At 39.4% G+C, this 284110-nt stretch overlaps 2 protein-coding genes and 1 long non-coding RNA gene across 21 annotated transcripts in view; 2 read left to right on the top strand and 1 right to left on the bottom strand.

Annotated features, from left to right (window-relative positions):
- The first annotated feature begins 41328 nt into the window (after window positions 1-41328).
- Window positions 41329-264435, top strand: HTR2C (5-hydroxytryptamine receptor 2C). Of its 18 annotated transcripts, XM_084534466.1 has the most exons (6): window positions 41330-42106; window positions 53451-53601; window positions 63591-63643; window positions 224652-225294; window positions 252395-252595; window positions 263170-264435. In XM_084534466.1, the coding sequence occupies exons 4-6, from the start codon at window positions 224907-224909 to the stop codon at window positions 264000-264002; spliced, it is 1422 nt and encodes a 473-aa protein (XP_084390592.1). In that variant the 5' UTR covers window positions 41330-42106; window positions 53451-53601; window positions 63591-63643; window positions 224652-224906; the 3' UTR covers window positions 264003-264435. The 18 variants fall into 18 exon arrangements, with proteins under 18 accessions (XP_084390586.1, XP_084390592.1, XP_084390581.1 ...); XM_084534455.1 differs by lacking the exon at window positions 63591-63643; XM_084534465.1 differs by lacking the exons at window positions 41330-42106; window positions 53451-53601 and adding an exon at window positions 122363-122476 and having other exon boundaries at window positions 63626-63643.
- Window positions 236134-237532, top strand: LOC311443884. The gene is made up of 3 exons (XR_014697553.1): window positions 236134-236528; window positions 236640-236747; window positions 237513-237532. It is a non-coding gene; the product is annotated as an uncharacterized lncRNA (long non-coding RNA).
- Window positions 264436-277995: 13560 nt separating the features above from the next.
- The window catches only part of IL13RA2 (interleukin 13 receptor subunit alpha 2), a 22091-nt gene continuing 15976 nt past the window's right edge, over window positions 277996-284110 (bottom strand). For both annotated transcript variants that reach the window (XM_084534192.1, XM_084534191.1), the window contains 6 exons: window positions 283955-284075; window positions 281765-281949; window positions 280485-280642; window positions 279514-279658; window positions 279170-279272; window positions 277996-278306 (listed from right to left, as the gene is read on the bottom strand). In XM_084534192.1, coding sequence (XP_084390318.1) covers window positions 278264-278306; window positions 279170-279272; window positions 279514-279658; window positions 280485-280642; window positions 281765-281949; window positions 283955-284075 — 755 coding nt within the window. In that variant the 3' untranslated portion in view covers window positions 277996-278263. The remainder of the gene's footprint in view (window positions 278307-279169; window positions 279273-279513; window positions 279659-280484; window positions 280643-281764; window positions 281950-283954; window positions 284076-284110) is intronic.

Here is a 284110-nt window from a genome sequence, read left to right as displayed (position 1 = left end):
ATTATGATTAAAAGAAACAACATCTTGTTGTTCCTTTATTTTCTCCTAGAGAGTGGAAGAAAAATTTCATTTCAAACACCTCTTTTCCCACACGAGCATCTTTTCGCATCTGCTTTCTCCTGAATACTATTGAAACTTGTGCATGAAACTTATGCAGCAAGGCTGCTGCAATTTAAAGGCCTTTGAGGACTTTGTAAAATTACAAGGTACCATTTCTAATATGGTTGCAAGGATATGTTATATCAGCAACTACTGGCTTGCAAGAGAGAGGAGCACTTCTTCTGTTGTTTTAGAGCATGGAATTTCAGTACTGATGTTTGAACCACCCCTCGTTATCTACAGGACAGCTTTTGTACCAGTCGAGGTACTTTCATCTGGGCCCCAGGTAGGAAGATGTCAAAGATAAATTAGTTGCTGTGATTTGGGATGTATCTGGATGCCTGACACAGCTTGTGGAACAGTAGCTAATGCATGAGAATAGTGAAAGTACATAATAGTCTAAGAAACGAGTTTCTTGCTGTAATGGCAAATTGATCGTGTGACAGGGAGAGGAGCAGAGCTCAGAGGAGGATGTTTAGATGTGTGTCTGGAGATTTTGTTCTGCACAGCTTACTGCTTTGCTGTTTTGTCGAATGAACTACTCAGAAAAGTGTTAGCTTTGAAGATGCTCCATGGAACTGGGATAACAATTTTGCTTATTTATATTTGTTTGATATCAGCTCTGAAGTTGCATCAGAAGCCATAAATTTCCTTCATCTTTGGAATCTATAACTGTGATAAGATCAGGATTATGCTTTTTATTGTCATTGAAACAAACTGAATTTTCTTGCAGAACTGCCGCAGTGATTAAATCTCTTGATTAAACAAAAGGCTTTTTATATTGATGAGAAATGTTGTATTATTTCACAGGAGGCAAATTTGGTGTAAGCACAAGTAGAGCATAGGTCCTAAAGAAGTTCTGTAAATATTGCTTCCCTTAATAGTTTCTCAGTACTTGTTAGTGTTGAACTGAATTTTTGTTATCATAACTTTTAACATGTACTCCATTTCATAAGCTCTCTTCCCAGGGCTCAGATGTTTTGCATGTTTGGTTGGAAAAGTATGATTAGGGTAACTTTAGACTGATATGGAATTAGGGCATAAAACTGAACTGCTGAAACCATGCAAGTTTTGAAATGCATTTTATTATTTTTGACTCTATCATCAAATGCTGTGGATAACTTCTGTGCTTTGCTTTTAGAAGTAAAAGGCTTTATTTGGGATTCTACTACCATAACGTTTCCAAATTTTCCAAATTTTGTTCTAGATCAAAAATTGTAGTGAAAAACAACATTACAAATCTGAACAGTTTTAACCAACACTGACAGGCTGCCCCTTATTAAGTAAGCAGGTTTCTAGCTTCTCCCCCACCCCCAGCACTGAACAGTCCGACTAGTTTTGTTCTCTCTACATAAATCTATTTACAAATGAGAAATGTAAGATTTAAAAAAAATATTATTTAAACAGATATTACCCTGGGGGGAAAAGAAATACTTTGTCTACTTCCTTGCACCCTTTTGTAGAAAGACTCAAATCCCTTAAGAAACATTTCAAACACAAACTGAGTAGATCAGGAGACTGAGAAGACATTTCTTTGCAAAAATGTAAAAGGAATAGTTGTCTCAAAAAAAAAAACCAGTGCTTCATCTACACATCATAAATATTAGAGCTTTGCTGCTTCAGGTCTCAGACCAGTTTCTGGAACAATGCAATTTACTTATCTATCACAAATACCCAAATCTTACATCTCCAAATGCTGTTCTCTGTCCTTTCCTATTTAGTGAAGTTGGGTAGAAGTTTTATGCTTTATGCTCCTCTGCTTCAAATAGAGAATGTTTTGATAGAGAAGGAAGGGAAAAGTGGCACATTTATGAAGGTGGTATTCTGTTTCAGATAAGAAGGCAGTAAGATTGGGCAGCAAATTCGGAGGAACAGCAGCATTATCTTTAAGTACACATTTTCCAGTGCAGACCAAATGCGGTAAGTCATCTCAAAAAAAATAATAAAAAGTTTTGCTTTTCTTCCTAGCTCATTGTACTCTTTGTGGAAAAACTAGTTAACTTCTGCTTCATGTTGTCCTTGGTAATTGGTACTGCAAGGTCACCAAAGAGCATGGTTCCCAAAGCATAGAAGAGCACAGCAATTGCCTCCAGATCTTGTCTTGGTTAATCACCATTGGGTTGCCATTTTCTAGTATCAATCTGGTATCTAGTAACAACATCCTCTTGTTCTCACTACCTGTGCTGGATTATGGAATTTCCTGAATATGAACATTTTGTGTTCTGTCTGTATGCTTGTGTTGGGTCTGATTAGAGATTCTCTGCGTTATAATACAAATAAATAAAATGATAATTATTTTGGAAGGAGCTGAAGGAAAAAAGTTATGAACAGGACTGCTGATTATCTTTCAGCTGTGATTTTGATTCTTTTCTCAACCTGCAGAAATGCCTCTTCAATTAGAGCAACCATTGTATTAGAGAAGTGTTTGAATGGAAAATATTTTGGCATATCATAGGAAAAGTGACACAAGTACTGTTAATAGTTTGATGGTGATATTCTGCTGTGTATTCATGCCTCCAAGGGCCATCAATTTCTCTGATAAATGTTAGAACAGTGAATCTGTCACAAGAGAGCATGTGCAGTACTAGCAAAATCAATTTTCACACCAGGGTTGATGTCTTCAGAAGTCATTAGTTTGTCTTCTGTTTGCAGTAGTTCATGTTTATGATATGAATATGCAGATATTATGTCTAAGTTTAAAAGAGGCTGTTGAAAGTGGTGCTTGGAAGTTTTATTTAGACACCTTGAAAACAGTTTTCAGGGGTCTACAGCACCTGCTCTTCTTGGCATGATGCTTTCAGCAGTTTAAGTATGCACCTCAAGTCCCAGCCAAGCTGGTCACAGCCATTAGCAGACATTACTGAGCAGATGTAGGAGAGAAAAGGCTTTGAAACCTTCTGCTCTCTTGCTTTTTTTTTTTTTTTTTTTTTTTTTTGTTCCCCCCCAACCCTGTTTTGGCTAGCCCAATGGCTGAATGAGCCAGTACTAGTTCTATGCTCTTTTCATGTCTCCGTGCCAAAGGCAAGAGAGTGCAGTCTCTTTCAGTGTATATAATCCCTTAATTTAGAGTCTTGGCACTCTTAAAAATGTTTAAGGGAAAGTTTTATTGCATATAAAATCTGGTTTTGGGTTACTCTTCCCTTTTGGGGATTTTTTTTTTTTTTTTTAACTTAAGTCACTATATTAGCCACAAGTCTGCAGAATTTCTGATTCTTTTGTATCTAGACACTAAGAGTGAAGAATTGCAAAAAATAAATGTGAAGACAGATTTATTACTCTTGATCTGTTTACTATCTATGTGGAAAACTTGTAGTAATTCTTTTTTTTTTTTAATATTTCTGTTGCATGTCAAATAACTATGAGCACCCTTGAGTTTGATTCTCTTGTCTGTTCCTTACTGCTTGTTTCTGTGAGATTTTCAGTTGTGATTTTTGTGATTTTTTTTTTTTCCACTTCTCTTCTGACATGTGCAGAAGAATGGGTTAGACTTAATCCTAGTTATTTTCACAGCTTGAAGTGAATGCACACATGGAGTAACTGCAACCTGTTATGATGCTAAGACTCCTCTTGTCCTGATGACTGTTTTTAAAATACATGCCATAGCGGCAATGTGGGCTTCAAACAGGTTGGGAATGAGAATTTCTCCTGAAGTTAGCATTGTATTTCGCTCCGAAGCTGCACACATAAAAAACAAAAAAGTTTTTCTGTGAGATCTGTAAGGTGAGCTGCATCACTTATAAAGGTGGAAACTTTGTAGTTCAATACAGGTAATTTCTCCTCATCTATTTAACAATTCAATTACTTCAAATTACTCATTTTGCTTCTGCCATTTACATGTGTCATCAGTATGCATGAGACAGGAACCAGCTTACACTCATTGTTCTGCTTTCTGGTTACTTGAAAGTACGGAGAGCCTGCAGCCAGCCACTGCCTGGGGACAAGATTTCACTAACTTCAGATGTGCAGTTTTGAGGGACCACAGTCTGTAGTCATTGTGGAGATTTGTTAAGGTAGCTAACATGCAAAAACACTCCAAAACTTCCACAGGCTTAGGAACTACACAGGAAAAGCTGGTACAGTAGATTTTCTCTATGGATATATGGATACAAACTCACTGGTCTGAATAAATGTTACTATCCACAACTCTACAACTAGGGATGGAGTGTGCAGAGTGTTTTTTTTTTTTTTTTAATTCTAAAACATTTACAGCCGGTACTATTGTTTTTACTGCATATTTTTTCCATATAACTCCTTATTACTATTAAAATAACCACCCTCAAAGGAGGGGGAACAAACCATAAGAATTCAATATATTCAAAATAACTTCAATTGGGATTTAGATTTTAAAAAAATTTGTATAGTTTCTAATAAAATGTTTAGAAATATTACTAACAAGTATTCCCCCCCACCAAAAAGTCTTTCACTATTTAAAAAATTGTGAGTATTTTTTAATGGAGAAGCTAGCCAGGTTAAAAGACCAGGTGATGGTTTAATGCTACCCTAATTTCCTGCTGGTACCTTCTGCAATAGTTTTGTGCCCACCTTTTAGACTCTGTTTTATCTGCCTTTAATACTGTATTTCTGTGTAGTCCATCTTTTACAACCTCTTCTCTGGCTAAGATTTTTTTTTTATAGTTATGTGGCATACTGCAAAAAAAGATCATGCATCTCCCTTGGGTTTATTGATGTTGGTTTAGGTATTACTGCACCTGGAGGAAGATATTACTCACATACGTATTAATGTGGTGCAATGTTTTCTTCCTCTGTTGCAAGACCCTTGGGAGAAGGACCATGGGGTGAGGCCCAACACTTTGGCTCAAATAATATTGGAAATTATCTTATGTGTTCTTTGAAGTGTTTGTAATAATGCTTCACTTACATAGATGGAAATGGATACCTGATGATCTTTAATGACCTGATCTACATCATCCTTGTACTGCAGCAATTTTTATGTCCCTTCACCCATCTTATGCTCAAAAATAGAATATTAACGACACAAGACACTGTCAGAGACTAGTGTCTTCAGTGTCAAGCTTTATATCATTGCAGTAGTACAACAAAAATGGAAAACTTCCAAAATGAATTCATCTTCTGAAGTTTGTTCTTTATATACATAAAAAAAAAAAAAAATCCAATTCTGAATCACTCCAGTTTCTTTTTACCTCTGTGGAATCCATGTCATCTTCAAATATCCTGATGTAATAAATTTTAGGGCTACTGTTTTTTTATTTTTTTAGTTCAGCCTACAGGGAACACTGAATCTTCTCCAAACTTTAACTCAAGACCTACAACAGAAAAGTTTGTAATAACGTCACTGTTGGTTTATTGCAGTACCGGTTGTGAGTGAGGAACCCCAGAGCATGTCTGTTGTTGGATGCATGCGCTTTGTCCACTATCCCTTCAGGGACTGAGTGCTGTGACAAAGAAAGAATGCTGTTGCGTTGGTGCTTTAGAGAAAAGGTGAACGTTATGTGTGTATGTATATTGCTTCTTTCTTTGGGTACCATACTGTGTTTTTGCAGCTCAGCTGCAGACTTTGATGTGATTTTGGATGCATTCTTTCCTCTGTTCTCTCATGTCCTGTCTGCAATGACACATAGCTAATAAGCAATGGCTTCTTGCTTTCCATGAATATCAGAGCAGAGGTTTGGTCTCACTTGTGACCCCAGCTTCTATTATTAGGTAGTAAAGGTAAACTCTTTATCACAAGTGCTTGGCTTTATTTTTTTCTATGTACTTCAAATTTTCCAAAAGGTATCAGAGGAAATTGTGAGAGTATCAGTTGGTTAGTAACCCTTAAATATCAAGGGGTATGATGAATTCTCTTCTAGTATGTGATTTAAAGTATTCTGAGTTTGCTCAGAAGGCTCTGATACCCCTCATTTTTTTTTTTTGCAGAAGCTGAGGCCAAGAGCTGATGGTGGTGCCTTTGTTATCTGTGCCCTATGAAACACCATGCATAGCAACACCAGAGGCTGGATGAAGAAGGCTTGCTTAGCTGTCGTTGTACATGAATGCTCCCATAAATAAAGGCTCACTTGCATGCAACAGCAAATTTTTGCTGTTTTAATCCACTTAGCTACCCTCAACATCAGAGCTCTGGGGGTAAGCAGCAACTAGAGATGAGGTGGCACTGTTCATGAGGCATACCAAACCCCTAGTGTGTTGCACCCAAAGCCCTGTTAAAGGAGTATTATTAAGGTTCCTAATTCAAGCACTTAAAATTTAGTAAATGCCTCCCCCTTGTGCATGTGCATTAGGATACAGCTTGTACTGTGTGCTCTCATGCTGTGTTGTAGGATCGGTGTCTCGCTCCTTTCTCAGGAATGAGTAATTGCATCTGGGGCTGAACAGGGTGTTGTGTTTTCTTCTTCTTTTTTTTTTTTTTTTTTTTTTTTTTTTTTTTTTTTTTCTTTCAGGAGACTGTGGCTGCTGATCTTGTGTTTCTGTTGTTGCAAAGATCTGAAAGACAGCAACGACTAGTTTAGGAGTTGCAGGAGGCAAAGGGAGGGTGTCAAATATATCTTTCTAATCTTGCAGGTTTTTAGTTGCCCTGAGTTTTCCTGGACAGTTTGAGGTTTAGGAAGCTGATTATGAGTTTTTAAAAATATGGAGGGGAAGAAAAAGACCAAATCTCAATTTCAGGATCTGGGTAGAATATTTGTAACTGTTTTTATTTGGAATAGCCTTTATCAGAAGCATTCCAGAAATATCTATAGGAAGTCCTTGAAACCAAACAATATGACTTCTGAAATAAGTCAGAGTTCTAGAATCCTGTAAATATCTTTAACGATAATGAATGCTCAAGGTAAGTGTGTTATGAAGACAGATCTCAGCCTGAAAAACTCACCAGAGCTCTCCTGGAACAGTGAATACCTGTATTTTCAGGGACAGCTGAATACACCAAATACTTTGTTTTAAAAAGGAAAAAAAAAAAAGAAACAAAATTCTTCTGCAGAAAGTGTGACTAACTCATAACAGTCCTTTAAAACACACAAACCTCTAGTAAGAGCTGAGAGGGCCTGAGAGTTTCTCACCATGCTTTGGTTAAAAGAAAGGCTGCCTAGTAAAGCAGAACTTTTCCTCACTAGCTGTTCTTATCTGTGGCCCATAAGTCAGCCCTCTGTTAAATCCTCTGGTCTGGTCCATTTTTCTTCTTCAGTGTTTGTTCTTATAGTTAATGAATGATATCTGAACTGTTTTCCATTTGTGGAGAACTGAAAGGAAAGCTGTATGGGCTGTGACTACAGCAATAATTGCATAGTTTTAAATTTAGGGGAGCTTCCAAGACTTGAAAATGCTTTAAAGCAGTCCATGGGCATCTTCAACTTGCTCAGCCTCTCACAGTGTTATGGATTCCTGGCTTAAATTTCTGGATCCATCCAGTCTCTGGTGCTAGGTGATATTTAACTGCAGGCATTTTTAGCGCATTTTAATGCAGCCGTATGTCTGAAGTAAGCCAGGAAAATAGTGTCCTGTTCCTTCTACAGTGACCACAAGAACTGTTCCTCATGGTCTCATCTGAGATGTACATGCTGTACATGCCTACAGAGGATTGCTTTACCCCATTGAGCTTACCACTATTGTTAGCTGGTGATGACTGGTGATTCAACTCAAATACTGAATTCTCTGTACTGTTTTAAAAATCCTATCATAGATGATAAACTGGCTACGCTCATGTCCTGAATAAAGTTACCATGTAGAAATGTGTGTTGTTATTCTATGTAGCATAAAATAAGCTTAGAAAATTTTAACACAAAACCATTGTTCAGAGGAAAATCCCACGACTTGCTGCAGGATGTTGAAATTATTCAACTGTTAGTTTTATATAGCCCCTTACTTTATCTTCTTCAAGATAGAATTGTTGAAGCTCCTGGCTCTGCCTTTTGTTCATCATTTCTACTGGTAAATTTTGTATGAAAGAAAAAAACAAAACTTGAGTGTTTGTGTAGGAATATTACTTTCATTCTCCTTAGCCAGACAATAAAAGAAAATGTATCTCCTGTCACAACTGTTTTCAATAAAGAATAAAATTGGGTACTTGCTTTTAGTTTCAACCACTTTAATTTGACTAATATACGCTTGCAAAAGTTTGAGTAAGTTGGAGATCTTCGGTTCTCAGGGTTGAAATTTCTGCACACTTATTAGATAAATGATCTGAAACCTGGATTTGCTGATAGAAACTTATGCAGAAATATAGATGTACTTGTGGCAATGCTTATGTTTAGAGAATGTGTATTGAAGTGTTAAAGATATTACATTTTAAAGACATTTCACATAACCTTGAAACACTTTTTTCTTGTATCTCAAACTGTCACCCCAGTCAAAGCGAATATGATTTAAATTCTGCAGTACTTAATGTCATTACATAAATAGAAACTTCCAAACATCATCAAGTTTATATTGATTAAATTTTTCTATGGATTACATTCACTGCATTAAAACTTTACACAAGAAATCAATTTTTTTTTTTTCCCACTTACAAAGAGTCTGTCTTCATTAGCTTTGTCTTCAATGTGACACCAAGAAGTAACATCGTCTCCTAGCTGCTTTGTATCGGCTGTTTGTTCTCTTCTCATTGATATTTTTCACAAAAGATCGATTGGGAAGGGCAAGAGTTAAACAGTGGTACTGGCCTTTCAAAAAATACAGGACAGACTTTAAACACATGCCCTCGAGTGGTCCTTACATGCACCAAATGCATGCTTTCCTTGAAGAAAAAACAGAAAATATTAATGACTCTGTATACATGCGTACTACATGATCACTTCTGGTGGTTTATCTGCATTTAAACATGAATTTTAACTTTATCCCTTACCTATTAAATAATTTAGGGAAAAGAACATTGATGAGAAACTCCATCTCTTACCCAGGTATCACAGAAAGCATTGCTCTTAGGTCTTGTGAGATAGGAGGAACATCATCAGGAAAGATGAGGTTTTGGACTCTTACATTCTTTTAAAGTATTTATGACATTCAAACTTCTGCTGTGGTAAACAGAGCAGATATCTATGTTTCCATGCATTCAAAGGGGACTTTGTTCCTGTGACACATTCTTGGGGGGAGGGCAAGTGAGAGTCACCATCAGCCATTCTCCTGTCTTTAGCATGGGGCTAACTATATTCTTGGATAAAAAACATTATCGCCCCATAAATCATTCCAGCTGGAGCTCAGTCCAGGTACAATAAGAAATCTGGAGACTTTCTCCTGACCTTTTGGAGTTTCAGATATGTATACGTTTCTAATAATAATAAAAAACCTCATATAGGCTCTTGTCTGCTTAACATATAATTCATATTTCAATAGAGCCCAGAAGCACTAAAGTGTTGAAAGACCTCTACTCTATCTTTCAAATAAATGGAATTGTCCTTTTTTTCCCCCTCTAGGCTGAAAGCTCATTAATAATAACAATCAGCACTAAGATGTCATAGCTCACCTTGACTGAGCATGAGAAACTTTTCAGTTATTTGAAGGTCTGTAAAAATAATGCAAATTCATCAGAAAATTATTTCTTCTAAGCGTTAAAAAAAGTATTACTGTTCCTTTTGGATAAAATATTTAAAATATATAATATGATCTTACCGGATCATGCTGTAATTAGATATCAAAATAGTAGAAATGAGTGAATATCACTCTTTCTGGGAACCTGTCATTTTTATAACTCATATCTAGAAGAATAGACTCTACAATCTTCTTAATTGTGGTCTGCTGGCACCTTTAGCCTAGATGCTGCAAAATGCTGCTCATCACTTCCTCTTAAATAAACATCTTGTTTAAGCTGTTATCCCAAACTTTATTCTCCTGAAATTGAAGGAAATTTTCACCAGTTTAGCTGACCTATAGCTCTGCTAACAATTCCTCTTTCTTCATGATTTTTAATGTCGCATGTTTTCTGTCACCCATTTTTCCCCTTTTCAATGTTCTGGATCCAATATATACGATTTCTGGTACTGAAATGATCCATTCCAGTTGATTGATATTTAACACTAAAGAGCTAAGTAGTAAGTTGCCTGTTTCTAAACTTTAATATTTTCCCTTAGATGCTACCTATTTGATAGGATGAAGCATTGTTTGTCTTTCCCATACAGCAATAGGACCTGAAGACAGTTTTTGTCATCTTATAAAATAACATGGATACATTTGAAACTCCTTCCTTAAAGACATGTTAAGACTATCTTGTTGGGCAGTCAGTCATCTAGCTTTTGGGTTTGTTTATAGTCTCTGTAGTCTATGTTTTCTGAGATAGAATTATATAGATTTCTGATGGTTCTTCATTGCACAATGAGGAAAGCACTTTATCAGTTGGACACTTTTAGATATAAATAAAACTGTCTGGTCTATTTAAAGCATAGTAGTATTTAATTTTTCTGTGTGAGTAAAAGCTTATTGCTACTATAGGAAAATGTATTTTACAGAATTAAAATAATTTAATTGCAGGATTTTTTTTTCCTGCATTTTCCTGTCTGCAAATATGGCATTGATTTAATTTTTTCATGTACTTCAGGATAATAGAATATGACATTTCCCTACCAAGTTTGTGAGACTGAAATTATGTAAGGAATTCAGTAACTGTATTTTCAACTCTTCTTGTGAATTTTTGTAACTAACTTCTCATCACATGGTTGAAGGATAGGACTGAAGTAATCTTTCCTTCTTGGCAGTAAGCTGCCAGCATGTGCATCTTGTAAACTTCTTTTTTTTTCCCTTTCTATCGACTCCTTTGAATGGACCCCTTTTTTCAGATGTAATCTAGGATAGGCTGAAATGCTGTAATCATACAGCATCTGCCTGGTATTTTCAGGAGAACTGGTTTCAATTTAAATGACCTCATGTGAGTCATGCAGTACATAACCTCTCTCCTGCCCTGGAGGCAAGGACAGGGAAATCTCTGTGACTGCTGTGCAGGAAGGTCTTTGGATCTCTGTAAATGGGTGACCTATGGCAACAGCTACATTATTTGATTAAAATGTTGGACAATTGCCCTATATGAAAAACTGCACAATAAGAATGGTCTAAATATGCAAGTACAGTTGCCAAACATGTAGATATGTTAGGGAAAACTTGCATTATAATGCAACTCAAGTTCACAGAATCACAGAATTTTCTAGGTTGGAAGAGACCTCAAGGTCATCGAGTCCAACCTCCAACCTAACGCTAACAGCCCTCCACTAAACCATATCCCTAAGCTCTACATCTAAACGTCTTTTGAAAAGTTATAACATCAAGTTTTAGAAAATGCCCTAATCCTTTTGGTTTCATTTGCATAAACACTATAATGTACCATTTAGAACCATAGGATCCTAAAGTCTAAAACCAAAGAATCCTAAAGTCTAAAACCAAAAATTTTTTTTTTTTTTAGCCTTTGTGAGATAATCTTGCCATAAAGTTGCTGTAGTGGGATATAGCTCACAGAAAAGCTATTTCCAAGATAAGAACTTGGTTCTTTTGGAATAAGATTATCTTGCAGTTCAGTGTTTCCTTTGATACTGCAATAACAATAAGATGTCTTGTCTCATTACGTTGCTGACTTGATGCTTAATGTTTGTTTTTTTTTTTTTTCTTTTTTTTTTTATTGTGGGAGAGGAACATCTTCAAAACCAATTTTTTAGTTTAGAAAACAAAAAACAAACAAAAATCCACCTGTCCTGCTCCAAATTTCAGTAAGCACCGACATAACATTCACTGGACACTTATTTTTAAAGATCTATTGGAGTAGAACATGCTGTGCACCGATGATCACAACCAACGTTTATTTCTGTCTCTAGTGTTCCCCAATGTTATTTGTTAAAAGTAAATTTCTGTAGCGGACTCTTAGCTGGGGCTGGTTGCAGTGGTGCCACTGTGGGCTGGCTCCATGCCTCGCAGTGGTGGCAGGGGATCAGGATGCTCCCTGGATGCTTGCTGCTGGTGGGGCTGCCCAGGTACAACAGCATCACTGTTCAGGGTGCTGAGTATTTTAGACACTGGTCGTTGCTGTTGCCCAAGTGAGATGTCTTGGAGAGCATCTGTCTCTTAAAATGTATTTCATAGTGTGGAGAGCTACAGCATTTTTTTTTTTTTTTGGTTCCTCTTATTAAACCTTGATGAACCTGAGAGTTAAGTAAAAACAATTTGTGTGTAATGATCCATGGCAGCTTTCTCCTGTGCTTTAGCAGACTGTCCTCTGCTTTTCTGTCCTGGCGCTGCTGGCAGTGGGGTTAACCTGTTCTGTGTATACTAGGTACGTGCTAGCAGAAGTTGGTCATTAGCGAAATAACATGTTTTGGGGGATTCAAATCAAGCCACCTGCATCTTCAGTATCAAATTGTGAGTAATAATGTAGTGATATGTGCCTAATAGCAGCCATCTGCCTGAGCTTTATAAACATTAATGTTTGGCTTCCTTATGTATGGTGACTTCATTTCCTGAGAAACATTCTAGTACAAAGTGACTAAATGGGCCTGCCTGCAGGAGGATGCTGCCACACAGGCTCCCCAAAGCCTGACCCTTGCAGAAACCCTCTTTGCTAACACAGATGAGCATCACTTGCTGGATGGTGATCTGTGCCAACGCGGGCATGGGATGTTTCAGCTGAGGGTACTTGATAGGGCTTTTTTCTTTCCTTGTTCATTCCTGGTGATTGGTATTACAGCTCTCAGACTACCTGACCACTGAACTTCCCAAATTACCTGACTTGTCACTGTGTGTGTTGAGGCTGTTCTCTGAGAGCTGACTCAGCTTGATGTGGCAGCCTGCAGCCTTCAGCCTCAGGACAGTGCGGGGTCTGCTTCTATCAGAGCTTCCCACGTACTAAGCCCCTGCTGCTGAGCTGGGATTTATTTCTTGGGGCACTCCAGCATCTTCAGCAGCTGAAAGAGATGGTTATCAATAATGCACATTAGTGGTGTTGTTAGCTAGGGTAGGGCTAGCCAGCATGTTCATTAAACAGCTCTGAGGTTTTCTAGGGCTGACTAAAACTTCCTCCAGATTAATAGTAGAAGTTGGAGCCTGAGGGCTCTTTCCTAGAGAGCACAGCTGCTTTTTCTGAAGAACGTGAAGGTCATCAGATTCTGGAGGCCTGTTCCAAAGTTTCACAGCTTGTGAAACTTCACAGTTTCAGGAATTTTTCCAGGGACTCTTAGGGGACTCCTCAGTTTGCGTTCACAAGTTTAGAGCATTATATCTCTTAATCAGACAAAAAAAAAAATAAAAAAATCATTTTTATTTTTAAGGACTTGTGAAATGTAGGTATCTCAAAGTATCACATCCTAAATGCAACTAACTTGGAAATTTTTGCTGATTAACCATTAGTCCAATTCCTTTTGTATTTTAATATGTTAAATTTTAAATATATTTACAGTGGTGTGGTTATTTTCTGTATTCTGTTTTCAAAGTAGGTGCAGGTATTTTCCATGTGGCTGAGGCTCATTACATTTTCTTCTCTCTCTACTGGCTGAACTTGTCTATCAGTGAGGAATCAGAATGAGGATGTTGAGATGTTTGTGGTGCCACAGACTATTTCTGCCTCTTTTCCCTCTGTAACTATACTTTTATTCACATCGGTTATTTTGCTAGCTGTAACTGAATATTTCTCACAGTAGTGCAAATGGGCTCTTTTTGCTTACCTGCCATTGTCAGCCTTCAGGACATGTTTGGGAAGATGATGAAAACCCAGGGAACTTGTGCCAAAGAGATTTGTCACTGAGGGTTCACAAGATCATGGAGTCTTATCGTCAAGGTTCCAAATTTTAGAAAACATTTGCTGCTCTCCTACCAAAAAGAAAAAAGAAAAACGTAAATACATTGATTAAACAATGCCGTACTATTACAGTATGGTTACCAGCTCAGAGGGACAGTTAATCTTTGCTGTGCATTGCACCATGATTGTTCTGGGAGGATGTTTATATGCCTGTAACTCTGTTGGATCTAAAGAATGGTGCTTTCTTCAGAAGTCTCTGAGTGCCATGATTATAGTTCCAGGACCTCGGGGATGATTGAGAACAATTAATGAAATAAAAACAAACAAACCCCCCAGAAACCCTGGTAAGCCTGAGGTAGACTCCAGATCATTTACCGTGACAGGATTTATGTCTTGCAAATTTTGCAAGTGTTTAGGGATAGATTTAACATTTTTCATCAGAACAGTGCCTCTGCTTTTAATGAAATTACTTCCACTTGTGTATATGCATAAGTATTTGCAAGATATGAAGGTCGTGGGTACTGCATGTACAGCATAATACTTGCACCACCATCAAGCATCTTGTCTCCATATAAAGTTTCTGCCATAAAAGCTGTCAAACAATATCTATAGTGTTTGCTTTGAGTGGGTTGCAGTTTCTGTTCTACCCTGAGTACAAGATTCCAATATCATGCAAGAGATGGTGGGGGTTGCATAGCAAATTAGCACTTGAAATGCAGTGATTTGTAGGTCACTTTGCCACCTAGCAGTCCTAATAAAATAACTTGCTCCTTTTATGCTGTTTGTACCAAGGGACCCAAGCCATGAAATGCATCTAACATAAAGTACACCTCTGAAAATCAAGTTCAACCTACCTGACCTTTTCCGTAACACAGTTCTCACTCTCTGAAAATTTTCAGAGAGCATTTGGCTTTGGAAGCCCCAAGGAAGAGTAAGGAAACCTCATGTGCTTTATTTTAAGTTATGAGGAGATACAAGATAAAGTGTCCATTGCTTTTTTTTTGGATATGGAGAGACAGGTGTGATAATATCTTAAAATCAGTTGATAGTGAAGTTATGTATCTGTTAAAAGGTTCTTTCCAGCTTTATATACATACCTGTTAACTAAGATATTCCAACCATGACTAGTTTATTTGGTGCCCATGGTTTGTGAGACCCAGTTTTCTTTTCCCAGACTTCTGCACCCTGGTTTTGTTTTTCCAGGTCCTGAGTCTGGGATGCTATGAATTCAGATTGGCTGCTTTCAAAGGAGCAGCATCCTAGTTTTCCTTCAGACAGCAAGCTTCCAAACTTCTCAAGAGCTGGAGGTTATTTGAAAATCTACATAAATATCGCAGAAAGCTGCAGTTCTTTGCCAGCATATGAAACTTGTCATAGAGCCGGGGGTGGCTGCTGCTGTTACTGTTCTGCCAGTGATGGCACCCAAGCAAGATGAATTTGGGAATCTGTTCCACAGAGATGCCTCTTCTGGTCCATGCCACAATGTACTTTTGTCTTTGGAGACAATGGAAGCAAATCCTGACCTGATCTGCAAGTATTGCTACTGCTGAGTGATTGAGATTGATAATAAGAGCCTGACATCTTTTCATGGTTAATTAGTTCAAAATGAGAATAGCTCTTGTATTCACTGCTGACTACCAGAGACAATAATTACAAGACTATTTTGTATGAACAATCCATATCCCGTTCATTTGGGCTAGTACTGCTACTCGGCTAAATGCTTCAGAAAAGACTGCTCACTTCTCATGATGATCAGTAAAAATAGATTAATGGGAGAGTTCTCTTCAAAGGGTAAAAGGAGGACAGGATCCTCCGAGCAGCACTTGTCAGACAAGCACGTATGTGGAGCAGATAATGGTGCACAGACTAGGGGATGCTGCCTTTCTAGCTTTGATTTGAAAACTTCCCTTCCAGAAATGATACTGCAGTGCCAGGACAATTTCTGGGTGAATCACACATGTGTAATAGATAAAGCCCTTTTTCTCCTAATTAAATTAATTTTATACTAGGGCTGCCAAATTTCACTTGCTGCAATGTGATACATAAAGTTGAACAAGAAAAATAAAGTTAGGTTTTAATGGGAGGACTTAATCCTACATTTTTCCAAATACTCCAAATAGAAGTAAAACCATGGGAAGAATGAATGGGGATGCATTGCCTAAGGGAGAAACAAATTTTATTAGCTGGGCAAAACAGCAAAAGTCTGACCCTTTACCTAAAAGGAAATATAGCAGGCAGTATAAAATAGAAGGATTCAGTTTTCTATTCACTCATGCATGCCTCCTATAACTTAATTACTGAAACAAAGATACTAAAGCATGCAAATTAAGCTTCAATATATGCAATAGTATATACTGTGAAGGAAAACATACCTTGGAAAATTGCATTTTGATCTATTTATTGGCATAAAATTAATGTAGATTAGCTAATAAGAACACATTTTCCATTCCCTGAGTTGTTTTTCATACGGTTTCTGTGAATGGTGGGTCTATTTCTAATGCTGCCAAAGGGGTCTTTGACATGAGGTATTCTAAAAGAGCATTTTTAAGTGCCAAGATTTTTGGTAAGGGAAGTAACTTCTGCTAGGGATGCTATTTTACACTGAGATAGGCTTCTTATTCTATGTAAACAACACCATAGAGCATCAGCAGTTATAGTTGTCTATAAAATCAAAACTAATCTGTCAACATTTTTTATTATTGCTCAGCCTGCTAAAGGGGCAGGCATATGAACTGTGATCATTTAGAAGACAGGCATATTTATTGACCGTGTACTTGTGCAAGAAAAAGCTGATGCTCAGGTGAGAGGATGCCTGGCTGCTGCCCTGGAAAGCTGAGAATTTACGGGGTGTCTGTGGGTCAGTGTAGGTGCTGCTGTGTTGCTCTGCTTAGGCTTGGAGCAACATCAGGGGGAGTGTACAATGCAGCAGAAGTACCACGCATGGCTGTACTGATGTGGCTGTGCAGTGTTCTCCGTTTGCATACCAGGTTTTGGATGCCTCAATGAACTTTTAGCTTTCCTTATGAAATGCCTTGTTATCTACTCAGTCGTGCAATAGCAATTGTTGCAAATTTGCTTTTTAGTATGACATTATGTCTACCTGATGTGTTCCTCACCAGCCCCCCTCCCTCTCACTCATATGTGCAAAAGCCAGAAGAAATTGATTTTCCTTTTCTATTGCTGAGCCAGTTTCAGCCCTGTGCTGATCTTCATAAAAGAAATATTCCTTAAACTGTATTGTATACTCAGAAAAACTGTATTTTGATTTAGTTTAGGCTCACAGTCTCCGAAGAAATGAATACCTATGATATCTTTGCACAGAATAAAGTGAGATATCTGGGAACCATTGCCCTTTGAGAAATGAAGAAAAAGAAATATTTGCTCACAGTTCTTCACTCTGAGAAATGCTGGGGTCTCCCAGATAATGAGAGATATGGGAAATAGTCAGTGAATTGCAACAATCAAAGGTGTTTTTCTGCAGTATTTGTTTTTCATATAGCCTACTATCACAAAAACTTGAAGGGTTTGCAAAAGAAAGTACTAAGAGGTGAAAGGTAGGCTTCTTGCAGACCTACTTTCCCTGCCTTTTCATGTACATTTGCTTTTCTTGGGGAAGAAACATAGGTGAGAGCAAGTGCAGAGGCTTGTGTTTTTAAGCATCTATGAATTAAATATCCTTGTATTTATGTGGATTATATTTTTTTTGGGGGGGGGGATAGGGGGGTGGAAGGAACATAATTTCCATCATTTATTCAGCCTATCTGACACTGTGGATAGCTAAAAATGAAGAGTGTTATTTTAATTAGAGTAATTTTAAAAGAAGTCCATGAGACATAATGTGTTTTGTTAGCTTTCCTGCATTGTATTCTGCCAAAAGGCTGTTATCTAGGTAAATACTTATTTCCCCTCAAGACAATAGTTTGATATGCATCTTCAAAGTAGTTTCGTTCAGTTTTGTTTTTTTAAGAGAAATGTCATGATTCCGTAACAAAATTTCAACCAGTAAATGATGAATGAGCCTTTCAATTCTGTTAATAATTTGATAAATAAATACACACATGTATACATATATGTATATAAATAACACTTTTTTTTTTTTTTTTTTAATTTATCCTTTGCTGTTCTCCGTGTATTAATATCAAGATTTGACAAACAAGAAATTTAGCAGCGCTGTTATTATTTTTTTTTTATTTGAATAAATTTAGGAACACTTAAATCAATTGGTGCATATGCTAATATACCTGTTCACACTGTAGTATCATTAATTAAGGATAAAGAATTAAATTATCCTTCGTTTTTCAGAATTGCTTATGAACTTTATGAAAAAACATGATTCAATATGAAGCACTTGTGTTGGGAGGTAAAAATAGATTAGAATTGGAGCAGTCCTGAAAAATGTGCTCTGAAAACTTGTCCTTGGGTGTCCTTCCCCTGACTGCCTATCTTAAGTGTGGAGAGAAGAGAATCACTTAAAAAAAAATTTTATTTCTCAGACTGTGAGGAGCTCTCTGAATATAATAAAAACTTTATTAAGAGCTGAATTGAACTTAAATAATATTGTCTCTGCTGATCAAGTTAAGATTTTTGAAGTATGACAGCAGTTCATTGCATAAAGTAGGTATTTCTCTTTGTAATTTCTTCGTTGAGGCATTTGATTTCATCCCTGAAAGCTAAAAGCAAAATACACCAGCCAGTGGTGCTTTTTCTGCAGCTCCACAGTATTTTGATTTTTTTTTTTTAATTTTATTTTTACAGTGGGAATAGCCCAGCATTCCTCTAAATCTTGCCCTTGTAATTCATACTGAGATTTCAGTTTCTACAGCTAGAGAAATTCTGTTTCTTCTATCCATCTTAGGTAGCACTGTATGCACAGAGCAAATGAATTCAACTGGATGTGATTTTACTGCTGATTGTGCTGCCTTGGAGAGTAGCCTCAGTGCCTGTAACTTGCTTGGATCAGAGTAAAATTTTAACATCAATCGCTCTTCTGGTTATTGAATCCAAAGTAATTATATGGTAAATGCTCTGGCCAGTAAAACCCCCTCTTTAAATGCAGCTGGATGTTTGTGTTGTTTTTGGATGCCAAGTCCTTGCTTTCTTGAGACAGGGCTGATTTCTGAAAATAAGATCCTCTAGAATTTTCTGCTTGCTTTCATGACAGGGAAAAGAAATATGTTAGGGAATGGGGTTTTAAGAACTCTTTAAGAGTTCTCTTTAAGAACTCTTACAGTATCATCTACAGTTGTATCAACTAAAACTCATTGTAATGTACAAATCAAACAGCAGAACACATTTGTCCCTCTTGGCTGTAACGCATCCACTCAGCCAACACACTTTGTAATCTGCTGCCTTGATTTCCATGGTGATTTGCATTCTGACTACCTATAAGAAGAGAGGTCAAATCTTTTCCTTAGCTTTATCTTTTAAGTGAATGTATTAATGTAACATGACAGTAAACACAAAACCACACACGTGTGTCTCTGGAGGATCAATTCAGAACTGAAGGATGGGTTTATGGCTATATATGTTCTCCTTTATAACCACCATTAAATGGTGTAGATTTTTGAATGTCTGATGTTGGAAGGTCTGAAGAAGTATCAGCATATTTAGACTGAGGAAATTGTCTCGTGACTTCCCATGTTTCCAATCTACTGAATAAATGCTACTGACAGAAACTACATGACTGTATTTTTTGCAGGATGTGGAGTCCCTACAGTAACTACGTGGTGCATTGGTTAGCCCCAGAGCTGTTGGTGGGTCTGACACCTCCTGAGCTCACTTTGGGCAGGTGGGTCCTTACCTAAATGGCTGGATGCTTGCTAGTGTGGAGCAAAAGCTTCCAAAACTGGAACTGCAGAGGATTTGCCTGTAGTTGTTTCCAGGATGATGTTTGCAGAGAGGACTGGAAATGTGATGTTACTTACTGTGCATGGTAAAGCTGCAGTGCTTTGCGAAAACAATGTGCTTTGTGGGAATCCAAAAAACCTGAGAGTCTTTAGGAGATTTTGAGATTTGGAATAGCTTCAGGGTAAAATTATTATAATTGCTTAGTGTTTCCAAGACTAACTGATTACTAATCACTAGTAAACAGGTCGTCAGCTGCACCAAAAACCCTCTAGGCTACAGAAAGCTAAAAAAGGCTTCTCGCTACTTCTTGCATGCATACAGGGGTTGGCTAGAGTGGTTCTGAGGCAGGTTTGTGCTGCTTCTTGTTGAGGGTGTTGCAGTTTACTGTCTATCTGTTGCTTAGACCTTCTTGCTGTACATCCTCAAAGCATCACTCTCTGACTATCCAGTCCTGCTTCTCTGGGTGAACTCTTTCTAGCAGCACTTTCCATCCATGTGATGGAGACTTCTGGTGTCCATTGCAGTCACCTCCACAAGGATAGCCCTGTAGCTCTTCCTCAGGGGTATTGATCCATTTAGGCAAGAACAAGCCTATCCTGATAAAATGTTGCTCTTTATTCCAGACAAACCTATTAGGAGGAAAATATCTCAGAACCAATAAGCAGTTTACAGGTATATTTAGGTGCCAGACTGCCATCCTTATCTCCACTGAGACTGGGCAAATTTAATACCTTTGCAGCCGGTCTTCTTGGGACTTCTGGTTTTCATTTCTTATTTCAGACATGAGAGAATCACCTTCCAAATCCTGTTATTATCTCAGCTCCCTTGAATCAATCCAAACATGAAATTTCCCCCTGCTAAGGGGAGAGAAGGACATAAATTCCAGGAGACTTGCTCCCTGCTTTCTGTCAGTATGTGGGATTAACGTTACTTCTCAGTGACATTAATTACCAGTGAGTTAGGAACACAGACAGCTGTGCACCAGCCATGATAGATAATGTATTTCTAAAGTGAATACAGTAATTCTTGACTCTTCCATTACAGAGAACATATTAGCCATGCTGGAAGTCCCTTGTCACTTTTAGCCAGCAGGTATATTAATGAATGACAGGAATAAATATACTCATTGAGAATTCAGCTAGTTCTTTATTAAATAGTTCTGCAAAGTCTAGCTGCCACTGCATCACAAATAAACTTGTGTTGAAGCCAAGTTTGATGCAGATTTACAGTTTTGAGCTTTCTGTGTACTACTGTATGTAAGGAATGCTATAAACTGCCCTTCTTGCAGTACTCATATAAGACGTGTGCTTGGATCCCCCACAACCTCTCTTGACAGCTGCAGCCCTCTGTCCCCTCAGTACATCTCACAAAGTTGGTGGGCTTTCTGTCCTTCTCAGCTTTGGAAGCAGCAGTTGGTGCCACAGACTAGCTGATGTTAACACAGTAACTTGCTAAAAGGACTAAAAGGTTAAAATTGCTACATGCTAATAAACGTGGTTTAAATCCTCTGTCTAGATGAGACTGCCAGGGTCTGAAATATGGTCCCATGCTCTACACATTATGCTTCTATCACAACAAATCTCCCTTCTGCTCATCTCTGGTTCTTATTTCACTCCACTGTGTCTCTTGCAGTTTATTTCTGCTGCATTCGTTGGCGATGTGTTGCTCATTTTGGATGCCTACAGCAGGCATTCAGCTGCTGAACCTCTACCCACTTTCTCATATTTGGAAGCTCTGTAGGTCCCTGATGCTCACAGTGGTTCTGTGTCACCAGCAGGCTGGTTACTGACAGGCAGTGCAGGTGTTCAAAGCCATGTTCAGCACTGACAACTTTAGTGACAGCAAGGGCATGAGGGTGGGCATGTCATTCACTGGAAAACCATTGCTGACCTAGCATAGATTCTCTGAATTAATGCTGGAGTTTCTTGTGAAGCCACATTGTTTGCAGTTTCTGTGTTGGCAGCTTCATGCTGAAAGTAACCCAGATCAGAGCAGGGTTGGGGTTTCCTAGCAAAGCCAAAGTCTTCCTAGAATACCTGGCTCAGGAGGCTGAGCTCTTTGAATACTGTTTTCAGTTTTGCTTCCATGAAAAGGCAGGGACTGCTCTGAAGCTGCCAACCACTGTGCATGACTGAGCCCATCTGCAGCATTACCAGAGATATGGCTTCATCCTTAGATTCATGCAGAAATGTGGGTATATGCTATCAGTTTTTAGAAAAGCTGGACAGAAACCTACCTTAGAACAGTAAATCCAGTTGCCAGGTGCCAAGCTCTTCTGGGTAGGCATGTGTATGTTAGAAAAGAATAAGTAGTCTTTAAATAGAAATGATTTTTCAATATTAGCTAGGGCAGAGCTAGTGTCTTCCTGTCCAAGAGTCCTGCAGACCTTCTGGCTGCAGGGGAGTGGAATCAGGGAGGCATCGGTACCTTCTGCCTGGCAGCAGGCAGACAGCCACAACCACCACCTCTACCCGCCCAGCTCTGTGGTCCCCAAACAAGTTTACTGTTCATATCATTCTTGGTGTTGCCTCAGGAAGAACCTAAGATTTTAAAACATGTAGATCACTGTTGAGGAATATACACATTCTTCTGAAAATGCCACGTATTAATGTGAATTACAGTTATGACTAAATCTGGGCATGAACTGCCATGTAAACAAGACAAAGACCTGCTATAGCTGAACAGGAAGAGTGAGATGATTAGTTTGCTCATTAAGATTTGACAAATGATTTCAGTAATGAAGTTGGGGAAGAACCTGAGGAAGCTTTAAAAAGATTATTTCATATTTTAGTAACTGTCTAGAAAGTGAGGGGATCAAGGTTGTTATTTGAGCAGGATTTGCAGCTACTATATTTGTGATATGGGAAATCTGTCAGTCCTATACATCTGCCTGGAATCCCGTTTATAGCAGCGACAACAATTTTCAAGCTGAAAAATTCTTGAAATTCATATATATCAGAAAGATTAGGTTTTAGTTCTGACTGCTCCCTGATATCATTCTGTCTCAGCTGAAAGTTAATTGTCTCTAAATCAGATGCTGCTTCAGCTGCCTTCAAATGTGAAGGATTATCAAATTGAATGTCCTGAGATTTTGTGCTGCACTAATAATGTTGCTGTGCAAAATCCTAACAGAACTTATTTCTGATTATGAATGCTATATAATCCTTATTATCTAATCCTTTAAACTAAATGGCTCCAGCCAAAACCTATTCTGTTATACCAAGCAACAGTATGACCTGATCATAAATGAAATTAAAGTCACCTACTGCATCAGTGTAAATTTGCCTACTACGCATCATGGATCGAGTGGTCTGAAATATCACCCCTAAGAACGAACGAGCTGAAGTCACTCTGCCACATTCATTCTGGGTACAGTGTCACATTAGGCTGCTCTCATTCCTAATGTAACAGTGACTTTGGCCCAAACCAAATTCCCTACCAGTCGAAAGAAACAGAAAGGACAGATGCTGTATCTTGAAAGATATACTCTTCTGAAAACTGTAGCTCCCTCTCCTGCCTTTTGTCTCAAGGAAACTTACGGTTTCTCACTCACTCAGGTATGGTGAAAGCACAATGGATAAAAATAAAAGCAGAGGGCCAGATTCCTTCCCTGGTTAGTCTGCATGTGGTCCCACAAACCGGATGGGAATACAGAGACTGGGAATCCAGAGAGCTTATAAGAAAATTTATCATGTTTACTCTGAGTGTGGGAATATATATGTGCTTATAAAGAGATGAGAACTCACCCACTCCTACCATGTGCTCACCGCTCCAGCAGGCTGCTGGCCATGAAGAGCAATTCTGAGGAAGCTGTTATTTGCTAAGTGCTATTCTTCTTCGCCACAAGTAGGCATGAAGCTCACTAGCTCAGATTTTAATTAACAGAAAATTTAATTGACTTTCTTCTATTTAATGGCTACATTCCAGTATCTGTGGACATCCAGTTTATACAAAAATAGGGTGGAGGGAGTGTATGGGGTGGTGGTGGTGGTATCTGTTTAGTCAAAGATTCAGCCAGTAAAGAAGGTCCTTTTTCTTCATGTCCTTCACTTTTGAAAAGAAGTATGTGGTGTGTCTGTTAGTATCTGGTGACAAATAGCTCAACATCAACCAACTGAAGTGACTAATTTAACTTTTGTAGGATTTGGGGGGAGGGACAGAAGGTCTGTGGAAGCTTTCCTATTTTTTTTTTTTCCCAAGGAAATAAATTTCTTTTTCACTTTGGCTTTTTTGTCAGGGGGCTCAGGGGCGACCTTATCGCTCTCTATAGGTACCTCAAGGGAGGCTGTAGCGAGGTGGGGGTTGGTTTGTTCTTCCACGTGCCTGGTGACAGGACGAGGGGGAATGGGCTTAAGTTGAGCCAGGGGAGTTTTAGGTTAGATGTTAGGAAGAACTTCTTTACTGAAAGGGTTGTGAGGCATTGGAACAGGCTGCCCAGGGAAGTGGTGGAGTCACCATCCCTGGAAGTCTTCAAAAGACGTTTAGATGTAGAGCTTAGGGATATGGTTTAGTGGGGACTGCTAGCGTTAGGTCAGAGGTTGGACTCGATGATCTTGAGGTCTCTTCCAACCTAGAAATTCTGTGATTCTGTGATTGTGTAACTTGTTAATAATATAATGTAATTCAAGCTGTGTACTGACTGCTGGTCAGTACACTTTTGCTTTCCTATTTTTCCCCAAAGCTAATCTGATGAATTTGTTCTTATCAAAGTAGGATGCATTATTCATGTCATCTTATGTCACATTGCGTATAATGGGATATGACAACTCAAGGTAATGCGTCAATTAGAGGAAGGCAAGAGCAAAGATTCATTGATGAAAGAGAGAATGTGTATCCAGCTTTGGGCATGATTGTTTGGTGTTCTAGGGTGACAAGAAGGCTATTTTAAAATTTCAGAGCTGAATTCAGAGATCATATGCTTTGATTTAGACTTCTTTATGTCCTGTTTGTAAGTATACCAATTGACATATCCAAAACTCAAGCACTTACGTGACTCAAAACCTTTTCATTACCAAATCTGTGCTTAGTGCTCTTTGACTGCACTTGGTCATATGCAGGTATAGGAGGTGGGGTGAGGGCTGAAAGCTGGTGAAGGGAGGTGACTTGCAGTACTGTCTGCAGTTCAGTGCAGGTATGAAATGGGAGTTTACTGGAGTCACCATGCTTCTGTTGATCCAAAAGGGATCTCATTGTTCTGAGCTGCTAGTGACAGTTTGTGATGTAGTGGCTTGGTTTCATTCTTTTATTATTAGCAGTGAGCAAAATGTTAAATCAATAGGTTATTGCTTCCAGCAGGTTAAAGGTGTTTGTATGGCTTTTGTATATTATTAATATATGTAGACTTGGATTATGAGTGAAGTATGAGCCTTCCTTTGAAAGAGAAGTATGACTTTGTGGGGATTAGGCATCAAGACAAAACCCATCAATCTGCAGGAATGAGGTGTTTCTGGGAGGAAAAAAAAAAGGTCTGTTCTGGTTGAGACCTGAAGGAATAGTAGCAGAGTAAGGAGTGGGAAACAAAAGTTCAAATGATGCGGAAACACAAGGGCACCTCCACTCGCATCTGCAAGCACAGTCAAGTGCTCCCTGGAAACAGTATCCATCCTCCTTCCTCCCCTGCCCCCTTGGGAATTAATGTCACTTTCAGAGAAATTTGGGAGCCCTTTAGGGCATGAAAGCAAGGACTCTTGCTCCATCCACATGTTCCTTTAAGCTCCACTGGTGCTTGGAGTGTTTGCTGATGAGACAGCTGTCACAACAGGGCTCTGCACATTGTCACTCTGACACACAGCAACAATATATTAAACGAATGTGTGAATAGAGCAAGAACCCTTGCTTTCGTGTCCTATGAAGTAAGTTCAACCAGCTATCTATGTCATCTCTCCAGACTAAGCATAGTTAACTGTAGCTATTTTCTTTCAAACAGAAGTTTCGCTAGCCTTTTCCTAAGGACCACCAGCATGGAGTTTCTACAGGTTCCCTAAGAGTTTTAATTATAATTGTTTGGAAATATCTTAATATCTGATCTTGTGTTCTTCTTGTTATAGAGAATAGACCATTGGCAAGGATGTATATACACTGGAAAACAGAACCAGAAACTGCAATTTGTCTTGACAGCTTTAAATATGTTCTGAAACCAGAGGATGCAGTTTAGCAGGTGCCAGACATGACAACAGGGCAGCAATGATCGACTGCACAACTGTGGGCTGGTGAGTGGCTGGAGAGGTAGCTGTGGCAGAGACAGGGCCAGATGTGCACAGTTGGATGATAGCTGCTTGGGAGACCAGGTGCCTCGCTGCTCTGAAACAGGCAGATGCTGTGCAGCGGGATAAATGGAGAAGTAGCCTAGAAGATTAGACGTGCACAATACACAAAGCTGGAACATCAGGAGAGTGGGGAGAAAACTGGGAGGGGCCTGGAAATGAGCAGTATGAACTGGCTCATGACTAGAAAGAATGATTGTCAGGGAAAGCTGAACAAACTGGGCTTGTTTAACATCAAGAACTGAAAGTTGGTGGGAAGTATGGCAATACTGTTACTTTAAGAGGACAGTATTTTTGTTTCTGTGTTCCAAGTGGAGAAGTCTTTTGTTTTGACAAGGAGGATTTAAGCTGTATTTTAGGTGAAAACTTTTTAAGGGAGTAGTATGAAAGCGTCTGAATTTATTGCTCAGGGAAACTGTAGAGGCTTCATCAGTGAAGGTCAAGTTGGATACGTGCCTCTGGAAAAACAGAGGTGTACTGTGGCAGGGAGCAGCTCTCTGAGCAGTTCCTTCTGACCCGAATATTGTGTGACTCTGTAGCAAGCAAGGCTGATTTAGTACTGCCTTTCCCTCTCTTTTTTTTTGCCCAGTAGAGCAAACCACACTTTCCAGTTCTTCATGATAAATTATATAACATATTTTACTTTTTCAGGTATTTATTTTATTTCCTCTGATCTCTTTTCCATTGGTTCTCTCTCTTCTTGATGTTTGGATTGTCTAGTAGCATTTTTTTGAGCAGAAGGAAACGATTACTTTTGGTGTCTCAGTTCTGTAAACCAGGCTTCTTTGTACATCTGGGCATGATGTGTTTTTTCAAGCAGTAGTATAACACCAATTTGTGATGTTCTCATGTCTTATGTTCACAGTATAAAATACAAGTTTAAGAAACAGCAGTATGCAAAAAGATTTATTTATTTTTTTTAAAGTGCTACAGATGATTCCTCTGCAGGACTAAGTCTAGATACCAAAGGGTTTATGCTTTATGTGTCAAACTTCCTCCTGGGTGTATTTGTAGAGAGATTTCTGAAGCAGAGTGTTTCCAGTCAGAATATTTAAAACAAATCAGACATCTTCATAAAGAAATAGTGGGATATGTGGGCTGGCATGCATGCAAGTGCACACAGTATTTTATGAATGGTTCATGTCTCATTTAGTGCTGTATTAGTTTTCATGGAATATCCACTTGTTTGGCAGTTGTCAGATAAATAAGGAATGAAATTAAACTGCAGTGTATGAAATATTCCAGTGCTGGTGTCAAAGATTTTATTAGATTCAGAGTGCATTTGAAGATCAGTAGAAGACTTCAGGCATTTGCCAATCAAATGAACTTGTGAGAGTACCACTGCTCTCCTTTCCTCCTTGGAGGATAAAGATAAGCAAAGACAGGCAAATTACCACTTCTTTGAGAAAACTAAATTTATATTGCTATTCAGAGCTTTGTGTTTGAGGGGGAAGATGGTACAAAATAATTATTTCCTTCAGGGTGTTTGTTGCAGGAAGACAGATACAGAACAGCAATGAAAGAAGTGCTCCCAATCTTCCAAGCAATGCGTGGTATTTGAGTACTGTAAGTCTATTAATTTGTAAGTTAATACCGGAATCAGTAACTTTGTGACCTTTTTTTCTTTGCTTTTGCTGTTATTTAGGGTATATTGATGCTGTATATGTTGATAGTTAGACTTAGAAACATAGAATCATTTAGGTTGGGAAAGACCATTAAGATCATCAAATCCAACCATCCACTTACCACTGCAAGTCCACCACTAAGCCTTATTCTAAAGAGCCACATCCACAAGTCCTTTAAAAGCCTTCAGGAATTATGACTCCATCATGTCTTTCAGCATCCTGTTCTAATGCCTAACTACCCCTACCATGAAGAAATTCTTCTTGATATCCAATCTAAACCACCCCTGGTGCAGCTTGAGGCCATTGCCTCATGTCTTATCACTTGAAGCCTGAGAAAAGATATGGATCCATCTTGTTGCAGCCTCCTTTCAGGTCATTGTGGAGAGTGACGAAGTCCATCCTTGGCCTTATTTTTCTCCAGATTTAACAGTCCCAGCTTTCTCAGCTACTCCCCACATGCCTTGTATTCTAGTTCCCTCACCAGTTTTGCTGCTCTTCTCTATAATCACTTGAGCAACTCGATAACCTTCTTCTAGTCAGGGGCCAAAAACCGAACTCAGTACTCAACATTTTCTGAGAAGGTTGTGCACTTCTACAGGTCACTAACTGCTCAGTACTAGTTTTTCTGTAAGAAGCTCTTTGGGTGTCATACTGTGAAGGATATTCTCTACCTCTCAAATGCTTTTTGGCTATTTCTATCTCTCTTTCATGTTCAATTCTTTTAAAATGTTGGACTTCCCAATAGGTGTGCAACATTCCAATAGTAGTTGTAAGAATGTGATGTAGGAGCTAAAAGCAAATGTGCTCCTGGGCTTCCTTTTGAAATTTTCTTTCTTCCATGTGAAAGAAACTTACTGCAGTTTGTGCAGTGTAAGGCTGCTGGTGCTTTGGAAGCCTCTTCCCTGGTGTCCAGATAGACTCCAACTGTCTGTGAGAGAGCGAGCATACAGTGCCAAACAGATCTGCCCGGTGGGTGGTGCTAATGATTTCAGTGTGGTCGCATTTTTGCACATGATTTGAAAAAGAAAGTGAGATGGGAAAAAAGAAAACTTTCAGTCTTGGCTGAAAGTATTTCTGGAAACTCTCTGGTAGTCAGAGATTCTCAAGAATTCTGCAACAGCTTCAGCACAGGTGTGTGCCTCTTAAATATTTAAAAGAGAAAAACCTTTCAAAGTACTTTAAGCTATCTGATTTTTGTTGCAAAAGACAAACATTTTTTCCCAAATGTAATTATAATTTTCTATTAATTTCATATAGTATTGTCTGAGTAATAAAGTTATTAAGTATTGACTGATTCCCTGCTCTCCCTCTGCTCTCAGTATATCTACAAAGGGATTCCCAGAAGAGCATCTGACAGGCTTTAAACAGTCTGCCATGACAGCATGGAGGAAAAGTATTGTCTAGCTTGCTAATCTCTTAGCTCTGGTGTTTTCAAGATGGTTTTACTGAATTTATCTGTGTGCCCTAGTTCCTGTTTCCCTTCATAACCATTGTGCTCATTTCAGTTGTTGACAGGGTTTGGTATCTCATGGTTGGATGGTCTGACTTAAAAGCCCTGGGGCATCTTGTTCCCTGGACAAAGAGGTCCCTACAAAGAGGTCCCTGACAGTTTCAGAGAGCTATCCATGTATATAACTCATATTAACTATTATGGATGGTCGATATTTTTCATGTTCTTATTCTCCTCCTCCTCAACACAAATCTGACAACCTTTATTTGGAGGCTTGTCTGCTTTACTGAAGGAACTGAATGTTTGTCCTTTATTTTGTCTGTGCATCCCTCCTTTGTATTACCCTTCCCTTTGATTGATTCATAACATAGATGTAGACCAAGGTATAATAAGGAATATGTCATACAGAAAGAATGCAACAACTTCATCATACTATTTTTACCTGTCCCCCATCTAATATCTTGATATAAATGCAGACGTTAGATAGGATCATTGCAAATGGAAACATATATGCTTTGCAAAAAGTAGCAGCATCTTAGTGGAAATAATTATCTTCCAAGCAGTTGTAGTAATAATTGTATTATTATAATGAGTGCAGTTCTCTTGGAGTTATGTTTAGCAACAGCCTTTTTTTTCTCCACCTTCCTAGATTCAGCTAATCCATATTGTTCTTTCTTTCTTTCTTATAGGGTTTAATTTGGGAGTGTGGGGGTGGAATCCATATTTTGATGTTCTACAAATTATACTGTCAACTTCCCCGTGTGTGCATGTGGAAGATCACAAGGTCAGAATAGATGGATTGCAAAGGATTGAGGGATTGTTTTCACCCTGGGAAAACATCTTTCTGGACATGATATCTATCCTGCCAGACTGATGTTTGATTTAAACAAACAAACAACAACAACAACAAACAGTTTGAGGATGAACTGTTTGAACTGCAACATTGCTGGTATGCTACTGCTTTCTTCCAGTGTTTTAACTCTTTTTTTTTTTTTTTTTTTTTTTTTTTTTTTTTTTGGTGGATGGCTTGGAAAAAAAGTCCTTAGTGGCTTTAATTAGTAAAAGCCATAGGCAGGCAAAAAGCACTTTTCTATTCTTTGTTAGTTTATGACAAAATGCATGAAATTTGTAGTAAACTTGTGAAATAAAATATACTGCATAGTGGTTTATTAGCATTATTATTTTCTAGTAAATTGTATTGCGTGGTCTTTATAATAGCAAGCCACAGAAGAAGGAATGAGCCTAGGAAAAAAGGAGTTCTAAAAATTAAAGCTGGGCATATTAGATATATCGTTGTGTGGGTTTTTGAAAAGCTAAAGGTTTAAAGGAAGAATGACTGAACAATATGTTTTTCATGGTCAGCTGGTCTCTATTCCATTTATTAAATGCGTTTTACTTTGTGCTTCATTTGACAGTAGATTTCAGTACATCAGATTAGGCAGTTGACTGGGTGCAGAGTAAACCTCTGCAGACCAAAGCAAGCACTATATAAGATCTAAAAAGTCCATTTAACCATTTCCATTAGCATCTATAAAGTGTTGTGATAACATCAAGATGCATAAGATATTGTATGCTAAATTATGCAGCCAGCTGGTTGATAGTATTGCTGGAGCTGGGGGGGATGACAAAAGATATTCTTAGGGTCAACCAGAGGTGCTCTTTTAAAAACCTGTTTCTATTTTTGCTTTCTTAATTTTGCATATGAAGAGGTTTTTGTTTTTTTTTCTTCTGTTTAGTCTCTTCCCAAGGGCTGGATTTTTTTTTTTTTTTTTTTTTTTTGATGATTTTAATGAAAGCACTAAACTAATTAAAAATATCAGAAGCAATGGACAGCATTTCCAGAACTATTTTCTTTGTTTTTATTCATCTGTGGTAACAAACAAGCTGAGTCTTGAAACGTGGTCAGAAGACAGTAATCATCTAGGGTATTTTTTTGATAGACTCAAAGGGAAAAAAACAAAACAAAACAAACACATGCTTATATGAAATCTGGGGGTTTAGTAATGATTGAGAATCCGTACTGAAAAGACACACATCAGCTTTGAGTGGAGATTTGGAAAAAAAATGTTAGCAGAGAAAGTATATTAATATGAATGCAGCATGAGTTTTTATGGCAGACTGAATAGGGGGAATATTTAAGAATGATACTGAAAAGGAAGCACAAAAACTGCTTGAATGAAACCTACTCATTTGGAACACAAAGTGTGGAAAAAGATGGTGTAGGGTGGGATATGGCAGAGTATAAAATGGTATGGTGGGTAGGGATGGATGGCTTGCTCTCTCAGGTAGTGCTGGTCTGAGAACACACCAATGAAGCTATCACATGCCAGGTTTAGTGTAATCAACCAGAAGGATCCTAATACAATGGACAAACTGCCTGGGGAGCCCCTGCCAAAGAATGTCATAAACACAGATGTTTACATTGAATCAAGATCCAATGAAGTTTATGAAATACGTAGAAATGATATTAGGTTTAGAAAGCTGCTGGCTTGAAAACATTTGAATGTCTGTACAGTATTGCAGCTTTCACAGCCCTATGCTTTTTTTTTTTTTTTTTTTTTTTTTTTTTTTGTCCTATATACAAGTAATTAAGTGGATGCTCTCTAGGTTATGTTGTATTTGAGTACTTGTGGTGTCTGGGGAAAAAGAAAAATTCTGCAGAAGAATGAAGTAATGAGTAAAGAGTGCTCTCTAAGGGAATGATGAAGGTGTGGTGGCCTTCCAGATCTGTCTTGTGCAAGGCAGCTGGCTCATACCTAGAGAATTTCTTGCACTGAACATTGCAAAATTATGCATCACACTGAGGTTCCTGTCTTGGCCAGCTGAGTGGGTTGAAGTCTTAGTGAATAGGAAGTAGCCAGAACGTGCCTGTTCTACAGGAACAGTGGCAACATGCTTGGATAGAAATTGTCTCAGGCAGTTTGTGTAGAGCCTCCCAGCTGGGTGACTGAGAAAGGCAACCATTCTCTCTTTGTCTTTTTTTGACTACATAGCCCTAATCTTTTTTTTTTTTTTTTTTTTTTTTTTTTTTTTTTTTTTTTTTTTCCCAAATGGCTCATTTCAGCCCATGTTGCTTGGGCAAAGTGGTCTCCTCGCCTCTGTGCTAAACTCAACACCCTTTGAAGCTTAACAGGGTTTTGTGTTTTCTGCTTTGCTGTTGCTGCACATGAAAATTCCTTTAACACACGGAGTCCATCACACTGGGTCCCGCAGCTTCAGGTTGGTATTTCTTTGCCTTGAGGACTGATGTTTGTTGCAGATTCCCTCATGTCCTGCCTGTCTCTGCAACATTGCAGCACAGGTTTTCCTTTGTTTACTGCCTGCTGGCACCTGGAAAGCAATTATCTGTTTCTGTCCTCTGAGTGCCTACAAACCCCATGCTTTCCTGCCTCCCACGGTTGACTGCTTTTATAAAGAGTGCTGTACCCATCAACAGGTGTTAACAGCATCTGCTATCAACATGGCATCACCCTCGCAGCCGAGCAGCATCCTGCCAAGAAGCTGGCACTCTCTTCACTATGCATACTCCCCATCTGCATGCAGATTCACTTAACACCTCTTGCCCTAGTGGAACTGGCACGTGTCTCAGTGTGGGCCCAAAGCCACCCAAGCATATGGGCTCAGGCTGCTCCAAGTGTGTACAGCAGCAAAGGTACTTCTGTAAAACAGGAACAAGATTCTCACACAGGAGAGGTAGTGCAACCTTTGGGATGTTCTTCTTAAATTCCTGTGGGGTGAATTGTACTCTGATCTATGTTTCTGACTCTTTTTTGGTATTACTCGGTGCTATGGCAAAGATCGACATGAACTCTTTTTCTCATCTCTGTGGGTGTCTAATCTTCAAAACTGTTTTTTATATTTGGTTATCTTGGTTATAATTTTTGGTTATAGCAAAAACCACTAATATGTACACATGCAAAGAGGAGCCTCTGTACATAGGAATATGTACACATATGTACAGAGGAACCACATATATGTACAGAGGAGTCTGCTTCCAATAAGCAATATACTGAACTGAGGATTTGATGATGGTTGATGCCCTTCCTCATGTTTCTTTTGTGTCTCTTTCTTGTGCCTTATCTCCCATAACTGCAAAAAGCTATGGAGACATAAGTTTTAACCCTTGTTTTCTGCAAATCCAAGCAAATTCTGCCCATCACTCTCCCTTTGCCTGTAGGTTTCTGAATGCATTCTTATATGACTCTCGATCTCCAGCTTGGTCTTAAAGCAGAAGTGCTTGAACTTATTTTTGACTGGGGTTGCAGTGTGAGTTTGGCTAGGCTTGGGATGTTCTCTGGATGCGCATACTCTAACGCTTATGTCATTCCAGTTCAGTCTGAAATACCACATCTGTAAGAATATCTGTCACCTGACACAGGGAAAAAAAAGTGAAATGGTCCTTCTGATGAAAAAGCCTATGGACTTGAACCATAAACCACTTGAACAACAAAGCTCTAAGCCCACAAAAGTGGACTACAAATCAGGTCTTCTTCATATAATGACTTTAACTCTCCCCAACCTTTTATTGATTTATTCTTGTTTTTCTTCTCTGAGTATGTCCCAGACAACATGGTCTGACCCATAGTACCAGACTTTTGAATGGCAGAAAAGTTTTCTCTGCAAGTATTCCCCTTGTGACATTGGAAAACATGCCCTGAATGATTTATCTTTTGCTTACTCACATTTGGATGCTCAGCAAGAATCCGTTCCTTTGGAACGACTACGCACAGCACACAGAATATCTGTGGCACAGGGCCAGCCCTCAGGAATGTTTCCTTCCTTGCCCAAGTATTGCTTTAAAGGCAATTACCAGTAGTGCTACCCCTTGTGAGCCCTGCTAAAAGGGAAGCTGTGCTGTTAGACATGGCAGCAACTCCTCCTGGATTTCTGTAGGTAAGTGCATGGCATACCTCAATCATCGGGTCTTCTCCAGACACCTTTTCATTTTGTCTGTTGTCCAGATTACTGTATAATGATTGGCTCTGTGCTAAATTTAGCAGGAAAAAGAATGGTAATCAGAAAAACTAGGTGTGCTGCAGTAGTATCTTTGTCTGCTTGTCTTTCCTTTGGAATTAGTGTTCCAGGAATCTGGGTTTAGTGGTTGTACTGCTTAGCTGCCATGAAGAAACTTTTATAGGAAATATTGATCCAGCTGGGACCAGCAGAGCTTGCAAGGTACGAGTCATTAGGTGGTGTCTGCAAGGAGTGGCCTGAGCACTTGTATGGCCCAGGCAATTCCAGATGAGCCAGTTGGATTTCTGTACTGACCTTTGAAATTGTACTTGTATTAAATATCCATCTGGGTTCTGACAGCATGATAAATCCAGAGGGCTCTAATGGACTTTTAAAATACATGTGATGCATAACAAAGTGTTGCCTTCTCCTCCTCGTTATTTGTAAAATGTTTTGCATGCTTAGTAAATGTACCCTTAAGAGATTAGCGGAAGACCATATTTTTTCCCATGGGAGTTTGTGGAGGAATTAAATGGAAGCATTAGTTGGAATTGCAAAAAATACCCAGTTGATCAAACTGAACAAAAATGACCGTACTTATCCTGAATGATTCACCAGTGCTAGCATAAGCATTCAATGTGCTAGGTGGAGCTAGTATGACATTTTTAAAGCAGCAATAGAGAAAGCCGGTGCCTGTGTAAAAGGACAATGTGTGTATATATTTTAGATCATTTGCTGCTAAAATTAATGATAGGTTTCACCCCACCTGCCAAAGCTTCTTAGTCATTTTCCTTCTAGTCCAACTTCAGATAAAAACCTTTTTAGTGCTCTTGGGTTAATACATTCAGGCTGAGCAATCGCAATGCACCAGTGAGTGTCCTGCACAGGAATGGGAGACAAAGTCTGCTTCTCTGGCCAGCTGGAAAATGCTGGATCGACAACCCAGCCTGCAGCTGGAGCAGCAGCTGTGGCACCCCTGCAGCCCAGCGCGAGGTGATTGAGTGTGTGAAGAGCAGAGATCAGGACATGATGTGCCAGGGAAATGTGCTGACCACTGAGCTCCTCTGCAATGTTTACCCCCCTCTCACTCTGTTAGCCAGTAGCTAGGAGAGCATGAATGGGAAGGAGAGGACAGTGGGGCCTCCCAGAGCATCCTGGGTGCAGAAAGGGGCAGCGTCCTGCTCCCCGAGCTCCAGGAGAGCCCTTGGGTGCACACAGGTGCTTGAAACTCTCAGGGAAAAGGGAGAGCATGCAGGGCTGTCCCCAGACCTCCAAGCTAGCAGAAGGCTGAGGCAAAGCTTGCTGAGCCATGGCAAAGCAAGGTTTTGACAGCTGTTGTACAAGAAACTGTCTCCTCAGCCCCAGGAGGCATAGAAGGAGCAGGTCCTCCTTCAGTGCCATGGTATGTGGTATGTCAGCTGTGATGTCTCGCTCCTCTCCTGCTTCTTCCCCTGGGATTTTTGGAAGAATGAAGAATTTGAAGTTGAAGAATTCAGGTTTAAACAACAGACTCCCTTCTGCTCTGACTCCACCAGGTGCTGCCTTTAGTGTGGATGGGCTCGTGCTGCAGCTGAGAAGCAGGGGGCACCCCCAGCATGCAGGTTCTTTTCTTAGCTTTGTGTGAAGAAAAGGCCCATTGCTTTCACGGTCAGCCATTGTTTTTCTGTTCTTAATGTTGGTTCAGTTTTAAGGAGTTCCTCAGTGCCAATATGTGAGACCCTAAGTGGTCTCAGAAGGGGTATCGAGGGCGGTGGATCTCCAGGGAAGGGATGCTGCGTTTGGGAGCAACAGGGCAGGGGACAGCTGAGCAGTGGAGGGCTGGAGATGGTGCTGTGGGTGCATGTCAGAAGTGGTCTCCAGTGGGTAGCAGAGGAAGTTGGAGGAGTGAAAGCTGGTGGTTGGAGTGTGGAAGCATTTGTGCCTTCTGGAGGACCACAGACCTTAGTCGCAAGGTTTGCCTCGGCAGTTTTTTGTGTTTATGGAGTCAGTGATGTTGCAGGCAGACACCACAGGGGTCTGCGTGGCATCCACCTTTTCCAAATTACCTCCCAGATACACGTGGAATTGTTGAGGCTGTTTTAGAGGGTTGGTTATGAGCTTCAATAAATAGTCCAAAGTAATTCATCGTGCTGGCACCAGAACCAGGAGTAGAACCCACGTTTCCCAGCTTCCTGCTAGCAATAAGCATTAATTTCCTGTTTGCTCAGTGGGAGAGACAAGGGCCCTGGAGCAGGAAAGTCAAGAGATCTAAAAGTAGCATGTTCTTCCTACGATTTATCAACCATTCACAGCACATATGGCCAGAAAGGAAGTTTTAAATAATTTAGTCTCACTCCTTTATAACGCAGCTCAATTTAACTTAATTATAGAATCATAGAATGGCTTGCATTGGAAGGGACCTTAAAGACCATCAGGATCCAACCCCCCATGCCAAGGACAGGGGTACCTTTCGCTAAGCCAGGTTGCCCAAAGCCCCATCCATGCTGTCCTTGAACAGTTCCAGGGATAGGGTATTCACAACTTCTCTTGGCAGCCTGTTCCAGTGCCTCATCACTGTCATGGTGAAGAATTTTTTCCATATATCTAACCTAAATCTACCCTCTTTCAGATTAAAGCTGGTAGGACCGTTACCTGTGGTCCTCCAGCCCTATGATCATCCTTGTTGCCCTCCTCTGGACTCGTTCCAACAGACCCATGTCTTTATGCAGAGGACCCCAGAGGTGCATGTAGCACTCCAGGTGGGGTCTCATGAGAGGGACAATGCCTTTTCTTTAATAACTTCATTTTGAGATGCACTGATTTGTACATGTATGCACCGTAGTTGGTTATGGTTACAGGGTTCAGCCCAGAAGTCTCTGAATGCACAGTGCATTCACCACATGGATGACTGATTTATTCTTGTATTCCTCTTTTAGTGTTGAATTTTCAAATAAAATTTTGATTTATGAGAAATCAAGTGATTCCTCAAAAAAAAAAAAAAAAAAAACACCCAAAAAGGGTGCCCTCAAAAATGTGTAACCAGCAAGCTTGTTCAAGACACCTGTGGGAAGTTTCTAATCCCCAGGTTATCCAAACATGAATTTTTAACTCTGTGCCAGTATATTAACTGAATTCTGCAAACCTTTCTCATAGTGCAAATACTTCCATTTTCAAATCAATGTGGGCTGTGAAATTTTAATTTCACAGTATAATAGAATATTTTCAAACATAACATAAATACTGATTTTAAAATTTCAACATTATTTCTATTTTTTTAGAAACATATCTAATTGTAAAATAGCCCAGATCAGGTGGGTGATTTTTTTTGTCTTCACAATATGTTTGAAAGGGCTTTATTATTTTTTTTTTTAATCTCCTAGGGGACATGGGGAAAACTCCCATTCTGATCTACATGCATTTCCCTGGCTAACCCTTGAAGGCTGGTCCTCTGATATTTCCCAGTGAGGTGCTCAAGCCTGGAAATGTGGTTTGGATTTTAATGCATTTTCTGAAGCTCTAAAATTTCCCCAATGTAAATAAACTCCAGAATTATCAGCTTACCATGCTAATGTATGTGCAAATGTTAAAACTTTATATTCTTTAATTCTGTTTTTGTTAGCTTTGTTGGGAGCTTGGTTTCCAGAAAGCTGTACACTAAAGCTCCGTACCATTATTTCTCAGCCTGTGCACTTTTAGCCTGCTGTGGCACCTGAATGCCTCCCCAGGCCCCTCTTCTTCTGCCTGAAATCTCCTTGTTACCATCCCAGTGGTTTCTGAATTGTAGAGATCCAGGAGGCCATGGCAAGTGCTCAGGAGCTTGCTATTTGTAGGGATGATGAGAACAGTTGAAAGTGGTACAAAATATCTGGGAGAAGCTCTGTTAAGTGTCCTGGGGAAGAATGAAGGCAGGAATGCTGGAGTGAAAGGCCTCGGTATATCCCAGAGTCTCCTTAATTTATTTGTAGCTGTGAGCTTGTAGGGAGTGCAGAATTATGCCTTAATCTTTACAGTTTCTGGGCATGTATGTGAAGCATCCTTCTAAGAGGGGTTTAGCTCTATGGCATCATCTCAACTTTTGGCAAGTATTTTCCTACAACTCATGGTCTGTATAGGAACTACTCACTAAACCGAGTACAACTCTCACTGCATGTTTGCAAGGTGGATGTTACAGTCAGGAGGGACAGTCTTACTGCCTGCTGCTCACATAGGATATCCTGGTTCACTCCTGTGCTTCTCTCACTATTGCCATGTGCAGGGCTTCAGGTGCTTGCCTGTGGCAGCCTAAGTGGTTGCCCCACACAGTCATTTCAGTGCATGAAGTGCACAAGTGTGAAATTTCAGCCACTCCCATCGCCCTCTAGCAACATGAAATGATTTTATTGAAATTGATTTTCAGTACAGAAGCCCTTTCCTCCCATTTCTAAGGATTATCTTACACATCACTTGTAGTATGTGCTGACAGTAGCTGTATGAATCAATTACTTACAAGCACAAACCTGTTAACAAAATAATTATGATCACATACAACGTGGTAGCAGCAGATTCCCTTAAAAAAAAAAAAAAAAAAAAAAAAAGACAATTTCCTTAGAAGACAGATTAGCTTTCATGTGAGTATAGCCAGAGGCCAATTATAAAGGGAGGACAGATATTGAACATCAGGAGAAGGATATGTTGATTTTGTGACATGAAGATTGGGGCCAACATTCTATGATTTTTGAGCAGAGATGGTTGTGGTGTTCTGCAGGACCCATACAAGTGATTTACTGGGTACAACCTCATCTTGCCAGGCCCCCATCTGTCTCTGGTCCCTGCCTTTTCCAAACTACCCACTTAATGTAGTATTATTTCTTATGTAGTGCTGCATGGTCAACATGCTGCCTGCCCAGGTGCTCTTGAATGTGCCTGCTGTATCATGGATTGCTTGCTTGTTTTGTGTGCTAGGCATATTGTTCAACATGGACATCCACAACCTAAGAGGTTTGAGTTCCAGAAAGTTTTACAGTATGCATTGTGACCTATATGGTATCAGATATGAATATAGATTAGAACATGTTTCTAGAAATTTTGAATAGCTATATTTAGGTTTCTGACTTCAAGGTTCTCTTTTATAAACCTCTGTAATTGTGGCTGTGCTGCTTGAAGTTCACAGTTATTTTTAATTCTTTAAAGCCTTCAAGAAGGGTTGTTTTTCACTTTTTTTCTTCTTTCTGTGAAGAGCTGTGTATTCTAATTGAAATATATGTATATATTTGGTGGAATATACAGTTTAGTGCAACTATAATGTGAATTCCAGACCTTGCTTCAAAACCTAACATATTAAGGAAAAAAAAAAAAAAAAAGGTTTCTTATTGTCCTGAATCAAAAAGATAACGTACTCACTGCAGCTAAATATGGCCCATTTCTACCCTTACACATGTGCATAATTCTCAGTGACACATCCTGTAGCTGACAGTAAGATGTGACCCTACCATTCTGTGTTTTTCATGTCAAATCACTCTATTGCATGCAATGGAATAACTCAAATCAGCATTTGATCTTGTGAACGTAATAAGCAGTCCTTTCCACTGAATTTAATTCTGATCGATCAGTTGGGTCTCGCACTTTAAATAAAAAAAAAATGTTTGTACGTAGGATATTTCTATTCAGTATGCTGCAAGGGACTGCTACACTTCGGGATAGATACTTGTAATGATGTGATGGTAGTCACTGTGCTCTGTTTGCATACTAATCAGATTGGTTCATGAAGCATTATACTTGAGAAACCCTCAGCTATGCTCTGTAGAACAAATTTGATCTTTGATACGCAGGGGAAAATCTTCAAGAGTATAAAGCCTTAAGTGTCTCTGCTAGCGTTTTGATTGCTACTTACACATGTTTTGTAGGTCTGATGTCAAAAAGACTTGCTTCTCTTTAAGACACTTGATGCTTAATAAAGAAAAATTGGTACTAATTCCCTGTGGTATTTTTGTGCAAAGATGCATGACCTGGAAGTGGTGATATTTGTGTTGAACTTGTCTCATCAAGTGATTGTGTTTTAATGGACCTTCTGTACTAGCACTACAGGAAAGCAGATATTTATTATGCTGCGATGTGTATTTCTATCAGGTAACTTTTCACTGACTGTGTGCCAAAGGTAGAAAGTCTGTGCCTTTTTCTGTAAGGCTGTTTTTCAGAAAAGCCTGAAGTTGAACTATGCTTAGCATTACAGTTTCTTTGCCATAGTAATTGTCTTGTCATTACTAAGACTAAATGTCCATGCTGCTAATAGTTTCCTTCATGATAACAGAGGAAGGTAGGAGATGAGTTTATTCTGGTGCCTCCACTGGACTTGCAGAATCAAAGGTATTAACATGACCTTGTGTGCCTCAAAGCAGTTTAAGCAAGGTTCATGGCTTCAACTGACCCCGTCCTGCTAAGAAAAGCATACTGTGTGTGGCAACGACCACTGCTAGTAGACGTTTATAAGAGGGTGAATTCCCTATTTAATAGACTTATAAAGGGTGTTTAAATGCTAGCTATTTTGGGGGCGGAGAAGGGAAATGCTTTATGTGGGTTGGAGCTAATGCCTTGTTGGATGATATATCGAAGGACAAAGCAGAATATCCAAAGGCGTGCAGAATAGGGCAGCAGGAGAAGTGAAGAGAATGTGAAGCTTTGGACTGGTGCACAGCCCTGCTGCCAGGATGGGCAAGGGAGGTGACTGTAGCACCAGATGTTGCAACCAGGCTGAGACCAGGTTACAACTGGTCTCCTCACAACTTTAGCCTGAGTTGAATGTTAAGCTGTCGCAGATCATGGCTCAGAGAAGAATTACGAAAGGGATATCTGTTCCGTGTAGCATCAGGGTGCAAAACTGCACCTGTTGTAGTCCTGGTTGGTATCTCTGGGGGGAGCAGCACTGCTAATCTGGTCCTGCTGCCCAGCCAAACCAAGGGGCACCATGCCCCTGAGGTGTGCCAGGTTCTCCTTGCCTAGTGCGGTGCAAGCAGGACAGTGGCCAGGGCTGTGTGGGATGTAGTGTCTGGCTGGGATGCTGCCAGAGGGGTGGGGGCAGGCATCCAGGCCAGGTGATGGGGACATCCCAAGTGATTGGATCCTGGGATGGAGATGCAGAAGGCCTCGTTCCTGGATCCCGATGTGAGAGCTCTCTTGCTAGCTGCCCCTTCCCCTCCTGGCTCCCGGGGCACTCTCATTTCCCTGACCCATCGGGGCTGCTGCCGGGTTCTCAGCTCCCTGCAGACGGGTGAGATGCTGGGCTGGAGCTGTGGGCGTTTGCATCTCCAACAGGCGCATGTGAGCAATGTGCCTTTAAGACTAGCAGGAGAGCAATAGTATCCCCCTCCCTCCTGTTAATTGTAGCATGTTTTTCAGCCATGCTTTCCAGTCACATTCGCAGCTTGTGAGAGGGAGCAGCGCCGAAGCTTGCCGGCTGAGTGCTGTCCGTGCTGGCTGGGCAGCGCGTGCCTGCCCGCAGCGTGGGTGCCTGCAGGTGCTGGGCAGTGCCTGGGGCCACAGGGCTTGGTGCCAGGAGTGGGAGCCCCATATTGCCCGAGTCCCAGTGACACCGCTGGGCTCTCCACATCACCTGCGTTCCTCACCTCCTCGGCTGCTTGGCCTCCAGCCGCCGATCCAGCTTGCTGGCTGTGATACCCCAGTGGGCCCTCCCCTGGGCTCCCGTGGGAGCTCCGAGCAGCATTTTGCTGGAGCCAGGGGACCTGCAGCGGTCGGTGCAGCAGGAGCTGTGCGGTGCCTGGCTGGGGATGCTGTGGGCTGCCATGGGAATGCCTGCCTCCCAAAGTGACTGCAACTAACTCGAGGTTGGGACTACTTCTCAGAGGATGCCCTGTGTGTCTTCACTCTCTCCCCTCTGGCCTCACCACAGAATATTTGGAGTTATTTGCTTGCCCCTGCTGATGGGGTACGGAGTCACAGGCCTCTGGAGGGTTAAGAGCATCTGCCTTTATGCCAAGTATTCAAGCAGGAAATAATCTGCAGAGATACATGTGCAGCAATTCAACTGCTGATGCTCTCCCAGGCTGCTGCTGCTGCTGCAGTTCGGTGTGTGTGAGAAGCCGCGCTGCTCAGAGAAGATGCTTTCCTGGTCTGTCCAAAGTGCTGGGCATGGCAGCAGAACCCCGGCTCCTGGAGCTGGGGTAAATATCTCCACCCAAGAGGAATTATGTTGACCTGCAGGCTCTGTTGGCTGGCTGAGGTAGGAGCTGCTCTCCGTGCAATATGCTGTTATCTTTGTCTGTGGGCTACAGTTCTCCCCTCATCCTGGGCTATCTGATCGAAAAGATTTCAGTGGAAAATGGGTTTAGTTTGCAGCCTAAAGCCAGGCAGAAATGCATGTGTGTGTGGTTTTTGTGTGTGTGGCAGGAGGGAGAGGGGAGGGGATATTTCAGGGATACCTTTTGTGCCTGGCACTAAAGTTGTTGCACTTAATTGGATCAGACTTGCTTTGGTGTCTGTGAAATGCACCTGGGAGCTTTTGTTTTTTCCTAGCATGACCTTTTGAAGGGGCTGGTTGCGGTACATGGGGTTATGCTTTCATTCAGAAGCAGAGATACAGTGCACTCTACAGGTCCTTTCATTCTGCTCCGGTGGATGTGGGAAGGACAGAGGACACCCACACAAAGTGCTGCTGACAGGGAGGTGGTGTTTTCTGGAGGAGTGAAATTACACCAAGAGGGAGAAAAGAGGTGCCCTTCTCAGAGGAAGAGGGGTCCTAAAGGCTGATCTGGGTATTTGGAAGCAGAGAAAGAAATTCATTTTAGGAGCTGTCTGTGGATGAGTCTGTTCTGTGCTTTGCTTTCCCAGCTTTGTGAAGGGGAGTTCTGTTCATCTCTGCTAACTGCTTTACTACCTGCAACCTTTAATTGATTTTTTTCCCCCGCGAATACCTAGGGGAGTAAAAATGCTAATGCCATCAAATTTCAGCATACGGTTTCCTTATGCTTGTTTAGGACGGTGCCTTCTTGAGAAGTCTCTAGCAAGATCAGCAGCAGCTGATGCTGTGCCTTTCTCACCAGCAGAGCATGTGTTTTTGGCTTGTCTTGAGACCTCCAGCGGGAGCTTTACTCTGTAAAGATTGAGTTGAAAGGGAACTTTTCAAATGTATTCTGCTGGAAAAAGCAGGGTGTTGGGTGCTGGGTACCAATTTGATACCAGTTCTCATGACTAACCTACACGTGTACATTTGCATGTTGGCTTCTGAGCACATGAGCACGCATCCTGCCAATGAAACCTGCCTGTGCAGAATAGGTGGGCACTGCCTAGACTCTGTGCCTGGATCACACGGAGTTTTTTACGCATTTCTGGCACTGCCAATCTATTGAAAAAGCACGGCCAACAGTGCCGCTGCTGGGTAACTGTTCCAGAACCATTTCTGTGGCCTAGTAGCAGAACAAATGTGTTATTCATAACTTTACTCTTTGGGGAAAAAGAGTAAGACTGTCTTCTTCAAAAGTGACTGAAAAGGTTTGCAGCGTTTTCTTTTAGTCAGGGCTTCCAGGCTGGCATGTGTTGCTGCCCCTGAGCAGATTGGTCAGAGTGTTTATTATTGCCTCCTGAACTTCCCAGAACTGTTGTGCCGTGCTTGAGTCAGCATTGACCTATCTCACAGGGAAGGCTAGTAAAAAATCCCCCTCTTTAACACTAAATTAGGGCCAAAAGTGAGGCAGAAATTATATATTTTTTCTTCCTTTTTTTAATTTTTTTAATTTTTTTCCCCAAGAACAGGACATTTGTGAAGCCTCATTTGGGATCCCATAGAGAAGACCTCTGATGCTCTCTAAGAGCTCTGTGTTAGAGATAGAGGAGCAGGAGTGGGTCTGGTGGATTTGCTTCTGCATATGACTCAAGAAGCCCTAACCCCTGTGGGGGACGGAGGCTGTGGTGGTGCTTGGGGAGCAGCTGGTCTGCTCTGTCCTGTGAACGAGGATCCTTGTTACCCAAGCAGGAGGCCAAGCTGGGTAGCAGCTCTACATAGCAACACACACATCTCCCACAAAGGGGAGAAAAATCTCCTGGTTTCACCCAGAGGTGAAAATATGAATATATGAACACCCAGTGGAATCTCAGCAGTGTAGTGCTGGTATAAGGTCATCTGAATAGCTTCTCTATAAAAATGTATTTATAAAATGTGGTGAGAATTAAATGACCAAAGTACCTGTGCAGGAAACACCAGATAGAAAAACCATGTAGTAGTCATCCCATTTACTGCTGTTTGCATCCAGGCAGAGTAGTGATTAGAACTGGCTGAATTAAAGCAAAACGTTTCTCACAAAAATGCTTTCAAAATTACAAACAAGTTTTCTGCCTGGTGGACAGTGGCTGTCTTGGCTATCTTTGTGCCCCTGTTGCAGTAAGTGTGTTTTTCATAAAGTGCTTTTGCTAAAACAGCCAAGTATTGGAGGCTATTCATGTCCAATATGATCTGAATGTACTTATGGGAATATGTGCATTATAGTTGTACTCCCATCCAATCAGGAAATAAAAACACAACATTTGACCTACTGATTATTTCTAAACAGCTTTTTTTGGTCAGTAATGGTTTTGCATTAAACTCTAATTATGTGAAAGTCAAGAGCTGTTTGCTGGAGTTAATAATGGTAATTTTTTAAGTTGTAATTTATTAAATGAGGGGTGATCAACATTGAGTGTCACAGGAGCTGTGCTGCGATATCTTCCTTGGTCCAAGAGTCACAAAGGTGCATGGCTTGGAGAACAAGGCAGGATGCTCAGCGTGGCCTGCGGGCAGGAGCTGCCAATGTCTCTCACCATTGCCTCACTGCGAGATTTGGGTCCAGTGGTGACCTGGAATCAGGAGTACTGGGATCCACGTGGCTTTTGTGTCCTCTGAAGCAAGTGTCCAGCCTCATCCAGCAGCTCTTGTGACTGCTGAGGCACACTTGTACAGCTTGTCAGTAGCGTCCTCCCGTCAGTCACAGGTGGTGCAGAGAATGGATAACGAAGTGCAAAAGGAATAAAATGAATCTTCCAGAACTGTTTTCTAGGGAGTGATGTCTCTGGAGTTTGTGGGGAGATAAATGAAGGTCAGTAATTAGGTGCCTGCAGTCTTTCAGTAACCATTTCATTTTTGTGCTTTGGATGGTCCTTGTAAATCAGCTACAGGTGTTCGAAGCCTGTGGTCCAGAAACTGTTGAGTCAGAGATAAAACTGTGCCTTTTTGACAGGGACTGGAGTGTCTTTAAGAGATTATCCTGCTGCAGCTGAAATCTATCTGGCTTTGAACCACTTACAAAATGCGTTCACAGTAGGTGGTGGCATCAGCCTCCTCTTAGCGAATGCAGATATTTATATTATGCAAAAGGTTTTCTCACTTTACTGTATTCAGATGATGACTGGAAATACCATTCTTGTTAGATAAAAAAATGAGTCTGACTTTAGAGGTGAATTCAAAGAGCAATTTATATTTAATATATATAGCAGCAAATAGGAACAAAGCTGCTTAAAGATTACTTTCATGATGAATCATTATATGGCTCTCACCAGTACGAAAAGCAATAAAAGTCAAAAAGGAGTGCTAGGATTTAATCACTTAGAAAATGCATGGAAAGGGACCTGTATTGTAGAAAGAGTTTTTCATCACATCAGAGTAGAAATGCTTTGAGGTGAAGCAGTATTAAGTGACTTTTCACCTGAAGATGAGAGGCAGTTGCTACCTATTGTGTATTGTTCCAGAAGGTTATTTTCTGTGGCTGTTAGTTACTCTTATTATTGAAAACATTTTAAAAAGCATGACTGATTTCCATTCCCCATCCCTGTTTCAGCGTGGATGCTGTCATATTCCTTTTTCTTTTGAATATTATCTTTGTTACTACTCATTCTAATTAAATGTTGTAACTTCTAAAAATCAGATTAATTTGGGCCATCAGGCCAATGCAAATGCTGTAATAATTGGAGATTGTAAAATGTTCAAGGGACCATAATTTTACTACAGAGCTGCAATGGCATGTGTCCAAGGATTGTGCTACCTTTGTTCAGATGACATGGATTGTAATGTGTGCACTTATGCGTAATGCAGCACGAATAGAAATGATATGTTGCTCAGCTGTTGAATTGCACACACTATCCATAAGTCAACAAACATTAGAGAAGTGACATCACCTCTCCCATCAGTGAAAAACTCTCTTCTTACTATAAATATTGTATGAATTGTATGGTTTCTGCACAAGAGCTAAGTAGGCAGATACAGCTGGGAAGCTGCTGCGCACCAAAACCCGCAGTTCACTCATGAGCTTTGTGGTAGTAGACCCACTGCAGCTTGCCTGAGTGTCACCCATGATGTTTCACCCAGGGGCTGCAGTCCATGAGTTCAGCTTGCACAGAGGCTGCTTCAGCTCATTTGATCTCCAGCCAGGACACACACACCTTCTCCACACTCACACTCACCACTTCAGTCTCTAGGGAGCGGGACAGATGTTGTGAGGTTCTGATAACCTGGTTCCTTTAAATTATATTTTGGTGTTTTAGTCTTTTTTTTTTTTTCTCTTTTTTTTTTTTTTTTTTTTTTTTTTCTTCTCTTCCAACAGATACTAGGTAGCAGATAATGAATTTCAGTTCCAACTTAAGCAGTGACAAAATTGGTCTTCCCACTTCATCCTAGATGAATTTCTGAGGCAGAGGCATCAGGGAAGATCTCACTGGTCATTATGGCTGTAATTACCCAGCACTGAGAGACAGAAAGGGATTAAACTGACACTGCAAACATTTACATTGAAGTTGGTTGTTTAGATTTTTCCTCACAGCTGAGGAATAAAGCACTCTGTGGGAGCAATTACCTCTGCTTGTTTTAGAAGTCTGGGGTAAGAGAAGATGAATCACAGGCTAGAAATGCCCCATCCTTGCTATTTGTGCAGTCAGAGTCTGCAGAGTTGGCCTGGGTTGGGGTGGCTGCAGCACTGGGTGGGATGAACCCCACCAGCAGCAACAGTTAAATCCTAACCCCAGAAAATGCTTAGCTCCACCTCGGCTGCTCCAGGCTCCTTGGAGGGGTTTGGAGGAAATTAGAGGTGATGTAGCTGAAATAAGGAATTCCAAAGTGTTTTTATTTTCATGCCAAGACTTGCAATGTTTTACCATGAATGCCTTGTTACTTTCTTTTTCATTATCTGTAACATTTAAGAAACTCTGGGCAGATATTTAGGATTTTATAATAGCTATTACTTACAAGGGAGAAAAAATAAGATTGCAGAAGCATATTAATTATCTACAGTTTAATGTATATAGTGGCTTGCAGACAGTTATTGTGGACATTGTTATCTGAAAGACTGTAATTTTAATGGTTCTAATGGGGGCTATTGTAGGTCTACTGAAACTCTTACAGTTAGTGTTTAATTTTAATACGGGTCCTATTTAGAAAAGACTGTATTCGTTTTATTTTTATGGTACTCAGTATCATGTGCTTGGCTTGTGATAGTAAAGGCAGAGTTGAATGCCGGAATGAATGCAAATATATCTGTTTCAAAGATTACTCTTGCCTTAATAACCCACCTATTTTAATTGCTGCCTTCTTTGTTTTCTAAAATCATGCAAAAATATAAAATACAGTGTAAGTACATAAGTCTGAGAAGTGTGTCATGGATATGGTAAATACTATCTAACATTCCCAGGCTTTGTAAGACCTAAAATGATTGTTAGGATCATGTAGTTTGACCTCCTGATAACACCAGGTGTAGAAAACTTCTTCCAAAAATTTCTCCTTGCATATCAATATGCAGAAGCATATTGAGCCTTGTTTAAAGAGCGCAGATAACTGGGACTCAAATGTGTCCTGAGGGTAGTTGCTTTGGTGAGTAATTATTTCCAATGCTTAAAAAAAAAAAAAAAATCCAATCTGAGTTTATTTCCTTGCTCCATATGTTAAATCTTCTGCCTTTGTCTGCTTAATTAAGGAGCCTGCTACTAATAGAAATCATTTTACATGATGTGGGAAAATCATTGTTCAGCCTTCTTTTCGCTAAAGCAATTATTTTATTTAAACTCTTTCCACACAATCTGTTTTCAGGCCTTAAATGGTATGTGTTTCCCTCCCAGTTTTTCAGGGTTATTGAGACATGGACATCAGAGGTGGGCATTCAGGGACAGCAGAACATGATATTCTGCTAACATTCCCACTGACTCCATATGCAGAAACCTTTCTAACCTTGGACAAAATTGCCTCTCTTCAAACATCCAACGGTGTTTTTAGCTCCTGTAGCAACAGCATGACCCTGGGACCTCATGTGCTATTTATCTGCTGTGACTTCTTACATAATATTTAAGTCTGATTTCCGACATACACTACATCCTTTTGTATGCCCCACCATGGCATTCTTTGATCCTAGATGAGCAGACTTGTATTTTACTGCGTTAAAATGTCTGATATTTGGCAGGCCTGGGCTTATGATAAGAACTGAGTTGTTTGGCTGTAGCTGCCTGAGTCTGACTATATTTATCCCTTAAGCTAGTTCTCAGTTGCATTGGACTGAGAAACTTGTCTTTCTGTAGGCCCAGTCAAAAGCACTTCCATTCGCTGATGGTTTCTCATTAAAATTACATCTTACTGATTATCAGTGATTTTTAAAGTGTTCTGTAGTAATTTCATGTAATGATATTCTTATTGTCAGTATTTGGTGTGTCACTGAGGCATTTGTAAAGGACAAGTTTGTAATGCTGGCAAAGCTGCTGCATTTTTTCCCCATCCTGCTTTATTAAGTGGATTAAAAAATCTTTCAGAATTATCCAGTAGGGCTGGCTGGGATTCCCATCATATGCAGACACAAGGTTCTGATACAGCCTGAGGCTGCAACAATCTCTACTGCTTTCCACATCTTAATGGACTTTGGATGATGTTTTCCAGGAGAGATTTAACAGATTTCTCTTGCTGTTGAGGTATTCATAAAATAACCCAAGGCAAAGATAAAGCAAATTACGTATTTTGTTTGCGCATTGTTATGTTTCCCTGTACTTGTTGTCAGTGTTGGGTTTCCTGCTGGCACTTAAGGAAAGAAAAGAAAGTAATGAAATTATGAGTTCAGTCATCTAGCAATTGCTCTGCGATTTTGATCTGGGGCTTGTGTCAAGTCTATAATTACCTGAATAACCATCCTGACCGCCTACAATTGCTGGACTAATATATTCCTTTGGGGTCCATCATAAACTCTCCTGTTCAGCTCCTCATCTGGCATTGCTGGCCTCTAGCTCTTTTCCTGAGCTTGAACATCTTTCTCCACTGCTGCTCCCTTGAGGTACTTCCCTTCCAGCAGGAAAATGGAGTAAAATCTTTCCTCTTCCAATCACTGTGAAAGGGTCGCATGCTGCTTTCTATTTTCTGTATGCTCAGTGCTCACCCTGCTATTTATTACTCATTTAGCACCCCTTGTCCTTATCTTTGGGTCTCTGTATCACTCCACTTTGATTACTTTTTCCCCTCTTTTTACCATCTTCATTTTTTTTCTTTTTCTCTCTCTCTTTTTTTTTTTTTTTTTTTTTTTTTTTTTTCCTTGAACAGTCCATTTATTTCCTTGACATAACAATTACTGACAGTCTGGTATCCTGTCTCCAACAGCAGCAAATAGCAGATGCTTAGAGAAGAATATAAGAAACAGGGTGAGAATATAATAACCCTAATATATCCTGCCAGCAACGATCAGTATCATGTATGCCTGACTGTGTTGTGAATGTGTTTAAGCAGAGCCCAGTGGGGGATATAATGCCTAAAACCATGTGGGTGAGAAAAGGATAATTTTACAAGATGGCAAATTTTCTTGCATAGCTGCTGTTCTTCAAAAGTGCTGCCCTCTCCTTGCATTGCTTTGCTTTCCTTAACACAGAAAGCTACAGCAGTGCTGTGCTAGTTTCTGAGCATGCCCTGGGGTTCATCTGCAGGGCTCCTTGCACCTGATTGAATAGGAGTTTGTGTTTCTCTCCCTTGGAGGTTTTTTAGGGTGATGATTGCAGTGTGACAAGATAAAGGGAGAAGTACTTGCTTGGTTATGAGCCTTTATGTGATTGCACTGTCTGACAATTTTCTCCAGCTTTCAATCTTCGGCTAGCAGTAACACAAGCTGATGTAGCTGGAAGTGTGATACCGAGAAAGATTTTTGTGAAAAAATCATGGCCACATAAGGGAGGGAGAGATTCAGAAATGTTTCCCCTTCCTATGGAGAGATTATGGGTCTGTCATGCTTGTCCCATGGGCAAGTGAGTGAGCACCACTGTAATCCCTGGGGAAACAAGTGTGGGCCAAGTGTGTGCTCACAGGCTTAGAGAGAATGGTGTGCTGTGGGTATCACTGGAAATCCATCAGCTGCTGGCTGAATTGCTGTAAAGCAAGAAAAAGTGTAGTAACAGTGCTGGGAAATATTTAGAATAGTGTTTCCTAGGCTAAATAGGCAAGGGGTTGCATTTTTTTTTTTTGTCGTTTGGTTGTTTTTTGTGAGGTGGTTGTTAGCTATTTAATTTTTACTCTTTGGTCACCATTGTACCAATGCAGTGTAGCAATCTTCTTAGTCACATAACTTTCTCATCACAACAATGTGGTGGTAATGTTTACATCTATATTTCTGGCTAATGAAGAGGCAGAAGATAAGTGGATGTAATAAAACAAAATAAAAATCTCTTGCACTCCTCTAGTTTAAAAACAACAACAAAATCGTATAAAACAGCATTTTTGCTCAGCAAACCAAGGTAGGTATATGAGGAAAAATAACTTATACAGAGATGGGTTTCAAGCCCACTGTGGTTCATACGTGCCTTCTATTGAGCTGATGGATTTCATGTTGACGTACTGCAAAACATTTTAAAAAGTATTTTAACACCCCAAACAGCAGAGAGAAGCATATGAAGAACTTTCTCAGTGGAAATGATCTCCTAATCTATGTTGTGGCTTCTTCTTTTTTTTTTTTTTAAAAAACAACAACAACAACAACAACAACAAAAACTCAGGTCTGCATCTCCACCCATCCACACACCTCAGGCAGTCTTGCTCACTGTGCTCAACCTGGTTGGCAGTTTAAAGGTGTAAAAGACAAGACTTACTGGATTAATGCTGGGACATGAGCCTCTGGTTTCTGGTTGCTGGTGGCTGATGGCTGCTTCCTTGCAGGTGGGAGCAGGGCTTTGCATACAGAGGAAGGCTGTGAGCATTAGCCAGGATGTCGGCTTAGCTAAGGTGCGACAGTGAGGTGTAGTAGAGCAGCAGATGTAATAGGAGGATGTGGATTTGGGGTGTGTGTTCCTTTCTGCAGCTTCATGGGTACTTTCAGGTTCATTTTTTATTTCCAGATTGTTTTTTGAAAACTTCTCAAATCTGAAACAAAGTCTGAAACTGTGAAGCAAGTAGAAAAATGTATTTTAATCTTTTAAAATGCTAGGTTTCAAGTTGCATTTAAAAATCTCTATTAGCAAGTTGAATATATTATCTAAGGCACTACGCAGCTAAATCAAAGGAGTGATGTTGCAGGAATTAGATCTCTTAAGTATCAGTTCTTCACTTCTGCGCTTTCTCTGTTACCATCAGTACTCCAGCAGCGAACAACCACAATTTGATTTGTCCTTAGCTGATGGTTGGATTTACAGATATATATATATATATATATATATATTTTTTTTTTTTAATCTGAGTCGTGTTTTCTGCACATGATATGTTTTCTTATTGTGGCGGTTGCTTTGTTCATTGCTATCTGCAAAATTTTTGTAGAAGTCCTTGGAACTTTCTTAGGATAATATATGAAAGAATAATAGGAAGAGGGACTTTTATTGACATGACAGGGCTTCTGTACCCAGCTCTTTACTGTATAACTTCATCAATAAGGAAAAGGGGCCTTCTGTTAATATAGATGAGTCCATAAGTCTCTACAGCTCTAACCACCCCAGTGCATGCTCTGTGATTGTTGAAAAGGATTGGACATTATTCTTCCTAAATTCTTTCTCCTCCTCGAAGTGTAAGAGTAATGACCTTTGCCAAGTGATGGTAGCAGTGGGTTTAGGGGATATTCAGGAGAAGAGGTGAAGCACACAGCGAGCCTTTCCCAGATGGAGTTTTCTAACTTTGTGCAAAGTTGTGTGTGCCAGGCCTTAGGAGTCTGTGAATATGGAAATTAGCTTATGTACCTTCCTGCCCTGGATTTATAATTCCTTTGATGCCAAAGTGAACTGTATCTAGAGACTCAGGGTAGAAATACGCTTACTGATATATGTTTTAGTTCTGTGTAAATCATTTGTAAGTACAGCACACTCTATTCATTCAGCTAGTGACAGTGTTATTTAGGGGTGATACGAAGCAGTCACAAAGTAATAAGGGTTACCTGAGGAAAAAAGGTGCTAAAGCTCTTAGGTGTAATGCTAATTTAAGTAAAATATGTGCTGTATTGGGGCTGTAGAATATCTCTGTTACAAGTCTTAATAATATTCAAGTCTTAGATGCTTAAATGTTTGTTTTATTCAAAATGAAGATGCCATGATTATTTAAGTACTTTTAGACTCATTTTATAGGTTGGGTTGATTCATTCTGTTCTTAAAATAATATTTTATGGGTATCTTAACAGAAGGGACACCTGTGCCTACCTAATGTATGTAAATGTAGTCCAGCGGTGAATTTCCCTAGCCATGATAGAAAGCACAGGGAGATAACTTCTAATCATGATGCTAAGTCAGGCCATATTTCAAGTTAGGCTGATAAGCAAGAACATCAGTATTAAGCAGATATTACTTTAATTATATAGTAATGCTGATATGGTGCATAGAAAAGAAGGCAATTCTCTCCAAGAGCTGAATAAAAAATAAATGTCACAAACAGAGATCTGCTAACTTAAACCAAATCATAAATATGCCAAAAGGTAATAGAAAGCCATCCTAACTTTGGTGGGAGAAGAAGGAGGAAGCTGCATATTGCCTCTGCTTTTTATTTCGCTAAAGGTTTTTCACTGTAAAATCTTTCACTAGAACGATAACCTTGTCCTACTTGCAGATGAAGTTAGGTTAGATTGGAGCTGTTGCTACCATCTTGCTGTTTAGGTGCTTTCTAGTCATGGTGCAATTAGGAAAAACAATTCTTACTAACTTTAAGTGGCCCTTTATATATCCCAAAAGGTAAGTGCTTATTTATTATTATTATTATTATTATTATTATTATTATTATTATTATTATTATTATTATTATTTATGTTTTAACTATTGTAATGTGGATTAGGGCATAGCAGGATAGTAATGATGAGATTGCTGTATTTATTGGCAATATCAGCCTGTGTGAATACTGGATGAGGTCCTCTCTTCAGCCTGATTAGCAGTACTTTTCCAAGGTGAGATGAAATGTTTTAGTTTGTGGTGAGCCCTGAAAGTAATTGTTGCCATTAACTAAAGATTTAAACTTCATCCCTGGTTGCTGCTGGGTGTAGATTTTATGACGGTTCTCTTTTTATTTCTCCATCTTCTGTTGTATAGTTTGTGTTCATTTAGTCTGTCAAAATAGGCTGTCTCATCTTAGGCTTCCAATTAATTTTCCAGAGTGTTGCTGTGTATAAGGTACACTTTTTCCCTGTCTCTTTCAGCTGTGGCATGGCAAATACTGTATCTTCCTGCACCACAGCAGCAAGTCCTCCCATGCTTTGGGGAAGAGCAGATGTGGATGCTGTGCTAATGATCTTCATTTGGGAGAAGACATATCCAGGAGGGCAAATTTCCTTCCACCCTGCTGAAGCAGTAAGCTTTGTGTACACATGGGGATCTCTTCCATTGCTTATTAAGCTACTTGGGCTCATATAACCCCCCTTTCTATCTCTCCCCACCTCTCAGGAAATAAAATTTCAAAGGTTACATTTTTTTTAATGCGTGTCTTAGAGGTGTGAGATGCCTTACAGCAACTGTTCTGGTGTCCTGCCATATAAAGTCTCCAGTAAACACACAAAAGCACAATGACGCGTGTGGGGCAGTTCTGTGGTTATCCCAAACAATGAGAAGGCACCTGTGCAGTGACAAGAAAAACTGAAGGGAGTTCTTGTTGTTTTTTTAACTGGAATCACACATTTTTAACCTGTTTTTTTTGTTTGTTTGCTTGTTTGTTTTGTTTTTTACTCTATCCAAACTTCTGGATGTTGTTTCTTCTGTAGACTGATGAGCATCACCACTCTTTCATTGGACATAAAGAATTTAACTGCATGATTTTTTAAATTTTGAAATGCAACTGTTTAATTGTTAAAGGTGTATTCACATTTTTATACCAGTTTTTATGATATATTTGGAAAATTCATACCTTATTGTTGAATGCAAATATCAGCATATTGATGTTTAACTGCTGCAAAGTGACACAGAGCAGAGTAAACTCATGGTGATGTTCTTGCAGCATGTTCATTGCTTTTGCTGTACTGGCATACTGGTGGGAAAAAAAATAGTTTCATGCCATGCAGCTGAGTTAACTATGCTGGTGGCAGGTCTCTGGTGGCTCTGTGTTTTTTCTTTGAGTCTGCTACCTGTCCCAGGCAGATGGTGTTCAGGTTGCGGGCAGGCTGTTTGATGAACAAACCTGTCTGATCATTATAGCCAAATGACATCAACTATGAACATCTTTTGTCTCTAACATTGTCATATGAAGAATGGCAGGGTGAAATCTGAGCTGGTATCTGTACCTGTCCCAGAAAACACGTTATCTGTTTAAAATATGCATGGATGTCACTTTTCTCAGCTTCTGCTGTGAGGGATAAAGCTAGGAGATGGGAAGTGACCACCCATAGCTGTAAGATAAACACCAAAGATTTCGCGTCATGCTTTCATGGCTCTAACCTGCTGCCCAGAAAGATCTCCTATTAAACCTTTAGAAAGTTAGCTAGTCCTGTAGCTTTAAAGCTTTGTTTGTCACCTGTTTATTAGCTGTGGCTGAAAGAAGAACTAAATCCATGATCCAAATGATAAATCTCAATATGTCTAAAATAAATTAACAAACAAAAAAGCCCCAACCCCTTTTTACTCTGAATAATGTCTCTCTGCACTTACATCAACATTTTTGTGTGTAGGCTGTGTCCAGGCAAAGAAGATAATTGTGATCAGGAGGGTTCTATCGGCCACATAACTGTCTCCAGCAATGATGAATTCAGATCCCTCTATAGATTTTTGCAAGTGGGTTTACAGTGTTCTTACATTGAGGTAGAAGATGGTATCTACCAGAGACAAGCAAAAAGCTCACTGGTAACACTTGGTGAATAATAACTACAGAGCTGTATTCACTTCTGATTTTTATTCTGAGATTTCTGGGAGAAAACTGCATACAGAGATAGAATTTTCTCTCATGTTACGTTTTACTCAAGGACTTCTCTTTCTCTGGCTGATTGAGGAAAAATGAGAAAATACTTCATCGAACTTTAATATTCCCAGTAGTGTGAGAAGCATCCTAAAGGGCTGGATGTATGTTGTAATGGCAGTGGTCTCTTTGAAATGGATAGCAGAGGGATCAAGCTTGAAAATCTAGATATAATTTTGTAAGATAGTTCAGTTTAGTCAGGATAATAGATTTTATTTATTTATTTATTTATTTTATTGGAAAGAAAATAGAAAAGTGCGAGGCTTTTTAAAAAGATGATAAGAAAGGGTAACTCCTTTTAGACAAGAGGCCTTATTTTCTTCATTTTCACACAAATGTAGACGTTAATTCCTGAAAAGATAAAAATCTGTGCACAAATTACTGCCTGGAAATGTTGCTTCTATCTTTCATAATAGCAATTTCTGTAGCACTATATAAAAATTCATTTCCATGGCAGAAGTGGGTTATATGTAATTCTGAAAATGTGCCACATCTTTAATGAGCACTGATGAAAAAATATTTATTAACAGTTCTTTGGTTATCAGAAAAGCTTCTGAGTGTTCAGTGTTTACAGGTTCTGTAATCTGTTTCCCGGGTATTGGGGCAGTTACCATTCATAGCAGAGCTCTGCAAACGGATGATTTTTATTTTTTTAGATGTTATTTTTTATTTCTGTGCAACTTCTCAAGCATACCATAGAATATAACATCTCCAGACTACACGATTTTCCCAAGTTAGTGACTTTTACTTGGATGATGATTGCAGACAAGGAAAGAAGGATATTAAAAAGGGAAGTTGTATGTGGATTTAGTGAAGAAAAGCTATACAATATTTATATCGTAGCTACATTGTGGTAAAAGCCTTTGAACACCATGTAAAACAACATCTCTCTGAATATTGAACATTGTTTCACTGCGATTGAGGTGGTTGAGATGGACCATGAGTCCCAAGCTACTGAACAGTTCCTTAAATCAAGACATCAAATCCATCAGAATGCTGCTCAAGCTCCTACTTTGTGATCATTAACAATGCTGAATCACCATGTGAAAACCTAGATGTGCAGTGTCTTACCCTGAAGGGTCCCTGGTAGCTGTGAGGGGTTACACCCTCAGGAGTCACAGTCTCTTAAGTGTCTTGTGAAGAAAAGGAAGGGAAGGGAGAGACTGGCGATAGAGTAGGAGCTTCTCAGGTTTGTGGTTGAATATCTGGCAGCACTGAATAGAGAAATATCTCTCTTTGTCTCAAACTTAATGAAAATATCCCCTCAAAATAGCTCTCCTGATTTGTCCTACATTCAAAATAGAGATACCTTTGCTTTCTCTCTTCTGATGGCACTCAATGAAACACACAAATGTGGGCAGGAAGAGACTCTGAATACCCCATTCAGAATATGCAATTTAGATTTTTTGTTTGTTTGTTTGGCTTTGTTTTATGATTTACTTATTGCATGACAGGAGTATTTTTGTTTTTATAATAAGAAAGCAGTTTAATTGAATTCCCTATTTTATAGGCAGGACCTAAACAAGAATTACTAGAAGGTAATTCTTATGATGTTGACAATTCTCCTTTTTGTAACACTTATTTATAAGACTATCATGACTGTGACACAGATGTATGTACAAAAATAGTACATATTTATAGACTAAGTCTATAGTTTAAGGCAAATAAGTAGGTCTTGCCTTTAGTAAGATATTTTCCTGCATAAGGACTCTGTTTTTAAATAGTGTGGATAATGGTGTCTTTGCTATCTGAGAAGTGTATGGGTATGACTCACAGTGTCATAAATACTACTGCTATTACAGTGAGCATCCAAGTGAAATTACACAAAATTATATATTTGCCAGGGTTCTTTTCTCTAACGGCCAAACTTGAAAATAGAAAGCTTTATTATGCGTTTTGATGCATTTGAACTATTCAGTGTTCTTGGTGGCCCACTAGACAATTTAATAGGGCTCCTGAACATCATCAATAATTCATGTGTCTCTTAAACAAGCATGTGGTACTTGTTCAGTGACAATCAGACTGTACGATACTGTGAGCCGCTCTAGGATGTTGAGGGCCACCTACTATCCAGCCTGTCAGTGCTGGTTCTTGACCTTACAGAAGTGCAAGGTTCATGGATTTGAGCCATGTGTGGATTGTCCCAAGGGAACCGTCCTTTGCCTCAGCAAAAGCCCACTGTGCCCTTATTGTAAGTCTTTTCATGAATAGGAGGTGATTGTTTTCTGAGGATGTGGAGAACTTTGTTCCATGTGTGTCGTCTGCTGCAGGATTGATGTAGGCCATCACCAGGATGGGGTGTTCAGTGATGTAGCAAATGGATGATCCAAAGTGAAGAGGTGTGGAGGAGGCCTATCCTCTGGGCTAAGTGAGGGTGCAGGTACTGTTAGCAGAAGTATAAGGCAGCGTTAAACTGGAGCGCACTGTTCCAGTTCAAGACAGAACTAAAAATCCAGTGATTATTGTAGGATACTGATATTTATAAAACAAAACAAAACACATGGAATAAAAAATGTTATGTGGTTTGATTTTTTTCTGCTTTGTGGTATGTCTTTGACTTTGTTTTTATTCTTGTTTTTCAGTGCTGTGACATCCCTTGTTATGCTAAATACTGTATCCAAATAGAAGGTTTTAGAATCAAAGGGGATTGAGAAGGGCAAGGAGTGAGTACAAGGGAGGCTGTTCCCCACAGGGGCCTATCCTCTTGACGTGCCTCAGGTAGTTCTGCTGGCAATATTTGCATTCTTTTACCACTGGAGAACTGAGACATGAAAAAATTAAATGTCTCAAATAAACATCTTGGTAGAGGTGAGAAATGGCTGCCAGTTTCCTCAATAGCAGTCCAGTCTTTTCCTGCAAAAATCTTCATAGTTTAAACTTGTCACATCTAAGCTATGACTATGTGTCTACAAATAGGGTAAGAACTTACAAGAACTCAATTGTTAAGGGTGTAATGTCTTGAACAAGTGTTTCTGAAAACTGTTAACACTGTTGAACGTGAATCTGTTGAACAAAGTGCAGGAACTGGGCAGATGAAAGAGAACAGTGCAAATCAGTCACGTGAGCTTTTCTGCAGCTGGAATCAGTCCAAAGTCAAGACCTTCTCTCTTCCTATTTGAAGTTATTGTTCTTTATCAGGTTTCTAAGAAAGATCCCATGCTGGTTTCCTTAGGGCTGTATTTGCTATCAAGATAATGGCCAGATTGCCCTGTCTTTGTTCAGGATGCAAAGTGTGTGAAGAACTCCGTGACTAGGCAGCTTTCAGGAGTTGAGCTACAATCCCCAGGCAAATGTACTCTGTGCTGTTTTGAAAATAGCTTTTTTTTTGCAGATAGCTTAAGGACTGGTAATGCAGCACAGCGTAACCCCTTTGGCTAGCTGGGGTATTTAGGCTGAAATGGGAATTCTTGCTCCATGGTGAGAAAACAATAAAGTGGCTGATTGTACTACCAGATCCTATGCCTCACGCTTATGCCTCAGAGTGGTAGACAGAAAGAAAGGGCAAGTTGTTTCATGCCAAGGGTTACCATGCTTGCTTGTCTGGGACTCACATTTCGCAGTAAAGCCACTTTCTTATTAGGCTGTCAACTGGGCATCAAAGACCATAGCTGATGGTGTTCCTCATGTGGAATTTGGTACTCCTAGCATTTGAACCTACAGGTCAAAGCTTATTTCCTGCTTCTTTTCCAAACTGTTAGAATCTGACATAAAAGGCTAGAGAGTAAGCCACTGACTGTGGCTGAGCTTTGAGCAATGCTGCCTCTGTTGCCTGTTACATGTCTGGAGCTGCTGTGTATGCAGCATTACAGGTTGCATTGCTGTTGCCCAAACTGCTCATCACAAATCAAGTAACTCTGAAATGTGACAGGATCGTACCATTTCGTAAGGATTTCTTTTATCACTATTTTTTATCCCTATTTTTCTATCTTGTTGCTGTGACAAGTGCTGGAGACCCTCCAGACTGTCAGTGGGCCACAGCCTGGGACCCTCTTTTCAAATCTGCGTTATTACTTAGTGGCATATTTTGTTTCCATGGAAACCTGCCCCCATCCCCAACCAAATTCAAATTATAAGATTGTCAGGTGCATAAACAATGCTGTCATTAAATAGCATTCTCAGGTCTGAACAGATGCTTGCGTGCCTTCCCAGGCAGGCAGTGTGGCAGCAGGAGAGGTTATGTGGCCACCAGAATTTGTTGCAAACCTGCAAAGCTCTGAAAGATCTGATGAAACCAGCTGCTGCACCCTGGAGAGGGGTTTCCTGTGGTTGGTGTTCTTCAAGGTTGTCATGTCCATAACAATTATGTCCAGTAGAGTATTTTTTCATGATCAAAAATGATGTATTTCATTTACATCTAAAATCCTGCCTGTAAAGTAGGTATTGAAAAGAACAGATTTATAACAAGAATAAATAAATAAATAAATAAATGTATATATATCAAACAGAACATGTTGTTGCCAGGAAAATTACATTAACCAGAACACGCATCTTGGAGTGAGGGGTGACTTTCTATCACAGAGCTTGGAAATGCAGCTATGAGATATCCAGACAGTTTTTGTGTTCTTAGTGCTGTGATGAATATGTTGATTGGCATTAATATTTTCCATCCTACTTGTATACTGGCATAACAAGAATTGCTCATGGCAATATTATTTTCCTTTCTGTTCCTCCCCTATGGCTGTAATGGTAGGAGATCATCAGTAACGGAACAAAAAGCTTACTTTAATGATGTAGAAGTGAAAGTACTGTGCCTGAAAGAATAGTGTTTCTCTTTGTGTCTTTGTGAAGCCTTACAGATACTGTTATATTGGTAACCACTTTTTGTAAGTGCTGTATTAGCAGGACAAAAACACTGCACAAGAGAATTTGCAAATCTTTTTGGGAGAGCCATTAGACTGTGAGATAAAATGTGGTTCTGCATCTCTCTAAAAATAAGATATTTGCATCTGTATAAGAACTTCAATTTTGGTAGCCAGGAATAGTCTAGGAATCTTCATTGTAATTATTAAGAACTACTGAGTTGCACAATTACTGCTTTGAGAGAGATGTGAATGTACTTGGTATTTCAGCCGACATGGAGAAGAATTTATTACTATTTAAAAAGCTGGAGGAGTTTACTTGTGTGCTGGCAAACAGTATAGAAATTCAAGAATTGCCAGGCTGGAGAAGACTTCAGGTCTGTCTTGTTTGGTGTGTCTGCCATGACAGACATTAAGATCAGAGGTTTCAAAGAATGGGAGGAACCTGGTATAGGAGAGGTGAGATGATTTCTTCAGCTCGTGGAAGCCAGGAGGTGGGAGGACAGCAGAGATGCAGAAAGGGTGCTACTTTTTTTATTCTGTGTGAGTGTGTGTGTTCGTACATGTGGCTGTCACTTAACATTTGAAAATCCTAAATGGAAATCATCGATTTGGAAAGTGGTCAGTGCCAGGGCATTGTTTTTGCATAAATAATCAGTTGGTTTGGGCTATGAGTATGAAATTTTGGTGCTAAGGATCTCCCTTCTACATTGCTAGTCATAGAGTCATAGCCTGAGCACTGTCTGGGGTCCCCCTGAACTCAAGATGGGAAGCGTCTCATTATCGGTTGGGGCTTGGATCATGCAGAAGAGCCCCCCAAGGCCTGCTACCTGGAAGCCAATAGTGGTAGGATTTTCTGCACTGTGGAGTGATGTGGTCAGGTCATGGATTTGCTGGTGTGCATCAGCTCATGTGATGCGAGAACAGTAACCATTTTTGGAACTACTGCAAAATGTCCACAGCTCTGCATCTGAGAGTTGTTTTCACTTACCTTTGAGATAATGTTAACCAAATAAAACTGTTTCACATTGTTCTGTAAAACTACAGCTGTACATTGTTCAGTGCTGTGATGGAATCTTCCCATTCATCAGTTTCGATCAGCTCTGTTCTGCACCCTCTCTGTAGCATCTGTCAAGTTTTTGTCTGCTTTTGGATTTTCATTAATTTATTGCATAGATTAAAATAGATGAGATATGATGTACTTTTTGCATTAATGCTGCCTGAATCAGAAGCCTAAAATAGGGCTGTGCTAACAGGTGCACATATTCTTTGTCAACAAATAGGTGTCAGTTCCTAATTGCGTCTTTTAGTGGTTAGGCTGAATACCCTAGCTGGGTGTCAGGGTGGAGTACCATTTGGTTATTGTTTTTGCCTTGCTAGGTATTCCTTGCTGCAGAATGTTATTGGAATAAACTCTTAACATGTCTGTCTTCTGGTCCTTGGAAAGATGTGTTTTTCACATCACATTTTCTTTTGAAGTCTGATTCAAAGTGCATTGTAATCAGTGTACTCTCCCATGCATTTTAATGCAGCCAAATCAATGGTCATGCAATTAGGAACAAAGAATATCGCTCACATCTGCAGGGTGGGAGGATGCCATGATGTTGAAAGGGACATGGGCATCCTGCTGAAAGCCAGCCACGTGTGTGCGTGTTTCAGCATTGTCGGGGTGAATGTGGCCCTTGAATATACCTGCAGGGGAAGAATTGTTGTTTCTGTACTGCGCACAGATGAGATAGCTGCTTAGGAAGTCAGCCCCACTCTGATGTTAACACTTTTTACAAAGGATTATAGTAATTTGAAGAGGGTTCAGAAAGACTCTGCAAAAAAATTATGTCTGTAAAACCTGCATTTTTAATGAGAGGCTCATCCTAGCTAAAATAAGGTTAATAGAATACTTATTAAACTATATAAATACTACTGCAGGAGATTTATGGGCTTCTGAAACTAGTAGGCAAAAGTGGAACTACGTAAATTGGTAGACGGAAGCTAAAATTAGGCTGATATGTGTTGTAAGAAGTGTAATTCTAAAAATTCTTACCTAAGAACACGGTGGATCTTTATCACTAAAAGTCCTTAGGAATATACCGGTTTTGAAGGTCAGCACATTGCTGACTTACAGGGTAGCTGCAAGAGTCTCTGATTACAGATCTCCACGTTGTACTATGTGCAACATCAAATTGTTAAGACTATCTTCTTGGCCTTAAAGCCTAAACACTTGTCATTCACTGACTTGAGTGAGCTTTGTAGTAAATTCTTTCAAAATCATACCATTAGGTGCTAATTCCTGTAATGATCCAGATGCAGTTTGTTGGGATTGCTCTATAACACAATGATTTTAGAAAGGATTTTTTTTCTTTCCTGGTTTGATTTGATGTTTTTCAATGTCCTTATTTTAAATTGATATTTCTTAGAATATCCTTTGCTGGAGCAGATTTTAAATATAATGTTTTTAACTATATATAAAATTATCTTGCAGAAGCTTGTGAATGTTCTCTCCCGAGAGAGAAATCTCTAGCTAAATATTCTGGGGAAGGAATTAAACTTTTTTTTTTTTTTTTTTTTTTTTTTTCTCCTTTTAAAAAGACAAACCAACCTTTTCAAATACACATATTAAGTGAAGAAAGGGTGGATGGGTAAAGCCTTTTTTCTTTCACAACTTTCAGCTTCAGTGTTCTTAAATGTTTCTTACAGATTTAACAGGTATAAAATTATCATAGTTTTTTTTTTTTTCAGATTTATTTATTTTTTAAACTATTGTTTAAAGATTTACAGGTGACTATAGGTTTTGCAAGTGAGATTTTATAGTAAGGTCACAGTTTTGAGATTACAGTTGCTTTATTTATATACGCCATTTATTATGGTAAGACTGAGTAATGTTGCTTGCATCGATGTACTTTAAGTAGCATGCTCCATTTTTCAGTCCTGTCAATATGATGCTCAGCTGAAAACACAGTTCGTGTAGGGGTCTTGCTAATATTCTGTACAGACAAATTGCCACCCATGCCTATGTAGTGTCAATTTTATGTCTGCATCTTCCTTAATTACTTGTAAATGATATGCCCTGCAAAGCAGAAAATTATTTTGATTTTGTTCTCAGGGCAGACGTAAGCTGCATTCTTGCCTTGGAGATTTTCAAATTCACCAGTGAAGTTAAGCCTCACTAGAAGGAAAGGATATGGACCCATGTAGTAGTGTCACACAATCCAAATGGATGACATTTTAATGCCAAACAGAATTGTACTTCTGGAAAATAATAATAACAGTACTTTACCCTGTTCTGTCTGCCTCAAAGTGCTTCATTTGCATTAATAAAGCTTTGGGATGTCCTTGCATCGTTGATGCTATTAGTATTGCAGACCAGTGCTTTTAACATTAGTAACATGTCTGTTGAATTGAAGTACAGAGTATGGGTAATATAGGACTAAGAATAATATAAATTTCAACTAAACTGGCTTAATGCGCCCTCCTCCTGTTGGGGGGGGGGGGGGAGGGGGGAAGGGAGGGGGGCAGAGCAGAAAATGAGACAGAAGGAAGAAGCAAAAAGCTCATCAGATAACAAAAACACAACATGCAATCAGATACACTGTTCTTTACAGGAAAACTGCCCCGGAGATGCTTCCAGAGAACAAGATGGATGCAATTTCAAAGGGTAAGTGTGAACAAAGGAGTCTGGCCTTTTAAAAGGAAATGGTAAGCACGAGTAATGTTTGGTGGTAGTTATTAGTATTTTTATTCTTTTAAGATGCACACAGTTTAATGTGAAGCTGAAATACAACCCCTGAGTTATCTGAAATTTATCTGCAGCCTGAACAACAGAGCAGTGCCTGAGAGCATGGGTGCTGCCCTGGTGCTGGCTGTGTTGAGTAAAATGGTGAACAGGACCTGGTGCAATTTTATTAGTGCTCTTTAGATATTTCTCTTTCCAATTTCCATCTTTGTACTTACCATTATGTTTGGATAAAACCTTGTTTACATTTACCTTGACTCCTTTCATAATAATTATCACTCTTGGTGTTTCTCAGGTGTTTGTTGCAGGGGTATTTTAGGGGTTAGTTTTTTTGGGAATTGTTCTGAGCTGAAGAGCTGTTTCTAATGTCTACCTACATGTACTTTGCTAAAACCTTAGGAGCTGTTTTTCCTGAGATTTCAGTAGGTAATGGTAGCTTTCATGAAGATCAACAGCCATTTATCCAATTGGTTTTTCTAATTATTTTTTTTTCTAAAATTTTTAAAATTTGAAGCATCTTAAATACAGAACTTTGAATTTTTCTTTATGAAATGCTACTCTTTTTTAATTTTTAATTTTTATTTTTTTATTATTTTTTTTTCCTACTTAGAAAAGCTATTTTAGCCTTCTGGAAAGATAAGGTTTGTGTGCTTAGAAATGATAATATGGAATTCCTAGCAAACTTCTACTTCAAACAATTGCTTTTGATTTGTGGTCCTGGCATAGGACTTCATGGAGCTTCATACCCAGGGTTAACTGTATTATAGACACCTTCCTAGCATTTATTTTAGTGCTAACACATGTAGTCTGTTCTTTTGCTGGATTTTTGCATGTGTGTGTTATAAAATATAACAGAAGCATCTGTTGGGAGTCCTTGCTGTAGAAAAGAGCAAAATAATTTTCCATGGTCTGTGTACTGCAATATCCTTCCATTGCATATTCTGCTCTTACACACTCCACAGCTTTCATTTGTCCTTTATGTTTTGTTTTCACTAAAGAACATTAGACACAGCTTAGCCTGAAGACTTTGTGCAGCTGTTATTCTTCAGCTGCTGTTTCATTAAAGAGACTGTAAGACACAGTATGATTCTACTGTCAAAAAAAATAAGAACATCTTTGGACCATCAGTCATTGATATGGTTTGCTTTATTCTTGAATGTACAGAATTCATAAATTGTAGTGGTTACTTTGGGCTGAAGTTTGCTGTGCCAATTGTACTTCTACTTCAGGAAGTGAATTTTGCAATAAAAAAATTGATTATGAATGTCAATCATTAGTGATATAGGATACCTCTGTTCCTTTATTTTGAAATTCTGCTTTCTTAGAAACTTTTTACATGACAAATCTGGTGTGTATGGAATTATCATCATAATCTGTGTCATGCTTTTGGGCTTGTAGGTTTGTAACTTTTTGGAAGCTTACGAGAGTCAGTGTAGAAATGCCTATTTCTTTTAAATAGAAATAAAATACATCTGAAGAGGGCTGTCCCAGGCAGTACAGTATGGACCTTAACCTGAAATCCTTGCAGAGTGAAGACATCTTTACGGTTTTGATGGTACTTTGTTTTATTCTCATTGAGCTGTTCTTTAACTGAAAACCTTCCAAATCCTTATATTGATTGATATGACTGAATCATCTTTTGTTGTGGGATGTAATTGTTGATATACAGTGTAAGGTTTAATACTGTTAGGTTATTTATCAACAGAGCAAAAAAAATAAACCCCACCTCTGTGTGACCAGCTGAATTCCTGGCCGTTCACTGATAGCATGGTCATGTCACTGGGCATGTGGTGGCCACCATGGGAGCTGGGCTCTGCCTTGCTGGCTGCTGCAGGAGCGGGCTGAGACACTTGCCTGAAACAGCTTGCCAAGGACGCAGAATAACGGAAATAATTTCTGTGATTTACAGTCTATTTATAACTACAAAAAAAAGTGCTTTTTTAAAGACAAAAATTGCATGAAATGTCTCCTGTCAAAATCTCACTCATCAATGTCAAGTTCTCATGACATTGACAAAATAGCTATTTCTGCGTGGAAAATGTGACAAAACCAAGATCTGAATTCGTTGCTGACTTTTGTATCTAATGCTTTCCTTGGATTTGGCTCATTTCTCTGGGAAGGTGTTACTTTTAAGCTAACAACTCTAAAAATGGACGACTTTTCACCTTAAAGTAATCTTAATGTTGATCTTCTATTAAAACTGTAGTTTGCTCTTTATGAAATATCTATCATAGCAGCCAGAAGGTGAACAATGTGTAACAAATTGTATAGTCAGGTATACAAAGCAGTAAATTCATTACCTTCTTCCTGACTCTGACCCTGGAGCCTTTGAATACAACTTCAGCCCTAACAATACAGCAGAAGAGAGAAGGCAATAACCTGTACTTTGAGGAGAAAAGCAGTGAGTTTGTGATGACAGTGTTGCCCAATACTTGATGTGCTTATATATAAAAGACTTTCCAAACTCCTACAACAATTTCCATTTGTCTTGCCCAAGGATATGGGAGAATATGTGTGAAGGACAGTGGAAACCAAGGGTGTTTGAATGTTCTGTGGATATGATCCAACTCTGCACTGATATTGATAAGAAAATAAAAATGTGGGTTATAATTCTGACAGACAGTAAATTACAGGCAGCTATTTGTTTCTGAGCCCAACCACTTTTGCATTTAATTTCATATCCTAAGGGAACATCTCTCCATCAGATCAGAAATGTTCAGAAGTTAATGGTCCTTCCTCTGCAAGATCATTTCCCTTTTAACCACGTACCAAAATCTGTCCTTTTTAGATGTGAGATCCTCAACTTCCCTTAAAAAAAACACCATGTGGAGGGGTCCAGGCCCAGTTTGTTGGAGAAAGGCATATATTGGGACCTGCACAACACTCTGCTCTGTTTCCTTCCTGGGCTTGCTAGGGATCAGCTGCTTTTGGCTGATGTTCCTCTCAGCAGAGGGAGGACCTGACAGAGGAATGTTTGGGCACTCTTCTGTTCTCACCTTGAGGATGATTTTATCCTTTCTTTTTTTTTCATACACCTACTTCTACTCGCTTGTCTCACAGGTCCTGTTCAGAAGCCTGTTTCCTTTGCATTAGTTAAAACAGTCAAAAAGCTACCATGCTTTGCACTCCGTGATAGTGGTACTCTGGGTTGTTTTTGTCTGTTTTCTCTATTTTGGCAGCAACCCTTGTCCTGCTTGGTGAAAAGGGTGTTTCACTAACATTCATTGTGTAGATGAGGCTAGCAGAGAGGTGAGAAGGAGAGCTAAGCATACCCTTCCCAGTAAGTACAGGCTGGTGCATTCTACAGACTGCATCTGTACCACGTGCTGATGCACAGCTCTGCCTGGGACCAACCATATGTATGGTCCTGGATCATCAAACCTGCTGAGGATCGCTCTCACAGTGTAGAGGCTGTAGTTTTAAAAGCTATGACCCTGAACATTTTGAAGAAGGCATGAAAAAAGGCAAATGAAAGTAAAATTTTGGTGACAGTGTTGCTGAGACATCTTGTCCTTGAATGCGTGAGTTGGGTAGGGTGAAGTAGGAAGGTGGTGGAGGATCATCAGAGAGGTTTCTACTAAGATGGCATTAGCTGGTTCCCGGAGGAGGTATTTGGAAATTAATTTCTGGAAAGTATGCTTGATAAACATGTGGACTTGACAGGGAGCTGGTTGATATTATAATATAACCCCGAGAGAGGTTCGGGTAAGAGTTCATCCCTTCATAAAGCCTTGTTACGTGGTTATCTGTGTTTTATGGCTATCAAGTAAAATGAGCAGATGATGTTGAATTATCCAAGGAGTAGTGCATAACTGTATTTCGCATTCATGGTGGAGGTGGATGGAATGTCTGAAGAGATATATTTGAAGACATCCTTAAATATTTTTCATAAAATCATGACTTGCTGGTTTCAAAGCAATCAGTTCCTCAATCTGTTGTACTTACACATGGCTACACAGAAACCAGGACACTTTCAACATAAAAGACCACAGATGAGTTGTGCATCTCCAAGGTTTATTGTAAATAGCACAGCAAAGTAAGTCATCTTAGTATGTGAATTAAGATGCAATCCTTCTTTCTGCATATTATCCATTCCTTGTAGATTATTTATTTATTTATTTATTTTATACGAGAAAATCCAATCTGCTGCAGAACACTGAATCCCAGAAGTAATAAGTCTGGTACAGATATATATATCTAGCATCAGCCCCAGAGCAACCCATAGATTTTTTTTATGCTGTAATAAAAGCAACTTTTAAAATAACAGGAAAAGCCAAATCCTGTAATCCTTTGTTCATTTTGGAGTGAAATTCTTCTGTATTGTGTGTGACAGCTGCTCCATCAGTCATTAAAGCTTCATGTGCTTCAATCAAGAAAGCACAGAGTAAATATTTGTAGCTGTCATTTGAGTCCCGTTGGTGTGCAGACATTTGATCCCAAGGCCTTCCCTGGTTGTTTTGAAGCTTTTGGGCTGTGTGGATCCCAATTGCTTGACTCAAATAGCCCCTGAGAACAATATAAACTAACCTCTCCTTTGAGGGATGTGGTGTTTTGTCTTACTGATCAAACTGCTGTAGGTTTAAGTCTTTCTCCCGACCAAGCATTTGCAGTCTGCGAATGAAAGACCTTGTGGTCTTCTCTTTAACAAACTGAATGGCTTAATTACAAGGTAGAATTTCTATACAAGAGATCTAACAGGATAAATGGCTAGTGGGTGTCTTTTGCACTGTATGTGCCACATCAGAGTGCCTTCATAGTTGCTCTTTCTCACAGTATGATAGGGTTAGCATCACTGTCTTACCTAACCCTTTATTACTACTTTAGTTAGCTGCTCAAGGCTGTGCAGTAGATCTAGGACTGAGTGGAGAACTGAATTTGCTTTTTTCCCCTCACTTCTGAAATGGGTGCAGCCTGTTTCATGTGCTGAGTGCATCCAAGCTCACAGAGCCTCTCAGCAGCCCAGCTTATGTGCTGTACCAGCTATGCAACTGGTTTGTCTTGTAGTATCCAAGAGTGGTTGGGTTCACAAATGACTTTTAAAGGACATTAGATTATTGGAAAGTAAGGATGTGAGAACAAGGAGTTTGTGCTCCTAACCTTCATAATGTTTTTTTGTTGTTGTTGTTGTTGTTTTTTTTTGTTTAAGAATTTTGAGAAGGCCATAATCACACTATGAACAATTTACCCATTCAGATAAATTTATCTATTAAATTTATCTGTTCAGATAAACTGTCAGATATTTTTGAAAGATAGAGAATAATTTCTTGTAGTTCATCCCCCTTGCATACCAAACTTTTGGTAATTACAGAAAAAAAATTGTATTTGTTATCAATGAAATACTATATTTTTGCTTAACTACTTTAAACACTGTTATTTTCAAGACAATTACTCATTTATTTTGGTGTTATCACTGTTGATAATTATAGTGTTAAGCTATCCCTTTAGCTAGGGTATAGAATGATAACTCAGTTGTCACACAGAAATCATGCATATTTTTCTACTTTTGAAATATTCTCACCCCCCAAAACAAACAAACAAACAAAACAACAAAAAAAAAATGCACCAAAACCTTAATTTGGTACAAGCAGGGAGGATCCAAAATAACTTCACTGAAAGTTATGGACTTGAGCCTACAAAAATTCATCTTCTATAACGGCTTCAGCAATAAAAAGCATAGCTAAGCACAGCTAAACACCCATAATGGAATTCATATTCATGACAGTGGTAAAGCTTGCTGGGACTTCTGCTGATGACTGTATTTAAATGGGTGTGTCAGTGTTATGCATTTAAATGAGGGCTTTCTGGCTAGATATGCTTCTAGTCCTGGGTAATAAGTAGAGCACTAAATCTGAAGTCTCATCCACTCTGATGGTTATTCATTAAAAATCAAATTTTAATCAATCTGCTATTGAACTGATTGATAATTAGAGCTGTGTTTTTAAGGAGAGAAATGATCACATTCAATATTTTTTTTTAGTGTGGCTTATCTGTTTCAATTCCAGCTTAAACTCTAAGGTCTTCAGTATAAAGCTGTTCAGACTTCTGAGAATGTGTCTGTCCTCTGGCACCTAGATCCTTCCTTTATTTATTCACATTTACAAAAGATATACATTTATAGATCCCCTGCAAGATATTTCCATATTGCAGAATGCTTTCATAATGCCTGCTTGTTTGGAGTTCTTTGCGATGACAAGTTTAAAAATTAAATTACACAGTTGTGTCCATCTTTTTAGGAAAGAAGTCTTGATAAATTATTCAAGTCTTCAAAATTAGTGTTTAATAAATACTTGTGTATTCATATATGAAGTTAGTTCTCCTGTGTAAGATTAAGCTATAAAAGAATATAAACCTTCAACCGGAGTAGAACTGATGCATTCATAATATCCACTTTAAATGATAGATCAAATATTTTCAAGCTATTGTGCAAAATATGCCCATCACTAATGAAAGTTGCTCTGAATTTGAGCAGCATCATTACAAAAGCTTGCATATCTATGAGACTAGTAATACCATGATAAGTGAACAATGAATAAATCAACCTATAAGGCTAAAAAAGGTCCACTGTTTCCTTTTTGTATGGTTTCTTGAATATTGCAATCCATCTTGTTCCATCTCCAAGGCAGGAATCCATATTTTAGGAGATACACAAGTTGAGAGAATTTGACCCTTCTTTGGGGAGTTGGTTATAGTGACTGGTTATCAGAGCTGTGTGAAAGGGGATTCCACCAGGTCATAGGTATATATATAACTTGTCAATGCTGGAGTGCTGAGCCAGACAGTAAAACAACAATGAAAAGGACTTGAAACAAAAAATGGAAATGAAGAAATGAACATAGGCAAATAGAAGAAATGGGCTGGGAGTGCTCAAGTATGTGTTGAAACCCAAGTATCTATCAAATCTGCATTTCAAATGTATGGATAGTCAAAAAACCTGTATAGCTGCAGCACAAGAAAGGCATGAGAAAGATGAGACAGGAAACCTGGCCACAAGATACCTCCAAATGCTTAAAAGTCAAGGAATTAAATTCAGGCCTGCCTCTGATTTTGCCCTGTGGTAGCTATAACAGTTGGCCTTGTCCCACAACCAGTAGATTTTTGACTGAACAGCTGGGAGTAACAGACTCCAAACATGGTAAATCTGAGGCTGAGGAATGAGCGACTCCTGATTCCAGATCATTTATGTAACTCCGTAGACTTCATTCTCAGTATATCATGTTGAATGTTTTGCCTTCTTAAATGTCTATGGAACAACTGGTCAAATAGCTGTCTGCGTGCCGTTCTCCATGTGCCCTTTACAATGACTTATTTTGTTTTGGTAGTCCTTTCCCTTGTACTTTTGCTCCATAGTTAGCTTTCTGTCTGCAAGACTGAAAGAAATACAGTACAATATGCAGGATATGTCAGAAAACATATTGGCAGTAATTATGGGACCTGAATTTCAATAATACCCTCATTCCTTCTATCCTTTTAATTTGTTCAAATGCTATGTAAATGGACTGCCAGTCTTTGGAAAATATTTCCCATACATAGCAAAAGGAGTAATGCACTGGAGTGCATTAAACACAGTCTAGCCAGCCCGTCAAAAGGTATCATTCTCCTGCTATATTTAATGTTGGTGCTGCCTAACGTTGAGTGTTGTGTGCGCTTCTAGTCTCCACAATATAAAAATGGTGTTAAGGTCCTTTAAAGTATTCAGAGGAGGGCAACAAAGCCAGTAAAAGGGCTGGAAGGCACGTCTTGTAAGGAGAGGCTGAGGACACTCGGTTTGTCTGCTCTGGAGAAAAGGAGACCGAGAGGCAACCTCATTGCTCTCTGCAACTCCTTGAGAGGGGAAGCTATGAAGGAGGTGCCAGTCTCTGCTCCGTGGGAGCTGATGATAGGACGTGCAGGAATGGCACAGAGCTGCACCAGGGGAGGGTCAGCTCAGAATGGACATTAGGAAAAAAATCTCTAATGTGAGGCTAGCCTCACTAGTGAGAACAGGCTTCCTAGTGAGGTACTTGATGCCCCAGGTCTGTCAGCATTCAGGAGGTATTTGGGTCATGCCATAACACACGTTAACTTCTGTTTAGCCTTGAAGTGGTCAGGCAGTAGGACCTAATGACCTTTGTTGGTCCTTCCAACTGAACTATTCTGTTCTATGGAAGCCTACTATGATGGGGAGTGTCCTGCTTTCATCACACTGGAAACATGCTTTTCTTTCAATAACTCCACCACACTGACTTTCTCCTTCATATGACTGTTCTTGTAGTCATATCTTACCTATGATCCATCAGATCAAAATGATAAGAATATTCAGTAATCTAGAGTGGCACTATTTTGAATAGTTTCTACTCTACATAATGTTGGCATCTCAACTAGTCAATACAGTATCAATCTCTATGTATTTTGATTCATTATTTTTCAGATCATTACCATTTATTAATGGTAATTATTAACTTATTAACTTATTAACTTCTTTGAGGACTGTCCTCTTCCTGGTGTTATAGTAAATTACCAGAATAATATAAGTCAGGTAAAAAAATAAAAGTAAAAATGTGTGGAGTGGCTACAATCATTTTTTAAAATTGTTTTTTTCCTCTTTCCTAGGGCTTCCTTTTTTTTTTCCCAACACTCTTTCAAGAGTCAGGTAATACACTGAAAAATACAATGGATATAGACAACTATATCCAGCACTATACTGAATATATCCTGATCTCAGGAATAGAAGTTTTTTAGGTGATAAAATAATAAACTACAGGCTTGTGTGAGACATTAAAGTTTTGAAATGTTTTATCCTTTCGTTCTGTATAAAATGTTTTGTTTTCTGTTATATACCGAGGAAAATTCTTGCTAATTCTATGTATTATATTCTTCAAAAGGAACAGAGAAAATAAAGTTAGTAACAGATATCAAACTTTTCATTTTTTTTAGTTATTTATCTTTTTCTTTCTGGATTACTGCAAAAGTGCTTGGCTTTATTTGCAAGAAATATGCAGTGGATTTTGGGGGGAATTCTAAGAAGTTTAAGGGTGTTGCGATCTATGGCTATGCACAGCAAATGAAGTTTGTTGAGGATCTGGTGAAAACATTAAGGAGATGAAATCACTGTAAAGTTTTTTTATTTTATTTTTTGGGGTGTTTCTAATGAGATAGATGCTTGCATGACCTATAATTTAGTACAGTTTTATTTCATTATTCTGCATCTGGTTTACTGGATAAATGATTTTTATTTCAGATTGTTCAGCAATAATTAATATTCAGTTAAGCAGAATTTTTCTAGTCTTTGCTACTTGCGTTCAACTGGAAAATTGAACACCTGAAATGTTCTGATTTTTAAGATAGTGAAAATGTCTTTATTTTGGCTGAATATAATTCTTATAAAAACATTTAGGACCTCTTCAGAGTATGTGGTAAGTATTCATTTTCAAGTTGTCCTCTTCGCTCCATTACCATTTGTGAGGGAAAACATAAGCACAGAAGACTTGTGTATTCATTTATTTTATTTAAAGATTCACTGTGTTTGTTTTGGTACAGGAATTGTTTTTTAAAGCATCTGGTCTTTCCAATTCCATCTAGACTACAAAAAATTGAGGTTGTAATTCGTTAGATATCATCAGTGTTTATGATTCTTTTATTTGCTGCTAAGTTCTCTTCTGATGTTTCTGATACATATAGCTGGTTACACAGCATTCAAAATTATGCTTCAGATATTAGGGGAGAGAAGACAATGCTTCTGTCAGTAGATGCGAGAGCTCTGTTCTTTTGAGGAGTGGTATGGGATGCAGTAATACTACATGCTTAGCTTTCCTTGATGCATCTTTTATTCCAGTTTAAAAAAAAAAAAAAAAAGCTATGTGTAGATGCAATAGCATCAATAACTTCAAGCTGAACAGGTTGCAGCTACCCAGTATGCCTGTAGCATCAACATTTCAAATCAGCTCACTCATCATTACAGTCATAATAGCTACGTATCAGCCTTGCGGTTATTTTGACAAAGGGAAAAGGGAATGAGTAGTTATCTAGAGTCTTGTGAGCTCTCCTGTAGTTATACTGTCTCTGGATCACTAGGAATTGATTAATCTATTGGAATAAAGACTCCAGTGCTTGGAGTATTCTCTAGGTTTTTCTTCACAGTTTGCATAAAATATGATGAAACATGGGAAAAGCAGAAATTTCCATGGGAAAATTCCAGATATCTTGCTTGTGAAAGCAATGAAACTTCTTGATACGTTCTTTTGGAATGGACTGACTGATTCTGTAAGGGTGTGGCAACCTTGCAGTAGACCTGATTCAAAGTTAATGAAGGGGTTAATGTCCAAGACAGTGAGAAAGTATCAAGAAAATGATGTTCTATTTTTTTTTTCTAGTTGAAGTTTGGGTATATTGTGTTGTGGTAGTTGCTACGTTATGCTATTTCCACATAATAATACGTGTTTTCTTATACACGGTCCTTGCTTATTCTTTAAACAGCATCTCCCACAGGTAGGTTATTTGGAGTGAGCTCTGTAGTAGTTCTTGAATAAACTCATGCCTTGAAGGCTGGAAAAAGCATTCCCCTGGCGTTACTTATATTCAGTGGAATTGTTTGCCTCTGAATATTTTGTCAGCAGGCAATTGCATTCCCTTAATTTAGGGTGGTGATTGCACTGTGCCTGATCCTGAGATTTCCATTAGAACAAAGGGACTGCTGCTGGAGTTGTGCAAATGTCTTCATTTGTACTCTGTATGTGTACAAATGAGAGAAATGAAAGCTCAGCATTCCCACGGGTGTGCAAGTTATACAGGTCTGATTCATCACCTGCAACTGGGAGAATTCTGATTTTGGCTTATTGTAAGAAAGATACGTGAAAATGGTCCAGATATCCCCCACAGATATATTATTATAGTGTCACCGCAAGATCATCATCTGTTTATGAAACTTCTAGAGAAAATATTACAGCAATATAGAAAGTTCCAATATGATGGTAACTTCTGCATACCCACAAAAATATGTAATTTTAATTTATTGTATCACTCATTTCTGTTTTGTAGGGGAAGTACTGAAATAACATGTTGTAAAGCAGATTTATTCCTATGCAATACAAATTTCCTTTTCTCACTGAGCCTATTATGTATTTAGCAATTTACCAGTTTTTCATAACAATGAACACATTGTATAATAGGGATAATTTTACTGCCATTGTATTAAGTTTTAATAATACTTTAAAATGAGCATTTTTTTATGACATATGTAATTTCAGTGTCCCGTAAAAACTGCTAGGAGAATAAAACTGTTAGGAGAATAGAACAAATTAATAGTGCTTACCAATAATGGATCTTGTCAAAATTCATTTTAAAATAACAATGATCATAGTAATTTATTGCAATGAGTTTCTTGTGTCAAATGCTCTCTGCACAATTTAAATTTGATAAGAATGACAATTGTTCTTTAGAACCAGTCTTGTGATCCTGCCTAGATTTCAGTTTTATTTACAAAAATAAATGTGAAAATGAGTGCACAGAATCAGTGAATGTATTTTTAAAGTACAATCAGTGCAATGCTTTGACAAACAAATACACATATTAACAAGAATATTTATTTAAAAAATCAAGTAAGGAATATCACAAGGAGCAAAAGGCTGAGATTTACACTTTATTGATTATTGAGCTCAGCTGAGATTTTATATTGATTTCAAAATGCACTTGCATCGCCAAGACCATGAGTTATGAATGCAGTCTGCTGAAACACAACGTACACCTCCTTCTAATGTGATTGTTGCAGTGTGTGAGGCTGTGGGAACAGACTGCTGGCAAAATAGCATGCAGATATGCAGCAGTGGCTTCTCTCTGAGAACTGCTTGAATGCATATTTTCACCATTTGGAATAGCTATTATAGCTATATACTATAGCTATTATAGCAGTGAACGTGGTGTAAATCTACAACTTAGTTTGCTTGCACTAACTTGCACTTCTAGCCACAAAAGAAATGCAGTTTGGGTTGACCAATCTACAGAGTTGTTTAGGACTTTCTTTTGGCCTTACAAATTCAAAATTCAAAAGTTGTCATGCAAAATTCAAGTCTTAAAGCAATTCTTTGCACTGAAGTCTCATAAAAAAAATAAGTCTTCTGAGATATTTACTATGAAGGGAAGATCTTGTTGCTATAGAGTCAAAACTGAGTCTTTCAGATCTGATTGTTGAATGACTTAGCTTTTACATTTAAAAACATGGAATGAATTACATTTGAAAATGGAATATGGTGTAGGAGCAATGAATCTAATATGTTTTAGAAATTAATAGGTACTGTTCATATGTGCATATTAGGTCATATGTGCATATTTAATATGTGCATACTAGGTCAATCTCTTATTGTCTGCAATAGCAATTAATGCACATTTCCTCTCCCTGGAGGACAAAGTTGTTTCAGTGTACTGCATTCCATGCAGCAGGGTAGTGTGTTAGTCATCTTGTAGAGACCTGGCATCATCCAGGCTGTAGGTTGTGAGGGAAAAGTGAGGCTTTGAGGAAGGCTGGGGAACATGGAGCTTGGGGATACTACTTGAGGAACTGGCTCTGAGCTGGTGCTGGCTGCAGAGCAAAGGACACGTTGCCATCATGTGCTGCATGCAGAGCCATTTCTTCAGGAAGACATCAAAAACTGAGAGCCAGACAGTGGATAGTTATTACAGCTTTTGTGACATTCTGTGGCAATATTCACCAAGCTTTTATTTAAACCCTGATATTAATATGCTAATACTAGTACTCTTGCTAAATTCCAGTCTGCTTAATTATATTCTGCTTAGCTTCATTTCCATTGATATGGCTTTATTCTGCACTTCTTATCCTAATTTAGTATATCACATGGATCTAGTAGCAGACACTGGGTGTTTAACCTATCTTAAGAAATATCTCACACACACATCAGATGATGGATTGGGTTTCTTCTCCTGAGATGAGTTGCTGGACAGCAATGCAATGGTTTTCTATAAGAAAAACAAACAAAAAAAAAACCTCCAGAATTTATGACAAAGGAACATCTTGCTTCCTTTGAAACTCTGAAAATTTATTGCAATGGATGGCCCTGTGCTCAATGATTTCTACTCTTAGCTTTGATGCTGTTTAGATATGTAACCTTTAATACCTAAAGACAACAGAAAGACAGGTCTTTCTGGGATGAGATGAGATGTAGAAGAATGAGCAAACTATGTACTGGTAAATGAGTTATTGGCATGCCTGCTGACCCTAAAAGCATTATCACATACTAGTTGGAAATAGAAAAAGCAGTAAGAAAAGAGCTGAATAGTTGGGGAAAAGAGCTGTGTTGGTGACCAACGCATGCTGCCAGCTTTGGCAGAGCTCTTCACAAGCTAAACAGTTTAATAAAAGCATCTTAAAGAAACTTCTTTACAATAATGTAAATCTTATTAAATGATCAAGTGGTTCATGGAACAAATGACAGTCTACTGTAGACTATTGTAGTCCTGTATTTTTGGCAAAGGTGTGATTTGTCTGAGGCTGGGTTAGACTTGTGGAAGAACATCCATATAGTGCTGTCTTTATTTGGGTGCCCTTCCTGCTGGTTCAGCTATGAGAGGATGGAGTTGTTAATGTCTGCATGGTTCTGCAGTGCTGAAGTTACGTGAGCTGTTCGCCTGTTCTCACGCCAGCCCTGGGCTGCTTGCTGCAGTGGTTGGCTTTCAGCCAGAGTGGAGCTGGCACTGAGGGCTCTGCATGACATCTCGGCCCACAGTGACATCCTTACTTAGCTCCCTGCCAGGTTTGGAGCTGCTGGGAGGAATGCTGTCCCCAGCGATGGAGTGGAATGATCCACAGCTCAGCCCAGGAAAGCAGGCTTCGTCCTGCCTGCACAAGGGTACCCAGCAAGAAAGCATGCAATGGAGGAGAACTGAAATAAAATAGCATTCTTTGGGTGGATTCTGACTTTATAAATTCTGCTTCTGTTGATGGCAACTGTTTCTAAACATAAGTGGTGCTTTCCCATTAATGTAATTATCTCATACTGGTAGAGCGACAAACAAGTCAAATAAGCCAATATAATTAAAGGACTGATGAGACCTGAATTTGTGTCTCTCTCTCCAGGGTTAAGATCTTTTTTAGATTAAAACCTTTAGCTGATAGACTGAAATTCAGAAGGAGCTTACCATTGCCATGCAAGATGTCAGGGACTCAGCGATCCCTCCAAGAATAGAGGCTACTGAGGACTCAGCATCTGCACCCCAACTCAGAGCAGCCCTGACACCTATGAGCAGATGTTGGAAGGGCCTCATGCTGAGGGTTTCTAATTTTATTTACTCATTTTAACAACAGGCAGGAACTTGAGAAGAAACAATGTGGATCTTGATAGGTATGGGAAGACTTTCACTGGGTGATGCATTCAAGTGGGGGCTTCGGTCCTCTTTGGGCCCTTGTGGGTACCAATGCCCACCAAATTTCCACATGGCAGGGTCACTCAGCTCATACAGTCCCTTACATCTCCACAGAGCCCTCCAGAGTAGGTTTTTGTCTAAAGGAATGGATATGCAGCACTGTTCAGGAAGATGGGGTGCCCCACCATGCAGTGTCCTATGCCAGCAGTCAGCAGGTGAGGCTCATCTGAAAGTGAAATCCACCTGTGTAGACAGAGAACGGTCTGATAACCTGGTGTTAGCACAGGAACTGAGAGAGGCACTACAGAAACTGACTGCCCTGCAGTTTCTGGTGCAAGTATTGCTTCACGGGGTAGGTAGCACTGTCAAGTATTTTCCCCCTTCTTGTCCTGTTCATGTCATTTGGCCCTGACTTGTGTCTGGAGGTGAGCAGGCATTCGATTTCCTTCCCTATCCACCTCTTTCCTCCTGCTCTGACAAGTGTGAGGAGGGCTGGAAAACACATTTTACCTTGAGTTGTAACCCAGAAGTGATCTCTGTTATCTGTGGCCTGGTGTGGCCCAGGAGCTATGGGAGGTAACAGGATGTCCCATTACTTCCATCTCTGATACCATGAAACCTGGCATAAATGCTTGGCTAGGCACTGCTGCCTTGCAGAAAGTGTGGCAAGATCATGGTTGATGCTCTGGGATGGTCTCTCAAACAGGATGATGACTAGTAAATGCGGGCTATACACAGTTTTCTATTTAATTTATTAAACTTCTTAAGGGTTGAATCCTCTAGGCATGATTATACATTACTGCAGCAAATTATCTAAATGTACAAGAGTTATTGAGGAATTAAATGCATCTGAGTTATAGGTTGCCAAACATCCTGGGAACAGACAATTCTGATAATGTCCTTTGATTGTGTTAGAGCCATTTTATAGGTGGTATGTCTGAATAAATCTGAAAATGTCAAACCTATGCATTAGCAAGAGATTTGTCTTAATGCTCCATGCTACTGAACAGTGAACTGCACAAAAATTGTACTTGGCAGTTAGAGGAGCTGGGGATATGAAGGAGAGCTTGTTTGAAGGGACAGCACTGCTGTGCCTCTCATACCTCTGCTTAAAACTGCTCCAAACTGTGTGTGTGTGTCTGTGTCTGTTATGACCTTGCTGTTAGAGACAGATTTCTGGGTGATGGTCTAGAAATGTTCCTGTCTTTAGTCTGAAGGGCTGGCAAAATGAGTAATGCGGTCAGTGATAATTCACCTCTGCATCGCTTTTATATTCCAGCTGCACACTGTGTCTCTCCCAAGCTGGCTACATTATCTCTGGTCATTGGAGCGTTGGGCTGCCATGGAAAACAGAGCTAACAGTCTTGTGTTTGTACAGATATGCTGACAAACGAATACAATGGGTGGTTGCTATTTGTATTTTATTTGAATAGAAGTAACCATTCCGTATCCTTGCACAACTGAAACAAATCTAAAATCAGAACGAATGTGAAGGAAAAATTAGGCAGCCAGACTTCCAACAAACACTTGCACTGACAGTTGGGCAGCTTTACAAGGGGAAGCAGCTCTCTGTGTGCAGGCAAGATATCAGGAGCTCCCTGCTCTGTGAAGGTGCTCCATTGGAAGAAGAAGCCTTCTGCAAGGACAGCTACATGTGTGCTTATGTATCAATCATGTCACCGGAAATGTGGAACAAACACTTATGGTAATAACTCTCAAATATTGAGTATCCCTGCCATCTTGGGCAGAGGTAGCCAAGAGTCACGGCAGTTCAGGAGAATTTGTGGGATTGAGATGTTCTGAAGCTCCATAGCCATGCTGTGGGAGAAGGTGAGTGGGTTAAGGTCTATCCTGAGTACATGATATCCTCTGAATAATCTAGTTCCTGGAGTACGCATAGACTTGCCAGCACACAGGGTTTCTGCAACATTATTAAATTAACCAGGCTGTGGAAATTATCTGAATACCTCCCTATGAGAGAGCCTGTTCACAATAGCTTCACTGGTATCACTCAAAGGTATGAATTTGCAAAAATAGTAACAAGAACAAAAAGGAACAGCAAATACATTTCTCAGTAGAAATAAGGCAAGCTATATAGCTGATTCACCTTTTTCATTGTGACTCACTTTTGTGACACAATGGAGAACCTGTTAGAAAAAGAAGTTATGTCCTAGACTGTTACATACATGGTACTAGAAATCTTGGTGCATCATGCTGTATTGCTGTATGTAGCGCTTCTAATGAGGTTATTTGCCTTAAGAATGCCTGCTATTTTTTCCTTCTCCTAATCGTAATTAAATATGTAAGCTGGGAAAAAAGTGTAAATACTTTGTGTAAAAATAACACAGATTGTATCAAGCAAATGGGGGAGCTACTTCTCCTTTAAAGGAACAGAAGATCCCCAAATTCAACTGGGCTTGATGTGTTTTGTCTAACAGAATATATTTGCTTTTACTTCACACCTGAATGTTGTCAAATACTAAAATGGGAACAGTACATAATCTGACCACTCCTTAAATAATTTCTGAAATCTGTATGCTTTTTAGAAGTGGATGGCTTTATAGAACGACTTTTTAGGGCTTCAGTAACTTAACAGCTTCTGATAAAATAATCCTTGTTTCTACAGTTAGGAAACAGTAAGAAGAGGCCAGCAAACCAAATGTAGGTTTCATTTGAGGCTCCAGAGCTTTAGCATTCTTGTAAGAGAAAAAGACACAAACTGCAGAACATGTGGATTTGGATCCTTGCTGTTAGTGCTATTTAACTATAATTCCTTGTGTTTAGAACTTGCCATCAGACATCTTTTAAATACTTGCATTAACAACACGTTCCTCTTTGAGCCATATCTCCCATGGAAATAAATGCAGAAAAAAATCCTACTAGTTCTAAAAAGGAAAACTATGCTGACAGTGTTTGTATTGCTCACAGAGATTACAGCTGTTTATTAATCCTTCTGCAGTGTTATGGAGAGTAATCACACAAATCACCTAGACAAAACCACCTGAACCAGGTTCAGGAATCTTCTCTTGCCACAAAGAGACACAGTGAATAGAAAACAGAGTAACTGGTGGCACCTTAGTCTGGGGACAAGAAATGAGAAATGCCTGTGTTGAGGTGCTATGTCAAGTGGATAAAGCTCATAAGAGAAGAAACTCACAGTAAATGTGCTGTAAATTCTTTGGGGACAGAGTGAGTCATTTGGATTTGTGTCTGTAAGGTGCTCAGAACTGGAGCTCTAGTTCATGCTGGTGACTCTGAGGTGCTGTGATTGTGTGGATACTTACTGATAAAAATGATTAATATGGAAATGCTGGGAATTCGTGATGATGGCCGACTGTGGTAATATAACAATGCTTCCTGTAACACTTGGAATGTTATTGTATGAGTGTTTGATTATGTATTTTAGAGTTTCCTTTGTTAAAAAGAATTACTGAATAAGTAGCAATTGAGCATAACTGGGGGGAAGCCTTCTTTTAGTGAGTATCTATTTATTTACTGATTTAATTGTGAAGCTAAATAAGTGCCTTCTACTTAAAGACTTGAAACGTGTTGGGAAGCTTTGCCAATGTGTAGCTGCAATGTGGAGAGCTGTGACCTGTTTCCTGCAGAGCAGCTGTAATGTAGACAATCTCATTAATACTTTCTTCAGCACGTGTAAGAGTAACTGCCTCTGCTGAATGAGGTTGATGTTGGTTCTTAAAGCGGTCCTCAGCAGTTACGGGGTTTTTTCATTCTCAGGGCTGAGTGGGGGAGATCTGGGGTTTAATTAAAAGCCTATTTCTAACCAAATCTCCATCAGAACTGTTGGAGAATTGTTTCTCACTAGTCCAGAGAGTTGTGGAATATACGTGTATTGAGGTTTTTTGTTGTTGTCGTTTTTCTTCTTCGTTGTCCTTTTTCTAATCCATTTTCTCCTGTTTCTCTGTGTGTTTTGTTGCATTATTCAAGCATCATTGGCATTCTTCCAGCTTCCTGGTACACCTTGAAGCAAAGGGAAGCAGATTTGCCCCTACCAATGGCTAACCCCTTGGCGAAACACCTCTCTGGAGAGAGAATCAGAGCAGGAAGGGTCAAGGACCTCACTCTCCCTCTTCCTTGCTAAACAGGCTGGTGTGCACAGAGCTGCAGTTCCCTTTGGGAGTAGGTCAGAGGCTCTGCTGAGCCCCTGTCACACCTTCCATGGAAACTTTTGCTCCACAACGGGCTCTGAAGCCTGGCCCCTGGGGCAGCAGCACCTCAGCATTGCCCTCCTGATCTGCTCTCCCCGCTCCTCAGCCCTGTACATGCACCTGGAGTGGCATCTCTGGAAGGCTGCTTATGCCTGACTTGAGCACCTGCCTCAGGACAGGGTATATTGCTTTTTTCTTTGCTGCTTGTGCAGCAAGGCTGTACTACCAACAGATCTAAATGAGGAACCCCTTTGGGTTCCTGATGCACCACTTTCACTAAAGCTGAGAAAAGCAGATGGTAACATTGGGGTTCAGTACTATAAAGGGATCGGTTTAGTTGTGTTTATATCTCTTGGCCCAGGATCCTGTGCGTTGATCCTGCTGCTGAGGAAGTCCAGCTTACTGTGTCCATAGTTTTCAAAGAGATGTGTCCATTTTCAAAGTAATAACATAATTCCTACATTCTTTCATGTTCTTATTTATTTATTTATCCCTAATGGGAAAATATGAAATACCTTAGTGAAATACCATTGCTTTTCATTTTAAAAACATTTTTTCCTGTTAGTTTTCTACACAAAAAAGAGCACTGAATGTACTTCTCCACTTGCTCATGATATGAAAATGTATTTGCTTGCTTTTTAAACCTGTTTTTAAGCCTATTCTTAAAACATCTAACTTCCAAAAGTAATGAAAGAAAAATTTAAAAATATTGACGGAGGAGGTAGAAATGCACTTTTCTTTTTTGCCAAGGCAAGATTTCATCTCTCTGAAGACAGAGTAGGCGATGGTGAGGATAGCTGTGAATCACTCATTGCTGGGACCTCCAGTTCTTTGAGAGGCAGGGCTGGTGTATCTGAGCTCAGGGCTCGTCTTATGCCCCAAATCCCCATACTCCAGAGCAGCCTGCCTCAGGAATACAAACAGGGAGTGGATTCTTAAGGGAGAAAAACAGGAAGAAGATGCATCTAGTCAGCCTCAGTGTGTCAGGCCTGTGTCAACAGGCTCTCTGAGAAGGAGGAGAGCATCTAGCAGATTTCTTGGCTAAAAAAATAGTAAAAATAGGCCAAGACTTTTTTAAAGTAATTATATGAGTCTGCAGTATCTGACAGTTTGCAAATAGCACAGAGAGTGCAGCATTCCCCAAGGCATTTTTTTTGGCAGTTCTCTGAAACTGGATGATTTGTATCTGAGTCTGCTCTCACTTAGTGTCTGAAATGGCAACAAAGCATCTGACTAATGGGTGACATTGGGTGGCCATCTTGTTCTTAAAACAAGATGGTTTTCATTTCCTTGGACAGAAGATTTGCCCATTATCCCTCTTGCTGGGAACCCTGTTGCTTTGCCGTGGTACAGAGTAGTTTCAGTGCCCACAGGAAGCATTTTATTTCCAATTAGATTTTTCTAATTAGAATTCCTAATTCTTCATCTTAAAAGGTATCTTAAAAAGAAAAGGAAAAGAATAGAAAATAAAAGACAAGTTGTAACTACTATTTTTTTATTATTATTTTTTTTTTTTGTCCAGGAGTGAAAAAATTATAACTCTTCTCAGGCCATGAATCAGACTCTGACTCATTGCTTTTGCTGTTCATCTCCTCTCGTATCACTGTATCCATTCAAACAGCTAATTAATCCTGTCCTGTGCTGCTTGTTTAGTTCTCATTTTATTGGGCAGGGGGTGTTTGTGTTCCTGAATATTTTCCCAGACAAATGGTTTGGAGGTGAGTTTTAGGCTGCTCAGGAGCGAATCTCCTGGATATCCCTATGTGCATACTCTAGCTCATCCCAAGGCCATTACCAAATATCTGTATGCTCCTCTGCATCTCTGCTGTGGTCTCCAAAGTGCAACTCAATGCGCAGCTGCAAAGGTTTTGATGTGCTTCCTCAGTCACTGGACTACTGAATTTGGGAAAGTTTTGGAAGGAACAGTCCAGTATCAGGGTATCTATATGGAGCACTCTAGGCATCAGGAAGTATTAATTCTGAAAATGTGATGGAAATATCTCTGCCTGGATCTCCCTTGTTTATGCGTCTGTTTTCCAGGCTGCTGAGACAGTGGCTGGACTTCATTTGTTGGATGGTGGGGCTCTGTCTCCAGAGCCCATAACCAAGACCCCCTGGTCCTCCTTGTGGGAAATTCCCATCAGAAACATTAAGCAGTCTCCAGAGTGGGGTTTGCAGTGATATTTATTAATCTAGCATAGTGCTTGCTGTTACTAGCCATTCACAGTCTGTATCTTTAACAGTAGTAAGCTGTCAGTACTGCTTCTGTTGATCTTGCTGAGAAACTTGAAGAAAATATTTCCTGATTAAGGCAAATGGAACCATTCAGGCTCACATGACCTGCAGCTTATTTTGGATACACATATAAATTCCTAAGAGGCTCACTCATCCTATATTAACTGTTCTTCTAAGGCTGGACAGCCAGAAGTTACTATGTCCCTGAAGTAGCAAAATGCTGAAAGATTGTGAAGATACAATGCCCCTGAACATACATGATTATTATTATTTTTTTTTAACTTTGAAAAGTCCTTGCTGTGTCACATAAGGATACTGAGGTGTTGAAATGAAGCTCAGATCTGGGCTGGTGATATCTATAGCTAGCTTTCAAGATATCTGTAGCTAGCTTTCAAGTATAAATTTTCTGTATTCTATATATATATTTTTTTAAATATTGTGGTCATGTTTCTGTGTATACTGTTGAAGGCAGGTTCTCATATCATGTTTACGTGATTCTATTAATTAGCGTGGAGCTACTATTGACATAAATTTAAATGTAATTAAATCAGGACTGGGCTCTAGGTGAGTTCACAGAAAGAGAAAATGTGTGTGCCTAGAGTGACATGGAGTTATAGTCTTTAATTGAATGACTGAGAGCAGTGTCAGCTACTACCACCGCATCTCTGCAAGGTGGGATAAAGAAGAGCTGCATGGGTTTGGAAAATATTAAGTCTGTTTTTGTAGCTGTATGCTCGCATGGCATAGATGATGAATTAAAATATCCTATCTTGCAGAGATTACTGATTGGAATATCTGTAGATCTATGAACAGTTTAACAGTATATGCAAGACTGCAGTAATACTTTATGGAGGAGTATGTGCAGACAAGGAGATGACTAAATATAATCTTGAAAGATACATAGCATGAACTAAATGCATTGCACTTCTAACAACTTGATCTTGCATACATACCATATGGATGAAACAACTCATTAAAAAGTGCATGACAGATACTTAATAGAAGGAATAATGAAAAGGAGTGCATGATATCGCATGCAAAGAGTGCTTGTAAAGAGAAGAATGAGCCCTTTCTATTACAATCTCAGTGTTTTTACCTTTTGGTTAGAATATTATAGACTTAGGGCAGACTAGTTTGGTGTTGCCCTGACAAAGAAACCTCAGTGGCAAATCTACAATGAAGGCAGTTAGATATGGTGATTCTGGAACCAGGACGTTACAGAATTTAGAGGAGCCCGTCAAAATGAAATGCCGGCAATGTCTCATGTAGATAAAGGCATTGCATACCGCTGAGTGTTTTCTTCCCAGAGACCTTGATGGGAGAGGCAGCAGTAATGCAAGGCAGAAAATTCTGGGCTTGCTGGATGGCAGGAGGAGTCAGAAGGGCTGCATTGATTAAAAGCCTATACTTCTGTTGAAGTATGTAATTACAATTAGTACTTGCTCTTTTTTCTTGTTTTATTTTGTTTAAAGACCTGACTTAATGCATGCTTAATTTAGTCATTTACCGATGGCTGGAATATGCTCTATAAAGTGTTTGTGTATTCAAATGGCTTATGATTTCAGGCTAGTTTATTTTATTCTACACGGATCTCTTCAATATTCTTTACTGGGTGTTGTTGGTTTACATTTCTCTTGACCTGACGTTAGAAATAAAAAGAAGTGCTGGGTCTTACCTGTAACCCAAGAGAGTTCCTTGTCTGCAGTAGCCCAGAATGCAAATTAGATGGTTTATCAGTAGCTAATTTGCCATTCCTAATGTCATTCTGCAGATGGCTTCAGGAAGAGGGAGTTGTATCCATGTAATGCCTACATCTTGATTAATTTTAGATGAGCTCAAACAAAAGCTACTCACCCTTTAAAGCCAGGGGAAAATAATGCCACGTGTTTAAGCTCAGCAGCTTAATGCACAGCTCAAGTATAGCTCTGAGCTGCTGTGTATGCTGGGCCTGTATGTGCCAGGAGTACGAAATCTTCTCCTTTCGTGGTGTAAGGATGCTAAGGCCTTGTAGGAAGGTTTTCAAATACGAGGAAAATGTTCTGAGCGGTGAGATGGGTGGAATAGATGTAGCATCACTTCTGTTGTAGGGCAGAGCTCCCTGGGACACCGTCTGTGTAGGCTATGTAGGGCAGGGTCCAGTGGGAAGTGGGAAGGAGCAAGAAAAATCCTGATCCCATTCCTCTTTCTGCATCCCATGACCATGTCCTGGCTTCATCCTGACAGCAACTTGTTTTAAATTGTTTTTATGTCTGTTATTAAACCTATAAATGACTTTTGGCTCTTCATCAATGCCAGCAGTTGAAAAGGAGACAGAATGGAGCAGAAAACCTTATAAACAGTTTTTATTTCAGAATATGCTTTGTGTGCTATTAACTACTGAAAACAAAAATTGTTACAATTGTTTGACATACTTTCCACCTAGCAAACATTTCCCAGTTTCTGAATAATAGCTTGGCAATATGCTTGTGAATGAACAAATGAATTTCAAGGTGATGTGGTGATGGTTTTCCAATGAACATAACAGAAAGATGCCTCTTTGAACCTTATAGGTTTTCCAGAAATATTTCTATGTTGCAATTTCTAAAGAAAGCTAGCTTAGCTATATAGTTCCCTCTTGCTAAATAATAATGAAAATAAAAACTCAACGGCTTGAAAGGAGGAGACAGGTCTGTTCTCAAGCAGAGAATGTACATGGGAGAGCTATATCCACTGTGAATGGGCACCTAACCAGGTTTAGTTTATGCCTTCACAGGATTTTGATTCATATGTTGGGATTGTGCTTGTACCTCTTATATTGAAAATGACCAGGTGTTTAATCATTTGTCTAGGATCAAAACTGGAAACCTCTTGGTCTTTCTGCTGCTGCATAAATGGCTTATCTGTAAGCCTTTTTTTTTTTTTTTCCTATTCTAATTAGGGAGTTTATTTTACCATTTCCATTGGCCATCTCTGCCAGGGATAGGAAGAGATAAACCTTTGTGGTTTGCCTGACATTCAGCCTTCCATTCTCCTTTGATTAATTTTTCCTATTTTTTTCATCTCTTACACATTCTAATTCTTTTCTGCAACCCCCTCAAAGCATTTAGCTTCCACCACTTGATTGCTTGGTCCACATGTATGTCCTCTGCTTTCTTTCCATAGTAATCTCTCTAGACCTGTAATCACCATGGCTGCCTTAACTAAACAACTGATAGTATTCATCTGCAAACTGCTCTGATGACTTGCTCCACTGAAAAAGAGCATTAAGAGCAGGTGGTGAGCTGTGATTGCTGTTTGTGATTGGAGAAGAGTTACGAGTGTCTCTATTTTTATTATCTCTTTCCTGTGTCTTCCCACCTGCTGGTAGGTCTGGTTTTAATGCTGTGGCAAGACCTGCCTTTTTCTGCACATACTCAGAGATAATGCTACAGAAAGACCCTAGCTCTTGGTTGTTGTGCTAATTGCATTATTGACATTGAGGTACTAGGGCAAAATGCCTGAGAATGAGTGGAAGACAGAACAGAATGAATTAATGATTGAGGGAGGGATTAAAATTATGCTCCTAACTTGCAGCTGTGCAAAATATTTTGAGAGCAGTAATTTCAGAAGAATGAGAAAGGTGCCCAAAGGACTTGTCTGTTATCTCCAGACTGGACATGACCCTCCCCTCTGGGCTCTCTGCATTGTTTTTCCATGTCATCTGTTCTTAAGACACGAGTAAACAGGACTCACAACTTTACAGCTTACTTGTTGGGATGCTCTAAATCCACAGTTGAGTAAAACAACAGAGTATGCTCTTGTGTGCAGTACTATATTTATGGAGTCTGGAACCTGTCTAGATTCTGCATTATACCCAGGTAACTGGTGTATGAAGTTACATTTAAATGCATTTTGCACTCTATATCAGTTGCAGCTGGGAGCACCCAGCATTTTCCAGGCTCAGGCCTCAAAGACTTGGAAAACAAGGCATGCCCAAATCATGTCAGCCTGTAGATGTTTTTGTGGCCTGACTTGTTCTTCATCACATGTGTCGCAGAACTGCAGAACAGGTTCAAATGGCACTCCGCAAGCAAATACTCCATGTTCTTAACCAGTCTGCTTGACAGCATTTTCTAAGATATCCTTTTGTTTCCATGCACCTCCTTCTGCTGTGTTTTTTATGCAGCTGAGGTTTGGCATGTGAATCTGCTGAGCAGAGGTCTGGTCCCTGGTGTGCCGGGAGCTGGAGGAAAGCCCGGTTATCCATGGGCCACTTGCAAAGTGCAAGTGGGAATCCTCGGGAAATTCAGCTGCTGACAGTCAGAAGTTTCTGATAAGAAAACAGTAGTTGGTTCATATTCTATGTAGTTTCACAGAAGTACTGCCTTATTATCTGGCTCAGTCAGCGTGAGGAGGACATCATGTCTGCATTCCCACTGGGTTCATTATGTGCAGAAGGCCAAGGCTATGAAACCTATGGAAAGGCTTTGTAACATCTCATTTCCTTTAAACCTTGATACAGATTATGTCAGTTTTCTAAAGGTTTTAGCTTGCTAAATCTACCGTTCTGGAGTCTGTTACACTGTGTAACTGTTTGCTGTGGCTTGGTGAGTCTGTGCTGAACTGTGAGACCCACAAATCCCAAGAATCCCATTGCAAAAAAAGTAGGCTGCACACAATCCTGTCATTTCTGAGCAGTTCTTGGTTAATGGGGTTTAAAATTTTGTGAGGTCCGTGTAAAGCAAACAGAATCTAGATAAGCTGCAGCTTCTTTATTGGCTCCTACAGCAAAGGCCTTTAGAGCATGACAGGATTGTGGAAAGGAAGGCTACAAGCACCCTAGGATCTGCAGGGTTCAACAGCAGGCACAAGTAATTGTAGGTTGGCCCCATCTTGACATGCAGCAACATTCTTCCCCGTGGACAGAAGCAGTGTATCCCTCTGTGTCTTCAGGGTCCCTAGCACTGATATTAAGAAAAAAATTAAGGACTGATTTACTTTCCTTAGGGTTCAATGCATGACCCAGCGTTCTTGTTCTAGCTAGGCTTATCTCCCCAAAATACAGGAACTCCTGGCTGCCTGAACAGCCTGCCCTGATCTGCGCTGTGTGTCCAAGGTAGCTCCTGGTGGCTGTCTTGTGACTTTATCTCCAAGTTGTTTGTTTTTTTCCTGTGAGCAATCCAGCTCTGACCCAGCTCAGAGTGATCATCCTGACACCAGGGACCCAGTGTTGGGCTGCTTTGGAATTTTCCTCTCATCTGATTCAGATATATTTGACTGCTTCACAGCTCCATTCCTTGGCTGTTTTGCCTATAAATTGGTCCTGTGATGTTTAATTACCCTGTTTCAGGGACTGACAGTTCATGTGTCCCGGTATGTCTTGTTGAAGATACCAGGAGAGGAAAGGTCCCGAGAGAAGGAAAGAAATAGGGAACAGGTGAGCGGCACAACATGCATTATTATACAGTCTGCTCCTTAGGAGAATGTGGAAATCCTTTCTGAGGAGAAGGATGTTAGGCCTGCAGTGGTTTGGGCTGATGACTTCGTAGGCTGTAAGATGGGCAGGGTAGTTTGCCTTCATTTTTTCTTCATTCATTTTCTGAAGTACATTTTTGTCTTCAGAAGGAGAGACTTCCATGCTTTAACAGTGCCAACAGAATGTGTAATCAGATGTGTCTAGGTACAGAACAGATACTGGTTAAGAGCTGTTGCTTGTCACTTCCTTGCAAGAATATGAAAAAGGAATAGTGAACATTTAGGCAAGCTTTCTAGATTTTTTTTTTTTTGAAGTCTACAAAAACATCCCACTACTGTTTTATCTGAGTATTTAAGTGTTCAGTGTTCCTGGGAAGAAGAGCTTTTCATTCATAACCACTTGAACTTTCTGTACCTTTAAACCTTCTGCACAAACTCAGGTAGCTGGTAGAAATGCTTCAGTCCTTCCAAAAGCTGAACCATAGTCTAGCATTGTTTGTTGCATTTTCAACTAAAGTAATCTATTTTTTTTTTTCTAATAAAGAAAGATGTACTCAATTAACATACACTGTATTAACTACATTCCTTTGATGAGGAAGCAATCAGGAAATTGCAAATTAAGATATTAAAAGAAAATATAGTAGCTCTGACTTACCTGGAAAATCTGACAAAATGAATTTTACTGGTTTCAATTTTAAAGCACAGTGAAAGAGCTGCAGCAAGGCAACACTGTGGATCAGAAAGGAAGGCTGTGATAAATACTAAAACTTTAGTATTCTGCTTCTAGGAATAGGAACACATAGGGCAAAGCACTGGCTGAGTGGTTCCCATGTAAGAGTCTGGTAGCTTTTTAAGTATCTGTCTGTACCGTGTGTAGCCATGATGGTAGCTCTGCATGGCGGTACACAAGTAATGTCAGCTGGAAGCATTTTGTGAACAGAAGAGCAGCCCAGGTAAAACACTGAGCAATGGGAAAAAAAGCATCTGGATCCTGTACAGCCAATTGGCCAGGCTTGCAGGCAGACTGGACGTAGGCTGGGCAGTGAGATGATGGATAGCTTTTCAAAGAACTGGAAAAGTAAAAGTTCCCCGGGGTCCTACTAACGAAAATGACCAACTAAAATAATCCTGAACATGTACAGCTCTTGCTGCTATTGTTTTGTTTTGGAAAGCCAGTGCTTGCCAATGCATGTGCAAGCTAATTTGTACAGATGGGAATCAGAGAAATGGAGAGGCTTTTGTCTGGAGGTGATCATTTCGGAATTATGTGTTTGTTTTCTCAATCTCTCTCTGCTTTTATTTATTCCTGTTTCCTCCTGGTGTGTGCAGTGGGTGATGGCAGGGTGCAGGGCAGTGGATCAATGAGAAGGAGCACTTTGGGTTCTCCCGTAGCATCCACTGCCCATTTAACCTGGGAGTCCTCAGGGAGGATGCTGAAGGAAGTCTGTTTGATCACAGCATGTCTCGGCAGTGCCAGTAGTGAAGGGGTTTTCTGAGTCAGAGGATTATGTGTAATCCCAGTTTGGGACAAAATGTTGTCATGGATTCTCTGGGGCAGAGGCATACAGCTCATGGATCACGGGAACTGCTGAGCTGGATCCCATTTCCGACCAGCCTGTTTCTAGTCCCGCTAAGCATCAGAGACCTTTGCTTCAGAGGGAGGAACAAGAAGCCTGCTGCGGGTAAGAATGACATGGGTGGCTTAAAATTGAGCTAATGGTCCCCTGTAAAGGAGCGTGCAATCATTTCAGTCTTGTTTCTTCTACTGAAACTTCTCTGTTCTTGTAAGACGATATCACTTCCCCCATCATCTTTTGAAACCTGCTTCAGTCTTAGCCTCTGCTGGCATTCCAGCGGATTAGCTGAGATTTTATTTTTAGGTTTAAATTGCTGGCCCTTCACTCTTTCTGACTGCTCTCTTATTTCATAGCACAAGAACAAAAAGCTTAGATATTTTGGTCTAGTGTCTGTAGGCTCCTCACAGCTTTATAGTATTTTTTATTGTTAATTGCTGCCTTTCCAGAGCTTTCTTAATCTTTTTGTTTCTTACTTATGTAGCAGTTCCCCCTCATTCATGTCACTGTTGTTGCACTCTATGGCCATCATCCTCCCTATCCCTCATTGTAAATATTTTTCTGTATAGTCATATTAGGATTACTAAACACAGTCTCATTGGGTATGTGATTGATTTTTTATAATGCAACATATTAATTAATGTATATTACTGATGTCCCTCGAAGCTGTGCTCCTGAACCAAGAGCTTATTGTGCTACCAACTAAATATACACATGATGAAAATGACCTGTGTGGGGGAGAGTTAATGAGCATGAGAGGAACTGGTTGAAAGCAGGGATTCTCACAAAATCAGGTGGGGAATGTAGCCGCAGCTATAGCTATTGGGTTTTGTGGTGGTGACAAGAAGTGGGTGGTGAAGCATGTAAGAATTATGAAAACTTCTGGCTTAAGAGACATGGAGAACAAGAAAAGGCAGGAGTGCAGTTCTTCACTGTTTCTATGTCCCACACAACAAAGTATGGGAACGATCTACATGAGATTGATTCTGTGTGGGTCTTACCACTGCCCAATGCAGCTTCTTTTATGGCATACATCAGATACAGTGATTTTCAGTGATTTAGTTTATGAATTTAATGGGCTTTCTGTATAGATGAAAGATGGTGACCTACTGGGTAATGCTGCACTCATTCTCTGTTGCATTGACTCAAACTCAAGACAGAAGTTTCTCAGGCTCTTATGGTTTGCTTCCTTGGTTTTGTTCATCATACCTGTCTGCAAGAAGAAATGTCTTTAGTTAGAATTAAAAGTGTGCTAAAGGCTAAGCAAGGTATTTTTTCTCTGTTGTAAACCGTGGGTGTAAAGAGGGTTTTTGCTTCAAGGTAAGCCATGATAATGTGTGTCACTAATTCATTAACAGTCGGCATCTTCTCAGTTTTTAGTGATCTAAAGACTGTGGAAGACCGTGGTTAACCTCTGAATTAGTGTTGTACTTGGATAGCTGGTTTCTGGAATGTCCTCCAAGAGAAATCCACAGATATGAATAGGATGAGATTTAAGTAAAATGCACATAAATGTGAAAAATGAGGTGCATGGCCTGTGCAGGCTAGGAATGAGCTGGGAGTGAAACTGGGCTGAGCAGCAGAATGGAAACGTGGCAGCATGGCTGGTCGAGGAAACCCAAGCAGGTTCCTGGGACACTGCGTCAGCATGAACTCAGTTGATCCTCTGGTGTCTGTGATTTTTTCTGTCTAGAACTGATGCGAGCAGGGAAGATAAGAGCTCAAATGCTTGTGGTACTGCATCTGTCTCCAAGTGGACTTTCAAGAAATGTCCAGTGCTGCTGGCTCTCCCATAAGCTTTTCATTAGCTGACTCACTCAGCACTGGGAATAAACAGGGAACTGAAGCAAGCTGGGCCTGTTTTGGACTTTTCCTCTGAATCATATTTTTAGCTACACAAATGCAAATCAGAAGTAATTTGCTGAAACTGGTGAGGTACTTTATAATTTATTTGTCAAACTGGTGTGAAATTTCTGAAGCACTCAGTTCCAAAGGAATAAGATCTGTTGCTGTAAAATGCCCATTCCCTCTGGACAATCAAGAATATTCAGCTGTGCCTGCGGATGTAATAGGCTGTCTGGACTAGGAATGCTGTCAGCTACGCAGATGTGAATGGTGTGTGCTTTCCGTAAAATCTGAAGGCAGAAAAAATTTAGTATAATTAAAAAAAAAAAACAACAAAGCTAATATTAAATAATCAGCTTAGGAAAATCCATTTTATAAAGGATCTACTTCTGTAAATTAGGCGTTACCATTTTGTGATAAAAGTCTAAATACAGAAAAATCATGAAACATTGCTGTGAATGCTGTGAAAGAAAAACAAGGGTTTGTAATGACAGGCTACAGGTCAGCACTGATGCTGGAATAAGTGGTCTTGATCAGTTTTTCAATCCTATCTGTGCTCTATTACATCCTGTGTGCTCATACAACCAATAAACTGAATTGCAAAGCTGATCAAAATCAAAAATAAATTTTTTTTCCATGGGGCTTGATTGATTTTAGCATATTCCTAAAGCCGAGAATGAACCTCATACAAATGGTGCATAATGTTGTGTATTTCAGGAATTCTGTTGACTTTATACTTTTGCACATAAATGTATGTAGCTTTTCTTAAGTGTTTGGCAGATGTCTGGCACTTGCAAATATTGATTGTTCCCAATGTCTTATGCTATGCTTCCAACCCTAGCTTTATTTTGGAAGCTTTCTTTGAATATTGGATACCTTCTACTCTGGTAATGAAATTCAAGTTGCTTTGGAAAACAAATAAGCCAAGAAATAATATTTCATAGTAATCCTTGCTACTTAGTCTTTTACAAGCTGTCAATATTTAGGATTTCTCTGTATGTAGAGGCTCAGTTTTATTTGTAAGTAAGGCCAGGGATGAAGAGAATTTGGGAATAAAGCAAAATTAATGGTCTTTTGCTGTGTTCACAAAGCTTCACAGTTTCCATTCCCACTGTCTTTTGAGGAAACTGGGTGAGATTTTCCCTCATTCTAAGGCAGTTGTGAAGATGTTGTGATATGAGTTTGCTGAAACAGGAGTTGAAACACAAGTTACAGGTTTGTTTCATAAAGTGTAGCAATCACCTGTTCACAATTTCCAATAGCTCATCATTCAAGCTCTCTTCCTGTGCCCACATAGTTTTAACATGTAAAATAATTCCTTTTTGGGTTACTGACTAATCCAGGACTTTTGCAGCATGACAGATTGGATTTGGAATGGAGAAAGGAAAACAGACACCTTTCCATTTGTAATTCTTTCTCTGCAGATTCTTTTAATGTTGATTCCTTGTGTCTGAGGTCTTGCATCTTGCTGTGTATCCTGGCTCAAGTATCCCACCCTGATTTAGGCTTGCACACACAGGATTACCTGGGTTGAAGAGATGTATGTAGAAATTATATGGAGCTGAACTCTGCTCTGTGCAGAAGGTCATTTTCTCCATTTTCATCACTTCTTCCTGAAGGCTGTGGATTTAAAGCTTGTTATAATAGCATGAGGGCTATTAGCTTCAATGGGCTTTTGGTTGGGACATTTGAACCAGGAGTGCAGCAGCAGTATCAGCTGTCCTTCCTTCTAAATAAATCTATGAAATACAAATCTGTGAACAACTTGAGCTCTCTGGCTTCTAACACTCCTCCTCCTAGGCATCTATTTCCCTGTTTTGTTTTATTGTTTGAGCCTTTCTGGCTGTTTCAGGTCGGTCATTGTTTGCTGAAGTCTCTTCATTTCATCTTCTCCTATCAGTTGTGTTGTATCATTTTATTCTGGTGCATTTTTGACAGGTATTACAGCTAGTTGAAGCATTTGCAGTTATTTATCTGTGTCTCTGTCTTCCAACCTTTCACCGCTTGCTGAAATGTTACTAACTTCACACAGCCCAGACTGTCCTCCCCTTTCCGTATCTGTAATACTACTCTTTCTGACTGTTATTAAATACATGCCAGTAACCTTTTGCCAGAACTATGGTAACGACACCTGGTGAAGCAGGAGAAAATAAGTAAACCTCTATGAAATAGTAATGTCTATCTTATATTTCTGAACATAAAATACACTTACAGTCAAACATTACCACTTTGCCTACTTATAAATGATGCCTCTAATTACTGCTGTTTTTTTTGCGTGATAGGGAGATAGTAATTATCTCTTTGTGCATTGTAGTTGTGGAGACAGTAGGAGATGCTGGGCTGCAGAGCAAAACCCAGACAGGATTCAGCCATGCAGGGTGGAAAGTTTCCTGTGGATCTATCAACAGTGATGGAGGGAGGGATGAGTAAGTGTGGACAAAATGCATAAAAAGCTTCTCATAGCATAGATTATCATTTGCAGGGATGCCACCTGCACTTATGAATGTCTGTCTTGTTGTTTGTATCCAAGGTGTGGGCTTAGGAAAACAACGCTCTGAAATATACAGTTGTTCTCCAGCCAGAGGGCAGCTTATGTAAAAACTGGGGTGGAGAGAAATCTACTTATAAAGGCTAAGGCATGGCTGCATGCGCTACACCTTGGGGAAAGGCTGCCAGTTTTGAAGTAATGTGTATTAAAGTATCTGTCAGAGGAAAGGGTGAAGCAAAACTAGAAAACTGTCCAACTTGTCTGAATGCAGCTTTATAGAAAAAAGCAAAACAAGCTGTTTTGCTATACTGCTGCTAACAAGTGCTTTCATGTCTCATGGAAAGAAGGGTTGATTAAAAACAGAATATTTGGACAAAGACTATGGACAGACCTGATAGCGGTAGTTCCCATAGTTTGAAATGAGTTCATGGAGGACAAGTAACACCTCCAAGCAGTATTTACAGAGATCTGGAGGTATGTAACTGGCTTGGCACTGTGGACCTCAGGGAAAAAATAGGTGGATAAAGATAAAAATAAGACTGTCTCTCCTGAAGATTAATTAATTTACATGGGAATAATCTTGCTTTATTAAAAGAGTCTGAAGTTTGATTAATTGCAAAGATGTGTGTTACGAGACATGCCAATGCTGCATTACGGATGCAACCTCTGCATTGACAGCTTTGACAGGTGAAGAGTGGCTGCCTACACTGATCTTCTGTCTCAACGGCTTGTGGTGAAATGGGGGAAGAAGCACTGAGTGAGCTCGGTTAACAAAATGAAACGAATGAAGCTGAGCAGGCTCGTTTTTACTGGAACAGTTTAAGGGTTGATCACATGAGCAGCTCAAATGGATGGAGAGGAATAGGAATATAATCTCTGGTGGGAGGCATGGTGACAAGCTGTGGAGGCAGTGCTGGGGCACAGCTTCAGATGGGAGAAGGCATGCCTGCACTGTCAGAGAAATTGGATTATCAGGTGACATTTCTGTATCAAAACTGCTAATAGCAATCCTGTTTGTAGTGTTCCAGCTGCTGTTAAGATTACTGTTTATCATAATGATGTTAGTGGATACAATTTTGCAGCTTGTTAGAACAGGGGTTGGTGTATCCTTGTTGTATTGCTTGTTTAAGCAGAAGTTCCTTACAAGCCACATGCTACAAATGAAATATTTCCACATGCCACATTTTCCATGCTACTTTTCCTAGCTGCTCCCAAAACACAAGTTCTAGGTTTCCTTCTTGGATTCCAGCTGCACTTTGCGTGTCTGGTTGTAAGTGAATCATGTTTGATCTGAATAGTCTATGACCACAGAACTTGGTGATACAGCTATGTGTGGCTGTCTTAACTTTACATAGTAAATATTTCAACAGTGTCCAAGTCTGTATACAGCAAAACCCCTGTAGATGCTATCTTGAGGGTGAAATGCAATGTTTATCCAGTTACTGATGTTTCTTTCTGTTGTTTTGGAATATCAAGATTTACACTTTGGCTTATAGTACTGTGCCAGACACAAAGAGAAAGCAATAGAGCAGCTTGTAGGGAGCTACTGTAGGAAACGAAGCCATCTGCAGAGAATCAAATAGTTGAGTAATTCATTAGGTGATTCATCCTGTGGTGGTTCTTTGGACCTGTAATAAGAATCAGTACTTCTCCTTATGCAGGGGAGGCAAACAATAATTCAGAGTTTCTAGCAAAGCATAAGAAGTGACTTTGCAGCCTTGTCAAACGTTTCTGTGATTTAGAGATCCAGCATGTGGAGGCAGTTTATCAGTCGAGGCCAGCTGAGGAAGTGCCTTGAATGAAGTCATCTTGATCAGCTCTGGAGTCTGCTGATAGGAAGATGTGAGGAAAGCCAAATATGTACCTGTTTCTAGTTCCTGCTTTGATGCTGGTTCCACTCACTCTGGCAAAAATACAGTAGCATCCTTTGCATTAAAGCTGTCAAAGGATGCAGGTCAACTTCAAATAGTGACCTCATCAGCTTCTGGCAAATGATGTTGCATTTCTTTACTAGAATAGGCAGCAAAGCAGATCAAAGGGACAGAGCTCTCTATTTCTGCTCAAAAAGCTGGAACTGTTATGCACACGACAGAAAATCTTTCCAATTCATTAACAAAGAAAGAAGGGCCCTCTCAGTCGGACTGTTAGAGCACTCAAGCTAATGCTGACTCTCTCGACTGTATAGATCTGGGTATTCTGTCCTTTCACACCTCTTATGTCAGATCTGTACCCTTCCTTCTCCACCTGAAACTGTGTTTATAAGCTTTCTCTTTTAGGAGGTCCCAGGAAAAAAGTTGTCATTGCCTCAGATGCTTTTCTGACCAGACTCTCTTCCATGGAGCCTTAGTACTGAACGTATCATTGTTGGTTTCCTTGACTTCTGAGCTTGAACCTTAAAATTTTCTACTCTTTGGAAAATTGTCAGTGACATGGTTGTGTGTTTGAAAAGTAATTTGAAAATATAAGTTGTCCATGGTCAGTAACTGTGCACCCTCTTTTTGTAATATACTTGGAAAGCAACTCCAAACAGCATACTTGAACAATCTCAGGATTTTATACAATGATCCTGAGTAACTTTTGTCAGTGGCTCTATAGTTTTAAAGACTTCTTTTCAGTCTTTTTTTTTTTTTCTTTTTTTTTTTCCATTCTGTGGAATGTTTCATCTTCCAATTTTGTCCTTAGAGAGCTTTATTTACATCTGTGAATAAACCAGCTGGTTTTGTTCTGTCTCCTCTCCAGCTGCTGTCTGACACCACAGGGCATCCCCTGTCCATGCAGTGAGTGCAGCTGTCCTGCTTCCTTCCTGCAGCTCTGCTCTCTGCTGCCTGCTCTACTGGGGCAGGCTTCCAGCACCAGGACTGTTGGCCCTCCCTGTCACAAACCAGTGTGAAGAGGCAGTCTCTGAATTCTTCTGCTTCTTCAGAGAAGCCATGGCTTCTTCCCATCTTCTGTCAGGATTTGTGGCCCTGGCAGCCTGACTTCCTGGCTATTGCCCCATTTTGCATCTCTTCCATCTCTGCCTTGCATCCATGATGCCCTTTTCTGCCTTCTTTACCTCTCAAGCTAAGATACATTGTCTCTTACAGGTCCTCAAAGAAGGCAGAGTATTGGGCTCCTCAAATGTGATTGCCTTGATTTCCTTTAAAAATCATAATACTTATTATTATTTTTATTAGTCATGGTTCACTCTTTATCTTTTAGGTCCACCTTGTGTACTTCTGCTCAGCTGTCCACACTGAGAACAGGCTCAAAGCACGTGTAAGAGGTATCCCAATCCCATCCCTTCCCACTTGCCTGAATCCCAGAATACATCCATTGTACTTCTCTCCCTTCAAAGCTAGGGTTGCTCAGACACAGAGTTGTGGTATGTCTTGTAATTTAATTCATTATGCCTTTACAGTTGCATCTTCTGTGGGGAGATGCTATCTTTTCTTGGTGCCTGATGGTACGTGATTCATTATTCTCACTGTAAGGCTCGGGTGGATGTTTCTTTCAGGGCTGGCTAAGCCTGTTCATTTTGATCAATATTCACTGGAAAATGTGTGGTCTCTGCCAGCTTCCCTGCAAGTGGTAAAAAGTCAACATATTTCTTTCATAGCACGGTGTGGTGGTGGGTTATGACTGTTGGGATCTTGGGATCTGCTCTCAGAGCTGTTCTGAGTACACTATCTTTCTAAAACCAGCTAGTCTTGCAACCTGTTCTAATGAGATTTTTATTTTTTTTTCTGAAGACATGTTAACTGTTTGCACAACAAACTTAAGATGATAACTTCTTAAGATAGAGGTAATATTTGCAGTCTGTGAGTGTAGCTCAGTTTCTGGATTGATTCAAGTTTTGGTGCAGTTTGGCAAGTTCTATGCTGATTCACTCCAGGTGAGGGAGGGCTGAAAACTTTATGCCAACTTGGGTGTGCAGAATGTGAGTCATTGCCTGATGGTCATTGCCTGATATGGCTAGGAAGAATATTTTTTAATGATCTGATGGTCTGTACATCTTTAAAAATTCCCCTTTTATATATTCATTAAAATTTACCTAAATTCATTGAGGCTGTGCACTGGATGTGAATTGCATCCTAGGAGGTGCCATGTGGCCTGAGCTTTAATATATATTAAAAATATTGCATCAGAAATATAGAGCCCCAAAGCCTGCTCCAAAAGCTTTGGAGTAATAAATCTTTTAAGTGCTAATGTGAAAATGCAAGAGCTAAGTGCACCACGGGCTGCTTACTTGAAGTAAGACTTCAAGTCCTGAGACTTACAGAAGTCTGTTCAGGAGCTCACCAACAGGTGGTCTTGGGCTGCTCTGTTTTTTGGATCTTTAAACCATTTCTGGACCTTCTTTAAACACCGTTTTGTGTGTAAGGAGCAGAGTAGTTCAGCTTGATTTCTGTGGAGAACCAAAATTTGGGCTCTGTGTTGTTTAATGATGGGCCAATTCTGTGGATGACCCTGTTTGTGATACTTGCACTCTGGAAACAGGCTCTTAATCCATTCTTTCTGCTTGCTCCATGCAATATCTCTGTATTGCCAGGCAAGGATCAATTTTAGCATGCCCAAGATACATTCAAAGCACTGCTTGGCTCTCAGACCTCTTCTGTGGAGATGGCTGCTCTGGGTAAGATGGACACAGAGCTTTTCAGAGGCACAGCTACAGGAACCTTCAGAGAATATTCTGCCTCAGGGATGGAGTGAAGTCTCCTCCTGCTAGGCATGCAGCAATATTTTCTGTCAGCATGACTATAAACTATATCAACTTTTGGCTGGAAAGTCACCGTGATAGATGCTGCTGTATATTCAAATGTGCATGAATTTAATTTGGACCTTGCTGGGGAAATAAACATCACCATCCCTAAAGAGACACTAGGCTGTGAAACTAGTTGGTAACTGTTCCCTGAATGGATTTCAGGGAGATAATTTCTTGTTGAACATCTGGCCTTTTAGGTGACTTGCAGTGGTTATCTGTTTTTCAGTGAATACTGATCTTAATAGGAAGTGCAGCTGGTGCATACCTGCAGCAGGCCCTAAAATAGCAGTCCTATGCACTGAGAGAGAGGTGAACTTCTTGTAATTGCAGATTGGCATGAGATAGCGCATTTTTTCCCTTTCCTTTCCGGGAAAAAAAAAATGAAATCTTATACCTCAGTGTTGAGAGGATTAATTAGTTACTGGATCGGAGCCATTAGTGTAAATGCTAAATATTGTTCTTCTGGAGAGTGTATCAGCTAGAACTGGCCAAGAATTTGAGTGTATGTTTCTCCTCTCCCATGGACTACTTCATTAGAGTAATTACTGTTTGAAGTTTCCTACAGAGATATGTAGGGAAGGGGAGGGTTTTGGCTAAAAATTAGCTTGATGGAAATCTTTCTCCAGCTGGCTTAGTCCTTCCACTCTTCTTAAGTGCTTCTCCAGAAGCAGCGCTCAAGAAGAGCTGCTGCTTCCCTTCACAACAAGAAAGTATGTTGCCTTTCCCTGCTTTTATCTTGTTGCGAGTTAAACAGCTTTCTCCAGGTAGGCATGCAGGGAGCTTCGGAGAAATGGAAGAGAATTCACCAGCCAGCATTCCCACGCCACCCACACAGCATGGTGTAGGTGATGCTTGACTGCATGGCCTGCAGGCAACTCTTGTCTGACCCTCCCAGGAGTTAGCATTCTCTGAATCTCTTTTTTCACCCAGGGTAGCTGTTTCTTTCCTTGTGTTTCAGCCAGTAATTAGGCCCCTTCCTCTCTCATCCTTGCCCAGCTGTTGCAGGTGCTTTCTCAGCAGCCCACCAGCCTGGAATGGAGTCCCTCCATCTACTGGGACTTGAAGCTTAGAAGGTGGATTGACCCTACCGCATCCTTCAAAGGACAGAAGGGGAATTTGAGAGTCATTTTTTAGCTTCTAAACCAGGATGATCATTTTTAGCTTCTAAAAACTTGCCACAAAAACATCCCTGCTGAGATTGGAAGTGACAGTCCTATTGCTCCAAAGCTGACTGCTAGAATGGAAGTGCTGCTCTGGCACAGCACTGGGGCATGCTGGTCTCTGCTACAGGGAGAGTGTGGGCAGCTGCCACTGAGCCACTGCCACCTCCCACACACAGCTTTCCATGTGCACCGCTTCAAGGGGTGCACGGGTCATGCCCCTGGGACAGACTGTGCTGGTTTCTACCCAGAAAGGCTGCTGATGATATAAGTATATACATTTAGTAGTGTTTCAGGAACATTTTACTGTGTGCTGCCTCTTAGGCTCAACTTTCCACCACTCCCTTTTGCTTTCTTCCCACCTGCAGACCAAAGCTGGTAGGATCCCTGTTCCCCTCCCAGTCTGACTTTTGTACTTTAGGCTTTCCTGTATATATATAAAAACAGCTTTCTTCCCTTGAGATCCCAGAGCTTGGTTCAACTGTCCCACTCAGGGCTAGGAACTACTTTTTGAAAAACTTTTTTTCCCTGTTTCTAGTAGACTTCAGGATGGCTGGAGGGAAATACCTTCTGCTGACTGCTAGGCGAGCTTTAGAGGACAAGGGCTTTGTGCCCATGCCAGCTGCCTGCAGTGGTAAAAAGGGGCCCATGCCTGGCAGTTTTCTCCTGTTTGCTGGTGCTTTTTTGACCAAGGAGGCTGTGTGCTTAGTGCCCTAGAGCTGTGCTCTTGCTGGGACACTTCCCTGTCACTGCTCTTCTTGTGCCTCTGACAGATGGTGGCAGCAGCACTCTGTTCTCTTTTGTGATGACACTTTTAAGTTTAGTTCATCAGTTCTGACACTCTGAAGCTGAAATACTTGATAACAGGCTATGACAAGAAAGGGTCGTGCGTCTTCTTCCATTGTCATGTGCACAAGCTTCAAGTGAGATGTCCTAAGAGATTGCCAGGGGTGCAATTCCTTATGCTTGAAGCTGTCTGCAGCTCCTCTTCCTGTTATCTTTTCAATGTAGATAATTGTACTGTTCTTGAATGTGTGTCAATGCAGCATAAGTGAGTTTTAGTCTTAAAAATAGCAGCAATAAACCAGGGTTGGCTTTTCCTCTGATCTAAGCCAAAGCAGAACCCTGCTCTGAACACATGGGTAGTGTAGAACTGCCTGCTGACAGCACTAGGTGAGTGCTGTCTATAATGCAGGCTTTGTTTCTCTTAATGAATGAGCCTGGAAAATGTGATTTCACTTTTGATTTTCCTGAGGGCTCACAAGACTTGTAGCTCCATTTTACTACTTGGTACTAAGGAATTTTGACCCTGAGAAACAAAAGGCCTCATTTCTCTATTTGTCTGCCTCCCTAACCACACGGGCACCTAGGAGGCTCTCTTTGCATGAAGAACAATAAAAGATTACGGTTTCAGTTTTAAAAATTTACCTTCCTTTCCAGCTTTCATCAGGCTATATCTTTTCTTCTTTAGGATAGCTAAACCTCAGCTTAAAATTGCAAGTACAGCTTGCCCAAATTTTCTCATGTACTGAAACAAGCCTGGTCTGTAGCAGGTCACAAATGGTGTTCAGATATAAATAAAGGCACCTGGGCAGAAGCTTTGGCAGGAAACTGGTATTGGCTGTGAGCTTGTGTTTGCCCAAACCAGCTGTAGCTGTGCTCCTGGAGGTGCAGACCAGGATGTGAGAGAGGGGCAGAGGCTGCACTGCAAAGCTCTCCAGGACATCAACTTTCATAACCCTTTGGCCTTAAGGAATTCTTAACAAGAGCTAAGCGTGGGAAGAAGAGTCTTGCAATAACATACCCAGCACCTAATATGATGGATCAATAAGCAGGTATCCGTGGGGTTTATATGTGCTTATTCTCAACGGCTTCATGTACGTGGATGAGTAGTAGCAGCAGCAAAGTTGACTACAGTACAATCCTCTGTACCAGATCCACATGGTACATAGCAGAATTATTTTCAGTTGTGCATATTATTTTATTGCATATGCATGTCTGTCCTTAATATTTCCTAGGGTTTAATGACTAGAGTTCAGGGAGGGAAAGGTTTTGGATATCAGATGTAGATTACTAATGAGAACGGATGTTTCTTTCTCTGCTTCAGCAGTGGTCAGACACCATTATTATATTAAAACAATTCTGGAATAGCTCCTCAGTGCTCAAGTCCAGGTCTGCACTTGAGTTCTGTGTAAATGGTTTTCTGCTCCAAAACCATCTTTTTATTTATTTGACTGTTACGTTTTGAGGCTGTATGCCATAAACTAGCTAAACCTTTGCAGCAAAGCAAATTTAGAAAGTTTAGTGCTTATCCTGTTGGCATGGTGCTAAGATTAGAAATGCCTTTATTGGATAAGCTTGACAGGAACATGCAGTTAATATCTGCATGTAATTTAAAACTTCACTCTTGTCTTAGGTGAGGGATATGCATGAGTATTAATGTGATGTCACAGCAGTGAAGAAGCAAAATACCCCAAAGTGAGTTGACATCTTTGCAGCAAGCTCCTGAACAAAAAGGTTCAGTAGTACCAGGTGCTGGACCTACAGGTGCCTCTGGCTGCTCTGGCACAATCTGCAGGAACTGGGCATCACCTGCCATGGGGCTAAGCAGGTGGACTAATCTGTGGCGATGAGCCTTCCCCACCACTGACTTCTTGCACAGAGGATCTATGCTTGCAGATCTCCCAGGAACCTCTGTAGTCATGCAGTGATTTTGTATCCTAATCAACTTTTCCTTGTGGCTTAGAAAGCTGCAGCTGTAGGGGTTACTCACTGAGTGAATCATAGGAAAAATTAGTAGTTGTCATTATAAATTATCCCCTCACCCTCTTACCATATTTCTGTTTGTTGTTGTTTTATGCTTTTTATTTATTTATTTCTTCTGTATAACATTAGGTTTTAGCTTAATATGAATTTCTGGGTAAGTCCTTGTGATATAGTTGCTGGTATAAGTTGACTCTCCTTAGGAGTACTTCAGTATTTTGTTGAGTTATATGAATGAAATATGCTTGTTATTGCTTTCTTCTTCTTTTTTATTTAAATGCAAAATGAACTGTTTTAATACTATTGCAAATCGTTCTACTTTACTCCAACCACCTCTAATTCCTGCCACGTGTCTGCTGTGGCTGCACTTCTCTTTCAACCTTTCTTTTTCCTATCTGGCAGATCTGCACTTGGACCTGGAGCAGATGGCAGACATTGCAAGCATAATGTGTGCTTCCGGTTCCTGCACAGACACAGACCTGACACTTTGTATTGTCTTTCAACGTGAGCACTTGTATTAGCATGGGCTTAGTGCACTGCAACCACTTTTCCTGTGCTTCTAACCAGGAAATGGTGCTATAATAAAGCACCAGCTGGAAAATTTCAATGGCTTGATGTTGGCCAGTTGGATTTTCAGGGAGGAACCAGCCTGCGGCTGGTAGTTTTTAGACCTGATGTTTAGTGCTTAACATCAGTAGATATAAAAAAGAAAATCAAATGCTGATCATGAGCATACAGAGTCTGGATAAATATGAAAAAGAAAAAAAATGCTTTGCTAAGAACTTTCTATTCCTACTAGGCTACTTTCATTCTTTTTTATTGCTTTATATATTTCTTTATTTTTTAATTCTCTTTTACTTATTTTATTTTCAAAGTACATATGAAAGACTCCCTTGCATTTTTGCTTTTTTTTTGAGTATTGGTAACCTCCCTTTCCAGATCCATGATAGCAGTGACATTTCTGGGTTGAGTTGAGCTGCTGCCATCGTTACCTACTCCTCCTGTCACTGTAGGACTGCTGTCTTCCCCTTGCTGCCATCAGTTTTTCTTTGTCCTCTGGTGGGCATGACACTGGCCCAGAAGACAAATATTGCAGAACTATTAGCTTGGTTGCTGCTCTGTGGGTCTGAGCCCTGGGAGCCATTCTCAGCATCTTCTTTTGTCCCGATACATCAATTTCTGGTAAAATCCTTTTGGTCCCTGCATGAAATGCTAGGTAATCAGTACAGCCCTCTTAAAATGTGTGTGCATCATCTTTCTTGGCATTTTTAAGCATTCTTACCTCATCGAGAAAAGAGAAGCTGATACGTACTCTGTTAACACGCTTCTGGAGCCATTTGGAAAACTGTGTAAGTGTTTATTTTATACTGTTGTTTTAAAGGTATTGTTACAAATTAATTTCAGAGTCTGTTAGTACCTATATGTACATAAAAATATATAAAATATTATATACACAAGTGCATGTATACATAACATGTAAAAACTTGTGGGAATTATCAGTCCAAAACAGCAATCATATAAACTACTGTTCTGGGGCTAAGCAGAGGAACACGTAGACACTGAATGTGGTATGGAGTAATTCCTCTGCAGACACAGGACTAATTTCAGCCAGAACCCCTCATGGGGGAAGCTGGCCTAAAGCAGCAGTATAAACCAATGGGATTTACAGTCAAGTCCCTCCCCAGCCTGTTTCCATGGGTCTTGCTGTTGATAACACTTCATCTGCCACTGAAATGTCTGATTTCTCAAATTGATTTATGTTTGGTATGATGAAAGATATTTTCTATAAGAGGTTAATTACCTCTTGCAGCAGAAAATAACTTGCAAAGTATTATGCTGGATTTTTCCAAGACACGGTTTTGGTTGACCACAATTTCTCAGAGTGAAAAGGATTAGTAAAAACTAATTATTTTTTCCAGGATTTCGGCCACATAAACAGTTGATGTAGATTTTCTGAGAAGTGTGAAGTGATGCTTTCATCCCAGCAATCAAGCCTTGAATGTTTGGCATGAAGAATAGCTCCTTTTAGTGCATTCTAAACCAACACAAGTAGTTCAGGAAATACAAAAGTAAAGCAAAATGTGGTGAGCTTGATGTTACCACTATTCACTCAGTGGTTTTTAAAAAATGACTGTGAGAAGTGGTTGTCTTCACTGCCAGCTACCTAAGCTGCCAGGATAACCTTTTAAATGTAGCTTGGTTTCTTTTAGGTTGATGGGTTGTTTTTTGTTTGCTTGTTGGGTGGTTTTTATTTATTTATTTATTATTATTATTATTATTATTTATTTATTTATTTTTGGCAAGGGAAAAATGATGCTAAACTAATTGGTGGTCAGTGCAAGCAGTTTCAGGAAGAAATCAAACTGCTTTGAATCTTGTAATCTAGCAGTAGAACGCAAGTTTCTCACATTCTGTAGTATGAGACAACTGGAAGAAAAGAATCCAATTAGGACCTGGAGTAATGCAACACTATAGCAAAGACACAGCTCCCTACAAACCACAGTGACAGATATTCAGATATTCTTATCTGTGGGGCTGCAAAGCAGAGGAGCAGTTCTGTAGTCTGGGAAACTTTCCATAATAATTTATAAGCAAAGAAGAGATACAGCCCTGGCTTCTTTCATGAGGTTCTTCACCTGCTCTGCTTCTGCTGGCGATGTCCTCATTTACTTGCATCCCTGCACTGATGGGCATGCAGGAGTGCCTCACTGGCATTTCTCAGTTGTGAGTAAAGTTTCAGGTCCCTTGACAAGCATTTAAATACGAAGCTATTTTCCTGTTTGTCTAGACATTGAATACACAGAATATATTAGTATAAACAATGTGTCTGTATTAGGGTCTCTATTTTTTTAAATTCAGACAAGACAGGTGATCTGTTGTTATCCATATCCATGTCCTGGTGTTACAATGAGGCACTGGTGTAACCAGTCTAACTCTGTACAGACAAATTTTGTAACAAGATTGGCCTTTTCTAGTGAAAAGGCCAGAAAAAGATCATTCTTTTTTAACAGCCAAACTGTTTCCATTGTTCTTCAGACATCAGATAAGAGACATTGCTCCTGTGTAGCAAGTGGTCTGAGTGAAATTTCCCAAGACAGTAATATATTCAGCACCAGATTTGAAATGTTCAAAAGCATTACATTGTGACTGCAAACAGTGACTTTAGCCAATGCAAAATGCTAGTGAAATTGCACCACCGATCATTTGTGTTTTGGTTGTTTCTGCTTGTGTACATGAGAGAACATCATATACTGATGGTTTTTCCTTTTTGAATAGGTGGAATTATGTTATTGGAGATAAACCAGAAATAAGTGAGATCAAATTAGTCACATATATATTGTGAATCTGCAGAGTAAATTGCACTCTCTCTCTCTCTCTCTCTCTCTCTCTTTTTTTTTTTTTTTTTTTTAACTCAACAATCCAATGCAACTACTTTCAGTAGGTGGAAAAATCAAAAAGGTGCTTTTATTTTCATAAGTTTAGGATCACGCTGTTCTATGAGTAGAAAAAAAAAAAAAAGGAAAGTATTAGGAGATGGTCTTAAAATAGTATCCTTCACCTCTATTTGAGCATATCAAACTTTTCTATTCAAAGGGCAAAGGGGAAGTAGAATATAAACATCGTGTGCAATATTTTATAATAGAGCCTGAATGGATAGATTTAAAAATCCTTGTTTCATAAATGCTGAAAAGACTCTTCAGAGGTTTAAACTTCATTTTTTTATTATTGCTTTCCTTCTTATGCATCAATTTAAAATAAAAGTTCCAAGATACTATTGTGAAAGAAAAATACGTCAGATGTGAAGGATGTTATCAGCAGTATGCAGTGGCACTTCTTTGTACTGATTATAATGAAGCCTCTCCACATCCTTTTCCTTCATTATTTTTATTTCTGTAACTAAAATGAAAAGGAATGAATGTGCATCTTCCTCAACAAATATTTTTGTAAAATCAGCAGTTGATTGCTGAATGCTGTGCTGCATGGGTTCTGGACATGTCCAGTGATGTACAGTGACTAGCCATGGAATGCATCCCTCTTGTTTAAGCAAGTCTGTTCTGACAAAGACATTTGTAAAGAAACTGCGTGTGGAGTGGTCAAAAATCAGAAACTACATGTGGCAGCAAATGGTGTCACAACATTCTTCATCCTTTCCCATTGAACTTGTAATAGTGTTTGATTCAAAGTGTCTACAAACTCCACAGATGTTTTGAGACTGCAGTGGTCTTGAGACTTCTCGAGTAGTAAGCTCTATCATTTGTTTTGACAATGCTGGGCAATGCAATACAGGTTTAAAACACACACATACAGAAATGATTGGAAACAGTAAAAATACTGCTGTTGAATATCTTCAAAATAGCACATAATGACCTCCTACTGAATCTTGCATGCAAGTTTTTGCAAAGGTAGTATAGAAATCTGGCCAAGTGTCAGGAGAAGACTAGGGAAGCTATTTTGCAGGTACTTTGGGGAGTGAATAATCCCTTTTGGTGAAGTACAGTAGACAAATGTTCTTGCTTTGCCTACACTTTTAATCTGATTGTTTTCTATTATTTACTCTGTTGGGTTAATTGAATTTTCTTAATAGCAATAAATATCTGGCCATGTGTGCACTTTCACAACTTTATGGTACAGGGCATACAGAGTGGCTTATTAGTGCTTTCATACCCCTGTGATATAAACTGTGAAACTAGAAGAGCAATAAAGTATTAATAGTTCAGCTCCTCATGTAGCCATCTATTTCATAGAAGGACCTCTTTAAAACTGAAATAGGGGTATTTCTGCAGTTATGAAATACGCCAGTACTTTCAGGCACCTGGTTTTGGTATATAGCTTAGAAACAAACTTAATAAACACAAATGAAGTCAGGCCTTATGCTTTTAGCTGATCAAAAATACTCCCTCTATGGCTATAAAGCTGTTTTTGCCATTCCATATCCCCTCATTAAAAGGACCAAAATGGCTGCGGAGTCATCTGGCTTTCAGATTAGGACATACGACGCTTTCCTTTAGCAGGCTGAAAAGGATAACAAGCCTTGTTGCTTAAAATTCCTTCTTGGGACAGAGCTGTGCATTTGCTGTCAGAGCAGCAATGACCAGTGGGTGTGCACTGATTTGTCTTTATTTTTTTTTTTCCTACAATTTTTTCATATGAAGTTTCGTTTTTTATTTTCTTTTAAATCTTATTCTACTGGCTTGTTTTCTAAGTGGAAAGGCCAGTCTGTGAGCTGGCATGTAGTATGGCCACAGCATCAGTCCCCATGCCAAAAACATCAGATCCGTGGGAAGGGGGGAGGTGAGTTACCACCTCAATTCATGTTAGGTGTGCTGCTGTCTTAACGCCACTATAAATACTGCTTTGATTGGCATGGTAAAGGGTTATATTTTTGGCACTGCAGGTATACAAGGCTGTAGCTTAACATAATCACGCACTACTAATTTACAAATGAATGATCCTCACCTTGGCATTTTAGCACCTGCAGCACAGCTGCCTGGGACTGCAGGAAGCACGGTGGACAATGGCCAGGTGATTTTTCCATGCTGTCCCTGCCTCTGTCACCACTGGTTGGGTAGAAGCGAAGGTAGGTAGGCTCCAGAGGAGATATACATGTGAGATAAGGTTAAAAACTGCCTGAGTGTGTGTTATGTGCCAGAGAGGGTGCTGCTTTGCTGACTGCAACTTCAGCTGTGCTGGGTGCCCCTGAGTGCCTTGTAGCAGATGAGCTCTGGGAACAGATTCACAAATGCTGTTTGCCCAGCTTCATCTCTAACTCACTCTGCGTATGTCTTCTGTGTTGTATTTCATTCACTAATCTGATTTATCAGCTATCCATCTCTCTGTAAAGTATGGGATTAATTTTTATGCACTATTCTGAGCATTATAGCCTATTTATATTCAGGTTATTTTGTAAGGTAAATAAAGCATGTTCCAATGTCAGGTATGCATTAGTAGCCCCTAGTGCTTTCACCTAATGGCTTCTTCCATCAAAATGTTTTTTCTACTGCAGTTCAAAAAAATAAAAAGTTATTTTATACAGCTTTTAAATATGGTAACTTTGAAGATCATCTCCATGTATTTGTGACTTTTATTTGTGGTCACTAAGCCATGTCTGTGACAATCTCTTTCTGTTTGTGATGAAAGTGTATTTTTACGCAAGATCAAGTTGACTGAAACAGTTTCATGTTCCCAGTGTTATAATGTAAAAGGCTGCAAACTGCTTGATAATTCCCTTCTGAGTAAAATTAGAAAGAAAGAAAAAAAAAAGGTACAATTAAAAGATCATTTAAATTACAGCCCTTTGTTCTACCTTGTTAGTTAACATTCTAAACAGCAATGTACAAACTGCATAATCTGTTTTGCTAAAATGTACCCAGTGTGGAGCCATCTGTGTAATAGTTGACATTATTTATATTCAAAAGGGACATTACGATAGCTGGAAGAGCCCCTGCTCCCAGCTAACCGTTTCCAGTGTGGCTCTAAATTATTGATTTACATTCATTCTCTATTAACCTACTGTGAGTTCATCTGCCACTTTCAGCCCTCTTATCATGTTGATGCACTTCTAATTTTCCAAACTGAATAGTGATTTACTGCAAAGATGTTAGGATGAATTGTTCTCCGGTGAATAGGTGAATATCTGAAAGCTTCTTATGCCCTAGAAAGCTTTTTTTTTTTTTTTTTTTTTTTTTTTTCTTTTAAAAAAGCCTGCATCGGGAGCTCCTGTACTTAACAAGGCTAGCAGCAATGTCTTGACAATCCTGATAATGTTCTTTCCTTTCTCTTCTTCCTGATCCACGGAATATATGCCTGTATTTCCAGCAAAGGTATATTATAAGATAAAATTATTGGCTTCTTTAGAGATGGAATGACCCTGCCAGTCTTTTTGTGCTTCATCCAGGATGCTCATGGGCAGTCTGAGCTGATTTTCTCATCTATTTGGGGGGGCGGGGGGGTGGGATGTCCCATCTTCTGCAAAGGGCTCTTATTGACTTTATTGGGTGCAGTACAGTACGTAACAGCATTCGGTAACTCTGTCATACTTGCACTTCTTGAATCACTTTTGTTCTTTTCTAAAATATGTTCTACATATTATAAAATCACTAGGTAAACCATATAACTATGTAGGAATTATATTATCTCTAAATGTGAATTTTTCCATGAACTTACTTGATGAAATAAATTTGGAGAACATTTGAATTGGAAGCTGTGTCTTAAAAGTAATTTTTGATAAAAATATACATCAGTGGTTAAGTAGATGGCAAAGTTTTATGGATGCCACAAAAGAGAGAAATTACATGTTCAAAAGTCTGGATGGTTTTGAAGAGATTTTTGTTGACCTACGTTAACTGCAATATAGTTTTTCGTCTTTTCATTGAATGTACAAAACTGTTGTTCTAAGACTGTGCCCTATGTCGTTTGCTCATTAAAGATGGTTTTACCAAAACCTATGATAAAGCAATTAGCAGCCTATGATAACTTGACATGTGTTCTAGCTCAAGCCTTCCTCTATGCGGAGAGCCCAGCAGGAGCAGAGAGACCCCGCAGTTAACTGAGATGTGATCTTGCATTGCGGGGGATCAAGGCTCCCTGTGTCCAGCCAGGATCTGCTGGGCTCACCAGGGGGCTGCTCTTGGTGCAGAGCTCCTGCTAAGTCTAGTGCTGTAACCCCATGTTTTTCTACATTTGTAGCCTTGAACCCCACGTACATCATCTTGCATGTAGTCACCAAGAGCTCCTTGATGCCGCTCCCACCATAGTGATATTGTTCTGCATAAAATCCCTCATCTGCCCCCATCACTGAGTCTGACTTGAGACTGGTTTTACTGATTGATGTAAGTTGGAACTTAGTGTGAAACTACAGCAGAACAGAAAATATGAATCAAAATTACATGCACACATCCTTTTGTCCCTACCTCCCCCATCTGCACCCTGATCTCTGGAAGCAGTATGCAACATTCAGATTGTCTTGTTAGTAGTCAAATCTTGAAAAAATGATCTTTCCCAAGTACTACAGTGCCATAACCCAACTCAGAATTATGTATGATAGAGCAGAGGCAACATCTCTGCTTGTTCTATTAAAGTATAATTAATTATCATTCCAGTAGTGCTATTAGGTGTCCGTAGTCATCCGGTGCACTGAAAAATAACAACAAAAGTTCTTATTATCTAATTGTTGATGTTATGCATTGTGAATGCAACCTATTAATATGGAAATACTGACACATTCATCAGGAATAATTTGCATGGTGTATTTCCTGACCTAATAATGAAAAAAGTAGGTCAGCCTCCAAGTTTCATGAAATGGGAATTAAATCTTTTTAGCATCAAAGTCTTCAATAGTTTTACACGAACGGTTTTACACTAATGGTTTAAACTTGCAAACCTTGCACATTTAAAGTGTTTTTCCCATGCTGATGAATTGGAGATATTTCTAATAAATTACAGTCGTACATCAGCAGTGGATTTCCTTGGCTTTCTCATTATCTCACTGATTTTTACAATTTAATGGAATTAAAAAGAACAAAGGACGTGCCTTACCAAACGTTGTCATCTGAGGAAAGGATATGTTTGAAGTGATATTTTTAAAAATGAAGTGTAGTTAATAGAAGCTTATGCAAAGCACTCTTTATTTTTCCCCCCTCCTCAAGAAGTATTCAGTTCATCATTGTGCATTCCAGATTCTTTATTGTTGCTAGAGAGTATATATAGCATGTGATCCCTTTAAATATTAAGCTGCTAAGTCTTAACCCGGCTAGCTTTTTGCAGAAGGTGTATTTGTGAAGTAGCTGTTGTATTTACGACTAAGATGATTTCAGGATTTAATCAGTGTCTACCCATCAAAACGATGATCCGCTTTCTGGAGCTTTGAGTCTTTGCTCTCATAAATGCTGGATGTTGGCATGCGTTTTAGGAATACAAAGGTTTCCGTGTTGGATTAGAATTGATGTCTATCAAATGGTGTGCTTCTCTTTGGTTGCACCTGCTCTGCAGGGAAAATTGACTGTGGTGCATGCAGGCATACTCCCCTGGCTTCAGCTAGAGGCTCCATCCTGTCACAGCCTGGCCAGCCACCTGCCTGTGTTTCCTTCCTTGATGAGTGTCATCCAGCTTCTTCAGTTGATGTGTCCCATGTTGAACTCCATGTTGCTCTGGCTGTAGCATGGTGGCAAATGTAGAAGTACAATGAAATAGTAAAACAGGAAGACCAAAGAACAGGCAGGGAGATTGTCATGGTGGCTCTTGCACTGACCCTTATGGCATCTGGGAAAGACTCTGTATATTAGAGCCATGCACCTCCACCCATATGTTGTGCTTTATGATCTGAAGAAATGCATTTTTTGATGGACTTCTTTGTTCATTGCTTACTGTCAGGTTGAATTGTTTGGTCAAAACACACACTCAAGATTTCCTGTTATGCCGGAATAGATTTTTAAAGATTATGCTCTTCCCCAATGCTTTCACTATTTTCTGCAGCTAAATATCACAGCTGTGAGCTCTCACCCAGCAGATACCTTGCTGCTAGATGCTCAGATGCTAACTTCTTTAATATTGCACACATTGTTAGCTGGTTGTCAGAACAGTCGTGCTCTGTAGCGTGTTTTCTGAATGAATGGTTTTTGTTTTCTGCCGTAAGGGAAGATGTTTAGCTTTGCCCATTTAATGTTTGATTGCCCTCCCCATGTATAAGATGGCACAAAGGTTCTGCTTGAAAAGCAGAGACTTGGCTTTTTCCTACTTCTGGTCTATTAAACCCTTGTCTCCTTTACTGAAAACTGAGAATACTGTAAATTCTGAGTCCTTCTGCTTTGACTCATAAACATTGTGATCCATGAGCTGTGCTGAATCTGTCAAATATTTTTTGAGGGTAGTAACTTCTGATTATCAGAATCACAAGCCAGATATCAGATGGTCACTGGGCATGCTCTGGTCTTGCCTCTGTGCACATTTGGGAAATGGGGGAAAAACTCTGCTTTTGGGCCTGTTTGTGGTCAGTATCTCTGAGAAGCTGTTTTTATTTTAGAGCAACAAATGTGGCAGAAGAAAATGAAATTAGGGCATGAAGAATATTCTGTCATTTGAAGGAGTGGCTGATTACATTTGCTTGGTGAATTTTTGAGGTTTTATAATAGTAACAGAAATTTTGGGGGCTGGATAGTCTTGGTGGCTGATTAAGTATTTTGAATACTTGTCTATTTTTAGAAATGAACTCAAACCAATGCTTTGTAGTATCATGAAATTATTTATGCAAAGGTTACCTCATTTCTAGGTCTAATGAAATCCCACAAAGGATATGCAAACCATTAGAGATCTGGCTTCTACGGAATTTCTAACAAGGCCAGATCATGCAGAAGTTTAGAAAAAATATTATCTGAAATCCTATTTACTCATAGTAGTATGTTCAGATTTCATTGCAGAAATGAGAATTGTTTTAGGATTCCCTGCCCTCAGTTTTTAATATTTGTTTTCTGAGAGAAAATTAGATTGATCTCAGAATAACCAGTTTTCTCTGTTTAATATGACAACGTTTTCTATGTGAAATGACATGCTTCCATAAAGGTAAATGTTGGGCTACTCTTAGTCACGTCTTCTAGGGGACAGTGCCACTGTGTAATTATGTGGGCAGGTAGGAGATCTGCAGAGGTTGGAAAGAGGGGAGAGTCCAAGTGCCTCCCCATCCCTGCTCCCAGGTGATGGAGTACTTGGGTGGGGCAGAAGTCCATACATGCATCTACAAGGGCATGTTTAAAATCCTCTTTTAGGGGAGAAGCTTTCTTGCACTTTGTTCCAGAGCAGATGCCATGGTGTAGCCCTCCAAGTAAGCCTTGCACTGGTTCAAAGAAGAAAAAATGCTCCCCTAAGCTTTGGAAACAACTCATGTCTATCAGAGTGAGTGACAGACTAGGCTTGACCTGCTCCTCAAAGCCTGATTTGGGGATTTCTGTTGCCAGAATACTTTAAAGGATAAGGAGCATTGCTGTTCATTAATTAGTAAAATTGGAGCTGGCTCAAGTGTTGCTTGGAAATACTAACTATTAGGCTTTGGATTTATACCCTGGAAGAAAAGTGAGTTTTATGTTAGTTTTCCAGTTTTCATTAATAATTTTCCTCTTCCCAAAATAATTATTCAGTTCAGGGAGTACAAGCACTTCTAAGCAGATGGACCACCCTGAAGATCAGCACCGTAACATGCAAATCTTTTAGGGTGATCTTAGTGGTGCAGTAAAAGTGCTGGGTCTAACAAAGCAATGTGGCAATCATTAAGGGTGAGCTCAAAAAACTCTTGCCAGGCTTAGAAGCCCACATAACTGTCACTGCTGCACTAGACAGAAAGATCAAAATGACCAACTCTGGATGATTTTCTAAATGTGACTGATGCTTGAACAGCTGTCTCACAGTGACTATCACCAGCTATGAAGCTTTTCCTGGCAGCAAGAACCCTTTGTCCCCTTTTCCTTGCCATGTTGTCTTTTTTTCCCTGCATCTCCTCTTTCACCACATATGAGAGAACTCTGCCTTCTCCTGGCTCGCTGTACCCTTTCACATACGTCCTCACACCTGCCAGGCTTTTAGGGTTCCTGGAGGTTTGACTTACAGCTCCAGGTTGGGGTGTGGAGCTGAGATAACACTTCAGACCTGTCCGTAACCCAGGGCCCTGTCTCTAGATGCTCCCAGTGGAATTGGCCTCAGCCACTTTGAGTCTGAACGCAGAAACGTGACAATGAGCTGCAGCTCCAGTTTGGGGCTTCTGAATTGCCAATTTCCAGAGAGCAGTCACTGTGCATGTACTAGCTCTATACTGGCACACGTTGATATACAACGTGCTGGAAACCTTTCAATTTTTTCTCATTCCTTCTATTGAAATAAATAAATAAATCGGTGTCACTGCAATACTGATAAAGCTGTTCAGAGGAAGCGATGGTACAAGTGCCAAATGCTGCTACCAATCCCAAAATGTGTGATTGATGAGCAGATCTGAGAGTAACCAAACGGTTAATCTGCACTGTAGATGGCTATGTTTTTTTAGATATGATAAAAAGACGTGCCTCTTTTGTAAAATTAGAAACTGAATGTGCATAGGCATTATATAACTGAAAAACTAATACTGTATATGGCATCGTGATGGATTAATATATATAGAAGTCCTTGATTTGTTCTCATTTCTGTCCTGGTAGTTTATGAAAACATTTGAGAAGTTTTCATATGACCTTTAAAATTAGCTCTTAACCTGTATGGTTTCTCATCATCTTCTGTTCCATGAGCCTGAGGTGTTAAAGGATTCATAATTCAGTATATCAAAAATTGTCAGTGGCTGCACTATATGAAATTTTAAAGATTCTGAACGTACTTCTGGCATTCAGTAGTTGTATTTGTTCACTGAGATGTAATGGATATTGAATAGGACTTATCTGCTTGATATAGAAAATATATTAGGGTAATTACATATGCCTACACTTGGTATATATTTCAATCTTTTTCTGCCAAGAGGACTGGTAAAAGAGAATGCCAACTTTCTGCATTTTATGAAGACACAGTTGAGAATTTTTGAATTCATGAGAGAGAGATGCCTGTGTGAAGGACAGTGCCGCTTCCCTGTGTGCTAGCACACAAATCTGGATTTTGTTCTGTTTATCTGGCGAACACCTATGCCTTTGAATCTTCTGTATTTTACTGACTTGCAGAGATTGTAGCCTCAGTTTTTAAAAGCACGGGAACCTTCTTCTGAAGGATATATGATAATGGATGATTTAGTAACGGATTGTATTCTGTCCATTCTTTTCCAGTTTAAGATTATGGATATCAGCTGCTTAATTGATCTAATACAAAAACTTGGGTACTTTATCTGATAGTATGACAGGTCTGTATGGGACTTAAGTATCATGAAAGGCAGATGCTCTCTGGTCTAAATAATGTATACTGCTGACAGTTCTTTCTGCAATAAATCGGTTCTCTTATTATGTGGGTCAGGTGAGTATCCATAAGGATCGGAGACTGCTTTATAATTTTGTCTCCTGCAGGTTCTGGCAAAGGCTGGCTTTCAACCGGGAACAGGCATGGTTCGCTGACCTAGTGCAGGATGTCAGTGGATGTCAGCTATTTTGCTGAACATGCAGTGTGTTTGGGATTGACTGAAAGTTATTTTTGCAATGGCTAAGCAGTTCCTTTAGGTCATGACCAGGAAACTTACACTTTTTGTTATTTGGTGTGAATAGAAGGATTTTAATCTGACTTTATTTATTATTATGTGAATCGATGCTTGGAAAGAAGAACTGCATTTTGGAATCTGACTGGATTCGTAGACACTGTTATACTATATTTTATGCTGCTATAGCAACATACGAGTGCAAAGAGTTAGAAATCTCCCAGATATTAGGATAACTGAATTAAAGCAACTATTGAGCAAGGTTGTGTTTGCATAACAAAGCCAGGTTTTGCCTTTACTCCTGCAGTTCTGACCTTGTTTCAGGTAAAGGGCTATCCTTGGCTCTCGAGAAATAGACTCAATCAAGATAAACCATTTCAGCTAAGATGAAGAGTATGAGAATAGACATTTGGTGTTATCCTACGGTGATTCAGAATTGTGAGTGTATATTTAGGCTGCTGAGTATACTTGAAGATGTCTTTAAGAATATTTAAAAAGGTAATGATGAATGGTAAGAAGAATCAAATTCTCAAGCTTAAGTTCCTCATCTGTGAAATAAAGATGAAGAAATTTTTAATTTACATAAAAATGCTATGAAAAAGGTGACTTCTGGAAGGCTCAAAGCAGGGAGGAAATAGCAAGAACTTATGAACTGTTCAGAATCTTATGAGTTCTTGTTGTTTTTTGTTTTTTGTTTTTTGTTTTTTTTTTTTTTCCCCCTGGCCTGCTCTTAATATTTTAGGAGAGGACTGAAGCTGGCAACAGATGATGGCATTGAAAACATTATGAAGCTAAGAATACTGTACTGCTTTCTGTATATGTTTCCTTTCCTCTAGGACAGAAAGAAAAAAAAATTAATGAGGATCATTCATGGGAAGAAATCTCAGGAAAATTTTATATGGGTCCTTTTTTCATTTGAAAACCACCTTCCTACCACCTCCTGCCTAAAAGAACAGTCCCGTTAGCCCTCAGAGAATCTCCCATTAACGCGCAGAGAATCTGATCTTTCTCATGTTTTCTGGGTCAAAGTGAGAGAGAGAAAGAGGAAAAGTGTTGTGGTGTTGCTCTGCTTTTAATCCAATGTTTGTTGGCTTTTTAAAACAAAACAACAACAAAAAATAATAAAAAAGTGCTAACGTATCTATTGCATTCAGATCTTCTGTCAGAGTTTCCTAATATGCCTCCAGTGCATCTTTTCTGCTGTGATTTTGTAAATACCTAGCTACAATAACCATAAAAACATCTGTGGATTTTAATACAGAAATTATTATATTAACCCTGAAGCATAAAGTTCTGGAACTGTTTAGTACTGTTTCACAAAAAGTTTTGAAATTGTTTACTGCTGACAAGATCATGAGAGTTTTTCTTATTTTATGGAGTGTTCCTAGCAATTTATTAATAATGTGTTTTTAAAGATCCATGTAATAGAACAAGTGTTTAAAAAACGCAAGTGCAGCTGTTTTAAAAACTTCTCTTTAATGCACTGATGAATCTGTTGGCTTCCAGTAACACTGCAAAGCCATTAGACTGATATATTGATAATTGCAATTAAACTTGTGTTATTTCCTGTGCACTTTCTTCTTAACAGGCCTTTTGTTGTAGTCCTTTTTAATTTACCACGTTTTAAATAATTATTTTCCTCTACAAGTGAAAAGTGAATCTTTGGGATTGCTTTGGTCACACAAACTCTTCTTTCAGTAGACACCAATTCCCAATGCTGCTACAATGCTTAGGTCACAAGATGTTGATCTTCCTTTATGAAGATACTTGCTACAATTTATCTGACCTGGTTCTATGTTGTCCTCATTGTACATGCTGTGTGTATTTGTCACGTACACAGCGCATGCAATGTGGACATAATGGAGCTCAGTTTACACCTGACAAGGAGATATAAAACACCTGCAAGAAATGATGGTGGTGGGGGTGGTCTTAAGAATTGTTTATTTGTGTGGGTGCACAGATGTCCATAAGATCTAGGAGAACTTATTGTATGTGAGATTGAGGCCAAAAATTGTGTTGTAAATGCAGTTTATTAGTGAGAAAAAGGCAGTGTCAAGAACTTACAGGATCATTGTAGCTATCTAGATCTCCTCAAAGAAACATTACCAGTATTTAAATAGTACAGTAATCTAATTTTGGCCAATTTTAGGTTCATATGTTCTTGTGTTGTCATTATTGTTTTCTATATTTTTTAACATGATATTTATTGTTCTACCACTTAGAATTTGGGGAAAAGATGCCCTTTTCATAAAAAAATGGATGTTATTTAAATTCCGTGTGAACATTTGTTTCTTTTTCTTTCCCTTTTAAAACAGAAGAAGAAAACAAACTGAATCTTCTGTTTTTATTTTTAATAAAAAGCTGTAATTTTAATTCCAGTGTTTTGAAAATGTTAGTACATGCAACATGCTTTCAGTGCTGGTTTTTAGTTTGGGCAACTATAGTCACTAATCTGCATGAACAAAACCAGCATCACATCCCATGTTCTCTCTGCCAAAAATTAGAACTTTCAAACAATTTTTTCCCCTCAAATTATTTTGATAAATCTTTTTTGTGAATAAGAGTTATCCTGACACGTGCTCAGATATCTGGAATTAGATGTTTACAAGCAAAAATTGTTACAACGGCAAATATTGCACTTGAAGTGACTTGTAGAGGCTGCAAAAATGAAAGTCCTTTCTTAACTGGATGAAGTATGAATCTGTAACAGGACAAAAACAGCTTTCTGTAGACCTGAACCCCTTCTCAAGAACAGGAGCTGCATGGGAAAAAGAAAAAAAAAAAAAGAATTGATTCTTTTACTGTGTTAAAATCAAATTTAAAAATGGGGGTGGGGGAAATATGTTTTCAGTGACAGTGATGGAAATGTTAACAAATAGCTATCTCAGGGGAACTGTACTATGTATTATGCCAGTTGCTGCTGGAAACATTATTTCATTTTGTGGGAGTTTTTAAGAGCTTTGCATTTCATAGGATTAGTAATTATGATGTTTCATATTATTGCTTGTTTGTTTTAAATGAAGAAGAAGACTGAATAAAATGGCTAAAGCTTATGGTTGAAAAAGTTGTTATCCCTCCCCTAGAACTGGTGCTGCCCTTGCTGCCATGCAGTGGGCTGTGAGCCATGTCCTTCACATCCAAGCATGCTACTGCCAACAGTGATGAAAGGTGCATGGTGCTTTCCTGCCTCATTTTATTGCATAAATGATGGCAATTAGAATACATAGCACATTGCTTCATTTGCCAGTCTTGCAAGGTGCTCCAGGAGCCACAGTCATAACAGAGCCTGCTTTCCTCTGAGTTTGCTCTGTCTCCTACTTGTGCAGCATTTACTCAGGCTTTTGGTATATGATGCACAGAGACATCACTGAATAGAAACAAGAAGAAATACATGTTTTCTAGGCTATCAAAAACTCCAGTGGAACAGTACTTGTATTAGAAGTTTGTGGGATCAGCTCAGTAGCCTTATCTCATTATCTGCCCTGAGTCTACAGTTAATACAATTAAAGACTTGATGTGAGATGTTGAAAAGTAGTTTCTGATGTTGGAAAAAATGGTATCCAGTGTGGAGAGTACTGTGAGTGAGAGCAGTGCTTACTTCCAGGTGGTTTAGGGCTTAACTCATAGAAAGTTCAGCCCTGTAGGTGAGTCACATATGGCTGGTGGGAAACGAATAAGCTCTATTCTGACCTCACTTCATTGGCCCCACTGTAAGAGTGGCCTCTTCCAAAGGCAGGACCTCTACTTTACTGGGAAGGTTTTCCTTTTTTTTTTTTTTTTTTCTTCCCATTCCTTACAACGTTATTTGCATTAATCCAATTGCTGGAAAGAGATTATAGGCCCAGAATAAAATCCAGTTGTAATTAAAAATGTAAAAGCGGCTTATGTTTTTAGGCCAAAGTTATTAGAGGAAGCTATCAGCGTACCAATATTAATACTCCAGTCGCTGCTGGGAGGCTGTTACCATGATGAATGTGACTGATAATGGGCTTTGTTATTGAGCAGTTTATGGTAGATAACTTTTGCTCGTGTCTGCTTCATATCTGTTATTTATGTCATAAGATACACAACAGTTTTCTTCTTGCTGTCCTTGTGGGTATCGCTGTTTAGAAACTAATCAAGCCATATCGCAAAAGTAAGAAGAGTTATTGAGGGGATGTTTAGGGCACAAAAGTGGTAATTGCCCTCTGTAAGATGACTGGGGTATGTTCCAATCTTCAACATATACATCTTAGGCTATATTTTCATAACAAACATCCCCTTATCAAACATTCTCTCTGCATTTGTAGTTTTCATTGATCCTCTGCGATCATAAAGAAAAATGGTAAGTCAGAACAGTTCTCAGCCATTCAGTTATCCACACCATGTGTCTGATACTGTGGCACACAGTTGTCTGGTTATTCAGTTTGCAAGCCTGCTTTGTAAATCTTTCTGAGTAGAGTACTTTTTAATTACCTCTTTCGAATTAAGTCAGTACAGGGGCTAGAACTACTTATTAGTGTGTATTTTTAAATGCAGATTGAAATTTTCTTTGGCCTTCACTTTCTTCAAATGGGAGGTGTTTTGTTTCATCTCCATCATTTTGAATTAACGTTTTTGTTTTATTTTTTTTTTTTGTAAAGGAAAACATATTGAAAAACTGTTATTCTGTGATGAAGGATTTAGTTGAAAAATTGTGGACCAGATTGGTGCTCAAACTGCATTCTTCAGACTCTTTCATCCAGATTGTGCTTTACTTCCCAGACTCAAACATCCGTCACTTGACAGTGCACGGTGTTGGTCCTCTGATGACGAATGGGGTTTATAGCCGAAGCTGTGAATGAAGTCTTCCAGAGCAACAGTGCTAAATTGCCAGAGGTATGCAAACAAATACCTTACCAAGTGTCATTTTTTCAGCCTATGAACTGCAGAGAATTTTCAATGAAGTAAACTCCTTCTGATGTTTCTTTCTCTTTTGGCTATTCTGATATTTTGGAGTTTGTTTTTCTGATTTGTGTTCCCAGCTCCTTTTCAGGAAGATGTTTCTGTCTCTCCTCCCAGTAACAGTGTCTGTATTCTTTGTTCTCTTTTCAATGCATGGTGCTTTTTTTTTTTTTTTTTTTTTTTTTTTTTTTTTTTAAGTCACTCTCTCTTGCTTAGGGAAGCTTTCTGTGATATGTTCAACATTGTTATGTCCCAGGAAGGGGCTGAGGTACAGGCTCCTGTGCCTTGTTTGGCTCTTCAAGAGCACAGAGCTTTTGCTCTGTGCTGGGGTTCGTCTGCTATCTGCTCCCATCCAGCCTGGCAGTGTTATTTGTGTTCTGGGGTGCCTGGTGGCATAGTGCCAGCTGCTAGTTAAAGCTGTTTTTGAAATGTTTATTTACATTAAATAAATTTAGTCTCTAGGCTGTGCTGAGAAATTCTCTGCATCTTTAGCCTGTACTAGCAAGAAAGATGCTGTGCCAAAAACTCAGAGATTTCACAAGAGGCAGCATTAGAAGACTACATGTTTTTAGTGCTGTGTACAGCTGAAGAATTCCAAATTTAGTATTGTGTGCATGTTGTGGAAAATACCAACTCAGGAAAAACACTGCAAAAGAGAAGTGCAAAGAGTCAGCAGAGCTTTCCTCCATATATTTCCACTTTAGAAGTCATGAACCCCAGTGAAATGTTTATTTTTCTTCTGCTAACACACTTGCAGCTCTACTGTATGCAGCATAAAATTTGCTTTTTGCCATCAACACTCTTGATCAGTTCTTTTGTTTGTGATAGCAGCAGCATTTCTTGTGTGTGATAGTGGCTGGGAAGACAGAGTGCTGGGGATGGAAGAAGCTTATTGTAAGATATTTCATACAGGGAGAACTTGGGACTTTGCCTCTCAGCCAAAATAACTCTTAATGAAAAGATCACATCATTTTGGATGTTCTGTAGAGATCCCAGTCACCTTAACTAAAACTGGTTGTGCAGTAGGCCTCTGAACTAACTAACACCACAGTTTTTTCAGCCAGCCATCTACAGAGAGTCCTTAAATGAGTCTTTATGGGCTGTGCTGGGTGTTTTGTGGGTGTGTACGTGCCTGCAGGTAAAAGTGCTTCATTCTGCATCCTTCTCATTGTCTTCTTTTGCTGAAGATTTGTCTGGCTTTGCTGGATCAGGAGAGTTGAGCAGAGGGCAGTGGGTCTGTGAGAGAAGAGCTTGGCGTTTGCTTGGTGCTGGTCACTGCCCTGCTGGTGTTTGAGAACAGTGAAGCCTCGGGGTGGTGCTTGGGCTCTCAGCTGAAGGTGATGGCTGTGAAGCCATGTGAGAAATGTGGTCTGCGCAGGTCCTGGGGCTGGGCTGTGGAAGTGGGGGCAGAACTGAGGACTGCAAGCTCCTGCAGGCAGTTTTTCCTCATCATTTCTGAGGCTGGGACATGTCATTAGCTGTCAAGGAAGTGCCAATAAGTCTCAGTGTAGCTGAGTGAGAAGAGAACTGCAGGCTGATGTCTTCCCAGCCTCAGGGAAAGCTGTGCCTTGTGTCTAAAAATAGGTTTGATGGGTTCTGCCCTCAGTACTGGGGATAAGAGGAGCCTGCATTTTTTGCTATGTTAATGTCTTTCTGATTAGTTTATCTTAATTTCTTTATGTATTTTTCTTACAATCCATTTTCTTTCCTTTGTTTGTTTCTTATTCCATCATTTCCTTCTCACTCTCTAGGATTATGCTTTGTATGAAAACTGTTGTGGTGGAACTACTAGATATTTTTGGGTTGAGCTTTTATCTATCCAACAGTTACAAAAGCTGTAGACCTTTTTAATGACTGGCACCGGTGAACAAAGTTTCTTCTGTCATTTTTTACCATACTTCCTTGTGTAATGTTAAAGTATTTGTAATACTGTAACTTTTAGTATGTATATTTTTGCATTATTAAGATAATGTAGATTTGAAGTTGGGCAGATATATCCCAAAGGCTGTGTAAGAATGAATTCACTGCTGTTGATGGTCACTCGATTCTGATTAAAAAATGACATGAAGAGTTACATGTTGAAAAAGGACATAACACAAATAATTTAAATATTTTTTCTCATGTTTGAGAATATTTGTGGTGTCTGATTGAGCTGGTAAGCAAAATAAAGACAGATGGCAATGAATTCATTCCAACATGTTTTCATTCTGGTACGACTATTCCGACTTCTCACAGCACTTGTGCAAATGATCTTGTTTAAACCTCCCTTGCTGTTGCTGTCCACACACAGTTCAGGGAATTCAGAGGTAGAATGGTTATAATATGTATAGACTATTGACTTTTTGTATGAATAATAAAATGAAAAGAAATGGAAAAAGGAGCTGCCTGTAATTAACCTGCATGCTCAGACCTGCTCTTTCTCCTTTAAAGTCAATACCAAAACTTAGTGGGATTAGAACAGAGTTTCTTTTAGTTTTAGGAAGTTGAAGTTTGAAGACGACACAGTTGTACACAATGCTATCTTTGTTAGAAATAGAGAGAACACTGGTCTTTGTACAAGCAATGAGCAGCTAGAGCAGGCACCTGTCCCATCTCCTGGGCAGCCCTATTCCACACCATCCAGCAGCTCCCATCTGCAACTGGGTGGTTGGTTCCTGTAACAACACCTACCAAGGTGTTGTTACAGGAATGGTCAGTAAACATGCTGGGATGAAAGGCAATATGCTTAATATTTAGTTCACTGCAAAAAAAAAAAAAAGAAAAGAGGAGGAGAGAGAAGGCTTTGCAAGGCCCGTAACAGTTTGTAGTTGTTGCTTTGTCCAATGATGCAGAGGTTCTGGAAGCTCCTGCCCTAAATAAATACAATCTTTTGCATATTTATCTTAAGGGAATAATTATATTGTCTAATATCTTCATCTGTTACTCTGAGGAAATACTTGACATTTCAAGTATTACATCAACCAGTCAGTGTCTTGTCCTATTCCTTTGCCATATTTTAAAGGTGCCCACTATCTTGATATTTTCTGTATGGAAAAAGATACTAAAACCCATGTATATTGCTGGAAATGCTGTACTTCTGTATGAAAAGGTATGCAGGAAACACAATAACAATGTAGTATACTCTGCAGTATAAATTGTTATTTTTTGAGACATCTGCACAGAAATTGCTTAACTGCTCAATTTGTTTAGTTCTTCTGTTCTTCTATGTAAAGTATTGCTGCTATTGTTTTTATGGATCTGAGACAACATATGCCTCGAGTATAGCAGATTAAACTTGTTTTGCCTTGCAGTTAAGCACCCTTACAGTGACTGTAGTGTGGATATGTTCTACCATTATCCCTCTCAATCCACCTCTCCATCCACCCACACTGCCTGTGCTGGGTGTGTGCACAGAAAGAGCAGAGAAGACGAGTCCAGTTTAGCGCCTTTCTGCTTCCCACCTTTCTCTACATCCTTCATTCCTGGAAGATGATATATAATCTGCTGCAAACTGCCAGTACCTGGGAGGGAAGAATGCCTGCAGAATATAAGCCATGTAGGGACTGTCTTGATAGGGCTGCTGAAAGTCAAGTATAGTGCCATGTGTCCATCATAAAGCATTAGAGTTGTGTGCGAGGTGTTAAAGGAGGAGAACATTAGTGTCCCTATGGGAGTACTGTCTGCCTGTGCTAATAGCCTCCTGCAGCTCAGAGCAAATGCAGTCCTGGCAGCAATGGTAACTGTTAGCACTCATACCAACCCTAGCAGGGCTCTGGGTGCTGCCTGGGATTTCCGCAGCAGTCTCTCTCTAATCGAGTTTGGGCTGACTTTTTACACCTCCCACAGTCACAGTCTGTCCCAAGCCAAAGCGATGCTTAGCATATTCAGAAATGAAGGTGGCTGTGGAATTGTGGTCAGAAGGTTCCAACTGAGGCGACTGCAAAACCGTGGTGCTTCAGTGGTGAAACACTAATTATTAATCCTGACTTCCTTGCCTTTCAGCAGGGCTAATTAGCTCCCAGCAGTGTCAGGTTAAAGTAACTGTATAGCAGATTGCTTCGTGCAGAATGCTAGCAAACTTACAGCAAAGGTGGAGTAAGGCAGCACAAGGGTGCCCTGTGAGTGATGTGGCCATGCCTGAGCAGCAAGCTGCTGTCAGCCAGGCTGCTGCTCCTGATTCCGGCTTCTCTGCATAGCTCAGGTCAACACTTTTGCTGCTGCTGAGCACTCTGTTCCTGTGGTTTCTCATTTTGTACCAAGCTTTGCACATACATGCTTTTTATTATTATTATTTTTATTTTTCATATTTAAAGTAGTTTCTTTTTCCAGCAGAGTGATATTGTCGGGAGAATTTGGCATTCAGGATACTAAAATTTTCTGACTCTCTATGTTAATGGCACATCCATTAATGCAAATTTATTTTTTTCCCCTAGACATAATAGACCAAACGAAAAGAAAAGCATAGATAGTGAGGTTAAGTACTGCATGCTAAAAATGTAGCACTGTTCTGTGCTGGATGTGGTGAGAGGATCACAAGTACTTCAGCAGAAGGAAAGAGAGATGGAAAATTGAGGGGGAGGGGAAAGACAGGTTTTGTCCATTTTGTGGCAAGGGTGGGAAGGAATATATTGGAAACTGTAGACAAAAGATGCAGGCTAGGATTACAAAGATCCAGAGGAACAAGCTTTTTCAGGCTCTAGCTGGTATTGTGGAAGAGAGGGACAAAGTATTAGCAGTTCAGGGTGAGGCAAGTGCGTCCAGCAGCCCTGTCCATGTGTCTCTCCCCTGCAGTGGTGTAGGGAAAGCCTCTTGAGACCCTGCCAGCAGCACCATCCTCACTTTTGGGGATGTTTTTTTTTTTTTTGCTATTGCTTGTGCATGGCTTATCCTTCCTCACTATCAACAGTTTGCAGGTATCAGCTGAGACTGCATCTCTCACCTCTACTTCATGCCAGGAAAAGATGTGAGAAAGGGTGTGAATGGGCAAGAGGGCAGGTGGCAGCCTGGTAAACGTGCTCCATACTGCTTTGTGGTGTCTGGAGTGACATCTAAGACCCTTTTATTACAAGTCTAATTTAGGGAAGAAATAAGAAATATTTTTATTTATTTATTTGTTGTTTTTTTTGGCCACCGAAATAGGGTGCTGCTAAGGGGAACATGCTTTGTTTGTGTACCCTCTGTCACATTTATGGCGTTTATCATAGTACTGTAGGATGTGCAGCATGTGCTGTAGTCTCACTCCTGTCTGCTGCATTTTCTAGAATGAAAGGATGTTATTTTTTTCTTTCTGCCTCTCCTTTTCCACGTTCAGCTCTTCCTTTTTGTTCCAGATACCGATTTTAATGAACTTTTGAGAGAAAGCTTTCACAGAAGCATGGGTCCAGCATTCTGGTGTGAATGTACTTAGCTCCTGTCACAGCTTGAATGCTTATAGGAAGAAGTGGTGTTGCCAAGCCTTAGCACTGACAGCACTAGGGAATGTTTTCACAAGACAGAGATAATAGCATGTCTACAGCAAATAAAGAGGTGCATTAGACTTGTTCATGTCTTGAACATAATAGCAGAGTAACACTTCACCACATGAAGATAGCCAAACTATTCTGCTCTGTGACACGAAAGATTTTAAGCAGCTATTTCACCCCATCACCACGATGCTGTTGTTACGTGAGAGTTACCCCCTTTAAAGTTAGTGTAGCTGTGCCAAAATGCACTGTGCTTTTGCAGGCAGTTCTCATTCCCATGGGAATTTTGTGCATCTCTGCTAACTGTCACTTTTGACAAACTCCTGACTTGTTTAGGTGTGACCTCTGAAATGTCATTGCTTGTTAATCCTCTTTCCATCACAGATTATGGAAAGACCTGGCCATGTGTTATTTTAACTGAATTATTTCTAAGTTCACAGATGATGATATTTCTGGTTTCTGCTAAATACCCTCTGCTAGCAAAAAGTTTGGTGGCAAGTTCATTCTGCTCACACAGACCACCTGGAGACTCACTTTGCAGTTCTCTGATCAAGTACGGATAGGTGCAGAGTCAGTCTGGCTTTGTAATGAGCTCACATTCTCAGAGTGATAATACTTTGTCATTCGTGCTCTTCTGTTCAGGGTATCAGTTATGTAAAAAATAATATTAAAAAAGATCCGAACTGTGCTGCATGGTTTCCCTTGCAAAGGTTACGTGTTTTAGGTAGGTAGACTGGGTTTAAGTGTTTACTTGTTACGTGTGAAAGATTTCAGAAAAGTATGACCTTGCTGTGCTACAGGATTTCTCAGTGGAAACACTTTCACATTAAATAGAGAAGAAAGATGAGAAGTTTGTCTGAGGGCCAAATGCATGATTCATATCATTAGGGTGAAGTTAGGCACTTCATTTCATCTTCTTATGCCTGAGAGTAAGCCTATGCTTTCTCCCTCAGAGCAACAAATTTCTTTTTTTCTGAGGGATCCGTCCTCTGCTTTCACCTGCTCATCAAAGGGTCGTGATAATTTTTGTGAAGCACCAATGGGAGTTTCCCTGGAGTTGTCACATCGCCATCAAGTGGCTGTGGCCTTTGAGGATGGTAAGAACCAGAACCAAAATGTGTCTGAGAATGTCTGATTTTTGGCTTCGTTTCTTCCTCCCCCAGTCTTTCTATTTTTTGATTCTATTTTTGTTCCAGAGTATGTCAGTGGCGGGGCCAAGGGAGGAGGAGAAATGAATGTCTGATTGGAAATATGATTTCAGAACATTATGTATGATAAGTGTAAATGATGGAGGATAAACAGTATGTCCCTACAAAGCTGTGTGTGCAAAGGAGCATCTTGTATCGGAGAGCCTATAAAGGAATGTGATAGCTTGGGTCTTCAGTCACTTTTAGAGGGGTGAAGGGTTTTTGTATTTTGAGGAAGCTGGGTGATCATTCCTTTTTGTTGCTCAGCTATCAGGTCTTATTGAAGCTGTAGAAAATTTGCCGTGTCAGGGATGTTTTCAATGAAATTTCAAATTTCAACAGGTGGATGTTTCTGAGAAATCTTATTCTTCATATTGATACAATTCTGAAGTGGAAGAGACAAAAAGTATTTTAGTGGAAATGCTTACAAAAATACTGCTCTGTGTCTGGACCAGATCTATGTAGCAGTTGCTAGGAGCCAAAAATGAGTGTGGTACTTCAGAATCTGACTTGATGTGTGGGAACTAATTTTTATTTAGAACGAAATAAGATCACATGGCTGCATAGATATTTTGTTTGCTTTCTTTTCCCCCCAGTTCTCCTTGCCAACTTGGGCTGAAATTAGAACAGGGCAAGTCACTAAATTGCTACAAGAAACTGGTTTTTAATAGTTTTGACTTAGCAACCTAGAATTAAAGTTCATGTGTGTCAGACGGCATCTAAATTACTGAGGATACACTTATATATTTATCTATTTTCCCCCAGCAAAACTAAACTTTTAATTTTCAGGGCAGCCTTTTGCCTCCATTTGTGCATTTGCTATTTTTGTTGTTTGATGCTTTCCTGTGGTATCAGGCTTCTCAGTGAGTTGTACCTTCCTGCTTTCCACATGGATGTAACCAGTTATCAAGACCTTTGCCCAAAAGCCTATTCAATAACTGCTCTGAATTCTAATAATGATATTACAGAATGAGCAAACAGTTTATTCCTTATCACTAGGTGTAGTATTAAACATTTGCACTGCCCTTGTACATGTGAGAACGAGTCACTTCTATTATGAATGGTTCAATTACCCATGGCAATTGTTTTTCGGAGTTGTAAGAGGCTTCATTATGTTTCATATTCTCTTGGAGAAGAGATGTTGCTTGCCTGGAAAACCATAGTCTTTACGGGAATTTGTTATGAGAATCAGTGCATGGGGGAGGCTGTGATTTCCCCTTGATTTAGCATAGTTTTCCTTTCTGCTATGATGTTCTGTGTCTTTATACAGAGAATTATATCTCTTATGCAACTGTGGCAGAAGCAGTCTAATAAGAAAGGGTCTTTGCTTAGAAATAAGTCTAGGAAAAGACTAGGATTGTTTTAGAGGTTCTTTAAAAGTCAGGAAGATGAAACCTTGACCTTCAGGAAGGTGATCATGTGAAGTAACTCAGCCCTAATGGTGAAGACAGGAGCTAAGAGAATGCTGAGAAGCGCTCATACGAGGTGTGCCTTGCTACCTCTGCTAGAAAATGGGCAGTAACAGCAGAGCCAGCCCCCTCATCTGTGGTTTCATAGCTCAGTTAGCTTGGCAGAGATCAAACCCTGCCCTATTTGTTCAGGAACGGCAAGAAAAGCAATTCAAACATTGCTGCTACCAGCAAAAATGATTTATGGGGAGATCATTTTCTAACCATCTATGCTTGTTCTAGTCTCTTCGAATGGCACCCTGCCCAACGGTAAGTCAGTTGGATCGTGTCACAAGGGCACAAGTACCAAGCAGTGATGTGCTTAGACAAGATGGCTGTATCATCCAAGAGGTGCAATCTCCATGGTAATCCATCCTTGGGGCAGGCAGGGAGCCACTTGCCTTTCCTTATGCTTCACTGTACTTCTGAGTTCCCTATAATGCTGCTCGAATGCCTCTGAAATGAAGATAAAAGCACGAATGTCACAGAGCCTTGTGGTTGCCAAGAAGAAAATTCAGATGTTGCAGGCACAGGGGGGAATTGTGAATGCAGGAAGAAATCAGGATATCTTTGGCTGACTTGCCTGGAGAATTAGGACACCAATAAAATGTGTCCTAATAAAATGTGCTGGTGACTGTGAGCAGCCAGTGTTTTCACAGCAGTGGCACATGTTGCTGCAGCCGTCATGCAGGATGAGCATGTGGTGCAGCTGCCCCTTGGCTGGGAGGTTCGACACTTTCATAATTATCTGGTAAAAGCCCATTGAAATATGCATGAAAATGTCAATGGAGGGTGCACAACCAGTTGAAAGGTGTTATTTGGAAGGGTTGATTGTCTCCACGAATTTAGCAAACGTAGATTATTGCAACAGTACCTCATTTAATTCAGTGGGTAACTAAGGAATGCAGTTATGCTGTTACAGTGAGCAATGGATTTCAAAGTTCGTTATTTTGATGAGAACAACAAATCTTGTTGTTCCCATTACATGCAAAATCAGGGGTAGAATTGGAATATTGTCAGTAATTCTGCTGCCCAGTCCAGCATCTCTTACTGCCACATAAGCACCTATGGACACTGAAGCAGAGCTGAACTGTCAGCATGTGTGTGTTTGAATGACAGTATCAAGCAGATAGGAACAGCTTACAAAACTCTTTGAGAAGGCTTTACTGCTTTTTAAAGTGTTAGAAATTGAACTTGCTATAGACTTTGAAGTTACTTAAGGTGCTGAATTTTTCTTTTTAGAAGTATTAACATAATTAGTATACATGTATTTACCTGTGTAGTAAATAGAAAGGTAGAAAATGAAGCATTATCAAAAGATTTAAGGGTTTTCTCACAACTATGTAAGAGGAATTTTCCACGATTATAAAATCTTTCCATGTGATCCTGCTTTTGCTTTTCCTTCAAGAATAATTTCTAGCTATTGACCTTTGTTTTCTAGCTCCTTTGCGCTCTGCCTAAGGGTTTGTATTAGTGGGTTTCTCAAATCTGTGCAGTAAACATCAGGGCACCAGTGGTGATTTCCAGGACTGCAGCATTGTAGCTGGGATCCCACTGGAATTACCCCAGGGCTGCTTATCCCAGCCTACCACAGGAGTGAGTTCTGAGGCTGCGTACATTGAAATAGTTTCAAATTATAACTTTTTGGCAATGGATCCACTGTAGCTGGCAGAATTGCAAGTGCAGTACAGTAAGTTCATATCCAAGAGCCCATCACTATTCATTCTTTCTTCTGTACTAAACAAAGCAAAGGAACATAGCTTCCCATTGCAGTAAGTAAAAGAATTGTTGGTTGATTCAGACACTATAGAGCCTCCAGAAGCTGTATCACTGAAAACACAATTTTGCAAGCTGAAGATTGGTGGAAGAAGTCCGATTCTTCTAACAAATGTACTATATTGGAGGATTGCATTTGACTTCTTTAATCAAAGATGGAAATTTAATTTTCAAAGTTTTGAGATAGATGCATGATCAAGTAAATATTTGGATGCACAAGTAAAGTACTTGGATGCTTATGAGTAAGATAAGCCTAGCTAGAGTATTAGTAGTTAAACGTTGACGTTAACAACAGTAGTTAAAGTTAAATAGTCTAATAAATTATAGTAGTTAAATAATAAAGTGATTCAGCACCTTTTAGCACCATCTGTGTGTAAAAAGAGCTGGGTAAAGTGTATTTTGCCCAAGTGGAATTTGGATAAACTCAAGGGTTTTGTGCATTTTGTTTCACTGTATCATGAGTCTACTAAGAGTGAGAGGAAATGCCCAAAATAAAGCATTTCAGGCATTCTGTTTGGACTGCAATCCTTTGTAAAGCTTCCAGTTTGGCAGGGACTTACACAGGTGAGAAATGTATAAGCTTGCAGCTTTTGTAACTCTAATCTTGTTAGTTAAAAGGTGGCATGCTGATAGTTTCATTTCACAGTTGAATTTTTTTAATTATCTCTGAAGATGGATTTTAGCTCCTCAATTTTGGCCATCAGGTAGCATAACCTACAACACAGTACACAGAAACAGAAACTTCAAATTGCTTTGGATCATCTTTTAGATCTTAAGCTATATTTATCAGCACAAGAAAGTTTTAACTTGACCTAAGGAAAAAAGAACAAATCAATAAATTCAGTGAGGGTTTGCAATGTAGCTTTGATATCAAATACGGTTTATTAATATCAAAAAAATATTTCCGATACTGCTGCCTCTGGGGTTATGGCTAAATGGTTAAGCTTAACTTGGTTTAAATGGTTTGTATTTTGGCTCCACTCTAGATTAAGGATTATGTTGAACTTGATATTGAATTTAAATAGCAGAGAACTTTATGGATATTTTTATGTGCACACATATATATTTAAACATGAGATATATTTTAATGCACGTATACAAGTATGCATACGTATATGCACATATACACCCAGTATTCCCTTAAAATATCAGTAGAAAATGCCTAAAGGGAAGACCGGTTCACCTGGATATTTGGGACTTCACTCTCTCTCTCAGGTTCCCCTCTGACCTGCAGCCAAAAACATTCCATTTGCAGGCTAACCCTTAACATTGGTTACAAAATCTGCAATTTAGACTGTCTTGCAACATTGGGACTTTTCTATTCTCATTTGTGCTTGTCTTGAAAAAGGACAAATTTATGTTCCTTTGTCCTTATCAAATTCATATCCACCCAGCTTGGTCATTCTGGAAAAATACCTCTTTACCCTGATGCAGCTGTCCTAGAGAGCCCTGTGGCACAAGCCCCTTCTAATGGGTGGACCATTAGCAGCTGGATAGGCTGCTAATTTCAAAACCAACCTTCACACAGAAATTTGTGTTTCAAAAGCAGATATGAAGAACAAGCAGGTGCAGAGAATTCTGTTTCGGATTTCTGAAGGTCTAGGTATCTGTGAAAAAGAGATGAGGAGCAGATAAGCTGATAGCCTGGGAAACATTATGGAAATTTCAGATGAGGGCCATCTCTTGTATTTTCACTTCAGTACAATTTCACTTCAGTGAAATTCCTAACACTATGGAATAAAATGAAGGTAGGAGAACTGATAGCAAAACAACACAGAAGGCAGTTTTAAGATGGCACTGGCTGATGGTCCCCAAGACACAAGGCAAGAGCTGATCCACAGGGGATGATAACAGACTCTTAGGCCAGTTCATGTTTGCAGAGTCTGGAAAGGGTGGGGTGCAAAGTGACTTTGCAGCCAGATAGAACTAAGTATTCCATGCTCTTGAGATTTACTTGATTCTGTGCTCAATAAATATAACATGTTGATGTTCTGGCTGGGAAAGCTCTATCTCTGTACATCTTCCATTATAAGAAATAATAGAGATAATATGGTTTTTGGTGGAAAGTTGTGTAGGAATTTGCCACCATGTTTCTGTATGCTTTGAATGAAGTTTTCAAATGGTTCAGTAAATGGTATTTCCATGTTATATGTTAATTTAGAAGAGACAGATTTTCCAGTGTCTGTTATTTGTTCTGTTTAATGTTTAATATCTGTATAATGTATAGAATGTTTAGGGTTAAATATAGGGTTCATATTGTTGGAACAAATGAGTCATTCAGAGATGGTGAGAAGTTTCAGGAAAACATTCTCCATATGCTTTGCTGGCTGACCCTAATATGCAGAGTATTCAATCATACAGCTTTTACATACAGTTTGGTTTTGAACCTCAGGATTGAAACCTGTGCCACTTGCTAAGCAGATTCTGTGAACTTACAGGTACTGGGCGGGTACTTGGCCTCTCAGCAGACAAGGGCTCTACATGGTTGTTCTGGTGCAACTTAACTCTTGCTCTCTGCCCTTCACTGAGTTTCAGAAAGAGTGAATTTATTTAAAGACCCGACCAAAGGATGCAAATCCTTAGCTAAAACTGAAGGAAGAAATGCTATTCTTTTCCTTCAGGATGTGAGGAAGGCAGTCTTATTTTAGATACTGAATGCAATCAGGTGAGATGGAGGGAAGATAAGAAGAAATATGTTGCACTTTGAAGCTTTTAGGCTTACTGCATAGCACAGAACTTCACACTTCTGCACATCTGGATGTAAGTTCACTTCGTCCTCTTAAAAATGTTCAAAAGCTTCAGAAATAACCATTTCAAGGAGACGTAGTTAGCAAAGACAAACTAAGCAAAGCACTGTGTTCCTACTCACAGCTGTCTGTAAGGTTCTGAAAGATTTCTATGGAGAAACTGTTACAGAGTAGCAGTATTTGGTTGATAAACTGGCTGAACTCTTCAGTCATGAGATCTGCAATCCATCAGACCTGAGACAACACATTCATCAGTTTAGACGTTTTTTTTTCTAACAACGTGGGAATTGCAGCAACTGCTTCATGTAAGAACTTAAAACACCCTTTAAATCATTCCTGAGCTGTCCTAGTAAAGCTGGGTTTATTTTCCTTCTCTTCTTGGGTTATTGATCCTTTGAGCTTCCCTACAGGCTGACCCTAAGCACTCAGTGGGATAAAAGACATATATATGAAAGAGCTGTACCAAGAGGCGGTGTGTGTCACTCCAGAAAAGCTGGGTCAGGGTGTGATTGCTGGAAATGGCTAGCACCCACATTTTATTGCAGTACCTTCTAATCCAGGATTTTATGGAATTTTTAAAGATAGAGGTCAAATGGATTAAGCTGAGGATAGGGATGTAAGAGAAGACCACCTAACATGCAGTGGGAGCAAGGTCATATTTTCAAACTGTTGTTAGGGATTTATTTATTTATTTATTTATTTATTTTGCCAAATTCTGGGACTCTGAGTTTTAGGTATATCTTCAAAGAACGGCAATGCAACTTTAGGGATGTCACTTGTAGACTGCTTTGGAAGAAAAGCTGAACTAAAAAATCTGCAGTGAGATAACTTTTCTTTGCTATTCTCCTGTTTGGTCTTTGCTAAGTATGTTCTTTTTTTCCCCTCTTAATGTCTCAGTGTGCTGCAGGACTTGTACCTGAGCAGCCAGTGAACTGAATACACAGAAGCTGGGTTTTCTGGGTATATACAGAGAGGATTTTCACCTTACACCCTACTGGCTCCTGACAGCTCGGACTCTCCAAACTCATGAATAGCATGGCAGTTGCATTCTCTTATCTATTTTTACAGAAATGCTATTTTACATCTTTAACTTCTCATTGGTGTAATGTATGCTTAAGCCAGAGGGTTGAGAACCACTTCTTCTCTATCTTACATACTGCCAAGCTTGGTACAGTGAGTCAGTAAATAACATTTTCTCCCATTAGGTAAATGAGCTTTTGAGGAATTGTGATTCTACTGAGACTGGTGGGAAAATAATGGGTTGCGTAAATAACTCTGAGGAAAGTGTAATGATTTTAAGATGGCCAGTAATAAGGAGAAATAAAGTAAACATCAGCACTATGTTGTGGTTATGATAGGCGATTATCTGAGCAAACGAATAATTTACTAGAACTGGAATCCAGAACAACGTGATAAATCTGGACAAGCCTGTCTTTTTGTTGATCATCCTTGCAAATGATGAAAGCCGAAGCATGCACTCTACTATTTCTGATAGCTGGTCTGATGACAGATGTGGTTAGCTAATGCTTTGCTGTGTTTTCCAAATGATTTCAATTATTGATACCACTTGCTGTTTTGTTTTGTCTCCTCTCCATTTTTTTAGGAGTAGTTCTTCTACGCTTCGTTTTCAAGAACCTGATAGTTTCGGGATAGGTTGGGAAAGCTGCACTTGCAGCTTGGTAATGCTTTGGTAGGCTCATAATCTGTTAATCAGCATTCTGACCGAGTGAACAATGCACATTTTGTGAGTTTTTTTGAGCCACTGGGAATTATCCTAGATTATTTTAAGATCTGTTGTGTGTGTTTCCTTCTTCCTGGTTTTAACACTTAAAATGATTTATTTTCCTTTAATTCTTATCTTCACAAAATTATGTTCTGTTGTGTGATTTATCTTGGAAGGTGTCTTGGCTTTGTTTTTAATTTATATATTGTTTATAATTCAAAGATATTTTTCATCTTGGGATACTTCAAGTTATCTGTGAAAATGCATGGTTTCTCCCAGTTTCTGGAGTGACATTTCAAACTGCACAGCAGATAACTACTGCATATCAAACATTTTCATGCACAGTGTGTGTTTCCCAAAACAGGACATTATAACTGACTAAATGGCAAGCCTTAGAAATTATGCAGTTGTTTCTAAATAATTTTAAACACCAGTAAGATTTATGGAACTATTGACTTATTTTTGCACCTGAGTGTTTAGAAACTACCCTCTTGTGTCTTATAGGACCTTGCTCTGATCACAAGAACTGAAACATATTCAATGTAGAGTTATTCTATTCAATCCTTAGTTACACTTTCATAACATAAAAGTTTTGAGTTCAAGTTTCTTGTGCTGTGCTGGCAAGAGTGGCAGATTTTGGGATAGTACCTACGTTTTAGGACAAGAGGGAATGGCCTCAAGTTGCAGCAGGGGAGGTTTAGGTTAGAAATTCTGAGAAATTTATTATCAGAAAGAGCAGTGAGACATTGGGATGGGTTGCCCAGGGAGGTGATGGAGCCACCATCCGTGGGGGTGTTTAAGGAAAAATTGGACATGGTGCTTAGGGACATGGTTTAGTGGGTAATAGTGGTGGTAGGGGGAGGGATGGTTGGACCAGGTGATCTTGGAGGTTTTTTCCAACCTTTATGATTCTATTTTATTTTTCTCTTATTCCTCTTTTGAATCAGGGCAATTAAATGCAAAATCATGTCTGAATTCCCTGGGAGAAAGTCTGATCACTTGCTAGGGAGTCTGTGAACATCACCATAACTAACGCTGGCGGTGGTCTCCTCTGGCTTCAGTACCCGTGAAATGCTTCCACACGTTCAGCTTCATGAAAAAAGAGAATGTCTTGTTTACTCACAGGATGATTTGAAGGGAGTTCCAGTAACTTGTCATCTCTTTTTTTTCTGATGCTGATATTTCCCTTGATGATCTCAAAGAGTGAACAAACAGTACTGTATCAAAAGTGGCAGATTATAGTAAATTAGATCCCTTTCTAAATGCCAAGGAAAAAAACCCAAATGTATCTAGAGAATTTCCAAGTGCAGCCAAAAAACTACTTTGAGATTCATTCTGTGAAAGGACAAGCTAATGAATTTAGGGTTTGCAATCCAAGGTAAATAAATCAGTCCTGAGAGGGGGTGGCTAGTAAAGCTCTGGGAGATGTAGGGGTAATAAAGGTCTAACAAATAGACATGACTGTGTAGCATGATGAGGCTGCAGAAATGACAACTATAATAGTATGTCAGTGCTGAATCCTGAAAGAAAGAAACAGCAAAACTCTGCTCTTTGTGATAGCAAGAGCAGCCCTGGAACAGCAATTTCATTTTGGGGAGAAGCATTAGAAAAGTGTTAGGGAAGAGATGGGAGTTAGAGAGGAGTTGTGATGTCTCTAGGACAAAGACATTTCTGTGGGAGTTAGATGTGTGTGCATGAGCTGATGATGGGAGAGCTAAAGGTGTTGCCTTAAATACCAAGGAGAGAGAGAGGAAAAGTTAAGGGTAGAAAAAAACAAAAACTACATGGTGAAAATGTCAACAAAATGAAGATGCTGGACACAAGGCATGGTAACTTTGAAAACTCTTCAGAAGGTGTGATGATAGAACTTCCACTCTAGAGCTCAGCTCTGGAAAGGATGATGTGTGCTAAGATTGGATTGTAAATTGGGAGAGGTATTGACTGGATGCCATACAGGTTTCCAGTAGCAGCTAGTAGATCACCTGAAGTCAAGGAAGGAACAAGTGTGAGTACTGTGTGGCAATGCAATATAATTTGCTGTTACCATAGATACTTGTGAATGTACATAAGTATTAAAGTGGTATGGTTTACTAAACTGTGGAAAGCTGCTGTGGCTTGATCTTCTCCCATACAAACAGATTGGAATATTTTCAAATTTATTATAATAATTTGTTATCAGTATAGCCTATCTCTACAATCACCTCATGAAATCAAGGCTCATAACTGAAATAAAAATCCCAGAAGAGACAGAGGGTTTCTGTGTACTAAAACTAAAAATCAGATTTGCTATACACATGCAAGCAAACATTTGCAGAAGTATGCAGGCTTGTATTCTTGAAATTACCCATATTTTACCTCCTGACAGACAAATTCCTTGCTCTGAGACATCATTATCTTGCTGATGTGGACCTTTTTTGTAAGTAGCTTTGAAATTAGCTAATGAAAGATGGTAGACGTGAGATGATGATCTCTGTCAGAAAATGTGTGTTTTAGCCTTCAGTAGGTGGGAGGTGTGAAGGGAAGGTTTACAGTACTGCAATGGTATGTTCAGGATATGTGAAGCCTGATCTTTTATTATTCAAACGGGTATAATAGGAATTGTTTTGATTGCACTCATTTCTGTGTAGCTACAGAAACATTGCTATAGGGCTAAGAAAGGGAAATGAAAATTGTGTTTTGTGATGGTGAAGGATGCATAGGGAGTAGGTGGGAGGCAGGAACAGGTAAAATAAATAAAACTTCTTGTTTTAAAAGAGATGCGTATTTACCCAGAGTGGTGAACTTGAGTGACTTTCATGAGCCATGTGACAAACAGACAAACCCTTTCTGGTAGAAATGAACTTGGGGGAAGACCAGACCCTGGGGTTCTATCTTCCTGGGGTCTTTTGAAAGTTACCTCAAAAAAGAACATGTATGCTCTGTGAAGCTTTCATTACTTTACTACATTTTTGGGATTTTGCCTTGGCTGGCTTTTCTGCTAATGTGACACTGGCCGAGACCTAGGAAATTATTTCCCTTTAGTGTGTTCTCCTAAGATCTTCAATTATTATGGGATGCTGAACAGCTTGGGATGGGTAATATTATGGACAATGAAATGATTTTTCCCAACCTAAGGAAAAGCATACGGAAAGCAAAACACAGTTGTAAACAGTGTTGAGTGGTTTAAAGGCAGCAAGCTGCCTGTAAATCAGTGGGGGCTACAGTACTCTATCCATAATATCTAGTGTTTGTAGTTTCTGAGTTTCCTCTAAGTTTTTGAACACTTCAGGATCAAGCATGCCGCTGTGAATTCATGAAATTGCCTAATTTACTGTTACAGCTGAAATGCATATGCCAGTTCAGAGAGAGAGAAAAACAAACAAACGAAAAAAGCCTTCCTTATGTAAATATTATTCCTCTCTTTTCATAAAAAGCAATCTGCTCACAAGTGCTTCCCTCTAGGGCAGAGAAGCTGTCGGCCTTCAGGACAGAAAAAAATATTTTTGTTATCATTCAACCCAGTATGCTGAGCTCTGTAAATTTATTGTCTTGGTGTATAACACTGAGATTACTTTATAATTTAATAGCAGAAGGTATGATTTTTACTGTTTGGAAGTCAGAAATTTCAGAACTGTCTTCAAGGCTATGTAGCTTTTTCCTGGAGTAATCTAAATTACTAATTTGCCAGTTGCTCATTTGTGGCTGGAACTGCAATGCTTTTGGAAAGGCAGCATTTATTGTACTTGGTCACGGGTTGGTCAGTTGTATGCGTTTGCTATGTATTTTGCCGAGTATTTCTGGTACTTGCTATGATGTGTTTCGGAACAAGATGACATAGTGTTACCTTTCCTGCCTACATGCTAACTACAGAGGGAGGGAGAAGTGACAGTGAGCTCTAGGACTGCAGGTGTGTTTAACCCTTTGCAGTCTTTGCTGTGGTACTGCTGCATGAGCAGAAGCAGTGTGCTGGCCAGAAAATCACAGCAAAGTGGCAGCATGATCTATTCTGGCAGAAGGAGGCTTACTACAGAGATCTAAGTCGAGGTTATTTGTATATTTGTATTGCTCCAAACCTTACACTAGCCTAAACTGCAAGAGTGATGGCAGGTGAAATCCTGGCTTTCCATCAATGGCAAAACCCAGACTGACTTCAGAGGTCATAGCTTTGCTAGGCTTGTTTATTCCACCACTCAGAGCTATTTTAGCCTGGGGGTAGGTAGGAAAAATGAGCCTGTGAATCTACCTGCAGTCTGTGACAGAAATCACACTAAGACTTGAACTGAAAGCAGTTTTATGGAGTCAATAAAAAGATTTCACAGGGAGACCTCTTTTCTTCTGGATGACTTGTGGACTGGTTCAGGATGGGACTTTGCCTAGTGCAAACCTTGAAGCAAGTAGTACATCTTGTATTGAAGATGGAGCAAGTATGTACAGCGGTGTTTCCCATGTCACTGCTGGGCTCAGTGCTTGCCCACTGGGGCAGCTGCCCTGGATGATGTTGTTCAGACAGTATGAAAATCCCTATCAAAATTTCTGAGCTTATTGTAAACACGCACGATAGCCATGATTTCATTAGTGTGTTTTCTACGGAAGGCAGTCTTTTATTTGCAAGATTATAAGGAGGGAAATCATCCAGCTCTCCTGAGATGGTGACTAAGAATTGACTTAGGGGTTGGGGCATGAAGCCTTGAATCAGGATGTCGCTCTTCTTAAGTTTCAAAATGAATAATAAGAATGAATGTATGTGGAAAGAAAGCAAAGCAGGCTGAGATTTAGACACTTGACATTGCAGATGTTCAGGGACTGTCTCATAAGGTTCCTATTACTTCTCATGCTGCTGCCTGGCACCTCTAATTTTACAGGGTGGGTGGGAAGAGGTGTGTGATTTAGACACTGAAAACCATTTTTGAAATCCAAAACTGCACATTTTGATATTGCTTGTAATCATGGTAGCTTGCCTTTTTGTTTGAGTATGCTTTTGAGAAAAGTTACCTCTTTCTTTTCCATAACCATAGCAACAAGTCATTGCTATCACTTTTCAAGCTCCTTGCTGTAGTCTCTGTTTTGGTCCAGAAGAGGGACCTAAGCTAGCCCTGGAAATGACCTTTCTGTCAGTCAGACCATTGGGTGGTACCTCTGATAATACATCTCTTTGCTCTCCTTAGGTCACTGCCTTTTATTTCTTTTATGTCCTTAGAGGCTGCTGCTGCTAATAAATGCTATCTATGTATTATTATTCTTTCTTTCAAAGCGTATACTCTGAAAGCCCTGCTGTTATTTTAGGAGGTACAAACCAAAACCTTCACCTTCTTCCAAGCTAGCAAGGAAGCTAATTTTTCTCTTCTGGCATTTTAAGATATTGGAAGATTTTTATTTTTTTTTTTTCACCTGCCATTGATATTTATCCAACAATGTTTGCTTGATAACATCATCATAGCCGCTGGCTGTTTTGCTTTGTTACATAGCCACAGTGCCAGGGAAGTTCAGTGTGTGTAGCACCTCCCTGGCATTTACTGCTGCACGGACAGAACAGCCTCGGTGTAAATGCTGGATGTAGCACACAAGGCAGCACCTGCATCCATCAGCCCTTGTTGAGCAATTATTGGTCTGACATGTCCTGGGGAAAAAATGGGGCTACCTTTGCTTATGGTCACGTATGATTAAGCTGTTCCTTTGGTCATTGTGCTGAGGATGGCAGAGAAGCTTGTAGAACTGGAATGGACATTTTACCTTCTCTGTCCCTAAAAGGATGTTCCCATTGCTGGTACTTACACGATATCTGTACTGCTGCCAGTAAACTGCGAGGCATGCAGGAATGTTTTAGGAGCATTAGACTGGTGTTTATGAGCATACATACATCCTCAGTGTGAACCACCTAAGCACAGGGCAGGTAACAAATTTCTCTTATCCTTTATTTCAGTCACCTGATTCCTGGAGAATATGTAACTTGATAGAGTAAATTCATTCAGTTTCCATGAAGACAAATGTTTTCCAAAAATTGGATTTTATTACAGGACAAGACTGCTTCTCAGAGCGTGACTTGTATAATCCTACTCTTTGCAGGCTGTAAACAGTGCATGTTCCCTGGCATTTCCATTATTTTCTGATTTCTTTTTAGAGTCCCCAGATCTCTTTCTCAGGGCTCCCCTTCAGAAGTTCAGCTGTTTGCTACCCTTCTGTCATTGGTGATATCCTGGTGTGTGACAGAGCTCAGACCTCCACTTTCTTCTTTGGAAAGGCAAGGCTGGTTTGTTTTCCTTTAAGTGGCTTCTTCAGATTTTGGCTAGCAGTGAATAAAGCCTGGTGTCTCTCGCTCAGAGCATACAGAGGAGAAAGGAGTCTGAGGCCTTGTGGCTCCAAGCCCAGGAATCTGCTGGAATAATAAATCTGATTTATGTATGTGTAAAATAAATAAATGCTGAAATGTTCACTCATATTGTTTATTTAGATGTTCTGCCACACACTGCAATTTTAGGCTTTTTAAAAAAAAGTTTTTAAAAATATTGCTAATGTCTTGTAAAAGTAAGTCTTAAGAGGAAAAAGAATGAATGTTTTTTTTTATGTTAATTTTTAAAGCAAAATAAATTCAATACCCACACTAAATTGAAGATGACCAAAGAACAAAACAAAATCCATTAGTAATTAAACTGTGAAGTACAATCTATTTAAAACTGTCACCATTTTGACAAGCTAAAGGGGAGCTCATTTAAGGGAAATGTCATCTTCATGGCTGAATTTTGATTAGCTTCCAGCTTGTGTGAAATGTTGAAAGTTGCTTTCTCCTCCTCTTCCTGATTTGGTATTAGACTTTCTTTATCAAAGGCCTTGGGATATGTGCGACTCTGTTCCTGATCACATTTTGGATGGCAGTTTTGTAATTAATTTTCCCAGGGTTATGTCATTTCTTCAACCATTTCATTTCTGCATCTCACTTAACACCATTTGATTTCCACTTTTCTCTTTTTCAATTCTATTGGGAAATAGATGACATATCAAGGATTTTGCAGACATTGAAGTGAAAAAGGTAAATTGAAACACAAGTCAGTGAAGCAACAAATCAGTTAACTGCATTGCTGGGAGTTAAGCATGGGGACTGCAGTTCTCCAGCCATTGTAAATCCACAAACCCCAGTGCTGAGGTCCAGGTAAGATAATTATCCCTTGCCAATCCACTAGCAGGGACACTCAGACTAGGAGGCAAAGCTCATTCTAGACTCCCATTAATTTGTGGAAGTAGAGGCAGTTTCCTTCATTGTTCATGGTCTGAATCAGCCTTGATTTAGAGATGCTGAGAGGTGGCCTGCTCCTCACCACTGCCCATAGATAAGGCTCAGGGTGATGAGTTACCTCTGCTCAATGCGTAACTGAGTTTACTGTGGTGTCTGGATGGTGACTCATAGCTGCAGAGAAGGAAAGAGCATTTCCATTTAGTGCTCTCCCAAAATTGTAAATCACATGCTTCAGTCGAAGGAAAAATATGTCCAGAGAGATGCAGGACTGGTGTCAGATCACTCTTCTTGCTGGGCTTCATATACTTTATGGGGTCAAGATTTTGAAGAAAATGAACTTCTAGTCCCTCTTGCAATTTAGAGAAGTGTAGGAAAAAAAATGAGAAGAGATTTAATAACTATGTAGCCCTCAGAGCAACTACCTTTCGTTTACCTGCTTTTCTTGCAGGCTTCAGAACTGTCTGCTAGGCTTAGGAGCTTATAATTTATTTCAGCTGGAAGGTAAGTAATTATATTTCTTGATGTGCCACTTTTTACCTTGCCTTGTTCTAAGATACTGAGTTGGCAGATTAAGGGCCTTTTCTGTAATTTATGTTCATCAACAAGTCTCTCATCCGTTTCTCTATTTTCTCTCTGGCTTTTGAAACTCTGAACATGTATTGCACCCTCTGCTGAGCAATGAGGGAGCCTAAATCAGTGCAGCACAAGGAGTGGTACTTCCATGAGAGGCTGCCTAATTGTTTTGCAAACCCCTGGCCTCTGCTGCACCTACCCAGTGTGCTTGGAGAGCAGCTGGCTAAAAGTCGAGCCACTTCAGAGGAGGATCCCACTTCCACTGAAATTTCAGTGCTGTGGTGGTTCTTTTGTTTTGTTTTGTTTGTTTGTTTTCTGAAGGTGACAAAACAAGCAGCGTGTTTTAAGATTTAAAAAGGAGAGGATGTTGTGAAAGAGAAGTTAACTTAGCGCCTAATGGCAGGTAGCCATGAACAGCTGTATGGATGTCTTGCTTATTTTTCTAATCCTTGTTGAATGTTTTTTTGCCTTTGCCTTATCCTTTGCTTTTGTTTTGTTCATGGCATATTTATGGATGTGATTTTACTGTAGATGTATGGGTGGTGGTATCTGGGTATATTTTTAAATTGCCAAACATAGTCTTTGAAAGGCTCAAATGCATTACTCAATTCCAGGATGACTTGGTGTGAAAGCCAGGTGGTTGTGCAGAATTTTCTTGCTTAAAAAGTATTATCTTTCCATAAATACTTGTAGCAACCTCACAGAAACTCACTTGCTGAAGTCCCTGAGATAAGAAGGGATCTTACTGAGTGTGCAAGCTCCTGCTGTCAATTTAAGTATCATGCCAGTTGTGTTGTGGTTTTTTATTTTTTTATTTTTTTATTTTTTTTTCCCCTGAAATTGGCTGTAACTGCATGATAACTTTATCTAGTTTTGAAGTGATACAGGCAACACAACTACATCTTTCTCCATTCTAAGAATGTCCTTTTTTTTTTTTTTTTTTTTTTTTTTTTTTAATAGTTCTTCCCCTTTCTTTGGAATCTGTAGCAGCTGTTTTAGTGTGATTTTTCTACACAAACCAGCAATTGGAGCCTTGTATTCTCAGGTGAGAAGATCTTGCCAAGGCACAGTTGTTTCTCCTGGATATCTATGTGTTTGATGGTAGGGTTTTATTCTATTAAAACACATTCTTCTGGGAGGCAAATAAAATTGTTTGTCTTGCTCAGTTACTGAAGTTATATTTAAGAAGCCTACAGTTTGGAATGCCTTTTTATTTTTGTCTCTACTTGCATTCAGTTGAATAATATATGCCTGTCTTTGACAACAGCTATGGCACATGAATATTTAGACTAGTGTGGAGGTTGAAGAAGGGAGAGAACTCTTAATAAATGTAGCCCTGTGTGTGAGTGTATATATATATATATATTTATATATATATATATATATACACATATATATATAAATATATATATCTCTCATAGAATGCTTTAGGTTTGGAAAGGATCATAAAGCTCATCTAGTTCCAACTCCCCTGACATGGGCAGGGACACCTTCCATTAGACCAGGCTGCCCAAAGCCCCATCCAGCCTGGTCTTGAGCACCTCCAGGGTTGGGGCATCAACAACTCTGGACAACCTGTTCCAGTGCATCACTGCTGTCATGACAAAGAATTTCTTCCTAATATCTAATCTAAATCTACCCTAATTTTTTAAAAATATATGTTTTATACACACACATGTATATTTATGTGTGTGTGTGTATACAAATATACATATTCTTGTGTGATGTCAGAGTTGCCCTTCCAAATCAGTGTCTTAAACTTTAGTGAGGGGGTAGGTACAGTAATGTAAGAGAATTCACTACAAATTAGGAAAATGTCTATAAAGACCTATATTGTAGTATGAAAGGTCTAGAGCTTCATGGAAAAGCTCATGTACATTAAAATTGGCTGTAAACTCAGCACGTTTACACGGTGGGGAATCTTGCCACTGGCAGCCTTACTGACTACCCAGCATGGGGTTCCTATAAGCAGGGTCTTGACTGACTAGAGTGAAAATTTTTTTTTTCTTTTTTTTTTTTTTTTTCCACGTCCATTGACAGCAGTATGAATGCCGTATAGATATAAAGGAACTGCTTCATTTCACTACTAAAAAGCTTATAGTAGTGACTGCAATAATTTTGATATTATCCTAAAGAGATGCAATTTTGTGCTTTGCGCTCTAGAAATCTGCAGACAAATGGAAGTTTCCAAAGCATGGAGAGATGAGAAATATAGAATATGGGACTGGTGGGGACAGTCTAGTCTAGTTTATTTAGACTAGAGAGAGCTCTTGTGACTTAGCAAAATAAAATAATAATTTTAAAATGATGAAGATTTTTTCACGAATTATTATCTAGACTACTGTGGGAAATAAAAGACGTAAATAATGAATTTGACATAAGGAATTATTTTCCAGCTACAGGGACTGTGAAGAGCTGGCTTCTTGTGGAAGCTGTGAAATGTGCTTCAGTGATTAATTCACTACAGGTTACAAACTGGTTACATGATTTCTGGTAAAGGAAGAATTCGATACGCTTCTTATCCTGCCTCAGAACAAGGGAGAAAAGAAGCCAGACACTTTGATATCACTGTCAGCTCTTTCAACTCTCATCCATCTGTACATTAAAATGGGGAGTAGATATCTACAGAGTTGCTGTAGGTTTAGGTAACAATACACAGAATATCATTTTCCTGCCTATTTGTGTGAGGGCACCCAAAGACGGAATGTGAACTGCTCCAAAAAAAAAGCAAGTCAGTGGTAAACCTAGTAGAGAATATATCAAAATCCCATTCTACAGACAAGGCAGCTGTAATCTTATCAATGATATCCTGGAAAAGTAAATGTATTTTTTGATCAGTGAATGTCCAAAATAGGAGAAAATCAGAGTTTGGGGATTACAAAGACCTTGGCAAGGTCATACAAATCATAGAAATTATGTCAAGAGTCTTACCTGAATAAAGAAGGAGGCAAGTTGGACAGAAACATAATAACTAGTGTCATCCAGTGTTTTGGGACCAACGCACAGGTCAGATTTGTAATCTAAATGGGCTCATCAGTTGGGAGTGGAGGCAAGATCCCAGCTAAACATTTCATAACCTAGAAGTAGATATCAGCTATCTTAAGATCTTAAGACTTTTTATTATTTCCTTATTTGCTGAAGGAGATGGATTTTAGGAAGTATTTAATAAGAGTAAAGCAGCTCTGGTAAACTGTATAGTTAAGGGAATTTATGGAAAATGTAACTCAAGCTTAATCTCAAACCACTTAAATATGCAATGTTGACACACTTGCGTCTTCATAAAATATTCATTTCATTAACACTTTTTTTTTTTTTTTTTTTTTTTTTTTAATGCTTTTACTGCTGGTCTATTGGGAGTAAAAGGGAGTCTAAAATTTGAGATGGTGGTGATATGTTTGCCACCACCCACTTTCATAATGTTCAGGTTAATTCTTCAGCCATATGTATGCTGCCCCAGATGGTGGCTAGTTTCAGCAGAGCTGAGACAGGCATGAGACTGGTTTACCATACGTTGTCCCTGGGAGATCTTTTCCAAACCTGGAAGTAAATTAAATAGTAGGCAAGGTCTATTTTAAAGAAAGGACATTTAAGTTTTTATTTCATCTGGAATACCCCTTTCAAGCTGACTTTCTCCTGCTAGGCTTGTTTTATATTTGATTAGTTCTGGGAGATGGATTTTGACATTTAAAGTATGTGTAATAGAAAGAGAATAATGACATAGCAGGGATTACAGAAAAATATTTGCCCTTGAAAATGGTAATGCATTGTTAAATACAGGTTGCATCATATCTAAGTATAATAAAATAAAAATTGAAATGTGAATGATTGTGTTGGGAATGAATAGTCTCTGAGAGCAATAGAGGAAGACAGAAGAGAGGACCTTGGCAATTCTAGCAAAATGCAGAACATCACTGCTGAAAATGGATTTTGTAGTATGGTTTTATTGTATTTCCTAACCTGATATTTTATTTTAAAAAAGGACAAATTAAAAAAAAAAATACTATGCACCCGAATTAAATATTAACAATGATTGTGTGCCTGGATGTCATGTCATGTCAGCTCCTCAAAGGAGAAGGTGCATTTATGTGACATTCCTGTTAATGCTGTTGAGAGGAGTTAAAAGTAAAATTTTATTGGGGGATGCAATGGGAGGTTATTTGTAGGGTGCATCTTTTTTGATTTATACTGTGGCTTCCATGACACCTGTGTCAGCACAGCTGTAGTGAGCTGAGGGCTGGAACAGTAGGCCAATGATTGGGAGAAGGATTTAGGATCTGTTTTCCTGCAAGTCATCTGCAGTCAGTGCAGTTCAGGGGCCTCTGAAGCCTACAGTTCGATGTTGTTTCCTTGACTCCACTATCCCCTATGTAGTGGCATGCAGATGTATTTATTTCCACTTTTCTGGTCAGGGATAAACTGTGCTGAGACTGGAAAGTTTAATAACCAGTCCTCTGGAGCCAAGGGGGGTGATTGGGGTGATTGTGGTTGCTTTGGTTTGTAGGAGGATGGGCTTTTTTTTTTTTTTTTTTTTTTTTTTTTTTTTTTTTTTTTTTAAATTGAACTAATCAAAATTGTCTGTCTGGGGAGTTTCTCATAAGGTGTTAGCTGCTTTCCCAGACAGGACTAAGTGTTGGGAACTGACTGGTGTAGTTGTTTTGTCACTCAGTTGACTGACAAATGTGAATTAAAAAGGTTAGTTTTGCCTGTCTTTTTATTCCTGTTAGTGATCCTTATCCTTCCATGTAACCCATGCACTGTGGTCCTTGTCATTATAATGAGTGTTATGAATGGGTTTGGTCACTCTCTTTTGGGCCAAGGTCTCATCCAAATCATCATACATGTACAGGGGAAGGAAAATTTATGATCTAAGTGCATGAAAAAACAAAACAAAACAAAATGCAGAGATATCAACAAATATGCTGCTTCCTGATCTGCATACTTTTGCTAAGTTTATTCTAACAAGAGGCAGGACTACAGTTTTCTTGTAAATAAGCTATTTTTTTCTTTTCCCATCCTTTGTTTTTCAGATGTCCTTAATTCCTACTGACAGTAACTAAATCAAGTTCTCTTCTAGTTGTGTTTAAAGACTAGAAAATCCAGCACTAAGATAAGGAATTACAAGCAGTGAAGACTGCTCCAGCTTTCAAGTCCTGCCACTCCCAATAGCCCAACATGGCCCAGTTCCTCATGCTATTGTTAAAGGTGATTCTCAAAATACTGTTATTTAAATAATGTTTTTGATGAAAGTAAAATGCATGAGTCCTTTGTGTTTTGATTAAGATAGAGGAAGCCTGGACCTGCTTCTTTGTGTCTCATATGTGCTTGGTTTATTTACCTGCTTTTGCATTTTATCTAACCTTTGTCTTTCTGGTATCTATGTGCTAATGGAACTTGCCTTGCACCTCTCTTGTGCTAGATTTTGCTCCTAGCAGATACATCCCATGGGCTCATAAAAATGCAGCTGTGGAGAAACTTATATTGTGCCTCTGGCATGCTTAGAGCTGCAACAAAATGCAGTGCATTTAAAGAAGTTATTGCCCGTTTGTCATGCTGTAGGCTTCCACTCCTATTTTAAAAATGACTTTTTTTGTTTCTGAGGGCTTTATCCTTGCAAACAGAAGCAAGAGCTTGCTGCATGGTCATGCAGCACAGCTTGTGTGTGATATTTCTTCCCATTTCTAGCCTCTAAAGTATCTAAGAAGCTCCACGTTCCCTTTCCTTTGTGGTAGAGTTAGAGATAATGCATGACAAAAGCTGCTGTAGCCCACTTGGTTCCCTTTGCTTCTTGGATATAGCAAGAAGCTATGTCAGGGTCTCCACTCCCACCCTGCGCACCTCCCGAACTTGAGAATGTCTTTTTCTCAAATCCTAGGGAATGTGAGACTTAATGTGGACCTTTTGTGATCTGTTCAGGAGAGGACTACAGCAGCTCAGTTGCTGTAGGTTGCAGCTCATGGAGTGTTCCTAGTTCTACCACAACTCCCTTTCCCTAGTCCTCTGCCTGTGTTGAGCATTCCCATTTTGTGACATCTCATCTCAGGGAGGTATGTACTCTCCTGACTATCTAAACCAGTTATTCCTTGATCTCAAGATCATCAGAAGAAAGCAGTTGTGTACCCTTCCACTGACTCTACAGATGTGTCTGCTCTGCAGTGTTCTTTGGGATTTCCAAATGCATTGACCTTGCAGTGTGCTGTGCCAGCTCTGTCGTCTCCTCAAAATACAAAAGGGCCTCTTTTTTTCTATTTCTCTCCTGTAACACTTGCGGTTTATGTCATTCAGCTGTTGAGGATTCTTCATCAATTTTCAGTGTTCTTTAAATTCCTGTTTGCACATCTGTTTGAAGCTGAAAAGTTCCTGTTATGTAAACCTGCAGATCTTTGCAGCCAAATTGTTTTTTCTGAAGATTAAAATATTCGTTGTTCTGTTCGAGCAGTGGCTGTTTTCTTGTTGAAGAGACAGAGCTGATAATTTCAAACAAAATGAGTAATTCTTTCCCCAGGTGATCCACCAAGTAGTGAGCTGCTGTGAATTTCTGAGATTGGTGTATCAGACCTTTTCAAGTTTGTGTCTCAGAACCTGTGGTGGTAACTGTGGGAGATCAGCAGGTATCTTTGTGGAAGAGGACAGATTAATACATATGTGTATATATATGTGTGTGTGTGTGTGTATACCTGTTTTCAAGCTCAAATATGAGTTCTATGTCATTACCAGAAAAAGAAGTCAAAGGAGGCTCAGGAAGTCCTGCAGCAGTGCAGAGATTTTAAAGAGGTCTGAGAGCTGAAGTGACAAAACAGAAGGCTCATGGATTCTTAAAGTCAGTGTAGGGTGTCTGAGGTGGAATGTGCTCCAAGGAAGGGCCAAAAGAGTAGTATTTAGAGTAGGGTGCTGGATTTACACAGCTTTGGAGTTGTTAGGAAATAAAGAATTATAGGATGGAACTGGGAAGGATGGGTAATTGAATCACATAGGAACTGAGTGACTGGATACTGAGGCCGAGAAAAGCCTAAACACCAGAAATACACATGTGGGGGCTGCAGGAGAGATCTGTGAACAGAAACATTGGAAAACAAGAGTTAAAGTATGTATTTAATGTCAGGAATGGCAGAAGTGGCAGGCTACCCATCGACTGAATGTGAATTTAACTTGGGGTATTTCATTCAGTCCTTCAGAAACAGTGCTTTTAAGTGAAAAGTGATAGCAACAGCTATATTGGCTCAAGGTATGGATTGAGCAAATGATGGATTGTTAGACTAGTTAAAAATGAATACACAGTGTAAGGGGATACTAAGACTAGGTTGAACATGTTAAATACGAATAAGCTAAACAGTGCTTTTAATATGCCTTGTTGGCTACAGTTTTGTTACTTTTTTTTTTTGCTTATTTTTATGTAAAGACTTGCACTGGGATGTTAATCAGCACATCTAGCCATTAATCTTTTTTATAGGTTCATCGTGATAGCTGACAATGACCAAAAATACATCTTTACAAGTGATAATAAGCAGGCATAGGGACTCTGTTACTGGTGGATACTTTGGGTTCAAATAACTTGCTGCAAGAAAACAGATTTGTTGCAAAAGATGCTGATGATGCTGATTGTGTCTTAGATTATGGTGTGGTCAGTGATAAAATTGACAAGCTCCAGGAAAAATGCATGTTATTTACTTGCTTCTCCACAGCATAAATTCCATTCTGTTCAGAAAACTTATGAAATGTCAGCAATGTAGAACTCATCCAAAGTCCATCTAGTTGTGGTATGGTTGTGTTTTTTTGTTGTTGTTGTTTTGTTTTGTTTTTTTCATAAGAGGTTACTTTTTGTCCTCTATGGTCTCATTTACGCTTGAAATTTCAGTGAAATTAACAGCATGCAGAGTGACTATAATGTATTTGCTAGGTCTGTGCTTTCTCAATGGGTCACAAAGGAGCTTTCTGCAGAAAACGCATTCCTAAGAAGTGACTGTTTTTGGAAGTGTCTTTGAAAAGTTGTGTTTTACTAAAAACATTCTCATTTTCATAATTCTCCCACCCCTGTCCTTTTCCTGAGTTAATTAAACCTTTATTAAATGTTTATCAAAAGAAAACACTTAAGATATTCAGAAACTATTTCTCCAAACTGAGGAGCTCAGAAGGGGGGAGAAGCTTGGCACAAGCAGCAAAAGCTATAGTCCCTAAAATTGGTCCCAGTTTACTTAAGCTAGCTTGTATCTGGGAAGCTGATACTTTACATGATACAGTGGGGTAGAATAAGATGGAAAAGGTGAAATATTAATGCAAAGGAATACAAAAATAAACTTGCAGTGGACTATCCTGTACACTCAAAAATGTCAATTTAGGTATCACTAATACCTTTCAGGTACTGATAACCAAATACCCGAAAAAAAATGTCACTGCGTGTTGCAGTAGTCCTGATTTATTGTGCCTTGGGGGTGGTATGTGTGTGTGTTTCTGTCTGAAGCACAGAGTTGCTTTCACACCCAGCAGGGCACACGTACTTGATACTTTGACATCAGGCATAGAGAGAGCCCTTGCCCTGGACAGCCTTTGGTTTGTAAGTATTGCTTAATAATTCACTTAGGTGATGGTTTTGCCCAGTTCCTTGTAAAAACAAAAACACTTTAGTACCTTTAGCATAGTATAGCAGAGAATTAATAACAAGTTTTTCCACAGTATGGACGGAACTCTGAGAAAGAGTCTAGACAAAGGACTTTTGAAGTAGGCACTTAATTATGTTTTGAGCTTTTCAATGCATTTCTTGAAGTGGGAAGGAGAAAACTGTTTCCCTCTTGGTTTTTCAATAATGAAAGAATATAATATCTCCTGTGTGCAGTGAGCCTGCTCATACTAAGATGTTAGAGGCATTGCTGGAGTCTTGCCTGAGTAAGAACAGCAGGCTGAGAGCCCCACAGAGCAGCACTGATGTGCAACCAAACACGATAATGGAAGAGTGGAAAGTAGCATCATTTAAAGAACATCATGAAGCAGTGTCAGGAAGTGTTTTTACAGACATAGATAAATTACTGGGATGCAGTCAACCCACCAGCCAAGAGGAAAAATAAATTTTACTTATGAGAAATAAAAGAGCTGTCTTTATAGGAATGGTGCAATGCAGAGAGCAAAGTGGTCCTGATGGGCTTTCCACAAAGCAGAATGCAACTGCAAATTTATAAAGGCAGCCAGAAAGATGGTTTTGATTTTCAGTGTCTGTTCTGCCATTGTTTTTCTTTATTGTACAAAGCAATCATAATTCAGACTTGAAAGCAATTTAAACACAAGTTTTCAAAAAGACTTGATCTGTTTTTTGAACAACTAATTAATAGGCACTTTGGACTTGTATCTTAAACAGTATTTTAACTGTTAAATATTGTGTGATTTCATCTCTGCCTCAGCTGAGCACTGCAGCTCAATGGAGATGGAAAATTATCTAGATTTTGATAGCACAGTGTTGTAGCTCTTCACCTCTCTGCTTTTCCTTGGTTTTGCTATATCGTTTCTCTACTTTGTCAGACACTGCTCTTGCTGCTGTGTTCCACTTCCTTTACTGGCACTGCACTACAGTTCAATGGAGAGGGACCTTCAGAGACACGAAGCAGTCTCAAGGTTTACTTGAATTTTTACCAGGTCTTAAGTGTTTTTTGTATTTTTAACTATGATACTAGCCAATGGAAATCTCAGAGCAATTACAAAGTTAGAGACACTCAAAAAATGGCTTCAGATTCACCCTTGGTTCCTTAATTATGCTTTCCAAGATACTATCTCATTATCTAAAACTCAACTATGTCATTAGTTATATTTCATTTTTTTTAATTGCAAGCTATATATTTGTCATATCTATGGAAGCAGAAAACATTAACATTATAAATCTATGGCTTATGCAACCTCAGCAGGAATTGCTAATGAGCAAACCTTCCTTTATATCTCTTTTAAAGTTTCTTTCTTAAAACTTGTCCTGTAAATGGAGACTCTGAGACTAGAGATTGAAGCTGCGTAGTACCCCTACTTGGGCCTTCTTCCTGCCTTGTTATTGCAGGTATCTGTGTCTATATTAATAGTCCATTGTAACAAACTCACTACACTTGTTTTTTGGTTTCTTAACATGTCATTATTTACCTGGCTTCCACAAACAAAAATGTAAATGCAAATTCCGGAGAGAAGATTATAATACATTGAAATAATAATCTTAGCAAGTAATCTGTGCTCATAGGAAAGATTGTATTTTGGAGGAAAGCAGATCTCAAATTCAGTCTTATGTTCTTTTGTCACAATTTCTATGCATTTGTTGTCCAGGAGGGCAACTGAGTGGTCAGCAAAACTTAATAGTCATGGCTAAGGGTTGCTAGCAATGCATATAGATGATGCTTTTCTAGGCCAATATCTTGAGTTTGTTGACTTGGTATTTGTCGGATGCTTTGTCAGATCTTTTCACATGTCGTACACACTGTAAAGTCATTGTAGGTATTTTCATGAAATCATAGCCAAGCTCCAATGATGGTGGAGTCTCATGAGGCGACAGAGGGTCTTCCTAACCCTGAGAAGGGTTTCTCCATGCCTAATCATATTTTTATCATATTTTCACAGTTTTTCCTTTTACCTGGCATGCACTATGGATTGCATTTTCCTTTTGTCCCTTTCCCTTTTTCCCATTGATCTTGATATCTCTGAGCCGCTATTTGTAGTTTAATTTTGTTACCACTGCTGCCTAAATCTATATGCCCACAAGGTACTCTCAGCTCCACCTGGACTCCACATGTGAGTGGGCTTTAACTCTGATACCTCACCGCTAGGTTACATTTCAGCTTTAAGATCCCTTTCCTCTTCTTGTCTCTGAAGTGCACATAGTGGACATTTTTCATTTGTTTGGAATTTTTCCTTATTCATGTAATTAATAAAAATTTCAGTCATTTAAAATCCTGAATTTCAAACAAGTAAATATTTGGAGGAGGGAGACTGAGAGAGGCATGATTTCAGTTCCAAATACAATAAAAAATTATTATGCAGCACTTCTTCTGCTGTTCTTATAGTCTTTAAATAAACATGAAGAATGCTTTTAAATTGCAGCTAAGCATCTCTCAGTAGCATAGTAATTAAAATTCACACTCCTTTTCCTCAAATTCATGCTGTCGGTAAAGAGTAATATTTAGATCACTTTTTATACAAGTAGAACATTCACTTTCAACAGTTAGTGGTTTTATTTTTTTTCTGGAAGTGATGATATATTTTATTTTACTTGGCAAAAATTGCGACTGCAATTTACTGGATTTGTTGTTTTTATGACCTGTAGATGCACAGTGTATGTACCAGCATACATAATCCCAATTTTATTCTTTTATGCAATGGAGAAACAAAAAAGATTTAATGCTTTGATGTTATCTACACCAGCACCAGGAAGGTTTGCAACGAATTGTAGGAGAACAACTGTAGCCACCTTACAGAAACCAGGAACTTCAGTGCAGAAGCAATCATATAACAGCATGTTACTACTGCTGATGAGGTTGGCTTCCTTCTTTCTCCTAAAAATTTCCAGTCAAGTGTTTTTGCACCTGTTCACATGCACTGGATGAACCAGTCAGAAATCCTGTTTACTCTCCTCCATAGTCATCAAGGAGAGCAAAATAGGTGCTGCCTGTGTAGGTGCAGAAATAAAGATGTTTGAGAGCTTTGCTATATTGTTTGAGGAACTGCATCAGGTTGCCGTTGGGTTGGGTAAACAGCAGGCCATGGTATCTAGCATGTCCTGAAGCACAGCTTAAGTAGTTTTCTATTGGATTTCTAAGGTTTCATAAAAATTTGAAAAAAAAATTAAAAATTAAAAATTACCAATCAATCATTTCTTCTGCCTGAAGTGATGTCACAGTTAGCATTGCTGAAGTCATCAGTTTCATTTGAGATAATCTTTTCTCTGTTTTTACAGCTTACATTCTTATCATACTAGTAGCATGCTTTGTGTGCCGAGGCACACCAATATTATTATGAGGGTGTTCAAATGAAATGACAAAAACATTTCAGCATTTCTGGTTGCCTGAAGCAGCTAGATTTTCTGCACTTATAAAATTGAAATTAAGTTTGTATTTTTCTAAAACTCCAAACCATTTAAAAAAAAAAAAAAAAAAAAAAGTTGTTCCAGATGTACAGTGTTGCTTTGGTGACAGTAGATGTCTGTTCTGGAAACAATATTAATATCTAATTAGAGCATACAGTGTGAAAATTGATTGTAGACTTCATAGAAGGTATCATGATTTCTACAGATATGGAACAAAAACTCTGGAGAATATTCAAACTGTCTCATACTGGAAAAAGCAGACACTGTTTCACCTTGCCTTAATCAAACTTACTGGAGTTAAATAAAAACTACAAACGTTAGATATTTTACAGCCTTCAGGCCCCTGATGGGTCATGATTTTTTTTCTAAATGGATCTGAAAAATGTGACTAAACAGAATAAAATGGATTGAGAGGGATTTCAGTTTATTCAGTGGTTCACACTGCTGCTAGAAAGTCCATGTGGGTCTATAAATGGGGAAAAAATAAAGCTATTGTTTCCTGATGGATAAGTTATAACACATAGATATTATTTCCTTCTTTTCCATTTTATTAAAGATAAAAACATGAAGCAAAATGATACCTTGCCTGTTCCTCTTACGTGTCCAATCCAGTAGTCTATCAGTGTTATTAATAACAAAACACAGTGGTCCCTGTGTTTTAGTTATTAATAACAAAAAACATTTATTACTATTGTTTTTATTAATAACAAAAATACAGGCAATGCCCTGTGCTACATAGAGCTTGCCCTTGTGGAGGTATGAGCTCTGGGAGGACCATGCAGGTAGTTGCCAAAGTGAGATGTGTTAGTGTTTGTCATTGGCCCTGGAAAAACCATAGTATAAAGTGGATTTGTTCGAGGTTTACTTTGCTGAGCCCATTCACTTTCATGTCATCCATTTCCTGTCATTTTAGAAATGAATCTGTTAAAATAACTCTATTTTTGTGACAGCTTTTTTTTTTTTTTTTTTTTTTTTTTTTTTCATATAGATCTATAGGAAACAAGGTCTCTTTATGAAAAACCTTTTGTATATTTTAAATCAAATGAAATTCATATTGAAATTGTTCTCTGTAACGAAAACGTAAATTCAGATGCTAAACTGAACCAATCTGTCTGCTGCATATGCTTTATCATCTAACTGTCTTGACAACCCTTGTTAACATTTACATAAACTATACAGGCTAATAATAATGACGATGATGGAATTAGCTCGTTACTATCTTATTTTTGTTATGTAATTTTAATCTCTGTAGGAAGGAGAGCCACTATATCTTTTGAATTACTCGATGACTCTGTTTTACTATTATTAGTTATTTGTATGCATTTGTTTCTCTACACAGCACAGAAAAGCATGCTGGCTGCCTTGTAGGATATCTAGAAATCTGTCTGTTGTGCTTGTCATCAAGATTATGATATCATTTAATAATGACATTTTACTATCAATAACTGACCTTTCTCTGAAACATATTCAGTGTTAAATCTGGTTGATGGTAATTTTCAAAATAATTGTGGACAACATGATCATGCATCTCATCTCCTCTACGTAATTTTTTTTCAGTCATGTCACTGAGTTGACTTTTGCAGAAAAGATGGCGAGCTTAGTGTCTAGCTACTTAGTTGTCACTAGAGAAAGGTAACAGGTTAGTGTTTGTCCTAGCAGGGTAGGACAATAGCCACCTTACAGCCTTCAAGGTCCTAGTTTTTCTCAATGACACCAGTCTCTTTGCTCATTTATGAAAAATTGAAGTTTGATTTTTAACATATTACTCTATTTTCCTACAAATATATTTAAATCTTTTTTTTTATGATATGCTTAAATTCTCTACAACATTATTTATGAAAACTTTGAAACAGAGAAGTACTTTTAACTGTTAATCAATGTACAATGAAGGAAAAAATACCCCCTTAATTTAAAATGGTTATATGAAATTTATGTATAAGAAAGGAACATAGTTATACCTTTTAGAATGATTTATTGTACTAGTCTTAACTTCCTATTTCAGATTTTCACATGAGCGAAAACCGGTCTATGTTTTGGGGAAAAAAAAAAAGTAGGTGTGATTTTAATTTTAATTTCTCTCATAAGTTGTTTCTTTACTAACGTGAGGGAGCAAGCCATATTACTGGCTGAAGCTTGGAATATCTGTTTTATAATTAAAGTTTTTGAATGATAGAGAAAAGGAAAAATTACCTTTGATTTGAAATTTAATTTTTACACATAGGAAGCAAAGTCAGTAGAGCCAGAACACAGAATTACAGAAATATATTACTGATAGCGATATCTGGTATTGTCATGAAAGGACTTAAAAAAAGGTATCAAAGAACTCTGCTGGCCATTTTGAATTATGCAAAAGAGATTTTCTTGTAAATTCTTGCATACCAATCTGACTGTTTTTGATTTGTGCTCTCAAAACTAGAGGTACTGTTGTTGTACCTTCTTGTTAGAGAAAAGGGCTCCTAAAAGAAAAATAAGAAGGAAGAAGATGCCAAGAAAGTGGATTTATTGAGAAACAGTTGTTTCTCAGACCTCTATGTCTAATTTTCTTTAATAACTGTTCAGATTCAAAGCCAAGAAATTTTTTGTACTGCCTTTGTTTTTCTTCATTTGATAGGTTGCATCAGTTGTGTTTATTTTTTTTTAAATCTTCTTTTGTTGAGGGACTTCAAAGCCATCAGTGCCTTTCCATCTGGGGGCTGCATCAAGTCCCTTCCTGCCCTGTGTCTGTCCTTCTGCTGGTTCCTTTCTGTGAGTTTGTTCCCACTTTCATACACTGTGCCACAAGCCTACATCTCCAAGACAAAATGCTACCATTACATAACTGATGTGACTTGTACAGTGCACAAGTGGTGTGTGGGTGAAGGCACATCTTGGGGAGAGCAGAGCGATGGGTAGTATAAAAATAGGTATTGCAGTATGTGCCAAAATGAGTAAGTTACATTGTCGACTGAACAACTAAACCTAATCCCCCCTTTTCCTGCCCACTTTCCTCCCCCAGTTTCTAATAACTGTAATCCAATAAAATAAATGACATGAACTGAAAGGAAGTAGAAACTGGCTTAATTTTTGTCACTTGTCAAATATTCTATCATTTTGCCTGCTGTGAATTGTATTGAAAATTGGCTACTGTTTGGAGTTTGTAAAATATTTTAATGGGCAAACAAAAAGTGTTGGTCAGCTGTTTGTGAGTGTACGTATATATAAAAATACAAATCTAAATGAAGGACTATGCTTCACTGACTTATTTAGGGATCATTCAACTGCTTTTAAAGATGTGTTAAATAGCAAATGGGGGGGAAGTTGTGAATAGAATGGTTAACCATGATGAATTAGTGTTGAAATGTGAAGTTGATTAGTCATTTTACATCAGCTGTAATTATGGAACATTACTGCAAATAAATCATGTACGCTGGGATATACCAAAAGGTAATGTTATTGATTGCATCTGACATTTGGATAATAAGCTTCTATTGAAATCACACAAAAGGTATTTTTAAATCTTATGTCTTTGTCAAAGTTATGATTTTATGGTCAAAACATTACATTAGTTGGTTCTATCCTATAGCCATAATGTAGTTTAACTTTACGATGTTAGACAGCTCTGTGTCTAAGAAGCTATGTTTGAAAGTTTTTCTTGTTGTGTATTGATGTGGACAGCCACCAAACTAGATCTTCAGATGTTTTCAGATGTTGATATCTCTCTTTTAATATTGCACTGGTTGGCAAAATATCTTCGAAAATCCAGTCTGTAGTTACTTCCACCTTGCACAAATATAGAAAATATTGGTGCTTCACCTTTAGGATCTGGGACATTTTGCACATACATTTGACTTAAAGCTGAAGGATAGCTGAAACTTTGCAAACCAGCTGCCATGTTTTGGCTCAGCTGCTCCAGCTTTGGCTCAGCACTGGAGTTTGTAAAATAGAAACAGATACCTGTATGAGTGTGGGTTGATTGTGAGAAGTTCATAGTGTTGGGAAGAGGATAAGGTGTGGTTTTTTTTTTTTTTTTTTTGTTTTGTTTTGTTTTTTTTTTTTTTGTTGTTGTTCTTAAGAAGTGGTTTGCTTACAGCCGCACAGGTGAAACCTCTTAGTGGATTTTTATAAAGAATGGTTTTATATTGCCTTTGCAGCTGTAGATGGATACTTGAAGCAGTTGAACAATGCCTGCCTCGATTTCTATCTCTGTTTTGCTTTGCATATTTCAGAGAAAGGCCAGCAAGCTTGGCAAATCAAGGGAGTTGGCAGGTCTGAGATTTAAGCATCTTGTGAGATATCACCACCTAAGCAACAACTTTGAGGTTGTGTGATAAAGGCAGATCACAACATGTCTATGTTGTGAAAAGACTAATATTTCAGGTATGTATTGGCTGAGTGGCTCATTTTCCCTTGTACTGTTTGGCCAGCTGACCTGCAGAGTTGTTGCTATAATGGTTAGCTTTGTTTCCCTAGCAATTAGAGAAATCTGTTATTTACTAATTAGAAGTGTAATAGTGTTGGATTTTTTTTTTTTCCTGAGGGATATATTAGCATAGGTTAATTTTGCTCAGTAGCCCTGTGTAGGATTACATAAATCACAGATTATTTAAAATGATTGTGATTTAATGTGACACGATGAGCTTGACAATTAAGCACCTTGAGGGAGCAAGGGAGGCTTTAAATGGTTTGTTTGGCATAAGGAAACCTAACTCTAATCCTTTATTTTTGCTTGTTTGTGATGAGTTTGCTTGGTCTTTCTTCGTAAAATCCCAGTCAGTAGGCCAACACTTAAAGTCTTTGAGATCCAGACAAATTGTTTTTGACTTTATGAAATCTCAGCCTGGTGGGGGGAAAAAAAGGCTGCTTGAAAACAAGTCCAGGAGTTAACCTCTTTTTTTCCAGTCTGACTTTCTGGCAGTCTAGCCAGATGCTAGCATGTACCTAGAGGTACTGGAGAAGGAAGAACACCTCCCAGCCCGAACTTGACAGCATGTATAGTGTAACTCATTCATGAGTTCTCCTTATTGTAAATATTGTGTTTGTTGTTTGTTTTTTTTCTTAACTCTTCTAAATGCTGTCTCAATTAGAAGCACGCGACTGACTCATTCCTGCATCTGGGCATTGACGTCATTGTGATGCACTTTTAATTTCTAGCATAAATGTTCCAGCCTTTCCAGTAGGGAATCTAAAATGAATACACGATGCCATTTATTACTGATGAGAAGTAAACAAACTAGAAAAATGACATTCATGGGCTTTCCAACTCATTCTCCATTGCATCGAACATATTGGACATCAGAGCCTGTCAACATAGTCATCCGAAAATGTCTCCTTCAGTGTTTCACTCCTAAGAGCATGAATTATTCATCAGATATTTTACTATATTAGCATATTCTTATGATCACATTGAATTTCATCCCAGTGCATGAAAAAGCAAATTCACTGTTTCTGTTTGCATAAAACCAGATAAATATATTAATGCTTTATCAGCCACCCTTATAAATCAATCATAGCAAATCAGAGCAGAAAGAAGTACAAAGTCATGTCAGATCACATAAAATCAAATGTTTGTAATAGCTGAGGTGATATTGAAGCACTAGTGAAAGTTTCTAGTTCCTCAATGAGTGACATGAAATAACTGATGCCAATATTTTAGAAAGATGAAGTGATTTATCTTGCAGGATGGGGCGTCTGCAGTCAGATGCCCTCCATTCTTAGGTCCATACATGCCATGCATGTTACAGCACTGTTGCCTCAGAAATAGGAAAGGTGTGGGGCAAGATTAAATCCCTTGCTGCAGAAAGCAATGAAGATCTGGAGTTCTGATTTATTTATTGCTTGGTGAAAGGGTGAGAGGTTTATTTTCCAATCTTTTTTTTTTTTTTCCCCCCCCCCTTTGGTGACAAAATAAGTAAATTCTAAAATATTTTTCTGAGCTTATTTCTGAAATAGCACTGTGACAAGGGACATGACAAAAGCAAATTTATTTTTTTGGGGAAAAATTATATTCTCTTGTGTCAGGAGGCAAAAATACACTCATGACTTTTTAAGACCTGATTGAAACTATCGTAATTATAAGACTATTTTCAAGCTTGCAAATAAATTTTGAAGGTTAACGTTAACACGTGCATAACTGTGGAAGATGCCATGGATTTAATTCTGCATCTGTATTAACGTACAAAGCGGAGGTTGGTATGTTGAAGCAAAGCTCTACAGCAGAATCTGTGCAACTCATAGAATTCAAGTGTTAACCTGGGGAGAGAGAAGAAGCTTGTGTTTCCTTGTGCTCAGAATGTTTGCTTTCATGTAGCCATAAAGCATCATGAAGGTTATTTTCTTATCAGCTTGGAATTGAGAACTCATTCGTATGTGGAAACATTGCAGTACTGCTGAGATTGCTAACTACATGGCTAAACAGACAGCAGGTGTTTCTGACTGCTTTTATGTTCAGGAAGAGGAAAAATGCAATGGACATCTGCAGCTGGGCATATGAATCCCACCCACAAACCTGATAGGATGGTTAAAGTTTGGGCTTTCTGTTTCACAGCTACACAGGAATTTCCTTAGCTGCTGGCCAACCAGGAACCATGGGCAAGGGATGTGCATTCCCCCATCCAGAGGCAGCGGGTGAGCTGTGCTAGAACCATTGGCAGGAGCCCTAGCACAGAGAAGCTGTGTAATACTAAACTGTCCAGTGTTTGCCCAAGGTGAAATCCTTTATGCAACGCTAAACTTTTTTTGCACTAACTTTGACTAGAAAGAGTGAATAAGCAGCATGGTAATTATAATCTCTGCCTTTTGAAAACTCTTTATCGCTCTCTTGGACCTCAGCAAAAATAGTATTTTTATATGTATTTTGAAAATACATGTATAAGAAGCATTGAGGTATTTTTGCATCTAAGGTAGTGCAATCTGATCTGGAATATTAAAGGAAAAGCTATTTTAAAATTTGATGCATAGAGATGTATGAGTATTTTTATAACAAGAACATTTATGGAAAAACTAATTCAAATATTCATACTGTTTACATGTGAAATTCAGCATGTATATTTGACTGTTGTTTGGAAGGGTTGTTGTATTGTTCTGATTACTAATGATTGCATAACAGAAGTGCATGCCTGAAAGTTTTAATGCTGTGTGGTTTCACCTAAGGTTTGCAAATGCAGTTCTCTTAGGAAAAATATTTTGAAGAAAAAAATAATGGGTTAAGCTGTATTTTACACCTTTTTTTCCAATACTCCTACCTGGTTTGAAAGGAAGAAAAAAAAAAAAAAAAAGTAGATTTAGTAATAAAATACTAATTGCTGCTTAACCCTCTGTGCCCTTAGATTTCCTCTGGTGCTTAGGTTTGCACAAATTCTTAAAAACAAACAAACAAAAAAAAACCATTTGTTTCTTAAGGCATTTTCATGAGGTTTTGAAGAGCTTTATGCAGGCCATGAATACTATGAGTTGTAGAAGAAGTGCAGAATAGTGCAGAATTGCAAAATTGTGTGGTTCTCTGAATAGGCTACAGTAGATCTCAGACCATTTTGAAGAGAATTAAGCCAGTAGGCAGTACTGAAGCCCTATTTCAAGTAAAAGCATCAGAGCTTTGAGCCCTGTATTGTGAGAATTCTGCCAAGAAGTACAATTCATAAAACAAAACAAAGCAACACCCACCTCCCCACATGCTCTGATTGTGAATATCACCTCCATGACGCATGATGTCATGTGAAGCTCACTGAAAATACGCTCTTCTCAATTCAAAGAATGGTTTTTAGGTTTTTATTCCCCACACCCCTTTTTTTTTTTTTTTTTCCGTGTGTGTTTGGAAATCATTAGCTTTCAGTTCTGTCCTGTTCACAGCTGACTTCTAGTTTCCTTGCAGTCTTTCACAGCTTGAACCACTCTACTACTCGAATCTTTAAAACAGTGGTTTTCTAGAAGTATGGTTTAAAGGCAGTCATTCAGATTTGATCTTGTGCATGAAGTTCTTCTAGTTTCTAGAATTACATATAATAAACTCTGTGTGTGTGTGTGTGTGTGGGGGGGGGGGGGGGGGGGGGAGGAATAACACTAGCAATATCTCTCTTTTAAAATTGTTCCAGTTTGCAAGGTGTAGAAGTGAAGGCAGCAGTGTGTGTCCTGCTTCCAAGGACCAGAGCTCTGCCTCAGTTTGGGACAATATATTTTTCATGTACTGACTTTAAATTGCAATTTTAATATATAACAAGTCAATACAATTTTCTAGGTGGTGTTAAAATAAATATAAATTGCATATAATTTTATGTATAATATATATTATATAGTGTTAAAATGAAATAAATAGTGTACTAAAATATTATTGAGAATACGGTTTGATGCATAACATCTATTTAAAATATTCACATAATATATTGGATTTGACATTGTACTGAAATAGTTCTTCAGTTTCATTATAACTTCCGTAGGCAGAACTCTGATCTATATAACCAAGTGAGCACTATTTTGGAAGAAAATATTCTAAATATTTTCCCCTTTGTCATAGGGGGAAAAAAGGGAATAGTTCCCTTGTGAATCACAGGATGGTATTTATTTCTCAAGTATTCTGGGATTTGTTTTTCTTTAAGCTTAAAACAGAATGTTGGGAGTTTCTCACCTTAACAAAATGCTTGGTTTCTAAAGACTGAGATTTTTGATCCCAAGTACTCTGACAGTTTTTCTTGTAGGTTTATTTTTGTCCAAACTGTTATTTTCAGCTCACTCTGTACATGTGCACTAGACTTCTGCAAATCCATAGTGCAGGTTTAGTGGTTTTGAACAAATAAATAGGCTCTGTATTGTTGTAGAATTTCACAAATCATCCTGACATCTTAAGAGCTGAATTCCATCTCTGAAATGCCAAGTTGTTTGGGTTTTGTTTTTCTTTTGTTTTGATTTTTTCTCCTGTGAAACTCTGGGCTCTTCAGCAACTGAGTGATGCACGTGATCCAGGTAGTCTGTTGTTTACCTGTGTCTGCACCTGCAGTAGCCTATGGACAACTCTTAGCTACCTCCTTTCCCTGAATGTCCAAGGAAAGGTGAGCAGAGGCAGCAGTGAGTGCTGCTGTAGATCTGCTTTGTATAGCATGTCGCTGCAGCTTGGTCAGATACAAGATCAGATATTGAAGCATTTATGTTTCATTTATGTTTTGAGGTTTTGAAGATCAACTAAAACGTCTTTTTTTTTTTTTTTTTTTTTCTTTGCTTTACCTTGGCACTTTGGCACTTCACATGCTGCTAATAACAGAAGGCAGTAAGCTGCTAAGAACTGAAGTATGATACTGGTATATTTCCTTGATAAAGGTTTAAAAAGTTTGAATTCCACTTTACACCTCTTTTTCCTTTGTTAGCAAAACAACTAACCTCTTATATCCACAATTTTTTTGTGTGTGAAATAGTTGGGGAACTTGCCTAAAACTCCAAGCCATGAGAAAGCTTCACTGGACAAATTTAAGTGCAGTACAAGTCATCTGGTGTGTTTATAGTGAAGGTGATAGCTGACAAGTCTAAACTGCAAGTCTAATTCTGGTTCTTACTGAAGGCAAAAATTTCATTACACGATTTATTTATTTTTCATTTGTTAAAAGACCTGATTGCTGAGCTGTTTGACATATCTAATATGTATTAATTGCATTTACGTGATCTGGTGGTTGTGGGGAGAAATATTCTTAAAAGCATCATTATTTTTGTGAGCAAACTTTCTGATTAGAAATCTTTTACAGAAAGATGCATTCTGCTACTTTATATTTTGGGGGAGGAGGAAGGGAATAATAATTGTGTATCGCACAGGAATAAACTAGAAAGGGAAGCCAAGCTCACTAAGAGTATTTAATTTAGTTCAACTGTTTATGACTCTCAGCCATGTAATCCCCAAGCCCATGAAGGTTATATGAATCATTGAAACCCCCTATGTTTCTGACTTAAACTAAGCATGTGTAGGCAATGCTGGAATTTCCTACCTTTTTATTTATTTTAGGCCATTTCTTATGGTTACTGTGGGAAAATTTAGCCCTTCATTTTCTTTTGAAACTTTCCAAGCAGTATGTGATGATTTATCTGTGGTAGTCTATTCGGTAAAATGTATGCGCGGTTTGGCTGACTTCTCCATTGCTGCTATCTTTGTAGTCCTGAGGAAATTTAAAAGCTAGGGAAGAATATTCTTAACCCAGTGGAACTCTAAATACTATTGTTTATTACATTAGTAAGCAAGGGTCTTTGGAAGATTTTCAGGAAACGTATCCTGTAGTTAAAGCTGTTTTAACAAGAGCTGGAAAGGAGGGGTTAGGGAACTGCAAGGCCATTTGATTGTGCTATAAGCTTTAATATCTCCCTGCTCTTATTTCTGATGTTTGAAGTCACACTTTGCTTGCTCAGCTAATAGTACACAAAGTAATCATTAATCAAAGTAAATAATGTGGATGTAGCAAGAAGCATAAGGCCCATAACATAGAGAGGGAGTTTCATTGATTCTGGGAGATTTTGGACAGCAGGGTATTATCACGGCAATGTAAATGGATAAAGTTTCAGATTCATGATTAGTTTACAGTTCACCATGCATCACCTGAGCTCTGGGAATTGTATGAGAGTCTGCAGCCTCTGGTAAATGCTGCCATTTCTAAATGTAACTTTAACTCTCTTTCATCTTCACCACAGGCCAAAATCACACATTCACATGGCTACCATTCCTCAGCCTTGGTGGGCTGCCACATGTTAAGCTGCTGGGCTTCAATGTGAAGGGCTCCCGAGAGAGAGTCTATACAGCCACAACTTGGAAAGGGGATGTTTGTCACCTAAGGTATCCACTTTCCAGTTTCACCAGGTGATTGATGGGTTTTATGACACCCTTACAGAGAAGTAATAGGGGAGAATCTGATATTCTAATATGGATGATTTTACACTTAATATTTTTTATATGATGCATACATTTTATCTGTTGTCTTTGGAAGCCTGCACCAGAACAAGCAATTTGAAGCAGCAAATGTGCTAATTAGCAAGTGATATGTAAATCCACGTGCAGGAATTAAGGCAGGCAGGCTGTGTGCAGAACCAGGGTGTGCACTGCTGTAACAGTCACAGGTGAGAAGGAAGCACTACTAAGCAGGCAAGAGATGTTTGACGTCTGAGCTGAGAGCACTGGCACCTTAACAAAGAAACCCTTTTTTCCCTCAATAGCAATAGTTCTCACTTAACTGAGGAGAGCCAGAGATGTAAGACAGTTGCTTTAGCACTGGAGGAGGATTTTTTGCATGTGTTTCATGTCAATAATGTTTTTTCATTTTTCCTTTGCACCTTTGAAAAAAAAATTGAAATTACTGAATTTTATTGCCTAGTTGATGGAGTCAATGGAAAACTAACTGCAAGGTGCTCATCTCTCAAGGATACAGTGATTCATAACTTGGGATAATGGGACATCTTAACTTTCCAGCTCCTAAACTCAAGAGTAGTGAGGAAGTTGGACTACATGGGCTGGCATGAGAGCTGGTTTTGCAGTGAGGGTAGGACGGTGGTGAATGCTGATGGGAGATGATAGGAAAGCTCTGTTTTGCCACATAGTGTGGGAAGCTCAACCCCAAATGAGTTTGTGGCAAAATCCATTCTCATACGGTAAGTCAATGATGGACATGAAGGCTTCTGATTTCCAGATCAGAGTCATATTTATTGAAGCATCCTTCCTTTCCATAATGGTGCCTGGAGTGCATGTTTCAGTTACATGAAGACTGATCTAGGAATGTGACAAAGGGAAATGGCTTTTCTGAGAATGTAATTCTGCTGGTTTTGCTGGCGCTGTTCTTGTCATGCTGCTTCATACTGTACATCCTGCATCAGGCATTATTCTGTTTGTCAGCTTGATGATATGTGAAAGGCATACAATGAGCAAAAACACGAGAAGAAGTCTTATACAGGGCAAGAGTATAGTGTAGATCTTCTGTGGAAAGTGCCTCCCAGTTTCTGGCTGTGAGTGTTTCAGAACGACAGTGTCTGTATTTTGCTTGATGCTTTCATGAAAGTCCTATTTAAGGAGACATGGTTATGTGAGATTATGAGGTAACACCTAAAAAGGGGGGAGAAAATAATTGACTACTTAGTGCAATAGAAGAAACTGAGAATTTAAAGTAATTAAAATAATTCCATTCTGGTCAGTCTCTTTGACTAATTTTGTGTATTTCTCACAATCAATCGAACAAACAAAAAACCAATTCTTTCAAATTTTCATGCAATTTTTTTTCCATTATTTTCCTCAAGTTGGTGACTTGAGATCTTTTTCCTGTGGACGTGTCAGTCACATACATGTATAATATACATGCAACGGCAGCTGTTGGCACTGATTCAGGATAACTGCAAAGTCACAGGGAAAAATGAAAACACTTCCATACATGTACAGGGGAAAAGCAAATTAAACATTACTCCAGTTCCTTTTTTTGTTTTACAGTTACAGTAAATCAGATGTTATTTTTGACAGAAACAGGTAATTATATTTTGAATTAATTTGGATCTCTTAAAGTCACAGGGGAATCTGGGGCAGAAACAAGTAAAGTCTGTATGTTTCCTAATTCACTGCACAGTGCTTTAGCCACAGAACCACCTTAATCTAAACATTTCCTTCTTAGGAAGATGCTGCTTTCTGAAGTGCTGCTCCCATGAGTTAATCCATGGAACTGCCTGGCAGCCACAGAGTGCTGTAATGCTACCAGGTATTTACTTACTTCAACAGACTTTGCTGGTGATGATAAGTTTCTGCGCAGGCTGAGAAGTGATTGCATGATCTGAGTCAATTGTGCATTGACGTTTTCTATGCGAATGAGGAAGCTTTAACATTCCTTTGGATGGCATCCCTTCCTTCTGGTGTATCAACTGTACCACCCAGCTTGGTGTTGGCAAACTTGCTGAGAGTGCACTCAATCCCACTGTCTATGTCATGGATAAATATATTAATCAGCACTGGTCGAAGGACTGACCCCTAAGGGTCACTCCATCATAGGACATCAAATTGGTCAGACATGATTTGCCCTTGGTGAAGCCATGCTGGCTGTCTCAGATACCTCCTTGTCTTGCATGTGCCTTAACATTGCTTCCAGGATGATCTGTTCCATGATCTTCCCAGGCACAGACGTGAGGCTCACTGGTCTTTATTTCTACCCTTTTTAGAAATGGGAGTAATGTTTCCCTTTTTCCAGTCACCAGAGTGTTTGCCTTACTGCCATGACTTTTCAAATATGATGGAGAGAGGCTTCAAAACTACTTCAGCCCAAATTCAAATGAAGTCGTGCAAAGGTTTTTTTTCTTGGGGTCTGTTGCACCCTCACTCTGTGTCTCACTGGTTATTTCATGATCTGTCGGCGTTATATTTTTGTTGTGTTGAGTTTTAGGGCATTTTTGTTTGGATCATGCTATATCACCTTTGCAGTTCATCCCTAACTGCCTAGGACTGAGTAAGTTCTGGTGATTAAGGCACAAGGCTGAGAGCTGTGATACGGGTTGTGTTCTTGCCTTTGAGACTGGCACTGTGCATTGATGAGCAAGATGTTTAATTTCTTTCTGTACTGTTGTTTCCTTCTATGTAACTGTGAAATAAATCTTGCTTGCAGAAGATTTTGAGAATGCAGATATGTTAACGTTCACTGGCTCGGATCCCTTTGTAGGAAAAACTTTGGAGGGGTTATACAGACATATTAGGAGATTGCAGCTGGGCTGGCTCTGTATTGGGTCCAAAAGGTTTTTTGGCACCAGCCCTGATCTGAATGGGGAGGATGGGCCTGTACAGCTGGAACTGGGTTACAAGCCATGGAAGCTGATCTGCTCCCCTGGGTAGTGCTGATGGGTGGATGGAACACTCTGCCCTTTCCTCATATAAATCTGCAGCTGATGCCCTCCTTCTTGAGCCCCCACATGCACTGAAAATTATTGTGATAGTATGGGTGGTCAGCTGAAAAATCTTTGCTTTTGTGTCTGGGATTTGCTATTATGTGTTTGATGCTCTAAAATGCAGCAGCACTGACGATTAAAAATAGTTTCAGCCTTCAGCACATATGCAACTGCAAAAAGGACTGTTCTTTCAGCCAGCAGTTGACAAGTGAAGCCTGTGTCTGGGAGCGCAGCACTATTCACATGCAAATGCTCCCTGTCTTACTGAACTGGTACACTCAAAGTTGTTGCTGAAGTAGGTGTAGCAAAAAATTTTGGCAAGCCCTGTGTTACATTGGTAGACATTTGAGAACTTTGTATGTAAAAATAATGGTAGTGTAAAACGGTGTGATAATACACAGAGGAGGAATACCTGGCGACTGATTACTAAATACTGGGCCTGAGAAAATGTCAGTATTAAATCACTAGTAACATAGACTTCCTAGCTGCAATGTACCTACATGGAGCACATGCCTTTGTTTTGAAGAGTACAAACAAGAAGTTAGCAGGAATGGACTGGTGTCATCTCACCATGTACAGAAATAGGATCTGATGTAGCTGCAAGGAGGTTGCTTTGGTCCCATGGAAGTCAAGGGCAAACCTTCCACTGATTTCAGAGACAGGAGCTCTGAGTATGATCCACCATTTGCCATTTCCTCCATCTACTTCTCCAATAACTTAAAAGTTTTTTATCCTCAACTGTTGAGTGTATTTGCATGTTGGCAGTGTGATGGTAAAAGAAACTATAGTAGGAGGACAAATAGTAGTAGGTAGGAATTGAATGAATTCTGAGATCAAGGGTGACGTTCATATGCCAGCCTGTCAAATTAATAGTAGAGACAAAAGCTAACACAGAACACTATAGAGCAGATTGTGTTAAGTCATCTGAACTGTTCTGGTTTACATATGGTGCCATGCAAAGTAACTTTGGAAATGATTTAATTTTCCACTGTGCACACATAAGGTCCTGAAAATAGCACAAATACTTGAGCAGATTTGCTTAAAAATCTGAACATTTTCCCTTCTGTGAGAGCTCCTTTGGTTGTTGTGTTTTAAAATAAATCACGTTTCTATGCATTTTGACTTCCTTGGGCATTATGGGAAATTATAAACTACTTCATATGCAGGGTGACATTTCAGATGTGGGTGTATGGGGCCCTCACACACATTTTGCAGCTATTTGCTTTATCACTTACTTCATCTGTATGTGACCTGTCTCCATCAGTGGAACTTGACATGTTCTGCAAAGTTCTTGCAGGCTCCAGTTTGCTGAGAGGATCTATTTCTTCAGTAAACTGTAAATATGTGGGCGCTATCACTCAGATTCTCAGCAGTAGCTGCTGATGCTATAAACAGTTTGGGGAGCTTTTGATCCCAAACCATTCAGCAATTCTTGCTTGTCTTATGGCAGCTGTAGCTTGAACCAGCTACCCAAAACAAGAAGGTCTTTTGGAGATCCCTGAGTCTTGAGCACAGGGTCTGTAGAGGCATCCAAGAGGTGGTTAGAGTCAGAGCTGTTTTAGAGGCTCCGGGCTAGCTGAGGATTTCCTAGACAGGCAAACGGTGATCTCAACCATTTTGGTGGTGGCTTTCTAGCGTTGTAAGATACATCTAGTGGGGCATCTGATTCATCTTGCTAGGCAAGGCAGAGGAGGCTGGCAAAAGAGCAAAGTGGCCAAAGAGACGAACTTGCCCTTGAAGATATCAGGTGCCAGAGTTATGCAGCTGAAGATGGCCCTGGCTTGCTTGTGAAGTGCCACCAGACACCTCCCATGTGTGGCTCTGGCAGTAATACAGTAAAATACCGTTGAAAGTAACAAGTGAAAGCAGAGTGAGTCCAGTGCAGACAGTTTTAAAGAGTCCATGGGTCCTGTTTTCTTGTTTGCAATGATTATTTGTTCAGTAATGCATTTGTAAAACAACCCAAAAATAAAAACAAGCCGCAGTGCTTTTTTTCCCCATCCCTCCACCCCCCAGGAATGCTTTAAAGTGGGGAATTGCCTGAGTAATTTTCTTCTGAGTGGAAGTAATTACCCAGGTTTGTACTTTGTGGCTTCCCTTTTATTAAGGCTTAGGAGCAATACTCTATTTTGAATCCTATTATTCTTTTCATCTGAAACATTAAGTACAGTGTTAGTGAGCCAGCAAAGGGGCATAGGGTTGTTAGCACAATGCAGTTTGCTATCTCTGGGGAGAAAAAAATGATTGACATTTATCAATGGTTAATAAATTCCGTGTCTAAAGTCAATCTGCAACAGCAGCAAAGATTATTTTATAATGTTATTTCCTGGGTGAATGACATTATAGAATTTCCTTGATTATTCATCTTTCTGGTTTTGAAAATATCCAATTTATTTTGGAAGCTGGGTGGTAATGAGCTTGCAGGCAGCTTATCACGTAATTTCCAACTGGCAACAAAGCTGGTCTGTGATCGTATTTTTGCTTCTGATAGTGTTTCTGTTTGTTTTATGCTTTACCAAGCATTAATGTTTAAAACAAAAAAGCAAACAAACAAAAAAATACTTTACAGTAATTGTGAGTCTTGTCTGTGTTCCACTGAAGGGAAGATGAGTTCAGGGGTATATTTCTGACCTAAACGCCCTTGAAAAGAACTATGAGTCTCTGTGAAACCCTCATGATGGGAGATAGCAGCGGAGAAGTGGCTGCACAGATGCCACACTTTGACTATATGATGATAAATACCCACGTGTTTCAAAGGGACCACTTTTCTCCTGTACCATATTTCTTTTCACACATTAAATGGACTTAGAAAGCAAGCACTATCACCTCTGCTCCTCTGTGCTGAGTTTCCAGGGCCTGAAGAAATATTTGGTCCATGAAAACTTGTCTCCAGGGGTACAGGGATGTTCCTTCCTGGGCCACAGACTGATAAATCCAATACAGCAAGGAAATTGCCATGGTGGTACTGAGCTTGCAAAACAGGACAAAGGTTCCCTCAGCACTTGCAGGTTTCCTACCTGGTACCTGGGGGTTTGCAGCTCCTGAGCCTTTGTTGAAAGGAGCTTACAGTCTGATCATGGCACTTTCCCTGAGAGCAATCCACTCGCTATGACAGTCAGACATAAGTACAATCAGCATCTAGAAATGAGCATTTTTATATGCATCTCTAGTAGCATCCCCGGATGGGCTGTGCTAAATTAAATGTATTGTTTTGTTGATTTAGCTTTTAATCTTAAAAGCAGGGTTTTCAAATAGTCACGCATCAGAAAATGTATTTTGGAAAGCTTTACACTCAACTGAATAAACATCTAAAACATCATCCAATATTCTCCCAACAAGGATGTTTAAAATTCAGGTTGTGTTAGTGACTAACAAAGCAATGAATACCCTGAAACAGGACTGAGACTAGATTCTGGTGAGTTAGGGGGATTAATTCCAGTACTCACAGTTGATATAATTCTTTCCTTGTGGAGTTCAAACTTTGCTGCTCCAAAAGAATTAGCAAGCAGACCACAAACTCAGCATGTGTCACACAAGATAAAAACAGACATTAATTGTAAATCGTTCTGGGTACAAAAAATATTAATTTCACAACTTAAGGGAGCTATCATATACTGTACTAATAGCTTCTCCGCATTTGTTTCTGAGCTCATGGAGGATGTATAAGGATGACTACCCAGCTATGGTGTTTTCAAGTTGGGTTCTTTTGTTAACTCTGCTCCCTTCAAAAAAATTCTTTACTATGAACAATAAATAGACATTTTGTGTTGGACTTCATACACCTGCCTTTGCTGGTGATGAGAGGTAGAGCTACAGTGCTTTATCTTTCTGCATTCTGGAGTGAGTACTCTCTTTGCTGCAGCTCCTGCCTGAAGCATGAACATATTGCACCATGAACGTACTTAATTGCTTTTTCATCCTTAGGTTACAGGTGAAAAAAGGTTGATTAATTCACTATGGATTTTTACAGAGATTATTTACATGAAATTACTCACAGGAAGACAGTTATTTTTCCTCTCCCTTACCTCTGGGGCTGTCTGATTTGTCTGGTGAAGACAGGAGACCAGGGGCTGTGTTGCAGTTTGTAGAGGATAAGGATCTCCTCCGGGATACATCTTTATATGTCTATCTGATGCCTAATTGTTTTATGCTGCTCTGTGGCCAGCAATGTATCTGAAGATTTCCTTGATTTACCTTTCTGCTTAGCTACAGAACATTAGGATATACATACATATGCATATGTAGGCCATTATAGGTTATAGGCTGCTGGTTGCTCTAGAGAGGATGGCGCTTGAGAGCAAATACCCATGTGGGTATATGTGCAGCTGCATAGGTGCACAGCCTACAGAAAGCAGCTGGAGCTGGCCCGGGAATTGTGCCAAGACTACAGCACCTTTTTAGCAGGTTAATGAGAATGTATGTAGTATTTTCTCCTCTGTTTCCTGGTGAGGCAAATAATTTTGAAATAAAAGCAGAGACCTTTCAGTTATAGAGTAAAGAAGAGATTAAACAGGGAAAATGAGCTTTTATAGAAATCTGTATTTCTGTGTAATAAAATATCTAATCTTATGAAGTGAATTCAATCTCATGAAGTGAATTCAGCCTCATTTTTAATCCCACTAGGCCAGAGGATGATAATGTAAATGAAAACCTGTTCTAGCCATTTCTTCAGGCATTGTACTTCATTAGGCTTTATTTCTTCTCAATTCTACTCTCTGACACCTGTGCAAATTTCAGGTTCTTCCTTTTGGAAATGCTTTGATGTGCTCATCTCTGTGACAAACTGTTTAAAGTCTTGATCTTAATGTAATATTTGTAAATATCCAGAGATAATTTTGTTAATGAAGTCTTTAAAATTCTTAGTGAAGTTCTAGTTTTCTTCATGAAGGAAGTTTTACCCCTGCTGTTATTTTTATTTTTTAATGATATTCCTATTTATTGTCCAGGAATGTTTTATTCCTACAAAGCAGCAAGGAGCTTTTAGGGCTAGGGATTTAATTAAATGAGGATTTTGTATTTCTATGGAAGATGGGGGACTTGTTAAGAGAATAGGAGAGAAACATAAATGAAAAGTTCTTTCCAATGAATGAAGCATTTGATAACAGAGAAGCATGAGAGCAAGCTCCTGCCCAACATCAGATTGAGTTCTCTTGTAAATCGTACACTTATTACACTTTTCTAGACTGAAGATAGGCTTTTCAGTATCTCAGGTTTGGTGTAAGGTAATCAAAATTAACCGAGTGTTACATCATAAAATATTTGATAATTTTGGAGCTACAGCAATCTGAATTCCTGAGTCTGGAACATGGAAGTGATAGGAATAATTCATTGCAACATTGGAGCCTAATTTGGCATTTCAGGTACATAACATGAGATGCAGTAGCTATAAAAGTCTATTTGAGGCAAAAGGAAGAGATGTATGTAAGAGGAAATGGTTGATATTAAGAGGAAGAAAATATTTCCAGAAGTTCTGCAAAGCTAGGAAGCCACATCCGCCTTGTAGCTAAGAATATTTAGGGTTATTCTGGGAGCCCTGCTGTGGTGCTCAGGGCCCCACTGCAGCCTAGAGGAGACTGAACCCAGAAAAGCACAGATGAGAGAGGAGACATCCACACTGTCCTCTTTGCCTTCACTGATGTATATTAAAATCTCCAAAGCAGTCTGAAACAGGTTTTCTTTTTGAGTCACACAAAATATTTCTTTGCTATAGTAAAGTTTGCATATATAAAAAATTAAAAAGATTTTTAAGAAATCCAGTAACAGCTGTCCTGGTAATGTGAATGTAATAAAAGTATTGACAGTTTAAAGGTGTTTGTTTTTAACATTGGTCACAGCAGACTAGTCAAAATGTGGCCTCTTTTTGAAAAGCTAAAACAAGCATTTTTTTTCAAAGGGGAACTTTAGGAAAATAAAATACTTCTGGAATGTAGAACTTGCTATTGTTTTTAATCAGCTAACAATTGGCAGTATTTTTTTTTTCCTAAGGGTCTTTTCCCTAAGTGCTTCTCTTACAAATCAAATAATGTAAATAAACTATTTACATTATCTAAAATTATGTAAAGTAATTCCATTAGTCTAATGTGTTGATTATTCTTCATTTTGAAAAGAAAAATATTTTGCCTCTGGTTGAAATTAACACTCAGCATGCACATCCCAGCTTCTAAAAGGGAGACCTTTAAATCTTAATGCAGGCTCATTCTTTAAATAGGAACTGACTGATCTTCAAAGTGAAAAAGCTGCATCAGGAGGTGTAACAGGGTTCATTAAAGTCCAATTAGAAAATTCATTTTAACACTAGGCATCCTGTTCCTTTTATCTCCCAAACAAAACAATAAGAATTCCATCACATACAAGTAAATACATATTTTAAATGCATTATGTAAATAAATAATGTTTAATTCATCTGCTTGTATAATGATTGATGCCCATTAGGGACTCTGACCAGTCATTAGGTAGGACCAGCTTCACCATAATGCACTGTACCATTGGATATGATTCTTAATTATCCATAGTGGAGAATTTAAGCAAGTTATTTGAAGTAGAGCTTATTTTGAGAACGGTTATAAAGGATTTATTTTTTTAAGGGTTCATATTTTTTCTGTGTAGTGCAGTGTTGGCATACATGCAAAACCATGACTAAGCACCTTTATGTCGAGGATGTTTAGTGGTTCTTTTAACTACTTTTGAATGTCTTATTCATTTTAAATTCCAATTATTTTCAGCTGTTGGTTCTCAGCCATGGGAAATAACCCCCTCCTCTCTGTTCCTGATACTACAAAAATTCAAATTTCCACTGGACTGTTTGATTACAGAATATGAGTTTTGTGAGACTCATAGTGATGTGGACATTTACAACATTAGTAGCTTCTTACCTAAAATGCAAGCACTGCTCTTGTCTTTTTTTGTACCAATAAATCTGCCAAACATGCAGAGTTTGTTATGCTATGCTAGACTTTGTATAGAGTTGGTCCTTTCCCCCAAAGGCTGTCCTTTCCCTGGCTCCCTTTTGTCTTCAGTGCAGCTTTATCTGTATGACATTGTGTAGCATTTCATGAAATTGTGCAAAATCCTTGTTTAGACATTGCGTTTTGAACTGAATGTAGGTGTGGGGACTTGTGTAGTGGCTCTTTGGAGGGCTGGATTCTGACTGTTCAAAACCTGCATTTGGGAAGCCCCATGCTGCACAGCAGATGCTCTGTGCCTGCAAAATTATCTGTTAGAAAATGATTAGAAAGTGTAAATGATTTCTGTATTTTTTTAACTATTATTTTTATTATATTTATCACAATTAAATGCAATTGATATAAAAGGGTTTCTGGACTCTTAGAATACAGACAGCAGAATTTTATATTGAGGAAATCATATGGAAGGTAATGTCACATTTTGGTGGGATACATGCCCATAGTGCTCTCGCTGTAAGTCTTGGCAGTACTGGCTTCAGGAGAGTTTTTAACTCCCAAACTGGTGATGTTCAAATCTTTGTTGGAAGCTTCAGCTGCTCAGTTCTTAACCCTGTGACACGGGGGCATTAGGAACTGTAGAATTTCAGCTGCTCCACAAGAAGTGGTATATTTCCAGGAGTTTTAAATATTATTCACTGACAGTGACCTAGCAGAGGAAAGTCCAGCTTTAAGGCTTCATAATTTTAAATGTAAATCCCTTTGGAAACTCACATTAGAGGGGAAAGCACTTATAAGAGATTTATTTCACAGATGCAATTATGAAAATTATGTTCTAATTTGGAAAAAAAAAAAAGTTTGAATACATGCAAAAATCCACAGAAATTCCTTAACATCTAAAAAAAAACAAAAAAAAAAATAAAACCTAGGCCAGTGGCTCAAATATTATTTGTTGTTACTGCTTACTGTTTTCACAGAATTTTCTTTGAGACTGTCTTGAAAGGCTGTAGTAACTAAATTAAATAAACTACACTTTTCTCTCTTAAGTAGGGTAGGATCATTGCTATTTTACAGATAAAGAATTGAGGCTCAGCAAGTTATTTTTTGAAGTCCCTCTGGAAGTTTTGTTATACAGTAGAACTGTGATAGGAGACATGTCTTTTTTATACTTGATCTTAAAGCTAACGGTGCAAAATGTAGCCTTGTAGTTTTTCTAGAAAGAACAGAGTCTATCTTTGAACATTAAATAAGCATTTTGTGAAGGCAGTGGCTTTAAGTGGGGCCCTAGTGTGTGCTTCTTCACACATTTGTAAGCACTCTGCCAATTATTTTGGTGAGCCCTACCTGAGGGGACAGAAATAAACTCACCTATTTTAGTAGAAATGGCTCAGTAACTTAGAGGTACTTTAGACAGTGACAGAATTAGAATTTTGACTATGTACTCTTGGCATAAGTATGCTTGCTCACTCCTAAGCAGTTGGTGTTTCTTCTCTGCATTACTTCACCCTTGAACTTGGCCAGAATGTTTCCTGCTGATAGAAAAGCCACTTCCTTCACGTTGCATATATTAGACTCCACATTATATGATGTCTGCAGCTTGGACAGTGTGTATTCTTCTGTGATACTGAAGAATGAGCAAACCAACATGAAATTTGTTCATCCCAATAATACTATTCATAGATTCAGCTCTCTTTTTGCAGCCTGTGCTGCTGTCACCCAGGATTAAAAGCTGCAGACATGCCAGGGCTGCATTGAGGGTTTTCAGTGACTTGGATGAGGACTGCACTGACGCATCAGAATGCTGTGGGCAATGACTTCTGGGAAGATCATGAAAAAATAAAGTACAGCTAATGGACCTGAGTTCCTCTGTTTCCTTTTGGCAGTCATTCATGCTAATGCAAAGTAAGTATAAAGCCTGGCACCAAGAAAAGTTGATACTGATTTATGCTTGCTTTAAGAGATCCTCAAGTCAAGAGGGCTTCCCTGAATTAATTCCTTTTTGAACCAAAGCCTGAAGCTGAAGCCAGACCTTGCAGGACTACAGCTGCCTGCACCACTGCTGTGGCAGAAGGGTGCTGAGCACACAAAGCATCCTTGCCCCAGGGCTTGGGTTCATCTAGGCATGTCAGTGAATCCCCAGGCAGCTCTGTGGGATGGCTTGCACATTCAGACTAGGGGAGTGCTTTGCTTAATGTGGCCATGAGAATCTCTCTCCTGTGCTTCTCTGGGTCTGCTTGTATGCTGCGCTTCACTGTTGGCTAGAAGGGATGGCATCCTGGTGCATGGGGATGAGCCTTGCTGAACATGTAAATCCTCCTGAGACCCATCATGTTCATGATGCTGAGAAAAACCGGCATGAAAAAATCAGTGGGGCAAGTACCATGAATTTTCCCACTTTGACAAACAGGTCAGCAGGATCCAGTGAAAAACGGAGGCTGAAGGAAGGTGTGTTTGAGCTTGTTGAGCTGAGATGTGCCCAATATCCTGCTTAGCCCAGACGCACTCTTCTATTTTGGATATGACCCCTTTGCTCTTGTGAATCAGTGTGGGGGTGCTGGGCTACATTTCCTGCCCCATCTGCTTTGCCACCATTAAGGATTAAGCTTTCAGATCCACCCTGTACTCATTCTTCTTGGTAATATCCTTCACATCAGTTCTGTAACCAGGGGGTGTGAAGGGTGGCGGTAGTCCTATTTTTTGTTTGTTGTTTTGTCTTTTAAACTTAAATCTAGTATTTCTATTTGAAGTCAAAATATTTGAAATAAACCACTTCAGAATTATAATGACATCTCATTGTATCTATATTAAGATTTAAACCCATTATAATATCTTAAATTTACATTAAAACTAATATTAGATGTTTCCTGTTAACATATAAAGAAAACTACAGCCTGGGAAAGTCTCTTGCTAAAAGCATAAAACTGTGCTTAACTGCAAGCAGTTATAGTTCAGAAGGACAGTTACCATTAATTGTTTCTTAGGAGAAGGTGTAGGTTAGTTGAGGTCTCTCTTAGCTCTTTGGTCTTATAATTAGCAACAATTGGCTCAAGTAACTAATTACAGAGATAATTTGCTTCACATGATGACTCTCATTTAAATGCAAGTCATGTTTGAATGATTTCTCTTGTAGCCGGTGCACCTATTAAAATATTTTTCTGTATCGTCCGCTTCTATCCAAAACCAGTTTGGATCAAATTGCAGACAATTTTTTTTCCCTAAAAATTAGGAAAAGGTATAGCTGCTAAACATGGTGTGCTATTAGCATAAAAATAAAATCCAAGTTATTGTAATGGTGTAATTGGTTGTAGCTGTTACCAAACAATTACAATCAATATTTTTCTTTGGGGAAAAACAGAAAAGTTTATACAAGATTAACTTCAGTTACTTGAATGAAAATGTTTTGGCTATAACCAGGTCAAACTTCTAAATACCTCATATTTCCACTTTACATATTATTCTCTCTAACTTTTTCTCCGCTTGAAATACCCAAATTGGGTTTAGCATGGAAAATCAGCCTCGGGAGTGCACTGATGCAACCAGCTTTGTCACCAGTGGATTTGACTCTCTCCTTTCAAAGGACTTGTTCCTCTGTTACAGAAAAGGACCTCGTCTAAAGACACTTGAGCCACTTCTCCGTAGGCCACGCTTGTGCATCAGGAGTGGAGAAGGAACTCCAAAGCTGGTATCTGAGCATCCCACTTGTACTTAGTGGAGGAGGGACGTCCTCAAAGTCGAGCTACTCTGTTTTTGTAAAGCAAGTTTGTTTAGAGTGCCTAATTAACTGCATGTGTGTAATATAGAAAAAGAAAAAAAAGAAAAAAAAAAACAAAAACAAAAACAAACAAACATGGAGGAGACAGGATTTTTCCTGAATAATGAAGGTGTCACAGCAAATGAAATAGAGAACGCCTTTCTCTCTACACGATCAAATGGGTTATGACAAAGCACATACTGCTTGCTGTTATCTGGCCTCCTCAGTCATGTCTGACTGCACCCATAACCACGTCATAAGTGGCATTGGATTCTGGTCTCTGAAAGCCCCCCTGCAGACAAACCAACAAGTGGAGGATTTTTCTTGTCAAATGTTAGCTGGTACTCAACAGCATTGCTGCCAGCCCCTAAGTAAGCTAATAACCAGGAGTTGAGTTTGGGAAGGTCCCTGCACTGCCAATTCCTATGAGAGTGTTACGAACCAGCCAGTGAACAGCACTCGTCCTGTGTGGGCTTCTGGGTCCAGAGGAAAGTCTGTTGGGAGCTGGAATTGTTAAGTTTCTGTCTGTGTTGCACAGAGTAACGAGATGGTTCAAGAAAGGAATGCTGTCTCTTTTTACTTAAGAAATCCATTCCCTTTTTTTCTGCAAAGCATATAGTAATAGTAACAGAAAGCCTCATTAACCTTCCTGTCATTTGAGGAGGAAGCAGTTGACTGCACTAAAGTTATTACAAGTGATATATTGGATTACAAATGGGAATGCTAATTGAAGACAATGTCAGAGGAGGAGTGTCCTAGGGACAGAGTTAACAGTGGTGCTTGCAACTGTCTCATTCTCTGTACAAAGGACAGTAGTAAAAAGGGAAATGACAGAGGGTAAAGCTGAAAGATGTGCAGAACTGCTGTGGGTTTACTGTGTTTACTGCACCCTATATCAGATTCAGTTTCTGTGCCACCCAGTTTAATTTCAGAGCAGTGCTAACTTCCATGGGATGGAAATTTAAGTGTGCTGGAGAACATTAGCGCCTGTTTTTTTTCTGGCTGTGAAAAAAAATCTTACTTGTTTACTCTTTTCTCTGCCCCCCCCCCCTTTTTTTTTTTTTTTTTTTTTTTCCTATTTTATATCCTAAGAGTGTTCTATAAAATCTACATATCCCAAATTGCCCATGTTGACTTTTTAATGAGGAAACAGCTATGTGTTCATATTTTGGGATTTCAGATTTCGCCAATTGAAACAGCATAACAGATAGAAGTTAGATGGATGGCAGGTTGAAAATGTCCTCTTGCTCCGTGCTGCTCTGAGTTGTTTGGTGTTCATGGAACAAAATGCTGCTCTGTGTTAAAATTGTGCTCTTTCTCATGATAGCCATGTTAGATCAAAACGAGAGTTAATCTTTTGACCTCTTCTGAACATGTGTGTGGGATTAGATCTGTTGGGCTGAATTTTTGTATTTTGTTGTTGTTGCTGTTTGTTTGTTTTTAAGATCACCGAACATGCTATTTTTTATGAAGTAGATGCTCTGGAGATACACAGTTTATATACAGCCCACTATCATCTTACATGCCAAGAAGCCATGCAAGGGAATGGCTGAATGTCATTTTCTGTAAAATAATAATTGCCCTTCACTTTTGTTAGTAACATCCTGAACTATTGAAACAGGGTTTAAATATTCCTTCCTTCTGCTTTTTTGGGTTCTATTTGTTTTTCTCCATTCCTATAATGGTGACAAATTGCATTCATCAGAAAGACCTGTGCAGGCAGATTGGAGACTAATGATATGAACAGAGGTGGGAAAAAAGAATAATAATTTTAAAAGTTAAAGTTGTTGAGTTGTTGGTTCCCGCTTCTTTTCTATGTAAGCAGTTCTGGAGAAAGGGGCAGACAAAGTTTGTACCCTGCCTCTGGCACTCTCCCTGAAGCCAACAAACAGATCCACACAGAGAAAAAGTTTTTCAGGGTGCTCCAGTGTCTGTGTTGTGGTCAAAATGCAACTGCAGACGACACAGTCATACTTTCAAAGATGAGGATAAATTGAAAAATTATTTTGTTTATGGGATTAGAGCAAAAATGACTTGCAGTTGAATCTTGGATGTATAACCTTCGCAGCTTACTCTTCTCCAGTTACTTCTTTCCAAGATCTGCAATCATTATATTGTCCCCAGTTCTGTCCAACAGTTAATTACATTAGTTCACTGACAAACTATTATTAAAAAACTGCAATCTACTTTAATAGCTGGTTTTCTAATTAAATATCTGATGTTTTTATTCTCAGTTCTTGGCTTTAGGCCTCTAGTTTGTCGCTATCCAATGTCCCGCATCTCTTCTGTATTTTTGTTCCTTTCCAGGCATGATTGTGCTGGGAAAGCTTGTTTCTGGATGTGTTGTGGGAGGGTTGAAAATGCCAGATATAAGGCAGTTCCTTCCTGTGGAGGAAGAAACATTATCAGAGGCTGCTATGTGGCAAACCCATCGCTGAGGAGGATGCACTGAAGCAGACAACTTTGTTGCGGGCTCAGCATGCTGGAGACATGCACTGTTGGTCTTCTTGGTTTACTTACCATGAAGGAAGTTCATGGTTAGGATTCAGATGTTGTACCCTCATGCAAAGAGTACATATTTAAATTAAACAGGATTGTAACTCAATCGTTCTAAAAGAATACCGTGAGGTTGGCACAGGTAGCTTTTCTTCGGAAAGCAGTATAAATATCTGTGAAGCTCCTTCCTCAGACCCAGAAAAAATCCTATGGGCTCAAAGTCATAGACTCAGAGTTTTATCTGGAAGGGAGGTCTGGAGAAACTGGGCTTAAAGTAGAAATAAAAACAAAGAACAACCAAAAGAAACATTAAATCCTGTTTACATGAACTCTGTTCTACATCTGAGTCACAGCAATTTCAAATTTAGTTAATTTTTCTTTTTCTTTTTTTTTTTTTTTAAAGGCTATTCTGAGTAGTTGTGTAGCAGCTCAACTATAGCACTAAACTCCACCTACAAAGCATAGGAAAATGTATTAATAATGGTACAGAACCTTCAGTGTCCTGACATTATTCCAGTACTGCACTGGCTTTAAACATTTACACATTTCAGGATAACAGCAACTTAATTAAAATCACTAAGTAAATGCAGATTATATTTAATTTAAATATTTATAGAATTTGTTTAAGCTTTCAAAATAGATTATATGTTGAAGAGCAAAACTGCTAGCATCCAAATGATAATTTTACTTTGGAGCCCAATTAAGAAACTAGTCAGGAATACAGCTAATCAGTCCCTGTTTCTGAGGAAATATTTTATAAAGCTGTATGTACAAAGGGCTTTTTAAAACAGGTGTTCTTGAGTTAAAGGGATAGTTTGGAAAAATTCTGTTACTTCTAATAATATTTTAAAATCTTTTATTCTCTTGCTGTGTAAGAGTTGCCGTTCTTCCCATTATTCTGAATACAACCATGGAAAAAATACAGAGAACCAAAGAGAGATGAAAAAATACCTTCGAGACAGCATTTTTTCCAATACAGTTCAGCCATGACTAATAGACTGCCAAGGCTTCTTCAGGGACAGGTTCAAATTCTTGGCTTGTCGCTCCTGTTTCTTTCAAAGACAGTTTTATTCCTTGCTACATCTTTTCATTTTGGGAGACACTTTCCCTGTTGCATTTATCTTTTATACACCTGAAGGAGATGAGATCCTGCAGGCTGTAGGACTATTTCATGTAACTGTAGATTTCTTTTTGCAAGAATGTTACTACTGTCTGAATAACCTGATACCTATGAAAGCTTTCAGGGATAGGTTTGAACATTCCGAAAATCTGTTTGGAAGTATCTTGCATTTTCCAACAGGACACCAAGAGCTCCTGGGATCGTACATGTCTGTTTCATGCAGGTTATTCAATAGTGCATCCTAACTTGCCTTACTGCCTTCCATTGTTTTTTACTTTGTATTAAAAAGTTTGTAAGATCTGCAAGATCTTTTCTGGTTTTCCATGGTAATGCTACTACGCATCATGTGATTCTAAACGAGTGTATTTCCTGTATATTGTAAGCTGCTGTTCGAGCTGGAATATAGCATGTGTTTAATTTTTTCTGGGCCTCATTACATTTCATTCCTTGCTTCGCTGCATTATCTGTCTCGTTAGTCCATAAATTTGATCTGTTCTAATCACTGTAAATTCTCTGTTTCCCCTAGCTATATGTCACCAGCAAGACTAGTCACTTTAAAAAGTGCATTCCTGAAAGGTCATTTTATAAAAGTTATAAGAGAAAGCATTGTGAGATGCTGATGCTTAAGGCTGGATGCTTGTTACTTGTCTTAGACCTGAAGCATCTTTTTTAATCCCTTTTCTTTTCATAGGCTGATTTAGATAGTTATCACACGCTGAGATGGTGATCCAGGTGAGTGCCTTCAGCCTCAAATCAGCAGCACAGCAAAATCTTTTGGTGGGATTTTTAATCTCCACACAGTACAAATTACATTGTGTTTTTAGAATTAGAAGGGAGTTGCCAATTTACAGTTTCTTTTGTTGGAAAAAGGACTTTTCAAAGACAGAGGTGTTGTGGTACTTAAAAGCAGACAGTGATGCAGAGCCAAGAACATGCAGTGGCTGTTCTATCACAGGATCCTCTTATGCAAGAACACATTGTCTAATTTCTTTAATGCCTATACAGCTTCTAGAAGCATGATTCTTGTCTGGTGCTGTTTTGAGGCTCTAGGTTCTGCATAAGTGCTTAGGATGCACTGCTGAGTTTTGTTGCTTTATTTTTCTTAAACCTTGCTTGCAGTTTTGGGGCAAGAGCTGTTGAGTTTCTCAAACCATCATGCTCTCCCTGGCCTGGGCTTCCAGACTGGACTGGACTGAATTCCCCCTTCCAGACATGCTGTCTTCTGTGATGCATGTAGTGGGTCATGGCTACAATTCATACTTTCAAAAGGAAACTATTCACTGTCTTGCATAAGTTATCTGGAGATTCATGAATGAGAAGCACAGGATGAAAGCTAGATACAACTGTTTAATTTTCTTGAATCCCACCATCCCATTTTGTATTTCTTTCTGATATTTCAGAATGGTATCTGATCATGTAAAAATTGTCAGAGAGAATAAGCAGAGGTGGAAACATGCCAAGTTTCTACTGGATTACTGAAGAGCAATTTCCAAAGCCTTCTGATACTACTGCAGCAAAATTCAACTCTGCTGATTCATAGAATTTTTAATTGATTAATGTATTTATTTAATTTCATGGGGTTTAGTAGCTTTTTATGACTTTTTGAATTTGTTTCTGTTTATAGGTGACTCAGATTATTTTCTTCTCTAGCCCAGGGGTGGGTGCTGCAGCATCATATGTCATGCTATACTGGCTTCAGTAGTCCACTGGTGACTGAAAAAAGTAGAAGTTCTTCTCACTACGTAGAAATATGCTGTTATATTTCCTTCAGCTGATTTGTCACATATGCTACTTTAATTACCAAAGTTAATGCTTAGGAGTCTGAATGTTGAAAACTTTTGTGACAGGTTAAAACTTAGTGGCTAGAGATGGTTTGTTGTGTTTGTAGAGGAGCAATTCAAATGAGTGTGAGCTTGCGTCACTTTAACTGAAGGAAGAAATTTATTTGTAAAACAGTCTAAATAAACAAGTAAAGTAGAGTGTAGAATGCTGTGGACTCTCAGTGGTGTTTCTGTGATGAAAGCTGCTTTTATTTGAAGCTGTTAATTGTTGGCAATTTTTGCTTGGTGTTGTGAGGTTCAAATTACCCATAACTACGCTTGATCATAAAACACTAAAACCACAATGAATTCTGAGTAAACCACAGCTGACCAAGTCATCCAGTTAACAGGAGTTTATCTAATGGACTAATTTAATGGCGGTGTTTGAAATTTACTATGTGGAAGCCACAGATTTAGATTTAAAGCGTGAACATAGTTCTTCATTCCCCCCCACAGCCCCTCCATGCCTCCCCACTAAAGATCTCCCAGGCATATTTGAATCTCCTCCCTGGTCCAGGTCCATGCCATCTGCTTGTGCAGAACACTTCGAAGAGAGCTCACTAAAGACATGCTAGCAAGACCCTGTGTCACAGACAGAGCAAATTTTGATTGCTCATGACCTTACAAGGGCCCCAAATCCTCTTTGGATCAGCTACAAGAGAGGCTGAACTTCACAGTTTTCTCAGGACTATGTTGCTGCTTTTACATGAACAAAGACTGATGGGAACCTGTGTCTAGGTTATACTGCGTGAGAGTGAGACACTTGCTCCCTGACGCCCTGGCCTCACGTCACCTTGCAGCCATACACCAGATGCATAGCCAGCAGCAACAAACATCCTTCCCTGAGCACAGGTGCTGTCTTTCAAGAAAAAAAAGTAAGTGTTTGGCACTAAATGCTGGGCAAATGTATTACTGTATGCTCAGATAACAAAAACTGCTCCTCTGGATCTGTGGTGGCTGTCTGACTGTGTTGGCTGTTTTTGGAAAATGCCATCTCCAGCCCACTGCCCCTAATCTGCTTGTGTGGTGGCCAGGCAGCTCTCCCAGATGAGGTGATTCCAAGACTCATTGGGAAGGTTTGCTTGGTTTAAAATGCTTTGTTAGCAAATATTTATTCTGACTTCTTGTATTTTAACTAGCTCCAGTTCTTGTCCGTCTCTTATTTTAAATTCATATGTACTCTACCTAAAGTGTTCTCTTCAGCCAAACCACTGCTGGGTTCATCCAAAAGAGAGTTTACTGTTCATTTATCTCATGTCTTTACAGTCCAAGGTGAATCTCAGGGGACTAATGCTCTGAACTAAGTGGTTCCGGGCTATTCTTTTGGAAAACAGAGGCACTTAGACCTTTGTAAAGAAAATAATTTAGTAATCAGCGCAAGACACCTGTCTCTAAGCCAACCCATTTGGAAAAATTGCCAGTGTAGTAATTGCAAACATTTTATCACAATAACACTGATGATGCCTTTCCATTATTGCCAGCATTTCTTTCTCCCAACTACTAAAGGACTGAGCTGTTTTCACATCCTTCTCTCTGGTGCTGTGTCAGAAATGCTTTGTAACTTGGTATTGATGTTGCATGACTGGCCATTAAGCAGAGAAGTTTTCCTTTTATTTTCTGAGTGTTTCCCTGCAGACTGGTGCAGCTAAAAACACTTGGAAGTGAGAAAGATGTTGCTGCAGTGTTGCTAGCAGGACATTGTATGTTGCCTTCCCAGTTCTGTATATCATCTCTCTGGAGGAAGAGAAGACCAAGGTCTCATATCCCTCATACAAGGTGGAATAAGGTGCAAGATAAGTGTCTGTTTGCCTGCATCCCTGTGCCTGCAAACCTTTCTGCAGCACATGGGGGGGGTTGCAGGTATCTGGGAATGCACAGTCACTGAGATGGAACTGGTCTCCTACTGTGCCTTCCTGTTATTCTGATTCTGGGCGATCTCACCCAAACACAGCAGCTTCTTGCTCTCTCTTCAAGTATCAGTGGATCAGTGCCTCTGTGTGCTGCTCAGCCTGCAGCTGAAGTACAGGAGAAAAGCAAAGTGAGGGTTAGGCTGGTCTACAATTGCAATGTTAATGCAAAAGGCTTGGCCTGTGTTTATAGCCTCACTTTCGTTTTGATTATCAGTTGCTTTCAGTATATTGAGAGCATATATAGGGTAAAGATCATGTTCCTGTAGCTGTATTGGTGAGTTCCTTACTACTGCCCGGCACGACTTACGTGTTTTTCAGGGAAAACTTCTGCAAGGGTTTTCTCATCTGGCTTGGTTCTTACGCGTTGCTACCTGGAAAAGACGACGTGGAACAAAGTTGAAAGCAGGGGGACAAGTGCCATTTCAAACTTGAGAAATCTGAAGGCACTTTTTCCTGAAATTCACAGCCAAGCAGTCCAGGCCCAGCACGCCTATGAAATCCAATATTTTGCCATCTTGTTTTCATGTGATAAAGGTTACTGCCTATTTAAATAAAAAACATGGAAAAACAAAACAAAAAATGGAAAAGTGATGTGCCTTGAGGAGCCACAATGTTACTTGTAGGCATAGAAGCCCTTTGGGTGCCTTTCACAGGCTGGATTATTTTGCTGGTGATAATTTTCAGCATTGTTTTTTTGAGCAATATTAGTGAGGAGGGAGCAGAAAGAAAATCACTTCAAATTGATGAGCCCTAGATGTTCATCTAGAGGATTTTTACTAACTTCATAAAAGCTTCTGTAAACTTAATCAAAAAAATATGGCAAAGGTGTTTTTTTCCTCTTTTCATAATCTTTAAACCACTTGATTTTTAATGGTTTTATCTTGCTGATGACAGAAGGCTTAGAGTCCTGTGGCACATCTTCTGATGCAGGAAGAGGTGGATGTTTTTTACCCTAGTGCTCTGCATGAATGTTAGTTTTGTCAATGTTTCCTTGATTCTGTAGAGATGTCAGTGTTTCCTTGATGCTGCTCCTGGGGAGCAGCAGATCCAAATGGCCAGCATTTACTTTCAGAAAGATTTCTCAGGAACAGGTAGGGCAAGGATCAGTGATGAATGTGCTGGCATTGGCAGCAGAGGTTAGTGGTGAGTGTTTCAAAAGGCAGATACTTATATTGTTCTTTGAGAGATTCCTGGTATTTGGACTAGTTCACCACAGAACATTTAAAAAAAAAAAAAAGGCGTATTTCAGAAGCAACATTAAAGAGGATGTGGAGGCTTGATAAGCAGGTTCTGCTGAAGAAAAACTTTTGGTTTTCCTATCCTGGCAGGGTTAGGAATTATCTGTTAGAATTTATCTGAAAATTCATGAAAAAATAATTTCCTGGCAAAGAAACAAAAACAAACAAAAGCTTTAACAGCACTGACCCATTATTGATTCTGGTAATTTGGTAGTGAAGATTTGTAATTTTTAAGGGAGTAAATATATCTGTGAAAAACCCACCATTTTTGCATTTGGTTACAGAGTTGCTGTCTAGCAGTAAAAATGCATTTGAGAAAAAGGGTTGTGAAGAGCCATGCAGGTTGTTTCAGGGGCAGCATTTCTCTCTATAGATGACTTCAGTAGAAGAGCTTTGTGTTTTCTCAGGAGAGAAAAAGCCCCTAACGACTTACTTGTGTGCTTTCCCTCTGTGTTGAGCTTCGAAGCATGAGCATTTCATCTTGAGGTATCTTGAATAATTATCTTCTCCCACCCACTATCTGACCCTTAAGCACAGTGACTTGTCATTAAAAAAAAAAAAAAAAAAGTGCCATACCCTCCTTATCAAAGGCCTTGTATTTAATGTCTCTGCTCTCCCACCTAGACAGTTGCTTGCCAGAAGATCTTCCTTTATTCCAGCACTGATGGGTAAGGGGGGTCCATGTGATGATTTATCTACAGGATTTATCAACTGCCCTGCTGGTCACCCACTGGGTGTAGGCTAGGATATCCTGACATCAGTGTTCAAAGACCAAGAGGAAGAGAAACTACCTCCAGCTGGATTTTATACAGATCTATTTGTCTCTGAAAGTGCCAGCAGATTTAAATTACTGCTGCTGTTGTCAACAAGTTCTTCCTGCATGTTCTGTAACGATTAAGGTCCTTAGAGGTTTTGGATCACTTATGTTTCTCAGTGTAGCTACAGATTGTGAACATAAGGGTTGCATCAAGTATATTAAATAATGAATTGAAAGGCAGAGGTTCCTTTTCTTCTGTGTACTTTGGGTAGAAGAATTCCCGCTGACTCTACATTTCTTGCTACTGAAAAAGATAACCCGATCAGGTAGCTCAGTGTTAACATTAAATTTGTCAGCTTTTCCTCTTGATGTATAATTGCTCTTAGAAACAGCTGCTGCCTTGCTGCTACCAGTGTCGGGGAGAATTTTGTTTGATGAATTAATCAACGTGTTATTCTATCAGGAACTGTTTATGGATTCAAACACAGAAGTAGGATGAAACTTGGGAGGAGGGTGTTAAATTTCTTGAATTCAATAAATCTTTCTGCTCCAGTGGACTTATGCTAAAAACTTTTAGCTGGTCTGCAAGTCATTTACTAAATGGGTTGGGAAATAATAAACACTTCTTTTGGAACTTCCTATTCCAGACAATAGTACAGATTAGAGCAAGGGAAAAACAAACAAACAAATAAACAAACAAGGATGATATTTTTTGCTAATCTGACTATCTAAAAAACCCATTTCTGATGCTCTTCATATTGATCAGAAGTCCCATCTCTGTTCCTATCCTGTTCTCAGGCTATGCATATTGGTGAGCCATCATTAGTTCCTTTGCTATACATAGTTTGATGTGTTCTGCCAAAATGGTGGTAGGAAACCAGTGTTTCTAGAGAAAAGAAGCAAACTGGAAATAGTAATCCCTTTTCCTTTTCCTCTGTATAATGTCTGCAGCTTTGCCAGTTTGTTTGTTATCACTAGGTATGCAGAAGTGGCTGTGTAATAAGGGTGGAGTAGAACAAAGTGCAGGCCCTGCCTTCAGGTCACAAAAGTCTAGTTCTAGTCTTCAGGGAATCTGGGCAGTGTCCAGGTTTGCTGGAGCTGATCGTAGGTATAATTAGCATATTGCCAGAGAATCATGTCCTTCTGACATGTACCCAGCTCAACAAATGAAGCCTGAAAGACACAGTCAGACCCTATTACTCTCCTTGGATTTGTTTCTGTGCTCAGCAGTGTGGATGGGTAATTCTCTCTCTAGTCTTTTGAAGAGTTTATGAACTGTGGAATAACTGTTGCTTGTCCATTTTGAAAGTGGATGAGCTAAATATTTTTTATTTTATTTATTTATTTACTTATTTATTGTGGCATGAATAGTAGCATCTGGAAGCAGGCACTGAAGAACAGCATCTTGAATTTAAGTTTGCACCCTTCCTTGGTTTCATCTCAGTATTTAACTATAAAGATGTCCAATCAAATGGATCATTGAGAGGTTTCAGATTACTAATGTGCTCAGTGTTTTTAGAGCTTTATTTCTTTTTAAAAAAAAAAAAAAAAAAAAAAAAAAGAAGAGGAGGAGTCTTTCTTCTCCATTACAAAGACTGCTGCTTCTTATGCTGTGCAAATGTTTGTTTGTTTGATTGATTTTTTTCCCTGGATATAAATTTAATTGAAAATCTTTACTGCTGCAGTTAATAAAAAGCCTCTTCTATGTACGGGTCTTTTTGTAATATCACAAGGAACCAATATCTGGTGGTTTCCAGAAGAGACAATTTCATATAAATTTGCCTTCTGTGATTCTAGATGGTACTTGACACTTCATTATGTCCAGTAAACCCAGTTTTGAGGTGGGAGGGGGAGAATTAAAAAGGTACAGTTACCATTATTGACCTTGTGTTAGGAAGAGCATGTAGGTTAGATGATGTGATAAATTTTCTTTTGAATGGCATTGCAAAGTAATGATCAGAAAATCATTTTTTGTGTGATCAACCTCTTATTTTCAGTTCTTTAGACATCATCTTTCCATCTACAAAAAAGTCAGATAAAACAAGATGAGTGAAGGTCAAGTTTTATTTTGGTATGACTCTTTCTTTACTGGTCTTGCTTCTAAACTTTTTCTCTCCATTTTTGTATCACTGCACTTCCATTGTGCTCAAAGTCAGTGGGACCAAACTACTAAGTTTTGTAAGTTTAAAGAGAGAAGCCTTCTCTTACAATGAAATTTCTAGATGTTGTTAACAAGAGAAACAAGAAGCTTAAAGATGCCACAGAAAAGTTTTTTTTTCATAATTTATTTTTATTATTTCCAAAGTCTGTTCATAGTATGCCTTATTAGTTTGCAAGCACAGAAATGAAGCTCATTTCATCTGCAACAGTGTAAGATTTGCCCCATCCTCTGCTGGGGAGACTGATCATCCTCAGACAATCTTGTTCTTTCTCTCCTTTTTTTCCCCATTATCATCCTGACTAGGAGTGCCTAGTTATGTCCTAATTGGTTCTTTCTTTTTATTGACCAGCTCTCCTTCTGACTGGGGGCTAATGTTGACCTGCTTTCTCTGTTGGATATGCCTGCATAGTTTTGTAGCTCCTTTGAGACAATCCATCAATAAAGAAATTCCTAATTTATCCAGCTTGTGGTTAAGTAGGATTTAAAATGTTGCAATTCATTCCATAACTTTGTATAATGAGCAGGAGGGAGAACCTACCTATTTTCTTAAGCTTAGAAACTCCAGCACATCCTATATGAAAAAAGTTGTAACTGTTGTTACTAACATCTACTTCCTTCTGCTTACTTCAACTCTTCCTGGACAGATTAATCAGTAATTTTAACTGCAAGATGTGATTATGATCTGCAGTCATCTAGTATAGGTTGCATAAGGGTATGTTTTAAGCGAGGGTATTCACACTGTGTCTTGAGGATGTTTTTTTTTAGTAGCAACATTTTCAGCTTACTTCTTAGCAGACCTTTCAGGAGGCTTTTCCTGGTTTATTCTTAGCTTCTCCTGACACCCACAAAAGATTGCAGAAGGATGGTTTATCTCTGTTGCATAATGACTTAGCAGGCAGGACTCTTTCGGTTGTCTGGGGCAATAACAGTAAGAAAACAGCTGACCTTTACCTTGGTTTTATTTCAAGAGGTGACACTGACTCATGGTGCTCTGTAACCTTGTGGGGGATTCTCCTACAAAAACAGTGATATATTAAGAGCAGAGGTAGATATGACGAGAGAAAATAGCTTCAGCTGCTGTGAGTTATTTGTGTCCATTTCTCAATCTGCTCTTATCCTCACATAAACACCATATTGCCCTGGTGTTCTGACATGTGAATTACTACCTAGAGCAGGCATTAAATAATAAATACTGTATTCCAGGAGGTGTGTGACAACACAATGAGATTGTTGGGTGCTTTGGGGGATGACCACCATAATGTATTCTTACACACACTGGTTCTGCAATTGGCACTTTTTACAGGGTGGGGAGACTGGGAGCATATTTTTGGTGTCTGACATCCTTCTGGGTTAGGGAGAATCGGTTTTACATTGAGTGTAATCAAGGTTTAATCACTGCCAGGTCCACATGGTAGGGAGGAGACAGCAGGAGAACCTATCCCATGCCAAAGCAGCTGGTCAATATCTAAAACAAGACATTTAGAAGGTGACTTGCTATTATAATGGGAAAATACTGAAGACCATATATTCAGGCCTTGTAAAATACCATTGGTATGGCATTGTGATAGTATGAGGTGTAGAGAGGTTCTAACACAGTTATTTCAGCTTTTTCTTGTCCATCACAGAAATGTTGAAGGGACTGAACCAACTCATGCATTTCTTCATTGGGGCTTGGTAGAGTGGCTCAAAGGAATAATCACAAACAAGACATCTGGCTGAAATCCAGAAGTAGAAGTTGCAGATTCTTCTACAACTATCCATCATCCACCATGGCTCTTTGGCTCTTTACCAGGCCAGTAACATTTTCTTATGAAAATCCATGTTTTTCTTGTTGTGGTTTAGTAAGAAGGAAAAAAGAATTCTGGACTAGAAGACAGACAATTCGCTATAATGTTTGCCATGAGAAGGACACCAGTGCTGGAAGTGAAGAGGATTCAATATTTAAGGCTCCATTTAATATCCCCCCAATGACCTTTTGTAAGAAGAGAGCTGAGGGTGTTAACATCCAGGGTAGTCTGTGAAAGGATATGTGCTTTTAATCAGCTTCCCAATAGTAGGATAATAAAGCCATTAATCCTTTTAGTATTCTGCTTCTATTATCTCTATCTCTTCTCTCCAAGGTCACTAAAGCAGTAAACAATAGGGAAGATAAGCTTCGAAGGAGCTGAAGTGTAGAGCAGTAAGGAGAGGAAAAAAAAAAAAAAAAAAAAAAAGCAGTATAGATTGTTCTTTTTTTTCCAGCTTTTTGTGAGGGAATCAAACCTGCAGAGCACAAACTGAACAGTTTCCCATAGTACTGGTCACAATAGATTTCCAATATAGTTTAAGCTTCTTGTGTTCTCCAAGCATCATTTGTTACACTTAGACCGAGAATTAGGAATTTTTCATCTCATCAAGAGACAAACCTGGTTGGCCCTGGGGAGGGAGGCAAATTGTTTTTATAGTCCAGAGCTCTAATCTGTTTTGGTTTCAGTAAGTTTATTTAGTTTCTTTCAAACAAACAAATAAGTTTGTTTAGTTTCTTTATAACAAGCAAGCAAAACCAAAACACTTCACCCTCCCCCCAGAACTGTCATCTGCCACATGTACTGATTTCTGCTGGTGACATTTTTTGCATAACAAATTGGATGTAATAGCAAAAAGCTTCTATGAAGATATCATTTAAATCTCTAAAGTATGCTTATATTCTCAGCTGTGGTGAACTCTATCCCGGTGCAACAGAGACTCATTTTCCCATGACTTCATTAGATCATGTACACAAGAACCAAATCTGGCTGTTTGCATATTAAATGCAATATTGATATGCTTATCTCTTGTAAGCTCTTCATATTCAAGTATATCTACAGGGTCAGTCCCAAGGTTCATCCAGCCCAATATCCCATTTCCAAGAGTGATCAGTGAAAGGAAGAATGCTGGGCCAAGTGCAAGCAGACAGCGCTCAACCTTGTAATCTCCCAAGCTTCAGCGATTCTTGCTTTAGGGATTTCCTAAGCCAGATCTGGTATTATCCTGTTTAATACCCAAAATGGATTTTTTTTTTGTCATTATTTTGTTTAATTACTTCTTGAGCTCATCTAAAATTTAATATTCATGACATTCGGTGGCAATGAGTACAATAGTTTTTAATAGGGCTTTTTGAAGAAGTATTGGAGGATTTCATTAGTTTATCACCATGTCACTGGTGATGGCTGCTCCTGGGATTTCAGAGAAAAACATAAAACCTCTGCGATGGACAGTTATTTATTGAATTTTCTAGGGAGAGAAATGTATTCTTCAGGCAGCCAATGATGAACATAATAGTTCACATACCATAAAAATTGTGGCTGTTTTAACTATGGATGATGTCACTTTGCCTTATATTGATTGCTTTTGAATGCATCTCTTCCAATTTAATAATATTCTATAATATTTAGTAGATTATTGTTTTTTCTCCAGCATAGAAAACATCTCATTTTATAAGTTTAGTATCCACAGCATTTTTGTTTAGGTCCTGGTTCATTCTTTCTTTGATGTTTTAACTTAAATAGAACAAGTAAGTTTTGTCCTGAAATACTAAATAATTGTTTTATGATAGATATTTTGGTTAATTAAAAACGTAGTCAAGCCCCAATTTGCACAATCAAAAGATTTCTTTCGATTGCCGGAGCTTTGAGCTGCCTTTACAGCAGAACTTTTATCCATACCCAAGTTCTTTTTCTTACTCTGTTCACCTGAAGTTCTGCAGGCAGTTCTGCCTCAGTGAGCAGACGGACAGGGTGTGTATGAGGGTGGCATTGTAGTGTGTAGTGTGTGTACATAGGTGATGGAGAAATGAAGAACAGTGGTAATAGATTATAAAAAGTAGGATCAACAGTCCTTTCTCATGCTAGAATAAACCCTGCAACCTAGTCTGACATTTTTGCATTACGTAAACTGACAGAATTAATCCCTTGTGATTCCATCCCCAGAATTTTTTGATTTTAGGTGCTAGGTACCTTGGCTCTCTATACTGCTACTGTCAGTGTTAAAGGACAGTTTTATTGCGTACTGCAGCACTCTAATGACTTTGTTTTGTGTACTGTGCTGTGAATATCCAAGCCAAATTGTTAGTCTTAACGTGTTTTGAAGAAAATGCATTTCCTGAGGTATGACGTGTTCTGCCTTATACTTTAGTTAATATATCAGTTCTTCTGCCTTAGGCAGAGATGCTTAGCCTTCTGTCTCCTGGTTGTTGCTTTTAATTTGAATTCAGTTATGATCCTTGAGAAAACTGTCTCAGACATTATAATTGATTTAAATTCACAACAGAAACGGTCCTTAAGCCATCACATGTTTTTCAGGCATTTATACTGCTGAAATCACACGTCTAGCTTAGGCTTTGCCAGGCAGCTATAGAGAATATTTTTCACCATCAGCTGCATAGGATAGCAATGATATTCTAGTTGCATTGAAATTGCATAAAATGAATTGAGATCCTCTGCTTAAGTAACTGCTGAGCATCCAACTGCTCCTGAAAGCAGCTGTACTGCTCAGGTTTCCCCACTCTGCTTTCACTCTAATCTGTACAATCCCAGCACTTTTTTGTGTTAGTTCTTGAAATCACTGAACCCATTAGTGAATGGATTCAACTCACTAATTAGACAGTGAATATCTCAGCTGGAGGGAGAAAAAAAAAAAAAAAAGACAGAAAGAAAAACACAAAAACCTGTCCTACTGAACTGATATGGCTTACTTTCAAGTGGCGAATTTTAGGCATGATGAGTAGCCAGTCCAAAACATACACAAAACATACACAAAGTCATGTTTTTCCTCAAGTATGTGATGTAATATCGCAGAAGCATGAAAGCTCTGTAAAATACATTCCTGAAATACATTGTGTAAATATCTCATCATCTCACTCTGTTTTCTTCCTCTTGTTTACTGCTTCTAGCCTGGCAAATAAAGTGGTTATCAAAGAGTTCCTGTGTGTGTGTACAGATAGATAGCTATAAGGATGCTTTGCCCTCATTTGAGCAAAAGCTTTAAGTGTTCAGGCTTTCTGTAACAAGAAACTAGAAACGAACGCAGCTGGGGTACCTTGTTTGCTCAACTATTCCTCTCATATTTTATTTCCAAGATAGTATTTCTTGATTTATCTACTTGTAAATTGAATATATGTGTGTTTACCAGTGTTATACAGACATTTTGTGGCTGAAAGACTGTCTGAGACCTCAGGTAATTGAGTTGCTGTGTAAGCAGTTGTAATGGTGTCCTGCTAAATTAGCTGTCACTTTTTCTGTAGAATTTTTCCTATGAAGATAACCAATATACCGGTGTCTTAAGGATGGTTTGAATTACGATCAGGTGAAGAAGTTCACCTAAAGAAAGAATATGTCCAAATTATAGTCTCATTTCACTCCTTATCTGACACAAGCTGTTTTTTAAGACTGCAAAAATGAAAGAAATCCAGGCTGTGCTGTTATGAATTTTCCTGTCTTTCCTTCCAGTTTTGGCAGATGGCATGGCTCCTGCCACTGGCCAGGTATGTGAGTAGAAAGTTGGTAATATTAGCGATAGGTCGCCTTCGAGTCTGACTTGCAGCAAGACCTGTTGAGGACCTTGTGTGGAGGTTTCTTCAACACAGCTCTCAACCCAGCTGCGAAGATCAGCAATGTTGCCTTGAATTAAACATACTCATAGGTCCTCAGGCTGCTGGAAAAGCATCAGAGTTTCATTAAGATGCAGAGATGAGGTGATTAACCATGCTGACTTACAGCAGTTGCTAACTGATTCATGAAATTCTGGGTGCAATCTGAATTTCAGGGAAGGCTGTTTGCTCTGTGACAGTTCCCTGGTTTTGTTTATGATTGAAACTGATTGGTCTTTTATCTCAGTGTTTGGCAGAAGGTGAAGCAATTGTACTATTTTGGCTGCCCTCTGACAGCTTCTCATGAGGATGCTAGGACTTGAGACAAGCATGAATCAATTGGTTTCTCAGAAAAATTCTGAGAACTGGCTCTCTGCCACTCTGCCTGGAAATGGGACAAAAATAGTGACATTGCTCCAATCCCTTCCACTTTGCTGAAATGCCCCCAAATCCTCAGGCTAGAAAAATGGTCCACAAAAGCAAAAAATGGCAGTGTGCTTCTGTTGTTAATAATGACAGGATTTAGGGTGACTGGAAGACCCCAAGTACTTGGCTTTGCTTGGTGAACTGAAACACAGAAATATGGATTGAACAGTCAAGTGCTAATCTGCAAAGAGCAAGTGGTGTGATTTTGCCTCCGGAAGAAATCACTTTTGTGTATAAGTGATACACAGTAGGGGAATGAGGCAGGAGACTCCAGAACTAACAATGTGAGCCACTACCTCTTGAGCTGAGGAGCTTTGCTGCCCAATTCCAGGCTATACCAGAGCATTCTCTGCAAGGCTTCTTCAGATTTAGGAAACCTTTAACAGCAGAGAGATGTTGCTACAAACATATGGTATCAGAAGATGTTATTGTGGTAATTTAGCCTGCTTTCCCATGTGTGAAAAGTTGGAAAAAGAAAGGGTAAATGATAAATGCTGTAGGAGGAAATACTCAATTGCACTTTAAAGACTGGGAACACTCCCATGAGGGCCAGATGTTGCATATTATGTTGATCACAGGGGAAAATTAGTTTCTTTTGATAATACATGCGCGCTTTTTTATAAAACAGTGTTTTCAGGCTCTCGAAATCTAATTAAGGAAGGGTGTGACTGTGCGATGCAACATCCACCCTGTTCAGAGCTGCCAGGTCGGGCTGGGAAGCTGCGCAGTCGTATTAACCTGGCGCTGTGTCCCAGCTACCAAGCTCTGACTCCTGCACTCCTCTTTAACACCTGTAGCACTCCCAGTGTTGTAGCTAAGCACTGAGAGTTGAAGGCCTGCGCATCCTTCAGCACCTTAGCTTCTGTTTTATTTGTTGACAAGATCAATATGTTTGTATTTCATATCATTCTTGAAGATACAAAACTGGCCTGCTTTCAGTATTGTCTCGGGAATGTTAGAGTGCTTTGGTGTAGTTTTACAGGATCTGTCATAGTCTATAATACAATTTGTGTTTTATGTCCTTGTTTCATTTATTTTGACTTAAAATGTTATGTAAAGAATGATTAATAATATACTGAGATCTTGAACAGAGATTAAAATTTTGTGTATTATTTACTTTTAGGTAGCTTAACATTTCTAATAGAAAAATCTGTTTTATGTATCTAAACCTATAAATATAAATGAAAATTGTTTAGATAATCTGGTAAATAATTAGAAAAACTAGAAATTAGATAAATTTGGATTAATTAATATTTGATTTTAGAATGTGGTTATAAGGAAACATGAATAAGAAGAGGATGCTGGAAGTGTATTTGTTGGTAAAGTAATTAAGAGGACAAAAGTAACTTAGTAAAGACTTAAGACTGCCTTAGCTGACAGTACTAAGTTGTTGGTTTTTTTTTTTTGTTTGTTTGTTTGTTTGTTTTTTACCACAGTGTGATATAAAACAGTGTTGAAGATTTCTTTTATAAATTTGTAATGAAACAGAGGATCATCAAAACTCTGCTGAGGACCGTGAACATATTGAATAAACTTAGACGAATAATTAACTTGTATCTTGTAAGACATAATAAATTCATCTAACTGATTGTTGTCTGGGGTTTCATCTGGGTTTTATAGGATTAGAGAGTAGAGTAGAACTGATGGGAGAGGGGTGAGGCAAAATGAATAGAAACACAGAAAAAGCCACAGGAGAAGGTCATCCCACCCAATGCAGAAAAGCAACCTCAAAACTGAGCATTAATTTTAACTTAGCTCTATATATCTAGTAAAACACATGCTGTGGTTATGTAGCTGTTTGATATGAGCTGTTGTTAGATGGTGCTAACACTCTTCCATATGCAGGATTTTCTTTGGCTTGTTTATGGACATCTGGTGGTCTGTGAAGAACTGGCTGTTTATGTGACTTCTGTTCCTCACTTCTAATCCTAAAAATACATGAAATACTTTCTTCATCTCACTTTTTGATGCAGCAGAATTGCCCTAAGATTAACTATGCATCTGAGAAATGTCAGTAGGACAGGATCCATGAGCAAGGTATCTGGTAGGATATGGTCTCTGCTAAGGAAATGTGTGGGAATATTGCGTGAAGCAGCAGCAGGATTGCAGTTACTTTAAAGAGCTTTAAAAGTTCTGGGTCCACAAAAGGCTGCTCTGCCCTGAGGGAATGTTACTCCTTGCATACTTGCTTCTGTGCCAGTATGGAAATGCATGTAGCAGGTTTTTTTTCAGTGCCTGTTTCCCACACGTTGCTGTGCCTTAGCAGAGGAATGAGCTGCTCTCATTTGTCTGGAAATTTCTTTCTGGCTGATAGTGGGTAGATGGGTCGCTAGTTGCAATGGAAGGGCTGTGCATATTCACATATCCTCTTTTACTTTTCTCATCTGTTTGATAAGCCCTTAAGTACTTAAAACAAAGAGTGTGGGCTGTGCTACTGTGGTGGGGTTCCCACAATATGCATGTAGCAGGCTACAAGTCAGCTTGTAGGCTACAAGTCAACACTGCTGTTGGTGGGGATTTGGTGCCATGTGTTTTTGCCGAGGGACATTGAAGCAAAGGATTTCAAGCTGTCATCCACTTAAATACCATGGATTGAAGGAGAAATTACTTTACAAAACTGTGAAATGTGGAAATGATCACTTATTAAGGTATTAAAATGGGTCCTCCCTACCCTCTTTCTGCTCCCAAAAGGGCTTGCCAGTAAGGTGGTATCTGTTTCTGATACATTTTGGTGGTGAACCAGGGCTTGTGTGCATCTAACAGAACAGAGCTTTAGCTGCCAAATAGACTTCGAATGTGCCAAGATGATTGTGCTATGTTACAGGAGTCTCAAACTGGATGTGAGAGGTTGCAGAATGACAGGATGGGAACTCAGTAAGGCATCCTGAAAGCTCTTGGGAAAAAAAAAAAAAGGATCAGAGATGCCTTGAATTTAAGATCTGTAAGAAGTAGTTTTTAGCTCTTGCTCATGGTGTTTGCATACATTACAGAAGGTTGAATTTTTGGCCCTCTGCTTTGTATCTGGTATGCAACAACTAGTTTCCTCTTAATCTGTAGTGAGACGGTGCACTGTCATTGCAACAATTCATTACCTCACTGTGATTCTGTACGCAATTTATCAATTCAAAACAAACTTCTAGGAAACATGCAATATATATATATACACACACAATATGGGAAAAATACTTGAAAATAGAACTAGCTTTGTGGATAATGAGAGAATGGGGTCAGGTCCACAGATAATACATTATTGAAATGGCCAGTCCTATAAATATGCTGGTAAAATTCAGAAGTACCGGAAAGCAAATTAACGAAGAATAAAGGCCCAACTGTTCAATTGGCCCCAACATAGCCCCTAAATCTGTGTGAACAAATGTTTTTGAGCAGAATTAGCCCATTTGGCTATACAATCTGTGCATTGTGTACTTGCTTTCATTTGCAATAAATGTGAACAAAAAACTTTATTTTCCAATGTTCCATATGCAAATCCAAGCCTTGATTCTGTAGTATGTTTGCTGATATATAATATGCACAGGTGCAGAGGCCAAACTTTAGACCAGTTCTCGAAAAGACAACCAAACAGATGAAAAACAAAACAGTGCCCAAGGTCTACGTTTCTGGCTTCAAAAGTCAAAGACCCAGAAAGACATTCAGCTTTCTCCTACTAACTATTTTCAGCATCCCAGTGCAGAACTGGAAATACTTGCAAGACCCAGACTAAGCATGCTCATTCCCAATACTACTTTGATTTGGCAGTAACATTTTTTTCAACTCCAAACTGGTCTTCTCAGTTCAATTTCTCTAAGTGTGCAAAGTTCAGAGGATTCTTAAGTCTTTATCAGCTGGAAAACTGAGAAAAAAGTTTTTGTTTTTCCATCCTGACTGCTTCTATCCCACATGAAAATCAAGATAGAGATGGAAAAGGTACACTTTCAAGTTTCAGAAGAATACCAGCTTGGATTTATGCCAAATACAATGGAAAAAGGTTTAAGTATTTTGTAACTACTATTGTCATTCTGTAGCAGACAGTGCTATGGGTGACTTGCTTTGTGTGAAGAGAATGTCGTTAATTTTATTTTTCAGGTACCAGAAAATACTCAGAGAAGTGACCCTAATGGATCAGGATTTTCTGTTAGTGATTCACACTAGTCAGCCAGTTCCCTGGCTGAATATTCTTGAGAATGATCTTTCTGTAAGACAGAAAGTCTCAATTATTGCTTTCAGCACACGTTAAACAAGCTGCTGTTTTGAGCAGCTTGGAAGTAATAAACTGTGCTGAACTGAGCTCAGATACAGGTATACATAATCCTACACAAGTCTCTGGTCTTAGATGCATACAAACTACTTGTTATACTCTTCCACTCTTGGAACTGAAGTGAAGAAACATTTCTCTTTGTACAGAAACTGTGAGTGATAAATGCCAAACTGACAATAAGTATACATGGATTGGCACACAGTTGGGCTTTAGTATGCACAATTTTCTAGGGAAAGCATCAATTACAGGTGGATTGACAGACTATACACCTTGGGCAATAATGTCTGCAATCCCAGCACTGCCACAGAATCAGAAAGGCAAGCCAGAAATCAATACAAGTTAAAGAAACTTTTGAAAAGTTCTGAGGACTCTTACTTAGTTGAACCATAACTAACAGCAACACATTAAAAAACATTATCAGGCAATTATTAGAGAACAATAACATTGTTAGGCTGACTGGGCTATCCAACAACGGGCTGTCAATCATGGCTGTTATGAAAAGTGCAGCATTTAGAGGCTGTCAATCATACCTGTTTGTAAAAGCCAAAGGACTTCAGGAATTGTTACTCCTGAATTTACCAAATGGAGAAATAACAAAAGCACCTGAGTCTCATTCAGACTGATATTACAGTTTATGTAGAAGCTCTTGCATAAGCTTATACCTTTATTCATCTGAAAATATCCTATATTACTGGGAACTTGGAAAGGGTTATTTTTCAGTTAGCTGCTTTTCTATCACTTTTTTTTTTTTTTTTTTTTCAGGCTGCTTGAATGTGTCAGAGCTGGTAACTAAAAGCAACTTTTGTTAGATTCTTTTGATGAGAAGCTAAAATGTTAGAGTTAGCATCCAAGTACGAAAGAGCTGGTGCTGGAGCCATTTAGTTTTCTGGGGATTTTCACACGTTTCTGCATATCCAAAACACAGCAGCAAATACCAGCTGGAGAATTTAAAAGGACTTAGGAAATCCTCAACATGGAGGTATTCAACCAGAGATGCTATGAGATACAGTCCCCAAGAGACTGAGAAAATGTGGAGCCTTGTGTCTGTTTATTTTTAAGAGAAGCTTTGAATGCATGAACTCGCCTGATTTAACCCAAAAGAACGTATAGTTAGATTTTTTTTTAATCAAATTGAAGAGTTATTTAGAAAAAAAATGTTTTTCTGACAATATTTTTCCTAATGTATTCGTCTGGAACACAGTCTGCATTGCAAAAAAGGGAGTTCCCTGTACTCTGCACCATGTCCTAGGTGTCCTGGATTTTTTTTAGAGGGGAATGGATGTGAAGGCCAGTAAATCATGATTTTTTGTAATTGAGGCTAAGTGAAAGCATGTGTCTGTGCATTCAGTGTTTGTGATGCTGTTTGAGAACCTGTTTGTTACTGAATAAATAATGGATTTCTGCTTCTTTGAAGGGCTTCCATGTAGGAATTGGTATCATTCAGATTTATCCCAGAAGACTGAGTGTTTTTAGCAGATTTCTTGCAACCCCAGGCCCTTCAGGAGACTTAACAGTAACCCTGGCATCAAGCCCTGCCAAGGTGTGAATTTTTACATGATTTTTTACTCAGACTGGGAGCTCCACTTTACCAACACAATATCAGAAGCATGTTCCCCAAGTGCTGATTCCTTCACTCCCCACCAGCTCTGGTCTTTAAGGTGTCAGCAGCTATTATTGCAGTGACGACCTTGTTGTCTTTGTTGTGCTTTATTAAGCACAGTGGAACAGAAAGAGGAGAAAGGGGAGAAGTCCTGAGCGACCTGTTCTAGGTATTCCTGATTAAGGAGCAGTGTTTGACCAGATGACCTCCAGAGGTCTCTTCTGAACTTGACCAATCTATGATTCTGTGAAGTTCCTGCTCCAAACAATTCTTGGCCTGACCATCCTAAATACGTTTAGAAAGGAATAGAAAAGGGGTTAACCTGCCAAAAGTCATTCAGTGAATTAAGAGCCAACTCAGGGGTGGTATCTATATGTCTTTGACAATTCAGAGGAGTTTGCTGTGTGGACTTGGACCACACCAGCTCCCCTGGTGACATGCCCACCTTCCACAGCAATAAGCATCATCTCAAGCAATCTATACTTGCACAATTGGTAGTTAATTCAGTGATTTTTTAAAGCAAATATTAATAATTAAGCTCAAGTGGTTAATGAGTTTCTAGAGAAAAGATCAAATTATACTCTTCAAACATGGAGTTAGAATTTTGACTAATTAGAAGAAATATGTTTTTTTCCCATGTAGGGCAGTTTCTGAAGTGACAGTTTGGAGTCTGTTGTGACAGCATTTGCAGAGATGGGTGCCAGCCAAAGAAGAGAGCTTTTTTAGTATCTCTGGTAGTGTAGTAGTTTCTTTTGAAGACATAATTACGTTGCATTCTTTGCACAGTTCATTAGGAAAAGAAAAACAAAGAACTTGTATTCCATGTGGTTGATGTTCACACATTTTTATCTTAGCATGATAGAAGAAGTTGCTAGATCCAGAGAGTAACATGGTGTGTCTCTCTCTTTTTATGCTAGCCTAATAACATAACTAGTGCTAGGTGGAAAACAGCTTTTCTACCCCACAACTGTTATTTAGGAGTCTTTTTTTTTTTTTTTTTTTTTGTGTGAAATCTCAGAAAGCATAGAAATGACAAAAAAAAAAAAGCCTATGTAAACTAAAATTCTCATTAATGAATAAGTTTGAGTCAAGGAAACCATTTTGATGCCTTAAGATATTTGATGTCCATATAATTTTAAATATGAAATTATATTTGCTGCTGCTATGTTAAATATTAAAGTAAATAAATGATTTCAGGACTATTGTTGCTTTCAAACTGTAAAAATGAAACTTTCTCTTTATTTTTCCCCAGTATTTTCTGTTGAGGAATGCATCAAAACTGTTTTCCCCCTATATTGGCTTAACACTTTTTTTTGGGAACAAAAAAAGTTTTTTTGCAACTATTTCCAACTAGCTCTTGTAATAAATTTTCTCTTCATTACATCTTAGCATTTGCAAGCAAAATAAGTAAACAAGATTGCTACAAAAAAAAAAAAAAAAAAAAAAAAAAGAATTTATCAGAGGTATTTAGGTGAAGCAGATTCATTTTCTTCAAGCATACAGAAGACAGTCTTTATGACACAAGAGTGTACAAGAGAATGATATACCTTTACTAGCTGTTAAATGAATGTAGCAGGATGGAATCCTTTCATATTTGCAGAAGCCAGCAATTATTTTCCCACATCTTTGTTCTACTCCCTTTGTACTAGGTGGAAGCCTAGTAAATACATCCTGATACCTATAAATACAACACTAATAACAACATATCCCACTGACCAGTTTCTGAATGGCTTAACTGCCATTTCTGTTCAGTGGCACCCTGAACCACCCTGATACAATGGGAAATTAACTCCAGTTGGGAATGTTGCTTCGACTTTTTCAGACAATTTGTAGCATCATCCTTGCAGTTGAGGGCACTCTTCCAGCTTGCAGGAACATATAGTGGGGATGTTCTCCTGCTGTAAGTATTTTCTGTCTATAAGTTATGGACCTTGAAGGGAAATCAGAGCAGCTGTGCAGTGTTTGTTTTGGAAGGAACCTAGTGGTACTTCAGGATACAGCTGTCACTGGGAAAGGAAAGGTGGAAAATACTGTTTTACATCACGTAGAAAGATAATGCTCGGCTCTGAATTCCACCTCAAATTTCTTCCAGGTAGAGAAAATCCTCTCCCAGATAACAGTGAATGAGGCAGAGATTTGTGATAGTATTGGAAATGATGCCAGCGGAAAGAGTGGATGAAAAGAAATAATTGCTGATTATTTGCTACTGACAAATTAATTCAGATGGAAATCAAACACACATGACTGCTTGGGAGGGCTAACATATATGTCAGAGAAACCAGTCACCCCCTCCTTTTTTAGACCAGCTGTACAAAGGGTCATTGCTGGCATGTTGTACGGTGAGGGATAAGGGTGCCTCTCAGGTCACATGCCCCTGGTGACAGTCTCCGTTTGACAAAAGACTGAGCCAAAGGGTCAGGGTTTCAGGCAGTGAGGAGTTGCAGGAGAGAACCAGGGGAGCAGCTGGTGATGGCGATGGTGGTGGTGAAGTGATCTGAGGGCTATTTGCTGGTGATCCTGTTAAAAGACCTGTAACAATCCCTGCTGATGGCCAGCTTGTTTGCCCAGGTTGGTATGATCCCTAGTACTGAAGCAGAAAAGGTACAGAGTTACCTTACAAAGTTCTTAGGTATCATTTATTTTTATTGCCTTCCATCTGGAGCTGAATGGTGGTAAATTGGGGGGGATGGGAGGGACAAATATTCAATGACAAGCCATTCTGGTAGTGCTCAGGCAGGGTTTAAATATTCTACATTTCACAAAACAGTACAAATCTTGGTATTTGTGGAAGATGTTAAAAACACCAAAAAGTCTCCTAAAAAATAAGGGATAGTCCTGGTATGGAGCAATTCCCTGATTGTTGGTATCACTGTTCCAGCTCAGCAAGTGAGGCATCCTGAAACATGGAAGGAAGAGAGGGAGAAGCTTAAGTGCACAGCTGCTGTTACTGCTGTTACTCCAAAATCAGGCTATAGCTCATAAAAATCAACATAGCAGGCACACCTGTTTATGTATGGTTTTGGTTTTGACAACTGCGTGAAGTATATCAGCAAAAACATGCTCTGTGTTGCCTGTATTGATAAAGACATCTTCTAAATAATATTTAGCCAAGCAAAAGTGGTAAGAATTTGCTTTCATTTCCTTTCCAGACAAATTGTTATGGAATATGGCTCTGCTCACGTATTATTTGTGTGCGTTTTGTATTGTTGAGAGCCTGGTTTCTATCTTCAAAGTAGGAAAAAAAGTAGAAAAAACATATGCTATCGAGTGGCTACTTCTGAGGAAAATGGGGTCAGGTAGCAATGCCTGTTGGGTTAAAGTGGTGCAGTTCTTTCTGCTTATTTTGTCAACCACTCAGTGTTGATTCAGTAAGCTTTTCTTGATGGGCCTAAAAGACAGAAGACTAGGATATGTGGTGGGTGGTTCTTTTTTGTTTGTTTTGCTTTGTTTCTTTCTTTTGGCGCCTATACCTTCTTTTGGCCTTTCACTTACATTTCTGTTGTGATGTTGCTGACAGAGATTAATTCCCTCTCCTACAGTTCCAATCTGGGGCCTTCTCACTAGCAAGGTAATGCATGCAGTTGACCACAGGCACATCATTTCTAGGCAAAAGGTTTATGCATGTCAAAAACCTTTCCTGTTTCACAAGACTTGTGGTACAAACTGTGCATGTACTAAGTTTGTTGGGTTTGTTTGTATGGACTATGGCACTTTGGCTCATGTTAAGTTTCTGTGATACTCTGTAGATGTCAGAAAAAGATTTCCAGTGAAAACAAGGTCTCTTGGCACTAGCATCTCTTTCAGGTCAGGAGGCCCCCTTCTGCTGTGGAATGCCCTGCTTGCAGGCCAGCTGCAGACAATGCAATAAATGTTCCTGTCTGTCCAAACATGGTTAGTCACCATCTTGCAATCTTAAAAACTTGTTACATGCCTGAGCAAATGTCTGTGGTGTTAAAAGAAAAAATTTCCCTCATTTGCTTCATCACAGAGACTGACCTGCCCCAGCTGCAAAGTGCATCGCTCCAGCAACTACAAATAGGTGCTATAAATGATTTTGCCTAAATATCCAGATGTTGCCCCAGCTGTGGTTTAACCAGAGTTTAGAATTTGGATCTAGATCCCATTGCACTGTGCTGGAAAGGCATGAGGTAGAAAAGTAAGCTCACCACTCATTGTACAGCAATGTCAGGGCCTTGTTCTCTGTTGCTTGGCTTCTCTTTAGATTTTGCAGGGCTAAGACGTGATTTGGAGAGTGGGTTTGTTTTTAGAAAGAGAATTGTGGTAGAATCTTGCAAACATATACACTAGCTTTTAGGAATACAACATATTGTTCTGGGGACATCTGCAAAAAATGTGGCAAAAGGCTGATATCAAACATAAGGCTTGAATCTCCTTAAATTTCAACTGTTCCGAATGTTGGGAGTTCAAGAATCTCTTGTCAAGGTTTTTGAGTGCATGGTCACTGTCCATAACAGCTTTTTAAAACCAAAGGTCAAGTGTCTAAGATCAGAAAATTCATAACGTGTTACATCCTACATATATATGTATATACCCACATATATATACATGTTGCTTTCTGTTTTTCATATGTTTAGGAGATGTACCTTTTATCTTTTGTCTTCAGTTGTGAGGTTTAGAAGCCTACTGACTTGGAGGGCTGAGATTTAAAACCCAAGATGCTAAAAGGCTTGAGAGGAAAACCTGTGACAGTTGGCAACACTGGTCTAGTGTTGTGTTTCCCAAAGTGCAGTGAAAGCAGGAATCTGAGTAATTCACAGTTATTGCCTCTTATATCTCGACTTTTCTTTTGTGGTTCAAAAGAAATAAAATAAAAAGAATTCACTTGATATTAAATAGTAGTAAGTGGGAGCAAGTACTGTATTTTAATGTTTGTCAGAATTCTTTATAATTTTATTTATAATAAAATTTATTTATAATTCTTTATAATTTTCTTTAAAAAAAAACAACCTTAATATAGCTTTGTGCTATATTTCAGTTGATTCTGTAAAACAGCTTATTCTATATTTTTTTTTATATTAATATTCAGACCTGTTTGGTGGCATTTAGTCTATTTCTGTTTCTCTCCTGGGAGTGAGCTGCATGAAGTATTGGACTTTGATATAAACTCTTGCTTTTCCTGGGTCTTGTTTTTCTAGTTATGTTTTAAATATGCATATTATTGTAATGAGAAAGCTACCAAAATATCTCTAGTTCTCAAGAGCTAAGCCCTGTTCTCCCAGCTTCTCCACCCTGCCTTCCCAATAATACTCCTAGGTGTTGTCACTGAAACCTCACAGCTCAACTGGAACTAAGTGAGAAGTGACCCTTTCTGTAAGCTGTTGAAAGAAGAGGTTTTATTGCATTTGTCATACAAGTAGCCGAACTATCGTTGTTCTCAGAGGGCTGTAACAGCATGCTGAGTAGGATCAAGGGGAAAACTGCAGTATCCTTGTTTCTGAATGAATCAGCTGGTCTGATTCAGAGCTAGGTCTTGTAATGTTTCAGGGTTTCTGCACTGCAGCATGTTGTTGATATTTTTGGTAGAATAAGGCCCTTTTCCACCAGAATGATTACAATAGTGCTTTTATCTAGAAAGTAAAAAGTATTATGCCTTTCAGTTCTCTAAATTAATTTAATGCTATAGAAACCTCAAATATGAAAAATTTGCTTGGTGCCATTATGCCTTCTGAATCCTCAATGAAGTTACAATCTCTAGGTTTTCGTTGTTGGGTTGTTTTTTTTTCTGCTTTCTCAGTTCCTTTTTTGAACAATGTCTGTCCTCCCACACAGCTTTGCTGGAGAAGTGAAAACAAGATTATATCTTCTTACTTTCCGAGCTTTTCCTTTTCTGTGCCCAGGGCAGAGATGCCTTCTGTTTTCTGGGGGCTCAGGCCCCACATTTGGTGAAGTTACTGTGCCTTAGGTTAATGTATACCTAGTAGTCTTACATGATCCCTTGGACTCCAAAAGACATAAATTGATACAACTTGGCTGGTAATGAATTGGAACTTAACATGATGTGCCTTACTTCGTACTTGCCACTGACTCAGATTGGATCTTTGTGTTCAACACTTTTTTTCTTTTCTTTTTTCTTTCTTTTTTTTTTTTTTTTTTCTGGGTTGATTGATATAGAGACAAACTGCTGCAAGAAGACTAACTGGGTTGCATCAACTGTGCTTAGGTCACTTTTTCCAACGTTTTAGAGGTGTTTGGTTTCTAACATTTTACATCTCAACAGCTCTCACAGCTGTACATGACACACTAAGACTGCAGCTAGGTTCAAAATCTATTTTGCTCAGGAACTGTAAACTGATTCATCTGTCCAGTATGTTTAATGACTGCTGGTTACCTCTTCCAACCCTGCAGTTCCTAACTACAGAGCTCTGTGATGGCATGATGGACTGGCCATGTTATTCCTGTTAGAGGATTTCCTTCTTGTGAAGGGCTTGTTTTTACCAGAGTATCCTGGCTTCTGCTAGAATTGTTTCTTTTTCAAATGTGCTTTACACAGAGGAGAAAAATGTTTTTCCCCACTTGACAATTGATGGTTTGTTACTTCCTTAACTCTGAGCTGTTCACATAGATATTACCTTGCTGACAAAGTGAAAGCAATTTAGTAATCATTTTCAAGAGAAAATCAACTCCATTAGAGTTCAGTTGCCTTTGTTCTAGAGATTAAAATGCAGACACTACTTGATTCATATATGAATTGTTTTGATAGTTTCATTATTTTTCTTCAGTCAAGTTTATTAAAATGCATTTGACCACCTCCCTCACATACTTAGATTAGCACAGCCTGTGTAAGGAGAGATTGGTCTCCCTGCATCAGTTGCTGACACAGTGATGTCTGCCTTTGGTTTCCATTATTACTCACTGGCCAAAGTACAGCAGTCGTTCACAGGCTGACTTGAAAACAGTGCTGATGTACCTGTCAAATTTCACCTAAATGTTAGGTAAACATAGAAAAAAAATATGTTAAAAAAGAAAATGGCTGCTTTGAATGCTGTTTGAATAATATTACTTCTAATTACCTCTTTCCCTTCACTTCTAAATACTCAATTATTTATTTTTTTCATAGACTGTCATTGAGGTCAAAGGTTGTCTTCACATTGCACTTAGACTGACAGTCTTTAACCTTCCTGTTTTCTCATTCTTTATGTTCCTGGTGTTATCCAGATCTTCCCTCCTATTTTCATTTTCTGCGCTCCAGTCCTAACCGCTTTGTTACGCAACCGCTTTGTTACGCAACCAAGCGTTTGTTAGCTATTTGCAGCTCCAGACACTTTAGGACTGATTTCTTTGCTACAGTTTGAGAATGCTTTATGCACCATGTTTGTGATAGAATATGAGCTGTACAAAATCCTTGTTTTGTATGTATGCTCATAAGAAGAACCAGGTTAATCCAAATTGTACTATTATAGACCTCCTTTGCCTTTCACGTCATGCTGGAATCTGAAGTATTTTCCATTATGGTTTGTCTTCTTCCCTTCATTTTTCCTGACTCATTTACTGATGTCATAAATGACTGTTTGTGTCACTGCAATTTGCTCCCATGGAAATGACTCCTGAACACATGCACGTGGCATCCAACTCCTCGCTCTTCACTTCTTACATAATTCAGGAGCTGTCAGAGCTCTACCCCAATGTGCCCATCTGTCTATTTTCTCAAAGTTAATGAGCCTTTTTCTTCTAGCTTCAGGCATATTACACACCCTGACTCATTCATAGATGATGTCTATTAAAATTGTCAAATGCTTTAAAAATTAAATGATTTCCCTAAATAAAGAGCCTGCTTCTAATGTCATTGAAGATGTTTCAACACAATTGGCCTATTTTCTAGTACAAGTCAAGAGTGACTGTACTGAAGTCTATCTGACACGGGAGTTGATACGGCCTTCTTGTCTAATTGAAAATGTTTGTGATTCAATTTTGTGATTTGGTGTAAGAGCTCAGAATCTGCCCCTGACTTAGACCATGAGCAGTAGCACAATGAAGAACTTGCCTGTTAATAGGGAATAAGGCATACAGATTCAAGTGGCCACTCATGGCAGGAATCAGTCAGTGTAGAAAGTAGTTGGTTGTTTGCTTTTAGAGCAGGAGAATGTACAGAAAAACACTTGGTGTTAACATTTCTTAAAAAGATGAAAGGGAATTAAGGGAGGGAAAAAATACAGTCACTAATGGAGTTGCTACATCAGTCTAATTACAAGTGAGTTACGAGTATGAAATAGTAGGACATTAACTGGTTAGAATAACAATAAGCAAAATAGGAAAAAGCTTGAATTTATATCATTGTATTAAGCAAATCAGTAGCAAATGTAGTAAATGCAGGAGTGTTTTTTTCCCCAGCACAATTTGGAAGAAAAAAAAAAAAAGATTTTTAATAGTTGGATTTTTTTTTCTTGTATTAGTAAACATAAACCTGATCAAACATTTTGATTTCTGACCACTTTTTATTTCCCTCAGCTGAAAGGAAAGAACCTGGAAAATAAGAAACTAAAAGATACTGTTTTAAAAATCAAACTAATAAAACTTTTAGAAGTCTAGCAAATGGGATTTAATCAAAAAGCCATTCTGTTAAAAGAAATAATAATAATGCAAAAGTATTATATTGACTCTATTCAGTGTTGACAAAGGAAAGCAGGCTTACAAGACAACTGCATACATGTGTCAGGATGTACCTGATCAGGGAGAAAAAGAAGGGAGAATGTAAAATGTGTGAAATGTGGGGTTTGGGATCTTGGATTTAGAGAGGAAAGCTGGTCTGAGTGAGAAGAGCTGAGGGCCAATTTGGGCTGCATCTGTGGGTCGGCCTCCTTGGAGCTAGTCTGGTTAAGTGACAGTGGGAGAGCAGGGCTGCAGGGGACAGCCCTGGGGGACAACCCTAGCTGCCACCCTGTGGTCCTGCAGGTGGGGGTGGAGTGGCACAAAAGCTGATGGACAGCACCAGGGCAAGAGGTTTAACAGTGTAGGTGTGAGGAAGAGAGGGTGAAAGCAAATTGCCACACCAATTTGAACTAATCATTTAGGTACTAAAGGCCATTTAGATGATTGATGTAGCTGAAGAAGGTAATGTACTTTAGTGCAAGCACAGAACTTACCAGGAAAGGCAGAAGAATACTTGGAATTCAGAAGTATTATGAGAGGTGTTGCTGAGATATTACAGCCCTGCTTGTACCAGTAAAGTCTCTTTTCTTCGAAACAAGAGTTGTGGCTGTGATTCTGCCTCAGTGGAGCCTGAGAAAGAAATACAATGGAGACACAGAACAGTGGTGATGGTTGGTCCCACTTCACTGGAGGCACCACGTGTTGTCTCCTTGTACACTGGCCAGGTAAAAAGCTAAGCCTTTTAATCTTTCATCTAAGATTACTCTTTTGTCTAGCTCTACCCACGTAAGAGTTCAGCCCAACCACAATCCCTTTGTCCAGCCTCTGAGCTTGGTGTCTGCCGGGCTGATTCCCTCTCCCAGCTGCTGTTACACAGCAGTTTTTTCTCCTCCTTAAATGTGCTCTCCCAGAGGCACGATCAACATCACTCATGGATTGGCTCTGGCCAGTGGTGGGTCCCTTCTGGAGCTGGCTGAGACTGGCTCTGATCTGACATGGAGCAGCTGCTTGGCTGTGCTCACAAGGTCACCCCTGTAGTCCCTCCTGCTACCAAAACCTTGCCAAATAAGCCCCAAACATGGATGGTGCAACCCATCCATGTCCTGCTGCCTGGAGCTGGTTAACAGGCAGGATGCTCCTGCCCATGAACACTCACTGCTGAAGGCTATTCCATAGCATTGTTCCTGTTTGAATCATCTTTCTTGAAAATAGAGGATTAGGCAATAAAAATGACAGTATTATGACTTAACAGTGACTTGTGCCAATGGCATTAATTCTGGCTTATCTTTACAAGAAATCTAGAATTCTCTTGCTTGGTGTGTATATATCAGATTATATTTTTCTGTTCCATGGCCCTTTTGCACTGACATGTGGCTCAGAGACTGTAGTAACTCTTCTCCTTGTTCCTACTGATAAAATCCTAGTTTATATCCAAATTCTGTTAGTTATTGTTTGTATTATCACATTTCATTGTTAGTTATGTGATTGGTTCAGTCTTCAAGTTACCCAGCCTCTCATATGGGATGTTCCAGCCCAATGTAAGTGATACTTTCCAGTTTTGAATCATTGGAACATTTAATTCTCAAAATAAATGTTTTGTTCTGGTCTCGTTAGAGAAAAAAAAATCGGAATGAAATGACTATCAAGATCAAGCCTTGCCAATCTCAGCAAGCAACTTCCTTCCAAGTAAGGGTTTAGTTTTTCAAGCTAATCCGTTTTCATCTCTATGGCAGTTTTTGAGTTGTGATGTTAGCCTTTTTCTGTGGAGTTTACCTAGTGATTTCCCTGATGACACCATATCAAATGGTTTAATGAAGTCCATGTAAATTAGATCTAATGCTATTTTCTTTTTCCTTTTTCTTTTTTTCTTTCTTTTTTCTTTTTCTCTCTTCTCTCTTCTCTCTTCTCTCTTCTCTCTTTTTTTTTTTTTCTTTTTTCTTTCCTAGAAAACAGGATATTAAAGAACAAACAAAATCCCAAGATGTCATGTCAGACCATTATGGAGTACATCTGGGAGACTCATGTTGCACTTTATAGCACTTTCCATGTATCTTCCTGTCTTTAATTTTCCTTTTGAATCTGTTATGTTCTGAATCTGATCTTTTCAGGTCAAACTAAGAGGTTTATAATTGCATGGATGGTTTTCTGTCTTTAAATGAAGGCATCACTCAGACCAGTTCTTTTAGCTATTTCTGTCTGATGCTGTTCTTTGCCTTTTTTTTATATGTGTCATTAAGAGTTATCCTTTCTACCTACCTTAGGGTTTCCCTTAGTACTTGTTTACCAAAATACATGGTTATGGTATATTTAGATCAGAGAAGTGCTGTCTTTCTGAAGTTTTCTGAAGTTGTACTTTGTCATCCCCTTTCAGGTCCATATGGATCAGTTCTCCAGGAAAAAAAAAAAAAAAAAAAAAAAAAAGGAAAAAGAGTGTATTTCTGTATTTCTGCAGTGTTCTTTGGGTGGTTTGTGTGTGTGTGGTTGCTTGTTTCTGTTTTCTTGTGGTTTTGTTGGTTTGTTTTTGTTTTTGAGGAATTATTTAACTTTTTATCAGTGTTTTTCCTCTAACATTCCTAGGATCTAATGTATTCCTTGTATTTTAAATAGCCACATGAAAGCCCATAAAACCTGAATAAAAGGAAAAATACATCTGACAGATCATGGGCCTTCTCTGCTGGGGAAGGCAACGGAACATCTCCATAGGACTTTAAAATAAATAAATAAATAAACAAATAAATAAATAAAGTGCAGTAGTGGAACCAGAGCTAGCTTTTATTTTCCATCTACTTCTCTAAGGGTGAATATGAACCTCAGTTAGGATTAACATGTTTAAAATGAGACCCAGGCTCCAGTCAGTGCTTGAGGAATGAGGCATGTTCACATCCAGCAACAGGCACAAGAAGAAGCTGTCTCTGAGTCCCATCACATGGAAGACACGAGTTTTGATAAGAGGCCTGTATGTCACAGAGAGCTAGGTTTGAATCACTGCCAGCATCAGCCATAAACAGGTATCCTCTGGCTATTTCTGCTATGAATAGCAACGTTTGCTACATAGATGTTCTTACTTCAGTTGTTGTTATGTACAGGATACATATCTGTCAAGTAGCTCATCAACCTTTCAATAAATCCTTCTCTAACATTGTACAGATAAATGAAAACACTTGATTACACTGTTATAGTAAATGCCCTGAGCAGTTTTCCAGTTTGTTAGGACATCATTTGCTGTATATGTCTTTTGCCTTGCTTATCTGATACTGTGATTTCTTAAAGAACTGCAAGCAGCACTGACAACAGGGAAAGGTGTTCAGTATGAGTAGTGCACCACTGAATGAGGTAGGAGACCTCTGTTGAACTTTTTACAATTTAAAATAAATACCTCTCAGAGCTTTGCATTTGAGAGTTCTGCAGGTTCGTGCACTTTTTGGGAAAATCAGTTGAAGGAAGAAGGGATTTCAGCCGTGTGAAGCCCCCTGATGAACAGCAATGTCTTGCTGACTTGCCAGGCTGCACATGGGCACAACAGCTGAAGCTGTATGAGCCCAAGTTTCATGTCCAAAAGCAAATGGGAGATTCTCCCTAGATCATGAACAGCATGTGGTGCAGGGTGTGCCTCAGGTCATTGCATGATAAATCCCGGTTTCTTCATTAGATGACTGGTGCTACAAAACTGTCATGATTTCAGAAAGCACAAAAATTTGGAGTGAAAAGAAAGCTATAAATGCAACATCAAACGATTTCTTGCTCGATTAAGAAATCGGTCTTATTAAGTAATAGATGAGTCATCACTATTCTCCTACAAATGGGTATGTTTTATTTAATGGTGTGTGTTTGTTCATGACATGACTCATGATCTGGCCTTGTGAATACTCATGCTCTTCCTTTCCAGACTGACTGCTGCTCTCTATTGCTATTGCAAAATACACAATAACTTAAGGTTGTCGGTTTCATTTTTACTGAGTACAAGATTCCTTCAAAAATATCATTTCAAAATAAATCACAATCTTTTTTTTTTTGTTTGTTTGTTTTTTTTTTTTTTTTTTTTTTTTTTTAAGAAATATACATGCTTGTATATATTTAAGTGTATATTGCTGTATGTATGTACATACAGGTAACTATTGCCTTGTGTAAAGTAGCTTAGAATTATGAATATATTTAACCACACATGGGGATAGAGTGCTGTGCTACAAAAACTGCTTAAAAGAGTGGGGTCTTTTATTTTTTAAATTGGTCTGGTTTTAAAACAGCAAAAGATTAGCTAGTCATATTGCCTACAGAAAGCCAAAATGCAGGGGGGTTGTTGTGCTTTTATTATTATTATTATTATTATTATATTTATTTCAGGTCAAACATTAAAAACGCTCATTTCCAGACTTCATGTTGTTAGCAAAGAGCTGTCATGCAAAGCTTTTTAAAAGAGGAGAGGAAAAAAAAAAAAAAAGATTTTATTGTGGAACCAGCATAGAAAGCAACAGTACTTTATGACAGCAACCCTGAAAAGCTGGAGGTAAATAAAACTATCTCCAGAGATTTTCCACCAACGTTACCTTTGAAGTTTACCGCATTGTCCATATGAGTTAAAAAGGGACAGAGAGTGTTACTACAGTAGTGAGAGAAGGGGTGGGTGGTCTCTGGAACCATCAGAGCTGCCTGGGGCTTCTGCAGACTTAAATCTTCCTGTGCCATGGAGCAAATACAGTCTGGGGCTGTTCACATGCAATGCTTATAGTAACAGTTGACCTTTCAGTGCTGGGATTGAATGCTTTCAGTCATTTATCTGTAAGAAGGAGGCAAAATCCAAATTTTAATTCAAGGTAAAATCCATACACAGTAGCAGGTAAATATCCCACCCAAAAATATGCCTACACAGAAGATTGAGGGATATTCATTTGATACAAAGATGAATTTCAACCTTTGGGGACATTTATTTAATAATAACAACAACAACAAGGGAGTGTGTGGGGGGAAGGAGTTCTATATTATATCTACATGTAGAAAATGTGAATAACTACAGTATAGTCATTTTTTTTAAGCTACAACAGTATGCAATGAGAGTTAGTTTTATTCTGTTGCAGTCTTTCTTCATGTCTGAGCCAAGATAGCAAACTCATCATTACAGGGAGTGGCAGAGTATCTACATCTTCTCATGGAGCTATCAGGTGCTCTTCTACCAAGGGAAAATAAAAAATAAGGATGCTAGTCTTACTGCCAAAGGGTAGATTAAGTTGTCTTCTGTGTTCTTGTATTTTTTTGAAGTGTCTTGAAAAGTAACGAATAACTTCCTGACTCAGTATGAGGAAAGGTACAGAGAAATAAATAATGCTATTTGGTCTTGGACAGAATGGTAGTGATTCAATATTATGACCCTAAAAATATAATTACTTGAACTTGCATCTAGGAAAATCTATTTTCCTCTTACTGTCAAATATATATATATATTCTTTTTTAGTTTGGAAGTAATTGAAAAGTTATTTTCTCTGTTGGGATTAAAAAAACAGTGGTAAAAAACTATGTTTGAGGAAATTTCCCTAAGGTTTTGTTACTGTTTTCTTGTTGTTGTTGTTGTTTTATTTTATTTTATTTATTTATTTATATATATATATATTTTTACACTGATTTATCCCACACAACCTGCTGGGAAAAATTCCAGAATTTCTTGCAAAACTGCGAAGGGTGTATCATATATTTCTTTGGAACGAAAGTCCATATGCTAATCAGAGTGCTAGTAATATGGTCCCCAGTTCAATAGTGGCTCTGGGAAGTATTTAAATACTTAAAAATAGGCATGAGCACTACTTTGGACTTCATCTTCAGTTGATTTTGAAGTGGGTATCTGCAGAATAATCATTAGGTTTTGATTTTCTTGCTGCACTCTCAGAAATAGTTATGAGGTTTTGTGCTGCTACAAAAAGGAGAAAGGTTAGTTGCAAATGCCTAACATACAGAATTCTGTTCAAATGAAAATGAATTTAGCATTGCTTAAAAAAAAAAAAAAAAAAAGGTAAGTATGCAAATAGTAGGAAATACGGAATTAAGGGTGAAGAACGAAGTCTTAAATTTGCTTTCTTGAGCCTAAGCCGTGCAACCTGCTATATCATTTTAATTATTTGCCATTTTGTATAGGACTTGATAGAGCTATAACAATTTCTATCAGCTGACTGTCTGGCTCAGATAGCTGTGAACTACCTGCAACTGTTTTCCTGTCAAAAACTGCGGTACTTGCAGCTCAGTTTAATCAACTTCAGTTTTATTTTTAACCTTGTCGAGATCTACCATCAACACCAAGGCTGAAGAAAAACTTTTAGTTTAGAAACATGTTTGATCTTGAACAATTTGTGGACTTTCATCTATTTACCAATGAAACATGAATGAGGCTCAGAGAAGTACATATTGCTATAGTGTGAGGAGAAAAAAAAAATCTCTTTTGCTCACATATGGTCTTTTTGCCATTGATAACCCCCCTGAAAAATGCTTATTTTTCCTTGTCGGGAGAAAACTGGTGAAAGTCATCACTTTTGATCATGAAGTACTTCTCTTTTTTACCACAATGCTACCTATGAATCAACATATTATTCTCCTCTCCGAGTCTTCGTGAGACTGCTGGTTCTTTTTTTTAGGCTAAATATTTAATTTCCTACCTGATTTCAAATATATATTGTTAACAATCGAGCTATGAGTCCCAGAGAATTGGAGTATATATGATATACGGTTGCTGAGGAGCTCCATGGTCTGTCCAGACAAGGCAGGATGTTGGCTGGGGGCTGTTGAACGCCTCAAGTTTCTCAGCAGACAGCTGATTTTCTTCAGGAAAAAAAAAAAAAAAAAAAAGAAAAAAAAAAAAAAAGAAAAAAAAAGAGCTTGGAAGGGTAAAACAGCTAAAGATGAATGCTTTTAATTCAAAGAAAAAGAAATCATTTTTATTCCAACAAAGTTAGATTTTGTTTTCTATTTCTTCCTTTTAGTGACAGAGTAATAGTGGTAAACACTCCCAAAGGTGAGTGAACCCCCCAGTTCCCTACCACTACAGACTTAGGAGCTGCCATAGCGTTTGTTTCCTTTTGATTTAACTTTCTGGGGTATCTGGAAGCTTCAGCATATCCAACTCTTGTTTTGAATAATTCATGTCTTTTTGATAGTAGGGAAACAAAAATGTTGTTTTTGTTGTTGGTGGTTTTTTGTTTGGTTGGTTGGTTGTTTTTTTAGCTTCATTTGATTCTAAACTGGATTTAAAGACTGAAAGAAAGAAAAATCTGCCCCAATTAATCGTTACTCACCTCTATCAAAATGCAAGAGAAGAACAAATGAGAACTCAGCTTAGATCAATATTTAAATTATTATCTTAGGACTGTCAGTAGTAGATTGAACTGAAATTGATGATTGACCACAAAATTTAGCATATGTGCTTTAAAGTTAGCTATTAAAAAAATCTGCGTTAGGCAGGTTTTATTTTAAAATTATGGAGATGTTCCTTAAATATATATAGAATTCATGAATAAAACGTGAATTATTTTTATACTACAGCAATGTGCTTAGAAGGTTGTAGCTGAAGGAATTAGTCATAAAGTTTTAACTTGTGGAGACTAAGGGATGCAATGAAAAAGAAAGTTAATGATTTGATTTCTAGCCAGAATCCTTGCTTAAAAAAAAATAAAAAAATAAAAAAGTACCAATAAGGTGGTTAACTCTGAAGGTGGAGCCCAATCTTTAAAATTGCTGTAGTCAAATATCCATTATCACTAGTTAAAATGAATATAGGTTAAATACTTCATTTAAGGCTACTGAGAAAGATTTATTTATTTATTTATTTTAACCATTGTAGCCTTGGATATAATCTATACCACTTTTGAAAACCCTCATTATCCTGATGTTCTCTCTGGGTATTCTGGCTACTAGAGAACTTGATATTATTCTGGGATGAATAACAATAATTCTGCAGCCAGAAAAACTGAAAATGAAACAATAAATAAAGGCAACATAGAAAAAAGGGGGATCAATAAGACTTGATAGGGATATGGATGCTAGTAGAAGGTATTTCTTGAAAATATGCTAAGACTTACAATTCACCTGTTCTCCATTTAATGTTTTTCTTTCTGTTTATGGCAAGGTAAGAGGTGAAGATCTGACACTTTTTATGCTAGACCTGATGAAGGCTCAGTTTAGGGAAAGTCACAGTGAGAGGTGATATTGCTCTGGTTTGAGAAATTGTTTCTGCCATTGAAAGCATGATTCTTTCTTCCTCCATTTCTTAAGGAGGGGTGACCTGGTTGCACCCAGGGGTGGCTGTCAGGGGGAGCAAGGACTGGCACCCCATTTCTGAGCACTGACGGGGACAAGGTGATATACAGAGCAGAGTCAGTCTTCGATTCACGTCAGCTGGAAATATGGTGACTATAGGATAAGGCTAGTGTCATTGCTTCTTTTCTACACCTCTTCTACATATGTATAGATTATTCCAGGTATTGCACATCAGATAGTATAAGTGCACCTGGAAATATGCTTTTTTAGGTGTCTTCATGATTTTCTCCTAGTTTGCCAATTCTGTATTGGCACAAAAATAGTAATGATTCTTTTCACGAATCCCTCCAAATAATAGGTGAATGGATCAACTTTTAAAAGAATTCATAATTCATTTTAATAGAAACGATGAAATTTGGATTCTAAGATTCATTTTTATCATTATAGACCTAATTCCAAAAATTTAGGTTCTGAATATCAAAGCATTTTATTCTTGCATGTAAAGCGTGTACATTTTTAACTACTGAGAGGAGTGTGCATGTGGGGGAGGATTATTGAAAAATCTTAATTTTTGGAAAAAGCAGTTTTCTTGCTGAGAAGTTAGTGTGTACTGGATTTGCAGAACTCACTTTGTGTAGAAAGCATTTCGCTAAAGGTCTGTCTCTGTGTGTATTTGATAAGCTGCTTGTTTAGAACAAACAAATGAGTTTTGAAGTCTCCCTTTCTTATCTTTATCTTCCTGATAAAGAACAGGTATTCTTCTGAGAATATTAATTCAAAGTAAAATCTATTTGGTGACTACTATATTTTTTGAACTCCATCCTTCTGGCACATTAGTAGCCAAATAGTATACGTTTTATTTTTAACAATATAACTGATGATTAAGTAAATGATGATTCTGCCTAATGATTTTTAACTCCTTACTACCTATATATGAAACTGTTGCTGTGATGTAGCATCGCTAATGAAAGAAAATATTATTGAGAATACATTTGTGAAATACATGAGAGACTGACCTTTCAGATTTCAGCCCTGAGCATTTATAACATTAGACATTTTTAATTCAGGAATCTGATCTTACATAGATTTAAGGCATTTCCCTGCCTATGCTTTTTTGCCAGCCGCCACTAACACTTGCCAGGAGCATCGAGCTCATTCACACCAGTGAGAGCTGTGACAGTGCTGCCTTCTCCAAAACTTCTTACCCAGGAAGAAGTGAGACCAAAGCTCAGTGTCCCACTGTCCTGACCATATCATCAAGTTTGGTCATGAACTTTCTGCTTGTCCTGCGAAAATACTAATGTGACATGATTGGGAGTGTCCAAGAATCACAGAGCCAAAGAGAGTTTTTGGAGTCCCAGAAATTCCCACTGATTTTACTAGGGGTGGCCCACACAGTGAAACACAGGTGCCACGAAGCTGCCAGTTACTCCTTTGCTGCAGAAAGACGATTTGGGAAAACAGGGTGTTTTGTTCAGAATTTTAAAGTGAGAGCTGGGTTATGAAAAAAAAATACTCATGGATTTTGAAGCTTTCTGGAGACTAATTTTTAGACTAAAGAAGTTGGAAAAAGAAATGGTCCAGTGACTACTTGCTAATTCATCTGCATGTGCAGCTGCAAAATTATTTTCTGTGCACATAGTGCAAAACTTCTTCCTAAATATGAGGTTTAGAGACCCTTCGGGAGTAATTAACTATAATGCTGAAGCAAATCTGGGTTCGTTGTACACACTGCTCATTTGAGAAATGTTTTTCTGCATAAAGCCCATTAGTAAGTTTCCAAAACCTCCATGAATGTTAAGCATTTTATTATAGGACTCTAAGTGCTTCTTATTTTACATAAAAACTAATGTAATCCCATAAATTACATTTAGCTTTTGATCCCTGAATAGCAAACTGCTGTCTCACATGTCTATAAAATAATGTATTCAAGAGCTAAAATCTGCCTTTTATTTATTTATTAAGCAGTGATACAATAGCTCTTTCGCTATGGGCTACACAAAAAGTTGAGAGAAATGAAATTACATATTTTATTCTACTTACTGATCTTTTTCCATTCAGTGTATGTTTTCTTGTTGTACTAGCAGCTCTTCTGTGCTTTTAGTCCTATTCTGTGCACTACACAGTTCTTCCCGTTGTTAGGATCCTGCTTCTGATGTGGTGGAAATGAATAACAAAGCTGTTTTTTTTCATCATTTTTACAGTATTAGCAGTTGAAACAATTGTTTTCCTGAGGATATGATTTAACCAGGGCTGGGGATAAATCCCCTCAATGTTAGTGGCTGTAAAGTATTTACCTGCTATTAAGAATATGTTTAATTTGCTGAATTAGGTCAATGGATGAGGCTAATGGACTCCTTCAGAGGCAGCAGTGTGATGCTTACTGGCTTGTATTACACAGGCGGTCAGCAGAGATAATCTGACTTGCCTTTTCTGTCAACTAACTTGTGAAGAAGCAAAAATCATGTGAGATACTTGGAGGAAATCTATCCTGCAGCCTGACAAAGTAGCTGATACTTTCCTGCTGGGCAGTATTCCTGCTGGGCAGGCTGGTGGGACTCTGTTTGCCAGTGATCAGCACAGCAGCACGGGAAAGAAGAGCAGAAATATCTGCTCAGCTCTTATGAAAGTTTGTCTTTTTTCTTCCATGCATTTATGTTATCTGCTTATTTGGAGAGATTGACAACATAGCATTGTATACTGTTACCTGATATTCGTTGGGTCTTATATACCATTTATTTCAAAGTAAAACACTATGTTTTTTATTATTATGTCAGTTAATCACTTATATCTGAGTGTTTTTACAACACCTGTTATTTATCTCAAAATGTGCAAAATATATTTAAACATTTCCGTTTAAGGTGATGGTTTACACAGTGCTTTGGCTGTGCTATCTGGATTGGTTGGAATTTCAAGCAATTACTATTTTACACAGCGGCAGAGTATCTGTGAAGTGGCTATCAATTGAAACATATTTTGCTCTTCATATTTGCCTTTGCAGGTTTCACAAAACATTTAATTAGTGATAATCAGCTTTTAACCAGCCAGAGCACACTGATGTGATTCTCTTCCTCTCTCCCTCATGATTGTAAGCATAGTCTGTACCCATAAGATAAGTTACTTGCAGTCTGTAGAACATCCTAGCCAGCAGGAAGAGAGAGAATAAGAATGTCACTTGCATGGGAATAAAAAAAAAGGTGTTTCGTACACTGCGATTTCAGTGAAGGATGCAATTTTTCTTTCCTTTTCAGAATGGTGGACCTGGAAATCTGCTGGAGATTGCAAAGTCTACTTTCCCTGAAGGTTGCTGGTCAGTGGTCACCTTCTGCTTCATACAAGGAAACTAGAAGAGCTCCACATTAACTTCTGTATGGTTTGTTTCACAATGGAAGATCAAATGATTTTCTGGCTCAGGTTTTGTGAAGTTCGACATCTAATTTGGACCCAAACTTTGGAAAAGGCATCATCTCTGAGGAAGAGTTAAGAGACAGATTAAGCAGTACCAGATGATGAGCACTTTAAGTAGCACTGGAATATTACTCAGCTTGACAACAGTGTCTGTTACACTGGATTTTAGTTTGCATGGTGGTCTCATGGCTTGGTCTTTAAGCAGCAATTTGACTCTGAATCAGAGTTTGCCTACATCTGATCCTCTTAATGCCTCTGAGAAGGGCGAAGTCTCTCGGATGTCGGTGAGAGAGAAGAACTGGCCGGCCCTCTTGATCTTGGTCATCATTCTGCTTACCATTGGGGGGAACATACTGGTAATTATGGCTGTGTCCTTGGAGAAGAAATTGCAGAACGCCACAAACTTCTTCCTGATGTCCTTGGCAGTGGCAGACATGCTGGTGGGTATCCTGGTCATGCCCGTGTCGCTCATTGCAGTCCTGTACGGTAAGTGGCTTCCCTCCTTTTTCAGCTGTATGCTTTCACAGGGCACCCCTGAGGCTGCAGCAATCTGCGTTGCCCAGTTTATCATGCATTGGTAGCTGTATCAGTGTAGACTTGGCCATGGATCTCTGATAAGGGTCAGGCTCTGCTGGGTGAGGGCAGGGCAGTGCCAGGAGCAGTGCTTGTTTCCTTGCTGCTGGAATAAACTGTGAACTGTATCAGTGTTGGTTTTTATTGCCAAGACCACCTTGAGAAGCTGCAGCACTGAGTCAGCTTTTTGCCTTCTCCATTGATCTGTCCCAAAATTAGCTAGCAACCAAGAGCTCCAGGGAAGGCTGTGTGTGTGGTCATAGCTGACCCAGCTCTAAGTCAGGTCAGTCTGTCCTTGAGCTTGAATCCCACTGGCATCAGTGGGATTTGAGCAATAACTTAGAAAGGAGTTTTGCACTGGTAGATTTGGCACTCAGATGTTCTTGGTATTTATTGCCTGAGCTGAGCTTGCATTGTGCCTTATAGGGAGTCATTTTGCCTTTCTGTGCCTCAATTTTCCCCTAACCTGAGAACAACTTCCTTTGTTTTAAAACTGTGAGACATACATGTATACGTGTTCATTGTTGCTGTGTGACCCTTCCCTCCTGTATTAGGGTCAGTGCATTTGCTCTGCAGTGAGGCATTTTTCCTGCACTGTGTTAGAGCAACAGTGCCGTATAGGACCACTGTTAGAATTTCAGAAGAGTGAAACATCTACCACATCCAACTCTCTTATCTGTCTGAGACTCTGAATCCTAGGACTCCCTGCTTGTGTATATTACAAAGGGATATTGCATTTGTTTCTGTATCTGATCATCATGTTTGTATATACATGTATCAAGATAGTGTGTGTCCATTTAATATATAGCATTTAATCATTTTTGAAGTCTGTTTTCAGATTTTCTTTGAAAAGTATTGTAATATTGATATTTCTTGGAAATAAATAATGCTGTTTACTTACTGATTTGATTAGAAATTGGTTTACTGTCCTATAAAGTAAAAAGTAGGGATATTTATGTGACTTCTTCACTTGCCTAAATGATTAAATTGGACAGAGATTCATTTCTAAAACACATTGATCAAGCATACATTATTCCAAAGCTTATATAACTTGTCTACAGTGAGTTAAATCAATATGTGATTTAGATACAGACCTAGCCATTGAGTTCTTATGCATAAAGCCTTTTATTTTGGACTGTCAGAATAGTTCCATCTCTAAATCTTCTGCAAATTACAACACATGTGTTTTATTTTTAGCATTTTCCTCTGGTTCTCTGGAGCTTGAAAGATGGCATATAAATACTGAATTATTTGATTGACCTGCACTTGCATAAATTCTGGGTTACCCAGTGACTCTAAAAAGGCAAATTTATGGAAGTGATGCACATACGTACATACCTTCTGAGTCTTGGGAAACTAATGGAAATAGATTTTCTGTTGTTCCTCAAAAATTATTCCTTAAGGTCATTTAAAGGTATAAAGCATGCTACATATTTATAGGCAAGTAAATATCATTGACCTGAAGACGAATTGCAACTATTTCTTTTTTTTTTCTTTTTTTTTTTTTTTTCCTACCAGAGCACTAATATTAGCTGGTGGTGGCCTAAACACTTCTCTGCAGGCATACCACACTAAGTAGACTTTTGCAAAGCTTTTATTTGGAAAAACTATGGAAATACTGTGAGAAACGAGAATAGCTGCTGTTACCTCAGAGGAGCCATGGACTGTCAGAACCGTGCTTGGGCTGCCTGGGTAGCCCTTGCTGGGCTACCACATTCAGGCTTTGCATGGGGAGGAGGAAAAGCTCCATTTTGGGAAAGTGCAGCGTGGAAGTGAGCCTCCAGAAATCTTGTGAAACTTGTTAACCCCTGCAGATTGTCCACTTATTCCTGAGTCTGTCATAAGTTGTATCACTCCACCATTACATGTGCTGGTTGTGAGGACAAAATCTGTCTCTTGTGGAACACAGAGTTTCTTAACTTAGTCTCCTTGGAGTTATACCTTTTAGAAAGTTGGTCCTTCTTCTGCAAGCACTTTAGACACCACAGTGGCCAGGAGGATGTTGGGCTTTATCACACTTACAAAATGCTAGAGGTCAAGAAAAGTTATACAAATACTTTAATAGGTTTTGTATTGTTTACTGTGGTAGCACACAAACCAATACCAGTGATTAAGGGAGGGGACAGGAGAGGGGATATTCATACTTGAGCAGAATTCTTCTGAGAGTGTCTGGGGCTAAAGACATGTCTTCGAGGCGTAATTGTGAATGTTCAGTCATCTTTATTCTGTGTATTTTGACCTGTATATTCTCTACAGTCTATACACTGTGGCACCAGCCTCTTCAAAAGCTGCTGTATGGGGAAGTGTATGCAATAGATCTCTTCCAGATTTGGAGAAGTTACTTTTAATTTATGTAATCAGAAAGTAACCTTAAAAAATATATGTAATAAATAGACAAGTGATTAAGTTGCTTTTAAGTTTCCACATCAGCTCTCTGAATCCCAATGATAAATTCTAATTTGCAGAGTGGGTTCATTTCCTTAATTTTCATTTAATGAGATTAATGAAGTAGACTTCACTTGAAGCATAACCAGAAAATTGAATAGACACCATCCACAAAGATTTCTGGTTTTTAGTGTGTTTTTTTGTTGTTGTATTTGTCTTTGTGTTGTTTTTTTTTTTGTTTTTTTTTTTTTTTAAAGAAGTAAAAATCAAGTTGTCAGTTAATTTCAGATCCTTATTACAAAGAAAGTGATGGCAGGATACATTATTCTGGATTTTTCACCAATTAGTCTGTGCTCTGATATATTTATCAATTAGTCTTTCTTAAATGTCTTGGACTAATAGATGACTTGCTTTTGACAACTTGGAACATTTTCCATGGCATGTAATTCCTAAAGAATTAAACAAATTACTTTGTTAATTAATGAACATGCATCAGGAAGAGTAAATGAGAAATTAAAGCAGTGTTTAATCTCAATGGAGAAATTTCAGATGTAGCTAAAAATATTGGTGTGACCTGTGAGGGTATCAGCTATTCTGCTAGTAGTGGAACTTCTGACAACAAATGGAGACCTGCTCCTTAGGGTGTTTTAGCAAAAAGCAATGACAGGTTTGCATGATATGGAGTGGCTACGGGCAAGAAGAGGAAGGTCTGATCTTTCTCTTGCATTCCTTCATTACTTTTAGTAGACAACACCCATCGTCTCTTTGTATTGGCAATTACAGAAGGTATTAAACTTCGTTTGTTCTAATGAATCTAGACCAACAGGTTAACAGATGCTAACAAGTTGCCATTTTGACCAACAAATGGCTAGCACATTCATCTGAGACTTCAGGTTTCCAGGCTTCACTCTTCTCTCTCTTCTCTCTGAGAATAAAAAACAAACAAACAAACAAACAAAACAAAACAAAACAAAACAAACAAAAAAATAAATAAAACCAGTGTAATCCTGGTGGCCCAACACAGTTTCCAGGAAGGCTGCTATTAGATGCAGCATCCATTAGCACCAACTGCTGGAGCAGCTCTACACCCAGATTATTATTATTATTGCTAATTATCATCATTGCTGTGTGGTGACAGAGATGTGCTGAGCACTTGCAGCAGACTTCTCTGTGTATTCCCTCTGCAAATGGAAGGGAGCAGGGAAGCAGAACAGCTGTCAGTCAAACAGCTTGCTCTGCCATCTCATTTTGCCTGACCCTGTTCTGCCCTTTTGTGGTGGCACTTGCTATTAGCAGCAAACATCTTGCAGAGAGACCTGATCAGGTGAGACAAGGACAAGGTGTTGCTGAATAAGTTACTGGATGCAGTCAATATCTGAGAGGACAGACAGCGTACATGGAGTGCTTGTAATGCAAGTAGCCTTGGCAGAACCAGGGCATACCAAACACCTTGATGATACCTGTCATTTTCTGAAGATGCAGCATGGAGCAATGTGCTGATGCAAGAGCAGGGGACATCTGCACTGTGGTGGTTTTGTTGTTCTGTGTTTGTGTGTTTTTATTATTTTATTTTTTCTATTGATTTCTAGTAATAACTCTCAAGGTATGGGTTAGTATTTATTGCTGTCAACCAGCTACAGGTTTCCTTAATACCTTTAGTGTATTTTAGTGTATTCATAGCTGTGAGTTAAACTACTGCAGTTGTATGTATGCACTAGTGACTGTGGCACTCTTGGATTAATTAACAATCTCCCACCGCTGACAAATTCCTGGCTTAGTTCCAGCTATTTATTTTCTGATCTAGTCATCAGTTTATGACTGACATATCAAACCGGTGAGATCAGCCTATTATTTAATGTAACAATTTGTGTTCAAAATCCATTTGTGGTCTGGAAAAATGGTAAATCAAGCATCTGAGACCTGGTCCTGACCACTGTGTCCATGACCTGGGCTCCAACAGGTCACTTTGATGTACTGCTTTGACATTGTCCTCCCTGGGTCACATTACTCCTGGCACCTCCCTCTGTTGGAGAAACATCCCATCAGTTCTTGCCATATCTGCTAACTGTACATTCACACACTCTGGGGAGAATGGGGAGGGGGGAGGGGGACCTTTCCCTTTCCAGCTGGCTTAACTGCCTGCATTACTGCCAGTATTAACTGCTCCATGCTCAGCTTTGCTACTGATGGGGTCAGCTGAAGCTAGGACAATAATTCTGTGAAATCGGAAAACATTCTTCCTCGTTGTTCCATTGTTCCCTCACTTTCCAGAAATATATATATATATATATATATACACATACATATATATACACATACATATATATACACATACATACCAAAATTTAATTCAGATATTGAGTATCCTGCTATTGAATTTTCTCCCTGTTAACAATTGCTTGTTTACGTACTGTGACAAATGGGATTAAGTTGTGGCATATCTGTGTTTCTGCTGGGAAAGCTAACCCTGTATGCTATGCCCTGAATCCGTGTAAAAGCTTCCCTTTTGCTACCCAAGGTTTAAATTTTGGTTAGAGTGTGGGGAAAAAAACCAACAACAACAACAACAAATACTGAATAGCCTCCTGGATACTCTCTGTTGAATACTGTATCCTAACTGTAAAATATCTTTATTACAGAATCACAGAATTGTCTACCTCAAGACCCCAAGATCATCAAGTCCAACCTCTGACCTAACACTAACAAGTCCTCCACTAAACCATATCGCTAAGTTCAACATCTAAACGTCTTTTAAAGACCTCCAGGGATGGTCTTGAGGCAGTAAATGTTAACCTGTAGGATTTTCCAAAGTCCCTGAAAATATCGCATGCTTGTGATGACACTGTTCTTGATCATGTTTAGAAATTGCAGTAGGACCCCACTTAACTTTAACTTGATAGCTTCTGGTCAAGTGAGAATCAGAGCTGAAGAGCTGAAATCAGCAAACCAGCTCATGACTGGAGAGGGTGACAATATCTGGCAAGAGGAGGGAGTGATTCTACATGCCCTTTCTGAGCAGTGCTTGACTTTGGTCACATGTATTACCATCAATATCTTCCCAAAACATTTTCAGTAGGAGTCTTTAGCTTTTAATCAATAAATCGAGGGCTGGCTTTGTTCCATACACATTCATTTCTTTTTAATTTCATTTCTGATCTCATCAGAGATTATTCATACCTTATTTTTGCCTTTTTATCTTGTTTGTGGTTTTGATTGGACTTAACACAATAAAGAGTGGAAGCCTGGCTAGTGGGGAAAGTGGCATCATCTGAGCAGGGCAAAGCACTTTGAAATAAAGACAGTAGTGTTCCCCAGTACTTCATAGTCATTTTGTTGCAGCTTTTACTAATGCTGAATTGTTTTTAAAAATAGTCACAGGAATTTAACTTATTCTTGTCCTCTGTTATTCTTCCTCATTATTTGGATGTATTTTTTTATTGATGCATTTAAGTGACAAAAGATATTTTTGTGGGCACAGCTACACCCTGATAGAGAAAGAAGAGACTTAAACTTGTTTTCATTTTCAGTGAAATAACATCTCACTGTTAACGACTGTACAGATTGTTCTGTTGTCTGAGTAAGCATCCATTCATTTAACTGAAGTGGCTTCTTCATATGCTCCTTTCTAAGTCTCTTTCAAGTTTTAGTCCCATCAGGCTCCATTTTAGTCCTATTGAGCTCCACCATGATGTCTCCATGGCAAGCAGCTGCTGTGTTGCTTAAAACAAGACACACAGCACGGACAGTGAATTTCCTAGGAAGGAAAGTAATTGAAAAGTTTCCTGGTCAAGCTTGTATCTTGGCTTTCTTTCTGCTGAGTTTATCCTTTTGAGACAATTCAGGGTTTTGGTTACAATGCTTTCAAGCAAAGAAACAAGTCATAAATAAATTGTATAAATACAATGAAAAGAAGTCTTTGCTGCCTGCAGAATGACTGTTCATTTGGACATTTTTTAAAAATGATGTTAAAACATTAGTTTGGATTAGATTGAATTTATGAACAGCTTCTCAACCTGAAACTGAGTAGAGCAAGAAATGCTCCTAGCTCCTCTGGAAAGTAGTCTTGTATCACTTCTAAGCAACATCTGCAGGATATGGCTTTCTTCTAGTAGATAAAATTATAACACTGTTCAGTGTCTGACCTGCCATCACTTCTTTGGGCAGATGGTAATTGGTAACTGAGCTGTTTTTTTCTGTGCATGTTGCAGCTTCACAGACAGATTTAGAAGGCCTGTCACTTTTAATATAACAGGAACCAGCCCCATAAAAATTCAGATTTCAGTAAAACTTTGCATTGTAAATTCTTCTTAAATAATTTTGTGGGATCCACTCTAAATCTTCTGTGTTGAAGCTCTTTTCTCTCTCTCAGGAGAAATGTTTCCCTTCCTCAGCTGACCTTACTCTGAGCAGGCTGCAGCAACAGCATCTGCTATATTTGTAGTGAGAAGAAACATTATCATGGCAAGCGGGCTGTGACAGTCAGGAATATATTTCAGAATAATAGAAGGGAGAGGAGCTGACAGCGCTTGCTGGTAGTGCACCTCAAGCATCGGTCTGAACTGTATCCTCAGAGATCCTGTGCGCCACAAGAAAGGTGGGAGCAAGACCAACTTTCCCCTGTGCAGTTTATGTAGCAGTTCCTTGGCCCCATACCGAATGAGCCTTGCGGTGGATTGTGGGCTGTTCCTTGTGTCTGCAGTCTCTACTGTGTTTATCTGGCAGGATGATTCCAGTCTACCCTCCAGCCTGTGTGAGCAGAGTGCAACAAGTCTCCACCTGGGCTGTGCTCTCTGCTGTGTGCAACGTATGGGCCAAAGTCAATACAAGTACTGTGGGACAACAGTGCATAGGTGCAGCCAACCATAACTGTCAGACAACGTCCATGATGTTTTAATATCCATCTTGCCTGCACTACCATCTGTTACCCAAGGTAGGACAAGTGAACTGGTTGTTAATAACCGGCTGTAATGAATGCACAAGTGTCCCTCCTGGGCTCTCGGCAAGGCTTCATTAACTCCAGTTACAGGAATGAAGGTTATGTTGCACAAGGTGTACTTCTATGCGCTTTCTGTTTGAAAATGAATGCTGTTATTCATTACTTGCTCTGGAAGTGAATGCTTCACTCGGGGTAGCTGCCTCTCTCCTCTTCCTGCTTTGCTGTAGCTCAGGGGAGCCTGGTCTCTGTTGTGCTGCGTACCACTTGATGCCTTGCATGGCATAGGAGCAGGCAGCAAGGAAGGGCCTCTCCGGGTTGTCATACCCAAATCAGCCTGCTGAACCCTGTATTCAGGAGTCCTGTCAGCTCTGGAGAATGCATAGCTTCCCAAGTGAGTGTGTCATGACAGCTAGAGCTGCACTGAATGCTTTTGTCTCAATATTTTTTTTTTAAATGAAATATGTTTTGTTGCCAAAACTGAGAACTCTACAGAAGTATATCCATTTCTATGGCATTTCTCCTGGGAAGATGAAAGAGAAATAGGATTTTTCTCATTGCTGGTGAAATATTTTTTCATTGTGTGTGAATCTGAGTCCCATTCTATCTGCTTCACAGTGACCTGTTGTACAAAAATTAAAAACATTTCTACTAACATAATCACTAAGGCATATCAATCTATTGATAGCTATTTCGATCTATAAAGTAGAATTTCAGTCTTGGACATGTTTAATTTTAACATAACTCTATTTTTCATAAATCTTCAAAAGTTCTTATGTTTATTCCAATGCTGAATGAAAATAAATGCAGGCATGTGCTATAAACTGGCCAAATCTCCAGAGCCTGTGTTAACAAGAACCCAGTTTCTGTGATCAGCAAGTGCCATCCTCCAAGGAAGGAGATCACCACATCTGTCTCTGATAGCAACGAAGACAGCTATGTCCAAGCTCCCACTCTGAGCTGAACTGTGCATCTTTCAGCTGCTCCCTGCAAGTCTCTGGCCCATCACTTCAGCATTGCTCAGGTTTGCTTGCACACAGTGAGACTTCCCTCATTGTTCAGGAGAGCAGAGGAACCCTGGCCTCAGGTTTCTAATCTTGCTTCCCATGCTGCTGAACTCTGGACCAGGGTGATGTAGCAAAAAAGATTTTCCTGACATAAATCAATGACAACTTTAAGAGAGTTTGAATGCTGCTCTTCTTATGTGCTGTGGGTAGGGCCTGGAAATTTTGTGCCAGGCCCCTGTTACAAATTTGAACTCACCTATAATCCACATTGCGGAGCATCAATTTATGGGGTTCTGAAGACCAATTTCTGCTGTCAGATACAGAGGCAGAATGATTACTTTTTTTTTTAACCAACTGCCTCTTTCTCGTTATTTCTCTGCTCTGTGCTGCCTGCGTATTGTTTAGTGTTGCCTTCATCCTTCTTCTCAGTGTAGGCAGCAAAATTTTTTATTATCCTCCCCGTGTTCATTTCCATTGACAAGACGATCTTGCCCACATGCCAGCTTTAGGATGAAACAACAGAGATTTTTTTTTTTTCTCATTCTTAAACATGTTCTTTTGCTTCTCCTAACCTCTGGCTGTTAAGTAACCAGTTACTTTGCCTGCTATGAGTTAGTGGAGCCTTCAGCCTCCTATCTGCTGGGGATAACGCTGCTGTGCATGGAGCTTGGGCTGTGCAGTCCAGGAATAACTGAACACAGCACAAAAAACATCCAACATTTTCTGTTTCTGGTGACTGATCAAGAAGCCTGGTCACACAAAGGGTTGCATAGCTGCTTTCTCTGGGCTGCTAGAGTGCTTATTGGTTGCACACCCTTTGAATCACCTCGTTATAGATTTAATTAAATGTCAGCCTGCTGGAGAGAATGAGGGGATAAGAATTCCTGGGTACACACCCAAGGGTGGGATGCACATCTGAGAGAGCCGCTGTACCACAAGGGTGTCAATGGCTGTGCAAGCATCCCAGGCCAGAGCACTCTGGTGGTGCTGGGTCTCAGGTGTGAGCAATCCACACATGCACTATTCAATAATCTCAGCAAACTGCAGCACTGTCAGGCTCAGAGTTAATCCCTTCCTTTCAGGCAAATGTGCTTGTGGCCCTAATTTTCACAGGTTGTGAGGGATGCTGCTCATCATTTATCCTGGGGGTTTGACAGACGTTTTGGTAGATGGTGCCTCTTGCAGAAAGACCTGAACAAAATCAATTGTGTTAATCTGAAAAATGCTGCATGAAAGCATGAATTTGTATATCTGAGCTTAAAGGTGAGCTGGTGAGTTGTCAAGTAGAAAAGAGAAGTCTTTTTCTTTTTTCTTTTATTTTTTTTCTTTTTAATGTAGAAAAATAGAAAATAAGAATGCTAAAGAACATCCTCAGTTTTATTTTCTAAATATTACTTTTTTTTTGCCTCATTTATTGTGATCAGTTGTAGCAGACTTCAGGTAGGGAAACATTGCGTGATTCGGATCTGGGGAATGGTTTCCTACAAAATATAGTAGGGGAGATTCTGACCATGCTGAAGTCAGTGAGAACATTGGCAGCAAGTTCAGACAGCCTGGGGCTTTTTCCAGAGTACTCTCTGCATCCTCCAGCCCTCTTTACACTCCTTGTGCATGGTCATGGCTGTTGCTGTTGGCACAACTACTGCAGCATCCTTCATCTACAAGGGTCCCAGATGTTCTCTTTGAAACAACTGATCTCTTTTGAATATAAGAAAATCTCTACCACTGCAATGCAGGTCCCTTCATGGCATTTCAGCTTATTAGTTTTCAGCACCATCATACTAAGCATGGGCAACTCTCCCATTAAAACTTTATGACACCTGTAGGTAAGAGAAATTAGCTGGCACCAGTACCAATAAGATAACGTAACATCGTGTAGTGCAAAATATGTAGTTCAGTTCTGAAATTTGCTCTCAGTCTGCAGGGCCTGATCCTAAAGAGTATTTCAATGGACATTCACTTGCTTATGTATTTTGGGATAAAAAGCTGCTTGTGATTAACCTTTGTGTTGGCTTTGTGAGGTTGGTGCTCCCTCTTTTTTTTTTCCTTTTCTGTTTCCTGCTGGAAGAAGAGAAAGTCCATCTCCTCTGGGCCCTTGATTGGCTGAGACTGTTGAGATTTTTTGTTTGGTTGATTAATTGGAGTTAAATAAATAAATAAAAAGGCAGAGGCAGCAAATTCATCTTAGAAAAATAAATCATATTTTGCATGATCCAAATAGAAAAATGAAATCACAGACTCTAAGGAGAGTTTCTTGATCTCACAGGAATAAGGAGTTAAAAGGACTTTCTGACTCACAGTGTCCTGTTGTTTTCTACTAGGTATTAGTAAGACAGAGCTATTGCAGTCATATCTTCTATTTTCCAGATTCTGTTTCCTTTCAGGTCTGCCTGCTGTTGGGATGCTGAAGCCAGGATCTGTATGTGACAGCATGTAGCAACAGAAAGCCATGACAAATCTCTGAGCACCTTATTATCAATCCAAAATTCATATCTTTGCCAACCTCAACTTTTCCTGCAAGCAGCAGTTTTTAAATAGAAAATTCTAACATTGCAGTGTGAAAAAAGCAAAACCTCCATGTCCCTTTGTACTTTATAAGGAGAAGTAGATGAGCCTTGTAACTTTCCTTCAAAACTCAGTAAACTGGGTTGCTTCTTCTTAGCAGTTTTATCCAGGGAAATCTGTTAGTATTTCCACTGTCACAGCAAGAAGTCACAAGTCATCATCTCTAAACTATTTAAGGGCTATGGTCTGAAATAAAGTCAGAAGGTAACTGGAAAGGAGAGTAGGTTGCAGAGCAGGCTTCTGATACAGAGACTCAGGTGGGCACTTGCTAAATGGAGGCAAGTTTTCTGCATTACTTCCAGTCTTACCCCAAAACACCCCCTGGAAGCAGTCCTAGGTAAGAGCTAACCATGTAAAATATTCCCCAGGCATCTCAGTGAGGATATTTCTTTGGCAGCCTCTACAAATGTGGCAGAAAAGACCAATGGAGTCCAGCTTCAGCCTCCTTCCAAATTGCTGAAAGATGAAGGGAAAAGGTAAAATACTCTGTGATCTCAGTGGAGTAATTCCTACTTATGATAGCTGAATATATGGCCTTACAGATTTCTAATTTACCCACAGCATGTATGCTGCATTCATTTAGGGAGCTACTTTTCATATTTTAGACTTTAAATTGGACAGGCATGTCTTGCCTACACAGTGCAGTTTTAGAATTGCCCATCCAAAACAAATCTTGCATGTTCAAGTATGGCTCATTAGAATGATGTTGAATGGTGCACCTTTAAATGTTATTTAATGCAAATAAGGATGTAGATCCAGTTATATTTTTAAATTCACCCTTTTGCTATTTTTTTTTTTTTTGAAAATATAAAAAGGTTTTTAAATTCACAGGAATTTAAGGGTCCCAAAACTTAGAGTGTGTATATTTACATTTCTGTTTTACAGGAGAACTAATCTCACTTTAAATACAGCAGTGGTTTTAATGCTGTCAGTGCAATCTTCTCATGCCCAATTTGCTTCTAGATCAGTGAAGCTAAATGTGCTTTAAAATGCATGAATCTTTGTTTACTTTTTATGACGGTAGCCTGTTAGCTCCACTAGTAGCTCTGTAAGCTCATTGCCTCATTGTAGTTAACTTTTATGAGGTTAGTTGAAAAGAAATAAAAACTTACATGTTTTGTAGCAAATCAGAAATTGATACAATACAATGAGAAAAAAAAAAAAAAAGGAATTATTTTATATAAACATATAGACCCTATGACAATAAACTACTTGAGAGAGAAACTTGCTGCTTTGTAAAGGTGCCAGGTGGATTGACAAGATAACAAGTCAAATGAAGACAGCTAGTGTGTTTCCCACAGACAAATTTAGCCTCATCTGGGAGGAAGAACAGCAGCACCTCTGGGTCCCTACGCCAGAGGCCACACAAACTCTTCCTTGGGTATGTTGAAATATTTTTATTTTTTTTTTAAATAGAGGGAAATGATTTAATGATAATTGCAGACATTTGACAAAGGCTGAATTCATTTTAGTATATATCATTGTACATGTATATATACACACACAAATATGTACATACTATGTATAACAAATCTATTAAGATATATATATATACATATTCACCTCAGATAGCTTCTTGCAAGGACTTTATCTGAGTTATGGGTGCTAGTCCCAGCTTAGGTATCCTTTTGCAAACCTCACCTGAGTTTAGCTTCAGCTGTAGCTTGGGCCTTCCTCATTTTCAGAATCTGTTGACCATCTGGAGAGAGACCCAGCTAATATGTGCACCGCCTCTGCAGCTGCACCACAAAGCCTGATGCTCCAGCAGCATCTGCTCAGCGAGCAAGGGAGCTGCGTGAGGATTGACATTTGCTTCTATTGATTTTTGTAAACAGAGAGAGAGAGAGAGTATGAGAATTCCATGGAATAGCAGGGAGAAAAGGATAGTAACTTGAGAAAAGGGTAGTAACTCCTCCTAATCTTTATCCAAACACTAAGTTAATTTAGGGATGTGGAAAATACAATATCCTGCACTTAGAAACTTCAAATATGTGACAAGGAGTTTAAAAATCAGAGGTGACCGCACAATGCTGATCAGAGCTGTCACAGAGGAGTGTATCTTGGTAGCTTCATTGGTTTTGTTCATCTTGAATATACCATACCAGTTATGGCTTTTATTTTCTGTTACCCATAAAGTCCCCTGCTTCCTCTCCTAGAAGCTGCTTGCAGCTAAATCTAGTAACATGCTCACACACCAAATATCTAGAATATATTATCTCATGCCTAGTTCTTGCTATCTCTTCTCACTCACCCTAGCAGAGTGAAATTCGGATGAGGAACTAGTTAGTCGCATGTGTTTTTCAGCACTTGCCAACAAGCAGTTACAATTTCCAGGAACAGTCCTACTTGCAGTCTGTTGTAAAGATTAACATATGGCTCATTTTCCTGTGCTGGCTACAGCTGCAGATATTGGAGAACATAACGGGAAATGCAGAAGGACTCTACGGATGGTCAGCTATATTTCTATACCCACTCCTGACTTAACATGTAATTGAAAAACTGTCTCATCTTTGTTCTCTGTGGAAATTACTCTCTGTATTCACTGGAGAAGTCTGTTGTTGCTTGTAGATAGATGCTTCATGCCAGCATTCTGCTACTTGGTGTTTTTGAGTACATCTTATATTTGTTGCTTCTACTGTACTGTGTTATGGGTAGAATTTTGTGAAAATAACTACAGTTTCTTTTCAACATATGGTATCCATAATGTTATTTACATGATTGATAAAATAGTATCATAATTTCTTGTATAATGGCTCCACCTCAGTGATGGTGACATGCCAAGACCCCAAGGAAACATTTTTCAGAGGAGGTTCATGTAATGGGCCAACCAGTCTTTTGAGCTTAAAACTGTGGAAAAATCATTGCTATTTTTCAGACCAATACATATATAGATAGACATCTGCTTTTCAAAAGGCATAAAGAAATAATGAGAGAAGCAAGGAGAAATCTTGGAAAAGCACTTGGATATACTGTAAGATAAATATACCAATGTAATATATTTGCTTGAATTATGAATGTTTCCAGTATTGGGTCAATTAACTCAGAATTAACTCAAATTTTTATTCTACTTCCTTTCACATCTGTCTGCTGAATTAATATCTTTAAATTATTCTCAGCAAGTTATGATTTTAATGTCTCTCCAATTCATGTGACATATCCCTTGAAATTCTGCCTCTACAGTTCTCTAATATTCATTAAAATACACTCAAATACCCTTATAGGGTCGTTTGCTTCCTGAAGACCTAATGGTAACAGTAGCATTAAGTTCTCACTCTGTTTTATCAGCCCATGCTGGGAAAGAGGCTCTGATGTGATTCATCTGCTTGTGTGGTAATTAAATGGAAATTACATTGATGGAAGAGGGGCCACATGCCAATTTCTCTGCCTTGCACTAATTTGCACGCTGTTTCATTGACGCAATACAATCCTTTTCTGAATGGACATCTCACAAGAGAAACAAAATGTATCCTCACTAGCTTTTCTGCCAAAATTGCCATTAAATATGCTAATGAGTTGAGGCAAATTTGTGTATGAGCCTGTCATGAAGCCTATGCTGTGATTACCAATACATGCTATATCAACGTTATGGTTTCAGGTATTAGTTTCAAATATATATTATACTTTTTCCAGACTCCTCTGTGTTTTCACTTTTTCATAAGGCTTGTGGTTGGAAAACTTTACTATTCCTGTAGGAATTTTGATAAACACTATAACAATATTAGGTTTAGTGAGGGAGTCTCTCTTCTGAGATGCTACCTCCATTCCTAGGTGAAAAAGATTCAGGTCTATAAGAAGTTCAACTAGTGATACACAAACACTAAATAACCAAGTCCTCTATTAGCTATTAAGTACAAGATATTAGGGGCAAGGCAGGATGTTTGATACGATTCTGCTGATTCTCTGTTATTTCTTAGGTGGCTTGATTTCTCTTCCTGTTGACATGTTGGCAGCAGTCTCTCTTTTCCAACTGTGTTGGGGGTATCAGGGCAGACCAGTTGTTACCTTGACCAATCCATTTCTACTTTCTGATATATGTATATATTTTTGTGTTGTGTTTACTTCAGTTAAGTTTTTAGGTGTTTTGTTTGTTTTTATAGATGTCTTTTTTCATCCACAGTCAGAGGCAACAGTTGTAGAAGAAGGTCTTGGTGTTGCTGAGATATGGAAATATGTAAAAGCCTGTATGACAGGCTTTTACCATACCTATTTGGCACCCACTGGGATGCAGAAGGCTGTGAATGCATGCCTGACACCTATGAATATTGATGGCTCTGAGGCAGCAGAGTTTTGTCCTCGTGTCCTTGTGTTTGTTCTGACTAGTGTCTACTTCTCATTCTGTTATGCACATTTCTAATTTCGTAGGTAAATTACTGAATTTTCCAGTTAACCATTTGTTGATTCCTTTTGATCAATTTGTCTAAAATGAATGCAAAAAGACTGAATCTCAATACAGCAGAAGCCAGAAGTTGTTAGTTCACTTTACTATTAAAATCTGTCTCCATCCAAGATGCACAGCAGCGGAACAAATTTATTCATTTGACACAGCATTGCAATTTGATGTTGACACATATAAACATGGTAAAAACAACTTCCAAGATGAAACCCTTTTAACATATGCATTACTTCTACTTTATCTGCTTTCCATAATGATTTTTCCAAGTGTTTTCTAGCCCTTAGTGGGATGCCTCTTGTATCTTGGGAGTAACTAGTTCTACTACAGTACCCCTATTACTCATTTACACCTGTTAATTCTATGGCAATACTTATTTTATTAGGTTTTTCTAAATTATTATGTTATCACGTTATTTTATTATCATAGTTATAACTGGCTTTGATTTGTAATCAAGTGCAAGATTGCATTGTAATAATAGTATAACCATGATAAAAAAATAATGTTGCACTTGATTACAAAGTAAAAACAAATCTATCAAAAAACCCAATGGTATAACTTAACTAAATATCATTTCTTTAGTTTCTTTTTCTACCTCATGAGACCACTATAATTTTCTGGGTAATAGTATTGTTTCTAATATATCAGTACGCCCACACTTCATTTACCCATATTAAATTAAACTTCCATTTCATGTTAGTGGAACTTACAATAGGCCTACAATTTCTGCAAAACTCAAAAATAAAACATTACAACTGTACCCAAATGGTGGTCCTACGTTAAATTTCACTTTGCCACTGACATTATCCATCAGGAGTATGTTCTACCATGCTAAAACATTGTTACATGAAGCACCTTGTGTTTCACCTCATGCTGTGTTGCATCTTCAGCCTTCTCAGGGTTCAAAACTATGTACTGCTATCATGTCTCAGAGAGGAACATAAATCAGGCTGAATCAATATTGCTGTCTGTCTGTTTTCTTTTTGGCTGAGAGATGTCAAATACATCACAGGATGTGAGTATGTAGGTGCATGTGTTGGCGTCCTCTGAGGTGTTTGTAAATCTTTGCAGCTGTAAAGAAGGGTGTGCTGACTTGACTCTTAGATGTCCTCCTGCAGCAATTTGACAAAAAAAAATCTGGCTTTTTATAGCATGTAAATATTTTAGTATGAAAGCACGACAATGTAAGATTAAACCTTATTCTAACTTCATGTCTTCTATGGTAGAGTCTGTTCATAGTGAGCAATTTCAATTAGTAACAAGTTGTGTACAAATTGCTTGCAGCAATGCAAATCCTCAACATCATATTATGTGGTTTTTCAAGTTCAGCTGTCACACCCAATAACTGATTGGTTGCTTGGACTAAAGGGCTGGTTTAAAATCACACTGTGTTAAGCTGGGGCTGTATCAGCTCTGCCCAGCAGGCTGGGTGCCAGGCGCATGGTGGCTGGGGGTGCAGAAGCCCCAGTTATCCCAAGAGGGGCAGTGCAGCTTCAGCTACGTGTAGCCTTCCCAGCTCCCTGCTCTCCTGTGGTCACTTTAGATGTTTGGGTGCTGGTGACAGGGTGGCCTGTCCTTTCCATGGCAAAGGGACAAGGGAGCAGGTCACACCAGGGGATTTCCTCTCGCACATTCATGTCCTGCAGGTGTCTAGGCTGTCTAGGAAAGCCACCTGTGCTGCTGACAGAGCAATAGGCTTTCTAGCAAGTACAACTCTGTCCAGTTTATCTGCTGATAGTGCTTCCAAACCTAGTTCTGCTGCAGACAATATTTTCCAGGCCTGTAAAAGGAGTCTTCAGTATTCCTATGGCCTGGTAAAATAGGGAAACAACAAGCTACTGGTATAATTGAAGGACAATGTAATGTTGTAATGTTTCAGTGAAGGACAGTGATTCTTCACTACGTTGCCTTTTATGTGGGACACGTTGTGTGCGCAGACTACTCTGCTGAGCTAGCACAAGATGGCGATTAAACTGGTAGAAGGCAGTGTTGCTCGCTTGCCTGTTCACAGCTTTCCATGGGATTACTACACATATAATAATGAGTTCAGTAGCAAATTATGTCATTGAGAAAGCCACTAAATGTGCTCTATCACCTTTCAGACTCCCACAGCAAAAGTTTCCAGGGGGGTGAACTGCAAACTGACACCTCCTGTGATTAAAGATGTATCTGCTGTTGTTTAGAAGCACCCTGGACAAGGTGGCAGAAAAGCTGTATAAGTGGGAGGTTGGTATGCAAGTTATCCAGTGACAGCAGGACAGTGGAAGGCATTCAGAGTTTTGGAGCAGAATTTCTGGGCTTCTTAGAAACCCCAAATAATTGTGTTTTGCTGTGGCTTCTTTGGAACGCTCTCACGCTGGCATTTGTACCTGTACAATAATGAAGAACCAGAAATGCCCATCAGCTTGGAGGAAGTTAAACAGGGAATGCATTTTGCAAGCCCTCTGCTCTAAGATATATTGGAAATGGAAATTAACATTTGTGAGCCTGACCAAAATATAGCTTATTTGCCTTGCTTGAAGTGATTCTTTGTCTTTACCAGTCTTACTGAACACATTTTAGTAAAGACTTTGTAGTGGTTTCTAACCTTACCAGGCAAGCAGAACATGATTCACACTGTCATGCAGTTCAGCCAGACAATTAACCCACTGCCCCTAATAGCTGTCCTGCTGTTGAGAAAGGTGCACTCTATACTAAGAGGCAAAGCTGACTCACTGAATAGCTTTGATACTCCTAAATTCATCAAAACACTTGAGTACAGGTTGAACTTCCATTGGAACTGGAGTGCTGTAAGCATAGCACCATGCTGAACAAGGGCCAAAGTGACAGTCATATCCTGTTCCCATTAAGCAGCCTGCAAGCAAACAGGAGGCAAAGTCAGAGCCATCTTTCAAATTACAGCTCTCGCTTTGGCCTCACACTATGCTCTATTTCATGAGATACAATTCTTTTCTTCCTTATAAGCAATTCAATATTGAGGATGGGGGAAAAAATACTTACCATGTTTGCAAAGTATGTCAGAATGACAAAACAGCTGAAAACAGCCTTGTCTGTACATTCAAGAAACTGATTTTTTGATTTGCAGAAGCAGGTGTCAAGTAAATAAGTCTATTCTTAATAAATGGGCCATCTTTCTGGAATATTTAGTAAAAATAAGGTGTTTAGTTAAAGATGACAGACCTGTGCTCACCAAATATGTAACACTTTACATTAAATAAAGGAAATTCATGTTACATATCTTTCTGAAATCAGATGTTTTATCAGGATTCAGAGACCAGTTTGTTCGGCTGGACTTCCAGGAGGGAGGCCTGAGCTGAGAAAAAAGATTAATCCTAAATGGGATCCCAGACCTAGTCAAGATAGCACTGATGTCTGAATTACCACTGAGTCATGCCGAAATTAAACTGAAGATTAAAAAAAAAAAAAAAGCCCCTTCACATGGTTTTGTGTCATTTCACTAGCACCAGACCCAGTCCAGGTTCCCAGGGTGAGCCGCACTCTGAACTCATTTGATTTTAGAAACTCTGGGATTGAGCAGATGGTTTCTTTGTTCCAGCTAAGGTAACTGCTCAGCAGGCAGCTGTAATCTGAATAAAGCCATAGCATTTTCTGTTCTAAATATTGGTTTCCTCAGATGATCTGTATGTTTTGGCAGCTATTTCTTGTGATAATGGATCCCTTTCAATTTTGTCAAAAATAGGCAAAAACACCTGTTATTGTCACATGTTTGTGCACTTTGTTATGCAACATTTTTTTGGAAAATATTTATATTATTACATTTAGGAGTTATTAATTTGGGGTCTGTGTTTGCTCATGGGCTTATTTTCAAATGTGACGTTGGTTCAACTGTTGTTTTACTGATTGCTTAAATAATGGTTGAAGGCTGATCCATATCTTGCATGGAGGAAATTAAAGGAGAGGCTACTGTCCTGACATTGTCCTGACATACAAAATATCAGTGAAAAGATTTATCCTGATATGAATATTTTATTAAACTGAGGTTTTACTTAAATAAGTTACTATGAAGAACAAACCACAGAATCACAGAGTGGTTGAAGTTGGAAGGGACCTCTGAAGATCATCCAGTCCAACTGTCCTTCCAAGCAGAATCACCTAGAGCACACTGAACAGGATGGCATCCAGGAAGGCTTGGAATATCTCCAGAGAAGGAGACATATCTCAGAATTGTGAAAAGAGACAGTTTGCTGTTGGAGTTAAAATGTTAGGAGGAACCCTTTATACAAAGTTGGTGATGCAATTCAGCTAATCATATTATTACTCTGTTAACTGTCCATTTCAGTTGCCATATGAAGGCAGCTACAGACACTTATACCGAAAAACAAACAAACAAACAAACAAACAAACACATTGAGCCTAGAGGTTTTTCCTCTGATTTCAAACATAGTTTTTTAGTCTCCACCATTAAATGAAAAGATTAATGTAACATATGGATTCATGGAATGACAGACTGCACTTGAATACTGAGATATTTCCCTAAAAGAAGAGATGCTGTCTTAGGGGTGCCAACAGCATTCTGTATGTTTTCTTCTTAGCAAAAATCCCATTTTATTAGCAAGGTTGTTGTAAGTATAGTATGCGATAAAGCTGGCTCCTTACCTTTTAAAAAATATTTAAATGATTTGAAGCAATCTTTCCCTATATCAGATAATTACATTCATTCTGGGTCTCAGCTTTCTTCTTTCTTACAAGTCCTGTCAAGACTTCAAGGCGTTGCCATGCTGGTCAGAAAGCACAATCTAACACAGGTATTTAACATTTTCAAAACACCATGATGAGTGTGACTGTTTAATTTGCAATAAAATACAGTCACATCAAATGGTCACTGGAATTGGTGAGACAAGAACCAGAATACCTACAGAAACACACCCAGTCTCACCAGGGTTTCCTCCACTGGTAGGGGGGTTCTGAAAGAGGCCATCCTGTTCTTGCCCCTTGTGTGCTGCTCCCTTCCCCAGGACCTCTTGTGTCATGCCGATGGCACCATGAGGTGAAAAGCAATAACTCAGAGGAAAACCAAAGCTCAGGGATGGTGGCACGGCACAGTTTGGATGTGATTTGTGGCACAGACTCAAGTAAATCCTTTGTGCAGTGTTGCACTAGGGCAAAATAACATCTTCTAGGTGCAGATCTTCAAGTTCTGGGTGCCAGCAGCAGTCTCACCAGTGCTACGTGTGGATGCCATGTCACCTTTCTTCTCTTTCTTGGTCATTTCTTATACCTTCCACCCCCTTAGTAATCATATCACTTGAGAACCCATCCTCTGCTGAGTGTCTGCTGCGACCCTCACACCTTTTTGGTCTTGCTCGTAGTGTTCAAAGATAAGGTCCATCTAGAGGTATCTGTAGCTGCATCTGGAGTTTTTATGTCATTCTCTGTGTGTGATTATGTCCTTGTGCTTGGCTGTATTCAAATACATATTATTTAAGGGATCCAGATAGCTTTGGGATAGACTTTTCTTCTCTAGAAAAATGCAAACTGGAAACTTGAACTTAAGTTCTCATGTAACCCAGTGTTCAGGACTTCAATATTTCAGAAAAACACTAAATACCATGCTACTGGTGATGAAATCAGATTCATTGGTAGTACTTCCCTTGAGACCAGCTGTTCCTACAGCCAGGAAGCTTGTCTGCACAAGTGAGATCTGTTCTGTGGATGTGGTAATCACTGAGGACGGCGGGGGGTTCAACAAGACGTTCTGTACTTCTCAGGCACAATGGAGATTTCCAACACACTTGGTTGTATGACTCTCAAAATGATACGGATGTCTCTGAATCATTTTTCTATGTAAATTTGAGGGAAATAAAGGAGCAAAAAAGTGATACATAACTTTACACTTGCTGATATGGTATTTCAGACTAAGAAATACTTCACTTCCTAGATAAGAAAGAGAAAGAAAATAATTTGAATTCTTTAGTTCCCTTAGGAATAATGTGATGCAGTAATGTTAGAACTGTATGTAATTGCTTTCTATTTTTGTAAAGCCTGTGCCTGCTCTGAAACTTTGTAGTGAATATGGGAAAATCTGGCAAGTATAAAATGCTTCAGCGGCTATATGCTAGTGGTGGTATTGGGATGAAACAACATTTAAGGGGGGGCGAAAGTATTCTTCTTTTCCACAAACCACAATATTGTATTTTCCTGGAATACATGAAACAATCTTCTTAGGGTTCTGCAAAAATCTATCAGAAAGTGACAGCCTTCGGATACATCTTCTGGGTTGCTGTTTCACATCATCTGCACACTGCTCTCGGTTACACCATGGTAATGTGAGTGGATGCTGTTATTGAATATGGCACTATTCTCATTCTGATAGGCATACAATCAGTGAATAAAAAGAGTATCCTCATTTCTCATAGAATTAGGTGAGGCATCTCCTTTTGTAATCGACTTTCCTGTGAGCAAGAATACTGCATAGATCAGGTCATGGCCTGAAATGGACCCATGGCATCTAGAGAACTACCAGAAGGTGCTGAAAACCTGCGCTCTGTTGCTATGTTAACTGCTGTAAAATTGTGCTTAGTGTTGGGATTAAGATGAATTTAAACATAATGGCTTCCTTACATTTTTAATTCAATTAGTTCAAGGCCTACTTAACAGCTAAAGTGAAAAATAAATACAGTACATATCAGAACTCCAAAACAAGAAATATTACATGCATTTTAGGTTTTGGCCAAGCCAATAGACAATGTTAAAAGAGTTATCTGAACAGAGAAACATCTTTAGTTCTTCTATTCTGCACCTCTTGTTTTTTGGTTTTTGTTTTCCTATATATGAGTATGTATTTATGTCTTATCTGTGCCTGTCTGTATAAAATATTAATTAATTAATTAATGATATTAAAGAATATCTCTGTATATATATAATTAGGTTCCTAAAAGACAAAATATACCCTTACTCTTCCTCTGTGGTTTTGAAGGGTGTTTTTTTACCCTTTTATCCCTCCCAACAGATCTAAAGCACTGGGTAAATACAGTGAGTATGCTCTGAAGCCTTTCCCAAATTCTTGTTTATGGTTGGAAAGGAAACGACTGCTGCAGCTTCGTGTGAGTTTGCTGTGAAAAACTTCTGAAGCTACAGTGATGAATTTTACATAACTCTTAGCTTTATTGTGATGTAAACAGGTATTTTGTCACCAAGTATTATACCAGATTTGTCCTGAGTGTTGCACTGCATATTCCCTGGAGGTATCCTGGAGCAGATACTGCCGTAGAAGTAGTAAATGTGTACAAACAATAATAATTTTTCAAAATGTAAATTTGATGGGCAAGTCCATTTTTAGTGTGGGGTGTGTTTATGTACACAAAAATTTGATCTACTGCACCTTAATGCAAAAAGCTGTGGAAAACTCATGAGATTTTGTTTGAGGCTTTGGGGACAAAGTAGCTTCAGTCTATTTTGCAATCCCACAATGTTTTCAGCTGCAGGTTCTAACATTTTTTTTTTTTTTCCTGGTTCATCCATTCTCCTTCAATCTGGACCAATTCTGTTTTATCATTCTACATATTTAATTCTGCTCCCACTTGCTATGCTTTGGATTATTCAGTCCCCTCCTGCTGCAGTGGCTAGTAATTTTGACTCTCATGCAGTGAACAGCACAATGACCATCATAACAGTGTTATATAACACTTTTTATTCATATACATAAAATCTCTGACAAAAGTGATTAAATTTCATTGCTGCCATCTTTCTTGATGGAAAGCACAAAAAATTTAAGGGAACTCTCATCTGACAGCAAATTAGCTGCAGAGACGGTCTGCAACTTTGCCAAAATATTTTTGAGTTTCTGTATTTTGCTGCCAACATTTTGAGCCCATCTCAACATTTAGTGACATACAGGAACTGTGGTTTGCTTTTTCAGTCCAGTGAAGTGCTGGAGATGAAATCCCACCTATGAACCCTGACTCCTGGTTAAATATGAGCATTTGTCCCAGGTTTCCCATGAGGAACCACAGCAGCTTGGGTTCCATGCTCTTCAGCACTGGAGGCTGAAGCAATACACATGGCCATTCTGCAGAAACTTCCTTGTAGGATTTCATACCTTGTGTTTTTATCCTGATGAGAACCAGAAGCTAACACTGATCTAGAAGAACTAGCATGGCAATGGTCTGTTATCTATGATTTTTATCTACATTTTTTACACTTTTATCTATTAATTTGTCCACTGTAAACTTCTAGCGTCCATAAAGTATCTGGAAGCAAAAAAATACGTGCAACTTAATCGCATCCTAAGTTAAAGAATATCTCCATTTGTTTTGTTCTGCTGGATTCATCGATTTTTCCTCAGTATTCTCCTATAAGGTTTACCTGCTAATGCATTATGTATGAGACTGATTTCAAGAGCATAGATTAATTCAAGGTGCAAAAATCAGAATTTCTTACCAGGAATTTTGGTTTGGCTGCCCAGGTGTTAGGCACTGTTTCATTCTCCCCAGAAGCAAATTTAGACTGAGATGCATGCTTTCAATTGGAAATGCATTTACTAAAACTTAGAAGTGTGGGGTCCAAGAATATGTTGCACTCAGTCATCTGCACTTCTAAATATATGGTAATTGCTATTGTTTGTGTACAAAATGAGAGAAAATAGAACTAATTAGAGAAATGTTACCTTCTGCAGATAGAGTATTTCTTAGGATAACATTGTTTTAAATGTCTAACGTTGTTAACAGAGGTGTTTTTTTTAATCTTTGTTTCCACCTTGGCATAGTCACAGGGTACATTTCCTATGTTTTGTACATTTATTTAAACAGAAATAGAATTAACTTCTTTTCTTTTTGCTCAAATTACTGGCTTCATGTGCTGTGTAGGTGTTTCTTGAATGCACACACCATGCTTACTTAAAAGTAACTACATTTTGAGATAGAATATATATTATGCCCTTCATATCAAGGTATAGTCATGAATTACAAGCTTCCATTCTACAAATTTCTGGAGTGACATTTTATTATCACAGATCATTTTAGGATACTTCCTGAGAAAGTAAAATATCTCCTCATATAACTGCCTTTTCAGCTGGAAGCATAACAGAGTGCCTTGGGATAGTAAAGACTAAAAGGATTAGCCATTAGGAGGGCTCTCATATCACCTTCATCTTTAAACACATCCTAACAGCTTGCCTGGGCAGAAATTCTGGGCAACATTACTTTCATCTGTTTGCAGCTGTGTGAGAGAAAATACTCAGCTCTGGGGCATGCTGTGGTTCCTGCTCTGCCAGGGCTGACAGCAGAAGCATCTAACTTCTCACCATGGGTATGAACATTTACGGTTGCTTTCACTCCTGCTAATTCCTTGGTTATAGTGCTGTTGCCTAGTCCACATCAATAGCAGAAGTTGTTCCTGTGGGAATCAGTTATGGGGAGTGTTCAGAGAGCTTAAAGGAAAAAGTAGCAGAGGCTATTCATCATTCAGTAGTGCTGGGGAGGTGGTTGCTGTAGAAACCTCTTCCAGGTCTAGTAAATGTCAAGAATCAGATGGTACCCTCTGCAGCTCTGTATATCAGAGTGGAGATGCTCCCACGCACAGGGAGCTGGGAGGCCCCTCCTGGAGACACTGGAGATTTTCTGGCTGTCTGCCTGATGGGGAGACCCAGCCATCCCCATCAACATCCCTCTGAGCAGAGGCTGCTGCCATCACTCTGTATTCAGCAGGACCACTGCATCCATCACAGTACATTCCCCAGGGCCTTTCTTCAGGTCTTGTGCTCACACCTCATCTCAGCCTGCATCAGCAAGCTGTCTCTAGCAACTCAGAGGGAAAAGCAGAAAGTAATAAAGTGTCACTGAATGTGTTTTAGCTGGAGCTGGCAGCAAAAGCCTGGGGCTGAACAGGAAGCACCTGTATCACTTGAAGGAGATCAGATTTGCTCTCCTCGGGTAGCTTTCACTGGAGTGTTACAGCAGCATCAGCCCTGGGATGCCGTGAACACAGTGAACACAACTGGAATTAAAAGATGAAAAAACAAACAAACAAACAAACAAACAAAAAACAGAATAAAACAGCAAACAGATATGTGCTTAAATGAAGCTCTCAACTCAATTGCAGGTTAATGGCAACAATATCCTAAGATACTGCAAAGGAGAACAGGAAGCTTGGAATTTGATCACTGCTTCATAAAGGGGTTGAGTTATAATTTAAGCAAGTTTGATTGTTCTGTACAGCAGAGGTGCTTTTTAAAGTAAAGATCTCCAGCCACAATGCACACTACTTAGCTTCCTTTGGTAGGGATCTTTTAAATACTTGCAGATTTGGATTTTAGTCCATTATCAGTCCCTCTACTAGCAGTAGTGCAGACTTGCTGAAATAATGGGTGTATCTCCCCAGAGCTAAGGTCTTGTGTGGGTTTCTTCGAGTTACTTAGCACTTGTTATGTGTGTTTCCAGTGACAAAATGAGCTAATGTGTCTGGCCTGTTCTGCCCAGCATCTTGTGAACCAATCTTGGGCTTCACTGGGACAATTCTTAATAATTTCCTCTGGGTCAGCTGATCTTGGGTTTTTACATGTAAGGTAAAGTGAATCTCTCTTTGTCTGGGTCATTTGTTGCAAAACATGCTTTCTGTGACTAATGTTTCTGTCTTTCTATTTGAGATTGGTAAGATGGAGCTGCATCATTTTTACTATAACAAAAAGTGATGTTGCTGATCCTTGGGGTAGACTTCAAGATTGCTTTAGATAACCATGTTCTAAATGAAGACACAAGAATACCTCGTTATGCAACCACTATGAAGTCTGTCATGTTTCCAGCTGCTACATATGCTGTTGGTTTGTTTTGATAAGTGTGCTAGCCCAGTGCTAGGCAGGACACATCACTGATCTCATGCAACCCATTCTGGACACTAGTATGTGGGAATATCATTCAAAAAGCAGTTTTCTCTGAGTTTTAATTTAAATACTGATGCCCACAGAAGATCTTCCTGGGTCATTTTTATTTTCAAGATGTATTTCAGCACTGAGTAAACTGACTAATAAATGCAGACGCCCAGACCAGCTGCCTGCCAGCTGCTGACAGATGTGGCTATCTAGTCCATTCACTTTGCTGGGATGCTTATTTCTGTAAATAGTACTGCTCAGTTCTGTCTACCTTCAAAGCAATTTTTAAACTTCAGCCGATCAATAGAGAGGATTGCGAGGAGGCAAGTATTACTCTGTTATTAAGACAGGTCATCTAGGGAGAATGCTTAAGGTGAAACAGTGTAAATTAGCGAGTTGGTGGACAGTCTGTAGAAAAAATTCCTGATACCTTTCTTCTCAGAAGACAGAAATTATGAAGAAGAATAGATCTGAGTAAAATTAATACCACACAGCACTATGTAATCCATTGAAAACCTATGATTGACCTATTATAATTGAAAGGAATATTTGATTTTGTAAAAATTTGTGGGAAAGTTCAAGAAGAGGACTGTGGCAAAACAGTGACCTGGAGGCATTGCCAAATTAATGTTCCTTCATGGTTAGCTACTGGTAGGTTGAGTCATAGAAAACAGATGTTTGAGAACTCACTACGTGTTTACGGAGTGTCCAGAGCCAGGGGTTGTCCCAGAAGAGGCCCCGAGAGAGATTTCCTTGTCCACTACTCATGCATGTGCTCCTTACTGCTATTAGTATTCTTACTGGTAGAGTTAAAATATCCAAGAGTTTCTCAGAAATGATGGCCTAGCTTCCCAAATTATTTCCTTTTCTTTTTTTTTCCTTTCATTTCTTTTCTCTCTATGTTTCAGATTATGCTTGGCCTTTGCCTAAACAGTTGTGCCCTATATGGATTTCCCTAGATGTGCTCTTTTCAACTGCATCTATTATGCATCTCTGTGCCATCTCTCTTGATCGGTATGTAGCAATACGCAATCCCATTGAGCACAGCCGCTTCAATTCCCGCACCAAGGCTATTATGAAAATTGCTGCAGTTTGGACCATATCCATAGGTAAGAAATGCGGCTTACGATCTTAACCGTGTCTTAATGAATAACAGTGTTACTCCAATTTTCATTTAGGATTTTTAAGAGGATACTCAAATTAATTTACCTGGCCTGCATGACTGAGTATAACAAATGATTATTGGGAAATAGAAATCTTTCATTGTGATTGGTCACTGACAAAAATAAGTAGTCATTTTTCAGAATATCACCACTTCCAATGCTGAAGCACTGCTGCTGTATACATATCAATATGCCAATAATGATGGTAACACAGACAAATGGAATGATAAAACTGCTGTGTAAACAAAGCAGAAAATAGCATTAGCAAAGAATTTGAACATAAAATACAGCCAATACAAATGAGATCTACACTGCAGTCACTGCAGTTAAACTTGCTCAAATTCTGGTGGCAGTTTAAGTAAAGCAATGTAGAATTCAAGGCAGGCTAACAGCTAGGTATTTACTGCCTCTTGTGTGGATTTTATAGCCTTTATTATACTCTGCCACAGCTGGATTATTTCTAGTACTGAGCTAGAGAGTTTGAAGTTATAGTAAATGAGGAGTAGACATAAAACAAGACATTTTGTATTACTTTGATAAAAAAAAAAAATGATAAGTAAAGCAGCAGTTAAATAGGTAAGAAAAGGAAAAAATGATAGCAAGATAACAGTGTAACATCAGGAATTATGTAAGGAAAAACATTCGGGGCAGAATTATTTCAATGTGGTCTATTAAAGAGGTACTTGGTACAAGGTCAGAAGGATTGTATGACCTCTACCCTATGCTGTATTACCTTTATTTGCTTGAATAAAAAGTAGTCTTACAAAGACTACTTTTAAAATTTAACTTCTACATTTTCTTTCATAAAGCAGTTGTCACTTCCAGCACAGTATTGTAAGGAAAATTATATCTCATGTACTTTAACTTCTCTTGGTTTTTGCTTTACAAATGTAATATGATCCTTGATGTCTGGGTGCTGCAGGGGCAACTTCTGAAGAAGTTTGTCTAGAAAAAGGTTATGAAAACAAGAAAAAAAAAATAAAAAGAGGTAGCTATAGAGCTACCTCTTCCTGGAGTTACTGGGTGGGGAGTGGCTCAGCATGATGGAAATCAGAACTATGGATTCTACTACCCTCCAAGGGCAAAAGTACCTGAACCAGGATAGGTAAGGTGACTTGGTTCTGCTTCAGAGTTCAAACACTTCATGCCTGCCTAGCTCTCTTGTATGATGTTTAGCTGTCTTCATTTATAATAGGGTGCAAAAGAGGTGAAATAATGAACTTTAAAAGAAAGAGTTAAGAATGGAGATGTAAGGACACTTCTTTTACAAACATATGGTTTCTTAGCCATCAGTGAGGCAATAGGTGCTGTATTTATTCCCCAGCATCTAAAAGCCTTTAGGAAGAAGGTGTAAGCAGTCACTCAGTGGGATGTCTGCAGTTTCCCAGGAGGTGAAAGGAGGTGCATCACAGCCCATGCCTGGGTGCTCTCCTGCGCTGGGATAACAGCTGAGAAGGTGTACAGTGCTGGCTGGGTTTTGGGGATGTTTTCTTCTTTCCTTATGATGCAGATACAGTTGGTCCAGGGAAGTATTTTCTTGCATACCTTTTTTTGAAGATACAGGCAGAATCAATAATCCCCTGCCAGGGTATGGAGAATCAGGACACTGAAATGCTGTTGGATTTCCACCCTCCCCAATGCATGTATAGTTTTTATCCATTTACTTGGGCCTTCTCCGTTAGGTTGCACTAAATGGGGAAAGAAAAGTGCTCTTGGCATGTCTCTAGCTTATTTTAGCATACCTATTTTTTCTTCATAAATGAATGCAGAAATGTGACAAAGGAATAAACTGAACATGAAATGAAAGAAAAGAACCCACAATACCCACAAAAACCCAAAGGTTATTGTTATCTTCTAGCTCTTACCTGCTTGTCATTTGGAAAGTTCTGATGAAAATTTTCAAGAGGATTAAATAGGTTAAACAAATTCACACCCCTTCAATATCAAGTATTACAAGAGTCTGTGCATTTCTGTACACAACCAAGTATCAAATTCAAAGCAGAACTTTAGTTCAGGCTGGTCAGTTTGTATTTCTTAAATCCTGCTTCAGTTGGACTGAAGAAACTTTTAAATGTATCCCAAGTAAAGAATTCTGAATTCTGTTCCTGAATCAGAATTTAAAATCAGAAGGAAAAAGCATGTCATTTATCTTAATATAGTAGCTTTTGCATTCCATTTTCCTGAAATGTTAATGCTGACAGCAAAATATATTATAGAAGTTCTTTGATCATTGAGCTATGAATTTGGCAGGTTGCACAAGGCTAAACTCATGACTGGGTTTTTAAGCAGAGGAACATTAACAGAGTCCTCCTGTGTGTTGGCAATTGCTTTTCAAATGAATCTTTTCCAATATCCTCTTTGTTCTGTATTAAAGTGCATCACAATCAGTTGTCCTGTGTCTTAGCAAATGAACCCCAAGCAATATTTTGTGTCCAGTTAGAGAAAAAGTGGGTGCTATGAAGTGCTGGGAAGAGCATCTTGTGAAAATGAGTTTCATGACAGCACTATGCACAGGCTGGAAATAGAAATATGGGCAACTGAAATATCTGCACAATAGAAAATGAAAATAAATTATCGCTGTGAGCTTGCTGGCAGAATCATGATATTTCATGTCTTCAGACTTTGCACTGTTGCAAGTGAAAGGTTTTCACTAGTGACACATAGGCTTAGCCTGTCTTGCCAGAATCCCCATGTCTTACTCTGAGTGAGGTCACTTTGGGCCATTTTTCACATTAAAGAGAGATAGAGATCTCCACGTAGCTCTTAGCAGGACAATGAGGAGGTGGTCAAACTCTAAACACACACCTTACGATGCAAGATAAATTGTTAACTGGGTAATATTGATATAAAAGAAATTTCAATTTTGAAATATAAATGAATGAACATCAGTGGTGTGGAAAGGTGCACACAAGTTGCTTCTGATATAAAAATAAGTAAAATATAATTCTGAAGCTTCCTGTGGCCCAGCTGTGTGCCTGCTACCACAAGACAGATTTTCTTCTGCTTCCCAGAAACTTCAAGGTTTGGTCACTTACTAGAGGGCACCCAAATTACACGGGCTGTAGACTTCCCAGCTCAAGTTTACTTCCTTAGTAACAGCCTAAACTCAATAAGCGAGGCCATCCTTTAAATTCAATGCCAGCCACAGTTCTTACATTTATTTCTCCTGAACCAGCTCTTGTTAGTGGAAATGTGGCCTGGGAATTTTATGTTAAGGTTTATAGCCAGCAGTGTAACTGTGTAGACAGCAGAATTTGTGTGACAGTAAGCATTGTTTACTGTAACAAATGGCTGCAGGATGTCTGTCCCTGGACATTGCAGCATACCTGGCTGACAGCATCTGAGCACAAAAAACAGATCAGATCCAAATTTTGTTCTTTGCATCACTGCCATAAGCAGACTTTTCACAATTGCTTTTCTTATCAGAGAGAATAAACAGTTTCTTAGGTGACTGAGAAATTCTGGGGCACTCACACAGCATTAACCTGTCACTAAATACTTTTTCTTCACTTTTTGTTTCTTACCAAACAAGTCTGTATTTTGTTTGTTTGTTTGAAAACAAAATAAGTAGCAAAAATGAAATGTGCTGCTGAATTGCAGATATACCACAGTATGTTTTGTGTTAGAACTGGACTTTTTTCTTTTCATTCTTTCTCTGACTTGCTAATGATATCACAGTTTCATTTTCAGGTAGACATACTAGGCTTGTGCATATAGTAAATCATTAAACTTGAATGAGGATGTAAAATACTTTTTAAAATTTTTATACTGCATCATTGTTTTATTGAGGAGATTTATTTGTAGAAGTATGAAAGATCTGTGCTTGCAATTATCAGTAAAAACTCATCTTGATTAATGAGCTTTTGATGATATTGATGATTGATGATATGTCTAACAGGTTCCTGCTCTGCCCTAAGTGTTCCTCTCTTACACAGGCTGAGCAAGTCCCTTTATGCAAGCTGTCCTAATAATGTCCTTAAAGGCCCTCCAGCTCTCAGCTAAACCTCCCACTATCTCACTGATATTCAGTTTGAGGAACATGCTTAGCATGGCATCACCAGTATTATTTCACTAGAGTTTTTTATCATGATTACAAGAGGGGCATTAATTTCTCTAGCATATCAGCAAGAGTTATCTTGCTCGGGTGATGAAGACCATAGCAGTTGATAAGCTGAGTTTGTAGCAAGGGAACTACTTAAGGATTTCTGTCATGGGTGCCTGGATTAGTTTGATTTTGTCATCAAATATCAGTGAAATGTTTTGCATGGGATGGCAGCAGATGTTGATTGTTTGTAAGTGATTTGTGCAGAAAATGGATTGACCATTCTACTATATCCATTCCTTGGGGCAAGAGAAATACTGATGTCTCCTGTTTGAGGCTACTGCTACTAAACATGAGTTCAGGCATTGTCGTGTGATTGTAGTGGGAAGTTCAGCCCTGGCAGCATTTACACTGTGAGGAGGAGCCACATTCCTCTTTGTTCATATGCACCACTGAAAAGTGGTCGAGCAAAGCAAGAGAAGTCATTTAGCAAAAGAGAGGGGCAGGCAGGAAAATAATTTATTTATTCAATCTTTTATTGGTGTTTGCTAGTTTTCCTTCTGGACTTGGGTTGTTCAGTGCTCTTGTAAGGTTTAAGTAAAGGTCAGCAACTTGCTCAGACACATGCAGTAATTACATTCCTCTGTTTGCAGTTGTGTTCATTGCATGCAGAGAGATTCTTCAAAGTTCAACCCCCTTTTATCTTTGACTTTAAACCAACACAGGTTTGGCACTGTTGTTCTGTTGGAACAGTTAGATAAAACTAGACCTAATCCATCCCTGAAGGTGCATTGTTACTGCATTAGCACATGAAATGTACTGCAATTAGTTTGCTGACATATGAGGAATATAGAATTTTATGTTTTAGAACACTTCAAAAACTGACGTCCTTCAATTTGCCACTGAAAAGCTTGCTTCCTGAAACCTGTGCCTTTTCTTTCATAATGCAAGTAGGGAGGCTGGTGTCTGTTGGGGTTTGCTTGTTGCTGTCTGTTAGTAATTATTAGAGAAATGCAGAGGCCTTTTGCAAGATACTTCTGTTAAGAAACCAAACAGATTTGTTTTAGTTTTCTTTTCCCTTTTCTGAGAGGCTTTGGGGTGTCAGTTCTTCAATGCTAATGAATAGTTACAGTAGCTGCTGATACTCAGGTGAATGTCTCTTAAAGTGGTAACCCAAGTTTATTTTATCTGATAATAAATATGAGGTTAAAGAAATGAAGTTAGACATGCAGTGTTTAGCATGGACAGCAGTGTTCTTGCCTTTGCAGCATAGAGAGCTTTTATGCCAGCCGTAGTCTTGTTTGGCTCACAGCTCTCTCTGTGTTTTGTTTTTGAATTGTGTGTAAATGCCAAGAGAGTGGCAGGAAGGTCCCAAGCCCACCTGCTTTAGTAGAGCCCTTGCTGTTGATCACAGCAAACTTTGGATCCAGTGCTGACACCAGAAGTTGTCCCTGGCATCCCCAGGCCCATCAACCAGCAGTAAAATGTGACTACGCTTGCGTTCAACCCTGAGAATCGCACACATGGAAAGAGAAAGTAAACCCATATGCAGGCTCCTGTTTTCTTTACTGAAGTTGTTGTCCCTGAATGAAATCAAATCTCTTCTTATGCAAGAATGTTGTGAGGAAGAAAGAATGGAAATTATTTCCTTCTTAGTGGAAACCATCAAAGACTCCATATTTCCAGTAATCTTTATCAGTCTCGTCAGCTTTCACAGAAGAAAACAAGATACTAAACACAAAAACATTATTGTTTTTCATTTAATTCTACATTTTGTGACTGACAATTGTACATTTGGACTTTTTACCCAGCTTTTCTTCTGGAGCAAGCTAGTAAATGTTTTACAAAGCCATATTTGTAGACATTTGGGTTTTGTTTTATTAATTGGGAATCTGTGAAGAGCATCTGTTACTCTGTGTCCACAGCATCATCTCAGCCCCATTTGTTGAACTGATCTGCTGGCTTGAGAACAGCTTTAAAGATGACAGGAAGCAGAGATGGGAGAACAACTGTAATTGGATTTGTAATCCAGAGGATGTCCCTCTGTCTTGCTTTCTGCATGCTCTATCATACAGAATCTAAGGGAGGGGAGAAGATAAAAATGACCTTAATATCCTTTGTAAACTGCTGTGATGAAAAGGGATGTCTGACCCAAGCTACTGCCTGGCAGGAAGTGCTTCCAGCGTTCAGCTGAGCAGGGACTTGGTCTGTGGCTTGCTGGCTCATGGTGGCTGGTTTTGTCTTCTCACCAAGGCAATCCCAGTTGCCCTAGATACTGCTTAAACATCGAGCAAGAGGACCAAGTTTGCTGTGAAGAGCAAAGCATGATTTTCAATAAACTTTCAAAGTTTGAGCAGTGTGCCAGCTCAGCTGCAAGGCAGAAGTTCAAGAAATGTTCTGCACTGGGGCTCAGAGCTGAACAGCAGTAATGCTGCCTGGTGGTAGGCTGCTTCTTTCTTAAATTGTGAACATTTATAACCCTAGTGTTAGCACTGTGGGGCATTTGAGTCAAGTGGAGTCAAATGCCTTCTTCATGCTTGCTCAAACAGCATAATTCAGATAAGGCCAGCATTGCTGTTTGCCCTTGCTCAGATACCACAGGCATGCCTACTGGTATGTACTGCATGTAGTGACCTATTAAAATCAGGGTCAGTGTGTGAGCAGCATCTGAAAGCAGGTATTTGTGCTTTTGAGATTGTGGCAGCTGCAGTTTTGCAATAATCCCTCTGAAGGAAGCCTGTCTGGGGTGTCTGAGACTCATAGCACTTCAGTTCTCAGTGCTGGGGGTTGAAGAGTTGCTCCTGATTGCCCAAGTGGACTTAGTTCCCTTCAGGGCTGGATTGTGAGGTGGATCAGTGATAAGTTTCATATTAAAGAATTTGTTTATTTTATGATGCTATGACTAAAATGTATAGCTGCTAAAATGTATAGCTACAAAGGAGAAGTGTGAGGCAGAAGAAAGCATTTGAGATGAGGCAAGTGCTGTCTGTTCAACAGTTCTGTAAGAAGGCAGCTGAATGAGTATGTGTTGGCAGGCTCCTTTGAGGGCATCTTTCCTCCTCCTTCTGTTTAACAATGGGATTTTCCTGGATTAGAGGAAGGAGCAAACAAAGACCTGGAGCTCTCTCTTCTGTGCTTTCTTGGTTTGAAATCCCACTTTGTTATGAAAAATGTGAGGGACATTTTTCCATTACAGCAGTTACCTCCTTGTTCCATATGATCAGTGCTGAGGAATTTCTTCCTCATGTAGAATTTTAGACTGTTATCAGCACTCTTGACATCTATATTCATATTCCAGAACTGGGTTATTTTTCATGAATGTAATTTATGTGTGTGACCTGAGGATATCCTGAAACCTCATCTCATTTCCTTTGGCTAAAGTAATAACACTTAAAATTCAGTGAAGACTACTTCATGAATGAACCTCTATTCCTTTCTATGTTTTGTTTCAAAGACTATTTCTTTTACAAGACTCTAAAACATAAAAAAAAAAAACCTCTCCATGTAAATAAAATCTCAGTGTAATGCCATTTATCTAATTCAGATTTCTTCTTTGTGCAAAAGCTGTTTTCTCTACCTCCCACTTTCCACCTTCTGAGTGTCTGGAATTTGATGGAGTCAGGGCATTAGAAAAATGTCTTTAACAATAAAAAGTCAATGGCTTGCTTGGATAGAGGTTATTGCAAAGACAATAGGTTATTGCCGAGGCTTGGCACAAGAAGGTTAAAAGATATAAACATATCAGAGAGGAAGCAAGTACCTTGTCAAGGGTAAGCTGGTAAACGTTAGAGGAAAGAAGACTGGATCCTGGAACTATCACCTGGACTAAGGAAACACAAGCTATTATCACAGAAGGTGTTTAAGTTCATTAATTTTCAGAAGAAATTCCTTCACTAACTTACTGGCAAGTGGTAATTTATAGTAATGACTGATTGCAGATGTATTCTTCAGAATCCTGGAAAACACTTGGCCCACTGGAAAAAATACCCTAGCTAATAGTTTTAGCATGTTACACTCTCCCTTTAGAAATGCAGAATTCCAAAGGACTAGGACCTGTGTTATTCACAGCTATCCAAAAAAGGAATCCAGGCAAAATAATGGCCTCAGAATTGGTTGTTGCTGGGAAGAAGGACTTAGGGAACAGCACGGTCAGCCCCACAGATATGTGTGCAGAGGGAGTGCTCACAGCCAGCCAGGAAGCTGTGGAGGGAAGGAGCAGGAGACAGATACATTCTACTGCTCTCTGATTGCTGGGTCATGCAGTTTTCTTCCTTTCCTTGAAAGGACAGAAAAAATTGTAAAAAAAAAAAAAAATGGAGAAAGATAATTAAAAGCATAAAATGAGTTTGGCATGAGGATAGAATAAGTAGAAAAGCATTCTTCACTTCTAAAAGAGATGTTAGAAGGTAGAGAAGATAAAGGTCTATAAAATTGCTGAGAAGGTGGAAAAGGTGACCAGAGAGTGATTTTTCACTGTTTCTCACAGAAGAGAATCTGTTGGAGTCAAAGGAAATTATCAGGCAGCAAAGATATAGTTTGTTTACATGACAAACAGATGAGTTGTGAAACTGATTGCCACTGAACATCATAGAGATCAAATGGGATCCGGAATTTACACAAGACAGATCTCTCAAAGCTTATTTTAAAAAAAGAAGGATTGGGTACACTTCTGGCTGTGGAATTTTCTAAGGTATAATGTCAACATCTGCTCCATTTTGTATCATGGCCCCAAACATCTGGAAATTGATAAAAAAAAAAAAAATGGCAAGGCTAGGTGAACCCACAATGATCTAGCTAGATCTGGCCCACCATGTCTTTTCTGCATTCTGATATACACATTGGTTATAATATTCCAAAATATGTTGTTATTGCTTTTGTTGGTTTTGGCTGCGTGTAGACAGATTTCTTTGGAAGGCTTCAGGTCTGTCCTGTCATGGGACTGAGCTCCCAAGGGACAAACTTTGGATCTCACTATGCATAACAAACACTCAGAGAAGAACCAGTGCTCTGGCATGAGTCCTCAATTCCCTCCCCACAGTAAATTGCTGATGGCTTTCACAAGGTAAAATAGATCAGATATACAGATATATATTCCTCAGAGGAAATCAGTGTTAGAGGACATTGAGTAAATGCCTATGAGTTAAAGCTATTCAGAATGCTTTAATTTGTTCATTCCTTTACTCCCAGTGAAAGACAGGCCAGCAGCTAGCTGTGGATGAGGACTCCTATGTGCAGTCCTGGGCAGCCATGCTCCAGGCTGAACATACTGTCTGCTCTGCCCATGTGTCAGATAGCCAAACAGCATGGACACACAGCTGCCTGCAGAGATCCTCCAGGCAGAACTCCTGCTTCTGCTCCAGAAATGCCTGAAATCCAGAACAAACAAGCTGGGCCAGGGATGCTGAAGAGAGAAAAAGGGTTCAAAGTATTCTTAATCTTGTTTGTCTTCCATTTAGTTCATGACAATAAAAAGTGGCTGTACTGTGCCACCAGGATACAAGAGAAACTACCTTGGTCAGTGTGGTGATTCTGAAAGTTTACTAATCTGCTCTGTGCCTTGGAGTAGGTGGGAGCTGTGCTCAGTTGTTGATATAATTGAGTCATTTAAAGTTTTCTTCCCTTCAGCCAGAGAGTTTGTGGCTGGGATTCTGATTTTGGACTGTCATGTCAATCTGATTACCATTTTGATTACACCTTTTCTACTCTCATGATGTCTGTTGTTCCAGTTCATAGCCTTGTATTCAATCAAGATACAGGGATGGGAAATCAGGCAGATGTGTTCTGCAGCCTTTTCATTTGACTACATAATGGTCTCTAAGAATTCAAATAAGACTGTCTCTGCAGTACTTATCAGTTTGACGCTGTTTGTGGATGAAGTGTCTGGGCAGGCAGAGCTTACAGAGATCACCCTGCTTGCACCAAGATAGCTGATAAGGACCCAGAAAACCAGGAGATTTACTTCCAAGTGTCTGTTAAGCTATGGCAAAAGTTGCCATTTTTCTATCTGGATTATTTAAATATCTTCTAAAAACTTGCTTTTAAAGCTTCATTCTTCTCCATTTGTATTATTTTCTTCTTTAACATTTGCTAATATCTACTCTATGCCTGTGATTTCAATCCTACCCCCTCCCCACCAAACTGGCAGCCAGCTGTAAAACAGTAATGTAATGACTGCCTTTTCTACAGTTTATGCTAGAAAAAGTTCTTGATAAAGGAGTTGTTATGTTGGATTCACTGTGTTAGCTGTGGAGCACAGCGATACTGCAGTAGTTCCCAGTGGAGGCTGCTCACTCTCTGGGCCTGCACTCCCGGGAGTGTTGTTACACAAGGTTTTAACCTCCACCTGGGAGTAATAACTTCTTTTTCAAACAACCTTATGCAGTGGGTTGAATGTGTGCAGGACCTGCATCTACTGTGCTGCCTCTTTGGAGCCCTGTCTCTCCAGGTAACCATCTCTTTTTTGTTTTTGTTCTGCCAGGGATATCTATGCCCATTCCAGTCATTGGTTTGCAGGATGACTCCAGGGTATTCATAAATGGGACTTGCGTCCTCAACGATGAGAACTTCGTCCTCATTGGATCCTTCATGGCATTCTTCATCCCTCTCATCATCATGGTGATCACGTATTGCCTGACCGTCCAGGTGCTGCAGAGACAGGCAACAGTGTTCATGTGTGGAGAGGTGCCCAAGCAGAGGAGAAGCAGTGTGAACTGCCTCAAGAAAGAAAACAACACAGAGAACATTTCAATGCTTCACAATCATGAGGGGGCATCTCACTTGAACTCTCCTGTGAATAAGGAGGCAGTGCTTTTTCGGAAAGGAACCATGCAGTCCATCAACAATGAACGAAGAGCCTCCAAGGTCCTGGGCATCGTTTTCTTTTTGTTCCTCATCATGTGGTGCCCATTTTTCATCACTAATGTCATGTCTGTCCTTTGCAAGGAAGCCTGCGATAAAGACCTCTTGAGTGAACTCCTCGATGTGTTTGTTTGGGTGGGGTATGTTTGCTCTGGGATTAATCCCCTTGTATACACGCTTTTCAATAAAACATACCGCAGGGCTTTTTCCAATTATATCCGCTGCCAATACAAGACCAGTAAAAAATCAGCACTGCGACAGAATCAGTGTCTGAATGTTGCTTCAACAGCTTTATATGGGAAGGATCTGACTTTAACTAGTTATCGAAATGGCAATGAACTCAACAGCATGGAACTAGATGAAGCTGAGGAGGGCCTTGTAATGCAACCAGGGACTTCAGAGCTCTCCATAAACAGCTGTAATGTTGTAAGTGAAAGAGTGAGCTGTGTGTAAAGGTGGCTCACACAGCCTTTTGCTGCAGTATATCTGTAGCCAAAATATATTGTATAAAAATGTACGTGTTGGTCAAAGGACAATGTATATATTGCATTCTGAACAAAGCTTCTTTTTTTTAAGAAAAAAAAAAAGTTGTCTTTCCAGTCCAGTACTTAAAATCATATATATTAATATACTGCAGTGAAGTTTAAGGTTCTATATTTACTGTTAATACTAGATCAGAACTATTAGTTACTTTGCATATGTCATGGACAAAATGTTTGAATTCTTCTTCCAGTGCATGAACAAAAATGCTGAATATTTATCTCAGGTGGCATTTGCTGGAGTCCAGAATGGCACGTTTATAGTTATATATCAAATACATGCTATTAGACTTGGTCAGTATAACTTTCTTTTTCAAGTTGACAGTAAATATATACTTTAAATCCTCACCTCTACTTGTGCCGTGTAAAGACTGTACAGAAACCTGGCAGAGAGATATGACAAAAGCATAGCAGCTGTGTATGCAGCTGGCCAGATACATCCTGTTAAGGGTAGTGGCTCACTGCCATACTGGGGCAATTTTGCACTTCTATGGACATCTTTTAAATGTTGACTTCCTCTCCAGTCCTGCTGCATTCTTTCTGTTCACTAGGAGGCTTCTGCTCCCATAAGAAAGGTGGGGAATGCAGTTCTGGTGTGGCTTGGTGGTCCTGACTGGGATCGCTTGTACTCTTGGAAAAGAAGCATGAGAAACAGAGCCAACCCCCGTTATCTGCTTTAACCATTTTACAAATGGAGATCCTCAGATTTATAAAAAGCCCTCCATTGTTCTTATAAATCACCTGTTATGGGATGGGGGAAGTGGTGCTCAGCGTGGATGGCACTGCCTTCAGAGTTTGCTTGGATGATCAGAGTCTGGTTCACCTGGAGAGGAGTGCTCTGTCTTTGTAAGGGCTCATCTTTTCTATCCCCTCATCTCTTTAGTCATTAGCTCATTTTGCATTTGCTTTTATTTTTCAAAACCCAGGGATCTTCAGTATTGATGATAAAATCTAGTTTAGGGTATAGGGCAGAAGCTGCTGTGCTTGTGGCACAGGTTGGGGTCAGGCTGTGAGGTTCAGGATACAGCCCCCAGGGGCTGCTCAGGAGAGAAGCATAAATGAAGGATCGCTACATTTTTCTCCTGTCTCATGAGGTGATGGGCAGAGCTGGAAAGAGTATGTGACTGGAATTGTTTGCTGGTGGTGTCGTTCAAAAACTATGACCAGGGACAGGAAGGAAGCAGACATGGAATTATGACCTGGAGCAAGTCTACATGGAAGATTAATCTGGATTAATTTTTCAAATTGATTTATGCCATTTCACTCCCAAAGTAAATTATATTATATCATATTAAAGCCACTTATATCTTAATGAAAACATCGACATCAAGATTTAATGCAGTTTAACTAATCTGCTTTTAATTCACACCGTAAGTAATTTGAATTAATTTTCTTCTGTGTTCCTGTGTAGACAAACCCTCAAAGGCACCATGTCTTCCTGGCACAGTGCCTCTGGGGTGATGCCTCTCATGCAATTTCCCTTATGTAGAGTACTGTCTAATGCCAGATCTAACCCATAATGTTTTTATATCTTCATTAACTAATACACAAATGCTGCAGTCATCCATCTAACACGGATGCATTTAGTACCACTAACAGCCTCTGGCTATGAAAATCCTCAGAAGAGGAAAGCTTACATTAGGCATGGATAAGTTGTATTTTACTAATACAAACTGCTTGTACTCTAAGCTTGCTGTGTTCATCCCACCAAAATTCACTTGTAGGGGAAAGAGAAAAATTTGAAAGTGCATTAGTGCAATGTTGTGCTGTTGTTTTGCTGTGTACAGCAAAAATCTTGCTAAGAGGCCACTACTGAAACACATCTTATGGGTTGCATCTGCTACTGGGCTGCTTCCAGCTTGAAACAGTGAAGCTGCTGATCCTCTCTTCTCTTTCATTCCCTCCTGTGCAAAATCTATAGTACTTCCATGCAGGTAGGCGAGGTATCCTTAGGGAGCATAGCATACTGCTTGCAGAAGGCAGCAGAGATGGACTGCGTACCAGTCTGCTGGCAGTTTCAGTGGCTTGAATGCTTGGGAATCTACCTGCCTGTCCAAAAAGGTCTGCTTACCAGCAGGAAAAGGACTAGCCAGAAACACAAACTTGTGCCTTCAGTGACTGCCCTTTACTCTGTGTCAAATTTGAATATCTCAAGCAGTAGAGAAAAATCAGAAAGATCACATTGCTTTTGTAGTTCTTCCCCCCTCCCCTCCCTTGGGTGAATTCATAGCACATCTTTTACAAACACATATATGTCTGGGTGTGTATGTATATATGTGTGTGTGTACATATATATATATAAGCCAACCACAGACTTTGAAAGCATTTAGCAATAAGTTGAATTACAGTAGCTTCTAGCACATGTGAATAGGTCATATGTGAATAGCTCATTTGCCACAGCATCCTTGAACTTGGTGTAAGTTCACAAAAATACATTTTCATTGCATAGGAGCCTTCATGTCTTACCCTTGCCAGGTCTGTTGTATGGGCAAAAAGGGGACCTACTATATTTGGATATAAATAATGAGAACTGAACTGAGAATTTACAGAATTTTTATATATGTTTTTAAGAAATTCAGCACCAGAACTGTAAATATGTCAAGTGTTGCTACTCAGCTGGACCCGTTCTGATGTATGCTACTTCTATAGATAACCAGACAAGGGGACTGCCTTATAGAGCCTGTGTTCTCTCCCAGCCAGCGGGTGATAACATTTTTGTGAATGATTAAATACTGTCAATTGCCCAACTTCCTTTGGGTCATTAACATCAGGGTTTTGTGATGCTGCTATTAATTTATTAAAGAAAGTTTGTTGGTTTAATCACTCTTAATTTTTTTTTGATGGTCTATCAGAAAATAAATAAATGAACATGCCCTCTCTTCCTTTCATCTCTCACCAATTAAAACATGTCCTGATCTAAAAATATGTCTGACCAAAAAATAAAACAACAACAAAAAATCAAGATAAGGAACTCTCATTTCTCCTCCCCCTCTTGAAGCATGCCCCATGGTTCCTTTAATCACAGAAAGTAGTGTCATCAGATATCCCAGCACTTCTAACCCTAAAGCTTGCTAAATATAGTAATGGTGATAAAATATTCACCCTCTTCTCCTAATTCCTTCCAGTAATATATATTTAAAATAACATTTTTTTTTTTAATATTTCAATGTGAAGAGTTGGTTTAGTTCTCTGCAATTTAACCAGTCAGCTTGTCCTCACAGCAGCTTTGCTTCTCGTAAACTGTTGTCATTAACCATGCTGGTGCCTCAAGAAGCCCTGACCTGGGGCTGCCTGCTGAGATTACCCGCTGCAAGTTTTGTGTGAGTGCTCAAACCTCAGCTCAGGTATGATTTTATCATACAAATAGTGTGTGTGGTGATATTTTCTTTGAGTGAACTAGTGAAAATAGCTCCTTGGAAATGATGATGTAGGCTGTAGTGTGCTGATTGCCTTGTTTCCCAAACCAGAAACTGAGCATGCATGCAGGGGTTCTGACCTAGCAAACAAACTCCTCTGATGACTTGCATCAGGGAAGATGCTCATGGGGACCATCTATTGTGTTTCTGTAAGACCAGGCAGAGTGTGAGAGGACAGCATTTCAGCTCACCACCTCTGCATTCCACAATTACATCCATCATTGTACAGGCTGTGCAGTTCAATTGAATGAGTAGGGTAGGAATGTCAACCCCACGACATGGAGCATGGCATGGCAGGGCTAGCACTGTCCTGAGCTGTAAGGGCCTGCAGCCTTCCCCAACAGAGGCCTGAAGCATGGCTGGCCATGATTGCTCAGGCACAAAGTCTCCCAGCTGAGCAGCCCAGGTTCCAGACCTGGGCTGGCTCAGCTGCATCTCTGCTGTTTGGCTCTGTGCCATGCTGTTTATCACAGCCGAGTCTTAGGAGTAGCACTCAGGGGCAGTTGTGGTGGCTTTGAGGACCTCTGTGGGCCTCAAAATCTGGCTTTTGAGGGCAAGGACCTGCTCCTTCATTGCTGTGCTCAATGATTATAGGAACAGTTACTCTGTATGTATAAAAACAGAGAAGCACTTGGAAGGCAATAGGGTTCAGAGCCAATGCTGAGGATCCTTAGGGCATCCTACGTAGCTTCTTGTGTTAATGACTTGTAGGTTAGCAATAACTTTTATCTGAGAGGTAATTTAAAGATGCTGGTTCATGAGTAGTCAGCATGAACAATGTGGTGATCTTAGTGCCTTTTTCCCTACAGAGACACGCACCCACCACAACTGCCTTTCCTCTGGACAGTCCTTCCAAGAGGTTCATCACTGGCTTGGGGTGCGGTTGTTGCATTTCCCCCTCCATGTCAGAGGTAATGTGCCTGTGAAGCAGGCTAGTTGCAGTCATCTGGTGTGCTTGAACCATGAGGGCCCTGGGTATGGAGATCTAAATTTCAAAGGAAAACTTATGCTTTAAAGAAAAAAAGCAAACCACAAGCAGCTTTTCAGAAATATTATTTAGTTTTGAGTTAATGAAGCGTGCTTGATATTCTTGCAGACAAATAACGCTAATTTGGCATTCCAAAAGCAATGCCCAATGTGGTAAAGATGCAGATGTCTCTTGGATGGATTTCCTCCCTGGGTCACAGTATCATTAGGATAGCTACTTGCCAAGCCAAGGACTGGATTTGGCTTTATCTCCATTTCTCCATAGGCAGAAAAGGCATCAGAAGCTTTTTCCAGGGAAAGAGCTTACAAAGATCACCAAGCATTTGGCAGGTACAGCAGAAGAACAGATGTGGACAGATGTACACACACACACATCAACACGCACTTATTCCTGCACAAAACACACATCCTAGAGCCCACACCAAGCCAAAAGATGTGTCTCCATGCTTCAGTCTTCCACTGGAAAAAAGAAAAATCTGTTCAGCTGGGGATGAAACCTGTAACAGGGAGATCATACGTGTTTGTAGGTGTCACTGTGAAACGTGGACTGTCGTAATCATAATGTAGAGGTGAGGTTGCATGTAACAAAACATGCTTTTATTTTTTCATTTTTAACTGCGAAGTTGCTATTGACTGTTCTGCCTCTCCCTCATTTTTCTTTAAGTCTCAGGCCTTCAGCTTGTTTCCTTTTACCCACACTGAATCTCATGCTCTGAAGCTGTCAGAAGTTGACAAATATCTACGAGATGTGCCATTCCTTCTCAGCCGTGCAGGGATGCTGCAATCCCATAACAACATGGAGGTGGAGTCTTCAGGTGAGTGATTTTAAATATATATGAGACAGACAATCAATGCAGTAAGACATGCTTGCCCAGTAAACAACTACACCAGAAGTTCTTTAACCAACAGTCAAATACATGAGCTTGGAACTGAATATTTTTGCTTAAAATTAAAATTTCTGCAACTACATAAAATTTTGCAAAAGGCTGGGCTGCTGGTCCAGAGCACCAAAGATTTCTGGGTGCCCAGCAAATGGATAGGTGTCTAGCAGTAACAAAGGTCCAATATCTGACTACTCTGGGATGGTGAAAGCAATAAAATTATCCAGGTGAAAAAAGTCATTTTGAAAATTTAACATACTGGATCATTACGCGTTATCTCTTTCATTATGTTGCCTTATCTTTTGCTTTCCCAGAAACCTAAGTACCGATTAACACGTGAATACAATTTCCCCAGTAGCTTCTCAGGACAGTGGCTGTTGTTTTGCCACTCCAGTGGCACTTGGGTATTAGGTGACCAATGACATGAATCATGCAGCATCACAGAGGGACATGCTTAATCCACCATTCTGATTGTTCCTGTGCTTGAATCATAATTACCACAATAACAAATTACATAAATTAATGTTTAATTAAAATATAGCCTAATTATCCAAAGTATGTTTTTAACAGGATCTAATTGTGGCATTTTGAGTTATTTAAATTGCTGATACACTAAAAACAATCTGTAGTCTGGTGCCTGTTAAGCCACTGTCTGGTTGCAATAGTTAAAATTTAGAGCAGAATTTTAAATTTGTGTGTGCTGCTGCTGTGAGTGTCTCCTCCTGCAGAACTGAGCTACTGAATGGCATGGTGCTCATGATGGGTGCTAATCCAAGCCACTGAAAATTTCTATCAGGGCCCTTTTCTAGTCTGACTCTAGGACAGCTCTTCTGTGACTTTCTGAGGAGGAAGACTCTATTGCCCCTCCTGCAGAGTCCACATTTCTGAAAGATTGTGGTAGTGTTCAAAGCAACAGGTAAGTGCCAATGTGCGCTGGCTTGCATCTTTCCTAGGTATTGCTGAAGACAAATCTCCCTTTATCCCTGACCAGAATGTCCCATGATGGCATTTAGCAAAGTAGCGGGGTGCGTTACTGAACCCATGCAAAAAAGCAGGCAATGCAGAAAACCATGGTCAACAAATGGTATTTTTCCTTAGGCAGACCTTTACACTTTGGGAGTAAAAGAATATGATTGCCTGTTGTATTGCAGGCAGTTGGCACTTCTGCTTTTACAAAAATAGACTGTACTATGTGTTGGGCCTGAACAATAGCCCCGCTGACAGGCATGGTGAAGGGACCCAAGTCCAGGCAGTGGCACTGAGAGCCCTTTGGATGTGAGGAGAGTAAAGAGCTCGGCTTGTACCCCTAGCAGCCAAGAATGGGGGAAAGAAAGCTCTGCAGGAGGACATCAGGGAGTGCTTGTTCTGACTAAAAAGGGAAAGGAGCTATTTAGACTGGAGAGGAATATTGGCATATAAAAAGGGCCAGAAATAAACTAGAAATTAGAAGCAGGTTTCTATCAGCTGCAGTATTTCATGTCTGGAGCAGCACTTTCTGACGAAGGAGCAGCAACAGCAACCAAGAAGCCTACTGAGGGCTCAGCCCTTGCATTCAGACAGGAATTTATGTTACAGGGGTGCAGCAGGAGGGTGCAGCTCAGTGCCCCACATCCTCAGATTGCCAGCTGGCATTGCTTGGGCACCAAGCCATCCATCTGCATTATGACACCTCTGACCTCCTGGGCGATACATCCCAAAGCATGGGAAGAACAAACATCTTGAAGCAAGAACACTATTTTTGTTCTGTGGCCCTTCCAAGTCCTGGTGGAGCCGTGAAAAATGCCACAATGTTGGAGGCAGGCAGGCAAGGCCATGCTGAGCCAGAGCATCTTCCACAAGGAGGACATTGTGAAGTCAAGGGATGGCAGAGGCAGCATGTTCCCAGCCCTGAACCAAGCTCTTGTTGTATGAAACAATATTTCATTCGTATTCATAGAAGCATCCAGAATTAACCAGTTTAGCTAGCCCAATCCTGACTGCTCTTAGTCACTTAAGTATGTTTTATTTACCCACAACTGCATTTTCGTGGACATTGAGTATTATTAAACCCAGTCTTGGTCTGCTCTGGGGAGCTGCAGCATTGAGGTAACGTCCTGTAGGGCTGTCATTAGCTGGTGTAGCTCAGAAAATACTGGTGAGCAGCTTTGAGGGCTTTGCACTAACTGACTTGTTCAATGCTTTTCTTTGTCACTGCATTTCCAGCTGTGCAGCCAGGAGTTTCATGTTTTTGCTCCAGTAAAATAAATTGTGTTGTTGTTTTTTTAAGATCTCTGTTGTTAAAAGCGGACTCAGCTAAACCTGGCAGGCAGCAAGGTTATTGTTTTCTCAGTGTGATGTTTCTAAATAAATTGCCAGTATGGGCAAAAATTTCTGGGCAGCTACCAGCCAGGACTGATAGGAGAGTCTCAAAGGTTGGGACATATTTCCAGTTCAACAGTTAAGAGCAGGAACACCATCAGATAAAAGGCACGGAGTGTCCTTTCCTGGACTTTATGCAACAGATGGGGACCTCTCAGTGGCACAACATCTCTCCCCAGCTCCCCAGTTCTGCTGACTGCAGCCAGACCCTGCAAGTATGTTTGGATACCTGGAGGCAGATGGTAACCTCTGTCTGTTGTCTCCAGTTTCATCTCCTGTGTAAATTTTCCATGGAGAAAGGTCTGTGCGCTGAACCTCGTAGCACATTGCTACGCCTTTTGCATCTGTTTGTTGTTACTGAAGTTGCACTTATGCATCATGGCCACACAGGCAGCGAGGCTGGGGAAAACAAGAGTGATATGTCCACAGGCAGATCAACAGCAAATCTGGAGTGAAGGGGAGCTGGGGAAGGCTGGACGCTTACAGTGACATGCATTCACATGGGAAACTCAGCATCTTCAGTTTACCTAGTGTGTGTTTCAATGCAAGCTTTCTTTCCAACTGTGGGCAGATGAACAGTTCAGTGCTCTGAGTCTGACCCCATTCCTGGGTGGTGAGGGACTGCTGTGTTTACAGATTTTAGTCTTGAAATACAGACCTTCTTTTCCAAAGAACTTCATGTGTCTGGTATGTGTGTTTTCTCCGCCGCTGGGTGAATTCCAGTGAAAAACATTCTGCCACCCTTTGTCTTTTTTAATCATAAATATATCTAGATAAGTGAATTCTATCTAAGAAGAATGTTGTTCCCTACTATGGGAACAACAACAACAGGAAGATATTAGAAATTATTACTTTATTTTTTCTAAATGAAAATAAATCCTGCAAGTCACTGATGCTTTGGAGAGTTGCTTCAGAAGCATCATTCAAATATACCAAAGGTGTGACATGCCTTTACCAGCTGTATTCACAGCTTCCCAGGAAACAAAATATATGTACTTTTTGCATGATCACTGATCGCCATGTCTCAAATCACTCCCATGTTGCTGCAGGAACTTTGGGCAACATTTTGTACCTTCTAGCAAAGGCAGGGCAATACGGACTACCTTGGTATCTAGGAGAAGGCAGAGGTGCTGCTCTGGCTCATGTCCCTGTTGGTCCCCACACTGGGGAGGGAGGAGGGTGCAGGACCATGCCCGCCAGGTCCCTGCACTCAGTGGTGCACCTGCACTCAGATCTCAGTGGAGTGAGACCTGAAGTTGTTTCCTGGGTGAGCCATCAGAAAGGAAAATGTCATGGCTGTGTTTAGGATTTTTGAATTAGTTTTTGAAATGTGTCTGTTGGCATAACACCCCTGCCTATATGGCATTTCATTTCCTGAGCAGGGCAGTCCCGCAGTACATCTGCATGGGTATTGGCACAGGAGGCAAGAAGCCCAGGGAATGCAGCAAGATGAATATTCCTTTTCGGTGCAAACCTTGCAGTGGCCATCACTCCTCATTGGGTTGTTTTATTTCTCTGCACTCCAGGAAGAGGATCTTGACACAGACGGTTTGCAGAGCTGCTTCAGCTGTTCAGACAGCTCAGCCACAATATGTTGCCTCAAATTGTTTTGTTAAGCACATGCATCAGCTGTACTTGTTTGCCTCGAAGCTATGAGAACCACACATCCTCCTGAGAAAATTCAGCTTCTACACAGACATAAAGAACTTGACAGTACTCTCAGATGTACCCTGTCACACAAAGAAGCAAGCTGCAAACCCACCACAGCACATGAAGCTCTTTAGATTTACTGATGAGATCATTAGCTACTGTACTCCAAAAGTTTCAACATCTGAAAGATGAAGCCAGGTGGGCCGTGCAACTTTGCATCCTTTTAGGATCTATGCCTAGATCTGTGGTGGCTCAATGATGTGCTGAGAAGCGTGGTGGGATGGCTCGGGGATGGACATTGTGAAGGAGCTGATACTACAGCGAGACGAGGACGCAGAGCGAGACACAGTCCCTGCTGGGCTGAACCTAGAGCTGATTGGGTATTTCTGGGGGTGCTCAGTGGCAGAAGGGTAGGAGGTAGGGTAGGGACAGGGCTGGCATATGGCATGGGAGACACAGCTTCCATCAGTGCAGCAGCACTGGCTCATGGACGTGATGCAAGGGCTGATACTAGCCAGCAGTCAGCCTGGTAATGAATTATGGAAAGAAGGTGTGGTACTTCTCTACTTAGCAGCACAAAGAGAGTAAAACTCATCTGTCTTACGGTGAGAGAGCCTTGTCTCCTCTATTTAATTTTCGTGCAATAAATACTGAATTCTGGCAGAAGCAAAGCTGCACCTGCTTTCCTCCTCTGCAATGAAGCACAGATGCTGACACCCAGTGGCCATGGAGTTGCTAGTGCCTGTACGAGATGGAAAAGCTCAGCAGAAATGCCTCAGCAGGTGAGATGCATCTTCTACCTTTTTGTTTCCTCCTGTCCAAAAGGAGTAAGGAGTTCCTTACAGCCTTGCTTTGGCAGGTTATAGTGTTTGTATCTTGTATTCAGAGGCCAGTCAGAAAAATGAAAATGTGTGAGGATGGGAAATGAGCAAACATAAGACAGATTGGTTTTCAAATAGTTCTCTTGTTGGCATTTTGAAAATAAACCCCAGTAAGAGAAGGAGAGCAATTCTATATGTTCAGATACTGCTGGTGACCTTGGAATTTGTCTTTGCTGTTTTGTTACTTCCCAAAAGCTGTTAGAATATGACAGACGTAAATTGATTTTGCATTTCCCTGCAGCATGTGCAGGATTGTGCTTTCATATGTTTGACAAGTATTGACATCCTCTAGGGAAAAAAAAAAATGTAGAAAAGGTTGATTTTTATTCCTTAACAAATGGCTCTAAGACTTTATCAGTCAAAGACAGAAAAAAGACTCTAAAGTCAAGGGTATTCAAAGGAGTTGTCTTTGTATGTTTGGCAAAAACATGCCTTGCCAGACATGTGGGGCCAAGCAGAGGCAAAACATGGGGGGACCCAGACATGAGCTGGGAACAATAAGAGTGGAGTATGCCAAAGGAGTGATTTTTGATAGTGCTTTACTTAATATTAATTATGGACTACAGCAAATGGATTAAACCACTGTAATACAAATACGGTGCAAATGAAGTAATTAATGTAATAATATAAACTTAGGCTGGGAGGAAGCATACTGGTGAAATTCTAGCAAGGTTTAGGACACCAGGAAGGACTGGCAGCTGGCCACCTGTAGGGATTACATTTTGCTCATGCTGGAAAGGTAATGCTTTGAGGAAGCAGGTGGGGGTAGCTTGCTGCCACTACAGGGGTGAGCAGGTGAGCGGGGAGCCCTGCACCAGGGTGAAGCTCAGCTTCTCTTTCTGAAACACTCCTGCCAAGCTGCAGGATGCAGGTACCATAAGCAGATGTACTTAATTTATCACTCTGTTACTAGGCAGGTTTCTAAGCAGGCTTCTGTCTAACTTTTGTATTTTGTATTGACTGAAATAGCTCTGATATTCTGGGGGGTGAGTTCCAACTGGGGAGGTACAACATCCGTTCCTTCACCACCTCTTGCCTGCACTTGTTCTCTTCAATTCTTCTCCTGTTCTTCTTTTTGAATAAAAAAAAAATTAGGCTCAAAACTTTTTAACCCAGTTTATACAGCCCTCCTGGAAGAGAACTACAGCATAGTCTCAGCTTGCTCCCCTCTAGCTCGATTCAGCTGCCTTTTGTGCCGATCAGGCTTAGAGCAGGCTTTTTGCTCTGTGATGCTGCTGCATGAGGTCTAACGGTTTAAAAAAAAAAAAAAAAATAAAAAAAAAAAAAAGCTGAAACGAAGTGCACACTGTGGTGTTTTACATCACTGATAGAGCTGTGGGAGCTGGCAAGCAGCCTGTGAGGACTAGTTTTATTGGCAAGCCAAGAGGAGCAGTGTTTTACTCTGTTATCCTGTATGATAAACTCTGACATGAGCAGCACACTGTGCCCCTGTGCACAGCGACCTCTCTGGATCTAGCACTGGGCTTTCTGCCCAGATTTCATTTTTTCTTGCTCAATATTTCACTTCTTCTGCTCATGCACTGGGCTCCAGGCACACTATCTCAAATCTCTGCCTCCTGCAGAAACCTGCCTGCCTGCAACCTGACCTGTTTAGTGACCAGCAGCCTCCAGAGAAAACAAGGAATCTACATCAACAAGCAAAAGAGTGCACAGGATGGGAAGAAGCAGCAGCAGCAAGCAGTTCCTGTGCTGCCATGTCCCTGTGCCTCTGTGTGTTCATGGTGCTCCCCGAGGGAACACAAGGTGGAGATTCCACATTTGATGGCCATCTCCAAATACTGCCCACTCAAATTTCCTGTATTAATAAGCAGGTGAAATTGCATCTGAATTACCCACTGCTCCAGGCTCTAGCTTCCTACCTCTACTTCATGTGGATGACTTTCACAATGCAGTCGTGTGCTTTTAGTAAAAGTTTAAACAGTTGAAAGGGCTGGCAGAATGTCAGAGACCTACACGGAGTTATTTCCAGTAACAGGGAATCTCAATGGGATGCTTTCCAACAGTTTTCTCCAGTGCTTCCTGATTTTAACTATCACCATGACGTCAGTTCTGAAACCCATAGCATAAATACCGCCTAGCTCTGGATGTGTTAAAGTTCTGTAGTTCCTGAAATTACCATGCAGACCTCAGAACTAGCATGGCTGAGCATTTTCTCTCATCCTGGTGTTGCAGAGTTTGAGGTCCAAGCTTGGTCCTCGCAGGGACTGCCTTGCCATGACACTCCATCAATCTGCAGGGAGGAGCATGCAGTCTGGACTTTGGAGCAAGCAGAACAATATATTTGATCTGTGCAGGCCAGGGGTGGCTGTTGTGTAGGGCTGTGTCCCTTGTCCCAGCAAAATCCTGCCTGAGACCAGAGGAGGAAGGAAGGGGACTGGGGGACTGCACCTGGCAGGAGGGCAATAAGCAAAGAGCTTCTCCCTCCCATCACACAGAGGAGATGCCATCCTGAGCCTCCTGCATGCTTCAACATGTTGTATAAAATGTACATTCCCTCGAGTTGCTCTGGTGAGCATGTTTTAGAGATGTCTGGTCCTGGTCCAAGCCAGCCTTATTCCTGCTGACTTCCTCCTGGTTCCTTTCACCTTCTCTGTCAGAGCAGTCGGTGCCATGCCAAGTCCAGCTCCCTTCTCCAACCACTAATGTGCTGCATTCATCAAAGTAAAACACAGTATTTCCAATGTCGGTTGCTTGCTCACCAGTATTTTCTAAATTTAAAGCTATCCCATGATGGCTGGCCAGAAGCCGCAGGAGGCAGTAAAGAGTAGATTAGTGTGTCATCAAAATATCAGCAATTGGGAAGCTTCATTTCTGCTCCGATCTGTGCATAGACCATTTTTTTCCTGGTGCTTTCCTTCTTTGATGTATCCCCAGATAACACTGGGTTGTTGCATACTTAGCAGTGGAAGCAGCAGATAGTGATTGAATAATTTTACACTTGGATGTGTAAAACAGTGCTTGCTGTGTTGATTTGTGACTGGTTGGATTAATGTGGCTCTTTACATAGCTGGTTGATACGAACTTGATTTTCCCTTTGGGCTGCCTCTGTTCACAAGAAATTCCCATCTTGGGTAAATGCTCCTGCAAGAAGGTGTGTTTTCTGGGTTGTTTGGATGAAATGAAAGCACAATAAATATAGGGGGTTGAGTTGGTTAGTTGGTTCATTTTCCTGACAAAAGTAAAATTAAAAAACAGAGACAGGCTTTGAGAACTTTTTTTTTTTTTTTTGTAGTCATTATCACAGGGGACTTCCTTAAAAGTCTATCAGTAATTTCATCAGTTGAGGGCATGGTGTTGAGAGACATCCTGGGTGCTTCACTGAATTCTAGTACCTGCACCTGCTTCCTGGAGAAATTTCCTTACTGCCTTTGCAAAAGTAACCAACCCTCCACTTCACCTTGTACCCATCTGTCCCTTGCAGTGGCTGTGGTTGTGAGTTTTTACAGCAAAAATTTATCTCAAGGCCTCCCCACTTCAGCTTTGCAACAGCTAAGGCATATCAGTTAATAAAATAAATACAGTTAGCTCAGGCTCAGCACTTAAATGCTATCAACACACTGAGGAATGGGGACTAAGAAGAGGTAAAAAGAAGAGTAATGTGCAGTGGCTGCATGCAGGCATTTGTACCTAGCTTTGTGTGAGGTGTTGCCCTTCAGTGTATGTCCTGCTGACAGATTTCTAGAGTCCTAAAAAAAAAAAAAAAAAAAAAAAACTTCAGAGGAATGTGTTATCTTTATTCATTGCAGTTTTCATGCCTCCTTTTTGTCCTTTGTCCTGTTATCAGAAACAGTTTGCTCCAGTCAGCTTACAACTCCTCCAATGGTCTGCTGAGGACTTGCACTGCAACAGCCAGCCTCACAAATGGCAGCAGGCAGGGAAGACTCACTTGGGCTTTAGAAAGCTCTGGGCTTCTCAGCCATCCTTGGGATGATGTTTTGAGAGCAATCCATCAAACACAGGCGGTACAGCAGTCGTGAGCAGTTAGCATCCCACTGACATGTGCGTTGCTTTTTCCAGCGGGGTTCTGCAATGGACACAGACAGTTACTACCAGCACCAAGACAATGGGGGACGCACGGTGGCATCCCTTTCACACATCACAGTGTCAATGCAGGAAGCATTTGCTTTCCACTGATTTCTTGCTAGCATCTACACTTTGTTCAAAGTTCACAAATATTAATATTTGAAAGGTGTCTCAGGCTCCACGCATTCAAGTATAAAATTTGGGTTAGTTCATCTCTCAGAACAACATGGAGATTTTTCTACAGCCAGTTCTCCCTCACTAGTAACAACTTAAAGAGCATATTAGAAAAGCTTTCTATTTGCTTACCCCATATTGGCATGAGGAAACGATATTATTATCAGTACCAGGAGATCAATTCTCTCTAAATGATCCTTCAGGCAGGAAGAAAATGTCATCAGTACTAATAATTTCGGACCATCCACTGCATCTGCTTTCCCTGGGTGCAGCCAGTGACACTCAGATGAATGCAAACAAGCAGCACGAAGAGAGTGAGGCCTCAGCCCAGAAAAACAGCACTTCTTAAACACAACCTGGACAAATCTCTGCTGCATGAGTGGTTTGGAGCAAAATAGTGGCATTACTTATGCTCTGAGTAACTTTGCTGCGTTTAATAGAAGCAGACTGGTTTTGTATGACCAGGTTTTGGGTCCCTGCTGATTTTATGGGTTGTTGTGAGGCATTTTGTGTCAGAAATGTCCCACTTACAGGGTTGCTTCCTGAAAATAAACTGTTGTTTAGTGTCCAATCTTAGCTCATCTGTTGATGTTTTTGTCTCTTAGTATTTAATAACTTGTCTAATTTACAGCCATAGTCTGATACACCATGTAAAAGCACATTGAACGGACAGGCTGATGTAATGCTTACCTTTTCTTGCACTGACCAATCAACATAAATATTATGAGGCTACTTGACAAACTCAGAATGACTGGAATGAGGATAAATAGCTGCTTGTCCTCTTCTCTGGACACTGCAAAGATAAATGATAACAAATAAGAAATTGTTACATTCCAGAACAGGTCATATTACCTCTTGAAAGCTTGGGCTCAGATTCAAGCTCAGCATGTCCAGGTAAATTGCTACCCTGCATATATTAATTTATTTGTTACAGACAAAAAATAAATTAAAATAAAATATAAAATAAAATAAAATAAAATAAAATAAAATAAAATAAAATAAAAAATTTTAAAAAGTTACTTTTGGTTCCCTACCAGAGAAACACTCCTGTGTCCATTCACTCCAGAAGCCCTGGTCGGCACAGAAATTGTTTGTTCTCCCCCTGACACGGACACATGAAATACGGCTTTGATTTACTCTGGCAATGGTAAAAGCAGTCTCCATTTGGGTTGACACAGACTGAGAAAGAAAATAGAGAACAAATGGCAAGGAGTTATGTGCAGCCACCAGTAGCTGTCTGGCACGACCTGATGTTTCTGAACATGCTCCCCAGGCTTTGCAAATCCCTGGATTACTTTTTAACAGTTTTGAATGGTTTCATAATAGTGGACCAGCTAGTGCCAGAAATATGATTATGCAGATAAACCTTCTGAAAACAGATATGTTGCGGGGGGGAGGACGGGGACACAATTGTGTATGTCACCGTTCATATCTGTTAATTTATGGAATCTTTCATGAAATTAACTACGAACACTCATATGTAGGATATGACAATTGAAGAAAGAAAATGTCCTTCTGACATGCCCTATGATTAAGTAATTCTTGCCATTTTTTGCTATCAAAACTGCAACTGAATAACATAGGAGGAAAAAGCACTACGTATGAAAGATACATTTTGTCCCAGGCCATTTCTCTGGAGAGATTAGATTTATAGTTTCATTGGACCAAGTTGTGCTGCCAGGTTCAGAAAGACAAACCAAAACACTCTTTAAATTTCTGTTAAGACTTCCTGAGGTAACAGGCAGGAGGCCTGAGAAAGCTATTGCTCAGAAACTCACTATGAGTCTGTTACTGCTAAGGCAATCACTGCGGCTGGAGGGTCAGGGTGCTAAGCACCAACATACGCAGAGCAGCAGCCGGCCAGCGGCTCTGCACAGTCCACGAGCAGGGCAGCAAACATCCCGTCCCCAGTTTGGTGGCTTTCCTGGCACGTATCCCCACCACTGGCAGTGCCCCCACCTCCCCTCCCTGGGGCAGGGTGCTGTCAGGGATGTGTGGTCCCTACCGCCCAGGCAGCCTTGGCCTTGCCCTGCTCTTCTGCCAGCTGGACCTCGTACTCCAGGCACTGGGGTGGTGTTTCGCCACCCGGTGGGCTCCACACCACCCGGAGCTCCTCGGACGCAGACGTGGAAACCACCAGCTGCTTGGGGGGTGAGGGCTTTGCTGAGGGGGGAAAAGAAAAGAGAAGGTCAAGAGGTGCCATCAAACACATCCTGGTGGGAGTGGCTTCAGCTAATCAACCACCAGTCTCTGTCCCTTTTCCCCACTGATGGGATTTTTGAGCACCCATTGCTATCAGACATGATGCTACAGGAGCAAGGACTTCACCCAGAGGCTGGGTTTTTTATTTTAGCTTGAGACATGGCCAGGGCTTATGCCTCAGTCTGAGATGCGATGCAGGTGTTTCAAAATGCCAGCTTCTAAGCAATGTTCTTGGCACACTTTTCTCAGAGAGCAAACAGGCAATTTGGGCCCCTGTACTGAGGCACCTCAGTACTGTTGTCCTGACACTCTTTGCATCCCAGGAAAGGCTTGGAATATGTCATATGGCCAAAGCCATACAAGAAGCACATGGAAGCCCTAACTGAATCCAGAAATCCTGCTTATTAGCCCAGTGGATTAACTGGAGGGCTAGATGTTTATCCCTTGACATTTACATGTGGGCAAATAGCATCAACCTAAGAAGTGCTCTAGCAAAAAGCGAGTCTTTCTAACAGGTTATGCTTCACTCTGCACTTTGTTTTCTTTCCCCATCTGTGACAGGTTTCAAATCCACCTTTGCTTTTTGTTCACGTGTCTCTGGCAGACCCTACTGCACTTTACACTTCTCCCCTGCCCTTAGCTTGCTTTCAACAGCAATGCCCAAAAACCTCTCCCAAGCTTACAGAAGCAGAGCGGCAGCTTCAATTCCAGTCAGAGGAAATAAAGCCACATTTGCAGTTCTGCTGCTTGGACCAAAAAAAAAAAAAAAAGAAAGCAAAGCTTCTTTGCTGTCTGCCCAGCAGACCATTTATGTCCTGAGTCATCCGGATGCTGAGCACAGCACTCCACAGCACCCACTGAAACTGCAGGGTGGACACTGAGCAGTGCCACTTCCTGCATTCCTGCAGACACTTGTGGAGACAGGTCCTGCTGTGGAGACCAGTCTTTGCCACAGCTCCTTCTCTGGGGGAAACCCATCCATTTGCAAGAGCACACTTTAGTTTGAACCCCTCTCATGCAAGGTGTGAGCCTTCAGTGGCCATGCAGGTCTCCAGAGCCCTGCTGCTTTCCTTCCAGCCTTACCTAGGTTGTGAAGGCGCAGGGTGGCATACAACGGCCTCAGCAGGGTAGCTGCTGCTGACCCATTGACACAAATGCTCAGATCCTTATATTCTGCCTGGCTCAGGTTCTGCAGCATGCAGCCAATGTTTATACCATGGTCCTGGATGTAGTCATCACACTGCTCTGCATGGTCCAGGCCCTCATACCTAGCAGAAAAAAAAAAAAAAAATCAAAACAATGGCAGTTAATATTTATTTTTTTTTCTTCTTAAAGAACAATTGGATAGGAGCAAATGAACCTAAACCATGATCATCTCCTGTGCCCTACGCACCCTCTACCTGCCACAGGTAACTCAAAATACTGTGCTGTGCATCCTCTCACCTGGACTTCTGCTATGGGACATGTGTTGGGGGAAGGAAAAATAATATGCATACCTTTCTCCCAGGTTTGTTTTTATCGGCTGTGGCAACCTCTCTGCAAGCCCTCTGCTGGAGCACAAGAGACCTCGTGAGGGGCCACTGCACGAGTGGAGCAGGGGCAGGCTCTGGCCCCAGCTCATGAAGACACCCATCTTCAAGCAGCCACTGGCTCTGGAGTTACAGAAAGGTCTGCTCCCAAGCCAAAATGCAGACATTTGTGGCAGATAACATGTGCCATAAATGTGAGCGTGCTAGCGATAACAAGCTGTTATGGTTGAATGTGGGTAGGTCCTCTGCATACACGCAATTGTGTAATGAAAACCCAGAAGGTGGGATCAAAGAAAGGGTTTGCTGGTTATTAGCGATTGTGAAACAGTAACCCTGTCCTCACAAACTGCCTCCTGTCTCTGCGGATTACTTTCCAAAGCTGGCCCCATCCTGGAAATACTGCCTAGGGCTTTCTATCATCTTTTTAATGCTCCTGCTGGGTTATTTCCATTTTGGTAGGGCTGAATCTGCCCTCTATATCCTGCGCCTAATAAAAGCCGCGCTGCAAAGCACATCATCATGTGGGAAAAACCTCATGTGGTAGGGCTATAGAAAAGAACTCACAGGGATCAAAGGCTACCAGGGCTGTGTTCCCACCCATTCTTGTTATACAATGGGACCCAGATCCAAATGCTTGTTTTTGTTAGAGGCAGTTAAATAATGGTGTTTTTTTTGGTTTTTGTGGGTTTGGAGTTTGTTTGTCTTTAGCAACAAATCATACATATCCATGATGGATTTTTTTGTTGTTGTTTTGTTTTGTTTTTTCAAGTAGACCTTTGTAGTTTGTAAAATTATTTTAAATTGTTTCGAAGAACATTTCCAAGAGCCACACAGAAACTATTTTTATAAAGCAGCTATGCTTTTCTTTACAAGTAGCCCAAAGACATGAAACCAAATGATTTCCTAACTAGTCATCTTTACCATAGTATCACAGGAAATGAAGCACAAGTGAAGCATTTAGATTATCTAAAAACACTTAAGTCCAGCTTAGTTTTTATTGCAGAAGAGTCATTAGGCAGTAGTATGAAAGAAGTAACTGAGAAACATTGATCATTACTACTTCTAGACAGCTCTTTTGCTTGGATGAGATTTGCTTGTATGAAAATATATTTGAGAAGTAAAAGTGTTAGTGCCAAGAGTGCCTGCTCTTTGTATAGGGTTCACTGAGCCTAGTAACTGCCTGCCTAATCCTATGCTATAGAGATATATGCATTATGAGCAAGAGAAATGCATGGCCCAAATGGTATGCATTGAGTATGGTATACTGAGTGAAGGAAAAGCACAAGGCCTCATGATGGCCAACATGCGGAAAGCACTTATGCAGCAGTATAAAAAAGAAAGGAGGAAGAAAGCAAAAAGAACTGCTCATTTAAGATCAGCAGTAGATTTTAAGGAAGGCTGCCCAGAGCTGTGGAGCCAGACTGCTGCCCTGCACACAGTGACAGCTCCCAGTATGGGGCTGAGGAAGATGTGTGTGTCCCATCTTGCCTTGAGCAAAAATTCCCAGAAGCCTGCTCTCTGCCTCTCCATGCTGGACACAGCTCCTGGAGAGGGGCTGGGAAGAAGCAGGATTTGGGGATTTCCCTGACAGAAGGCACATGTTGCTTGGAGTGTTATTCTAGGTGGATAACGTAACGGCTTTGCCAAACATAAAAGCGTATTTTCCATTTTAGTACACTGAGTGATTCAAAGTGGAGTTCACTTGATTGCTTCCTGGCTGTTTTTCTATTTTGCTGATACGTACCAGTAATATAAACCATAATGTACTCCGCGAGGTGCGAGGAGACCTGGTTGCCAAGTGCACTTGAGGTATTCCCAGTCATGATAGATGCAATGAAAATTCTGAACCTCTGATTCCAGCTTTCCTGTCAAATGAGAAGAAAATCACCACCATTTAGCA

This window comes from Aythya ferina (genome assembly GCF_964211825.1).
Source record: "Aythya ferina genome assembly, chromosome: 13".
In the NCBI taxonomy this organism is placed as follows: domain Eukaryota; kingdom Metazoa; phylum Chordata; class Aves; order Anseriformes; family Anatidae; genus Aythya; species Aythya ferina.
This window is presented reverse-complemented; position numbering and strand designations above follow the sequence as displayed.

Excerpts from the sequence above, each read along its gene's own strand:
- HTR2C (XM_084534470.1), top strand. The coding sequence starts at position 224,907 with ATGATGAGCACTTTAAGTAGCACTGGAATATTACTCAGCTTGACAACA. Across the intron at positions 225,295-252,394 it reads GCTCATTGCAGTCCTGTACG|ATTATGCTTGGCCTTTGCCT; the intron begins GTAAGTGGCTTC and ends TCTATGTTTCAG. Across the intron at positions 252,596-263,169 it reads AGTTTGGACCATATCCATAG|GGATATCTATGCCCATTCCA; the intron begins GTAAGAAATGCG and ends TTGTTCTGCCAG.